At 57.1% G+C, this 221,402-nt stretch overlaps 7 protein-coding genes and 1 long non-coding RNA gene across 64 annotated transcripts in view; 6 read left to right on the top strand and 2 right to left on the bottom strand.

Moving 5' to 3' along the window:
• Window positions 1–5,236: 5,236 nt before the first annotated feature.
• LOC105489752 (SET binding factor 1) lies at window positions 5,237–31,399 on the top strand. 6 transcript variants are annotated; one of them, XM_011754789.3, is made up of 42 exons: window positions 5,237–5,368; window positions 11,770–11,855; window positions 12,322–12,459; window positions 12,551–12,712; window positions 12,796–12,906; window positions 13,243–13,266; window positions 13,527–13,632; window positions 13,755–13,887; window positions 13,978–14,086; window positions 14,160–14,273; window positions 14,394–14,471; window positions 14,926–15,039; window positions 15,125–15,253; window positions 15,335–15,433; window positions 15,716–15,920; window positions 16,015–16,127; window positions 16,971–17,120; window positions 17,456–17,524; window positions 17,606–17,764; window positions 17,844–18,112; window positions 18,186–18,358; window positions 18,436–18,509; window positions 18,587–18,782; window positions 19,017–19,144; window positions 19,593–19,771; window positions 19,898–20,034; window positions 20,148–20,355; window positions 20,634–20,830; window positions 20,908–21,045; window positions 22,956–23,033; window positions 23,390–23,571; window positions 23,658–23,837; window positions 24,438–24,539; window positions 24,611–24,796; window positions 24,878–25,004; window positions 25,075–25,205; window positions 25,277–25,507; window positions 29,524–29,631; window positions 29,730–29,941; window positions 30,599–30,686; window positions 30,753–30,884; window positions 30,970–31,399. In XM_011754789.3, exons 1-42 carry the CDS (start codon window positions 5,314–5,316, stop codon window positions 31,066–31,068), a joined length of 5,709 nt encoding a protein of 1,902 aa, XP_011753091.1. In that variant the 5' UTR covers window positions 5,237–5,313; the 3' UTR covers window positions 31,069–31,399. The 6 variants fall into 6 exon arrangements, with proteins under 6 accessions (XP_011753091.1, XP_011753094.1, XP_070936929.1 ...); XM_011754792.3 differs by lacking the exon at window positions 13,243–13,266 and having other exon boundaries at window positions 12,554–12,712; XM_071080828.1 differs by lacking the exon at window positions 13,243–13,266.
• A 1,563-nt stretch (window positions 31,400–32,962) lies between these two features.
• LOC105489750 (protein phosphatase 6 regulatory subunit 2) lies at window positions 32,963–133,804 on the bottom strand. Of its 19 annotated transcripts, none has more exons than XM_011754773.2 (26): window positions 133,580–133,772; window positions 103,608–103,738; window positions 87,288–87,414; window positions 84,662–84,850; window positions 82,129–82,371; window positions 71,131–71,317; window positions 63,590–63,727; window positions 61,784–61,849; window positions 58,991–59,103; window positions 58,461–58,577; window positions 55,515–55,641; window positions 54,042–54,194; window positions 45,938–46,147; window positions 44,947–45,011; window positions 43,842–43,957; window positions 41,404–41,489; window positions 40,778–40,858; window positions 40,283–40,380; window positions 40,051–40,108; window positions 39,615–39,739; window positions 39,144–39,307; window positions 37,991–38,150; window positions 37,799–37,887; window positions 36,824–37,025; window positions 33,993–34,244; window positions 32,963–33,911 (listed from the first exon to the last, which is right to left on the bottom strand). In XM_011754773.2, the coding sequence occupies exons 5-26, from the start codon at window positions 82,353–82,355 to the stop codon at window positions 33,863–33,865; spliced, it is 2,883 nt and encodes a 960-aa protein (XP_011753075.2). In that variant the 5' UTR covers window positions 82,356–82,371; window positions 84,662–84,850; window positions 87,288–87,414; window positions 103,608–103,738; window positions 133,580–133,772; the 3' UTR covers window positions 32,963–33,862. The 19 variants fall into 19 exon arrangements, with proteins under 19 accessions (XP_011753075.2, XP_011753076.2, XP_024651141.2 ...); XM_011754774.2 differs by having other exon boundaries at window positions 84,701–84,850; XM_024795373.2 differs by lacking the exon at window positions 84,662–84,850 and having other exon boundaries at window positions 37,991–38,147; window positions 58,461–58,574; window positions 133,580–133,804.
• Window positions 133,805–144,374: 10,570 nt separating this feature from the next.
• Window positions 144,375–159,131, top strand: LOC105489755 (DENN domain containing 6B). 7 transcript variants are annotated; one of them, XM_071080826.1, is made up of 20 exons: window positions 144,379–144,581; window positions 151,326–151,364; window positions 151,439–151,481; window positions 152,239–152,390; window positions 152,936–152,977; window positions 153,618–153,723; window positions 153,840–153,919; window positions 154,006–154,068; window positions 154,318–154,373; window positions 155,117–155,239; window positions 155,322–155,417; window positions 155,505–155,599; window positions 155,721–155,786; window positions 156,424–156,488; window positions 156,577–156,666; window positions 156,804–156,857; window positions 157,183–157,356; window positions 157,493–157,645; window positions 157,751–157,825; window positions 157,907–159,131. In XM_071080826.1, the coding sequence occupies exons 1-20, from the start codon at window positions 144,405–144,407 to the stop codon at window positions 158,027–158,029; spliced, it is 1,872 nt and encodes a 623-aa protein (XP_070936927.1). In that variant the 5' UTR covers window positions 144,379–144,404; the 3' UTR covers window positions 158,030–159,131. The 7 variants fall into 7 exon arrangements, 6 of the variants coding, with proteins under 6 accessions (XP_070936927.1, XP_070936924.1, XP_070936926.1 ...); XM_071080823.1 differs by having other exon boundaries at window positions 144,380–144,581; window positions 152,936–153,016; XM_071080825.1 differs by having other exon boundaries at window positions 144,381–144,581; window positions 152,278–152,390; window positions 152,936–153,016.
• A 145-nt stretch (window positions 159,132–159,276) lies between these two features.
• On the bottom strand, window positions 159,277–162,010 carry LOC139358766 (uncharacterized). Its single transcript, XR_011614265.1, has 3 exons — window positions 161,798–162,010; window positions 161,475–161,579; window positions 159,277–159,628 (listed from the first exon to the last, which is right to left on the bottom strand). It is a non-coding gene; the product is annotated as an uncharacterized lncRNA (long non-coding RNA).
• A 377-nt stretch (window positions 162,011–162,387) lies between these two features.
• On the top strand, window positions 162,388–195,635 carry LOC105489756 (plexin B2). 16 transcript variants are annotated; one of them, XM_071080812.1, is made up of 38 exons: window positions 162,411–162,505; window positions 175,084–175,136; window positions 175,739–175,791; window positions 179,937–181,035; window positions 181,402–181,584; window positions 181,673–181,801; window positions 182,477–182,577; window positions 182,733–182,859; window positions 183,256–183,409; window positions 184,317–184,431; window positions 184,505–184,613; window positions 184,723–184,824; window positions 185,421–185,513; window positions 185,872–185,953; window positions 186,069–186,226; window positions 186,309–186,457; window positions 186,611–186,719; window positions 186,860–186,996; window positions 187,164–187,334; window positions 187,733–187,862; window positions 187,965–188,192; window positions 188,304–188,480; window positions 188,546–188,685; window positions 188,855–188,955; window positions 189,085–189,314; window positions 189,392–189,573; window positions 189,969–190,035; window positions 190,265–190,411; window positions 191,031–191,187; window positions 191,344–191,444; window positions 191,520–191,604; window positions 191,767–191,921; window positions 192,290–192,450; window positions 192,725–192,872; window positions 193,542–193,606; window positions 193,743–193,818; window positions 194,645–194,719; window positions 194,793–195,635. In XM_071080812.1, exons 4-38 carry the CDS (start codon window positions 179,950–179,952, stop codon window positions 194,895–194,897), a joined length of 5,535 nt encoding a protein of 1,844 aa, XP_070936913.1. In that variant the 5' UTR covers window positions 162,411–162,505; window positions 175,084–175,136; window positions 175,739–175,791; window positions 179,937–179,949; the 3' UTR covers window positions 194,898–195,635. The 16 variants fall into 16 exon arrangements, with proteins under 16 accessions (XP_011753105.1, XP_011753107.1, XP_070936913.1 ...); XM_071080813.1 differs by lacking the exon at window positions 162,411–162,505 and adding an exon at window positions 169,763–169,822; XM_011754803.3 differs by lacking the exon at window positions 175,084–175,136 and having other exon boundaries at window positions 162,388–162,505.
• A 3,672-nt stretch (window positions 195,636–199,307) lies between these two features.
• LOC105489757 (mitogen-activated protein kinase 11) lies at window positions 199,308–205,944 on the top strand. The gene is made up of 12 exons (XM_011754806.3): window positions 199,308–199,509; window positions 201,743–201,872; window positions 202,066–202,124; window positions 202,211–202,322; window positions 202,406–202,435; window positions 202,518–202,565; window positions 202,644–202,758; window positions 203,080–203,151; window positions 203,386–203,465; window positions 203,996–204,074; window positions 204,165–204,338; window positions 204,636–205,944. The coding sequence occupies exons 1-12, from the start codon at window positions 199,394–199,396 to the stop codon at window positions 204,713–204,715; spliced, it is 1,095 nt and encodes a 364-aa protein (XP_011753108.1). The 5' UTR covers window positions 199,308–199,393; the 3' UTR covers window positions 204,716–205,944.
• Window positions 205,945–207,936: 1,992 nt separating this feature from the next.
• Window positions 207,937–217,688, top strand: LOC105489758 (mitogen-activated protein kinase 12). 3 transcript variants are annotated; one of them, XM_011754807.3, is made up of 12 exons: window positions 207,937–208,252; window positions 208,341–208,470; window positions 211,544–211,602; window positions 212,941–213,052; window positions 213,171–213,269; window positions 213,509–213,556; window positions 214,037–214,151; window positions 214,356–214,427; window positions 214,877–214,956; window positions 215,040–215,118; window positions 215,201–215,374; window positions 217,111–217,688. In XM_011754807.3, the coding sequence occupies exons 1-12, from the start codon at window positions 208,128–208,130 to the stop codon at window positions 217,188–217,190; spliced, it is 1,173 nt and encodes a 390-aa protein (XP_011753109.1). In that variant the 5' UTR covers window positions 207,937–208,127; the 3' UTR covers window positions 217,191–217,688. The 3 variants fall into 3 exon arrangements, with proteins under 3 accessions (XP_011753109.1, XP_011753110.1, XP_011753112.1); XM_011754808.3 differs by having other exon boundaries at window positions 207,942–208,252; window positions 213,171–213,200; XM_011754810.3 differs by having other exon boundaries at window positions 208,055–208,193.
• Window positions 217,689–219,195: 1,507 nt separating this feature from the next.
• Window positions 219,196–221,402, top strand: part of LOC105489760 (histone deacetylase 10) — a 6,057-nt gene continuing 3,850 nt past the window's right edge. For 2 of the 11 annotated variants that reach the window (XM_071080808.1, XM_071080803.1), the window contains exons 1-8: window positions 219,197–219,560; window positions 219,629–219,763; window positions 219,997–220,093; window positions 220,359–220,456; window positions 220,555–220,659; window positions 220,815–220,883; window positions 221,045–221,171; window positions 221,269–221,334. In XM_071080808.1, the coding sequence (XP_070936909.1) occupies window positions 219,502–219,560; window positions 219,629–219,763; window positions 219,997–220,093; window positions 220,359–220,456; window positions 220,555–220,659; window positions 220,815–220,883; window positions 221,045–221,171; window positions 221,269–221,334 (756 nt within the window). In that variant the 5' untranslated portion in view covers window positions 219,197–219,501. Of the gene's footprint in view, window positions 219,561–219,628; window positions 219,764–219,996; window positions 220,094–220,358; window positions 220,457–220,554; window positions 220,660–220,814; window positions 220,884–221,044; window positions 221,172–221,238; window positions 221,335–221,402 lie in introns of all 11 variants that reach the window. The other 9 variants (XM_011754814.3, XM_071080800.1, XM_071080806.1 and 6 more) reach the window with 7 other exon arrangements.

Genomic DNA, 221,402 nt, shown 5'->3' with positions numbered 1-221,402 from the left:
CCCTGCACTCACCCTGTAACCCCCTGCTGTGCCCCCAGCCTGGGAACACAGTCAACATCTGCTGGATGAATAAGTCGAGGAGTGCCGAGCACACACCACACAGGCCGTTCTGGGAGGGCGGGGATGCCCTGCAGGTATTATTTACTTATTTTGACCAGTTAAGGGGCAAGGAGTGTCACATTTATAGGTTTTTTTTTTTGAGACGGAGTCTCGCTCTGTCGCCCAGGCTGGAGTGCAGTGGCCGGATCTCAGCTCACTGCAAGCTCCACCTCCCAGGTTCACGCCATTCTCCTGCCTCAGCCTCCCGAGTAGCTGGGACTACAGGCGCCCGCCACCTCGCCCGGCTAACTTTTTGTATTTTTTTTTAGTAGAGACGGGGTTTCACCGTGTTAGCCAGGATGGTCTCGATCTCCTGACCTCATGATCCACCTATCTCGGCCTCCCAAAGTGCTGGGATTACAGGCTTGAGCCACCATGCCCGGCATTTTTTTTTTTTTTTTTTTTTTTTTTTGAGATGGAGTCCCACTCTGTCACCCAGGCTGGAGTGCAGTGGTGAAATCTCAGCTCACTGCAGCCTCCCCTCCCAGGTTCCAGCGATTCTCCTGCCTCAGCCTCCCAAGTGGCTGGAATTACAGGTGCCTACCACCACGCCCAGATAATTTCTGTATTTGAGACAAGATTTCACCATGTTGGCCAGGCTGGTCTCAAATTCCTGACCTCAGGTGATCCACCCACCTCAGCCTCCCAAAGTGCTGTGATTTCAGGTTTGATTTGAGCCACTGCACCCAGTGGTTTGTTTTGTTTTTGGTTTTTGAGATAGAGTCTCACTCTGTCGCCCAGGCTGGAGTGCAGTGGCACAATCTTGGCTCACTGCAACCTCTGCCTCCCAAGTTCAAGTAATTCTCCTGCTTCAGCCTCCCTAGTAGCTGGGATTACAGACGCCTGCCACCACACCCAGCTAATTTTTGTATTTTTAGTAGAGACGGGGTTTCACCATGCTAGCCAGGCTGGTCTTAAACTCTTGACCTCAAGCAACCCACCCACCTCTGACTCCCAAACTGCTAGGATTACAGGTGTGAGCCACCAAGCCCAGCCAAGTGTCACATTTATGTTGAAAGGCGGAGTGGCAGCCAAGAAGGCAGGTGCTGAGGAGGCAGGCAGAAAGAGCTTGAGGGGACAGAGTGGATGAGTGGGAGAAATATAGCAGGGCAGGATGGTAAATGAGGTGCTCACAGTTCCTGGCGAAGCCCTTCTGTTTGCTGCTGTGGCAGCTGCTGAGGGGGTGGGAAGAGGTCGGGGCCTGGACATGCTGAGGCCGAGATGCTTGAGGGTAGTCCAGGGAGGGGGTCTGGCTGCTCCCCAGCCTGGCAGGCATGGGACTGAAAGAAGGCAGGTCGAGAACAGTTTTGGAGATCTCAGGGATGGCGCGGCCATGGAGGATATGGTGAGCCTGGTCCACAGAGAATGCGGAGAGGCTGGCCAAGAATAGAGCTCAGCGCCAGCTCTGGAGGGCCAGGGAGGGAAGGGCCTGAGCAGAGGATCCCCCAGGTTCCCAAGTCTTGCTGCTGCGGCTTCTGCTGCCTCCCGACTCGGCCCTCAGCCTTCCACACCGCCACCAGCTCCGTCCTTTCAAAATATAAGTGCAATCAAATCATTCGCCCCACCAATAAAGAAAAATCAGTGACAATTCCCTGTCCTCACAAGGTTTTAAATCTGGGACAGGTGGAGGTCAGCCCCAGTGAGGGGCTGCGTTTCAGACCCTGGGATGACAGGACAGTTGCTGCCCCTGTGAGCCACAGTCCTACCTCCCGCCGCCTGTGGGGAGGGTGTGTCCTCTGCCCTCAGGCATCAGCCTGGCTGCTGCTTCTGCACCTGCCCTGCCCACCAGAGAGGAGTCCCCCTCTGTGATCCCAGGGCCCCTGGCACTTGTTTCATGTGACTCCATTCTTAGTTGGAGGAGCTGCTTCTGGGGAGTGATGGGGCCCCAGCACCGCTTATGATGGACACAGGTGAAGAGAAGACACGAGTTGCCAAATGCCAGGGCTGGACCATAGGAGGGGGGCGGTGGCACTGGAGAATGCTTGTGAGAATCTAAACAAGCTAGGGTGGTAACTGGCTGGACAAAGCATCTTTGGTTTTTTCCTTTTTTTTTTTTTGAGATGGAGTTGTGCTCTGTCGCCCAGGCTGGCGTGCAGTGGTGCAATCTCGGCTCACTGCAACTTCCACCTCCTGGGTTCAAGCAACTCTCCTGCCTCAGCCTCCCGAGTCGCTGGGACTGCAGGTGTGAGCCACCACACCTGGCTAATTTTTGTATTTTTTTTTTTTTTTTTTTGAGACGGAGTCTCACTCTGTCGCCCAGGCTGGAGTGCAGTGGCGCAATCTCGGCTCACTGCAAGCTCCGCCTCCCGGGTTCACGCCATTCTCCTGCCTCAGCCTCCCGAGTAGCTGGGACTACAGGCGCCTGCCCCTGCGCCCGGCTAATTTTTTCTATTTTTAGTAGAGACGGGGTTTCACCATGGTCTCGATCTCCTGACCTTGTGATCCGCCCACCTCGGCCTCCCAAAGTGCTGGGATTACAGGCGTGAGCCACCAGGCCCGGCCTAATTTTTGTATTTTTAGTAGAGACAGGGCTTCACCATGTTTACTAGGCTGGTCTCAAACTCCTGATGCCAAGTGATCCACCCACCTGGGCCTCCCAAAGTGCTGGGATTTACAGGTGTAAGCCACCACGCCTGGGCTTTGGGGGTTTTTGTTTTGAGTGTTTTATGATGGCAGAGGTAAGTTTGACTCTGATAGCAAGGAATCCATAGACAGGGAATGATGGAGTTTGGTGGTGGGCACTGACAGTGAATGATGGCCTGAGATGAGGGATGGGCAGGGGGGCAGAACCTGTGGTAATGGAGGGAGGGGTGGTGTGAGGGGTGTAAGATGGGGGCTTGGTGCTCCCACCTCATAGCTTCTGTTTGCTCTGCGAGGAGCAGCCAATCATCTCAGAGACACTGGAAGTGGGGTGGGAGGTTTGAGGAGAGTGCAGACTGCAAGACAGCTGACCAGAAATCAGCAGGCCAGGTGGTAGCGAAGGGCGTCCATCCATCTGAGCCGCCGAGCCACTATGGATGGTTGTTCCCAAGGGCCTGGTGGAAGCGTGAGAGTGGAGAGTACGATGCAGGGTCCCCAGAGTCTCTCAGAAGAGAGCCAGCCCTGGGCTCAAGCACTAGCCCAGACTTGCCCAGGGAGACTGCCAGCCTGTACACAAGCTCAATGGTGTGGTAATGTGGTGCTGAGGACCTTTTTGGGTGCAAGTGACAGAAACCAGCTTGAGCCAGCTGGAGCAAAAAGGAGGATTTCTGGCAGGGCACGGTTTCTCACACCTGTAATCCCAACACTTCTCGAGGCAGATGCAGGAGGATCATTTGAGGACAGGAGTTCAAGACAAGCCTAGGCAACATGTCAAGACCCTGTCTCTACAAAAAAATTAAATTTTAAAAAGAGGACTTCTCAACCTGTGAAAACCAACAGTGGTAGAGGAGAGGTGTAGTGTGGCCCATGCCTGAGGGCAGGGAGGGGGCCCTGGTGGGGTCTCTCAGTTTGATTCCATTCATTCTCTTGGTCTGGATCCTGCCCATGGAGGGAGCGTGGATGCCAGTCATTTGGCCAGTTCTTGCAGCAGCCAAACTCATTTAAAAGCAGATCTTCAAGGCCAGCCAGGCACAGTGGCTCACGCCTGTAATCCCAGCACTTTGGGAGGCTGAGATAGGCAGATCTCGAGGTCAGAAGATCAAGACCATCCTGGCTAACACGGTGAAATCCCGTCGCTACTAAAAATACAAAAAATTAGCCGGGCGTGGTGGCAGGTGCCTGTAGTCCTAGCTACTCAGGAGGCTGAGGCAGGAGAATGGTGTGAACCTGGGAGGTGGAGCTTGCAGTGAGCTGAGATCACACCACTGCACTCCAGCCTAGGCGACAGAGCGAGACTTTGTCTCAAAACAAACAAAAACAAACAAAAAATAGACCTTCAGGTGGGCCAGGCACAGTGGCTCACACCAGTAATCCCAGCATTTTGGGGGACCGAGGTGGGTGGATGGCCTGAGGTCAGGAGTTTGAAACCAGCCTGGCCAACATGGTGAGACCCCGTCTCTACTAAAATACAAAAATTAGGCATGGTGGCGCACACCTGTAATCCCAGCTATGCAGGAGGCCAAGGTGGGAGAATCGCTTGAACCCAGGAGAGACGGATGTTCCAGTGAGCCAAGATCGTGCCACTGAACTTAAGCCTGAGTGACAGATTGAGACTCTGCCTCAAAAACAAAACAACAAAAAACAGACCTTGGCCTGCTATGCTCAGAGGGATTTCCCTGCTGCACCAGGCTGGCTCCTGCACCTTCTCTCCCAGCATGTTCTGCTGTAGGCTCATGCTCATCCCTGAGCCACTTCAGGGGTGGCCCTGGCCAGCCCTGCCCTTGAGAGGGGTGGGTACTGTCAGGGATCCTGGGTGATGCAGCTTTCCTAGAGCCCCCTGCTCCGTGGCCTCATGTGCCTCACACGCTTAGAACACTTGCTCTTTTACAGGGGACATGAGCGTGCCGTTTTTAAGCTAATGTGTTAAATGTCTCACTTCGCCTTACAGATGGGGGCTCTTCAGCCTGGGACCCCCAAGGGTAGGGCCTGATTCTCTCCATTCCCTATCGCCAGGCTGGCAGCCCCTGAGGTGACGGCCCTGCGCCTCCTCTGACTTCTAGTTTGGGGGGCCCGGTGGGCAGCGCCCAGGCTCCTCCCGCCTTCCTCCAGTTGGACAGCGAGGGGCGGGGGACGGGGCGTCTGGGGACCCGATCCCCAGATTGGGAGGGCCCAGGAGTGGGGTTCGGGCCCCTGTGCGGGGAGTCCCAACCGCGAGGGCAGCTGTGGTCCTGGCCCCTGCCTCCCGCCGACACCACGGCCCACCCGGGTGGGGACGTCAGACCCGCCGGAGCCGCAGTCCGGGTTCCCGGCTCGAGGGGCGGTGCCCGGGCCCCAGAGTGGGCAGCGATGGGCGGGGAGCCGCCCTCGTACCTTCTGGACCAATGGAGATACGCGGTTGAAGGCCCCGCCCACTCAGGGCGGGACGACAGCACGCAGGCGCACGGCGCGCCCGGGCGGGCCGGCTGGCTGGGAAGATGGCGGCGGGAGCCCGGGCCGCCGCCGCCGCCGCAGAGCGAACCCGGGGTGTCCGGGGTGCGCGGTCCAGCGCCGGGGCCGGGCCATGAGCGCGCCGCCCTCGAGTCCCCGAGCCGCGGAGCCCGCCCGCGCCCCTCGGGCCGCCCCGCGTCCCTCGCCATGGCGCGGCTCGCGGACTACTTCGTGCTGGTGGCGTTCGGGCCGCACCCGCGCGGTGAGTGCCGAGGCCGAGCGCTGAGGGTCGGGGGCTGGGTTTGAGGGTCGGGGGTCGGGGGTCGAGGGCTGGGGGCTGGGGACCAGGTCGGGGGGCCGAGAACTGAGGGCCGGGCACTGAGGGCCGAGGACCGGGGGCTGGGCGCTGAGGGCCGGGGTCGGGGGGCCGAGGGCTGAGGGCCGGGGACGGGGACCGGGGCCCGGGTGGGGGCTGAAGGTCGGGGCGGCCTGACAGCCCGTGGGGAGAATGGGCGTCCGCTGGGGGCGGCGTGGCCGCGCGGGCCTGGTGGCGGCCGGGAGGGAAGCCTGGGCCCGGCCTGCCCGGCCTCTGTGGGGTGGGACGGGCTCTCCCCTTGGCCGGCTGCCGGCGGCTGTGGCTCTAGTGGCTCCAGGGGCGCGGACCCGCGGCTCACCAGCCCGCCCCTGACCTTGGTGCTGCGTCTGAAGCCCCTGGCGGTCTTGGCGGGGTGCAAAGAGGGGGTGGAGTTCGGGTTGGTGCATGGAGAAGCGGTGTTTGACTTGAAACTGGGAGGATTTCAGGAGGAAGCGTCGAGAGTAGAGAGGAGTATTACTGGCGACTCGCCTGACGGGCCAGGCCCTGCACGCCAAGCCCTGGGTGGGGGATCAGCGTGGCAATGGGTGCCTATGCCCAGGAGGTCTGTGTCTGGGGTCAGCGCCCGTGTCTGAGAGCCCTTCAGCCCAGGGGGTAGAAGAAAACGGAGCCTGACGATGACATCAGCAGCAGCCTGGAGACAGCAGCGCTGGCGAGCGTGCTCGGTGTGCCAGGCCCCGCACAGCCCTTTGTGTGCATGATCTCACCTCTTCCTCCCAGCAGCCCACCGGGGTTGCCCTGCTGTTGCCCCCATCTGTAGAGAAGTCAGGCGGGGATAAGTTGACTGCCTGGCCTGGGCCGGCTCAGAGGGGCTGGGACTGGCACCCAGGCAGTCAAATCCTAGCTGCAGACGGGCAGTAAGTGGGGATGGCTGTGTGGTCAGGCAGGGGCTGGATGTTGAGGTGGGGTTGAGCTTACCTTCCCAGTTACCGTGTTTTTTTTGTCAGTCCAGCTGTCGCTGTCCCCACCCAGGACCTGGACTTCTCTCTTCTTTGTGTTTCTTCTGCTGGACCCCCCCCACACTTCCTGAAGCCTCTTTAGCGTCTTCTTCATCTCCAGCCCCTCCTGGTAACCTCTTACGCAGCACACGCTCTACCCTGTTACCGTCTATCCAAATGTGTGTCTTATGGCACCGTCCTATCCAAGTGTGTGTCTAACGGCACCGTCAGTCGTGAGCATCTGCCTTTTTCTTTAGAGAGGGAGTTCTCGCTTGCTAGGAGCACACAGTCCTCATCCCCCGGGTGCAGGCTGGCTGTCAGTGTTGCCTTGACCCACAGAGGGAGCTGTCTGTGCTGAGGCACCTGTGAGGGGCAAAGAGGAGGCCGTACCACCTGGGGCAGAGGGTGCCTGAGGGAAGCAAGGCTGGCTGAGGGCTGCCCTGGCGTGAGGGGCCTTGGGCTGGGGGTCGGAACAGGGGCTGCAGGAACAGCTGATGATGACCCTGATGATCCTAAGGGCAGTGTGGAGAGGGTTTCGGTTGGCAGAGACTGCAGGCAAAGGCCAGGTGGGAGGCTTGGTGGCCATGGGGTGAGGAGTTGAAGGTGGGCACAGAGAAGAGGCAGAGTGGGCTCCACGACAAGCTGGCTGTGACATGTGTGTGCTCACTGCTGGAGCCACATGTAGTGCAGGCACCTGTGTGTGTGCACGACAAGCTGGCTGTGACATGTGTGTGCTCACTGCTGGAGCCACATGTAGTGCAGGCACCTGTGTGTGTGTGTGTCCTTTGCGCAGGACAGGGTAGAAGGCTAGAGCCCGAAGTGCCCCCCTCGCCCTTCCCCTAAGTGGCAGGGAGGAGTGATAAGTGGTCCACTGTAGTAGGATTGGGGACCGTGGAGCCCTGTGCCCACTACCTTCTGGGGTTGAGCTGGTCAGCTGCTTGCTGGCCTCACAGCGCCTTTGAAGGACTTGTTTATCCTTGAGGGGAACAAGCCTATAGACTGGGACTCTGGTCATGGACTGAGGATAGAACCAGGTACCAGGGCAGGTCGGGGGCGGAAGAGGCAGAGGAGCATGGCGTGGGGATCACTTATCTCTGCTTTGCCCCTTGAGAGCCTTGTGACTTGGAGCCAGTCGTTTGGCGCTCTGTGCCTCAGTTTCCTCATCTGGGGATGGAGTGAGTCATGCTAACCTCCCAGGCTGCCGTGAGGATGCAGTGAATGCACACGTGTGAAGCGGTGGCACACAGGAGGGCCCTGGAAATGATGAGTATCTTTAGTGACTGAGCAGCAGGTGTGTGGATTCTCTAGGCACAGATACAACAGACACTTCTAAGTGGGTAGAGGACCCCCTCTGTTCTGTCAGGCTGAGTATGACTTCAGGGCCGGATGCAGGGTCTCTTGGGTTGGGGATTAGGAGGGCGGATAGCTTGTCTTGCCTGGATCTGGACATCCTGTCTGGAGCTGCTGGGTGCAGGACCAGGGTGCTGAGGGTGCACGAGTCCTGCCTGAGGCAGCATCCCAGTTGCTAGTGGTCACCAGCTGGAAACCTCTCAGGAAAGATGGGGAGGGGCCCTGAGAAGGTAAATGCCTGTGCTGGCCGTGACTCTTTCACCTCGGAGAGTGATGGTGGCCGGCGCCGGCCCATCTGCAGGCCCCTCACCTGGTGAGTCAGGGATCACCTTCTGTGCCCTGGGGCCAGCATCAGGACTAGACAGACCTCTGCCCGGCTCTTCGCCCAGAATGGCCCTGATCACAGCATGGCCAGTGCTGAGGTGTCTTTGGGAGCAGGAGACACATTTGATCTGGCCCTGACCTGGCCAGCGGCCTTCCAGCTCCAGCAGCCAAGTGTGCGTCTGCCTGGGAGGAGGGGCTGGACCCCTTGCATCTGAGAAAAAGACCTTTTACCCCATGGCCTCGCCTCATCCTGACTGTGATGAGCTGGCTGCATTCTTGAGCCCCATCTACTGTCCCCACCCACGTTCCTTCCCGCCCTCTGGAGCGGGCCGGGGCTGTTTGGGACGGCCTCAGCTGCCTCCCAGCCTCCACCCTGGGAGCCGGAAGGGGTCCAAGGCCTTGGGTCAGAGCTGCTCTGGTCTGATGGGCAGGGGAGGTTGGGGGGATGGCTGAGGAAGCTGCAGGGGCCCTGCACATGGCCTGCCGCTGTGGCTGAGGGAGCCATGTGCATGTTGGGGTTCGGTGGGTGGTGTCGCAGGAAGGTGCTCTCCTTCCTTCTTTTCTTCTCTTTTCCTATAGCTGGGTTCCCCCCAGAGCAGCAGAGCTGGCCAGGGCTGGTCTTCGTGCATGGTGGGGAGTGTGGTGGGGGAACAGGACAGGCTGCCATCGTTCTTTGCCTCCCTACAGCACACGCTGGCCTGGGCCAGCCCTCCAGGCGTCAGAGCCTGGCACTGGTGATGGGGTGCTGCCAGCAGATGACAGAACGCGAGGTCTGTGTTCGCCTGCCTGCCCGCCCGCCTTTCAGGCCTGCAGTCTGTGTGGGGCTGGCTGCGGGGACACTGGTGCAGGAGGAAGCGCTTTTTGAGGAGCTTTCAGGACAGGAGCCCTAATGTCCTTGGGTGGCCCCCTCGGCCCCATGTTCAAAGGTGGAGGGGCAAGAAAACCTTGGTGCCCTGTGCCACACGGCACACTGTTTGGATTCGTCCTGTTGCTGAGGGGAGGATCGGGGAGGATACCCTCCTTCCTCTCTGATCTGAGGTAAAGGCAGCACTCTGGTGGGCAAGGAGCTCAGCTGCTGGAGGTCACTCCTGTGGCAATAGGGCTCAGGTGGGGTGGGTGGGGACCCCGGAGAGACATGGCAAACCCCCCCATCCCCCTGGAGGCCAAGATGTGGCCTGGCCCCAGACAGCACAGAGCTGAGGTGCAGGCTGGGACCTCAGAACGGGGAGGAGGAGAGCTGCTCACAGCCCAGGGCTGCAGGGCCCTCCATGGCCTGCTTTTCCAGGGGCCAGCTGTGTTCTGTCATTCCCTGGGGCTCCGGAAGGTGCCCTGTACTTCTGATTGAGGAACCTGTTTGTTTGTGGGGTGTGAGTGCGTTGGGTGTGGGGAGAATGGTCGTGTAGCCGACTGTATGTGTTCTACAAGCCTTAATTAGTCTGTGGTCCGTCCCAGCCAAGCTAACAGGTGCACTAGCAGTCACTGGGGTGTGGTGGAGGGAGGTCGGTCCTAGGATCCCTGTAGGCCCCAGGCTGGGGCAGAGCGTCCCAGGGGAGGGGGTGCTCTGTGGGCTGAGACCTGAAGGCTGCTCTGAGACCTGAAGGGCCAGTCTGGGGCCGTCATGGCACAGAGGAGCTCAGGGAGAGATGTCTGCTGGGCCAGCCCAAGGAGAGTGGAGCTCAGGGCTGGCTCTTTGGAGGGTAGAGCCCTGCAGAGGACTTAAGGCTGAGTGAGAGTTGGTGCTTCACAAGACAAATGGGGTGGAGAGGGTCAAGGTAGACAGTGACCTGCCACTTTGCCCATCCTCCTGGGGAAGACTGCCTTTCCTGCCTGGCCTGGGGGAGGCTGCAGTGCAGGGACTGCTGTCCCTGTTCATAAACCCCTCTTCCTTCCTCCGCCTGCTGCCTCGTGGCAAGAACTGGGTGAGTCCTGGGTGCCAGCCAGGGCTGGGCCCAGATGGTGGTTTGGGGCCGAGCACAAGGAGGCCTTTGGGGGAGTGGGTGGAGTGGGGGAGGAGCCGCAGCTCAGGGCCTGTGCCTGAGTGAGCTGTGCTTGGGGGTGTGGAGGTAGGTGTGGCACCCGCAGACACCTGGGCCCTCATCAGTCTGCCGCCTGTCCTCTGCAGGGTGTCAGTGGTGGGAGGGGGAGGGGAGCAGGAAGCTGAGGTTTTGTGAGTCAGAATTGGCCCCTCACCGCCCCACCATCTCCCACTTAGCAGCAGCCTGCCCACCGCCGACTTCCTTGGCTCTGCCTCTGTAACCCTGGAGGGCGGGTGGTCTCCCTGCCTGTGGGGGACCTGTGGAGTGTGTGCCATTGGGCTGCCAGGGTTGCTCATCTGTTCCCAGGAGGACCAGGCACGCTGGATGTGGGGCTGCAGCTTCCTGGGGATCGGGGTGGGGGTACACGAGGCGATGTGTGTTGTGTAGGACCCCCCTTGCCCGTCTGGCTCTGCTGCCTCCGCCAGGTGGGTGGCGGTGTTGAGGCCTGTGCAGGCGGAGGATGGGCACAGGCCCTGGGACCTGTGGGTTGTGTGGAGGAGGCAGGGAGGCTTTCGTCCTTCTTGCTGCACCTGCTCCGTCCTGCACAAGCCCTGTGAGGCCTGTGGAGCCGTCCTGCAGCGGGAGCCACACCCTGAGTATCCCGCTGTGGTCCTGACCACCAGGCCTCCTAGTCTGGCTCTCTAGGGGTGAGCCACAGGCAGGCACCTTTAGCCCAGCAGTGTGGACTGGGCCTGGAAAGAGTGCCCTGGGTGTGGTTGTTGGGGGAACAGAGTAGAAGGAGAGGAGGGATCTCTTGGGGAGGTGTAGGCCTCTTGGCTTCCCCTGCCCTGAAAGCCTCCTCCTGGCCCAGGGGAGCTTAGGCTGTGCTCAGCAGCCATCCTATGGCCTTTGTGCAGGGAGATTTGGAGACAGGGAGCAGGCCTGGATGCGACCACCGTCCCACTCTCCTCTGAGAGCTGCTGGATCCCAGTGCTCAGGAGGCTGTCTGGGTATCCTTCAGTGGTCGTCCTGGACCAAGTCTCCATCCTTCCCGTCTGGCTGCTGCCCCTCTGGGTCCTGCTGGCTGTGGGGATGGTGTTCTACCAGGCAGCTGCCAAACTCCACCTTCTGGGACCTGTACTGGGTCCTGTCTCTGAGGCAGCTGGGACGGGGAGGAGTCTGGGGCTGTGGGCGCAGGGGATGTCCCCTAGCCTGGTGGGGCTGAGGCTTCTTGAATCCCACACAGACAACAGACGTGAGTCCTCCACATGCCTGGCTGGGCCCAGGGCTGGTGGGTGACAGGGAGCTCTGGGGGATGCCCACTGTTGGGGGGCTGAGAGCCTAAGTGGGGGCCTGGCTGTGGTGGCAGATGCTGTGGGGGCTGTGGAACAGTCCTGAACTGTTGACCTTCAATGGAGGGCTGCTGTGCTGTGTGAAGCTGGGCTGCTCAGGCTGAAGGAGGTCTCTGGGATGGGATCGGGGAATGGGGATGGTAGTGGCAGGGGCTTCTCTACGCTCAGGTAGCCTTGGGGTCTGCGGCTGCCCAGCAGACTCTGCATACAGAACTATTTTTAGGGAACTGAGGCTGATCTGGTGCCAGATGAGGGCCTGGTGGGTGGGAATGTTTCCACACTGGGATCCTCAAGCCTCCTGGTGGATGGGGGGCGGGTCGGGTGCTCTGACCACCTGTTCCTGTCCTCAGGGAGTGGGGAAGGCCAGGGCCAGATTCTGCAGCGCTTTCCGGAGAAGGACTGGGAAGACAACCCATTCCCCCAGGGCATCGAGCTGGTAAGTGGGGGGCGTGCTGAGACGGTGCTGGCAGGTGGAGGGGGTGGCAGGTGGGGAGGGCAGGTGGGCACAGCCCTGCCCTCGTCCCTGACTGAGGGGCCTCTGCAGTGCCCGGCTTACCGCTGAGTGAGGGACCAGACAGCAGAGCCGCTGTTGGGGGGTGTGGCCGGCTTGGCCGGCAGACTGCTCGGTGCTCATGTCACTGTGTCATGTTGTCACTCACTCATGATGGTGGGGACTGTTCCCATCTTCTGGTCCTTGCCCCAGGTGGGGAGGTCAGAGGCTGTTACTCCTTTCAGTCGGAGACACTGACGCCCAGGAGGCCACGTGTCCCCAGGGTCTCCAAGCAAGGAGCTGCCTGTGTGTGTTGGAGCCTCCAGGCCTGGCAGTGCAGACGCTGGGGCAGGTGGGCTGGTTCTTGCCCCAGGTGTAGGGGGAGGAGCTGACTGCTGAGCCCTCCCTGCAGTTTTGCCAGCCTAGCGGGTGGCAGCTGTGTCCCGAGAGGAATCCACCGACCTTCTTTGTTGCTGTCCTCACTGACATCAACTCCGAGCGCCACTACTGCGCCTGCTTGACCTTCTGGGAGCCAGTGGAGCCTTCACAGGTCAGCTTGGGGCCTCTGGGTATGGCATGAACAAAGCTGCATCCTTGGGCCATGGCCAACTCCCCCTGCCCCCATCTCCCCCGACCCCTAGCAGGAAACGACGCGTGAGGAGGATGCCACAGAGAGGGAAGAAGAGGAGGATGAGGGAGGCCAGACCCACCTGTCTCCCACAGCGCCTGCCCCATCTGCCCAGCTGTTTGCACCGAAGACGCTGGTACTGGTGTCTCGACTTGACCACGCGGAGGTGTTCAGGGTGAGGCGGGCAGCCGGGGTGGCGAGGCAGGACGAGGGTGCTTCCATCGGCTGTCCTGCCACTCCCAGCTCTGGTCATTGCAGAACAGCCTCGGCCTCATCTATGCCATCCACGTGGAGGGCCTGAATGTGTGCCTGGAAAACGTGATTGGGAACCTGCTGACGTGCACTGTGCCCCTGGCTGGGGGCTCACAGGTGGGTTTTGGGGGCAACTGGTGTCTGCACAGCCACAGGCCCTCCTGCTGGGGCCCTTGTAGGTATTTGGAGCCCAGCCAGAGCCACACACAGCTGGAGGCCTTGGATGCTCCCTCCTGTGTCCTTGTGCCACCGTTGCCCCCGACAGTCCTGGCCTGCTCACCTGGCCTTTGCACCTGTGCTTTGGGCCTGTGTCCTTCAGCCTCTCTGTCCGCTCCTTCAGTGGTGTGTGCCTGTCTCTGGATGTTGGTGTCAGCTTGTTTGTCTGCTTCCTGCCCTGTGCCTGGGTGTGTTGGGGTGTCTAACTGTGTCTTTCTGCCCGTCTGTCCTGTGCAGCTGGACTCTGTTGAGGAAGGAGCGGTATGGATTCTTTGTTTCTTCTGCCCACCTAGGCCCCATCCCTACCCCCAGTCAAAAGCAGCCACTCCTGTCCTGAGTTTTCTCTGCAGCTGCTTGGGACAACAGAGGCAGGGCATGGCATTTCCCTCTTGCCATGTTGCCCATCCCAGCCAGTCCCACCTCGGGTCTGTCTGTCCACCAGGGTGTGCCTGGGGCCACGGTGCTCTGGGCTGACTTAGATCTGGTCAAGCTACTGAGTCCCAATCATTCTTTTTTTGCAGAGGACGATCTCTTTGGGGGCTGGTGACCGGCAGGTCATCCAAACTCCACTGGCTGACTCGCTGCCCGTCAGCCGCTGCAGCGTGGCCCTGCTTTTCCGCCAGCTGGGTGAGCCTGTCTGTCCCACCCCTGCATGGCTTCCCCTCGGGGGCTGGTAGTCAGGGATGTGGGTTCTCGCTCTGCCTGGGTAGGGGCCCAGGGTCCTCTCCAAGCTTCTCCTCTTCTTTTAGGCATCACCAACGTGCTGTCTTTGTTCTGTGCCGCCCTGACGGAGCACAAGGTTCTCTTCCTGTCCCGGAGCTACCAGCGGCTCGCCGATGCCTGTAGGGGCCTCCTGGCACTGCTGTTTCCTCTCAGATACAGGTGACCCCGCCCGGCCCTCCCAGCCCCTCCTCCTGGCCCCTTTGCCCAGCCACATCCCCTGGCTCACTGCGTCCTTTGGGGCCTGCACAGCTTCACCTATGTGCCCATCCTGCCGGCTCAGCTGCTGGAGGTCCTCAGCACACCCACGCCCTTCATCATCGGGGTCAACGCGGCCTTCCAGGCAGAGACCCAGGAACTGGTAAGGGTTGTGCTTTGCGTCCACCTCGGCCTAAGCCTGCGGGTCCCTGACTGCCGGCTCCCTCGGCCCGCAGCTCGACGTGATCGTTGCTGATCTGGATGGAGGAACGGTGGCCATCCCTGAGTGTGTGCACATTCCACCCTTGCCAGAGCCGCTGCAGAGTCAGACACACAGTGTGCTGAGCATGGTGAGGGACACCACGGGCAAGCGGGAGCCTTGGGGGCCTTTGGGATGTGGCCGCCTGGCAGCACGGGGAGCCTAGAGCTGGGGCCAGCGTGCAGCTGCCTGCTCCGTTCTGTGCTGGCAGGTCCTGGACCCGGAACTGGAGTTGGCTGACCTCGCCTTCCCTCCACCCACGACGTCCACCTCCTCCCTGAAGATGCAGGTGGGTGTCATTGCTGCTCCTGCATGGGGACCCCGGGGCACTCAGGCTGCCCCGCTCAGGTCTGCTGCCACTGACACACAAGGCACCACCCCCAGGCTGGCCCCGGCTCCTGTAGCATAAGCAGGAAGGAGCCTGGGAGCAAAGCAGCTGCCAGCAGTTAGGTGTGGTGGTCGTGAGCGGTGCGGGTGAGGCGGCAGGGGCCCAGCAAGGGGCTGGAACTCAGCCTCTGGTCACAGGAGCCCTTGAGGGTGCTGAGCAGGAGTGCCTCATCCAGACAGTTTCAGAGTTGCTGGTGGCCCTGTGTGCAGAATGGTGGGAGGGGCAGAAGAACGGGAGCAAGGCAGCCTGGGGAGGCCCCATCCCAGCTTGGGGTGGGGGGGTGGAGGAGCCCCTGAGGGACCTGGCGTGGGGGTCGGCAGGGCTGGCTTTCGCCTGCAATCAGCTTTCCTCCCAGGACAAGGAGCTGCGAGCCGTCTTTCTGCGGCTCTTCGCTCAGCTGCTGCAGGGCTATCGCTGGTGCCTGCACGTCGTGCGCATCCACCCGGAGCCTGTCATCCGCTTCCATAAGGTGGGGCACCTGGTGGCTGGGGGTGGAGTGGGAGATAAGTGCCTGGTGGAGACCCCTGAGGGACCGACCTGCTTGTGTCCCCCAGGCAGCCTTCCTGGGCCAGCGTGGGCTGGTGGAGGATGATTTCCTGATGAAGGTGCTGGAGGGCATGGCCTTTGCTGGCTTCGTGTCAGAGCGTGGGGTCCCGTACCGCCCCACAGACCTGTTCGATGAGGTGCACCCCCACCCTGCCCGCCCAGCCCCCTGCCCTGGCTCTGCCTGACCATGGCACCTAACCTCCTGCCCACCCCGCTAGCTGGTGGCCCACGAGGTGGCACGGATGCGGGCAGATGAGAACCACCCCCAGCGTGTCCTGCGTCACGTCCAGGAACTGGCAGAGCAGCTCTACAAGAACGTACGAGGGTGGCAGGATGGGAGGCGTCGCACCACCTCGCTCCCTCGGCCCCTGCTCCGAGGGTGGCAGGATGGGAGGGCATCGCACCACCTCAGTCCCTCGGCCCTGCTCCGAGGGTGGCAGGATGGGAGGCGTCGCACCACCTCGCTCCCTCGGCCCCTGCTCCGAGGGTGGCAGGATGGGAGGGCATCGCACCACCTCGGTCCCGAGGGTGACAGGATGGGAGGCGTCGCACCACCTCGCTCCCTCGGCCCCTGCTCCACACTTCCCATCTCCCCGCAGGAGAACCCGTACCCAGCCGTGGCAATGCACAAGGTACAGAGGCCCGGCGAGAGCAGCCACCTGCGACGGGTGCCCCGGCCCTTCCCCCGGCTGGATGAGGGCACCGTGCAGTGGATCGTGGACCAGGCTGCGGCCAAGATGCAGGGTGCACCCCCAGCTGTGAAGGCCGAGAGGAGGACCACTGTGCCCTCAGGGCCCCCCATGAGTGCGTAATGAGGAGGGACGGGGAGGCAGGTCCCGGGCATGGCCCAGGACGGGCATGGGGTCGGGGTCCGAGTGTGCGTGTTCTCTCCCCACAGCTGCCATACTGGAGCGGTGCAGCGGGCTGCATGTCAACAGCGCCCGGCGTCTGGAGGTCGTGCGCAACTGCATCTCCTATGTGTTTGAGGGGAAAATGCTTGAGGCCAAGAAGGTGAGGGCTGTGCAGGCTCCAGCCGGGCCAGGGCAGCGGGTTTCAGAGGAGACCTAGGCCACGCTTCGCCCTCGTGGGTGCTGACCCTGCCCCGGGGCCTCCTCTGTCTAACAGACAGCTGGGGGTGGCTGGGCCAGCCTGAGGGCAGGTGGGCGCCGGCTCTCCTCTCGACCGCAGTGAGTGGTGGGTCAGGCCTGTGTGGGAGGCCCAGCCAGGGAGATTTACTTCCAGTTTCAGAAATCAGAAGGTTTCACTATTATGTTTCCTCTGCATCCTTCCCCTTAAATTGGGCCGTACACGACCTGCTCCTCGTACTTTATGGAAACAGAGCTTGCTCCCTGCTGTTTTACCCTCTGTGATGCTCACTTCACACCTCTGGGGTCTTTCATCATGGCCAGTTGGAGTCTCTTGTTTTTCATTGGCTGTGTGGTGTCCCTTTGGGGGGGCCAGTTTTGTGATGAACGATGTAGCAATAGAATACAAACTCCAAGCCTTTCTGTGGCCGGGCCTGTGCCAGGCGAGTCACTGAGCCCTGGCCAGCCAGGCAGCTCTGAGCCTGTGAGCCGGGGGGCCTGGGCCACAAGGCCTCTCTCTGGAGCGCACCTCCCTGCCGGCTCACAGGTCCAGCGTCTGTGTCCTCGTGTCTGGCCTGGTGAACTTGTACTTGTGGAGCTGCTGGGCCCACTGGAGGTTTTAGTCTTTATTGGTCAGCAAAGCCCCAGAGTCTGGGACATCCCATCTGAAAGTCATTTGGGTCTCCTGGACTCCTGCTGCCCTCCCTGCCTGGGCCCCCAGTGGGTCTTTTCTGTGCCCTCAGCCCGTGTCTCCTTTCCCCACCTGCAGCTGCTCCCAGCTGTTTTGAGGGCCCTGAAGGGGCGAGCTGCCCGCCGCTGCCTTGCCCAGGAGCTGCACCTGCATGTGCAGCAGAACCGTGCGGTCCTGGACCACCAGCAGTTTGACTTTGTCGTCCGTATGATGAACTGCTGCCTGCAGGTGAGGCCAGGTCTCCCATCCTGCCAGGGGCGCATGAGCGGGAACAGGCGGGGAGACCCTGGTCTGCGGGTGAGAGTAGAGAGGGTGCAAGAGACTCCTGTGCCAGTGGGCAGGGGTCCTGGGTCTGCAGGGAACACAGTGGAGAGAACCGTTGTTGGGGGCAGGTGCTGGGGCCTGGGGTTTCCTGATGTTGAGCCTCTGAGGCAGCCCTGGGGAGCTGGAGCCACGGTGTCAGGTGCTGGTCCGCGGTGGCTACGGGGGTGGTGGGGGCATGGTGGGAGGTGAATGCTGCCTGGGAGGGGAGATGTCCTCACGGGCTCTCGCTTTGCCTGCAGGACTGCACTTCTCTGGATGAGCATGGCATCGCAGCTGCTCTGCTGCCTCTGGTCACAGCCTTCTGCCGGGTGAGTGGTGGCATGGCTGAGGTCTCCTTCCCAGCCCCTTCCTGGCTGCATCCCGCTGACCTTCTCCCCTGGTTTCTGCAGAAGCTGAGCCCGGGGGTGACGCAGTTCGCGTACAGCTGTGTGCAGGAGCACGTGGTGTGGAGCACGCCACAGTTCTGGGAGGCCATGTTCTATGGGGATGTGCAGACTCACGTCCGGGCCCTCTACCTGGAGCCCACCGAGGACCTGGCCCCCGCCCAGGTGCGCAGGGAGTCCTGGGGCTGGGGACTGGGGGCTGGGGGCAGTGTGGCCCCAGCTCATGCCTGTGGTGCTGTGGCAGGAGGTTGGGGAGGCACCTTCCCAGGAGGACGAGCGCTCTGCCCTGGATGTGGCTTCTGAGCAGCGGCGCCTGTGGCCAACCCTGAGCCGTGAGAAGCAGCAGGAGCTGGTGCAGAAGGAGGAGAGCACGGTGTTCAGTCAGGCCATCCACTACGCCAACCGCATGAGCTACCTCCTCCTGCCCCTGGACAGCAGCAAGAGCCGCCTACTTCGGGAGCGCGCTGGGCTGGGCGACCTGGAGAGCGCCAGCAACAGCCTGGTCACCAACAGGTGAGGCGGGGACTGGGGGTTGGGCCCAGTGGAGTGGGCGGGGCCCATGCCCACAGTCTCTTCCCTGGCCCAGCATGGCTGGCAGCGTGGCTGAGAGCTATGACACGGAGAGTGGCTTTGAGGATGCAGAGACCTGCGATGTGGCTGGGGCTGTGGTCCGCTTCATCAACCGCTTCGTGGACAAGGTCTGCACGGAGAGTGGGGTCACCAGCGACCACCTCAAGGGGCTGCATGTCATGGTGCCAGGTACGGGGGTCTGGGCTGGTGACACCCCCTTGGATGGGCAGGGCTGGACGCAGAGTGTGAGAACTGCCTTCCCCCAGACATCGTCCAGATGCACATCGAGACCCTGGAGGCCGTGCAGCGGGAGAGCCGGAGGCTGCCGCCCATCCAGAAGGTTTGTGGGGGCCAGCAGGGCTGCGGGCGCCCAAGGCCGGGGCTGCATCCTGAGCTCCTGCTCTTGTTTTCGAGTAGCCCAAGCTGCTGCGGCCGCGCCTGCTGCCTGGTGAGGAGTGTGTGCTGGACGGCCTGCGCGTCTACCTGCTGCCGGACGGGCGTGAGGAGGGTGCGGGGGGCAGTGCCGGGGGACCAGCATTGCTGCCAGCTGAGGGTGCCGTCTTCCTCACCACGTACCGGGTCATCTTCACAGGGATGCCCACAGACCCCCTGGGTGAGCCTGCAGACCCTCTGGCCCTGTCGCCCCCTCCCGCCAGGTCTTTGGGGTGAATGGACTTTCCCTGTTTCTCCCGCCCTCTTCTTGGGGGTTGTGGATCCCCATGGGAAATGGGCCTTTGTCTGCTCCTTCCCCACCCACTTGGGATCCCCCATAACTGTGGTACCCTGAGATTCTGGGACCCCCCTGCCTTATCTTCCTTGCTTCTGACTCTACCTGGCCTGTCCTAAGTTGGGGAGCAGGTGGTGGTCCGTTCCTTCCCGGTGGCTGCGCTGACCAAGGAGAAGCGCATCAGCGTCCAGACCCCTGTGGACCAGCTCCTGCAGGACGGGCTGCAGCTGCGCTCCTGCACATTCCAGGTGGGGCGTGGTGCACGGGTGGGGCTCTCGTCCCCACCCTGGTCTTTCTCGTGCGAACCGGTCTTTCTCGTATGAACCATTTTTAAGCCAGTTTCCACCAGTGGCCCTGCTGTTAGGCCTGCGTGTCTGGGGCCCTCACCGTGGCTCGAGTTGACGTCCACTGTTTGATATGCAGTCTTTGGGTCCTTGTCCTTTCCTTGGGGCGCCGACCCTCAAGTGCATGTCTTGGGTGTGCCTTGCAAGCCCGGGCCTTACCTCACAGCCACTGAGATGTCAAGTTTACACAAATGCTAGCCTTTTTGTGACACGGGCACAGGCCTTTGCCTGTGCCTTGCTTCTCTCTGTGTCACGGCTGCGGGGGGAAGGGGAGCCTGGCACCTGGCAGCGTCAGAGTTGGGGAGGGGCTGGGGGCCACCCAGACTCCTAAGGGTTGCTTTTTCTGACGCAGCTGCTGAAAATGGCCTTTGATGAGGAGGTGGGGTCTGACAGTGCCGAGCTCTTCCGCAAGCAGCTGCATAAGCTGCGGTACCCGCCGGACGTCAGGGCCACCTTCGCGTTCACCCTGGGCTCTGCCCACACACCCGGCCGGCCCCCGCGAGTCATCAAGGACAAGGGTCCTTCCCTCAGGTATGGATCTGGGTCCCAGGCCGGGGCAGCTGGGCCTCAGCCATGAGTTTCCGCTCCAACCCTCCTGGGCCCCTGTGCCCGTCTTTGTCCCTCTTCCTCTCACCTTGGTGACTCTGTGTGCCCCAGAACCCTGTCCCGGAACCTGGTCAAGAACGCCAAGAAGACCATCGGGCGGCAGCATGTCACTCGTAAGAAGTACAACCCCCCCAGCTGGGAGCACCGGGGCCAGCCGCCCCCCGAGGACCAGGAGGACGAGATCTCAGGTGGAAGGGTGGGGGGAGTCCTGGGTGGTCTCTGGATGCTGACACTCGCCAGGGAGGATCAGGACAGGTGGAGTGGCCTCTGGGTGATGACCCCGTGTGCCTGGCCTGCACAGTGTCGGAGGAGCTGGAGCCCAGCACGCTGACCCCGTCCTCAGCCCTGAAGCCCTCCGACCGCATGACCATGAGCAGCCTGGTGGAAAGGGCTTGCTGCCGCGACTACCAGCGCCTCGGCCTGGGCACCCTGAGCAGCAGCCTGAGCCGGGCCAAGTCTGAGCCCTTCCGCATCTCTCCGGTCAACCGCATGTACGCCATCTGCCGCAGGTGAGGCCGGCCGGGGCTGGCCGGGGGGGTCGGCAGGTGACTGAGTGTCTTTCCTGCCTCCTGTGGGCCTGGGCCACGGCTCCTGGTCACGTAAGGAATGTGGACGGGGAGAGGGCGGAGGGACGGGCCACAGGGCTGGGGGCGTGGGCTGGAGGGCCCCGTGGCTGAGCTGGAAGTGCCTTCTGTTGGGAGCCACGGGCTGGCTCCTCTTGCCCTGCTTGGGGCATGAGCCCAGAGTGGGTGGGGCCGGCCGCCTTCACGCCTCTGCCTCCCCACAGCTACCCAGGGCTGCTGATCGTACCCCAGAGCGTCCAGGACAACGCCCTACAGCGCGTGTCCCGCTGCTACCGCCAGAACCGCTTCCCCGTGGTCTGCTGGCGCAGCGGGCGGTCTAAGGCCGTACTGCTGCGCTCTGGCGGCCTGCATGGCAAAGGTGTCGTCGGCCTCTTCAAGGCCCAGAACGCACCTTCTCCAGGTACCTCCTGCGTCCTGCCCTGTGCCTGCTCTGCCCTATCCCACCCTCCCCTGCCTCAGCTCCACGTCCTACCCTAGGCCAGTCCCAGGCGGACTCGAGCAGCCTGGAGCAGGAGAAGTACCTGCAGGCCGTGGTCAGCTCCATGCCCCGCTACGCCGACGCGTCGGGACGCAACACGCTTAGCGGCTTCTCCTCAGCCCACATGGGCAGTCACGGTGAGGGTGCTTGTGGGCAGACGGTGGGGCCGGGGGCACTTTGCGGGGCTGTGGTGGCATTTGTGGTTTGGCAGGCAGGCCACGGAGGGGCAGAAACGGCGTTGATCGTGGATGTTTGGGTATGGGATGAGGAGCATGCCCTTGGGGTGCCGTGGGGCAGGGGCGGGAAGCCTGCCCAGACCAGGTGTGTGCCCTGACCTCCGTCCGCCCCGACCTCCGTCCGCCCCGACCTCCGTCCGCCCCGATCTCTGTCCGCCCTGACGTCCTGCCCTCCCTGACATCCTGCCTGCTCTGACTGCCCCGCTGTCCACCTCTGTGTCTGCTGCAGCTTCCTGCAGGGGCCTCTGGGTGCTGCCTCTACGTGGCTCTGTCTTATCATTTCCCACAGCCTGGAAACATCCCAGATGCTCCTCTGTCCTGTTCCCTCCCAGTGTCACTGTTTCTCCTCATGCCCCAGCCTCCGCCCTCCCCGCATCCCCCTATCCAGACTGTCTTTGGAGCCTCTGGCCTGGCTCTGCCTGCTGCTTGGCCTCTGTCCTCGTGTGTCCTGGTTCCTTGGGCCTTGCCCGAGCTGGCCCGGCTGTCTCTGTCCCCACCGCCTCGCACACTTTACAGGCGCCGTACACACACTGAGGTAGACTGGCCCCTGGACGGGGTGGCAGGTATGCCCCGCACTCACTGTCTGGAGCACCTGTTCTCTAGTGCAGAAGTGGTTTTGTTTTTCCAGATACCACGTTACATGGTTCTGTTTTACACTCACCCTGTCTTCCTGCCTTCCCACCCCTGCCAGAAACCCTGAGTGGCGCTTGCGGGTGGGCCCGGCCCGGCCCGGCCCGCCCCTCCATCACCATGTGTGTGCCTCCCGTGGAGTCCCTTTTGCGTCTCCGACCATCCCCAGTGCCCGTGGCTGCTGCCTCCCAGTGTCCCTCTCAGTGCCTAGCAACACTCGGGCTCAGCTTCCCTCAGCTGTAGTTGTGGCTTCTAGTCCCAGCTCTGACCTCTTTATAAGGACCCACTGGGCCCTGGTTGGCATCCAAAGCGGGCTGGTGCTGCGTCCTCACTGTGAGCTGGGTGCCTGCAGTGTGGCCACCGTCAGAGGATGCAGGGTGTGTTGGGCTGGCATTGTGCTTGGCCCCTGGTGACTTGGTGGGCGAGGAGACGTTTCCTCTCTCAGTCCCACCCTCGGGCTCTACAGAAGCTGGTGAGCCTAAGGCAGGGCCAGGCGCCCAGAGACCCACTGTGGACCCCAGGCATCTCCCAGCCCTTTGGGCTGCCACTTCCTCTTGTGGCCTCCCCTGTGCCTTCAGGCCACATCGTCCAGACTGTAAGCCTCAGCCTAGGACTCAGACCTGCCTGTGTCCTGGACTGAGCTGCTCTCCATCCTTTTGGACTGGGCTCAGGCTCTGAGCCCACCCTCTCCCCTCTTTGGGAAGTCTCCAGGTCGCTCGCCTATTCTCCAGGCCACACCTCTTGGGCACCTCCTGTTGCTATGCCCTGAACAGAGGCCTCTGCATGCCCGTCTGTTGCGAGTTCTGAGCTGTGCCCATCACAAGCCCTGGTCCCCTGAGTGGAGGACAAAGGGCCAGGGTGTGGAGGAGGGACTCAGAGACAGACTTGCCCTGAGCTGATTTAAGTGGGAAGAGAGGAGGTGTTCGGGGGAGAGCCCGGGATCCCCACCACACAGCCCTTCTGCTGCCACAGAGTGCTCTGCGGACTGCCCTGCCCTGGCAGAGAGGCCTGCACCAGGATGGCTCTTCCCACTCTCCTGAGATCAGGGACTTGGGGCTGACGGCTGCTACCTCCAGGCTCCCTGGGGGCTTGGTGGGACCCTCCGGCCTGTAGGCACCCCCCAAGCTGGGCACGCCCAGGCCTGGGGCTAGGCCTGAGCCTTCTCTCTGCTGTGCCCCCAGTTCCCAGCCCCAGAGCCAGGGTCACCACGCTGTCCAACCCCATGGCGGCCTCGGCCTCCAGACGGACCGCACCCCGAGGTACCGTACCGAGCCTGCACAGGCCAGCCCTTACTTGGTGCTGGTGGCCTCTAGTGTGCACTGAGTTATTGCGGGCACTAATGTCTCCCTCCACGCCTGACACTAACGACCTGTCTCCCGAGCCCCAGTCCTTACCTACCTGACCCGCGAGTCCTGCCCTAGAAACTAACACTGGCTGCCACCCCACGTCTCAGCATCTGTGTGTTCCAGCCCTCCTCTCGCACGGCCCTGCCGGGGTCCTGCCAACCACCCCTGCCCTGGGAGCTCAACCCCCTCCCTGGAGGCCAGGCCCAGCCAGCCCCAGGTAAGTGGTGCCCTGGCCCCCCTCGGGTGCTTACCTGGCGTCTTCTCCACAGGTAAGTGGGGCAGTGTCCGGACCAGTGGGCGCAGCAGTGGCCTTGGCACCGAGGTGGGCTCCCGGCTGGCTGGCAGAGACACGCTGGCCCCACCCCAGGCCAACGGGGGCCCTCCCGACCCGGGCTTCCTGCGGCCGCAGCGAGCAGCCCTCTACATCCTCGGGGACAAAGCCCAGCTTAAGGTGATTGGGCTGGGGGGTGGGGGTGGGGCTGGGCAGGGGGCTTGGGGCCTCACGTGTCTCATGGTGCTCGGCCGGGTTCTTTTCAGGGTGTGCGGCCAGACCCCCTGCAGCAGTGGGAGCTGGTGCCCATTGAGGTATTTGAGGCACGGCAGGTGAAGGCCAGCTTCAAGAAGCTGCTGAAGGCGTGTGTCCCAGGCTGCCCTGCTGCTGAGCCCAGCCCAGCCTCCTTCCTGCGCTCGCTGGAGGACTCAGAGTGGCTGATCCAGGTCTCTGCACTGCCCCTGTCCCTCTGCCCACCTTGGTGCTGGGCCTACCCCTTGGCTAGAGCCAAGTGGACGGGTCTAGGTTTGCTTGTCTGAGAGTGTGGAGCGCTGGAAGGAGGAGGTGACGGCCACTTCCCACCCCGGCTCTGGGGCCGGAAGGCAGCTGGCAGTGAGAGTGGCCAGGGCCTGGGCATGGGTGTGTCGGAGCAGCTTGCTGGGCCCAGGTGGGCCGATGACCACACGGGGGATGCGGTTTATGGTTCTGGGCCTCTGCTGCATTCTTGTGGGGGTGGGTACTGACAGGACGCTGGCTCGGTGAACACTGAAGATGAGGCCACTGGGCATCTTGAGGGACAGGGACGTCCCTCAGTCCTAGAGAGCTTGGAAGGGGGTGGGCTGTGGCCAGCAGGCTGGAGGTGGCGGTGGTTGGCATGCCCAGAGCAAGCTGTGTCGGTCCAGTACTGTGCCCACATACAGGGCTCAGAGGGCTGTGGACAGGGCCTGCCTCCCCGGTGCCTGTGGACGTGCGGGTCTCTAGCCTGATGAGTGGTGAGGCGGGAGGGCGGGGGGTCCCAGAGGTGCTGAGGCTGCCTGTCCCTGCAGATCCACAAGCTGCTGCAGGTGTCTGTGCTGGTGGTGGAGCTCCTGGATTCAGGCTCCTCTGTGCTGGTGGGCCTGGAGGACGGCTGGGACATCACCACCCAGGTGTGTGGCGCATGGGGCTGGGGTGGGCCAGGCTTCCGGGCTCCTCACTGACCCTCCGGCGGTGCTGGCAGGTGGTATCTTTGGTGCAGCTGCTCTCAGACCCCTTTTACCGCACGCTGGAGGGCTTCCGCCTGCTGCTGGAGAAGGAGTGGCTGTCCTTCGGTCACCGCTTCAGCCACCGTGGGGCCCACACCCTGGCTGGGCAGAGCAGCGGCTTCACACCCGTCTTCCTGCAGTTCCTGGACTGCGTACATCAGGTGGGCAGGCTGCTGTGTGGGTGGGCCGGGGCTGTGCACCCTGACTGCTGACCCCTGGCCCCTGACCCACATGGCGTGCAGGTCCACCTGCAGTTCCCCATGGAGTTTGAGTTCAGCCAGTTCTACCTCAAGTTCCTCGGCTACCACCACGTGTCCCGCCGTTTCCGGACCTTCCTGCTCGACTCTGACTATGAGCGCATTGAGCTGGGTATGTGGGGAGTCGGGGCTGGGACGGCCACGGGTCAGGAGGGGCCCAGGCTCACTGCTGGCCTGTGCAGGGCTGCTGTACGAGGAGAAAGGGGAACGCAGGGGCCAGCTGCCATGCAGGTCTGTGTGGGAGTACGTGGACCGACTGAGCAAGAGGACGCCTGTGTTCTACAATTACATGTATGCGCCCGAGGACACGGAGGTAAGCTGGGGCCTGGGTCGGGTAGGCAGCTCCTGCCTGACCCAGGTCCTCAACTGCAGGCCCACCCCCAGGTCCTGCGGCCCTACAGCAACGTGTCCAACCTGAAGGTGTGGGACTTCTACACTGAGGAGACGCTGGCCGAGGGCCCTCCCTATGATTGGGAACTGGCCCAGGGGCCCCCCGAGCCCCTAGAGGAAGAACGATCTGACGGAGGCGCTCCCCAGAGCCGGCGCCGTGTGGTGTGGCCCTGCTACGACAGCTGCCCTCGGGCCCAGCCTGACGCCATCTCACGCCTGCTAGAGGTGCGTGTGGTCCCGGAGCAGGGTCTGGCCTGGCACCCCCTCCTCTTGCTCAGACTCCAGGGTTGTGCTTGTGTGTGCACTTGTACACGCACGTAAGTCCGGTTACCCCTGGGGGTGGCTGTGGCTCCCCAGGGCCCCGCCCCACTCGGTGGATGCTTCCAGACAGTGACCTGAGACCCCCAGGTCTCAGTACACAGCCTCCACTCTGGGCCCGCGTGTTTTCCCTGACGTGGCTTTGAGCAGCTCAGGCAACTCTTGAGGAGTCAGCCCTTAGAGATGACGGTGTTTTACTCCCTCTGCCAGACTGCCTGCCCCACCTACCCTAAAGTGAGCAGCTCTGGGTTCTTGCCCTGAAAGCTTGGGGTTGACATTTAGGCCTCTCTTACCCCTCACTGTGCCATCCCTGGTGGGCCTGGACTGAACAAGGCAGAGATGCCTGGGAGGGAGAAAGGAGACTGAGGGGTGGCGGCTAGGTTGGTGTGTAGGACTTCAGAGCTAGGCCATGGGGGGACCTGTACTCAGCTCCCCACTGTTGGCTGCGTGGCCTTAGAGGTTATCTGAGCATCTTAGAGCTTCTGTTTCCTCGTGCAGAAAGTGGAAATGCTGATTCCTGCTTTACAGGGAAGTGGTGAGGCTGAAATGAGTCATTTATTTCAGTGACTTAGCATGGGGCACCAGGTTTGGGGGAGCACGGGAGTCATGGTTTGCGACGGAGGTGATCCACACACAGACAGCGGTCCCTTTTTCTCTCAGGCGAAGCTCATTGTCTTAGGTTGGCGCGGTCCGATTGGTGCTGACGAGTCACTCAGCTTTGTGGTGACCAGCATCATCTTGCTCTGTGATTTTCTATACTTGTGTTTTTTACTGGTCTGTGTGTTTATGTTTAAGGTGAGTTTCTTGGACACAGGATGTAGATGTAGTTGGGTCTTCCTGTTACCCAGTCTAATGGTTTTTTTTAATTGGAATTTTTAGCCCATTTTAATTTACTGTTACTATTGATGTGGCTGGCTTTAAGTCTGGCGTCTCGCTGTTTGTTTTCTCTTTGTCCCTTTGATTTTTTTTCCTTTCTTGCTTTTCTTTTTTTAAAAAATATATTTTTAGTATTCTGTCTACTGTGAGTTGAGCTGTATCTCTCTGTGTTATGTTTCAGGAGTTGCCAGGGCTATAATCATCTGACTTGAAATTACATTACCCCGTTCACACCAGAAGAGCCTTACAGTGGTGTATGTCCATTCACGCCTTTCCTGTCCTCCTGTCACTGTCACACATTTTACTTTTACATATGACATAAACACCCAGCGTGGTGGTTTTTTTTTTTTTGAGACGGAGTCTCGTTCTGTCGCCCAGGCTGGAGTGCAGTGGCCGGATCTCAGCTCATTGCAAGCTCCGCCTCCCGGGTTTACACCATTCTCCTGCCTCAGCCTCCTGAGTAGCTGGGACTACAGGCGCCCGCCACCGCGCCCGGCTAGTTTTTTTGTATTTTTTAGTAGAGACGGGATTTCACCGTGTTAACCAGGATGGTCTCGATCTCCTGACCTCGTGATCCGCCCGTCTCGGCCTCCCAAAGTGCTGGGATTACAGGCGTGAGCCACCGCGCCCGGCCTGTTTTTGTTTTAAACAGTCAACTTTGTTTTAAGGAAGTTAAGAAGAAAAACGTCTTCTGTTTTCGCCGTTTTTAACATTCTTCATTCTTCAGTGTAATCTGGTCTGGTTATTATTTCTCTTCGGCCTGAAGAATTTTTAATGTTTCTGGTAATACAGATCTGCCAGTCACAAGTTCCCTCAGCTTTTGTTGATCTGAAAACATCTTTGTACCTTTATTATGCAAAGGGTGTTTCCTCTGGATATTCAATTCCAGGTTGACAGCTTCTTTTTTTTTTTTTTTTTTAACATTCAGCAGCTAAACTGATGTCACTTTAAAAGATATCATTACTGCGCCGGGCACAGTGGCTCACGCCTGTAATTCCAGCACTTTGGGACGCTGAGGCAGGTTGGATCACCTGAGGTCAGGAGTTCGAGACCAGCCTGGCCAATATGGTGAAACCCCATCTCTACTAAATATAAAAATTAGCCGGGCATGGTGGCGCCTGGAATCCCAGCTACTCAGGAGGCTGAGGCAGGAGAATCGCTTCAACCTGGGAGGTGGAGGCTGCATTGAGCTAAGATCGCGCTAGTGCACTCCAGCCTGGCGACAACAGTGAGACTCTGCCTCAAAAAAAAAAGAAAAAAAAAATTACTTTGTTTTGTGGCCTGTATTGTTTCTGCTTAGAAGTTGGTGTTCATTCTTATCCTTATAAACTGTGTATAATGGTGCCCTTTCATCCTCTGCCTTAAGATTTTGCGTTCATTTTTGGCTTCAGCAATTTGACCATCATGGTTTTTGCTTTCATCCTGCTTGGGGTCTGTGGGATGATCATTTTCGTCAAATTTAATACATTTTAAGCCACTGCTTCTATAAATTACTTTTTCTGCATAATCTCTCCCTTTCTTTCCGGGACTTTCTTGTCCTGTATGTTGCTGAGGCTCTGCTTTTTTTTTCTCAGTTTTTATCTTTGCAATTCATTTTGGATGATTTCTGTGGTCCTATCTTCAAGTTCACTACTCTTTTCTTTGTTTTTAATATACTCAAGCCCATCAAATGAATTTTTTTTTTTTTTTATTTCTTGAGACAGGGTTTTGCTCTGTTGCCCAGACTGGAGTGCAGTGGCACAGTCATGGCTCACTGCAGCCTGGACCTCCCAGGCTCAAGCAATCCTCATGTTCATTCAGCCTCTTGAGTTGCCGAGACTACAGGCCTGTGCCACATGCCGGCTTTTTTTTTTTTTTTTTTTTTTTGTAGAGACAGGGTCTCCCTATGTTACCCAGACAGGTCTCATAAACTCCTGGGCTCAAGCAGTCCTGTCACCTTGGCCTCCCAAAGTGCTGGGATTACAGGTGTGAGCCACCGTACCTGGCCCCATCTAATGAATTTAACTCTCTTCATTATAGAGATTCCCCATCTGATAAACCGTTATGTCCATCTTTTCTTTTAAATCTTGAAACATATTTATAACTTAAAAATATATACAAAGATGGGGTCTTGCCCTGATGTTGCCCAGGCTGTTCTCACACTCCTTGGGTCAAGTGATTCTCCCTCCTCAGCCTCCCAAACTGTTGGGATTACAGGCGTGAGCCACTGTGCCCTGCCTGTGTTGTCTTTCTTTAAGGAGTCTTGGGTTTTATTCTTGCCGGTAGGTAATGAGCTTGTGGGTCAGCTTGATGTGTTTGAAGCTTGTTTCTAAGCTTTGTTTGGGCAGCTCTCCGGCACCTCTAGAGAAGCTGCAGGGATAAAGCAGCCTAAGGTGTGTGGCCTCTCCAGGGCTTCAGTTGGAGTTTCGTGTCTCTGTGTCTCCGGTGAGGTCCTGCCACACTGGCTTTTTGGAAGTCCAGCGTCTTTCAGCATTGCTTAACCTCTAGAGTTTGGACTCGGCTCATAGCTTTTTTTTTTTTTTTTTTTTGAGGCAGAGTCTCGCTTTGTCGACCAGGCTGGAGTGCAATGGCGCACTCTTGGCTCACTGCAGCCTCCCGAGTAGCTGGGATTACAGGTGCCCACCACCACGCCCGGCTAATTTTTGTATTTTTAGTAGAGACGGGGTTTCGCCGTGTTTGCCAGGCTGGTCTCGAACTCCTGACCTCAGATGATCCACCCGCCTCGGCCTTCCAAAGTGCTGGGATTACAGGCGGGAGCCACCGCGCCTGGCCAGGGGGTGTGTGTTTTTAACTTACCCTGTTGGGGTTTGTGGTGCTTATGTTGTTTGATGCCTCTTGTTAGTTTGGGAAATTTTTCAACTGTTGTCCCCAAATATTCACTTTGCATATTTCTTCCCTCCCTTTGCCATCTCCCCCTGTGATCCAGTTACACACGTGTTAGGCCTTTCCATTGTATCTCTTTCCTGTATTTTCCATCCTTTTGTCTTTTCATGCTGTAGTCTGGATATTTCCTTTTGAACAAACTTTTCACTAATTCTCCCCGCCAGGAGCTGCAGAGGCTGGAGACAGAGTTGGGCCGACCCGCTGAGCGCTGGAAGGACACCTGGGACCGGGTGAAGGCTGCACAGCGCCTCGAAGGCCGGCCAGACGGACGTGTGAGTGAGGGCCAGTGTGAGCGGCCACGGTGGGCCTGTTGCTGGGAGAAAGTGGCGTCTGCCCAGCCCTGACCCAAGTCCCAACCTCCTGTTTCCAGGGCACCCCTAGCTCCCTCCTGGTGTCCACCGCACCCCACCACCGCCGCTCGCTGGGTGTGTACCTGCAGGAGGGGCCCGTGGGCTCCACCCTGAGCCTCAGCCTGGACAGCGACCAGAGTAGTGGCTCAACCGCATCCGGCTCCCGCCAGGCTGCCCGCCGCAGCACCAGCACCCTGTACAGCCAGTTCCAGACAGCTGAGAGTGAGAACAGGTATGAGGGGCCCTCCCACTGCTGCACGGAAACCTCTGAGCTGGTGTTCTGGGGTCCCAGGCAGTCCTCTGGTGGGAGATGCAGGTGCTTTTGAGGAGCTTGTCATTTCTTAGGTTAGAAGGATTTGTTGGGAAGGCCACAGTGATGGCCTAAGTATACGCTACCATCGGGAGGGGTTTGGGGTGTGGAACTGGTGACCGCAGCCGACCACAGCCTGCAACGGCTGAGGGAGAAGCAGAAAGAGGGAGGTAGTGGGGCCCCCATGAGTCTGGAGCCTGACAGGATCCATCCCGGGCAGCTGCTGCCACGGCTGCTTCCACAGATCTACCTGCCCGGCATCCCTCTCCTCGTCAGGGTGACTGCCCTGTGTCGGGGGGCTGCTTTCCCAAGACCCTGAGGCTCTGCTGTGGGGATGCTCCCTGGAGTCGAGGGGGTGGGGCATCCTTCACTGTCTCCTTTCTGGGCCGTCTTCCTGGGCTTGCAGCCCCGAGGCTGCTTTGTGGCCCCCTGGCCAGCGCTCTGGGCGTAGGTCAGTTCTGGGGACAGGGAGCCTGGTCTTACCTCCTGGGCTGGGACAGCAGGTGGGGACAACTGCTGGGGCCTGGGCTTGGCTGGGCCATGACAGCCAACCTGGCCCTGGTTCTGCTGCAAATGCAGGTCCTACGAGGGCACTCTGTACAAGAAGGGGGCCTTCATGAAGCCTTGGAAGGCCCGCTGGTTCGTGTTGGACAAGACCAAGCACCAGGTGAGTGATCAGGTGGTCGGGGGGACTCGGGGGAAGGGGCTGCGCTGACTCTGTGGCCTCCTCCAGCTGCGTTACTATGACCACCGTGTGGACACAGAGTGCAAGGGTGTCATCGACCTGGCGGAGGTGGAGGCTGTGGCACCTGGCACGCCCACCATGGGTGCCCCTAAGACTGTGGACGAGAAGGCCTTCTTTGACGTGAGCCTTGGCCGGGGCTTGGGAGAGGGGAGGGAGGGGCTCTGGGGTGTGGGGGCTGCGGAGTCAGTAACCTGCCCTTCCCCAGGTGAAGACAACGCGTCGCGTTTACAACTTCTGTGCCCAGGATGTGCCCTCGGCCCAGCAGTGGGTGGACCGGATCCAGAGCTGCCTGTCGGATGCCTGAGCCTCCCGGCCCTGCCCGGCTGCTCTGCTTCCAGTCGTTACCGACCACTAGGGGTGGGCAGGGCCGCCCCGGCCATGTTTACAGCCCCGGCCCTCGACAGTATTGAGGCCCCGAGCCCCCAGCACTTGTGTGTACAGCCCCCGTCCCTGCCCCGCCCCGCCCGGCCGGCCCTAACTTATTTTGGCATCACAGCTGAGCACCGTGCCGGGAGGTGGCCAAGGTACAGCCCGCAATGGGCCTGTAAATAGTCCAGCCAGCGGCTGCAGGCGAGTTTCTAGAACCAGAGTCTATATAAAGAGAGAACTAACGCCATGCTCCTGTGCCTGCCTTACCCACGTCCCAGCTGCCTGTTCTCTGCCTACCCAGAGGGTCCCGTCTGCCCCTATCCAGGCCCACCTAGTGGGAGGCTGGCATCTTTCTCATGAGCCTTTCCTGGTGCCTGGGTCCACCCAGCTCAGCCTGCACGTCCCTGGGAGTGGCTTTGCTCTGGGGGCAGATCGAGCAGGAGGCTTCACTGGGGCCTTGCTTGATTCCCCCCAGGCCTCAGGGCTGGTCTAGGGGCCGGCACAGCTGGAGAGGAAGCTGCCATCCCTCCCCAGGGGGTGCAGAAGCTGGCATCACGGAGGCTTGGGGGGTGAAAGGGTGGGTGGTCATTTGCCCTCAGGAGGCTGTTGCAAGTCCAGAGGACACTTGAGGTGGACGGCAGCTTCTGGTTAGACCCTCTGAGCTGAAGGGATGGAGGCCAGACCCAGGAGAGGGTACAGCAGGCGCCCAGGGGAATGCGGGTCGACCACATCTGGCCCTCTTCAGGCAGCAGGCAGCACCTGGCAGAGTGAGGGGGCAGTGCCCGTGGGGGATAGACCCTGTTCTTGGGAATTCTGGGGTCTCAGAGGGCCCCGGTCCTTCCCTTTTTGGTGTCACTGTGGCCCCTCACTGCTCTTCCCATTCAAACCTGAGTCCCACCCGGCCCAGGGCTTCGCCTGCTGAGCTGCTGTGTCCTTGCCTGTGGCGAGGCCTGGCCAGGGGTGTGGGAGCAGAAGGTGGGGAGGGGTGTAGGTGCTGCCAAGGCCCAGAGAACATCTGAGAGTGGCACCTGGTGACCTGGCCAGAGGGGTGGTGGGGGACAGGGGACCCAGCGAGAGGCCCTTCTCAGGTGGGAGGTGAGCAGGTGGGGGTGAGGGGAGGGTTCTGGTGATCACTGCAGAGGTGGGGCCTGGTGCTGGCAGGTGGGGGGGGCCAAGACCCTCCCCTGGGGGGACGTTGAAGCCAAGGACAGCGTTGGACCCTGTCAGGCCCAGCATGATGCCACCACCTCCCCCACCAAATAGGTGGTGCTGGGACACCGGGGGGGCGGGGGAGACGTGGTCGGGCTCACTTGAGCCACTGAAACCAGCCAGGTCTTCCCTCAGGCCAGGCAGATGGAGCCTGACCAAAGTTCCTGGCACCTGGGAAACCCACAGGTCAGAGTAAGGGGAGAAGGGACCCTGCCCTCCCTATTCCACGTTTGTGGGGGGAGAGAACAAATGCCAGGCACAGGGCAGGGGGTGAGAACAAGGCAGAGTGTGTAGCTGGGGCGGAGCCGGCCTCTGGGGAGCTGAGCAGGTCCTCGCCAACCGTGGTGGAAGGAGACCCTTGAGTCATTTTTCAGACGAGCCCCCCGGCAGGGGTTCCCACTCAGTGAGGCCAAGGTGGGGCCCAGGCTTCCGGGAGGGGGAGGGGGAGCTGGCACAAAAGCAAGGCCTGGGGTTGGTGTGTTTGAGCGTCAGGTGAAGTGGCCCCCCCATCCCCCAAACAGGAAAAAGCTCAGTATTTGCTCAGAGATAGAGACCTGCTGTTGTGACGTGGCCTGTTCCACCTCCACCCATTACACGGGGATGATCCTGGGGGATGGGGGGCCACAAAAGAGACGCAGGAGGAGACACTCCCACCCTGGCCGGACTGGGGCTTTGGGGCCAGAAGGTTCACAATACGCGGTTTGTCCGAACGTCACGGCTTTTATTGGGAGTTGGGGGTTTTGGGTGCCCTGTCAGGTGATCAGAACATTAAAAATGGACTCAACGTAAAATAATCTTCTGGACCCTTCTAGGACATGGCCATGACCAGTAGTGCTAGAAACCAGTCTTCAAGCCCCCAGTGCCAAGCCATGGCCCCCCACTTGCATACCTGTGGTCTCCCCCTGCCAGGCACCCTATGCTGGGCACAGGGACATCCCTGCCAGGCCCAGAGGGCCTTGTGATTTTAAGGCAGTCAAATCTCGCAGCCTGGTTCAGTGCCAGCTCCAAGGGCTACTGGGCAGCTGCAAGGGTCTGAGGCCCTTATGCATTCCTGTGAGTCGGGTGTCCCCAACCCAGGCCCTTGACTCTGCCCCTGAGCTTGCAGCTGGATACAAAGTGCAAAAAAGCTTGGCTCCTTCTGTATTCTTTAAAAAAGTCTCTAAAAACAGCCTCCAAGTCCACGCCCTTCCTGGCCCATCAGGTCCTGGTGGCATCTCAGGGTCCTGCCCCCCACCCCCACCCCGGCTCCTGCAGGCAGACCTTATTGCTGTGCTCCGGGCCTGGGGGCGGCTGAGGTGCCCCTCTGTCCTCCAGCAGGGCACGAGTGACCTGAGAGGCCCACTCAGGCAGAAGAGACGCAAGCTGGGCCGTCCAACTGGTTTCAACTGCCAGCTTTACCAATGCAGCATTTATTTTAAAATTAAATTAAATTAAAAAAAAAAAAGATTGCATCACCAGGTAGTTTTCTCGATTAAGGATGCAGCCTGACCAGGGCGGGCCGTGGCCGGGCGGCAGCAGCATCACACTGGGCCATTTAAGGCAGCTCCTTCCGGCGGGGCATCTCTCTTCCTGCAGGAATGGGGTGGGGTTGGAGCCGTGCGGGCTGCGGGCCCCGTCCGCACCCCCTACCCCCACATTCAACCTGCTCACCCGTCCTTTGTCACTGTCCCCAGGGTGGCCACCATGGCTGGGGCTGTTGTGACTGCCATGATGGGCCCTAGGGGGACCGCCACGGCCACCGCAGAAGAGACTGCTGGGCTGGGTATGGCGGGGCCAGCCTTGCTCAATGCTGTGGTGATGGCCACAGCAGCCTCGGGGGGCGGAGCCATGGCTGGGGCAGCGGTCACTTCCTTTGGCGCGGGGCAGGCAGGGTCTAACAGCCGGCTGTTGGCACACACGGCCCTGTGTGGCAGACACGGGTTCCGGTTACGGGCACCCCCACCCTCAGCGCCACTCCACCTCATGCCAAAGGACCAGCTGGACAAAAAGGTCCAGGTGGCCTGGAGCACCATCTTTGGCCCCTCCCACTCCTGCCCTCTGTGGGGTGGCCCAGGTTGTGCCCAGCTAGGCAGCTCTGCGGCCCCGAGTTCCAAGTACTGGGACAAGTTGCCTGTCCACGGATGACCTCAAACCTCCTTCCAGGCAGCGCTCAGATCCTGTGCTGAGCCTTACACTGGGCAGTGTGGGGAAACCGCCGGAGGGATGGGAGGGGAAAGAGGATCCTGCTGGGCATCTAAGGGGCTTGCTCTGGAGGGAGTCAGGCACCCCAAGGCCCAGCCTGGCCACGAGCAGCAGATGAGCCCTCTGGCCTCCTGCAGGGCGAGGACACTGAGTGTCTGACCCAGTGAGGGGCGCTCAGGCCGGGCGGGGGTGCAAGGAGCTCACCTGCAAGCTGGGCCGCCAGGACAGTGCAGGCACAGCTCTAAGTGTCAAGTTTTATGCAGACAGCCCCGTGGAAAAAAGCAACTTACTTTGCACAATGATATTCCCCACTTTTCAGAGCAAAGCTTTTTACGGGTTGTTTAGGAAAAGTGGGTAAAGGTTTGTTTTGGTTGACAGAGTCTCTGATGCCCAGGCCGGAGTGCAATGGTGCGATCTCCGCTCACTGGTTCAAGCGATTCTCCTGCCTCAGCCTTCCGAGTAGCTGGGACTACAGGCGCCCGCCACCACGCCCGGCTAATTTTTGTATTTTTAGTAGAGACGGGTTTCACCATATTGGCCAGACTGGTCTGGAACTCCTGACCTCGTGATCCACCTGCCCCGGCCTCCTAAAGTGCTGGGATTACAGGCGTGAGCTACTGTGCCTGGCTGGGTAAAGACTGTTAAGAATTTCAGTGACTAGGCTGAGTGCGGTCACTGCTCAGCGCAACAGCGCAAGACTCCATCTCAAAAACAAAAACACAAACAAAAAATTATTTTCAGTGACTAAACTTTTAAGAAGGAATGAAGCCCACGCAGGAACTCTGTATGACTTTCAACCTGAGGGGCTCTGGCCTGGGCTTCCCAGTGACTTTGGCATCGGGACATCCACTGCTGTGGCATTGGCCCCGTTTCCCGTGCTGTGCCCCCCACTTGCTGCAGATGCCCTGAGGACAGGGTGGCCAAACAAGGGGAGAAGCTGTGAGCACAGACGGGGCCTGCCGGTCAACAGGGCGGGGAGACCAGCCCGGCGCTGAGCTTGCAGCTTGGCTGGGGGAGATGCCTGGAGCCCCAGTACCACACAGACCTTCCAGGACTGCTGGGGGTCAGCGAGCAGGACCCTCTGAGGTGTCAGACCTGCTCCACATGTGAGGGGAGGGCAGCACAGGGGAGACGCATGCAGGCTGAGGCCCTTCACAACCACGGAGCCAGGAGGGACTGGGATGTACCACCAGGCGACAGGCACCTCGTCCCCTCCTAGAGGAATCCAGTCCAAGGACTTCCCCACTGTTGCCTGGACCCACTGGGAGCTCAGGCCCCAGGGCCTTTGCACAGCTGTACCCTTGCCGGGTGCACCCTCGTCCCCCCGTCAAGCCCAGTCCTACCCTCCCCCTTAGGTTTACCTGGCCCTGGCATCTACCCCATCTGTCCTGCCCTCCTGCTAATCTCCCACCCCCTGACCCCAGAGGCCAGAGAGGTATCTGTTCACTGAAGAATGCCAGGGACCTTCTTCCTGTGGAGGGATGGATGGGGTTCAGCTTGCTGGAGGGGCCGGCCAGACGCCAGCCTCCTCACAGGGAGTGCCTCCCTCTCCACTCTCTCCCCAGGAATGGCTCTTGGGGGCTCAAGGGAGCCTGGGCCTCTGCCCACCTGCAAGCTGCCTCCAACTCTCAGGGTCTGGACCCCCCAAATGCAGTCCTGAGGCCCCCGCCCCCATTCTACTGTCCTGCTTCTGAGGCGTCTGGGAATCACAGGCCTCCCTGGAAGGGGAGCAGCGGGCGAGGTCTGTGTGAGCTCCACAGATGCCCGCTCGCCTGCCGGACTTAAAAGTCTGTGCCCCTCCCTGACCACCAGGGTACCCAGATCCCAGGCGGCTCAGCCAGGCCCAGAGCCCCAAGAGCTGGGCTGTTCTCTCCAACCGGGATCTGGGGTAGGGGCTGCTCCCCCACGTCCCTGGAGGACTGTCTGGGACACCCAGGCCCTGTCTTCTTGTCTTAACCACTCATAACGGAGAACACAGATGTTCTGTCCAAGAAACGAGCCCCACCCTCCTCCCATCCGGCTCCACTTAATGTGCAGCATCACCCTGAGCATCACCCCCCGAGCCAGCCTCTGAGGGTCACAGGCACCACCACCACCCCGAGCCAGCCTCTGAGGGTCACAGGCACCACCACCACCCCGAGCCAGCCTCTGAGGGCCACAGGGCCATGGGGGAAGCAGTGTGGGGAAGACCTCTGGCCTGGCCTCGGCCTGCTCTGGGGGGAGCTGAGACCTGGGGACGGCCTGGAAGCCGCACCCTTTGCACTTGGGCAGGCCCGCCCCGCTCCCCACGCCCCACACACCTGCCGACAGCCTCCTCTGTCCTGGCCCCTGTGGGCCGCGGGGGGGCCTCCCGGCCAGGACTCCTGCTCACGGCATCCACGGCACTCGCTGCCTTCTGGTAGTCCTCGCTGTCGGAGCCCCCAGAGGAGCTGCTGTCAGAGGCCAGCAGGGGGGCCTTCCTGGTGACACATACGTTCCAGGCACATGGAGAAGCTGGGCTGACTGCAAAGGAGGAGGCCTGTGCTGTCCAGTGAGGCAGGAGGGGCCACAGGGCACGGCCACCCTGGCCATAGGGCCCCCATACATGTGGCCTCTCACATGCAGCCTGTTGCCTGCACACGTGTGCCTGTGTGAGAGCCGCATGATGAGGCAGACAGGCTCACGCACCTGCCATGGGGTCTCCACACAAGCAACCCTGTTGCCTCCCCCATGATACAGGGCAACACGCCTTGGTCTCACAGGAGGACACAGAGGCTCAGGGAGGGGCCCGCTCCACCTCATATGGTCCTGCCACAGCTCCTTCAAGCACCTGGGACACCAGTGTTGGCAGCCAGCTGTCACTCTCCTGGAGCTCTCAGCCTTATCTGGGGCAGCTTCTGAGCCTGACTAGGGGGCTGGGGGCCAGGGGCTCTGATCAGGCCCCAGAACGGCTTCCTGCCAGCACCCCACCCACATACATCTCAATACTGGGGTCCCGGGGCTGCTCGCCGGAACCCGGGGTGCAGGCCTGGGCTGTGCCACCTACTCAGACCGGACTCAGGGCCAGCCTGATGGCCTTGCTGCCTCCCCCTGGGGGCCTCCCCATCTGCACGTGGCTGCTCCAGTCCCACTGCTGTATCAAACCCCAACGTCACCAGAGGCCCAGCAGCATGCGGGGCCCTGGCCACCACCTCCCACTGCCCCCAAGGAGGGCGGCCAGCTGGCCTCAGGCCTTAAACTGGGCAAGGCTGGGCCTCTGCAGGAGCCTGGGTGCTGCCTGCACTACTCCTACTCACAGGCTTTCTCAGGGCCTTGGCTCCGGCTGCCCTCAGCCCGGCTGCGTTCTGTGTCCACTGGAGAGCTGCACCTGGGCCCTGACTCGGAGCTGCAGGCAAGCACGAGGACAGGGTCAGTCCCGGGGGACGGGCGCCTCCTGACCCTGATGGGCACTTCCTGGCACGGCCCCCTCCTGCCAGCGCATTTGTTACCAGCAGAAGGGCTGGAAGTCGGTGAACTTGGCCCAGCCTTTCTCCTCTGGAGCTGAGGTGCCAGCTGCCCACACGCTGGCACCCACGTCCCTCACCACTCCTGGGGCTGTGGGTGTCGAGTTCGCTGGCTCATCAAACACTGCCGTCCACATGGCGCCTGCTGGGGGAGACACGGGTCAGGTGTGGGCAGGCCTGCCTGGGGTGCTGCAGGCAAAGGGAAGGCAGCACCCCCACCCCAGGGGCCCCACAGAGGTTGACAGGAACATGGAGCTGATCCAGGAGGGAGGGCTGGGCAGTGCGCATCAGCCCCTCAGAGAGCAACGGGGCAGCTTGAGGGCCCTGACAAGCTGCCAACACCCATGAGGCATGTGACCCGAGTCTCAGGGAGGCGCCTGAGGGGCCCCAGGCCTCCAGCAGGGCTGAACTGACCGTGGAGGTGACACCACTGCCCTGCCCTAGCCAGGAACGCAACCGACAGAGACGGCAGCTCACCGAGCACCACTGGCCCCTCCCTGGCCTCGAGGATGGGGTGCCTCCCTCCTATCTGGGATGTTCGTGCTTCCCCAGGGTGTCACCCTTGCTCCGTCAGCCTCAGCTAAGAGCTCAGCACCTCCTAACAGAGATTCCTGTCCCCCCGCAAAGTCCTGAGTGCCGCACAGATTCCGGTCCGCCCTGCCCACAGTCCTGAGTGCCGCACAGATTCCTGTCCCCCCCGCCCACAGTCCTGAGTGCCTCAGTGCTGCCTCCAGGGCAGGGGTAAGGAGAGGGGTCTTATCAGCCATGCGGCCTGTGAGGTGGACCAGCTCCTGCCACAGACGTAGGCTGTGAGGGTGGCGGCCGGCCTGAGCTGCTGTGCTGGGGAGGGCGTCAGGCCCGTGCCCAATTTTGTGGGGGCCGGGTGGACGATGAAGACTAGGTGGACACCACCCACCAGCCTTGGCAACGTGGCTGAGTGACCACAATCAAGAGGCAGGGCCAGGAGACCACCTTGTGCCGGGCACAGGGCAGCACAGACCCCTACTCAGGATGGCTGGGAAAGAGCTGGGGATGCAGGCTCCGGGCCACAGTGAGCCCCAAATGAAGCTTCCACAACACCCAGGCCAGGGTACCATGTCCTGTCCCCAACACCCACAGCCCCGGCCCCCAGCGCCACCTTCTGAGTCACCCTCCACAGTGGGGGCTTCCTTCTTCCCAGGGGCCGGGGGGGCACCTGCCCCAGGTGCATCTCCGTGTGCTTCTGAGCTCGCCTTCCCGTCCTGGCCTCCGCGCTCTGGGCCATTCTTTGAGCAGCTGTCTGAAGCATGGGGGGCTCCAAACCTGGGGGAGACTCAGAGTCAGATGCCTGGTGGCCCAGGATGGATGCCTAACGTTGAGGGTTAGTGACGGCCCCAGGCTCAGGGCTGAGAGTGAGCACAGATCATCTCGAGAGAGGAGCAGGAGTGGCTCTAGGCCTCAGCTCCGGGATCCTCAGGGTCACCCGCTGCGTTGGGCCCCAGAACTTGCAGCACAGGGGCCTGCTCTGCGAGCCAGAGTTAACAAGCAGCAGGGCGTCGGGGCGTCTGACGGGTGTTCTGGTGGCTGCACCTCCTCGGCAGAGGCTCTGGGGGATGGGCGGGCCCCGCACCTGGCTCTGGCCATCACCCGGGTGGCACAGCGAGTGTCACTGTCCTCCCAGATGTCCTCGTCCTCATCGTCATCAAAGGGCTGGATGCGGTCGCTGCAGCAGGCCTCAAACAGAGCTGCGCTGGGCTGCCGAGTAAAACGCCAAGGTCAGTTTCCAGAGGGTCTGGGGGAGACAGGAGGTGCTCTCCCCAAAGGGCTCCCAGAGGGGCTTAGTTCAGGATGTGGGAGCCCCGGGCTGGAGGGCAGGATGGGGAGGGGCAAGGAAAGCGACTGTTCCGAGCTCCACAGAGGGGCCTCCCCCAGCCCCACCACACAGGCCCACGGCAGACCACAGGCCCATGGCAGACGGAGCCATGGGCGCGGCCTGAGCTGCCTGGGAAAAGGGTGCCCGCACGCCACACAGCCCCGCATAGTGCCACACAGCCCCGCTGGCTCACACTGTCCTCGTCAGCGTCGATGTTGAAGTTAATCTCTGCAATCCTGTCAAACGGGGCACTGCAAGAGCAAGGAGGGTGGTCTCAGCGCTTCTGCCCCCTCACTGCTCATCTGGGGCCGCAGTTCTCCTCCCCTGGTGCTCACTAGGGACATCAGGCCGCACTCCTGGCAAGGCCTCAGGGAGCTGCCCCCGTGGGACCCCAGCATCGAGGACGGGCGTCCAAGCAGACTCACTTGATGTTGTCGTCCTGGTCTGCAAACTCCTCATCATTGAAGCCAAACTGATCCACGAAGCTGGCTGCCATCTGCTGGATCTGGTAGTCAGAGAAGGCCTGGGAGGGAGGGAGGCAGGGACACCAGTCATGGAGCAGCCTCAGGCCTGGAGGCTGTTCTTTGGAACCACAGGCTCTCTAGTTGTTCAGGAGCTTCTCCTCCAGCAAAAGCCGGCAGTAAACTCTGACCGTTCAGGGCTCACGATTCTACCGAAACTCAGGCTGCGCGCCCGCTGCGGTCACATCTGAGATACGCCCCATATTCTGACTTTGGAGTCCATCTGCTGTGTTCTCAGCGCTCTCATCAAGGTGGAGTGACTTTGGGGTTCTCCCCTCAGACCCACCCCGCCCCATACGTGCTCGGAGACGAGCCCCCTCTCCCCTTTGCTAGTGAGATGCCATCAGACTCGTCTGGAGGACCAAGCGCAGCGCACACAGGTGCCGGCCACGCCCTCACCTGCTGAAGGGACAGCTCGTTAGGGAAAGCACCCTCAATGTCCTCGTCCTCACTCGAGGAGTGAAGGTGGTGAGTGCTCACCTAAAACACAGGCCAGATGGGGTGGGCGTGTGAGCCAGCCCAGCGCCCCAGATCCCACCCAGCCCAGCGCCCAGGACCCTGCCCAGCCCAGGGCTCCCAGACCCCGCCCAGCACGTCACTCGTCAGATCTCTGGGCCCCAGAGGCCGTGTTGTGTAAGGTGCCCAGGTGAGGCCAAGGCCCCGTGACAGCCCAACCTCCATGTGCAGGGGGCAGGTTGTGGGTCTCAGGCAAAAGGAGCCCTCTGCCAATAAGCTACAGCTCCTGGAGTGGGAGGGAAGGGAACTGAGGCCAACACCGGCTCTGCACAGAGGTCCTCAGAGACCCAGCCCTGGTGTGGCACAGGACAGGGTCTCTGTTATGGACACCAGCCCAGAGGACACACTGCACACTTGCGGGCTACGCAGGGGCGCCGCGTGCAACAGGAGCAGGCAGGTGTGCGGCCCCTTGTGCCTCCCTTGGCCTCTGCCTCAGGGCACAGGCAGGAGCGTCGGACGGCGTCCCAGCACCGTGCACATGCCGAGGGGGCAGCCTCGAGCCTCCTCACCAGGTCCACAGTGTTCCTGCGGTTCGTCTCCGTCAGTGTCTCCTCCACGAAGCTCTCCCAGCGGCCACGGCAATCCGCAGGGAGCCCTGCAAGGGAAGTGCTGCCTGGTGAGCCCTGGGAGACTCCGTGCAGATGGCGCAAGGCACCCAGGAGCTACAGCAGGTGCATCGTGGGTCCAGGAGGATGGGGCGCTGCTACCGCGGTCAGTCCGTCTGAGGGCCTGAAGCACGGGCTTTGCCGGATGGGAAGGAGGCAGCACAGCCGCGTGTCTGGAGGGACCTGGGGCCACACTGAGATTGAGGTGCAGCAACTGTGGGCAGGGTGGTGGGTACATCCGCTCCTACCGAGACCCCAATGGGCATCCGAGTTCCAAGTCTGTTGGTGCGGAAGCCCACGGTGAGGAACTCCCAGAAATGAGAAGCCGCGGAACAGAATCTAAGAAAGCAGCCAGCCTCCTCCTCCCGGCCCCACGCCGGCCTCCACCTACCGGCCCCACGCCGGCCTCCACCTACCGGCCCCACGCCGGCCTCCTCCTCCCCGCCCCACGCCGGCCTCCTCCTACCGGCCCCACGCCGGCCTCCTCCTACCGGCCCCACGCCGGCCTCCTCCTCCCCGCCCCACGCCGGCCTCCTCCTCCCGCCCCACGCCGGCCTCCTCCTCCCGGCCCCACGCCGGCCTCCACCTACCGGCCCCACGCCGGCCTCCACCTACCGGCCCCACGCCGGCCTCCTCCTCCCCGCCCCACGCCGGCCTCCTCCTACCGGCCCCACGCCGGCCTCCTCCTACCGGCCCCCACGCCGGCCTCCTCCTCCCCGCCCCACGCCGGCCTCCTCCTACCGGCCCCACGCCGGCCTCCTCCTCCCCGCCCCACGCCGGCCTCCTCCTCCCCGCCCCACGCCGGCCTCCTCCTCCCGGCCCCACGCCGGCCTCCTCCTCCCCGCCCCACGCCGGCCTCCTCCTCCCCGCCCCACGCCGGCCTCCTCCTCCCCGCCCCACGCCGGCCTCCTCCTCCCGGCCCCACGCCGGCCTCCTCCTCCCCGCCCCACGCCGTCCTCCTCCTCCCGGCCCCACGCCGGCCTCCTCCTCCCCGCCCCACGCCGGCCTCCTCCTCCCGGCCCCACGCCGGCCTCCTCCTCCCCGCCCCACGCCGTCCTCCTCCTCCCGGCCCCACGCCGGCCTCCTCCTCCCGGCCCCACGCCGGCCTCCTCCTCCCCGCCCCACGCCGGCCTCCTCCTCCCGGCCTCACAGGCCCAAACTCAGCAGCAGCCCACAGGCCGGGGCACGTGTCCTGTTTTTCCGGGGAGGTCAGAGCCCTGGAAGGACTCACATCTGGAGATCGTGTGGGATGACCCAAGGGCTTCCTGCTTGCCCCTCGCCTCCCTAAACTGCCTCTGCCCCGGGGAGCCGTCCCTGGCCTCGACCTCTACCCATGTGCTTTGCCCTCCAGGATGTGGGGAAGCTCCTCCTGCCCTTTTATTATTTATGACGGCAGCCGGTGGGCCTGACCTCGCCAGGGCCTAATGGAGACCAACCCAGGAGACCCCTCACTATGGTCCTGGGGTGCAGGGAGGACTATCCAGAGCTTCTTCACCTTACACAGGTATAGGGAGGAGGGGCCACAGCTGGGCCCGCCTCTGCCACACATGTGCTGTGCCTGTGCCCATCTAACCCACTGTGTTTTTTTTTTTTTTTTTGAGACGGAGTCTCGCTTTGTCGCCCAGGCTGGAGTGCAGTGGCCGGATCTCAGCTCACTGCAAGCTCCGCCTCCCGGGTTTACGCCATTCTCCTGCCTCAGCCTCCCGAGTAGCTGGGACTACAGGCGCCCACCACCTCGCCCGGCTAGTTTTTTGTATTTTTAGTAGAGACGGGGTTTCACCATATTAGCCAGGATGGTCTCGATCTCCTGACCTCGTGATCCGCCCGTCTCGGCCTCCCAAAGTGCTGGGATTACAGGCTTGAGCCACCGCGCCCGGCCCCCACTGTGTTCTTAAGAAACAGGCTGCTACCTGCTCCCCTGAGACTTGTGCTAGGAAGTCTCACACCTGAGTGAGAATGAGACTCTCCAATCACCTGAGTGCAGAGCACACGGCCAGGACAGCCCAGCCAGGCAGGGCTCCATCAGATGCAAGGAGCCTGGCGGTGCTAATGGCTTCTGAGCACCAGCTCCGGAGTCACCAACTGCCCCGGCAGGACTGTCTCTTGTGCCACATGCTGACGCCTGGCAGGGTCTCCACAGTCCGCCCAACAGAACTGACACGCGAGACCCAGGCCCCCCGAGGAGATATCTGATGTGTGAAGTGAGAGCACAGAGGTGGCGGCGGGGTCTCTCACTGTCAGTGCAGTCAGCACCTGCTGACGGGCAGAGGGCAGCCTCAGGCGGCAGCTCCTTTGGGGCCCCGGTGCCCATGACCAGCAGGATGACCGGGTTGGGGGCTCACCTCGGATGACCTCGCTGATGTGCGTCTGCACAGGGCCCCGCTCCAGGTTCTGTACCACCGCGTTGGCGATCCGCGTGAGGTGGCCCATGTTCCCACGTCTCATGCCACCCGCTGCCCTGAAAGCAACAGGCACCATCAGGGCGGCCTCCTAGTCCTGACCTTGCCAGACCCATGACCCAGAGAACCAAGTGGCAGAGGCCTCCAGGTTCACTTCCAGAGCAAGTGCCTGGCCTCTGCCCAGCGCTCGCGCCCCTGGCCCTGCCTCCAGGACACTTCTGTTTGAGCAGCACCTGCCACATGCAGAGGCTCACCCCAACCTCACCACCAAAAGTGCCCCTGAGACAGACGAGGAGACAGACACTGCTCTCACCCCATTTTACAGACAGGGAAATGGAGGCAGAAAGGCCGTGGCATGGCCTAAGCCCCGCTGGTGGCAGCAGTGGCACAGGAGGTGAGCGCACCCTGTCAGCTACAAAGCTCAGGCTCAGCACCCTGCAGGGAGGGGCGGGCAGGACCTCCATGCTGTGCAGCCCAGCTCAGCCTCTGCTTCCCCACAGCTGCACTCAGACCCCTCCCAGCTTCCGTGAGTCCCTCCTCACATCGCCCAGAGCCAGAAAGCTCCCAGCAGGACAACCAATGGGTGGAGATGGCTCTGGGCCCAGGACAATAAGCAAGACATGTGTTCTGACCAGAGGGAGCACCCATTAAGCAGCAGACACGGAAAGACCAAAATAATGTGTCCCCGTGTGTGAGTGCTGACGGAGGGCCTGAGTTCTTGGGGAAGATCAGGAATGGACAGGGGACCCGCAAGAGTTTGGCAAAGCCTAGGCAAACTAGGTTGGGCGGGGGCCAGAGCAGGTGCCTGGTGGGGACGGGACCGCTTCCTGTCAGCTCCCCGTGTCCCCTCCCCAAGTAGTATTTGCAGCTGTCCACCCAGTAGGAGGGCCCCTTGCACGGCAGCCCCAGAGTGTGGGGCCGCATCGCACACCCGACACTCCGCCCGATCCTGCAGTCCTGCACGCAGTGCCGCCAGGGCTTGAGTGAGGTGCGTCTCTGCATCCCTGACTGGCCAGGCTGGGTCCCTCCATGTCCGAATGGCTCTTACTGTGTGTGGTCATTGGCTTCCCAGGCCTCCAGGATCCTCTGCACCAGGCAGCACTTCTGGAACAGCTGATGGGTGGGGTGGGGGGCAGAGTGAGTCAGGGTCTGAAGGAGGCATGCACCCCTCCACCCATCCCTGGACTGGGCAGGGCTGGCTGGCGGCCACCACGTCTGTGTGGACTTTGCAGGCCCTTAACTGCTGCACACGCACAGCCTCAGCCTCTGTGGTCCTCACCAAACACCAGAGGAGGGTGCTATTCAGCAGCTCATACTGCTGAGCGCCCTGAAGATGAAGCCTGAGAAAAGGACCCTCTCCCTTCTCCTCTGACTCCTGGAATTGCCCCCTGACCCTTGCCTTCCCCTGGGCCTTCTCCCCGTCTCCCAATTGCCCCCGACTTCGGTCACTCTCCTACCCTCTTCCTCCGTGTCCAGAGGGAACAATAGGGCTGTTTGTCCTCAGCACTTTCTCTCACCTCCAGGCCCTGACACAGATCACTTCTTGTACCTGAGATGTTTTTCCTGGGCTCCACCTCACACTACGATATACCCGTGGCCCTGCTATCTGGGTGACGGTCCCTGGTTGGCCTGCAGATCCCTCAACACCCTCTCCCCACCATGCGGTTCCCATCACTGACACTGCTGGCCCCTGGGCATTTATTCCTCATCACTGACACTGCTGCCCCCTGGGCATTTATTCTCCGGGCCTCCAGCTGGAGGCCAGACTGGACTCATCTTATCCAGTGCTAACCCCTGCCAGGCCTGCACACAGAAGGCACCAGTGCCCTGCTGAAAGCAGGTGGCAATGAGACCTGCAAGCCCCACTCAAACCCAAAGCCCACTGTCTCCGAGCCTCTGACCGACACCTGGGGACCCTTTTCCAAGCCCTGCCCCCGTGTCAGCTGCACAGCAAGGTCCGGCACACGTCAGCGCTGACGTGGACGCGGTCTGAGTGGGGCGCAGCTGGCGCTGATAAGCTGGATGCTGCTTGGACTCACGTGGGTCACCATTGTGTTGTCAGGGAGGCTGGCAGGAGGCTGGGGGGTCTCCAGGCTCCGGTTCCCATTCTCATGCAGAGGCTCCGCCCTGCTCTCGGACCCGCTGGCTTCTGTCCTATCCTCGCGGGCAGCGTGGGAGAGAATAGCGGCTATGCAGAGTTCCACTTGGAAGTGCAGAAAGTTATTCCAGGTGTACTTAAAGAACAAGTCCTGGGTAAAGAGGACAGAAGACAGTTCTTAGGTCGGTTTTCTCCTGCCGGCTACACCACAAAGGGGAGGGAAACCCTTCCTAAAGGTGGCGTCCTAACTCCTCACGAGTAGTCTCTGGGCAGCCAGGAAGGAGTTTTAGGCGTTTTCCTGAGGCTCATCTCTCTGTTAAGGAGCTTCTTCAAATTCAAATAGCCACGGGCACTTCCGTCTCCTGCCTGTGGTAGCCACGGGCACGTCTGTCTCCTGCCTGTGGGTGTCCATCGGTCTCTGCTCCGATCTGAGTCATCACCTTCTTTCTACTTTCTGCGGGTTTATTCTTTTTTTTTTTTTTTTTTTGAGATGGAGTCTTGCTCTATTCCCAGACTGGAGTGCAGTGGCGCGATATCGGCTCACTGCAACCCCTGCCTCCTGGGTTCAAGTGATTCTCCTGCCTCAGCCTCCCGAGTAGCTGGGATTACAGGTGCCCACCACCATGTCCAGCTAATTTTTCTATTTTTAGTAGAGACAGGGTTTTGCCATGTTGGTCAGGCTGGTCTTGAACTTCCAACCTCAGGTGATCCGCCCACCTCGGCCTCCCAAAGTGCTGGGATGACAGGCGTGAGCTTCTTTTGTCCTTAAGTTGGAAGCTTAACTCATTAATTTGCAGCCTTTCTTCTTTTCCAGTCTGTCTTTAAAGGCTACATTTCCCCGTATACAATCAATTTTAACTACATTCTACACATTTTGCTGAGTAGTATTTTTATTCTTCTTCAGTTCTAAGTATGTGAAAAGTTCCTTTATGATTCTGCCTTTCTTGTGAGTCACCGGAAGTGTGTTAGACTCTCGAGCACATGAGGATTCCACCCAGGATGGGCAGGCGTGTGCACATCGTCCACCACACAAACATGAGACTGGGAGGGGCATATCCAGACACCCCTTAAGGGAGCCCAGACCTAAGCAGCATGGGCTGAAGCCCAGAGGAGGCTCTGGCCACCTAGGCACTCCCCTGGGGACAGAGGTGGCAGAGCGAGGACAGCTGCTGTCTCTCACCTCCCATGTAGCCCCTTCCAGACGAGGACAGAGAGGGGGACATAGGTCTGACCCACTCACCCCCCACTGTTGCCTCTTACATTCCAGGGGCCACGGCAGCCTGTGTCCCAGACCCTCTTCCGCCTCCATGGAGGAGGAGGAGGACTGTGTGGGGAGGGGAATGGGGGGAGGTATATATTCCACACCAGGATTCGAGCTTGAGCCCCTGGTTCCACACAGTGGGGTTGGAGCTAGAGAAAGGCAGGAGGCTCATTTGCTTCATGTTCTTCTCCACAGGAACACGCTCCTAAATCTCAGCTTCACCTTCTCTGCCCACGTGACCTTGAGCAACTCTGGAGAAGGCTTGACTGTGTTACCTCATCTATAACATGGGGTCAGACCTACCTCTCAAGAAAGAAAAGCCCAGACAAGATGACTTTGCTGGGAAGTTCTACCGAACATTTATTTTGCTGCCGCTTGTTTTTCATGTCCTGGCGATGAGTTCTACCACACGTTTAAAGAAGAACTAACACCAATCCTTCTCAAACTCTTCAAACACACTGAAGAGGAGAGAACATTTTCTAATTCATTCTGTGAGGACAGCATTACCCCGATGCCAAAGCCAGACAAGGACACTACAAGAAAAGAAAACTACAAACCAATATTCCGTATGAACATGGATGCAAAATACCAGCAAACCAAACTTAGCATCTTATCAAAAGAATTACAGGCCGGGCGCGGTGGCTCAAGCCTGTAATCCCAGCACTTCGGGAGGCCAAGACGGGCGGATCACGAGATCAGGAGATCGAGACCAGCCTGGCCAATATGGTGAAACCCCGTCTCTACTAAAAAATACAAAAAACTAGCCAGGCGAGGTGGCGGGCGCCTGTAGTCCCAGCTACTCCGGAGGCTGAGGCAGGAGAACGGTGTAAACCTGGGAGGCGGAGCTTGCAGTGAGCCGAGATCCGGCCACTGCTCTCCAGCCTGGGCGACAATGAGACTCCGTCTCAAAAACCAAACCAAACCAAACAAAACAAAACAAACAAACAAACAAAAAATTATATACCAGGATAAAGTGGGATTTGCTCCTCAAATGCAAAGATGGATCCACATATGAATATCAATCGATATACGACATTAACAGGGTAAAGGACAGAAGCCAAATGATATCTCAACTCATACAAACAAAATCTGATAAAATTCCACATACGGCCGGGTGCGGTGGCTCACGCCTGTAATCCCAGCACTTTGGGAAGCTGAGGAGGGTGGATCACCTGAGGTGAGGAGTTCAAGACCAGCCTGGCCAACGTGGTGACACCCGTCTTTACTGAAAATACAAAAATTAGCCGGGCGTGGTGGTGGGCACCTGTAATCTCAGCTACTCAGGAGGCTGAAGCAGGAGAATCGCTTGAGCCCAGGAGGCAGAGGCTGCAGTGAGCCGAGATCACGCCACCACACTCCAGCCTGGGCAACAGGAGTGAAACTCTGTCTCAAAAAAAAAAAAAAAATCAACGTACTTTCTTGATCAAACACTCAAACTAGAAATAGAAGGAAACATCTTCAGTATGATAAAGGAATAGAAGGAAACATCTTCAGTATGATAAAGGAATAGAAGGAACCATCTTCAGTATGATAAAGGAATAGAAGGAACTATCTTCAGTATGATAAAGGCACCTATGAGAAGCTCACAGCTGACAACACATTCAATACTGAAAGACTGAAAACTTCTCTAAGATCAGGAGCAAGGCAAGGATGCCCCCTCTCACCGCTTCTATTCAATCTTCTCTTAGAAGTCTTAGCCAGAGCAATTAGGCAAGAAATAGAAAGAAAAGGCATCCAAATGGTAAAGGCAAAAGTAAAATTATCTTTGTTCCCAAATGACATGATTTTTTTTTAGCAAGGGTTTTGCTCTGTTGTCCTGGCTGAAGTGCACACAGTGGCGTGATCTTGGCTCTGCAGCCCTGACCTCCCAGACTCAAGCGATCCTCCCTCTTCAGTCTCCTGAATAGCTGGGACTACAGATCTGTGCCACCACACCTGCCTAATTTTTATTCCCATTTATTCTGTAGAGACAAGGTCTCACTATGTTGCCCAGGCTGGTCTTAAACTCCTGGGTTCAAGCAATCCTCCCATCTAGGCCTCCCAAAGTGCTGGGATTACAGATGTGAGCCACCACACCCGGCCTGATATGATCTTACACACAGAAAATTCTAAATATTCCACATAAATTGCTAAAGATAATAAACAAATTCAGCAAAGTTCTAGGATACAAAATTGACACACAAAAAAGCAGTTGCGGCCGGGCGCGGTGGCTCAAGCCTGTAATCCCAGCACTTTGGGAGGCCGAGACGGGCGGATCACGAGGTCAGGAGATCGAGACCATCCTGGCTAACACGGTGAAACCCTGTCTCTACTAAAAAAAATACAAAAAACTAGCCGGGCGAGGTGGCAGGTGCCTGTAATCCCAGCTACTCGGGAGGCTGAGGCAGGAGAATGGCGTAAACCCGGGAGGCGGAGCTTGCAGTGAGCTGAGATCCGGCCACTGCACTCCAGCCTGGGCGACAGAGCAAGACTCCGTCTCAAAAAAAAAAAAAAAAAAAAAAAAAAAAGCAGTTGCATTTCCATACACTAGCACTGAATAATCCAAAAAGGAAGGTAAGAAAACAATTTTATATATGATAGCATCCAAAAGAATTAAGTCAAGGAGATAAAAGATTCGTATACTGCAAACTACAAAACACTGCTACAAGAATTTAAAGACCTAGGCCGGACACGGTAGCTCATGCCTGTAATCCCAGCACTTTGGGAGGCTGAGGCAGGTGGATCACAAGGTCAGGAGATCAAGACCATCCTGGCTAACACGGTGAAACCCCATCTCTACTAAAAATACAAAAAATTAGCCGGGCGTGGTGGGGGGCGCCTGTAGTCCCAGCTACTCGGGAGGCTGAGGCAAGAGCCTTGTTTGAACCCAGGAGGCGGAGGTTGCGATGAGTCGAGATTGCACCACTGCACTCCAGTCTGGGCAACAGAGTGAGATTCTGTCTCAAAAATATAAATAAATAAATAGGAAGACATCTGTGTTCATGGATTGAAGACTTAATATTGTTAAGAAGACAGTATTACCCAAAGTGATCTATGAATTCAATGCAATCCCTCCCAAAATCTCAACAGTATTTTTGCAAAAATCGAAAAACCCATCCCCAAATTCATACAGAATCTCAAGGGACGACTTTGAATAGCCAAAACAATCTTGAAAAAGAACAAAGTTGGAAAACTCACACTTATGACTTACTACAAAGCTACAGTCACCAAAATAGTGGGGCACTGGCATAAGGACAGACATATAAAACAACAAAATAGAACAGAGAGTCCAGAAAGAAACCACTGCACACACGGCCAGCTGTTTTTTTTGTTTGTTTGTTTTTTTGAGACGGAGTCTCGCTCTGTTGCCCAGGCTGGATGGAGTGCAGTGGCGCGATCTCAGCTCACTGCAAGCTCCACCTCCCGGGTTCATGCCATTCTCCCGCCTCAGCCTCCCGAGTAGCTGGGACTACAGGCGCCCATCACCACGTCTGGCTACCTTTTTTGTATTTTTAGTAGAGATGAGGTTTCATGGTAAACTACCATGTTACAGGATGGTTTCGATCACCCGACCTCATGATCCACCTGCCTCAGCCTCCCAAAGTACTGGGATTACAGGCGTGAGCCACCGCGCCCGGCCAGCCAGCTGGTTTTTTAACAATTAGGCCAAGACCATTCATGGGAGAAAGGACAGTGTTTCTTTTTTTTTGAAACGGAATCTTACTCTGTCACCCAGGCTGGAGTGCAGTGGCGCAATCTCGGCTCACTGAAACCTCCGCCTCCCGGGTTCAAGTGATTCTCCTGCCTTAGCCTCCCAAGTAGTTGGGATTACAGGCGCCGCCACCACGCCTGGCTAATTTTTGTATTTTTTGTAGAGACGGAGTTGTGCCATGTTGGCCAGACTGGTCACGAACTCCTGACCTCAGGTGATCTGCCTGCCTTGGCCTCCCAAAGTGCTGAGATTATAGGCGTGAGCCACCGTGCCTGGCCTAGGACCGTCTTCAACAAGTGCTGGGAAAACTCGATAACCCCATGTAAAAGAATGAAGCTGGACCCTTATCTTACACCAGATACAAAAATTAATTCAAAATGGATCAAAGACCTAAACATCAGAGAGAAAACATAAAACTTTTCGAAGGAAGCACAGAAGAAAAGTTTCATGATACTGATTTGGAAATGACTTTTTTGGATATGACACCGAAAGCACAGGCAACAAAGAAAAAAAAGAAAATTGCATTTCACCAAAATTTAAAACTTGTGTGTCAAAGGAGTAAAGGCAGGGGGCTGGTGGCTCACGCCTATTAATTCCAGCACTCTGTAAGTCAGGAGTTCAAAAACAGCCTGATCAACACAGTGAGGCCCCATCTCCACAAAAAATATATAAATTAGCTGGATGTGGTGACGCACACCTGCAGTTCTAGCTACGCAGGAGGCTGAGGTGGGAGGATCACTTGAACCCAAGAGTTCAGGGTTACAGGGAGCTACGATCACTGTACCGCAAGACCCTATGTCTAAAAAATTTTTTTATGTAAAAAGATAACCCAAAGAAAATATTTGGGTATATCTGATAAAGGATTAATATCCAGGATATGTAAAGAACTTCTAAAACAAACAAACAAACAAAAAAAAAAACAACTCAATTCAAAAATGGTCAAAGGAAGGTTGAATAGACATTTCTCCAACAAAGCTATTCACATGGCCAACGAGCAGGAGAAGATGTTCAACATCACTCATCACACGGAGACACCGTTCCACATGCACATCAGATGACGAGCATCAGCCACACGGAGACACCGCTCCACACGCACCACACGGAGACACCGCTCCACACGCACCACACGGAGACACCGCTCCACACGCACCACACGGAGACACCGCTCCACACGCACCACACGGAGACACCGTTCCACACGCACATCAGATGACGAGCATCAGCCACACGGACACACCATTTCACATCCACATCAAATGACCATCATGAGAAGGAAGACAAGTGTCGGCGGGATGAGGGTGAGGATGTGGAGAAAGGGGAGCCTTTGCTGACAGGAGGATAAAATGGTGCAGCCACTGTGGAAAGGTCTGGCCTCAAAAATTAACCATGGAACTGTCACATGACCTGGCCTCGTAGGTATTTATCCAAAAGAACTGAAAGGAAGGACTCAAACACGTATTTGCACACCCACATACACAGCAGCCTTATTCTCAACAGCCAAGGCTGGAAGCAACCCAGCTGTCCACCGATGGATGCACGGACAGAACGTGGGCCCCACACAGTAATTATTCAACCTTAAAAACGAAGGAAATTTGGACATACACTACAGTACTGAATGAGCTTTGGGCACATAATGCTAAGTGAAATCAGTCAGTCACAAAAAGATAATACTTTACGATTCCACTCATAAATTGTACCTAGAATAGTCAAAGTCAGAGACAAAGAGAAAGGTGGTTTGCCAGAGGCTGTGGAGAGGGAGAATGAATGGGGAGTTAGTGTTTAACAGAGAGAGAGTTTCTGTTTGGAAAAATGAAAAACTTCTAGATATGGATAATGGCAATGGCTGTACAAGATGGTGAATGCACTGAGTTACACACCTTAAAATAATTAAAACAGCCAAGTTCATGTTATGATATTTTACCACAGTAAATATAAAAGACAGGAAGAAAGTGGAAGAGAGAATTATTTTAAAGAGGGAGAAGGGACCGGGCACAGTGGCTCACACCTGTAATCCCAGCACTTTGGGAGGCCAAGGCGGGTGGATCATGAGGTCAGGAGTTTGAGACCATCCTGGCTAACATGGTGAAACCCTGTCTCTACCAAAAATACAAAAAAAATTAGCTGGGCGTGGTGGCGCGTGCCTGTAATCCCAGCTAGTCGGGAGGCTGAGGCAGGAAAATCGCTTGAACCCAGGAGGCAGAGATTGCAGTGAGCCGAGGTCGCGCCACTGCACTCCAGCCTGGCGGTAGAGCAAGACTGTGTCAAAAAAAAAAAGAAGAGGGAAAAGGAAAGTAGGTCTTTTGTAATTGCTTCCCTGAAGCAGCCTGGGATCTCACAGCCAAAGCAGTGCCCCAGAACTTCTACATGCTGACAGAACTTCTGAGCCAGACAGCACTTCCAGTCCAGTTCTGAGACCGGCTCATCCTGGGACTAAGATTGCAGGGAGATTCCAGCAGAGCCCCAGAGCCAGGCAGAAGAGGGGAGGCTGTGTCTGCCAACAGGACCCACTAGGGCAGTGCCCCTCACCCTCAGGGGAGCAGCCCTGTGCTCTCTGCAGAGGAGCCTGCTGCCCACAGCCAGGGCTGCTCACTGGCACTGCCCACCAGCACCGCCTGCCCTTTCCTCTCCCCAGACACCTGGAGCATCATGCAGGCCGTCTGCAGGATGGAGAAGCACTGCCCGCTGGCTTTGACAAAAACTGCCAGGTTGACCTTCTATTGTGGAAGACGGAAGCTTCTCTTTTAGCACATTTTATACTTAATAACCACCATGTAAGTTCTACGTTGTTCAGTCAGAACATGACAAAGGAGGTAGACATGTCACTCCATTCCGTCAAACAGGGCTAGAAATCCGCCTTCTGCTTTCAGGGCAATTCTACAGTAGACTTGTCACTTCCCGTGAGCCTGCAGCTGAGACACGCCTCACTGTTGCTCTGTGCCCCACCAGAGACCTGTGGTCCAGCCTTGGGACTGGCACCTCCCCTTGGCAGAGCTTTGTCCAAATGCTGGGGCCCCACTCTGCGGCTCCCGACAAGTCCACAGGCCAGGCCCGGCACGCTCACAGACACGCAGCGGGGCTGAGGGGCCCACTTACCAGCAGTAAGTCTATGGTGTTGAGCCGGCAGAGCTCCTGGTTGATGCTGGGTGTGTTTGTGTGCAGCAGTGCTGCCATGAGGCGGGCGCCATGCAGACGGGCATTCCCCAGGGGCTCCTCCAGCACACCAATGGTGGTCAGGATCGCTTTCTTCTGCAAACACAGAAGGTACCACCCAGTTAGGCCCTGTGAGCAATGAGGCCACTGCTGGAGTCTCTGGGCTCATGCCGGGACCCCGCCCAGGGCGGTGAGGTGCATGGCGGGGGTCCACGCCGGGACCCCGCCCAGGGCGGTGAGGTGCATGGCGGGGGTCCACGCCGGGACCCCGCCCAGGGCGGTGAGGTGCATGGCGGGGGTCCACGCCGGGACCCCGCCTAGGGCGGTGAGGTGCATGGCGGGGGTCCACGCCGGGACCCCGCCTAGGGTGGTGAGGTGCATGGCGGGGGTCCACGCTGGGACCCCGCCTAGGGTGGTGAGGTGCATGGTGGGGGTTCCTCAGGGAGGGCTATCTGCCAGAAGAAATGAAGGGATCAGTGGGGTGAAGAGGCTGCTGCTCCCCTCAGGGCCTCAGAAGAGTGCTCCCAGGATGGCTCACGGGCACTCCAGTCTGAGCCTGTGGGGCCAGAGAGCCATGCACCTCAGCGGGTGAGATGTCCAAGATGGGGCCAGCGGCACCAGTCTGAGGTCAGAGCCCTTGGCATGATGCCTCGCTGAGGATGCCCAGTGGGGCTGCCTCTGCGGACACAACCTCAGAACACCAAGTTAACAAGTGTCCCATGAACACACTTTGGGGAGACGGACGGAAATGCCTCCTCAGATGGGCCACAGGTCTTTTCTGATCCCCTACACTCAGCATAATGCATCTGCCTTCTCTTCACTGAAGGCTCCAGGCTGACAAAACAGAATCCGAGCCCCCACAGGGCTCGCTAGGGGGGCAGGTGGATCTTACCAAGGTGGCGAGTGAGAGGAACTGAGCTGTAGGTCAGGAGGGCGCTACGCAGCACGGGGTGGGGGGCGTTGTGTCTGGGGAGGGTGAGACGGGATGGGCAGTCGCCTGGCTGGCAGTCTGAGCCGGGAGGAGCCTTTGTGTGCTTCACCCTCCTCAACATGACCCACGCACTGCCCAGTGCTGCTGAGCGGGGCAAGGGGCCTCCCCTGCCACCCCCGGTCCCCTCTCTCAGGAGCCCAGCATCCCTTAGCTAGGTGCCCCCAACTTGGAGGCCAGGCCTGTGGTGACCTCCAGGTCAGCTGCAGAGGCAGAGAAGAGCACTTGCAGATCTGGGAGAGCAGTCCTGAAAATGTGTTTTGGCACCTACCCGGTGCTTCTCAAGTGGGGGGGTGGGAACGGCTGTCTTAGAACACATTCACTCCACACTCTGCTTCCTATGGGACACGCTGTGGGTTCTCCTCCCTGCAAATCAACCTCCCCTGCGAGGCCTCCAAAGGCACTCAGCAGTCGCCACGGCCATTTACCTTGGGGGGGTTGAGCAGGAGCTGGTGGAAGTCCTTCAGCCGAGGCTCGATGCCGTGTAGTACACTGCTGCTGACAGTGTATGACCTTTCCAGTCCCTGAGAAAAGGAGTCCACCAAGCCCTCTGTCCTGTGGATGAGGAAAGCAGATGGAGACCGGGGACACCAGGGCCCTGTCCAACCTCACCAGCAACTCAGTGCATCCTCTTCTTCCAGAAAGAGCCCTCTTTAACTTCCCAAAAATAAATCCTAGAGGAGTGCAGCTACCCAAGGTCTCCACACGTGATCTGGTGACTGGTACAGATAGAAGAGAAAGGCACTAAAGACCTTCAGGAAGATGATTGCTTGTGACATCCGAGAACATGGAGAAAGGGCAAGTGACACAGGACTCACTGCCCCCAGCACCGGTGGGGTGCTGCTCTGTCCTCCTGCTTTGAAAACCTTCACTGCTATCCCTGTATCTTTCACACTGTTCCTGTGTGGACCTTCTTTTTTTTACTTTTAGCCAGAGTCTCACTTGGTCACCCAGGCTGGAGTGCAATGATGCGATCTCAGTTCACTGCAACCTCCACCTCTTGGGTTCAAGTGATTCTCCTGCCTCAGCCTCCCGAGTAGCTGGGACTACAGGCATGGACCACCACAGGCATGGACCACCACACCCGGATAATTTTTGTATTTTTAGTAGAGACAGGATTTCGCCATGTTGGCCAGGCTGGTCTCAATCACCTGACCTCAGGTGATCGCCCGCCTTGCCTCCCAAAGTGCTGGGATTACAAGTGTGAGCCACCATGCCCAGCCCCTGTGGTGTTTTCAAGCAAGTCTGAGATATTTATTTAAACACTCTTTCCAGTTGTAAAAATAATACATAATCATATATTTTTTAAAGTAATAAGCAAAAGAATTTCAAAAATCAGAGAGCGAGGTGCAGTGGCTCACACCTATAATCCCAGCACTTTGCAAGGGACTCTGAGGCCTCAGGACTCTGAGGCCGCACTGAGATACGGTCGTGGCACCGCACTCCCACCTGGGGGACAGAGCAAGACACCATCTGAAAATCAGCAGCAGCAGCAGCACAAGAATCAAAGAGAAACAGCTGGCTTCTCTCTGTTTTCCTGATTTTTACACAGTCCCCTCCATCACATGTAGGGTTGAGCCTGGGCCTCAGAAGTGGCTCAGCTTTCCTGGATTTATGAAGATTAAAATATCAATATTCCACTTGCCTAACTAGAGAAAAATGACAACATTTTAACACTATTTTTGGTTAATAAACTAACAAATAAGTATTAGGTAGTACAAGAGAGAGAGAGACAGAGACAGTCCTAACAACCTCACTACCAAGGTTAAGTCAATTTCTTGTCATTTTCTTATTGTTCCTTTTTCTTTCACTTTAAAAAAGCACAGGCTATCAGTGTTGGGGGCTGAATTACGTTCTCCCCAGAATGCGGAAATAAGGGAGCTACAGTCACCTTGGGAGAGTTAGACATCGTCGCATGTGATGGAATGGAGACGACGGAAATGTCCTGGAGATATCAGGTTCCCGCTGGCATGTGGGGAACCTGAATCCACAGATGGGGTTCAAGGGCCAGGGGCAGGCCAGGAGGGGAAATGCCCAGAGAACACTGATACGGCCCTTTCGAGACATACACTATAGGATCTCCTGGGCATCTGGCAGGCCAACCACACCCCCCTGTCCCAATGCCTCCCTCACAGACTCTCCACTCGACTGTCTTTCCATTTGCGCCTGATGGGCGTCCTCCTCGGAGTTTCAACTGCTTGAAAGGCTTTGGCACTGCCCAGCCTTCTGTGACCTGAGGGCCTTCTAGGCCACACTGTGATCCAGAGAAACAGTTTCAAACACTTCCTGAAATTTCTACCTGGGGTCAGAGAAGGGTCTCCAGCACCTATATCCTCAAACAAATTCAACTTTCACCTGAACTCACTTCTGCTGCTGACTCCTCTGTCTCTGCCTATTCACTGTCGTGCCTCAACAGGCCTCCAACAGCTGCAACGGAGGATAGCGGTGTGGGGTCACAGCAAAGGAGCTCCTCCAAGCAAGCTCCACTCTCCTCTGCCTCATATTGCCCCATGCTTGTGTCCACACTGGGACCCCCTCACTGCCTCATCCCAGGTGGTCTCTGCCAGATGCGGCCTCTCAGGGAAAACGTCCCTGACTGCGAGGCTCCACCCACCAGCCCCATGTGGGTCCCTTCTTGTGAGCCCTGAGGCACAGAGTGCATGTCTACGGCACTCGCCACTCTGCATCACCCTGGCTGTCCACACACTGGCCTCCTGTGCCAGATGGGAGCAATTAAAGAGAAGGGGCTGTGTCTCAGTTCTCTGACTCCTTGGGCCTGTGTTAGTGCACAGTGGGTACAGAAATGACACCTGATGAACGAGAAAGTGCAACGGAGGACAGTCGCCTGGGAACCAAGTGCTAATGCCACAGCCCCACCCTGTGAGGGCCAGTGTCTGCCTGGGAGATAAACACATGTATATATAACTGTGCGTCGCGGTGGAAACCCTGCCACACACACACACACACAGGAGCTGTGGAAACCCTGCCACACACACACACGCACACCCAGGAGCTGTGGAAACCCTGCCACACACACACACACACGCACACACAGGAGCTGTGGGGACTTGTCACAACAGTCCTCGGGGAAAACCTGCCAACCACACCTGCTCCACACATGTCGACACCTGCATCGCCAACTGGTCACGACGAGCAGCTTCAGGCTGGAGAGGAAGCACCAGTGATGATGAGGGTCCAAGGGGACTTGGCCGCAGCCATAAAGTCAAGCCTTCAACAAGGGAAATCTATCTGTGTTATTGCTTGCATAATCAAAAATTAAAAACACAAATGACATAATCCAGACTGCTCATGTGGGCTGCCAGTCACTGAAGCACCAAGTTCAGCTCCATACGATTTCTCCTCATGAGACTCACCCAACCCGCCTGGTTTCCAGCAAGGTGAGTAACACCTGAGTCCCGCTAACGAGGCAACTCTCCGTCCGGTCTCCATCAAACATGTTCTTCAGAAGCTGCTCCACACAGTCCTGCCTGCTGGACATACACAGAGGTCACTGCCTGGCAGATCAGACACACACACAAGAGACACACACAGAGGTCACTGCCTGGCAGAGCAGACACACACACAAAGGATGCAAGGATGCTCCTTGCTCCCCGTGGAGGACCCCAGCAAAACCCTAAACCTGCTCAGGCTCAAGGCCAGGCGCCAGGGTTCTCAGGACACTCCTGCTGCTGCTGGCCCACTCTCTAGACCCGCCAGGTGACTCCTCTGGAGACCCCTCCCTCTGGAAATAGGCCCCCAGTTAACACGGGCTCTGAACCTGGGGTTCATTCGAATGTGAATCAGAGGAGGTGGCAGCATGTCCTGGTGCTCAGAGCGAGGCTCAGCGATGTCCCCATGACCCAGAAAGGGAGGCCCACCAGCACCACGGCCCACCAGCACTCACGACTCCAGCGCTGTGAGGAGGGGGTCTGGCTCCAGAGCCTCTTGCAGCTGACTGCCCTGGTCTCTGCCCAGCCTAACTATGTCACAGAGAGTCTGAGAAGCATTTGACTGCCTCTGAAAAGACAAGGGAAACACAGAGCCCCTCAGTGTGGAGAAGAAACAGCAGGACCAGCCCTGGCAGGCACACAGGGCACGAGTCCTGCTGCTTCTCTGGCAGATGCTAGACTTCTGTTGTTATTCAATACCATTGTGATGTTAAATTCTTTCTTTCTTTTTTTTTTTTAAAAAGATGTGGGACTTTTGCCCGGGTGTAATGGCTCTGGCCTGTAATCCCAGCACTTTGGGAGGCAGAGGCGGGCGGATCATCAGGTCAGGAGATCAAGACCATCCTGGCTAACACAGTGAAACGCCATCTCTACTAAAAATACAAAAAATTAGCCGGGCATGGTGGCAGGCGCCTGTAGTCCCAGCTACTCGGGAGGTTGAGGCAGGAGAATGGCGTGAACCCGGGAGGTGGACCCTGCAGTGAGCCGAGATCGCGCCACTGCACTCCAGCCTGGGCAACAGAGCGAGACTCCGTCTCCAAAAAAAAAAAAAAGGATGTGGGACTTTCTCTAAACCAGTTTTCTACAAAGATTCCAGACAACAGCTTCATTTCAAAGAAGCTCGAGTATGCCTTTTCTGTTGTCAAAATGTAGATCTGGTTAGATTTTTCTTTTTTTTAAGCTGCATTGAACTATCTTTAGGAATTCAAAACAGGGCTAATAATGGTCAGATATGCAATGCAGATACTGGGCTATACCTGTGATCCACGTTTTGAAATATACTGAATATGTGGCCATGTTATTGATACTGTATTTTAAATGTGGTAATAAGTAGCTGCTGTTATTCAGAATGAGTCCTGTAAGCTGATGAAAATAGGGAAGTTGCTACCAAGAAAACAGAGGACTCAACTTTTCTAGAGAAACATTAACACACAATCCCTGATGGGAACCTGCCCCTGCTGACAATGCCGGGGTTGTTCTCTAGGGAAGACAAATGTGATTCAGAGAGAAACAACCCGACTCCTTGCAGCATTGGCTCACACGCTGTGGGAAGACGGAGGGGCAAACACTCACAGGAGTGTTTTAGGGAGAAAAGAAAGCAGCCAGATTAGCCCTGAGCTCTGCCTTTGGGACCCAGGACAGGCCATCAGTCCACCACACCCACATGCATGGGTGGACGCTGGTTCTCAGGCAGGGTGGCCTCCTCGCTTCCTACAGACGCCAGTGTGGCCTCTCCCATCTGTCTGATCAGCCCTGTGGGCTGACAGAGAACGAAGCAGGGTGATTGGCCAGGCAGCGGTGAAGGCCTCAGACACGAGTCAGCACCACTGTTTTCCAATTTGCCAAGGACGCGTGGTTGTATGTATAGATAGATACGTGTAATGCTAGGAAAAGGTCTGCTGGGATGTACCCCAAACTCTGAACAGGCATCACCACAGGGAGCCCCATTGTCACCTTAGGTGCTTCCAGGGTGGGTGGCTTCTAGGGGGCCCCTAACAATCCCCTCCTGGAGTTCATGCCCCTATAGCCCCCATCTCTTTTAGTGTGGGCTGGACCCAGCCACCCAGCTCTAAAGAGCCAAATACAGTAAGAGTGAGGGGAAAGCTCAGCTCCACGTCGTGTGCTGCCCTGTGGAGAGGCCCACGTGGTACAATGACGAGGGTGGCCTCGGCCCACAGCCCTGAGGAACTGTATGCTGCCAAGCCATCTGTGACCATGGAGCTGGCCTCTACCCCAGGGGAGCTCTGAGATGACTGCACTTTGTGAGAGAATGAGCAGAAGAGCCACTAAGCCACATTCAGATGCCTGATCCACAGAAACTGATACTGCTACAGGTAAAAATACTTGCCATAAGCAACTACGTTTCAGGGTAATTTGCTATTCAGTCGCAGACGACCAATACAATTCTATTAGAATTGTTCTTTTGTTTGTTTGTTGAGACAGAATCTCGCTGTCGCCCAGGCTGGAGTGCAGCCGTGCGATCTCGACTCACTACAAGCTCCCCTTCCCGGGTTCGAGTGATTCTCGTGCCTCAGCCTCCTGAGTGGCTGGGATTATAGGCACCCTCCACCACGCCTGGCTAATTTTTAGTAGAGACAGGGTTTCGCCATGTTGGCCAGGCTGGTCTCAAAACTCATCACCTCAAGTGATCAGCCTGCCTCAGCCTCCCAAAGTGCTGGAATTACAGGCATGAGCCACCGCGCCTGTCCTAGAATTGTTTTTATCATACACATATATTATTTTTCAGTTAAGGAAAAAAAGCCTAGGCCAGGCATGGTGGCTCACTCCTGTAACCACGGCACTTTAGGAGGCTGAGGTAGGAGGATCACTTGAGGCCAGGTGTTTGAGAACAGCCTGAGCAATGTAGTGAGACCTCCTCTCTATTTAAACAACAAGAAAACAGCCTAGAGGCCAGGTGTGGTGGCTTACCTGCCTGGGTGAGCAGGAGAATCGCTTGAACCCGAGAGGCGGAGGCTGCAGTGAGCCAAGATCGCCTCATTGCACTCTAGCCTGGGCAACAAGAGCGAAACTCCACCTCAAAAAACAAAAAACAAAAAACAAAAAAAAAACAAAAAAAAAACAGCCTAGAAGTCAGTGCTTGATTAAAGAGAGAAAAGTACCCAACAGATCCTCATCTTAGGAAAGGGATGACTTGCCCCTCCCTCGCTCCCTTGGCCGGCAGCAGTAGATGGCCCAGCAGCCGCAGGCCTGGGCTAGCATGCACGAAGCTTGGTAAGCAGCACACTCACATCTTCATCCTGGCTCGGGTGGATCAACTCCACAAGCCTCTGGATGACTTTCTCTTCATTCAGCCACTGAAAGAGAAAAAGAGGCCTTTCAGTGTCGCTGCTCACGTCTAAGTAAACAGCAGGAACCTTTCCCCTTCAGCGCAGCACTGCACCCGTTTTCTAGAATAGACTCTGCCTGACACGTCCCAGACCCAGAAAGAACACAAATAACACACAATGACTGAGTTTTGGGAGGTCCTGGAAGTAGCTGAAAAGATAATAAGGGGTGACCACCATGCCTCTGCCCTAACGGTGCACATGTAAGCTCTGTCTTCAGGATTTCTCTCTAAGGACCAGGGTGCAAATGAGCCACACGGGCCACAGCTCAGGAACCTGCTGGATGCTGAAGCCAGAGAAGCCTCAGCTGTTCCCTGCAGCACTGGGGCCTTCCCAGGATGAGGAAGAGTAAATCCACCCTGGCGAGGCCACAGGAACACTGTGGGGTCAAGCTCATGGGCAACGGGGGCCCAGTGTGAGTGTCGGGGTCCGGCAGGTCTGGGCCACATCTGGCTCCCACACCGCACTGCTGTGCCCTGTGCCTAAATTCCTTATCCCAGAATGGGATGACCTGTCCCCACGTGGCTACTTTGTGAAGTGAATCAAGTAAAGCAGCTAAAAGGCTGCCTGATGTACAGTTCTGCAGGCTTCCCACTAACGGCTATGACCACAGCTAGTACTGATCCTGTGTCCACTGTGCAAAGGTGGGTGACGGTCAGTCATTCCCTGCGTCCACTGTGAAAAGGTGGGTGATGGTCGGTCATGCCCAGTGAGAAGCTGCTCCCTGAGGAAGCATTACTAACCTCAGAGTGACAGTGACCACCTGGATGAGTCCAGATTCTAGGAGCTGGGAAACAGGGAGAGGGCCTCACAGTTTACTCTATTTTATTTATTTTTTTTTGAGACGGAGTCTCGCTCTGTCACCCAGGCTGGAGTGCAGTGGTGCGATCTCGGCTCACTGCAAGCTCCGCCTCCCAGGTTCACACCATTCTCCTGCCTCAGCCTCCCGAGTAGCTGGGACTACAGGCGCCCGCCACCACACCTGGCTATTTTTTGTATTTTTAGTAGAGACAGGGTTTCACCATATTAGCCAGGATGGTCTCCATCTCCTGACCTCATGACCCGCCCACCTCCGCCTCCCAAAGTGCTGGGATGACAGGTGAGAGCCACCGCGCCCGGCCTCTACTCTATTTTAAATCTCACCATAAACAAAGCTGGCCAAACAGTGAGTGGAAGTTTGTGCGGCATGGATTTCCCGGACTTCTCTGGGGGGCATCCTCCTCTTTTCGGGAACTATAGCACCTGCTCTCACTGACTAAACACCATCAGAACAGACGCATGCACACTCCAGGGTAAACAATGGGGCTCTGCAGGTAACTGCTGTCCACCAGGGCTCTCCTGGCAGGCACAGGCCTGGACGCAGGGCCAGCACCTCACTGACCTCCTGCTCTAAGCCACAGGGGTGGGCGCTGGCAGGGGAAAAGGAGGCAGGCAAGATAAGTCCATTTCAGCCTCTTCACAGAGCAGGAGGCTGGAGACTGCAGAGAGAAGGGACCGCTCTGCTCCGCGCTTCTGAGCAAGTTGAGTCAGAACAGTGGGAAAGGTGCAGGCCACAATCCTCGACAAGAACCCCTAACAGCCCCATGGAGAAGTGCACGCTGGGTGAAGAGATGAGGGCCGGGCGCCCTGGTGCTGTGAGCTCCTGCACTTAACCAGCTGGCTTCCTGCAGCACCCCTGCCCTCGGGAACTGGGGGGACTCCTGGACTCACATGCAGGACTTCCTGCCGGAGCCCTGCTGGCTCCACACAGCTGACCAGGCGCAGCAGCAGGTCCATAAGCGCTGAGGTGCCGATGTGCTTCAACACCAGGCTGATGAACTTGTCCTTCTTCTTCAAAAATGTAATCACCTGAAATCACACACACCTGAGAGGCAGGCAGGGCTGACCCTGACAACCATGAGACTCCTCCTTCAAAAACTCTCATGGGAAAGTTGAACTGTTAATTATATCAAGCAGAAATAACGGAAAGACCCAGACAAGATTGTAAGAAAGCTCTCTCAAGGGACAGGCAGAGAATTCTACCAGGCAGTGGTGTATGTGAGGGCCTGGTAGGGGGAGGCCGCTGCACAGGGACAGCTGTGGCTCTGCACTGACAGGACACAGCTGTCCCAGGCGGGGCACCACAGGCTGCGTGAGAAGCTGCCATTCAATACCTACTGGTTCGGGTTTTTCCAATAGAAACGAATGGTGTAGACAGAGCTGAGCTGAGCTGATGGCCATCGCTGGCAGCCCCAGGCCTAGAACACACACCCAGGGAGCACAGAGTGCACAAGATGCCAGCTGCTGACCAAAACCAGTGAGCAGCTGAAGGGGAAAGAAGACTGAGGTTTTAGAAAAGAAAAAGAGGCCTTCTGTGGCTGGCTGATGACCAGTACCAACGAAGTGTAGACAGCTAAGCGTGAGGCCACGGGGAGGCACAGCACCCATCACAGACGCAGTGAGTTGCTCAGATGGTGGATCTGAGGTAACAGTGGAGAGTTGAAGGCTGGGCTTGCTGCAAATTCAGCTCAACTCAGCCTACAGAGATAAGTGTCTGCTATGTCCAGGCTACTGGGCTGGGGGCTGGGGTAGACCCAGCCCTCCACTGGAAACAATGGGAACACAGAGAAGGCCCACCTGGCTGCAGGGCCTCAGCCTCACTCCCCAGTGCTGCGATGAGGAGGGAGAGTAGGAAAAGGATCGGTGGGAAAAGAGAAGGGGAAGAAGGAAGAGGAGGGGAAGGAGGGGGCAGGGGAGGAGGAGAGGAGGATGGCTCTTCGAAAAGGATGATTAAACTTCTAGAAAGACTAAGGACAAAACAGAAGATGCAAATAACAATATCAAGAATGAAACAAGGGACATCACTAAAGATCCTACAGAAATAAAAACTACGATGAGAGGTTTGTAGTTTTTTTTTTCTTTTTTTTTTGAGACAGGGTCTCACTCTGTCGCCCAGGCTGGAGTGCAGTGGTGCGATCATAGCTCACTGCAGCCTCCATCTTCTGAGCTCAAGTGATCCTCCCACCTCAGCCTCCCAAAATGCTGTGGTAACACGCAGGAGCCACCACACCTGATGTACTATGAGAAATTAACAGAAACAATTGTATGCCAGTTTTTGTAAATTTAGAAAAGAAACTTCCTTAAAAAAAGTACTTATCTAAACTGACAAGAAACAAAATCAATTCCAGAACATAATAAAACCCCACAAAATCTATAATTAATAGGCTCTCTATACAGAGAAGGTTTAACGGCCTTACCAATAAATTCTTCCAAACATTTAAGAAAAAATAACCCTAGGCTGGGCGTGGTGGCTCACGCCTGTGATCATGGCACTTGTGGGAGGTCAAGGCAGGCGGATCACTTGATCTCAGGAATTCAAGACCAGCCTGGCCAACGTGGTCTCTACTAACAATGTAAAAATTAGCCAGATGTGGTAGTGGGTGCCTGTTAATCCCAGCTACTCGGGAGGCTGAGGCATGAGAATTGCTTGAAACTAGGAAGCAGAGGTTGCAATGGGCCAAGATCGCACCACAGCACTCCAGCCTGGGGGACAGAGTGAGATTCTAACTCCAAAAAAAGAAAAAAGAACCTCTATTTTTTTTGAGCCCATAATGATCAATGGATCATATTCACATATTCACATCAATATTCTAGTTGTGATATTCTACTAGTGTTTTAGAAAATGTCACCACTGGAGGAAACATGTCAGAGCATACAAGGATTTTTTTTTTTTGAGACGGGGTCTCGCTCTGTCACCCAGGCTGGAGTGCAGTGGCCAGATCTCAGATCACTGCAAGCTCCGCCTCCCAGGTTCACGCCATTCTCCTGCCTCAGCCTCCTGAGTAACTGGGACTACAGGCGCCCGCCACTGTGCCCGGCTAATTTTTTTATTTTTACTAGAGACAGGGTTTCACCATGTTAGCCAGGATGGTCTCGATCTCCTGACCTCGTGATCCACCTGCCTCGGCCTCCCAAAGTGCTGGGATTACAGGCGTGAGCCACCGTGCCTGGCCTTTCTTTTTTCTTTTTTTTTTTTTTTTTGAGACGGAGTCTCGCTCTGTCACCTAGGCTGGAGTGCAGTGGCGCGATCTCGGCTCACTGCAACCTCTGCCTTCAGGTTCAAGTGATTCTCCTGTCTCAGCCCCACCAAGTAGCTGGGATTACAGGCATGTGCCATCACACCCAGTTAATTTTTATATTTTTAGTAGAGACAGGCTTTTGGCATGTTGGCCAGCTGCTCTCAAACTCATGGGCTCAAGTGATCCACTCACCTTGGCCTCCCAAAGTGTTGGGAGGAGTGAGCCACTGCTCTTGGCCAAGGATTTTCTTCATATTATTTCATACAACCTCATGCAAATACAATAATCTCAATCAAAATTTCAATTAAAAAGATACCATTTAAAGGCCGGGGGTAGGGGCTCATGCCTGTAATCCCAGCACTTTGGGAGGCCCAGGTAGGTGGATCACCTGAGGTCAGGAGTTCAAGACCGCCTGGCCAACATGGTGAAACCCCATCTCTACCAAAAATACAAAAATTAGCCAGGCGTGATGGTGGGCACCTGTAATCCCAGCTACTTGGGAGGCTGAGGCAGAAGAATCACTTGAACCCAGGGGCGGAGGCTGCAGTGAGCTGAGATTGTGCCCCTACACTCCAGCCTGGGAGACAAAAGGGAGACTTTGCCTCAAACAAAAACAAAATCCTTGTATGCTTTGACATGTTTCTTCCAATGGTGACATTTTCTAAAACACCAGCATAATATCACAACTAGAATATTGATGTATATGAGTATGATACATTGATCATTATAAGCTTGAGAAAAATAGAGGTTCTTTTTTCTTTTTTTTGAGACGGAGTCTTGCTCTGTAGCCCGGGCTGGAGTGCAGTGGCCGGATCTCAGCTCACTGCAAGCTCCGCCTCCCGGGTTTACGCCATTCTTCTGCCTCAGCCTCCGGAGTAGCTGGGACTACAGGCGCCCGCCACCTCGCCCGGCTAGTTTTTTGTATTTTTAGTAGAGACGGGGTTTCACGGTGTTAGCCAGGATGGTCTCGATCTCCTGACCTCGTGATCCGCCCGTCTCGGCCTCCCAAAGTGCTGGGATTACAGGCTTGAGCCACCGTGCCCGGCCATCTTTTTTCTTTTGTTGGAGACAGAATCTCACTCTATCCCCAGGCGGGAGGGAGGCTGAGGCACGAGAATCACAAGAATCGCTTGAACCCAGGAGGTGGAGGTTGCAGTGAGCCAAGATCGCACCACTGCACTCCAGCCTGGATGACAGAGCAAGACTCTGTCTCAAAAAAAAAAAAAAAAAAAAAAAAAACACTTAAAATAATACAAAGATATCAAATACCTAAGAATAAATCCAGTGAAAGATGCTCAAGACTGCCAGACAGAGAACTGCAGTGTATTTCTGAGAAATCAAAGCAGCCTGAGCTACCGGCTGTGCTGCTATGGTGTGAAATAGAAGTGGCTGTGCTACAGTAAGGCCTCACTCACACCCTCCGTGGCTGCCTCGCTCGCACCCTCCGTGGCTGCCTTGCTCGCACCATCAGTGGCTCCTTCGCTCACACCATCAGTGGCTGCTTTTGGCCTGTTCACACTTTGCCAGACCCAACTACAGCCAACGCAAACCTCATCAAAATTTCAGTAGGTTTATTTTTTGGGGGGCAGGGTATGGAGAGGGAGAATGTACAAACTGACAAACTCATTCTAAAATGTGCTGATTCTTTTTTTTTTTTTTTTTTTTTTTGAGACGGAGTCTTGCTCTGTAGCCCGGGCTGGAGTGCAGTGGCCGGATCTCAGCTCACTGCAAGCTCCGCCTCCCGGGTTTACGCCATTCTCCTGCCTCAGCCTCCGGAGTAGCTGGGACTACAGGCGCCCGCCACCTCGCCCGGCTAGTTTTTTGTATTTTTAGTAGAGACGGGTTTCACGGTGTTAGCCAGGATGGTCTCGATCTCCTGACCTCGTGATCCGCCCGTCTCGGCCTCCCAAAGTGCTGGGATTACAGGCTTGAGCCACCGCGCCCGGCCAAAATGTGCTGATTCTAAAACAATCAAGAAAAAGAAAAAAAATAAAAAATAGAAAAGAAAAAAATAAAAACAAAAAACAAAATAGGCCACGTGCGGTGGCTCACGCCTATAATCCAGCACTTTGGGAGGCCGAAGCAGGCGGATCACCTGAGGTCAGGAGTTCGGGACCAGTCTGGCAAACATGATGAAACTCTGTCTCTACCAAAAATACAAAAATTACCCCAGCGTGGTGGCGGGCGCCTGTAATCCCAGCTACTCAGGAGACGGAGGCAGGAGAATTGCTTGAACCCCGGAGGCAGAGGTTGCAGTGAGCTGAGGTCATGCCATTGCACTCCAGCCTGGGCAACAGAGCAAAACTCCGTCTCAAAAATCATCATCATCATCATTGGCCGGGTGCGGTGGCTCACATCTGTAATCCCAGCACTTTGGGAGGCCGAGGCGGGCGGATCACAAGGTCAAGGGATCGAGACCATCCTGGCCAACATGGTGAAACCCCATCTCTACTAAAAATACAAAAATTAGTTGGGCGTGGGGGCGCACGCCTGTAGACCCAGCTACTGGGGAGGCTGAGGCAGAAGAATCGCTTGAGCCCAGGAGGTGGAGGTTGTGGTGAGCTGAGATTGCACCACTGCACTCCAGCCTGGCAACAGAGCAAGACTCTGCCTCAAAAAAAAAAAAAAAAAAATTAATAATAATAATCAAAAGGCAAAGAATCATAAAAACAATCTTGAAGAAAAATAAAGAGATACAGAAGAAATGTGATTAGCCATGAACAAATGACGTGGAATCTGACTGACAGAGACATGGGGGTTCGTGAAATATTTTCTCTAATTTGTAGACATTTGAAAGAATTCGTAACGAAGGGCGGGGAAAATGCGGACGGTCGTCTCCCGGAAGCCCCGCCTCTGGGCTACTCCCACAGTTCCAGGAAACACAGGAGGAAGGCTCGTGGCATCCCTGCCTCACGGCTGGCCCTGAGAACAAACCAGCTGCTGGGTGATGGGAAGTTTCGCTCTTGTTGCCCAGGCGGAGTGCAGGGGCACCATCTTGGCTCACCACAACCTCTGCCTCCCGGGTTCAAGCGATTCTCCTGCCTCAGCCTCCTGAGTAGCTGGGATTACAGGCATGCACCACCACGCCCGGCTAATTTGGTATTTTTAGTAGAGACGGGGTTTCTCCACGTTGGTCAGGCTGGTCTCAAACTCCCAACCTCAGGTGATCCGCTTGCCTCGGCCTCCCAAAGTGCTGGGATTACATGCGTGAGCCACTGCGCCCGGCCAATAGAATAAAATTGTAACAGTTCAGTTCATATTACTTTAACGCCTTAAGTACTGGGTAAGGGAATGGGAGAAAAATATTACATGAAGTAGTAAAATTATTAAGAAAATATCTGAAAGTGGCAGAGGAATAAGATCAGCTTATGGCAAATTACGAGATACATGCATCTAGTCACTGGGCTGCAAGGGCCAGGTCATCAAGGTTTTTACAACTTCTACTACCACCCCACAGCCTCAACAACCCCCGGCCCACACCACAGCTCCCTGCTGCCTCCACTCCCACTCCCACTCCCATTCTGCCAGCAGCCTCCCACCCAGCACCACCCACTGCTGCTGGTGCCCTTCACTTACACACAGCTTCAGAAGGAGCTGAGGTGAGGCAGTCCCCTGGGGGCCCTTGCAACTCTCAGATTTATGGCACAAGGGAAAACGGCATTCCACTATACACTCACATGCACACTGAATGTCGTCAAGGTGAACGGCGGCCTTCCTGGGGCTGCACTTTCTCAGGGCTCAAAGCAGATGTGAGATAACGGTTTGTGCCCTGACTGAATGTTTGATGGTATGAAACAATTATGGTTACTATTTTTGGAGTGTGATTATAAAATTCTGATTATATTTAAAAGAAAAAAGTCTTTATTTTAGAGATACATAGCTGGGCAACGTGGCTCACACTTGTAGTCCCAGAACTTTGGGAGGCCTGGGCAGGCAGATCACTTGAGCCCAGGAGTTCAAGACCAGCCTGGGTAACATGCGGAAACCCCATCTCTACAAAAAACATTTAAAAAAATTAGCCAGGTGCGGTGGTACGTGCCTGTAGTCCCAGCTACTCAGGAGGCCGAGGTGGGAGGATCCCCTGAGCTTGAGGAGGTTGAGACTGCAGTGGGCTGTGATGCAGCCAGTGGACTCCAGCCTGGGCAGAGTGAGACCCTGTCTCAAAAATAAATAAATATATACACATACTGAAATCTTTATATAAGAAATAATCTGGTGTCTAGGATTTGTTTTAAAATACTCTTGTTGGGGACGGGCAGGTGGGGCATGACACAGGAAGAAGACTGGGCAAGGCGGACCACGGGGTGCAGGCACAGGGGCCACCACCCCTCTCTACCTGTGTGTCCACAGCCTGGAGGGGCAGATGCCCGGGTCAGGTCACATGTGAGGCAGGAGCAAGGATGGACTCCAGGAAGACCCCGCTACAGCTGGCTGAGATTAATTCACTAACTGCTTTTGCAGAAGTCTAATGTGAGAAGTTACCTTTGTTTTGAAAGAATAAATGCTCTGGACAGACAGACACGCCACCCACACAGACAAAGCTGCAGACCTGAGAAGGTGGATGTCCAACGTCTTGCCATGAAGCCCCAGGACCTCATACCTCCACCTGGTAGGTGACAGCACAAGACGGCCTACTTTGGGGCCCCGTGCAGCTCCCAGGGATGGCGGGAAGTGGTGCTTATTCCAGAGCCAGTTACAACCTCCTCCTTCTTTTTTTTTTTTTTGGGGACAGAGTGTCACTCTGTCGCCCAGTCTGGAGTACAGTGGTACAATCTCAGCTCACTGCAACCTCTGCCTCCCAGGTTCAAGCAATTCTCCTGCCTCAGCTTCCCAAGTAGCTGGGATTACAGATGCACACCACCACGCTCAGCTAATTTTTGTATTTTTAGTAGAGACAGGGTTTTGTCATGTTGGCCAGGCTGGTCTTGAACTCCTAACCTCAAGTGATCTGCCCAGCTCGGCCTCCCAAAGTGCTGGGATTACAGGCATGAGCCACCATACCCGGCCAGAAACACTCCTTCGAATTCCAGTTCTCAGACTGGCAAAACCCCCACTGCTCCACATGTGTTGCACAGAAGAGTCACAAATGCTGTTCCCACGGCCTGAGGATGAGTCACACAGCCAGGCCCACAGCAGGACACGTCAGTATCCACCATGACAGTGCCCCAAATCACATGGGCTTTGCACATTTACCTGTTCAGTTTTTCTTGCAATGAGATTGCCAATGGTCTTGCTGAAAAAACTGGCGAGCAGAGGATTGAGAGGCGGCTCATGGTCCAGGAAGTCATACAGGAGGCTCAGCAGGCTCTCGTCCCCACCAAGGCGGTCGCTGATCTGTGGCACATCACAAGTCAGAAGCTCACAGGCTGTGTTTGGATATCTAAAAGGGCACAGTCCAAGCACTGGAGGTGAAATTAGACTTCTCCAACTCTTAGGAAGCTGCTTACATAGTCTGTTTCTTAGGAAGCAGACCCCCGTGATAAAAACTATAGACCTCAGAACAGAATAAAAACATGACTACCTGTGACCAGCTAGAAGTTTTTTAACATACCTTCTAGGCTCCTCATGCCCTATATGCTGATATCCGACATTTTCTGACCCTACTCCCATTCTTTAAATAACTTCTCTCAGTCTTCTGGCTTCTCCTCTCCAGGCCTTCACACTCACCTGCCAGGTCTCTCACCTCCTGTCTGATCACACTGTTTCCGTGAGGACACGTCTGTGACCATTTCCATCTTCCCCTCCACTGAGCCTCTCCTCTCCCTCTAAGCCGTGACTCTTCCATCAACAAACACAGGCCCAATCCATCCCCAGACGGGAGACACACCCCCTCAGCAGGTCAGGAAGCAGCATGAGGGACGAGGCACTATGCACTCGGGAAGCAGTGTGAGGGACGAGGCACTGTGCAAGAACTTTATGACTAGGAAATACCAACACCTGTGAATAATGCACTTTTCATCTGATTAAAATGACCAGATACAAAACAATCCATAGCCCAGTGCATATGATCCCATGATGACATCACTGTGCTCCCTCTTTTGCACCTGGTAGACAGAGGTGGGTGATGGCCATCGCCCTAGGAAAGGCACACCCCACAGCCCACACAGCCCTCAACAGCAGCCCCCACAGCAAGGCCTGGCAGGTGACCCTGCCTCTGGGAATGCTGGAGAGAAGCACAGGGCCCAGCAGGCAGGAACCCAGTGGGAACATCCCGTAGGAATGGCTGTCTCAGAACAGGCCTGTCCCAACACCAGGAAGTGACCTGTCCTCTCTGTGTCTAGGTTTTCCCATCTGAACGTGCAGGTGAGGACAGGCACAGTGGCTCACATCTGTAATCCCAGCACTTTGGGAAGCCGAGGCGGGTGGATCACCTGAGCTCAGGAGTGGGAGACCAGCCTGGGCAACATGGTGAAACCCTGTCTCTCCAAAAAAAGAAAAAGAAAAGAAAGGAAAAATTAGCCAGGCGAGGCAGCACGTGCCTGTGGTCCCAGCTACAGGGGAGACTGAGGTGGCAGGATAGCTTGAGCCCGGGAGGCAGAGTTTGCAGTGAGCTAAGAACACACCACTGCACTCCAGCCTGGGTGGCAGAGGAAGACCCTGACTTAAAAAAAAAAAAAAACAATGCCAGGTGCGGTGGTTCACACCTGTAATCCCAGCACTTTGAGAGGCCGAGGCAGGTGGATCACCTGAGGTCAGGAGATCGACACCATCCTGGCCAACATGGTGAAACGCCATCTCTACTAAAAATATAAAAATTAGCCAGGTGTGGTGGTGCACGCCTGTAGTCCCAGCTACTTGGGAGGCTGAGGCAGGATAATCACTTGAACCTGGGAGGCGGAGGTTGTAGTGAGATGAGATCGTGCCACTGTACTCCAGTCTGGGTGACAGAGCAAGACTGTTTCCAAAATAAAAATAAAAAAATAACGTGCAGGTGACAGTGCCTGCCCATGCCTGTCGCACAGCAAGTGTGTGCTCAAGGTCAGCTGCTATGACCTTCCTTCTCTTGCCAACATGTGGCTGGTGCCAGGTGCAGAGGCAGCCTTAGCACTGGACCTAAGCCAAGGTGGTCGCTGTGACTGGCTAGAGGGGTTTGGGTTTGAGAGACTCTATAGGAAACAGCTGGCCAGGCCTGGCGGCCGACCAAGTGTGGAAGGGGAAGAAACGCAATGACCTCGGCTGGCTGCGAGGTGGGTGTTCCTCATCAGCCCAGACAAGAAAGTGCCACTTTTAGAGCTCTGAAGAACAGCGTCTGTAAGGGCAGGTGGAATGTAGAGGGTCAAAGAGTGGCCCAGCAGGCGTGGGTTGGGGAGACAGGACCTGGTTGGGGCCTGATGGAGTAGGGCATCAGGGCACAGGGGCGCTGCAGGCTGGATGTGTGGGCAGATAGGGGGCCTGAGAGGTGGGCGCAGGGGGGCTGGGGCAGGCCTGGGCTCATCCCCTCATTAGCCGACCTTTCTGGCCTTTAGTTTCCTTGTCTGTTAATTAAGGCAGGCAGTACCCACCTTGTGGGATGTCATAGGGGCTGGCCAACAAGTGCCTGGCACAGTGGACAACACACGGCCCCTCAGGGCAGAAGGACCAGAGAGCAGGAGAGGAGGGCCGGGCTGGCAGCCTCAAAGGCCACAGCGAGGCCCCAGGTCTACCAGATCTCTAACACTAAGACCGGTGTGCTGGGCAGGGGGAAGAAGTCACATCCCACGGGGTGAGGAAGAAGATCAAAAGTGAGGAAGCAGAGAAACGTCCAAATCATTCCTTGAAGAAGTATCTCAATACTATAGGGAACAAATTGATTTTTTTTTTTTTTTGAGATAGAGTCTTGCTCTGTTACCAAGGCTGGAGTGCAATGGTGCTATCTCAGCTCACTGCAACGTCTGCCTCTCGGGTTCACATCCTGTCTCAGCCTCCTGCATAGCTGGGATTACAGACAGGCACTACCATGCTCGGCTAACTTTTGTATTTTTGGTAGAGACGGGTTTCACCATGTTGGTCAGACTGGTCTCGAATTCCTAATTTCAAATGATCTGCCTGCCTCGGCCTCCCGAAGTGCTGGGATTACAGGCGTGAGCCACCAAGCCCAGCTCCAAACTCATCTTGTCTACACACGGACAAACGTATGCACACATGGCACAAACCAAGCTAGAAGACGCTGATTCTCTAGATGGAGGGACTAAGATTTTCTCCTTTTTTCCTTTATCAACATTTTACAATTATTCTTCAAATAGCAGGTGCTGCTCTAGCAGTTTAAAAACTCACACAAGGCACAGAAATTCCACAGCACATGGAGCATACAGGCTTGTTGATGCTCCCTCTGAAACTCCATCTCAAACAACACGAAGAATTAAAAAGACAAGAAGAGAGAGGCAGAAACGACAAACCAGGCCCGGAGGCCCGAACCAGTCGGCCACGTGAAGACGGCCTTGGCACAGGGAAGGCTGAGCTTCAGGAGCCCACAGAAGGGGCACCAACTAGAGATGAGAATTCAGGCCACAGAACTCCAGAGAGGCCTGGACATTGATTTGGCGGTCAGCAAGGGCAGGGTGGGCTGAAAACTCACAGGCCAGGGCAGTGGGACATGTCCCTCCCTTATGGCCTCCTGGGATCGGTGGGCCAGGGACGACAGGCACAGCCGCAGGGTGATCAGACACCATCCAGAAATAGGGGACTTGGAAAAAAAAAAAGCAACACTGGGGTGCCCCCAACCCTCTCCCCAACTCAGCTCCTGATACTAACAGGTCCATGCCCCACAGGGGGGAGCTAGGATTCTTTTCTGGGAAAAATAATGAGACAAAGAGAAAAGTCAACTAGTGGCCTCTAAGCTTGTGGTGAGTAAGCCCCAGGCAGATCCCAAACTCTGTGCAGGATTTAGGGCCCCACTCAGGAAAGCAGCATGGTGCTGACCAAGCAGAAAACAAGGCAGAGGAGAGCGAGTGACAAGGAGGAGAGTGAGCGTAGAGAACAGAAGACGAGGCACGCAGAGGACAGCGAGTGTAGAGAACAGAAGGAAACTCTTTTAAACTATAACGTTCTCAGAGATGACACATTGAGACTGTGTATACATGAATAAGAACTGGAAGCTTTTATTAAAATATCTGAGAATAAGAAACAGCTCTTAGAAATTAAAAATATGGGCCAATCGCGGTGGCTCATGCCTGTAATCCCAGCACTTTGGGAGGCTGAGGCGGGCGGATCACGAGGTCAGGAGATCGAGACCATCCTGGCTAACACAGTGAAACACCGTCTCTACTAAAAAATACAAAAAACTAGCCCGGCGAGGTGGCGGGCGTCTGTAGTCCCAGCTACTCGGGAGGCTGAGGCAGGAGAATGGTGTAAACCCAGGAGGCGGAGCTTGCAGCGAGCTGAGGTCCGGCCACTGCACTCCAGCCCGGGCAACAGAGCGAGACTCCGTCTCAAAAAAAAAAAACAAAAACAAAAACAAAAATTAGCTGGGTGTGGTGGCGGGCGCCTGTCGTCCCAGCTACTTGGGAGGCTGAGGCAGGAGAATGGCATGAACCCGGGAGGCGGAGCTTGCAGTGAGCCGAGATTGTGCCACTGCACTCCAGCCTGGGCAAGAGAGCGAGACACTCTATCTCAGAAAAAAAAAAAAAAAAAAGATTAAAAATATGACAGATGTTAAGCATGGTGGCGAGCGCCTGTGGTTCCAACTGCTTGGGAGGCTGAGATGGGAGGATCACCTGAGCCCAGGAGTTTGAGTCCAGACTGGGCAACATAGCAAGACCTCATGTCTAAAACACAAACACAAAATAATGGTAGAACTTTGAAAAGTCAATAAAAGGACGAGAACTTAAAAGATGAAGAAATCTCTCAGATGTAGGTCAAAAAGGCAAAGTACAAAACATTAAAAGCAAAAATAAGGAAAGCATTAATTTGAGTGATCTAACACCTGATTAGAAGTCCCAGAAAGAGAAAAGAGGGAAAATATCAAAGAAATAATATGAGAAATTTCCCTCAGCTAACGTCATAAATGTACAGACTAAAACGGTTCAGGGAGCCCAGCACGACATATGAAGGAAATGGATATCCACTGTGGACCTCAGTGTGAATATGCACATATTGTCTACTGCTGAGCTGATTTGTTTACTTGGGGTATATCTGCTTACTTATAAAACTCTTCCCTTAGAGTTAGTTTTTCTCATTGCTCTGTTTGCTTGATTTTGTACTTATCTGTTACTAAATTCCCCCAAGCTCTGACTTTCATGAAACTCTCTTGGCTCAATGATGCTGTTCTGGGATCCTCGGTCCTGACTCAAGAGAATAATTCCACATTACTGGGAAATTCAGGAACAACAGGTCTTAGAAAAGAACCTAAATGCCCTCAGAGAGGAGAAAACAGGTGACACACGTGAGCTGGGAGCTTGTTACATCAGACTTGTGAGACTAGAGGACAACACGGAGGCTCCCAAAGCCCAGGGGGTGATGCCCAGTCTGAACTTCTAATCAGAGGGTCTCAAACACGCAGGCCCGATGACCTAAACATCACTGCCCACGAACTCCGTCTCAGGAAGCTGTTTTAACAGAGTACAATTTACCACAGGAAGTCAACCAAAGAAGAGGAAGAAGCCATCACAGGAGGTGGGCAGTGGATGTGGAGGGGATGGACAGTTGGGCAGTGGATGTGGAGGGGATGGACAGTGGCCCATGAACTGCTACGGTGAAGTTCCCTTCCTCCCAGTGTTTCCTTTAGTGGAGATGCCGTCTTTCTTTCAGTTCTGCCGAGTGCAGCAAGTCTCTCTGGGGCGGGGGTGCTTCCTGGGGGCCTGTTGTTACCCACTGCTGCTTCCCACTGGGTGAGCAGTTCTAATTCTGCAATCAGGAATCAGGAAGCCCACAGCTCAGAGTTACAAATGACACTGCTTTATGAGTAATGAAAACGACAGCTTGGTGTCTCTTACTGGCTCTTCTGTCTTATTTCTCAAATAATCCAGATCTCGGACAAGAGCTCACAAAGAGACCAGGAGCACCCACAGGCTCTAGGGCTGACCATGTGACTGCTGCTGCCTCCAGCCCCGGGTGGCACCCTCTGCTGTGGCCTGGGCAGGCAGCACTCTGACTCTGGAAGGTGACCAGCCATCTTACGGCCACAGTGGTTTTTCAGCCAAGGGCTGCTTCATAGAGGTAGGGGAGCTGCACGTCAGGCCTCAGAAGAGGCAGCATGTGGGCCTCACCTGCCTGGAGCAGTCCCTGGCTTTAATTAACCAGGGTCAGGGGCTGCTACCTGATCCCAAACCACTCAAACCAAGTACAGCTTCTCTTGAGCATGGACAGCTCAGGCAAATTATCCACTTTCAAGAAGAGTCCTCCCCTTGGCCGGGTGTGGTGGCTCAAGCCTGTAATCCCAGCACTTTGGGAGGCCGAGACGGGCGGATCACGAGGTCAGGAGATCGAGACCATCCTGGCTAATATGGTGAAACCCCGTCTCTACTAAAAATACAAAAAACTAGCCGGGCGAGGTGGTGGGCGCCTGTAGTCCCAGCTACTCGGGAGGCTGAGGCAGGAGAATGGCGTAAACCCGGGAGGCGGAGCTTGCAGTGAGCTGAGATCCGGCCACTGCACTCCAGCCTGGGCGACAAAGCAAGACTGCAGAACCCTGACCTCCAAGGCTAACAGGTTGCGGGAGGAGGTGTTTAACCTGGCAGTGCCACCGAGGCAGGGATAGCAGAGTCTCAGAAGCACAGGCGCTGCTACATTCTTGGAATGTAGCCACATCCATTTGTTTACTATTTTCTGTAGCTGCTTTCATGCTACAACTTGAGTCCTTCCAACAGAGACCTTACGGCCTGCAAAGCCTAAAGTATTTACTCTCTGACTTTTCACAGATACAGACTGCCGAATCCTGGTCTACACGCATACTTATATCTTCTCCATCTTTGTTTATTTTTTAGAGAGATGATAGTCCCGCTGTGTCACGCAGGCTGGAGTGCACTTACTCTTCGCAGGCATGATCACAGCACACACGAGTCCCCAGACTCCGGGATCTCAACTCCCACCTCAGCCTCCCAAGCAGCTGGGACCACAAGCATGTGTCACCACGCCTGGATCTTCCCCATCACTGAAAAATAATCTTGACCTTTCTTCTTCCTTCAGCTACCACTCACTCCATCCATCCATCCATCTGTCCTATTCCATTTCTCAGAAAAGGTGTTTTTTGTTTCATTTTGTTTACAATGGTAGTCATGTGACGCAGACAGACTGGAGAAGGAAGAAAGAAATCTTAACCGGTTGTGACCAATTAGGTGTAAATACTGCTGCACTTGGACTAGCCTCAAAAAAAGTGTCTTCTGGAATCCTAGCACTATCCTAGCACTTTGGGAGACTGAAGCAGGCAGACTGCCTGAGCTCAAGAGTTCAAGACCAGCCTGGCCAACATGGTAACCCCGTCTCTTCTAAAAATACAAAAAATTACCCAGGCACGGTGATGTGCACCTGTCGTCCCAGCTACTCAGGAGGCTGAGGCAGGAGAACTGCTTGAACCAGGAGGCGGAGGTTGCAGTGAGCCAAGATTGCACCACTGCACTCCAGCGTGGTTGACAGAAAGAGACTGTTTCCGGAAAAAAAAGCCTTAATATGTTTCCAAAAAAAAATTTTTTTTTTAATAAAAATAGAGATGGGGGCCGGGTGCAGTGGCTCACGCCTGTAATCTCAGCACTTTGGGAGGCTGAGGCAGGTGGATCACCTGAGGTCGGGAATTCGAGACCAGTCTGGCCAAAATGGTGAAACCCCGTCTCTACTAAAAATACAAAAAATTAGCTGGGCATGGTGATGCGTGTCTGTAATCCCAGCTACTTGTGAGGCTGAGGCAGGAGAATCGCTTGAACCTGGGATGCAGAGGTTGCAGTGAGCCGAGATCGTGCCACCGCACTCCAGCCTGGACGGCAGAGTGAGACTCCGTCTCAAAAAAAAAAAAAGAGATGGGGTCTCACTATATTGCCCAAGCTGGTCTTCAACTCCTGGGCTTAAGTGATCCTCCCACCTCAGCCTCCCAAAGTGCTGGGATTACCAGCGTGAGCCACCACACCTGACTTCAATGTTTTTTATACAAGTGATATGTGCATGCGCTTTGAAAACTCAAGACAGAAGACAGGGTTGGTGACTCAGAGGAAAACTCAGAGAGCTGACAGGGCTGGTAAGGAAAGGCTCCCCCCTTCCCAAGTCACGCTCCTCAGAGGCAACGACTGGACTCTTTCAGCAGTTTTCTCCAATGTTAACCTCCATGTTTCTAAATAATACATACGTACATTTCTTTTTCGTTCATCAATTTTAGACATTATGAATTAACTTCCTACAATGGAAGGCAAAGCTTTCCCACCATCCAACTTCCCTCTCCCTTTCCCTCCCTCCGAAGTTACAGGGTAATTTAAGGGATATCCTGCGTGTACTGCCTACAGCTGAGCGGACTGCTCACTCAGGGCATCTCTGCCTACAGCTGAGCGGACTGCTCACTCGGGCATCTCTGCTTACTTATGGACGTCTCCTCCAAGTTCACAGTCCTCTTGCTGTTTGCTCGGTTCTGCACTTACCTACTACTGATTTCTCCCCAACTCTATGAGACTCTCCTGGCTCACTGCTGCTACTCTGGGATTCCTGTCCTGACCCAGAAGACGCCTCCCCACTCTCCTCGCCCCATACCTGTCTCTCAGCTCTAATTTGTCACCAGACTGGGCCACATTTGGGAGTGGGAGGGATGGGGCTATCAACAGTGATGCTGACACAACAGCAGGTGTGACCGGCACACCAGAAGCCACAGCAGCTTCTGGTGTAGCCGCCCCACCCTAAGCCCTCGGTTCCTTACAGGCAAGGCCCTGCTCAGGCTAGAACTCTCCTCCCCATCCCAGCACTGCTCCCCTTACCTGAGAGGACCTGCCTGACTACCCTAAATGAAGTACTGACCACCCCCTGATACAAGGACACCCTGGCTCCCTATCCTGCTTTATTTTCCTTGTAAGACCATCAAAGAGTTTCTGTAAACGGCCAGGGAGGAATTATTTCCCATGGCCCCTGCTGCAGCTGCTCAATGCTACATGAGATGTGGATGAGTGTGGATGTGTCTAATAAGACTTTATTGGTGGACACTGACACATGAGTTTCATGTCGTTTTCATGTGTGTAATAAAATATTCTTCTTTTGATTTTTTTTTTTTGAGACGGAGTCTCGCTCTGTCGCCCAGGCTGGAGTGCAGTGGCACGATCTCAGCTCACTGCAATCTCCACCTCCCGGGTTCAAGTCATTCTCCTGCTTCAGTCTTCCTGAGTAGCTGGGAGTACAGGCATGCACCACTACACCCGGCTAATTTTTGTATTTTTAGTAGAGACGGGGTTTCACCATGTTGGCCAGGCTGCTTTCAAACTCCTGACCTGAGGTGATCCACCCCCGTTGGCCTACCAAAGTGCTGGGATTACAGGCGTGAGCCACCATGCCCGAGCTTCCTTTGATTTTTTTTCCCCCAACCATTTAAAAAGGTAAAGGTAAAACCAGCTGGACACAGTGGTTCACACCTATAATCTCAGCACTTTGGGAGGCCAAGGTGGGTGGATTGCTTGAGCCCAGGAGTTTGAAACCAGCCTGGGTAACATGGTGAAACCCCATCTCTACAAAAGAAATATAAAAATAAATTGGCCAGGCATGGTAGCATGCACCTGTAGTGCCAGCTACTTGGGAGGCTAAGGCGGGAGGATCACTTGGGACCGGGAGGCAGAGACTCCAGTGAGTTGAGATCATGCCGCTGCGCTCCAGCCCGGGCGATAGAGTGAGACCTTGTCTCAAAAAACTAAAATAAAAAAGAATATAAAACCATTCTTCACTCACAGGCCACAGAGAAACAGGACATGACCTGCAGGTTGAGGTTGGCTGACCTGAATGGATCTCCCACCTCCTGAGGCGTCACCTGGGGACACAGCGGGCCATGTGCTCCTCGCAGAGCTGCACTGTGAGAAGCTGGCTCCGCCCCGTCCTCCCTCTTGCCCCAGGCCCATCCTTGCTCACCCTTCTGTCCTGACTCAAGGCCCTGAAGCTCCAGCCATCTCACCACACTGCCCCCTTCCTCTGTGTCATCTCCTAGCATCCTGGCCAGGGGTGAATGAACGTTTCAGGGAAACCTTTGAGAACGGACAGTACCACGAATGACAATCATGTAAGTCCTTCAAGCTGAAGACCTGAAGTGAAGCATGTCCCAGGACTGTGGGTCAGACACTGCACATCTCTCCTGCCTGGCCATTCTGTGGCCTGGAGCCAACCCTGCTGACAGCGCTGCCTCATGCTGCAATGCCACCCGCATCTCTAGCATGGGATCCGTCTTTTTTCCCCAACATATTGCCACTCAAAACACTGACATATACCAACCTAAAATTTACTTATAATTCAGAATGAGAAAATGCAGGCACAAGACAGCCAAAACTCTTTTTTTTTTTTGAGATGGAGTCTCGCTCTGTCGCCCAGGCTGCAGTGCAGTCACATGATCTCAGCTCACTGCAAGCTCCGCCTACCGGGTTCACGCCATCCTCCTGCCTCAGCCTCCTGAGTACAGTAGCCTCCAGGACTATGGGTGCCCACCACCACGCCCAGCTAATGTTTTGTATTTTTAGTAGAGATGGGTTTCACCGTATTAGCCAGGATGGTCTCGACCTCCTGACCTAGTGATCTGCCCGCTTTGGCCTCCCAAAGTGCTGAGATTACAGGTGTGAGCCACTGCGCCCAGCCTTTTTTTTTTTTTTTTTTTAAAGACAGGAACTCACTCTTGTCACCCAGGCTGGAGTGCAGTGGCACAATCATGGCTCACTGCAGACTCAACCTCCCAAGTTCAAGTGATCCTACCTCAGCCTCCCAAGTAGCTGGAACCATAGGTGTACAACACCACATCCGGCTAATTTTTAAAAAAATTTTAATAGAGACAGGGTCTCACTATGTTGCCCAGGCTGGTCTCAAATTCCTGGGCTCAACTGATCCACCCACCTCAGCTTCCCAAAGTGCTGGGATTACAGGAGTGAGCCACCGCCCCCAACCTGCAAACTCCTCAACATCACACCCCATGGGAGTGCCCTCCTCACTTCTCACATGAGGTGGATTTTTACGGCTCGCTTCTTCACCAGAAATCCCCAACTCTGGCCATCGTCAGACACTGCCTGCGGCTTCCCTGCAGTACTGCCTGGCGTACTGGCCCATCACAGCTTTGGTACATACTTGAAGCGGACCTTCTCCTCCATGTCCAGGGGCGGATCCTGTGTGATGAGGCTCACCAGCTCCTCCATGCACTGCTGCCTGCACAGGAAGTCCAGCAGCTTCTGGTTCTGAGCCTTACACTCCTGCAAGATGTCATCTTCATCCATTAACTCCTGCAGCGTCACATGCTCCTTGTCCAGCAGCTTGTCAACGTGGGACGTGGTGTTCAAGTCAAACTTCCAGAACATCGTGACGGCCGCGGAGCTGCAAGCGAGGGCAAAGGGGTCACTTCTCTCACCTCTGCAAATCCAGCTTCAGCAGCACTAGACCCAAGACCCAGAATTCCACCCGCAGCATGAACACACACGATTCCCAGGGCTCAGGATGGTGATGCCCATCAGGAATGGTCTGGGCTCACAAAGTTTGCACAGACTTCCCAGCTGCTCGGCAGCTCTGAGGCTGCACCCCAGCTCCAGGACCTGCCTCTCCAGGTTCTCCTCTGGGCTAAGCCCCTCCTTTGCCCTCACTCCCCACACTGTCCCCCATCCAAAAGCATGCTCAACACGCTCCTCAGGGTTCTTTCTTGCTCTGTAGTTCTGTTCGGCGAATGCACCCCGGTGTCTCTCCCACGTGTCAGGGATGCCTTCTGTCCTGAGTGAACACTGGACACCTCCCCTCCAAAAGTCTCACATTTGTGAGCAAACTCAGCAAGTCAAAATCAAGACAGATGATGCTGCCCGACCCTGCGCTCACTCCTCTGCCACCCCCCAGCCACCGGCCCCTCCACTCATCGTCCCCATCTTGCTGAATCACACCCAGGGTTATCTCTGAAGCAGGCACCTCCTCACACGAACACCAACCGGGCACTAGGTCTTGCCACAGGCACCTGAGGAATCACCACTGATCCAGCCCCTCCTCTGCTTCCCAGACATCCTGGCTCTTGCTGTCTTTGTCTGGACAGACAGGGTTTGTCTGTCACTCTGTGGGTCAGACAATGTCACTAGGGTCTTACATGTCACTCTGTGGGTCAATGTCCCTAGGGTCTTACATGTCACTCTGTGGGTCAATGTCCCTAGGGTCTTACATGTCACTCTGTGGGTCAGACAATGTCCCTAGGGTCTTACATGTCACTCTGTGGATCAGACAATGTCACTAGGGTCTTACATGTCACTCTGTGGGTCAGACAATGTCACTACGGTCTTACGTGTCACTCTGGGGGTCAATGTCACTAGGGTCTTACGTGTCACTCTGTGGGTCAGACAATGTCACTAGGGTCTTACGTGTCACTCTGTGGGTCAGACAATGTCACTACGGTCTTACGTGTCACTCTGGGGGTCAATGTCACTAGGGTCTTACGTGTCACTCTGTGGGTCAATGTCACTAGGGTCTTACGTGTCACTCTGTGGGTCAGACAATGTCACTAGGGTCTTACACATCACTCTGTGGGTCAGACAATGTCACTAGGGTCTTACATGTCACTCTGTGGGCCAGGGCTGGTTAGCAATGAAGTGTTCACTATTCTGATAGAAAGTGAAAACATAAAACCCACATCTTTAACAAAGTTAAAACTTTATGTGATTATAAATCTTTTCAATGTTACATGAAACATTATTTTTAAAATTATAAATAGTAGGTAGAATTTATCTTATCTAATATTTTTACTTAGAAAAATAAAAGGCTGACCACAGATGTAAATGCCCAGGTTTGTCTGTCTGTAAAGCCAGTGCTGCTCTAGGACCCCTGACATGGGAGCCTCCACCGTCCAGCCATACTCCCACAGCCTCTGGCTTTTGCTAATTCAAACTCACTTGATGTCTGCACAACTTCTCATCTCAGCTTCAAAACCTCTCCTGGTCCCAGATGCCCACTAGGCTACTTTCTACAGCATGCCACCAGGTCCTCTGGGCACCTCCTGGGTCTCCTGGACCCCATCTGCACTACAAGGACACTGCATTTTTCTTCCCATGCAAACTGCACTTTCCTACTTGTATCCTTCTGCACTGGTTCCGGAACCAGCTGCAGCTAAGGGTGTGGCCCTGCAGCCCCCAACCTATCCACACCACTGGGGTAGGCCCTTCTCATGGACTTAGATGTGAAGAGCCCAGAGGTGGAGCTCTTAAGGGCCCAAAATGAAGCTGCTTTGACTTTCAGCACAAGGGACTCCATATATACACTGATACTACACTCAGTTTTGATTCTGGGGTGTGGGGGAGTTCATTTTTTTTTTTTTTTTTTGGTAGAGACAGGGATTCACTATGTTGCCCAGGTTGGCCTTGAACGGCTGAGCTCAAGCGATCTGCCCGCCTTGGCCTCCCAAAATGCTGGGATTACAGGCGTTGAGTCACCACACCTGGTCTGCATTCAGTTTTCCTTCTGGGTCTTAAGATCTTCCTTATTCTTCTTGTAAGGGGTGTGGATAGATATTTATGAGTGGTAGCAGCAAACTTCAGAGGACCAGAAATAATGATTCCTAAAAGGACTTTCAGGAAAAGATGGCTGCCTCCAAACACATATGGAATGCTCCTCTCTCCGAAATGCACTACGTCTCACATACCTGGATGACACACAACCCAGGAAAAGAAGCGAATCCCACCTTGTCAAGGCTGTTTTTTTTTTTTTTTCCTCCAAAATCAGAACTTGCAAGATAGGGCAGTTAGAGGTGACTTGTGGACAGTCCTGTTTCTAGCCACAAAGAAGACGGAAGGCTGGGTGGATTACCAGAGACCATCAACGAAATAGGATCCTGTTAGAAGAGTTTTTCTAGTAGGATCATTTAAAACAACCAGATTAATCCAAAAGACCAAAGCTAAAAATAAAAATACAAGGAGATAAGCAACAAAAACAGAGGAGATAAATTTAAAAAACCAGCAAGATACCAGACATAAATTCAACCATTTCAGTAAGTGCATTACATGCAAATAGTCATTTCAATTAAAGACAAACATTGTCAGATGGGATTTTATTTTTAAAGATGGTGTTTCGCCATGTTGCCCAGGCTGGAGTGCAGTGCCACAATCATAGCAGGCTCAAGCAGTCCTCCCATCTCAGCCTCCCAAGTAGCTAGGAGTACAACCAAGCAACATCATGACCGGCTAATGTTTAAATTTTTTATAGAGATGGGGTCTTGCTATGTGGCCCAGGCTGGTCTTGAACTCTTGGTCTCAAGCGCCTTGGCCTCCCAAAGTGTCAGGATTTCAGATGTGAGCCACTGCATCCAGCCCGAATTTCTTTTTTTTTTTTTTTTGAGACAGAGTTTCACTCTGTCACCCAGGCTGGAGTGCAGTGGCACGATCTTGGCTCACTGCAATCTCCGTCTCCCGGGGTCAAGCAATTCTCCTGCTTCACCTTCCTGGGTAGCTGGGATAACAGACACGTGCCACCATGCCTGGCTAATTTTTGTGTTTTTAGTAGAGATGGAGTTTCATCATGTTGGTCAGGCTGGTCTGGAACTCCTGACTTCGTTATCTGTCTGCCTTGGCCTCCCAAAGTGCTGGGATTACAGGTGTGAACCACCACACCCGGCCCTGAATTTCTTTTATTAGTTGACATATATTTAGGATTGTTATGTCTTTTTTTTTTTTTTTTTTTTGAGACAGAGTTTTGCTCTTGTTGCCCAGGCTGGAGTGCAATGGTGCAACTGGCTCACTGCAACCTCTGCCTCCTGAGTTCAAGCGATTCTCCTGCCTCAGCCTCCCAGGTAGCTGGGATTACAAGCATGTGTCACCATGCCCAGCTAACTTTTTGTATTTAGTAGAGACAGGGTTTCAACATGTTGGCCAGGCTGGTCTTGGAACTCCTAACCTCAGGCGATCCACCTGCCTCAGCCTCCCAAAGTGCTGGGAATACAGGTGTAAACCACCACGCCTGGCCTGTTATGTCTTCTTGATGATTAATTCTTCGATCATTTTGAAATGTCCTTCATGATCTCTGGCAATATACCTTGTTTTGAAGTTGGCTTTGTCTGATGTTAACATAGTACACCATTCTCACCATTCTTGTGACTCATGCTTGGTATATGTCCTTTAACATCCTTTGACTTTCAACCTACTTGTGTCTTTATATTTAAAATGTTTCTCTTGAAAAACAGCATATGGGCCAGGCGCAGTGGCTCACGCCTGTAATCCCAACACTTTGGGAGGACGAGGCAGGTGGATCACTTGAGGTCAGGAGTTTGAGACCAGCCTGACCAACATGGTGAAACCCCATCTCTACTAAAAACACAAAAATTAGCCGGGTGTGGTGGTGCGTGCCTGTAATCCCAGCTACATGGGAGACTGAGGCAGGAGAATCGTCTGAACCTGAGGAGGCAGAGGTTGTAGTGAGCCAATATTACACCACTGTACTCTGGCCTGGGTGACAGTGAGACTCCATCTCAAAAAAAAAAAAAAGAAAAGAAAAAAAAAATCTCTGCATAACAAGAACACTTCTATGTTTCCATCACCTCTCCCCACATTATAAGAAACACTCAAAAATGATCACATCAGGCTGGGCACAGTGGCTTACGCCTGTAATCCCAGCACTTTGCGGAAGGTGGGCGGATCACTTGAGGTCAGGAGTTTGAGCCCAGCCTGGCCAGCCCCATCTCTACTAAAAATACAAAACTTAGCCAGGCATGGGGGCGCACATCTGTAATCTCAGCTACTCGGGAGGCTGAGGCAGAAAAATCACTGGAACCCAGGAGGTGGAGGTTGCAGTGAGCCAAGATTGCGCCACTACACTCCAGCCTGGGCAACAGAGCGAGACTCCGTAAGAGGCGTCCTTTCAGAGCTCCCTGCAATGGCACTGGTTCAGTTACAGCTAATTTCACTGTCAAAGAAACAGACTCCAGAACATTTACTAAGATAATATGGCAGACTTCTTTTTTCCAATTTTTCTCCTATCTGCACAACCACACCCTATCACCCTATCTATCCTCCAAAGAGATGCCAGCATCTTCCTGGTTGGCCCTACCTACAGGGAAGACCTTTCATTTCCTTCCCTACATGACCCCAAGGTCAGCACCGGCAGCATCTTCAGAACAAACAAGTGGTCATGGCCAATGGCTTGTCGGTTTAAGGCATTTCTGGTTACACCGGGAGTCTCCACAGAGCGTAAGGATTCCTCTCACATCCTGACTCCCATCCTCAGTGGTCCGTCTGGGATGTCAAGCACAGTATGATCAACATCTTCTAGATTCTTACCCAATGCTAAACGAAAGGAACTTGAAGTTCAGCTTCTTTACTTTTTCAGGATGGCATATCCGTCAGACAGAAGGTAGATTTCAACAGAAATGTTGCCCACATGACCATACAGTTCCATGAAAGAGCCCTTTAAAAAACAACATTCTGTGATAGAGACTGTTGCTAAGAGAAAATCAGAATCTGAAATGCCCTATTCACTGGCCACAAATCGATCGTGTTTTGTTTTTGTTTTTGAGATGGAGTCTCACTCTGTCCCCAGGCTGGAGTGCAGAGGCGCAATCTTGGCTCGTCGCAACCTCCACCTCCCAGGTTCAAGCAATTTTCCTGCCTCGGCCTCCTGAGTAGCTGGGAATACAGGCACCTGCCACCACATCTGGCTAATTTTTGTATTTTTATTAGAGACGGGGTTTCACCATGTTGGCCAGGCTGGTCTTGAACTCCTGACCTTGTGATCTGCCCGCCTCAGCCTCCCAAGGTGCTGGGATTACAGGTGTGAACCACCGTGGCCGGCCCTTTTTAAAAAATGTATGTCTATTTTTGAGACAGGGTCCTACTCTGTGAGCCAGACTGGAAGGCAGAGGCCTGAACGCAGCCACAACCGTCTCAAACTCCTGGGCTTAAGTGACCCTCCCGTCTCAGCCTCTCAAAGCAAACTCCTGGGCTTAAGTGACCCTCCCGTCTCAGCCTCTCAAAGCAAACTCCTGGGCTTAAGTGACCCTCCCGTCTCAGCCTCTCAAAGTGCTGAAATTACAGGCATGAGCTACCTCCAGTATTTTGGCTTTTTTTTGGAGATAGGGTCTCGCTCTATTGCCAAGGCTGGAGTGCAGTGGTGGGATTTTGGCGCACTGCAGCCTCAACTTCCTGGGCTTAAGTGATCCTCCCTCCTCAGCCTCCCAAATAGCTGGGACTACAGGCATGCGCCGCCACACCCAGCTAATTTTTGTACTTTTATTGGTAGAGACCAAGTTTTTCCATGTTACCCAAGTTGGCTGTTTGTTTGTTTTCTTTTTTTAATCCTAAAAAATTTTTCTGTAGAGACCATATCTTGCCATATTGCCCAGGCTGGTCTTGAACACCTGGGCTCAAGCAATCCACCTGCCTCAGCCTCCCAAGGTGCTGGGATTACAGCATGAGCCACTGGCACCTGGCCACTGTTTTTCTTTTAAAGATTTATGATCAAAGTCCTAGCTCTGCAGTGTGACCTGAGGCTACTTACATGATCTCTCATGCCTTGATTTCCTCACCTATAAAATGCAGCAATCAACATCCCCTGTGGTGAGGATTACTAAGTTATGCCACATAAAGGCTCTCGAGCAGTTCCAGCACATTTCATTATCAAAGACCCTCAGTGTAGAGATGGAAACAGAGATAAGGTCACTGTGCCCACAGAGGGCATGCTCCATGGTGGCCCAACCTGTGCCCTCATACCTCTCGTCCCTCTTCCACCTTCAGGACATCACACTGTCAGCTCAACTGCAACGTGGTGGGAGAATTAACACCATGGAAATCAGCAAGTGCTACAAACCAGGAGGGTTTGTCCTCCTCAGAAAGCCCGTTGTTAAACATTTACCAACATACCACTGGACAGGCTGGATGCCTGATTTCCATTTGGCCTGAAAAAAAATGGCAACGTGAGCCCATGAAGCACAATGAATATTTGTACAACCAAGGAACAAACAAGAGTATGTCGATCCTGGGCACAGTCCACTGAAAAAAGACCAGGGAAAAAAGTCTAACTTTAAAAAGGGGGTGGAGTGGGGCAAACAGGTTAAATAAAAATCCAAAATCAGAAGTGAAAAGAGGCCAGGCACATGGCTCATGCTTGTAAAATCCCAACAACTTAGGAGGCCGAGGTGAGGAGGTTCACTTGAGCCCAGGAGTTCAACACAAGCCTGGGCGACACAGCAAGACTCCAGCTCTATGAAAAAAACGTTTAAAAAATCAGCTGGGCATGGTGGTGTGCACCTATAGTCTCAGCTACTCGGGAGGCTGAGGCAGGGGGATTGCTTGAGCCCAGGAGGCTGAGGCTGCAGTGAGCTATGATCGTACCCCTTCACTCCAGCCTCGGTGATACAGCAAGACCCTGTCTCAAAAATAAATAAATGATTTTAATTTAATACATAAATAAAGGCCGGGCGCGGTGGCTCAAGCCTGTAATCCCAGCACTTTGGGAGGCCGAGACGGGTGGATCACAAGGTCAGGAGATCGAGACCATCCTGGTGAACATGGTGAAACCCCGTCTCTACTAAAAAATACAAAAAACTAGCCGGGCGAGGTGGCGGCGCCTGTAGTCCCAGCTACTCAGGAGGCTGAGGCAGGAGAATGGCGTAAACCCGGGAGGCGGAGCTTGCAGTGAGCTGAGATCCGGCCACTGCACTCCAGCCTGGGTGACAGAGCCAGACTCAGTCTCAAAAAAAAAAAAAAAAAATACATAAATAAAGTTTTCAAAGACTGCTTCTTCCCAAAACCAGTAGCAAGGTACTGCGGAAGAGCAGGGCAGATAGGAAGAGAGGGCCTGGATCCACACCCTCCACCTGTGTGACTGCAGGCATGTGTGGGAGAAATTCTACTTGTCTCCAGTTTCCAGTCTCCGTTTCTTCAACAGAATGGAGGTCAGCTGGGTACATGGCCACCCTCCTTCAGCCTAACTTTTCCAGCCTTCCTTACAGCCAATTATCATCATGTGATTAAACTCTGGTCAGTGGGTTGGGAGTAGAACTGACACTGGAACCTCAAGCTCTTACTGTTGTGAGCTTCCTTGGTTCTGATTTTTCCACCTGGTGGGAAACCAAAAACCATAAAGACCCTTTTAGATCCACGAGGGGAAGCCACAAGCTGAGGAAGGCCACCTGGTTTACCAGACTGTTAGAGGAGAAAGAAATGTGCTTGCATCTTGCTCAAGCCGCTGTTCTTTGGGACCTCCTTTCTGCAGAAGCTCGGTTTGTACCTTATTACAATTTGAGCAAGGTTCTTTACCTCCCTGAGTCTATGGCTTGAATAAACAACCACTTCAAAACTCATGTTAACACTTAAGGCCGGCCGGGCGCGGTGGCTCACGCCTGTAATCCCAGCACTTTGGGAGGCCGAGGCAGGCGGATCACATGGTCAGGAGATCGAGACCAACCTGGCTAACACAGTGAAACCCCGTCTCTACTAAAAAATACAAAAAATAAGCCGGGCGTGGTGGCGGCGCCTGTAGTCCCAGCTCCTCAGGAGGCTGAGGCAGGAGAATGGTGTGAACCCGGGAGGCAGAGGTTGCAGTGAGCCGAGATCGCGCCACTGCACTCCAGCCTGGGCGACAGAGCGAGACTCCATCTGGAAAAAAAAAAAAAAAAAACTTAAGGCCAGCCGTAGGGGCTCACGCCTGTAATCCCAGCACTTTGGGAGGCCGAGGCAGGTGGATCACCTGAGGTCCGGAGTTTGAGACCAGCCTGGCCAACGTGGTAAAACCCCATCTCTACTAAAAATGCAAAATTAGCTGGGTGTGGTGGCGGGTACCTGTAATCCCAGCTACACAGGAGGCTGAGGCAGGAGAATCGCTTGAACCCAGGATGCAGAAGTTGCAGTGAGCCGAGATCGTACCATTGCACGCCAGCCTAGGAGACAGAGCAAGACTCCATCTCAAAAAACAAAACAAAACAAAACAAAAAACTTGGCCAGGCACGGAGGCTCAAGCCTGTAATCCTAGCCCTCTGGGCGGCCGAGGCAGGTGGATCACAAGGTCAGGAGATCGGGACCATCCTGGCTAACACGGTGAAACCCCATTTCAGCTAAAAATACAAAAAATTAGCCGGGCATGGTGGCAAGCACCTGTAGCCCCAGCTACTGAGGAGGCTGAGGCAGGAGAATGGCATGAACCCAGGAAGTGGAGCTTGCAGTGAGCCTAGATCGAGCCACTGCACTCCAGCCTGGGAGACAGAGCAAGACTCTGTCTCCAAAAAAAAAAAAAAAAGCTGGGCGCGGTGGCTCATGCCTATGATTCCGGCACTTTGGGAGGCTGAGGCAGACGGCTCACCTGCGGTCAGGAGTTCAAGACCAGACTGGTCAACATGGTGAAACCCTGTCTCTACTAAAAATACAAAAATTAGCTGGGCATGGTAATCCCAGCTACTCGGGAGGCTGAGGCAGGAGAACTGCTTGAACCCGGGAGGCAGAGGTTGCAGTGAGTCGCTGTGCCATTGCACTCCAGCCTAGGGGACAAGAGCGAGACTTTGTCTCAAGAAAGAAAAAAAAGGCCGGGCGCGGTGGCTCAAGCCTGTAATCCCAGCACTTTGGGAGGCCGAGACGGGCGGATCACGAGGTCAGGAGATCGAGACCATCCTGGCTAACACGGTGAAACCCCGTCTCTACTAAAAAATACAGAAAACTAGCCGGGCGCGGTGGTGGGCGCCTGTAGTCCCAACTACTCGGGAGGCTGAGGCAGGAGAATGGCGTGAACCCGGGAGGCGGAGCTTGCAGTGAGCTGAGATCTGGCCACTGCACTCCAGCCTGGGGGACAGAGCGAGACTCCGTCTCAAAAAAAAAAAAAAAAAACTTAATCCCTGGCTGGGTGTGGTGGCTCATGCCTGTAATCTCAGCATTTTAGGAGGCCGAGGTGGGTGGATCACCTGAGTCAGCAGTTTGAGACCACCCTGACCAACATGGTGAAACTCTGTCTCTACTAAAAATAAAAATCAGCCAGACATGATGGCGGTGCACGCCTGTAATCCCAGCTACTCGGGAGGCTGAGGCACACGAATCACTTGAACCTGGGAGAGAGAGGCTGCTGTGAGTCTAGATTGCACCACTGCTCTCCAGCCTGGGTGACAGAGTGAGATTCTGTCTCCAAAACAAAACAAAACTTAATCCAAGTGTGGCAGTATTGAAAGGTAGGGCCTTTAAGAGGTAACTGGATCGTGAGAGCTCTGCCCTCAAGAATGGATTAATCCATTCGTGAATTAATGAGTTATCATGGGAGTGGAACTGGTGGCTTTATCAAAAGAAGAGGTTAGGTACGGTAGCTCAGGCCTGTGATCCCAGAACTTTGCAAGGCTAAAGGCAGGAGGCTCACTTGAGGTAAGGAGTTTGAGACCTGCTAGACATGGCAAGACCCTGTCTCTATGGAAAACAAAACAAAACAAAATTAGCTGAGCATGGTGCTGCGCACCTATAGTCCCAGCTACTCAGGAGGCTGAGCGGGGAGGATCGCTTGAGCCCAGGAGGTTGAAGCCGCAGTGAGCCGTGATTGTGCCACCGCACTTCCAGCTTGGGCAACAGAGTGACACCTCATCTCTTAAAAAAAAAAAAAAAAAAAAGGAATAAAGACCTGAGCTAGTACATGAACACACTCAGCTCCCTTGCCACGAGACACGCCACTCTGGGCCACCACAGTGTCCCCAGCAACAAGAAGGCCCCCACCAGATATGCCTCTCAACCTCGGACTTCTCAGCCTCCATAACTATATGAAAGAAATTTCTGGCCAGGCGCGGAGGCTCACGCCTGTAATCCCAGCACCTTGGGAGGCCGAGGTGGGTGGATCACGAGGTCAGGAGATCGAGACCATCCTGGCTAACACGGTGAAACCCCATCTCTACTAAAAATACAAAATAAAATTAGCCGGGCGTGGTGGTGAGCGCCTGTAGTCCCAGCTACTTGGGAGGCTGAGGCAGGAGAACGGCATGAACCTGGGAGGCGGAGCTTGCAGTGAGCCGAGATCGCACCACTGCACTCCAGCCTGGGTGACAGAGCAAGACTCCGTCTCAAAAAAAAAAAAAAAAAGAAAGAAAGAAAGAAAGAAATTTATTTTCTTTATAAATTAACCAGTTTCGGGTATTCTAAACAGCAGAAAACAGGTTAAGACACTGGGCTTCATATAAAATAATATTTTCTTCAAAAGGCTACAGGAGGAGTTACATAACGCACCTGGCATATTTTCAGTGCCCATCAAATCATACTTGAATTCACTAAATGAGTGAAAGAAGGGATGTGATGTCACTAATACGCATGAACTCAAAAGTGTTCATCCTTCTCCTTTTTTTTTGAGATGGAGTCTCGCTTAGCCGCCAGGCTGGAGTGCAGTGGTGTGATCTCAGCTCACCACAACCACCATCTCCCGGGTTGAAGCAATTCTCCTGTCTCAGCCTCCCGAGTAGCTTGGATTACAGGCACCCGCCATCATGCCCGGCTAAATTTTTGTATTTTTGTAGAAACAGGGTTTCACCACATTGGCCAGGCTGGTCTTGAACTCCTGACCTCAGGGGATCCGCCCACCTCGGCCTCCCAAAGTGCTGGGATTATAGTCAGAGCCACCGCACCCGGCCTCATCCTTCTCCTTTTTAAGTTAATTTTTAACACCCACCCTCTCATTTCCCAGAGGCAGAAAGACAACAGCCCCATATGGCTGCAAGAAAGAAGGAAGCTGAGGAGGCTAAGTCCTATATATTCTCCATCATAAACAAGAAGGCCCAAGGAACTCACAGAAAGCAAAGAGAGAGGGAACAAGACACGCCTGGGGGCCAGGACTTAATTCTACCTGGCGCTCCTTCCTGGCCACCACTTACCAAAAGAGAAGCAATCTCTCTACTATGGTAAGATGCTATTCTCTGGTGTGGAATTCTATATTTGGGAAAACGTGGGCAATCCTAAAAACAAAAATTAAAAACTAAAAAATACAGTCAATTCTTTACCCAAACAGCAGAATAAGACTTCCAAAAGGACTCATGATGTAAACACATTCTCAACGAGACCAGGACCACCGGAAAAACCAGCACACTTGGGCAAACCAGGGCTGATGGGCACCTACCAATACGAAAATACCAGCATCTTAAGATGTTTGACACGTGGAATGAATTGGAATCCTTCAGTCATATCTTGAGGATTCGTGGACCCCTTCGTTTTCATATAATTTCAAAATCAGGCTGGGTGCGGTGGCTCATGCCTGTAATCCCAGCACTTTGGGAGGCCAGGGCAGATAGATCACATGAGGTCAGAAGTTTGAGACCACCCTGGCCATTTCTACTAAAAACACAAAAATTAGCCAGGTGTGGTGGCACATCCCTGTAATCCCAGCTACTCGGCAGGCTGAGGCAAGAGAATCACTTGAGCCTGGGAGGCAGAGGTTGCATTGAGCTGAGATTGTGACACTGCACTCCAGTCTGGGTGACAGAGTGAGACTCTATCTCAAAAACAAAAACAAAAAAAAAAAACAAAACAACAAAAAAAAAGGCCAGGCGCAGTGGCTCACGCCTGTAATCCCAGCACTCTGGGAGGCTGAGGCAGGCAGATCACAAGGTTAAGAGATCGAGACCATCCTGGCTAACATGGTGAAATCCCATCTCTATTAAAAATACAAAACATGTGCCGGGCGTGGTGGCAGGCGCCTGTAGTCCCAGCTAGTCAGGAGGCTGAGGCAGGAGAATGGCGTGAACCCAGGAGGCGGAGCTTGCAGTGAGCCGAGATCGCGCCACCGCACTCCAGTCTGGGTGACAGAGTGAGACTCCATCTCAAGAAAAAAAAAAAAAAAGAATTGACTGTATTGTAGCTTTGGATCATTTTGGATTTTCTACATATACAATAGTATCATCAATGAATAATAGTTTCTTCCTTTTTAATTATTTTATCTCTTTATCCTCTTTTTCTGATTTATTGGGCTAAGACTTCCTTCACTATTCTCAAGTGGTAAAAGCACGTGCCCTGTCTTCTTTCCATTTTCACAGGTTAAGTTTTCAATATATTATTATTTAATGGTTGCTAAAAAAAACTGTTGCAACTTTTCCTCACAAGAATAAAGGAAGGTCCACTATTTTCTCTTCACTAATTTGGAAATTGTACACTGTTTCTATTCTTACAATAATTCCTTAGAACTTGTAAACTGCACTTATTAAAATCTACAGCTAATCCCTATCCTAGTTTGCTGTGGTTTGGATATGGTTTCTTTGGCCCCACCAGGCCTCATGTTAAACTGTGATGCCCAGTGCTGAGGTGGGGCCTGGTAGGAGGTGTTTAGGGTATTGGGGCAGATCCCTTGTGAATGGTTTGGTGCCATTCTTGAGGGAGTAACCGAGTTCTCACTCTTTTTTTTTTTTTTTTGAGACAGGGTTTCATTCTTGTCACCCAGGCTGGAGTGCAATGGCGTGATCTTGGCTCACTGCAACATCCACCTCCCAGGTTCAAGCGATTCTGCTGCCTCGTCCAGCTAATTTTTATATTTTTAGTAGAGACGGGGTTTCACCATGTTGGCCAGGCTGGTCTCGAACTCCTGACCTCAGGTGATCCACCCGCCTCGGCCTCCCAGAGTGCTGCGATTACAGGCGTGAGCCACCGTGCCCGGCCAGTTATCATTCTTAGTTCCCAAGAGAACTGGTTGTTGAAAGAGTTTGGCACCTTCTCTTTCTCTCTCCCTCTTTTTCACCACGGGGTCTCTACAAGCTAGCTTTCCTTTGGCTCCCCTTGAACTTCCGCCATGAGCAGAAGCCGTCTGAAACTCTTACCGGAACCAGAACAACCTCTTTTCCTTATAAATTACCCACCCTCCGGTTCCTCTGTAACACCACAAATGGACTAAGACACAGCTACTACAAAGACTGCAATGTTTTACCTTCATTTACTCTCCTTCATGACTTACATGTTACTATTTTCATATATGATGCAATTCTACCTCGATTTTACCCCATAGATATTACTACATTACTAACAAATTAGTGGGGTGTTTTGGAGGGGACAGGGTTTTGGTCTGCCAGCCAGGCTGGAGTATGGTGGTGTGATTATGGCAACGTCAACTTCCGGGACTCACATGATCCTCCCATCTCAGCCTCCTAAGTATCTGGGACCACAGGAATGTGCCACCATGCCCAGGATTTTTTTTTATTATTGGTAGAGACAAGGTCTCCCTATGTGGTCCAGGTTGGTCTCAAACTCCTGGGCTCAAGTGACCCTCCCAAAGTGCTGGAATTACCGGCAGAAGACACTGCACCCAGCCAATGTTAATTTGAATTTTCTCACATATTTGCTTTGCATTCTTCTTTGAATCTCAGTTCTTCCATTTAGGATCAGTTTTCCGCCTAAAGTCCATTCTATTTCTTATTTTATTTTGAGACAGGGTCTCATTCTGTCACTCAGGCTGGAGTGCAGTGGTGTGATCTTAACTTACTACAACCTCCACCTCCAGGCTCAAGTGATCCTCCCACCTCAGCCTCCCAAGTAGCTGGGACTACAGGTGTGCACCACCGCTCCTGGCTAACTTTTGTGTTTTTTTTTTTTTTTGTAGAGACAGGGTTTCACCATGTCACCCAGGCTGGTCTCAAGCTTCTGGACTCGAGCAAGCCACCCTTCTCAGCTTCCCAGAGTGCTGGGATTACAGGCCTGAGTCACCGCGCCTGGCCCGTTCTTGAGAATTATATTTAGTAAAGGACTGTGTCTTACCCTGTTTCTCTGCTATAACAAAATATCTTAGACTGGGTAATTTATAAATGACAAAATTATTTCTCAAAGCTCTGGGGGATGGGAAATCCAAAACCAAGGCAGCAGCAGATTCAGAGTGTGATAAGGACCTAATTTTCATAGATGGTGCCTCCACTGTGTCCTCACATGGCAAAAGGGACTAACAGACTCCCTCAAGCCCTTCTACAAGGCACTAATCCCATTCATGAGAGTGGCCCTCACAACCTTATCATCTTCTAGGCCTCACCATTTTTTTTTTTTTTTTTTATTAATTGGGACAGGGTTTAACTCTTGCTCAGGCAGGAGTGCAGTGGTGCAATCATGGTTCACTGCAGTCTCAATCTCCTGGGTTCAAGTGATCCTCCTGCCTCAGCCACCCAAGTAGGTGGGTCTACAGGCAGGCTCCACCATGCCCAGCTAATTTTTTTTCTTTAGAGAGAGAGAGTTTCACCATGTTGCTCAGGCTGGTAGGCCCCACCTCTTAAGACTATTGCATTGGGGATTAAGTTTCAATATGAACTCTGGAGGGACACAAACATTCAACTATAGCAGATAATTTTTTTTTTTTTTTTTTTTGGAGACAGAGTTTTGCTCTTGTTGCCCAGGCTGGAGTGCAGTGGCGCCAGTCTCAGCTCAACACAACTTCCACCTCCCAGGTTCAAGCAATTCTCCTGCCTCAGCCTCCCAAGTAGCTGGGATTACAGGCACGCACCACCATGCCCGGCTAATTTTGTATTTTTAATAGAGATGGGGTTTCTCCATATTGGTCAGGCTGGTCTTGAACTCCTGACCTCAGGTGATCCACCTGCCTCGGCCTCCCAAAGTGCTGGGATTACAGGTGTGACCCACCACGCCAGCCTACAGCAGATAATTTTTTTGAAAGATAATTTTTCCTGATATAAAGTTAGAAGTCAGGAATTATTTTACTTTCAGTACAATGAAAATATTACTCCACTGGTTTCTGGTTTCCATTGTGGCACTTAAGAAGTCAGCCATCATTCTTACTGCTGCTCAGATAAAGTTGATCTGTCTTATTAGTTTATTTTAAGATCCCTCTTTGTCTTTGGTGCTTTACAGTTTTACTCTCCTTCGGCTAGCTATAAATTTTCTTTTTATTTATCCTGCTTACCATTCAGTTGTCTTCTCAAATCTGTAGACTTCTTTTGAGACAGTCTCGCTCTGTCACCCAGGCTAGAATGCGGTGGTGCAAGCTCGGCTCACTGCAACCTCTGCCTCCCAGGGTCAAGTGATTCTCCTACTTCAGCCTCCCGAGTAGCTGGGATTACAGGCATGCGCCACCACGCCCAGCTAATTTTTGTATTTTTAGTAGAGATGGAGTTTCGCCATGCTGGCCAGACTGGTCTCAAACTCCTGACCTTGTGATCCTCCCGCCTGGCCTAAATCTGTAGATTTCTTTCACTGATTCTGAGAAATTTTAGTCTTTATCTTTCCTAATAATAAATCTGCCTCGTTCTCTCATTTCTCTTTACAGAACATTAAGTAAACACTCATTAGACATTCCCCCTCGATGTCCCATGTTCTAGTCAGTTTCCCATCATTTTCTCTGTGCTTCATTCTGGGTAATTCCTTCTGACCTGTTTTCTGGTTCAGTGATTTTCACTTCACTGTACATATTTTTTTATTAAACCCCTACACACTGTATTATTATTATTATTGAGAGAGGGTCTCGTTCTGTCACCCAGGCCGGAGTGCACTTACACATTAATGGCTTGGCCTCCTGGGCTCTAGTGATCCTCCCACCTCAGCCTTTCAAGCAGCTGGGACTACAGATGTGCACCACCACAGCTGGCTAATTTTTAAAATTCTTTGTAGAGACAGGTTTTCACCATGTTTCCCAGGCTGGTCTTGAACTTCTGGGCTCAACTGATCTCTATGCCTCTACCTCCCAAAGTACTGTGATTATAGGCATGAGCAACCACACCTGGCCTGAATTCGTGATATTGGATATTTTATTCTTTATTTCTAGACGTTCTATTTGCTCCTTTTTCAAATATTCTAGATCACCTTCTATTGTTTCCTACAAATATTTTTATGTTATTAAATATTTATTTCTTTAAAAATAGGCCAGGTGCGGTGGCTCACGCCTGCAATCCCAGCACTTTGGGAGGCCGAGGCGGGCAAATCACGAGGTCATGAGATCGAGACCAACCTGGCTAACACAGTGAAACCCCATCTCTACTAAAAATACACAAAATTAGCTGGGCGTGGTGGCAGGCGCCTGTAGTCCCAGCTACTCGGGAGGCTGAGGCAGGAAGATGGCGTGAACCCGGGAGGCAGAGCTTGCAGTGGGCCAAGATCATGCCACTGAACTCCAGCCTGGGCAACAGAGTGACACTCCATCTCAAAAAATAAAATAAAAATAAGAAGCACACTCAGCCAGCATGCTGGATCACACCTGTAATTCCAGCACTTTAGGAGGCCAAGGTGGGCAGATGGCTTGAAGCCAGGAATTCGAGACCAGCCTGGGCCACATGGCAAAAACCTATTTTTACAAAAAATACAAAGAATTAGCCAGGTGTGGTGGTGTGTGCCTATAGTCCCAGCCACTCGGAAGGCTGAGACAGAAGGATCACTTGAGCCCAGGAGGCAGAGGTTGCAGTGAGCCAAGATCACACCACTGTACTCCAACTCCAGCCTAGGTGATAGAGTAAGATCTTCTCACGCACACACAAAAAGCACACATTTTAATGGTCTGTTTCTAATAATTCCAATACCTGAAGTCTTTGAGAAAGCGTTTCTACTGGTTTTTCTGTTTTGAGTGCAGTGGCGCGATCTTGGCTCACTGCAAGCTCCGCCTCCCGGGTTCACACCATTCTCCTGCCTCAGCCTCCCGAGTAGCTGGGACCACAGGCGCCCGCCTCCGCGCCAGGCTAATTTTTTGTATTTTTAGTAGAGACGGGGTTTCACCGTGTTAAGCCAGGATGGTTTCCATCTCCTGACCTTGTGATCCACCCGCCTCAGCCTCCCAAAGTGCTGGGATTACAGGCGTGAGCCACCGCGCCCGGCTTCTGGGGGGTTTTTTGAGACAAGGTTTCACTTTGTCACTCAGGCTGGAGTGCAGCGGTGCAATCACAGCTCACTACAGCCTCCAACTCATGGACTCAAGCCATCCTCCTGCCTCAGCCTCTCAGTCTGCTGGGATTACAGGCATGAGCCACCATGCCTGAACTGTACTGGTTTAACTCAGGGTGGCTTATTTCCTTGTGTGCTTAGTCATTTTTGTCTGTGTACTATTAATCACTGTCCTTAAAAAATAACTGCAGGCGGATCACCTGAGGTCAGGAGTTCAAGACCAGCCTGGCCAACACAGTGAAATCCCGTCCTTACTAAAAATACAAAAATTAGACAGACACACGCCTACAGTCCCAGCTACTTGGGAGGCTGAAGTAGGAGAATCACTTCAACCTGGGAGGCAGAGGTTGCAGTGAACCGAGATTGTGCTACTGCACTCCAGCCTGGGTTACAAAGCAAGACTCCACCTCAAAAAAAAAAAAAAAAAAGAAAAGAAAAGAAAAAGAAATCTGCAGGGATTCTTTGTATCTTAGGATGAAGGTAACTTCTTCCAGCGAGGTTTTATCTCTGTTTCTGTCAGATGACAAGGTAGAAACACCTTGAATTAAATTCATGCCTGATTTCCCTTAACTACCAGGCAATGTAACCTGGGCTAAAAAACCTCACAAAGGCCAATATATAGCCACAATTCTCAGACACAGGTTTTTTCCCTTTTCATCTTTTTTGTGCTACATTTAGTAAAAAGACAACCAGGCGGGGACACGGAATGGTGTGAGGCACATGTGTCTCCAGTCTGCCCTCACACCTTGAGGATACAGCCCTTCAGAGCTCCACCAGTGTGGGGAGGGTTTCCTTTAGGTTATTTACCTTGAGAGGAATCGAGCTTAACTACTGTTCTTTTCACCCTGCAAATCCTCTAAACTCAAAGCCCCACTTTGTCTACATCAGCAAACGCCCTCAAGGCAAAAGCAGACTCCATTCTACCGTGTTTAAAGGTGTTTAAATTACCTTTCTACCTTATTTTCAGTCAGATTTTCATCGAAAAGTTCCTTGCTTTTTTGTCAGTTCTTTTATTTATTTTTTTTAATCTAACAATTGTGGTTGTTTTTCTGGGGTGGGGTAGGGGAGTAGAAGGTAGTCTAAATAACCTAGCCTAACATTCCCAAAAACATAAAACCTTGCCATTTTTCTTGCAAAATGTATTTGATAACACGATTCTATAATGAAACTTATGTGCTCTCCTCACTTTGAGGAATTATTCTACTCTTTACTGGCTTCCATTCATGCTGATGAGACATGTTGTCAACCTAGCTAATGTTCCATTTTAGGTAATCTGTTTTTTAACTTTTACCTTAATATCTTCTTCTTTTTGTCTTTGGTGCTATACCACTTCAGTGTGTGGGTGTGGGTTTGTTTTTTTCTTTTTCTTTCTGATTTTTTTTTTTTTTTTTTGAGACAGAGTCTTGCTCTCGCCCAGGCTGGAGTGCAGTGGCTTAATCTCAGCTCACTGCAACCTCCACCTCCCACCTTCAAGCAATTCTCCTGCCTCAGCCTCCCGAGCAGCTGGGACTACAAGTGCTTACCACCACGCCCGGCTAATTTTTGTATTTTTAGTAGAGACGAGGTTTCACCGTGTTAGCCAGGATGGTCTCGATCTCCTGACCTTGTGATCCGCCCACCTTGGCCTCCCAAAGTGCTGGGATTACAGGCGTGAGCCACCACGCCCGGCTGGGTTTGTTTTTTCCTAAAAATACTGATTGGAACATACTGTGATTCTTAAACCTATTAATTTATGTCTTTTATTAGTTTCTGAAAGTTCAAAGTTATTAATACTTTGAATAATACCTCTCTTCAGTATTCCCGAATTTTTCATTCGAGAATTCCAACTACGTATTTACTACCATCACTGATCTCTCAGGGCTGCACTTTGGATAATGTCTTCCACTATGTTTCACTTTACTAATTCCATCTTCATCTATGTTTAATCTGTTTAATCCATATATTGAATTTTGGTGGGTTTTTTTTGAGACAGGGTCTGGCTCTGTCACCCAGGCTGGAGGGCAGTGGCACGACCTTGTCTCGCTGCAGCCTCCACCTTTCAGACTCAAGCCAGCCATCCGCCCAGCCTTAATGCATCAAAGTGTTCACAGAAACTATACTTGGCCAAGCACGGTAACTCACACCTATAATCTCAGCACTTTGGGAGGCCAAGGCAGGAGGATCACTTCAGCCCAGGAGTTCAAGGCCAGTCTGGACAACACAGTGAGACCCCATCTCTAAAAAAGTTTTTTTAATTAGCCGTGGTGGGCTGGGTGCGGTGGCTCACGCCTATAATCCCAGCACTTTGGGAGGCTGAGGCGGCTGGATTGCTTGAGGTCAGGAATTCAAGACCACCCTGACCAATGTGGTGAAACCCCGCCACTACTAAAAACACAAAAATTAGCAGGTCATGGTGGCTGGTGCCTGTAATCCCAGCTACTTAGGAGGCTGACACAGGAGAATCACTTGAACCCAGGAGGCGGAGGGTGCAGTGAGTCAAGGTCGTGCCATTGCACTCCAGCATGAGCAACAGAACGAGACTCCATCTCACACACACACACACACACACACACACACACAAAAATATATATATATATATAAAATAAATAAATTAGCCATGGTGGTGCATTCCTATAGTCCCAGCTACTCAGGAGGCTTAAGTGGGAGGATCCTTTCAGCCTGGGTGTACATGGCTGTGGTGGGCTACAATCACACCACTGCACTCCAGCCTGGGTGACAAATAAATATAAAATAAAGAAATTATATTTATTCTAATTTATCCAGCATCTAACTGAACTGCAATGGAGAAGCCTCGTAAGAGTATCTAATACTGCTGGAAGCAGAGGTCCCTCCCTCCCTTTTTCATTTTCTACATAACTGTGTGGCTTGAATGGCAGCTGTGACCGTGTATATGCTGTATCTCACATGTTCCCCACAAATGAGACAGAATATATACCTCATTACATACGTGCAAAACTGTTCCCATTTTGTCAGAATTAAACTTTGGGCCGGGCGCAGTGGCTCACACCTGTAATCCTAGCACTTTGGGAGGCCAAGGAGGGCAGATCACAAGGTCAGGAGTTTGAGATCACCCTGGGCAATATGGTGAAACTCCATCTCTACTAAAATTACAAAAATTAGCTGGGCGTGGTGGTACACGCCTGTAGTCCCAGCTACTTGGGAGGCTGAGGCAGAAGAATTGCTTGATCCTGGGAGGCGGAGGTTGCAGTGAGCCGAGATCACAGTACTGCGTTCCTGCCCGGGCAACAGAGCGCAACTCCGTCTCAAAAAAAAAGAAGAATTAAACTTGGGCTTGGAAAGACCAAGTAACTTGCTCAAAAACACACAGAGCATCTCAAAACTAGACACAGGAGGATCAAAAAACACCAAAAGAGACCATGAATACATCTTCTATTTTTTTTCTTTTTTTTTTAAACAGAGTCTCGCTCTGTCGCCCAGGCTACAGTGCAGTGACACAATCTTGGCTTACTGCAACCTCCACCTCCCGGGTTCAAGCGATTCTCCTGCCTCAGCCTTCTGAGTAGGTGGGATTACAGGTACACACCATCACGCCCAGCTGATTTTTGTATTTTTAGTAGAGATGGGGTTTCACCATGTTGGTCAGGCTGGTCTCGAACTCCTGATCTCGTGATCCGCCCGCCTCAGCCTCCTAAAGTGCTGGGATTACAGGCGTGAGCCACCACGCCCGGCCAGCACATCTTCTAAACTACATTTTTTGCTGTGACCCATCTTCGAACTTCCACCTATACAGACCTTTTGTATAAATTACACAATAAAACAGAATCAAATTGAAAAAGAAACTTAGCTTACCTTCTATGGAAATCTCTTGTTTAAATCATGTATTCAGGCAAAATAGAAAAACATTTGTGGTTTTTTTCTTGGAGTATATGCAGCTTTAAGAAAATTTTTTTCATTCAGTGGAAGATTGATAATCTCTTTACCTGAAAAATAAGAGGAAAAATCTTATTTTAAGTTCTTCCTTGGTAAAGTTAACTTATCAAAATGGCAGACAACAGGAAAAGGAGGCAGGGCACTGTGGCTCACACCTATAATCGCAACACTATGGGAGGCCAAGGTGGCAGATCACTTGAGTCCACGAGTTCAAGACTAGCTTGGGTGACATGGAAAAACCCCATTTCTACCAAAAAATACAAAAATTAGCCAGGTGTGGTGGTGCACGCCTGTAGTCCCAGCTACTCGGGAGGCTGAGGCAGATCACTTGAGCCTGGGAGGCAGAGGTTGCAGTGAACTGAGATCATGCCACTGCACTCCAGCCTCCGTGACCAGAGACTGACCCCATCTCAAAAAATAATAATAATTACAAAATTTAAAAAACAGAGCAATGGAAGAGCATTTATCATCTGTCCCTTGAATATAAATGTTGTCTTTGATTTCATAATTCAACTAACAAACATGACACTTAAATGATATATTAAGGTAGTTTTTTTTTTTTCAGAGATGGGGTCTCACTATGTTGCCCAGGGTGGAAAGCAGTAGCTATTCACAGTTCCAGTCCCACTACTAATCAGCATGGTAGTTTCCGATGTGCTCCATTTCCAACTTGAGCTGGTTCACGCCTCCTTAGGCAACCTGGCAGTCTTCCTTTTCCGGGAGGTCACCAAACTGATGACGAACTTAGTGCGGACACCCAGTTCACACAGCACACTACAGCCTTCAAGTGATCCTCCTGCCTCAGCCTGCTGAGTAGCAGGAATTACAAGCACAAACCACTGTCCCTGCCTATATTATAACTTTAAAACTCCATTTTATAATTATCCTAGTCCCAGGTGAAATAATGTATTTAATAATTTGTGGGATGGGTGGAGTATTATGTTTAATTGGTGTTGTCAGGTATGAAGTCCCTCAGAAAATAAAATTTGTTTTAAAAGTTCTGATTTTTAGCTCTTGAACCCACCGTCACTTAAATTTCCAATAATGATTAAAAATATTTTAAAATCAGGATTGCCAATACCCTGACCTTTAAAAAGGATTTCTTAGAAATAGGTCCTACATTTGTGGCTGGGCGCAGTGGCTCACGCCCATAATCCCAGCATTTTGGGAGGCCGAGGCAGGTGGAACATGAGGTCAGGAGTTCAAGATCAGCCTGGCCAACACAGTAAAACCCTGTCTCTACTAAAAATACAAAAACTAGCTAGGCTAAATGGCAGGCGCCTGTAATCCCAGCTACTCGGGGGGCTGAGGCAGGAGAATCACTTAAACCCAGGAGGCGGAGGTTGCAGTGAGCCAAGATCGCAACACTGCACTCCAGCCTGGGCCAGAGTGAGACTCCATCTCAAAGAAGAAAAAAAAAGAAAGAAAGAAAAGAAAAGAAAAAAGAAAAAAAAGAAATAGGTCCTACATTTAAACTTTTTTCTTTAAAACATGGTGTGGCTGGATGTGGTGGCTCACACCTGTAATCCCAGCACTTTGGGAGACTGAGGTGAGTGGATCACGACGAGGTCAGGCATTCGAGACCAGCCTGGCCAACATAGTGAAACCCCGTCTCTACTAAAAATACAAAAAATTAGCTGGGCTTGGTTGCAGGCGCCTGTAATCCCAGCTACTCGGGAGGCTAGGGCAGGAGAATCACTTGAACCCGGGAGGTTCAGGTTGCAGTGAGCCGAGATCGCGCCACCGCACTCCAGCCTAGGCAACAGAGTGAGACTCCTCCATCTCAAAAAAAAAAAAAAAGAAAAAAGAAATAGGTCTTACATTCAAACTTTGTTCTTTAAAACATGGTGTGGTTGGACGTGGTGGCTTATGCCTGTAATCCCAGCACTTTGGGAGGCCGAGGCGGGTGGATCATGAGGTCAGGCATACGAGGCCAGCCTGACAAACACAGTGAAACCCCATCTCTGCTAAAAATACAAAAAATTAACTGGGCATGGTGGCAGGCACCTGTAATCCCAGCTACTGGGGAGGCTGAAGCAGGAGAATTGCTTGAACCCAGAAGGCTGCAGTGAGCCGAGATCGCGCCACTGCACTCTAGCCCTGGCGACAGTGCAAGACTCCATCTCAAAAACAAACAAACAAGACGTGGCGCATAGTTCTGTGCACTGTTAGTATCTGGAAAGCATTTTGAGAGATCAATGGAAAGCTAAACATTCTAAACTTAACATGAATACACTTCTTTTTGATTCAGAACATAAAATCAGATCTTTCAAAGTAAAAAAAAGTGTCAGTCACTGTTGAAGTTGGGTGATGAGTACATAGATGTTAATTATTTTTTCTCTACTTTTGCATATTTTTACATTTCATAAAAATCAAACAAAAGGCAGAATGTGGTGGCTCACATCTGTAATCCCAACACTTTGGGAAGCCAAGGCAGGAGGATCACTTAAGTGCTGGAGTTTAAGACCAGCTTGGGCAACACATTCAGACCTTGTCTCTATTCAAAAAACAATTTTCAGTTAGCTGAGTATGGTGGCACGCACCTGTGGTCCCAGCTACTCAGGAGGCTGAGTGGGAGGAATGCTTGAGCCCAGGAGTTCAAGGCTGCAGTGAAAGGCCAGGCGCAGTGGCTCACACCTGTAATCCCAGTACTTTGGGAGGCCAAGGTGGGCGATCACTTGAGGTCAGGAGTTCAAGACCAGCCTGGCCAACTTGGTGAAACCCTGTCTCTACTAAAAACGCAAAAAATTAGCCGGACGCATGCCTGTAATCCCAGATACTCAGGAAGCTGAGGCAAGAGAACTGCCTGAACCCTGGAGACAGAGGTTGCAGTCAGCCACTCCAGCCTGGGCGACAGAGTAAGACTCAGTCTCAAAAAATAAAATAAAAGGCTGCAGTGAGCCACAATCACACTACTGCCCTGCAGCCTGGGTAACAGAGTGAGATCCCATCTCTAAAAAACAAAAAATAAAAATCAAACAAAAAGGTACTCAAAGTGGTGCCAGTAGCCCAGTTACCACCTTCTAAAACAGGTAATACTTTTTTATACCTAACATTTCATGATAAAAATTATTAAGCTAAGTAACTCAAAATAGGCTTCTCAGCCCACTTTTCTAAAACTTTATACACAGTTTTCAAAATAAGGAAAAGTTTTTACAATGTTGACCTTGGGCCTGTTTATTCTAATCTTGAGTCAATGATTTTGTAGCATCTTCTTAACAAATTCTACTCAGTGTGAGCTGGGGGAAGAATGGCTGTCTGTGTCCCTAAACAGCACCAGCATTAGCCAGGCGTGGCAGTGCACGCCTGCAGTCCCAGCTGCTCAGGACTGAGTGGGAGGATCCCTGCAGCCTAGGTGTGCATGGTTATGGTGAGCTATGATCACACCACTGCACTCCAGCCTGGGTGACAAAGTGAGACCTTGTCTTGTGGGCAGCAAGCCACCCAGGTGCCAAGGCAAGAGACCGAGGGCACAAGCTGTTCCAGTACAATAAATAAATATACAGAAGAAGAGTTATACCAGAAATAGACTACAGATATGATTATATATGAACATTATTAATCATTAGTTTGTAGCATTACTCTTTCAATATTGTAATAATCTTTGTTCTACGATTATAACCTAGGAAAAACCAGGCCATATAGAGATAGGAAATGAAGGGATACGGTGAGAAGTGACCGGAAGACGAGTGTGAGCCTGTTACGCCCAGACAGGGCCACTAGAGGGCTCCTTGGTCTAGCGGTAGCGCCAGGGCCTGGGAAGGCACCCGTTACTTAGCAGACCGGGAAAGGGAGTCTCCCTTTCCCCCGGGGGAGTTAGAGAAGACTCTGCTGCACCACCTCTTGTGGAGGGCCTGCCATCAGTCAGGCCCGCCCGCAGTTATCCGCAGGCCTGACCGTCTCCCTGAGATGCTGTGCTTCCGTGGTCACACTCCTGGTCTGCTTTCACATTCCGCCCTGTACACCTGGCTCCGCCTTCTGGAGAGCAGTAGCAGAATTAGTGAAAGTACTAAAGTCTTTGAAATGCATAGAAGAAATAATGACGTAAGCTGCTCTCTCTCTCTCTCTCTCTCTCCACCTCGGCTACCAAACAGGGAAGAGCCCCCTGTCCAGTGGACACGTGACTCATGTGACGTTACCTATCACTGGAGATGGCTCACACTCCTTACACTGCCCCCTTGCCTTGTACCCAACAAATAATAGCGCAGCCAGGCATTCGGGGCCACTACCAGTCTCCGCGTCTTGGTGGTAGTGGTCCCCCAGGCCCAGCTGTCTTTTCTTCTATCTCTTTGTTTTGCATCTTTATTTCTATGACCTCATGTCCACACACGAAGAGAAAAACCCACAGGCCCTGTAGGGCTGGACCCCATATTGTCTCAAAAATAAAAAAAAATAAAGAAATTATATTTATTGTAATTTATCCAGCATTTAATTGGACTGTAATGGGAGAGCCTGGTGAGAGCATCTAATAATGCTGGAAGCAAAGGTCCATTCCCTCCCTTTTTCGTCTTCTACTTAACTGTGTGCCTTGAATGGCAACTGTAACAGCGTAGGAGAGATGGGCAGCTCCAGGCCCACTCCTTAACAGGTACATCCTAAGCATCCACCCCCCATCCTCTGCTCACTGCTTCCCCGGCAACATCACAGCCTCCTACACTCTCCTATTGCAGGCTACAAGCCTTCTTTCGCCCGTACCCTCCAGCCAAGATTCTGTCTCAGGAGGGGAGACTTCAATCACTTTCTTCTCATCATTCCCTCAGCAGCTCATTCTACAGCCCTTGATTTTTCTAGGGAAACTTCTTCCAAGCCCTATCCCCACCATCTTCACTCAATACACCAAATGCTTTGATGTCTACCCAGGAAAAAGCCACCTCTGCTCTCCCGTCCAGGCATCCCGACCTCTGCTCTCCCGTCCAGGCATCCCGACTTCTGCTCTCCCGTCCAGGCATCCCACATCCCAGCCAGGAAGTGGGTCAGCATTCTTCTAGGTGCCCATGAGTATTTCTACACAAACTTAAGCTTTCACTAAAAACCTCTGTTTTTTATACTTTTGCTTCTGGCCAAGATGGACCAACAGACCAGATTTACCTTCCCATCTGCAACAACTAAAAAAAAGAAAAAAGAAAAAAGAAAACACAGGGAAGCAAATGGTTTTTTTTTTTTTTTCTTTTTTTTTTTGAGACGGAGTCTCGCTCTGCCACCCAGGCTGGAGTGCAATGGCCGGATCTCAGCTCACTGCAAGCTCCGCCTCCCGGGTCCACGCCATTCTCCTGCCTCAGCCTCCCGAGTAGCTGGGACTACAGGCGCCCGCCACCTCGCCCGGCTAGTTTTTTGTAGTTTTCAGTAGAGACGGGGTTTCACAGTGTCAGCCAGGATGGTCTCGATCTCCTGACCTCGTGATCCGCCCGTCTCAGCCTCCCAAAGTGCTGGGATTACAGGCTTGAGCCACCGCGCCCGGCCAGCAAATGGTTTTCAAGACACTCGACACTGGCAGTAAATGGTCCCTGAAAACAGGGAGACAAATGACAGGAGGGAGCCCTGTAATCGTCCAGCCTCAGCCTGAAAAGCCAGGCCACAGCCCAAGGAAGAAGCACCAGGGGGAGGATGGCAGTCTCCTGACTTGGAAACTCAAAGCTGGGAGTCCAGGCAGTCCAAGGTAGCTAGAGTTCACAGACAGAACACCAGAGAGGGCAAAGCTCACAGCAAATGCTGAAGATCTACAGAGGACACCTCCCGCTCCAGTCTCCAGCCAAGCACTGATCAGTGCACGTGTGTAAGGAAGGTGTTCAAGCCAGGGAAAGCATCACTCAAGACGACGAGAGGGGCCGGGTGCGGTGGCTCACGCCTGTAATCCCAGCACTTTGGGAGGCCGAGGCGGGTGGATGACCTGAGGTCAGGAGTTCAAGACCAGCCTGAACAACATGGTGAAACCCCATCTCTACTAAAAATACAAAAATTAGCTGGGAATGGTGGCGGGCACCTGTAATCCCAGCTACTCGGGAGGCTGAGGAAGGAGAATTGCTTGAACCTGGGAGGCGGAGGTTGCAGTGAGCTAAGATCGCACCACTGCACTCTAGCCTGGGCAACAGAGCAAGACTCCATTTCAAAAAAAAAAAAAAAAAAGATGAGAGGGAACAATCCTCAGAGCTCACACAGAGCCAAGGATACTTCCTCTTCCTGCCAGTCCCAGTGGAAAACCTCGTAATTCACAAGGCTTTGGACATAATGCTCAGAAGACGTTTGCCTCAGTGGCAGGGCAAAATTAGCCCTAGACTAAAAATTAGCCGGGTTCCACCTAACAAAGCTGAAATGCAAGACCTATCAGAATCAAACTGTTTGCAAGTAATTGAACCTCATCCCAGAACAAAGGTCAAGAATATTTACAGGAACACAAAAATGCTCCGTATCCAACAAGATAAAATTCACAATGTCTGGGCATCTGATCAAAAAGTGCTAGGCATGCAAGGGAGCAGGAAAAGAAAAATCATAAACCACAATGAGGAGAAAAACATAAAACCAACCCAGAAACGACACAGATGAGTTAACAGATAATGCTGGTCCAGGGGTTCATGCCTATAATCCCAGCTACTCAGGAGCAAGGTGGGAGAATCACTTGAGGCCTGGAGTTTGAGGTTGCAGTGAGCCAGGATCGCACCACTGCAATCCAGCCTGAGTGACAGAGCAAGCGGAACCTTGTCTCTAAAAAAAATAAATAAATAAAGACTTGATAAGGACATTTAAATAGTTCTTATAAACGTTATCTCATGCCAGGCATGGTGGCTCACGCCTGTAATCAATCCCAGCACTTTGGGAGGCCGAGGCAGGCGGACTGCCTGAGATCGGGAGTTCAAGACCAGCCTGTCCAACATGGAGAAACCCCGTCTCTACTAAAAATATAAAATTAGTTGGGTGTGGTGGCGCATGCCTGTAATCCCAGCTACTGGGGAGGCTGAGGCAGGAGAATCGCTTGAACCCGGGAGGCGGAGGTTGCAGGGAGCTGAGATTGCGCCATTACAATCCAGCCTGGGCAACAAAACTCCATCTCAAAAAAAAAAAAAAAATGTATCTAATATGTTCAAAAACCTAAAGGAAAGATTAAGTAGAGACATGGAAGATATACAAAGACCTAAAGAGAATCACAGAAGATGTTTTTTCTTTTTATGCACCACCTTCTAATACCATCACACATAAAAACATTCTTAATCCAAAAGAAGGTAGAAAAAGACAAACAGCGAACAAAGAATACACTGTACTTCTCCTGTAAGCCTCTACACGACGACAACTACATAGGACCTCCACACAATATAACTTTGGTACTCCTTCCTCATCCCCACTCGACTCTGTAACCAAAACCCACCATCTAAATAGGCTGAGTGTCTCTCCCAGCTAACACCCTGGCACACACAGTCCCTCTGACTGGAATGCCCTCTTCCCACTTTCTCTATTTGACAAACTTGTGCCTGATCTTCCTATCTGAAGTTCATCTACATCTACCTTTGTCAACTTTCTGAGTCCCTCCTCAGTGCTCTCACAAGACTACTTATACCTTCTAGAGAATTAAAATAACTCAGTTTTAAATATTTTTAATTATGAAATTTTTAAATACATTGAAGTCTAGAGAAGGGCATAATATCCATGTGATGAGACTTAACAAACACTAACATTTGTATGTGCCTCTTTCTTAATGTTTCTAGGACATTGAGATACCCAGCAACTCAAGCAATCCCCTTCTTCAGAGACAATCACTAACTTGCAGTATCCATAATTTCATTATTTTACGACTTATATTCCCAAAAAAGGCACATTGCTTTAAATACATATTTCAAGTACGATACTTCTCTCATATATCAAGTTCCCATTTATACAGGGTCCTTTTCCAGGTCATCCATTCCACTGGCCTCACAATAAGTTTGAAAATCTGGGCCAGGCACAGTGACTCATGCCTCCAATCCCAGCACTTTGGGAGGCCGAGGTGGGCAGATCACCTGAGGTCAGGAGTTTGAAATCAGCCTGGTTAACATGGTGCAACCCTGTCTCTACTAAAAATACAAAAAAATTAGGCCGGGCGCGGTGGCTCAAGCCTGTAATCCCAGCACTTTGGGAGGCCGAGGCGGGCGGATCACAAGGTCAGGAGATCGAGACCACAGTGAAACCCCGTCTCTACTAAAAATACAAAAAAAAATTAGCCGGGCGCGGTGGCGGGCGCCTGTAGTCCTAGCTACTCAGGAGGCTGAGGCAGGAGAATGGCGTGAACCCAGGAGGCGGAGCTTGCAGTGAGCCGAGATCGCGCCACTGTACTCCAGCCTGGGCAACAGCGTGAGACTCCGTCTCAAAAAAAAAAAAAAAAAAAAAAAATTAGCCAGAAGTGGTGACACATGCCTGTAATCCCAGCTACTCAGGAGGCTTAGGCAGGAGAATCACCTGAACCCGGGAGGCAAAGGCTGCAAAGGTTGCAGCGGGCCAAGATTACGCCACTGCACTCCAGCCTGGGCAACAAGAGCAAAAACTCCGTCTCAAAAAAAAAAAAACAAAAAAAGTTTGAAAATCTGTTATGGCAACTTCCTTCTTATTCTTTTTCATACTTGTCTTGGTTATTCTTCACCCTTTAAAATTTTCTAGTAAAGTAAGTAAATGGAACCAAACTGATGAGGAAACAGCAGAGACTGGATCGTGAAACAAGTTCCTGTGGAGCTGAATGGTCGGGTTCCTTCCCCGAGTCTGGCTCCCGTGGAGCACGCTGAATGGTCAGATGAGCCCAGCTCTAGCAGGGCTCCAGGTCCTTCTGCAAGAACAGAAGCAGGAGAGAGATCGACAGGCTCATGAGCAGCAGCTGTGGACAGTGGAGCTAGCTTCTCCATTCTGCAGGTTGCCAGCTCCTGACTCTACCATATGCCCTCAAGAAGAAGAGCCAAGAAACACAGTGAAAAGGTGGAGAATCTTCCTCAGGAAAAAGCTTTGCATGAGCACTGGAAGCACCCAGGCCTAGGCTAATTCCAGACACCAGGAATATGAAAGGGAAAAAAGGAAGCTTGCTCTACTCAGAGATGAACATACTAAAGCATTATGCCTCTGAAGTAAAGGCCTTTCTTAACTGAGGCAATGGAGAGGTGCCCAGTCACCCGACTGCTGATTCTCCTGCCACATCCTAAAGCACAGATTGCAACTTAAAGGCCTGCAGAACAAGGCAAGACACTAAGCGTAAGGAAGGAGGCTGGCTGAAAAGACAGCAGCGAGTGAAGGCTGCAGCACCAGCGGGCATGTGCCCGCTGAAGGGAGCAGAGACAGGCCCACCCCAGCAATCACAGCTGTGCAAGGACACAGGGCACCAGGACACGTCTGCTTCTACAAGAAATGACAAAAATTCTAATTTTTTTGTAAATCCCAAATCTTCACGTTTATAATTAATTTAACTTTTTAACACTATGTGGGCCAATACTATGCAGGACAAGCCAAATACATCCTCAGGCCACCAGTGGCTGAGGAGCCAGTCTGCAATGACTGCTCTGCCAGAGAGCCAGCCGCCTTCTCGCCCTCCACTGACCCGGTGTCTTCCTATGCTTACGTGGCCAGAACACAACACGTTAAACAGCAGACAATTATTTCTCACAGTTCTGGGGCCTAGAAGTCCAAGGTCAAGGTGCTGGCCAGTGAGGTTTCTGAGAAAGCCCGTCTTCCCCGCTTGCAGACCACTGCCTTCTCACCGTGTCCTCACAGCAGGGATGGTGAGAGCACGCTCTCGGGTATATCTCTGTATGAGGGTGCCAGTCCCATCTTGAGAGCCCCACCTGGTGACCTCACGGAACCTAATCATCTCCTAAAGGCCTCCCTCCAAATACCACTAAATGGAAGTTAGGAATGTGGGGTGGACACGACACAATTCAGTCCATAGCACCCTGTCTGCCTTTGAGCCCTTCCAGTAACTGAGCACGGGATGAGGCCTCCACGTAAAGCATGTGCTCTGCAACAGGAACACAGTGAGGACCCAGCGACGGGCCGAGAACAGCCTGCTTATGTCGCTGCACATTCCAAGAGTCTTCAAGCTCCCAAGGTAGCAATTCTCCTCCCAGCAGTGGAGGCCCAGCTGGTCTCCCACCAAAGTCTCAGAAAGGTGACTTTAACACACAGCCCCACCAGACGGCTGTCAGGCCCACACCAGGCTCTCAGTGTCTCCTGGCATTCAGAAGAGTATCCTCCTGGCTGTTACAGAGGATGAAGGCTGAAGTGAAAACTGAAAACCTCCATCTGCTCACCACTAGCAACCATGGCAGCTCTCCCAGTTAAGGACAGAGATGGCCAGCATTCTGAGGATGCACCTTCCTCATCACCAGTGCTAAGGGCCCCGGCCCCCACTCCTCCCCTTCCTGGAGCCCAACGCAGACCCCCCCACAAGCAGCCAGAGAACCTCTTGAGACAGGCAGCCCTGGCCACATCAGGACACTCCCCGACCACAAAGGTCCGGGCATAACGTCCAGTTTCCATCACTGAGCAGCTCTGGAACCTTGGGCAAGTGCCTGCTGCATGTACACTGCAGGTAAAAGTGTGACTCCAAGACAGCACTCATGTCTGCCACCACTGCCCTAGGACAGTGGCTAATACCAGATGCCTCCAAGGGGCCTAGAGAGAAAAACAATCAACTGCAGGAAACCATAGCAAGACCCTAGTCTGCGCCTATCCGCATCACAACAGACAGACAGACTGCCTGTGTTATATTTATTGTCAATAATATACTCCTGGGAAAACACGAACCAGAACAAACAGTCACTGGGTCAAGGGCAGATGGGCAGGGCGTACTCTGGGCTGAGACTCTTGAAGGAAAAATAGCTGAAGACAAGCTAGATAAAAAGCATTGTCAAACAAGCAGAAAACAGCAGCAAAAAGCAGCAGGGAGGAAACTGGGGCAGTGAACAAAGCTCAAGTCCAAGCAAGACGCACAGAAGAACCAAGAGCCTAGAAACTGCCTTTAGGATTCCAGCAGCCACAGGAAGAGAGCGGCAGTAGCTGGCTTCATCCGCACACCTAAAGCTCAAAGCCTAATGCAGCAGATAGTTTCCCACCAACCTCAGTTCACAAGCAAAAAGCAGAGGTCTCAGTAGTTACACGACTGGCCCAACGTCATGGGCTAGTAAGTATCCGTTCTAGAACTTGAACCCAGGTTTGGATGACAGCAAAGTCCCTGTTCTCAGTCTCCATATGATAACCAGATTCTGGCTAAGTCAATGAAGAAAAAAAGGAGTTATCAAAGGAAATCCAAAAGGAATGACCAAGATTGAGGGTGATGACAGGAAGGCACCACCCACGACCGAACTAGTCCAGGAAGGACATCACAGCCAAGAGCTAAGAAAGGGTCAGAGCAGAGTTCCATAGGCTTAGAGATGGTGGGATCACGAGGAGAGAGAAGTCTTTGAAGTGGAGCAGTCAACGGGATGAGTGACAGTCAAATTCCTGAAGCGCTCCTAAAGGTTTGACTGTCCATAGTAGCCGAGAGAAAGGACACTGGGCATCAGTCAGTTCATTCAGCAACAAATGTAGCTAATAGTGGGACCAACCTAGTCACGCCCCAAGGAAGCTGACGTCTAGCAGAGAAAACAGACACTGATAGACTCCATACAGTGCCGGACCTGAGAAAGACTGGCGTGAGCAGCAGCAGTGGGCAGCAGCACAGGCCAGCTCCCTGGCTCACGCCCAACAGGTGCCAGGCGGGTTCTAACGATGCAGCTGACTGCCAGCTTCTCTGCAGCTCCTTGGTGAACAGGGGTTAAAACAGGGTAGGCATGGTGGCTCACACCTATAATCCCTGTGCTTTGGGAGGCCCAGGCAGGAGGAATGCTTGAAGCCAGGAGTTCAAGACCAGCCTGGACAACACAGAGACACCCCATCTCTAAAAACCTTTTTTTAAATTAGCCAGGTGCGGTAGCGTGTACCTGGAGTCCTAGCTATTCAGGAAACTAAGGCAGGAGGGTCTCTTGTGCCTGAGAGTTCAAGATTGCAGTGAGCTATGATCATGTGTTCCTACCACTGGAACTTCAACCTGGGCGGCAGAGGAGACCCTGTCTCTCCTTAAAAAAAAAAAAAAAAAAAAAAAAAAAGGCCAGGCATAGTGGCTCACACCTATAATCCCAGCACTTTAGGAGGCCAAGGCAGGCAGATCATGAGGTCAAGAGATCAAGACCATCCTGGCCAACATAGTGAAACCACATCTCTCTAAAAACACAAAAACCAGCCGGGTGTGGTGGCACGCACCTGTAGTCCCAGCTACTTGGGAGGCTGAGGCAGAATTGCTTGAACCTGGGAGGTGGAGGTAGAAGTGAGCCGAGATTGCACCATTGCACTCCAGCCTCCATGACAGAGCAAGATTCTATCTCAAAAAAAAAAAAAAACAGTGCTGAAAGGAAAAAAAGCTGTTAACCTATAATTCTATATCAAGCAAAAATATCCTTTGAAACCAGAAATATAAATAAAAACATTTTAAGACAAACAAAAGCTGAGGGAATTTGTCCTCATCATTCCCACATTACAAGAAATCCTGAAGGAAGTGCTTCAAGCTGAAGGAAAATGATCCCGGAGAGAAATGTGGTCTGTAAAAGAAATGAAAAATTTCCCAACTCATTCCACAGGTCCCAGTATTACCCTGATATCAAAACCAAAGACATCAAAAGAAAAGAAAGTCACACACAAATCTTTCTTAAGAAGGCAGATGTAAAAAGCTTCAACAAAACACTAGCAAACCAAATCCAACCATATAGAAGGATTATACACCACACCATGGGGGAGTTAATTCCAAGAATGCAAGGTTGCTTTAACACCTGAAAATCAATTAATTTAACATATCACATGTGGATAAAGGACGAAAACCAAGTGACCAGAAAAACCATTTGACAAAATCTAACACTCTTTCATGACAAAAAAAAACAAAAACAAAAAAACACTCCACAGGCCAGGTGCAGTGACTCACGCCTGTCATCCCAGAACTTTGGGAGGCCGAGGCGGGCGGATCATGAGGTCAGGAGACCATCCTGGCTAACACGGTGGAACCCCGTCTCTACTAATACAAAAAATTAGCCGGGCATGGCGGCGGGCACCTGTAGTCCCAGCTACTCGGGAGGCTGAGGCAGGCGAATGGCGTGAATCCAGGAGGCGGAGCTTGCAGTGAGCCGAGATAGCACCACTGTACTCCAGGTTGGGCAACAGAGCAAGACTCCATTCCCCCCCCCCAAAAAAAAGACCAGCCTGGCCAACAGGATGAAACCGTATCTCTACTAAAATACCAACATTAGCTGGGTGTGGTGGCTGGCGTCTGTAATCTCAGCTACTCAGAGGCTGAGGCAGGAAAATCGCTTGAACCCAGGAGGTGGAGGTTGCAGTGAGCGGAGACGGCGCCACTGCACTCAAGCCCGGCAAGAGAGCGAGACTCTGGCTCAAAAAAAGTGGGGAGGAGGGGTGAGCGGTGCTTTACACTACTTGGTTTCAAGATACACCATTAAGTTACAATAATCAAGACACTGTGGTGTTGGCACAGGATAGAAAAACAAACCAATGGAACACAAAAAAACAGAAATAAGCCTATAGACACGTTTAATTAATTTGTAACAACAGTTCCAATGGAATTAAACAGAGAAGAGAGTCCTTTCAACAAATGATGGTAGAACAATTGCTTATCCATACTGAGAAAAATGTATCCCAACCCCACCTCACATCACACACAAAAATGAAAGCAAGATGGATCACACAGAAAAGAGACCAGCAGTTGCTCAGAGAAAGAGGGAAAGGAAACAGTGGAAGGAAAGAATCCTAATGGCCCATGAGGAAATTTGGGGGACAGTGAATACATTTACTATCCTGACTATAGTGATGATTTCACAAATGTATACATATGCCAAAACTTATCAAATTTTATACTTTAAGCATGTATAGTGTATCATATGTTAATTTTATCTCAATAAAACTGTTAAAAAGAAAAAGATGGATGACAGACCTAAATAAAAAAGCTACCGCTGTAAAGCTACAAAAAAACACAGGGCAGCATCTACACAACCTGGTGCGGACAAAATTTTCTTAAGACACAAAATAATCATAACAGAAAAAATTGGTAAAGTTTTACTTTATCCAAATTTAAAATGCTCTGTTCATCAAAAGATACCATTAAGAAATAAGAAAAAATGGGCCGGGCGCGGTGGCTCACGCCTGTAATCCCAGCACTTTGGGAGGCCGAGACGGGCGGATCACAAAGTCAGGAGATGGAGACCATCCTGGCTAACACGGTGAAACCCCGTCTCTACTAAAAATACAAAAAACGGCCGGGCGCGGTGGCTCAAGCCTGTAATCCCAGCACTTTGGGAGGCCGAGACGGGCGAATCACGAGGTCAGGAGATCGAGACCATCCTGGCTAACACGGTGAAACCCCGTCTCTACTAAAAAATACAAAAAAAAACTAGCCAGGCGAGGTGGCAGGCGCCTGTAGTCCCAGCTACTCGGGAGGCTGAGGCAGGAGAATGGCGTAAACCCGGGAGGCGGAGCTTACAGTGAGCTGAGATCCGGCCACTGCACTCCAGCCTGGACGACAGAGCCAGACTCCGTCTCGGGAAAAAAAAAAAAAAATACAAAAAACTAGCTGGGCAAGGTGGCGGGCGCCTGTAGTCCCAGCTACTCGGGAGGCTGAGGCAGGAGAATGGCATGAACCAGGGAGGTGGAGCTTGCAGTGAGCCGAGATTGCGCCACTGCACTCTAGCCTGGGCGACAGAGCCAGACTCTGTCTCAAAAAAAAAAAAAAAAGAAAAAAGAAAACAAAATAAATAGAAGCTGGGTACAGTGGTTCACACCTGTAATCTGAGCGACTCAGGAGGCTAAAGGTGGAGGATCACTTGAGGTCAGGAGTTAAAGACCACCCTGGGCAACACAGAAAGACTCCCCCATCTCTACCAATAATTTTTTTATTTTTTATTTATTTTTTTTTGAGACAGAGTCTCGCTCTGTCGCCCAGGCTGGAGTGCAGTGGCGCGACCTCGGCTCACTGCAAGCTCCGCCTCCTGGGTTCACGCCATTCTCCTGCCTCAGCCTCCTGAGTAGCTGGGACTATAGGCGCCCGCCACCGCGCCCGGCTAATTTTTTGTATTTTTACTAGAGACGGGGTTTCACCGTGGTCTCGATCTCCTGACCTTGTAATCCGCCTGCCTCGGCCTCCCAAAGTGCTGGGATTACAGGCGTGAGCCACCGCGCCTGGCAATTTTTTTTTTTTTTTAATTATCCAGGTGTGGTGGCTTGTGCCTATGGTCCTAGCTACTTGGAAGGCTGAGGTGGGAGGACTGCTTCTGGAGGTCAAAGCTGCAGTGAGCCATGATCACGCCACTGCAATCCAGTCTAGACAACAAAGTGCGACCCTGTCTCAAAAAATTAAAATTTTAAAAATTAGCCAGGGGCCAGATACAGTGGCTCACACCTGTAGTCTCAGCACTTTGGGAGGCCAAGGAGGACAAATCACAAGGTCAGGAGTTGAAGACCACCCTGGCCAACATAGTAAAACCCCGTCTCTACTAAAAATACAAAAAAATTAGCGGGGCGTGGTGCCGGGAGCCTGTAATCCCAGCTACTTGGGAGGCTGAGGCAGGAGAATCGCTTGAACCTGGGAGGCGGAGGTCACAGTGGAGATCGTGCCACTGCACTCCAGCCTGGGTGACACTGCGAGACTCTGTCTCAAAAAAAAAAAAAAAATTAGCCAGGGAGGCCGAGGTGGGAAGACTGCTCGATCCTAGGAGTTTGAGGCTGCAGTGAGCTATGATGACATTACTGTACTATTGCACTCCAGCCTGGGTGACAGAGTGACACCTCACAGAGAGAGAGAGAGAGAGAGACAGAAAGGGAGCAAGAGAGGGAAGGAAGGAAGGAAGGAAGGAAGGAAGGAAGGAAGGAAGGAAGGAAGGAAGGAAGGAAGGAAGGAAGGAAGGAAGGAAGGAAGGAAGGAAGGAAAGGGAGGGAGGGAGGGAGGGAGGGAGGGAGGGAGGGAGGGAAGGAGAGGGAAACAGAGAGAAAAAAGAAAAGAAAGGAAAAGAAGAAAGAAAGGCGGGAGGGAGGGAGGGAAAAAAAGAGATGAGAGAGAAAGAAAAAGAAAATAAATAGGCAACTCGTATTACAAAAAAAATTAACCCCGTTCCTCTTCCTCCCCTCACTATGTATGTACATACATACACACATGCACACACCACAAAGGACTTGTAACCAGAATTTATTTTTGTAAACTCCTAAAAATGAATAAAAGGACAATCCAATAAACAGTGGGTAAAAGCGTAGATATTAATACTTCACAAAAAAATACACAAGGCCGGGCGCGGTGGCTCAAGCCTGTAATCCCAGCACTTTGGGAGGCCGAGACGGGCGGATCACGAGGTCAGGAGATCGAGACCATCCTGGCTAACACGGTGAAACCCCGTCTCTACTAAAAAATACAAAAATCTAGCCGGGCGAGGTGGCGGGCGCCTGTAGTCCCTGCTGCTCGGAAGGCTGAGGCAGGAGAATGGCGTAAACCCGGGAGGCGGAGCTTGCAGTGAGCTGAGATCCGGCCACTGCAGTCCAGCCTGGGCAACAGAGCAAGAGTGCGTCTCAAAAAAAAAATAAAATAAAATACACAAATGGCCCGTAAGCACCTGAAAAGTTGTTCACCATCATAATTCATCAGACAGATGCAAATTAAAACCACAGTAACGGCCGGGCGCGGTGGCTCAAGCCTGTAATCCCAGCACTTTGGGAGGCCGAGGCGGGTGGATCACGAGGTCAGGAGATCGAGACCATCCTGGCTAACACGGTGAAACCCCGTCTCTACTAAAAAAATACAAAAAACTAGCCGGGCGTGGTGGCGGGCGCCTGTAGTCCCAGCTACTTGGAGGCTGAGGCGGGAGAATGGCGAACCCGGGAGGTGGAGCTTGCAGTGAGCCGAGATCGGGCCACTGCACTCTAGCCTGGGCCACACAGCGAGACTCCGTCTCAAAAAAAAAAAAAAAAAAAAAAAAAAAAACCACAGTAAGATACCACCACTGCCTGAACGGCTAAAATTAAAAAGACTAAGTGCTGTCATAGACAAGAAGAAAAGGAACTCTCGCACATCTGGTAGGAGTGTAAAATGGCACCAGTTTGGAAAACAGGAAGGATTGTTTTTGTTTTGTTTGAGACGGAGTCTCTCTCTGTTGCCCGAGCTGGAGTGCAGTGGCGCAATCTTGGCTCACTGCAACCTCTGCCTCCCGGGTTAAAGCAGTTCTCCTGCCTCAGCCTCTGGAGTAGCTGGGATTACGGCGCCGGCCACCACAGCCAGCTAATTTTTGTATTTTTAGTAGAGACGGAGTTTCACCATGTTGGTCAGGCTGGTCTCGAACTCCCAACCTTGTGATCCACCCTCCTCAGCCTCCTTTAAAGTGCTGGGATTACAGGTGAGTCACCACAACCAGCCGAAAACTGGCAGTTTCTTAAAAAAGTGAAACATACATCTATATTATAACCCAGCACTTCTATTCCTATTTACTCAAAAGAAATAACATATGTCCACAGAAAAGACTTGTATTAATGTAAGAATTTTCACCAGCCTGGCTAACATGGCAAAACCTCGTCTCTACTAAAAATACCAAAAAATTAGCTGGACATGGTGGTGTGTGCCTGCAGTCTTAGCTACTTGGGGGGCTGAGGTGTGATGACTGCCTGAGCCTGGGAAGGTTAAGACTGCTATGAACAATGATCACTCCACTGCATTCCAGAGTAGGTGACAGAGTGACACCCTGTCTCAAAAAAAAAAAAAAAAAAAAGAAAGACTGTACATTCTGTGCTAAAAAGAGGGACATACACTACAGGTATTAAACACCACTATGTACCCCATAAATATGTACAATTATTATGTGTTATGTGTATATTTTTTTAAAAAGAAAAAATTTTTCAAAAAGGTATTTTTCTTTTTTTTTTTTTTTTTGAGACGGAGTCTCGCTGTGTCTCCCAGGCTGGAGTGCAGTGGCGTGATCTCGGCTCACTGCAAGCTCCGCCTCCCGGGTTCACGCCATTCTCCCGCCTCAGCCTCCCAAGTAGCTGAGACTACAGGCACCCGCCACCACGCCCGGCTAGTTTTTTGTATTTTTTTTTTTAGTAGAGATGGGGTTTCACCATGTTAGCCAGGACAGTCTCGATCTCCTGACCTCGTGATCCACCCGCCTCGGCCTCCCAAAGTGCTGGGATTACAGGCTTGAGCCACCGCGCCCGGCCTTTTTCTTTTTTTTTTCATTTTAAAGAAGAGGGCCGGGCGCGGTGGCTGACGCCTCTACTCGCAGCACTTTGGGAGGCCAAGCAGGGCAGATCACTAGGTCAAGAGATCGAGACCATCCTGGCTAACACAGTGAAACCCCGTCTCTACTAAAAATAGAAAAAAATTAGCTGGGTATGGCGGCAGGCGCCTGTAATCCCAGCTACTCGGGAGGCTGAGGCAGGAGAATGGTGTGAACCTGGGAGGCGGAGCTTGCAGTGAGCCAAGATCACGTCACTGCACTCCAGCCTGGGCGACAGAGTGAGACTCCGTCTCAAAAAACGCTGCTTGCTGTATGTGGATATAACATGATTTCCAATATAGAAGGAGTATCTCTAATCCAAAAATCGTGAAACTGAAATCCTGGACCAGGCACAGTGGCTCACGCCTGTAATCCCAGTACTTTGGGAGGCTGAGGTGGAAGGATCGCTTGAGTCCAGGAGTTCAAGATCAGTCTGGGCAACAGAGCAAGGCCCTGTCTCTGCAAAAAATAAAAAATTAGCCAGGCATGGTGGCAGGCACCTGTAGTCTCAGCTACTCAGGAGCCTGGCAGGTCAAGGCTGTGGTGACCCGTGATTGTGCCACTGCACTCAGCCTAGGTGACATGGAATGAGACCATCTCAAAAAAAAACAAAACAAAACAAAGAAAAAAAACAAAGGCTGATCCAGGTGCAGTGGCTTTTACAACTAATTGATCAAAACCAGTTACAGATTTGTATGGTATGTCTATGTGTATGTGTATGAGAGAGAGTCTCACTGTCATCCAGGCTGGAGTGCAGTGGCATGATATCGACTGACTGCAACCCCTGCCTCCCAGGCTCAAGCGATTCTCCTACCTCAGCCTCCCGAGTAGCTGGGATCACAGGTGCCTGCCACCATGCCCAGCTAATTTTTGTATTATTAGTACAGACGGGGTTTAACCATGTTGGCCAGCCTGGTCTCAAATTCCTGACCTCAGGTGATCCACCCACCTCAGCCTCTCAAAGTGCTGGGATTACAGGCGTGAGGCACCGTGCCTGGCTACAGATGTTTTTGTTACTTTTCCACTCCCAGACTCCCAGTGTTTCACTTGACTAGGCAAAACAAAAACACAAACAAAAACAAAACAAAAAAAACACTCCAACCCAAAACTTGTTGGGCATCTACATGGTGCTCAAAGGACACGCTCACTGGAGCATTTCATATTCCGTATTTGGGATGTTCCACTGGTAAATCTGAGAAAATCTGAAATCAGAAACTCCTCTAGTCCCAAGTATTTTATTTTATTTATTATTTATTTATTTTGAGATAAAGTCTCACTCCGTAGTCCAGGCTGGAGTGCAGTGGCGTGATCTTGGCTCACTACAATCTCTGCCTTCTGGGTTCAAGCGATTCCCCTGCCTCAGCCTCCTGAGTAGCCGGAATTACAGCCATGTGCCACCATGCCCCACTAATTTCTGTACTTTCAGTAGAGACAAGGTTTCACCATGTTGGCCACGGTGGTCTCAAACTCCTGACCTCAGGTGATCTGCCCACCTTAGCCTCCCAAAGTGCTGAGATTACAGGCGTGAGCCACCACGCCCAGCCTCCCAGTCAGCTTTTCTAAATAAAATTGTGTTGGAACATAAACAGGAACACACACACAAATGCCTGATACATAATCAGTTATCGTTATGATTCCAAAATTTATTCGCTTTTCTTTATTCTTCCTCTATTCTTCTAGGGAATCTATTAAAATTTTTTTTTTGTTTTTTTTTTTTGTTTTTTTTTTTGAGACAGAGTCTCGCTCTGTCGCCCAGGCTGGAGTGCAGTGGCCGGATCTCAGCTCACTGCAAGCTCCGCCTCCCAGGTTTACGCCATTCTCCTGCCTCAGCCTCCCAAGTAGCTGGGACTACAGGCGCCCGCCACCTCGCCCGGCTAGTTTTTTGTATTTTTTTAGTAGAGACGGGGTTTCACCGGATTAGCCAGGATGGTCTCGATCTCCTGTCCTCGTGATCCGCCCGTCTCGGCCTCCCAAAGTGCTGGGATTACAGGCTTGAGCCACCGCGCCCGGCGGAATCTATTAAAATTTTTAAAAAATATTTTAAGTTAGCCTTTTCCTTAACAAAAAAAAAGGGGGGGGGGAGAGGCTTTTGAATCAAACTACCTGGGGTACAAATCTTGCCTCTATCACCTACTTGCTGTTTATCTCCGTTTCCTCATCTATGAAACAAAACAATACAGGTGTACTTTGTCTAACGTGCTTCCCTTCATTGTGCTTCACAGGTTTTTTACAAATTAAAGGTCACTAGCAACCTTGTGTCGAGCAAGTCTACAGGCACCATTTTGCCAACAGCATGTGCTTACTTCGTGTCTCTGTGTTGCATTCTGGTAATTCTCACAATATTTGAAAATTTTTCGTTATTATTTTATCTGTTACGGAGACCTGTGATCAGTGATGTTTGATGTTACTATTGTAATTGTTTTGGGGAACTACAAACCGTGCCCATATAGGACGGCAAACTTAATAAATGTTGCGTATTTTTTTTTTTCTTTGAGACGGAGTCTTGCTCTGTCGCATAGGCTGTAGTAGCGTGATCTTGGCTCACTGCAAGTTCCGCCTCCGGGGTTCACGCCATTCTCCCGTCTCAGCCTCCCGAGTAGCTGGACTACAGGTGCCCGCCACCATGCCTGGTTGATTTTTTTTTGTATTTTTAGTAGAGACGGGGTTTCACCCGTGTTAGCCAGGATGGTCTCGATCTCCTGACCTCAGGATCTGCCTGCCTCGGCCTCCCAAAGGGCTGGGATTACAAGCGTGAGCCCCCGCGTCCAGCCAATGCCACGTATGCTCTGACCGGCCATTTCCCTGAGTCTCTCCCTTTCCTCAAGGTTCCCTACTCCCTGAGACACAACAGTAATAAAATTAGGTCAATTAATCCTGTACGAAAGGAAGAGTCACATGTCTCTCATTTCAATTAAAAGCTAGAAACGCTTAAGCTTAGCGAGGAAGGCATGTCAAAAGCCGACAGGCCAAAAGCTAACCCTCCTACACCAGTTTGCCAAGTTGTGAAGCCCAAAGAAAGGTTCTTGAAGGAAATTAAAACTGCTACTCCAGTGAACACACAAATAATAATAAAGCAAAACAGCTTTACTGCTGATATGGAGAAGGTTGCTTTCTGTTTGGAGACACGGTCTTACTCTGTTGCCCAGGCTGGAATGCAGTGGCACAATCATAGCTCACTGCAGCTCTGATGTCCCAGACTCAAGCCATCCTCCTGCCTCAGCCTCCCCAGTAGCTGGTGTAGCACCACTACACTCAGCTAAACATTTGATATTTTGTAGAGATGAGGTTTCACTATATTACCCAGGATGGTCTCAAACTCCCGAGCTCAAGCAATCCTCCCCACTCAGCCTCCCAAAGTGCTGGGATTAGAGGTGTGAGCAACCGTGCCTAGCCTGCAGAAAGTTTTTTTTTTTTTTTTTTTTTTTTTGTGGGACAGAGTCTCGCTCTGTCACCAGGCTGGAGTGCAGTGGCACGATCTCGGCTCACTGCAACTTCTGCCTCCTCCGTTCAAGCAATTCTCGTGCTTCGGCTTCCCAAAGTAGCTGGGACTACAGGCACGTGCCACCATACCCAGCTAATTTTTGTATTTTTAGTAGAGAAGGTGTTTCACCACGTTGGCCAGGATGGTCTCCTCCTGACCTCGTGATCCACCTGCCTCAGCCTCACACGGTGCTGGGATTACAGGTGTCAGACACCAAACCCAGGGCCTGCAGAAAGTTTTAATGGTTTAGAGAGAAGACCAAACCAGGCTTCAATAGCCTACAGCAAGGCCCTCACTCTCTTCAATTCTACAAAGGATGACAGAGATGACAAAGCTGCGGAAGAAAAGCTGGAAGCTAGCAGAGATTGGTTCATGAGGCTTAAGAAGCCACTCTATTAGCATAATAAAATGCAAGGTGAAACAGCAAACGGTGGCTGGGCGTGGTGGCTCCCAGGTTGTATTTTTAGTAAAGGTGGGGTTTCACCGTGTTAGCCAGGATGGTCTCAATCTCCTGACCTCATGATCCGCCCCTCTCGGCTTGCCAAAGCACTGGGATTACATTACTTTGTAATCTCAGTAATCTCAGCTGAGAATCTCAGCTGTAATCTCAGCTACTAGGGAGGCTGAGGCAGGAGAATCACTTGAACCTGGGAGGCGGAGGTTGCGGTCAGCCGAGATCGCACCACTGCACTCCAGCCTGGGCAACAAGAGCAAAACTCCATCTCAAAACAAACAAACAAACAAACAAAGAAACAAAAAAACCCACTGTTAAGACCTACTGCTCAGAAAAAGATTCCCTTCAAAATATTACTGCTGACAATGCACCTAGTCACCCAAGAGCTCTGATAAAGATGTACAAGGAGATTAATGTTGTCATACCTGCTAACATACTCCATACTGCAGCCCGTGGATCAAGGAGTAATTCTGACTCTTAAGTCTTATAATTTAAGAAATACATTTCAGGCCGGGCGCGGTGGCTCAAGCCCGTAATCCCAGCACTTTGGGAGGCCGAGACGGGCGGATCACGAGGTCAGGAGATCGAGACCATCCTGGCTAACACGGTGAAACCCCGTCTCTACTAAAAAAATACAAAAAACTAGCCAGGCGAGGTGGCGTGCGCCTGTAGTCCCAGCTAGTCGGGAGGCTGAGGCAGGAGAATGGCGTAAACCCGGGAGGCGGAGCTTGCAGTGAGCTGAGATCCGGCCACTGCACTCCAGCCTGGGCGGCAGAGCGAGACTCTGTCTCAAAAAAAAAAAAAAAAAAAAGAGAAATACATTTCAGGTCGGGTACAGTGGTTCACGCCTGTAATCCCAGCAACTTTGGGAGGCCAAGGCAGGTGGATCACCTGAAGTCAGGAGTTTGAGACCAGACTGGCCAACATGGTGAAACCCCGTCTCTATTTAAAATGCAAAAATTAGCCGGGCATGGTGGTGGGCACCTGTAATCCCAGCTACTCAGGAGGCTGAGGCAGGAGAATCGCTTGAACCTGGGAGGCAGAGGTTGCAGTGAGCCAAGATCACACCAGTGCACTCCAGCCCAGGAAACAAGAGGAAAACTCTGTCTCAAAAAAAAAAAAAAAGGGCCGGGCGCGGTGGCTCAAGCCTGTAATCCCAGCACTTTGGGAGGCCGAGGCGGGCGGATCACAAGGTCAGGAGATCGAGACCACAGTGAAACCCCGTCTCAACTAAAAATACAAAAAATTAGCCGGGCGCGGTGGCGGGCGCCTGTAGTCCCAGCTACTCAGGAGGCTGAGGCAGGAGAATGGCGGGAACCCGGGAGGCGGAGCTTGCAGTGAGCCGAGATCGCGCCACCGCACTCCAGCCTGGGCAACAGCGTGAGACTCCGTCTCAAAACAAACAAACAAACAAACAAACAAACAAACAAAAAAATAGTAACAGAACTAGAAGTAGAGCCTGAAGATGTGACTGAATTGCTGCAATCTCAGGATAAAAGACATGAGGAGTTGCTTCTAATGAATGAGCAAAGAAAACGGTTTCTTTTTTTTTTTTTTTTTGAGATGGAGTCACCCAGTGGCACGATCTTGGCTCACTGCAACCTCCACCTCCTGGGTTCAAGCAATTCTCCTGCCTCAGCCTCCCGAATAGCTGGGATTACAGATATGCACCACCACGCCCAGCTAATTTTTGTGTTTTTAGTAGAGATGGAGTTTCACCACGTTGTTCAGGCTGGTCTCCAACTCCTGACCTCAGGTGATCCACCCACCTTGGCCTCCCAAAGTGCTTACAGGGGTGGGCCACTGCGCCCAGCTGCTTTTTTTCTTTCTTTCTTTCTTGAGATGTAGTTTCGCTCGTGTTGCCCAGGCTGGAATGCAACAGCGTGATCTCGGCTCACTGCAACCTACACCTCCCAGGTTCAAGCAATTCTCCTGCCTTAGCCTCCCGAATAGCTGAGATTACAGGCATCTGCCACCACGCCTGGCTAATTTTTTGTATTTTTAGTGAAGACGGGATTTCAACATGTTGGCCAGGCTGGTCTCGAACTTCTGACCTCAGGTGATCCACCTGCCTCAGCCTCCCAAAGTGCTGGGATTACAGACGTGAGCCACTATGCCTGGCCACATTCTGCTTTTGTGGGTGTGCTTTTATTTATTTTTGGCATAGATGGGGCCTCATTATGTTGCTCAGGCTGGCCTAGAATTCCTGGCCTCAAGTGTTCCTCCCACCTCAGCCTCCCGAAGTGCTGGGATTACAGGCACCAGTCACCACGCCCAGTCTGTGTTTTATTGTTTTTTTTTGAGACAGGGTCTCACACTGTCGCCCAGGCTGGAGTGCAGTGGAGTGATCACAGCTCACTGCAGCCCTGACCTCCCCAGGCTCAGGTGATCCTCCCACCTTGGCGTCCGAGTAGCTGGGACTATAGGTGCACACCACCAGGCCCAGCTTTTTTTTTTTTTTTTTGAGAGGAAGTCTCACTCTTGTCGCCGAGGCTGGAGTGCAATGGTGCAATCTTGGCTCACTGCAATCTCCACCTCCCGGGTTCAAGCGATTCTCCTGCCTCAACCTCCTGAGTAGCTGGGATTACAGGCGCCCGCCACCTACTGTATTTTCAGTAAAGACGGAGTTTCACTATGTTGGCCAGGCTGGTCTAGAACTCCTGACCTCAGGTGATCCACCTGCCTCGGCCTCCCAAAGTGCTGGGATTACAGGCGTGAGCCACCATACGAGGCCCTGTTTTTTGTTTTTGTAGAGATAGGATTTTGTCATGTTGCCCAGACTGCTCTGGCCTTAAGTGATGCTCCCACTTCAGCCTCCCAAAGTGCTGGGATTACAGGCGTGGACCACTGCACCCAGCCCATGTGCTTTTTAACAAATAACCATTCCCAAGGCTTTAAACCTTATCCCCATGATGACGTTGTACACCTACAGCTTGACCTCTCCTCTGGGTTCCAGATCCCTTTCTCCCTAGTGACCCTTGGACTTCTCAGACGTCCACTACTTTCAGCCAAGAGAAAGCCTTGCTTTCTACTTCCAAACTGTAATAACACCCCCAGCCCTGACTAATTCAGCTTCCCTATTTCAATAAACAGTGCTACTATCCACCCATTTGTTCCATCAAAAAGCCTAGAAGGGTTGACGGGGCTGGGAGGAAAAAAGAAGCCCAGAAATTACCCTGAGTCCACTCATTCTCTCACACCTCTCTTCTCATCTATCAACAAGTCCCAACATCTCTACCTCCAAAATATCTCCCTAAATCCACCACCAAGGTCTAAACCATTACAATCACTACACCCACCTCCCAACATTTCATCCCACCCCCGCCTCCTGTTCACGTGCCAGTGTCCATATGATCATGGCACTCTCCAACTCAACCTCCAGGCCAGGTTTCTCCTACAACTCAGACTCAAGGTTCAACCCCCTACTAACAGCGGCAAGGAACGGCTTAATGAGAAGACCAACTTTCTAGCCCAGGCTCCTGCCTCTCTCTCCCCTTACCGTAAGCACATCAGTCTTATCTAGGTTCCTGGGGGATATCACACCCGAAATTTCCCACCTCAGGACCTTTGCATGTGCTGTCCTCTCAGCCTGGGAGACTCCGTCCCCCAACTTGTCTCAAAAGCTAGCTGCCTCTCACATTCCAGAGATTAACTGAAATGAGCTAGAAAAGTCAAAGGGGTGAGATACATACACTGATTGTGTACCCACAACATTTCAAAGTAAAAAATAAAAACAACGGGAAGATAAACCAGAAAGGAAGGGACATCAAAAAGAGGTGAACAGCCGATAGTGTCAGCAATTGCCGGGGCACGGAGAAGCCAACAGCGTGGCAGAGAGGCCATGAGGAAAGGGTGGATGAAAGAACAAGACACGGCCGGGCGCAGTGGCTCAAGCCTGTAATCCCAGCACTTTGGGAGGCCGAGACGGGCGGATCACGAGGTCAGGAGATCGAGACCATCCTGGCTAACATGGTGAAACCCCGTCTCTACTAAAAAAAATACAAAAAAAACTAGCCGGGCCAGGTGGCGGGCGCCTGTAGTCCCAGCTACTCGGGAGGCTGAGGCAGGAGAATGCCGTAAACCCGGGAGGCGGAGCTTGCAGTGAGCTGAGATCCGGCCACTGCACTCCAGCCTGGGAGACAGAGCGAAACTCTGCCTCAAAAAAAAAAAAAAAAAAGAAAGAAAGAACAAGACACAGGAGAAGAATCTAGAACAAAATCAGCGACAAAGGGGGGGCTGCAGTGAGAGGCAGGGACTAAATAAATGGAAGTGACAGACTTGGGGGAGCCGGTGCTGACAGATCAGGGAATAAGCAGCAAATTGGGAGGCGTCAGTAACAAGAGAGTGGACGAAGCAGATAGGGAAGCTGCGAGTACGCAGAGTGGCAGGTGGGAGGACAGTAAGGTGCATGGGGAAGGTGACAGGTGTGAGGGAAGAGATGATGGGGATGGAAGGAATAGGACAGTGCAGGGTAAGGTGAGGTCGCAGATGACTGGTGATATCTGACGCAGTGACGGGGAACGTGGCAGGAAAAGAGGAGTGGTGTTGGAAAGAGGGGGAAATGACGGAAAGGGGAGTCAGTGATTGGACAAGAGGGGTGATGACAGCGGGCACTGAAAGTTCTCCCACTGACAGGCGGGAGAGAAGCAGTGGGGAGACACTGACAGGCGGGGTCCCTAACAGCAGGGCAGGGTACTAATGGGTCCCTGATAGACAAGGGAGAAAAGAGGAAGCATGAAAGGGGACAGGCACTGACAATAGGGGAGAACTCATGGGGAACATCTGACAGGCACTAACACAGGCTGACAGGCACTAACACGGGCTGACAGCAAAGAGGAGAAAGGCCACAACAGGCAGGACGGGGGACACACTTATGAGGGAAACTTACTGACAATGGGGCTCACCGACAGAGGCACCGGCACTGATGGGGGGCACTGACAGAGAAGATCAATGACAGTTGGGGGCACCGCTGACAGAAGGGGTCACAGAGCGCTGGGACTGACAAGGAAGGGCACTGGCAGGGGAGGGATTATGCAGTCAGTGACTGATGGGTACGGGTGGGGGTGCAGACACTGATGGGGGGGATGTGACAGAAAGAAAATAACTGACTGGCGGGGGCACTGGCTGATGGGGGACAGGGATGCGGGACTCTGACTGGGGAACACTGATGGGTGGCAGACTGGACTGACGGTGGGGAAGCACTGACCAACAGTGGAGGCACTGACCAGTGTGGAGGCACTGACCGAAGGGAGGGGCATGACTTGCAAGGGGCACTGACGGTGGGGGGCACTGATGGGTGGGGTGGGGACTGATGGGTGAGGTGCAATGACTGGCTAGCAGGGAACACTGACTGGTGTAGGGTGGGGGAACAGAAGGAGAGCACTGACTGGGGGGGGCACTAACTGACTGGCAGGGAACCGACTGCGGGGGGAACTGACTGGGAGGGAACTGACCAGAGGGGGCCTTGACTTGCAGGGAACTGACTGGAGAGAGAACTGACTTGGGGGGCCTTGACTTCGGGGAACTGACTGGAGTGGGCATTGATTTGGGGGGGCACTGACTGGAGGGGGCACTGATGGGAAGAACTGACTGAGGGGGACACTGACTGGGGGGCACTGACTGACATGGGGGACACTGAAGGGGGCACTGACTGGGGGGAACCAACTGACTTGGGGGAAACTGACTTGGGGGAAACTGATTGGAGGGGGCACTGACTTGGGGGAACTTACTTGGGGGAAACTGACTGGGGGGCACCGACTGACTGGGGGGGACTAGAGAAGGCAGTGACTGGAGGGGCACTGACTGACTTGAGGGGCACTGACCGGGGGAACTGACTGGAGGGGGCAGTGACTGGGGGGAAATGACTGGAGGGGGCATTGACTGGGGGTCACTGACTGGAGGGGGCACTGACGGACTTAGGGGGACACTGACTGGGGGACACCGACTGACTGGGGGGAACTGACTAGAGGAGGCAGTGACTGGAGGGGCACTGACTGACTTGAGGGGCACTGACTGGGGGGAAGTGACTGGAGGGGGCAGTGACTGGGGGGAACTGACTGGAGGGGCACTGACTGGGGGGAACTGACTGGAGGGGGCAGTGACTGGGGGGAAATGATTGGAGGGGGCACTGACTGGGGGGAACTGACTGGAGGGGCACTGACTGACTGGGGGGGAACTGACTGGAGGGAGCAATGACTGGAGGGGCACTGACTGACTGGAGGGGCACTGACAGGAGGGGCACTGACTGGGGGGAACTGACTGGAGGGGGCATTGACTGGGGGGAAATGATTGGAGGGGGCATTGACTGGGGGGAAATGATTGGAGGGGCACTGACTGGGGGGAACTGACTGGAGGGGCACTGACTGACTGGGGGGGAACTGACTGGAGGGAGCAATGACTGGAGGGGCACTGACTGACTGGAGGGGCACTGACGGGAGGGGCACTGACTGGGGGGAACTGACTGGAGGGGGCATTGACTGGGGGGAAATGATTGGAGGGGGCATTGACTGGGGGGAAATGATTGGAGGGGCGCTGACTAGGGGGGGAACTGACTGGAGGGAGCAATGACTGGAGGGGCACTGACTGACTGGAGGGGCAGTGACTGGGGGGAAATGACTGGAGGGGGCAGTGACTGGGAGGAACTGACTGGAGGGGCACTGACTGACGGGGGGGAACTGACTGGAGGGAGCAATGACTGGAGGGGCACCGACTGGGGGAAACTGACTGGAGGGGGCAGTGACTGGGGGGAAATGATTGGAGGGGGCACTGACTGGGGGGAACTGACTGGAGGGGCACTGACTGACTGGAGGGGGGCACTGACTGGAGGGAGCAATGACTGGAGGGGCACTGACTGACTGGGGGGGGGGAACTGACTGGAGGGAACAATGACTGGAAGGGCACTGACTGACTGGAGGGGGCAGTGACTGGGGGGAAATGACTGGAGGGGGCACTGACTGAGGGGAAATGACTGGAGGGGGCAGTGACTGGGGAGAAGTGACTGGAGGGAGCAATGACTGGAGGGGCACTGACTGGGGGGAACTGACTGGAGGGGCACTGACTGGGGGGAACTGACTGGAGGGGGCACTGACTGGGGGGAAATGACTGGAGGGGCACTGACTGACTGGGGGGGGGAACTGACTGGAGGGAGCAATGACTGGAGGGGCACTGACTGACTGGAGGGGGCAGTGACTGGGGGGAAATGACTGGAGGGGGCACTGACTGGGGGAAATGACTGGAGGGGGCACTGACTGGGGGGAAATGACTGGAGGGGCACTGACTGGGGGGAAATGACTGGAGGGGGCAGTGACTGGGGGGAAATGACTGGAGGGGGCAGTGACTGGGGGAAATGACTGGAGGGGGCAGTGACTGGGGGGAAATGACTGGAGGGGGCACTGACTGGGGGAAATGACTGGAGGGGGCACTGACTGGGGGGAAATGACTGGAGGGGCACTGACTGGCGGAACTGGAGGCGGCAATGACTAGAGGAGGCACTGACTGACTTGGGGGGGAAATGACTGGAGGGGCACTGACTGGGGGGAAATGACTGACTTGGGGGGGAACTGACAGGCGGGCACCGACTGACTGGGGGAACTGACTGACGCGGGGGAAGTGACTTGGGAGGCAATGGCTGACTGGGGGCCGGGTCCGAGCGGCGGGCGGCCGCACTCACCTGCCCTGCGGGCCGGGCGTCGCGGCAGCTCCTCGGAGGCCCGTGTGGAGGCCCGAGCGGAGGCCAGGGCGCTGGTGGAGGCAAAGCCCGGGCGGCCTCGGGCGGGCCGCACACACATGGGCCCGGCCCGGGGCGCAGCGCCTGCGGACACCGGCGCGGCCGGCCGGCGGCTCGAGACCGACTCGGGGCCGCGGGCGGCACTCGGATCGCTCCAAAATGGCGGCGGCGGCACACGGGCGCGCGCTCCGGGGGCGGGGTCTCCGCGTGGGGCGCGCACGCTCGCGGCCGGGGGCGGGGCCGCGCGGGTGGGCGGGACCGGGACCTGGGCCAGCTCTTCGGGCCCCCTGGAGCCGGAGCACTCTGTGCAGCCCGCGTGGGAGCACTAGGCTCCCGGCCTCGGAGGGGTGTCCACTGTCTTGGAGTGGGTGGGGTAAGAGTCCGTCTTTCCTCTTTTACGTTCCCCTTTGAGGTATGGCTAAAGTTTTGTGCAAGCATAGTTAATTTTGTTGTAGCCACAAAACAATCCTCGAGAGGCGCGACGCAGTTTGAGAGCCACACACCTGGGGCAGGGGTTTCCCCGTGGCCCAGGAAAGGGCCTGTTCTCCCGGGCCTCCCTCCTGCCACAGGCCCCTCCCAGAGGCCGCGGGGCATGGACGCCCAGAGCAGCAGGAGCAGGCTCGGTCCCCGGCTCCAGGCCTGGCCCCTCCCCGTCTCGCGTCCTGCCTGGATCCGGAACGCCTGAGCCGCCTCCAGACACTGTTTTCTCCAGGTGCCCTACGACTTCTTGCTCGGCGTTTTGGAAATTAAGTATGTGCCTATTTAACAGGTGCTGGAATTGTTTAATTCCATCAAACTAATCTCAAAAAATGATCACTATCATTTCAGATGTCAGAGCGAGCTGTGGGTAAATGTTGGGAAAACATGGCTCACTTCAGGGATCTCTAAACGTTGTTTCCAGTTGTCAGTGTATTGCCCAGTATTCACCGATGCTCTCAGGGAAAGCGGATCTGGGCGGCTCAAATATTCGGTATTTCTCCTTTGCCAGCTGGCGCTGCTAGGCTTTGTCGGTAGGGGGCGCCAGAGAGACGTTGCAGGAGAAAAGGGCTTGGCCTTGCGGCTGGTGGCCCCGGGCTTCCCCGACGCCTGTCCCCTCCCCTGGTCAGAAGCACCCTCCTCGGCGGTTTTATAGCAGATGTCTCCAGCGAGCCTTTCCCCAGCAAAGCTTTTCCCCTAGCATCCTAAGGGTCAGATTTCTGGCAGATTTCCGTTGAGAGACTTCCAGGAAGTGGGGGTAAAGAAGCCTCAGCCTCACAACCTAGAGGAGAGACGTCCTGCGTTCAGTAGGCTGTGCCCTTCTCATGCCCTCGCCATGGTCTCCTTTGCAGGAGCGGGAGGCGCTGCTGAGTTGAGCTGCGGAATGGGGACTGGGGCCAGGGGCACCAGATGCGGGAGATGCTCCAACCTCCCTTTTGCTGCCCTAAGCACGTTCAACTCTCTGCCTGATCTTGATACCCCTCCTGTGCTCAGCCAGTGCACCTGGGGTCAGCAAGAGCCCCTCTCCTCCTCTCTCACCCACACTGGATTCATCAGCAAATGTGTTCCCTCCACGGCAACATGTGGTAGCTCCACTACCAACATTCTGGTTGGAAACCAGTTTCTTTCTCCTGACTCCCAATAGTCTCCTACGGGGCCCCTGCTTCCATCCTGGAGTACTTGCTGTAGGTCAGCTTGCTGTAATCAGCAAAGCACCCAGAGGGGTCCAGTTAAAATAGATCCGATTGGCTGGGCACGGTGGCTCACGCCTGTAATCCCAGCACTTTGGGAGGCCAAGACGGGCGGATCACAAGGTCAAGAGATCGAGACCATCCTGACTAACACGGTGAAACCCCGTCTCTTACTAAAAATACAAAAACATTAGCCAGACGTGGTGGCGGGCACCTGTAGCCCCAGCTACTCGGGAGGCTGAGGCAGGAGAATGGCGTGAACCCGGGAGGCGGAGCTTGCAGTGAGCCAAGATCGCGCCACTGCACTCCAGCCTGGGCGACAGAGCGAGACTCTGTCTCTAAATAAATATATGAAATGAAATGAAATAGGTCAGATCACATCTTCCCTACCCCCAGGAGCTCTTGCCTCACAGGCTGAACGACAAAGTCCCTGCTGTTGCCCACAGCGCCCTACATGACCTGAGCTCACCTCTCCTACTCCCCTTGCTCATGGCTCCCATCGCGACTGCCTGCCACAGATGGTTGGCTGGTGATGTCCCTGCATCCCCGCAGGGACATCCTCGGTCATTGCTGTGCTTGGGACTGTCCTCCGGGATCTTGACTGCACTGTGCCCTTCCCTGTGGGGGTTTCCCTGGTCACTGTGTTTCAACTCACAGTCATACACACACACACCACACACCACATACCACACACACTACATACCACACACACCACATACCACACACACCCTCCACACACACCCCACACACCCTCCACACACACCCCACATACCACACACCCAAATACCACACACACACACCACATACCACACACATTACATACCACATACATTACATACCACACACACCACACACCCTACACACACACACCACATACCACACACACCACACACACACCACATACCACACACACTATATACCACACACACGCACCACATACCACACACATTACATACCACACACACCACACACACACCACACACCCTACACACACACACCACATACCTGTAACACACATACCACATACCACACACACTACATACCCCACACACACCACACACCCTATACACACACACCATACACCCTACACGCACACCACATACCACACAACCACATACCACACACACCACACACACCACACACATTACATACTACACGCACCACACACCACACCACACACACCACACACCACATGCCACACACATGACATACCACAGACACACCACACACGCTACACACACCACACACCATACACACACACCACATACCACACACACCACATACCACACACACACCACACACACACACCACACACTGTACACACACACACCACATACCACACATACCACACACACACCACACACCACATACCACACACGCTACACACACCACACACCATACACACACACCACATACCACACACACCACATACCACACACACCACATACCACACACACACCACACACACACACCACACACTGTACACACACACACCACATACCACACATACCACACACACACCACACACCACATACCACACACACTACCCACACACACCACACACCGTACACACACCACATACCACACACTACATACCACACTTACTACATACACACACTACATACCACACACACCACACACACCACACACCCTACACACACACCACATACCACACACACACCACATACATCACACACCACGTACCACACACACTACATACCACACACCACACACACACACCACATACACACACCACACACCACTTACCACACACACTACATACCACACACCACGTGTACCACATACCACACACACGACATACCACAGACACACCACACACACACCACATACCACACTCACACACCACACACACTACACACACACACCACACACCATACACACACACACCACACACCATACACACACACACCACATACCACACACACCACATACCACACACACTACATAGCACACACACTACATACCACACACACTACATACCACACACACCACACACATACCACACACCCTACACACACACACACCACATACCACACACACACACCACACACACCACTTACCACACACACTACATACCACACACACTACATACCACACAAACACCACACACACACCACATACCACACACACACACACCACATACACACACCACACACCACTTGCCACACACAGTACATACCACACACCATGCACACCACATACCACACACACTACATACCACACACACACCACACACCATACACCACACATACCACATACCACACACTACACACACTACACACCATACATATACCACAAACACACCACACACCACACACACTACATACCACACACTGCACACCATACACACCACATACCACACACCACACACACTGCACACATACCACAGACACACACACCACACACACAGACACACCACACACATCGCACACACATACCACACACAGACACACACACACTACACACATGCAAGTGCACTGCACACATACCACAGACACACACACACACCACACACACAGACACACCACACACATCGCACACACATACCACACACAGACACACACACACTACACACATGCAAGTGCATGCACACACACACCACACACCACACACACCACACACACACCACACACACACCAACACACCACACACCCCACAGACACTATACCCACACAGCACACACACCCCACACAGCGCACACACACCACACACATCGCACACACCGCACACACCACACACATACACCACATACACACCACACACATATACCACACGCACATGCATGTACACACACACCCCACATACCACACACTACACACCATACACCACACATACACCACACACACAGCACACACACAGACACATACACCAACACACCACACACATACCCACACACACACTATACCCACACAGCACACACACCACACACACCTTCCACACACACACCACACATCGCACACACACCACACACGTGCACATGCATGCGCACACACACACTTCATCACCACCTTCCCCGCTTGGTTTTTCCTCCTTCAAAATTGTATCACTAGTCACAGTTCAATAAAGGGACAGAAACCACACAATGGTTTCAACAGGGAAAGTCTGATATAAAATATTATCAACGGCCGGGCGCGGTGGCTCACGCCTGTAATCCCAGCACTCTGAGAGGCCAAGGTAGGCGGATCACGAGGTCAGGAGATCGAGACCATTCTGGCTAACACGGTGAAACCCCGTCTCTACTAAAAATACAAAAAATTAGCCAGGCGTGGTAGCAGGCGCCTGTAGTCCCAGTTACTCAGGAGGCTGAGGCAGGAGAATAGTGTGAACCCAGGAGGCGGAGCTTACAGTGAGCCGAGATCACGTCACTGCACTCCAGCCCGGGTGACAGAGTGAGACTCCATCTCAAAAAAAAAAAAAAATACACATATATATATATAATATATTATCAACAAAAGGGGATTAATTATAAAGTAATAAAGTTAAGTTTGTGTTCAAGAAAGGACAGTCTAGCTTGGGCAACACAGCGAGAGCCTGTCTCTACAAAAATTTTTAAAATTAGCTAGGCATGGTGGTGCACAGCTGTAGTCCCAGCTACTCCGGAGGCTGAGGTGGGAGGATTGCTTGAGCCCTGGAGGTCGGGGCTGCAATGAGCTGTGACCATGCCACTGTACTCCAATGTGGGTGACAGAGCAAGACCCTGTCTCTAAATTAATCAATTAAAATAAAGAAGGAACAGGCCAGGTATGGTGGCTCACACCTATAATCCCAGCACTTTGTGAGGCTGACACAGGAGGATCACTTGAGGCCAGGAGTTTGAGACCAGCCTGGACAACACGGTGAGACCCAGTCTCTAAAAAAAAAAAAAAAAAAAATTCTCTACTAAAAATACAAAAATTAGCTGGGCATGGTGGCACACGCCTGTAGTCCCAGCTACTTGGGAGACTGAGGCAGGAGAATTGCTTGAACCCAGGAGGTGGAGGTTGCAGTGAGCCGAGATCACACCACTGCATTCCAGCCTGGGCAACAGAGCAAGACTCCATCTCAAATAAATCAATAAATAAATAGGCCGAGCGCAGTGGCTCATGCCTGTAATCCCAGCACTTTGGGAAGCCGAGGCAGGCGGATCACGAAGTCAGGAGATCAAGACCATCCTGCTAACTCGGTGAAACCCCGTCTCTACTAAAAATACAAAAAAAAAAAAAAAAATTAGCCAGGTGTGGTGGCAGCACCTGTAGTCCCAGCTACTCAAGAGGCTGAGGCAGGAGAATGGCGTGAACCCGGGAGGCGGAGCTTGCAGTGAGCCGAGATCGTGCCACTGCACTCCAGCCTGGGCGACAGAGCCAGACTCCGTCTCAAAAATAAATAAACAAATAGGCAAAAGATCTGCATAAACATTTATTTAAAGAAGCTAACACGAATGACTTAGAAGCACATGATAAGATGCTCAACATCAATAATCTTCAGGGAAATGCCAAACTCATCCACAATAAAGTACGGCTGCAGACCGCCCCCTTGAATGGCTGGAACAATACTAAGCATCGGGGAGGATGTGGAGAACTGGAACCTTTATACATTCCTAGTGGGAATGTAAAACTGTTCAGAAAAGTTTGATCATTTCTCCAAAGTTTGAACATAAACTTACCATACAGCCCAACACTTTCACTCCTACATATCTACCCCCCAAAAGTGGAAATGTGTGTCCCCAGAGAGACTTGGACACAAATGTCACAGCAGCATGAGTCATAATAAGTAAACACTGGAAACAATCCAAATGTCCTTCAAATGGTAAATGGACAAGAAAACGTTATATAAAAATATCATTCATGAGAAGGAATGAACTACTAGTACATGCAACAATATGCATGAGCTCAAAAACATAATGTGAGGTGCAAGAAACCAGGCAGAATAAACTAGTCTATGCATTAGTTCCCAGTTGCTGCCAACACAGGTCCCCACACACATCGTGGCTGATAACCACACACATTTATTACCTTACAGTCCTGTAGCTCACAAATCTGAGATGAGTCTTACAGGACTAAAATCCAGGTGTTGGCTTCCTTTGGGAAGCTCCAGGGAAAATCTGTATCTTCGCTTTTTCCAGCTTGCCCTGCATCCCTTGGTTCATAGTGTCTTCCTCCATCTTTAAAGCCAGCAGCTGAACATCTTCCAGGTTCTTTTTCTCAGATCCTAGCATCACATTGACTTCTCTGACTCTAAGCCTCCTACCTCTCTCTCTCTCTCTCTCTCTTTCTTTTTTTCTGGAGACAGAGTCTCCCTCTGTCGCCCAGGCTGGAGTGCAATGGCGTGACCTCGGCTCACTGCAACCTCTGCCTCCTGGGTTCAAGCGATTCTCATACCTCAGCTTCCTGAGTAGCTGGGATTACAGGCACCCACCACCATGACTGGCTAATTTCTGTATTTTTAGTAGAGACAGGGTTTCACCGTGTTAGCCAGGATGGTCTCCATCTAGCCAGGATGGTCTCGATCTACTGACCTCATGATCTGCCCGCCTCAGCCTCCCAAAGTGCTGGGATTACAGGTGTGAGCCACCACACCCGGCCAACTACTTTTAATTATATACAAATTAAGGTGCAAGTTATTCAGAAAGTTTTAGAAAAAGGGCGTTAACTTTAGGGTAGTTATCATGGGAAGGGGCAGTAACTTGTGGGCATTGCCATGGCAATGGAAACAGATGGTACTGGCAGGCGTGTCTCACGGAGAGGTGCTTTTGCCTCTTCCCAGTTGCAGCCAGTCTTTTTTGTTTTTTGGGTTTTTTTTTGAGACACAGTCTCCCTCTGTCACCCAGGCTGTACTGCGGTGGCGCGATCTCAGCTCACTGCAACCTCTGCCTCCTGGGTTCAAGCGATTCTCCTGCCTCAGCCTCCCGAGTAGCTGGGACTACAGGCACCAGCCACCACACCTGGCTAATTTTTGTATTTTTAGTACAGATGGGTTTTCACCGTGTTAGCCAGGATGGTCTCGATCTCCTGACCTCATGATCTGCCTGCCTTTTCCGCCTCCCAACATGCTGGGATTACAGGCGTGAGCCACCGCGCCCGGCCTTCAGCCAGTCTTTAATCTGGTCTGGAATAAAGTTCGGCCTCCTACCTCAAAATCGGAATACATCGGCCGGGCGCGGTGGCTCAAGCCTGTAATCCCAGCACTTTGGGAGGCCGAGACGGGCAGATCACGAGGTCAGGAGATCGAGACCATCCTGGCGAACACGGTGAAACCCCGTCTCTACTAAAAAAATACGAAAAACTAGCCGGGCGAGGTGGCGGGCGCCTGTAGTCCCAGCTACTTTGGAGGCTGAGGCAGGAGAATGGCGTAAACCCGGGAGGCGGAGCTTGCAGTGAGCTGAGATCCGGCCACTGCACTCCAGCCTGGGCGACAGAGCGAGACTCCGTCTCAAAAAAAAAAAAAAAAAAAAAAAAAAAATCAGAATACATCTTACAATGATGGCATACAGTAACCACAGGGGGGAAAAATGCTCAAGACCATTAGTCATACCAGAATACATCTTACAATGACAGTGCAGTAACCACAGGGAAAAAAAATGCGCAAGACCATTAGTAATCAGGAAAATGCAAATTCAAGTCACAAGAATACACAGGTACACTGGCACATGCCTGTAGTTACAGCTACCTGGGGGGGCTGATGCGGGAGGATCCCTTGAGCCTGGGAGTTCCAGGCTGCAGTGAGCCATGATCACATCACTGCACTCCAGCCTGGGTGACAGGATGAGATCTCTTCTCTAAAAATATATATAAAATTTAAAAAATCACGAGATACCACTACCCACTCATTGGCTACAATGAAGATGCTTGGCAACACCAAATGTTGGGAAGGATGTGGAGTAAATGAAACACTTATACACTGTTGGTAGGACTTTTTATTATTATTTTATTTTTATTTTTTTTGAGACAAAGTCTTGCTCTGTCACACAGCCTGGAGTGCAATGACTCGATTTCGGCTCACTGCAACCTCCGCCTCCCAGGTTCAAGCGATCTCATGCCTCAGCCTCCCGAGTAGCTAGGATTACAGGCGCCTGCCACTATGCCTGGCTAATTTTTGTGTCTTTTAGTAGAAATGGGTTTCACCATGTTGGCCAGGTTGGTCTCAAACTCCTGACCTCAGGTGATCCACCCGCTTGGGCTTCCCAAAGTGCTGGGATTACAGGCATGAGCCACCTCGCCTGGCCTGGTAGGAATGTTTTTAAATGTATGGCTGCTTTGGGAAACGCTAAACATATACCCAGGCTATGCCTCAGCAATTTGGTTTCTACATATGCCCAAGAGAAATGAAAACAAGCCCGGGCAACATGAGACCCCATTTCCACAAAAAGAAAAAAAAATTTTAAAAATAATGGGGTATGGAAGCGTGTGCCTGTAGCCTCAGCTACCCAGGAGACTGAGTGGGAGGACAGCTTGAGCCAGGGGATCGAGGCTGCAGTGAGCTGCAATGGGCCACTGCACTCCAGCCTGAGAGAGAGTGAGACCTTTCCTCTAAAAATAAAAATAAAAGCAACACGGTCTGGCCTGGCGCAATGGCTCACGCCTGTAATCCCAGCACTCTGGGAGGCCTGGGGGGCAGATCACCTGAGCTCAGGAGTTCCAGACCAGCCTGGTCAAAGTGGTGAAACCCTGTTTCTAAAACTAAAAATACAGAAATTAGCCAGGCATGGTGGTGCACGCCTGTAATTCCAGCTACTTGGGAGGCTGAGGCAGGAGAATCACTTGAACCCAGGAAGCGAAGGTTGCAGTGAGCTGAGACCGTGCCATTGCACTCCAGCCTGGGCAACGAGAGCAAAACTCTGTCTCAAAAAAACAACACGTTCATGTGCTGCTCAACGGTGAAGCTACGTCCTGAGAAATGTGTCATTAGGCGATTTTGTTGTGATAAACTTAGATGGGACAGCCTACCCCACACCTAAGCCAGATAATCCGAACAACACGTGGTAATCTTTTATTTATTTATGTATTTGTTTTTGAGATGGAGTCTCGCTCTGTCGCCCAGGCTGGAGTGCAGTGGCACAATTTCGGCTCACTGCAACCTTTGCCTCCGGGGTTGAAGCGATTCTCCTGCTTCAGCCTCCGGAGTAGCTGGGATTACGGCGCCCTCCAGCCACCACACCCGGCTACTTTTTGTATTTTCAGTAGAGACGGGATTTCACCATGTTGGTCAGGCTTGTCTCGAACTCCTGGATTCATGATCCGCCACCCCCGCTCGGCCTCCCAAAGTGGTGGGACGACAGATGTGAGCCCCCGCGTCTGGCCAACACGTGGTAATCTGAAGGGACCACCACAGTATATGCGGCCCGCCTTCCACCGAAACGTCACGAGGCCCACGACTCAAAGGCGTGCTCCATTAAGTTACCGATAGCCCCAAACTCGCCCTTCCACGCCAGGCCTCGAGGTGCTCTGTGGACCACGGCGGGGCCCGTGGCCCTCGCGAGGGAGGGAAGGCGCTCCAGGTTCCCGCGATTCCCCCGGAAAGTGAAACTGCAGAGGCGCCACGTGGACACCGGCGGTCAGACGCGACCCCAGGCCGCACCGGCCCCAGAGGAAACTAGCGGGAGTCCATGGGGCGGGAGCGCGAGTCCGCGGTGGTGGCTGGGCGCTCAGTGAAGACGCCATTCCGCCACGAAAACGCCCGCGACGCCGCTCCGCGGTGGGGCGAGGCGGGCTGGCCGGACCTGCGAAGCCCCACGAGCTCGGCGCCGGCTGGCTGCGGCCTTGCTCTGCCTCCCCGGCCTGGCCGCGAGGCTCCCGCAAGCCGGCATCCGCTAGCACCGGGGCCGACCCGACTCTCTCCGGCCTCAGACGGCGTGGGCCCTGGAAAACTCCGGTGCGGCCTCTTCCCCGGAAGTCCCCCAGTGGGCTCCGGCCGCTCTGGCCCGCGCGCGCCCGGCTCGCTGGTGCCCTGGGCGGCGCCCGGCCGCTGGCGCTTCTCCGGCGCTAGGGGGCGCGCGGCCGCGGTGGAGCCGCACTGGGCCGCGGCGGCCGCTCGACTGCTCTGAGACGCGGTCCGGACGCGCACCGCCCCCGCCCGCGTTCCCCCGGCAACCTGCGGCCGCCGCCATGGACGCGCTGTTGGGCACAGGGCCTCGCCGGGCTCGCGGCTGCCTGGGCGCGGCTGGACCTAGGTCTTCAGGCCGCGCGGCGCGGACCCCGGCGGCGCCCTGGGCGCGCTTCTCCGCCTGGCTGGAGTGCGTGTGCGTGGTCACCTTCGACCTGGAGCTGGGCCAGGCGCTGGAGGTGAGCGGGCGCGGGCGGGTGGGCAGGGCTGGGCCGCTCGGGGCCCTCGGCCGCCCCGCACTCTCCCTGGCCTTCGGCCGCCGCCTCCTGGAGGGGCCTCTTCCCCGGGCCTCAAAAGCGCTTCCCAGGCCGAGGAGGGAAGGCCAGCCGCTCGGAGTCGGATGTTGTCTTCACATTGGGATGGAGAATTTTGCATCTCCTGAGTGGCACTCTTTCGATTTTTCTCAGTAAATATCTCACATTTCCCCACTCCATTCCCCACCGGAGTAGTGACACCTTCATCCCCGCAGTGGCTCCCGCCAGAGTTCCGGGCTTACCCTCTGCTCCGCGTCCCATCTCTGGGCATAGGCAAGGCTGACGGTTCCTTCTGCAACAAAGGTCTCGGATCCGTTCTTTTGCTGCCATCACTGATGTCATCCCCGCCCCAGCTGCACCCCAGAGTTTAATCTTTGTTGCTCTCCTGCTTAAAACCCTGCAGCGCCTCCTCGTTCACCTAGAATCGGATCCAGACCCCATAGGCCCTTGTCCCTCGACCTGCGTCTTGTGTTCTTGCTCTTGGGGGTCTGTTCATCGGCTGTGCCCGTGGGCTTTCGATGTGGTCTTCCTACTGCCTGCAGGCCTCCACTCACCTACCCACGCACGCAGCCTCCCTTCCTCCAGGGAGGCCCCGCGGGATGATCTCCTCTGTGTCCTGTATGATACACACGGGAGAGCTGACCAGCACAGGGGAGGCCCACTTGCAGGTGGAGGGAGGCTTTCCCGCACTGGCGGAGGAACCTCCTGAGAGGTAGTGAGCGCTCCATTACTGCAGGTGTCCAAGGTGAGGCCAAATTGTCATCATCAGGAAAGCCAGACAGCGTGTCTCTGTGGTTGGGAGATGCTTTCTAAGGCCCTGCTGAACTCCCAAGAAGCCGTAAGAAGCCTATAATCTTCCAAACAGAAAACAGAAAAGCGCTAACTCTAGCACTCTCTGGAGCGCCTTCCACCACACAACGTCCCCAGCAGGTGCACCGTCTCGAACAGCATCACTGGGTGGGGGCTGAGTACCAAGAACTGTGGTGACCTGTCCAGGGTTGAGAGCCCACTTTCTTAGTTCAATACTGTTGCCCAGATTGTTACCCACAAAATCACAAAAGAAGTTAAGAGGTTCCGGCCGGATGCGGTGGCTCACCCCTGTCATCCCAGCACTCTGTGAGGCCGAGGCGGGCAGATTACCTGAGGTCAGGAGTTCAAGACCAGCCTGGCCAGCATGGTGAAACCCCGTCTCTACTAAAAATACAAAAATTAGCTGGGTGTGAGGATGGGCGCCTGTAATCCCAGCTACTTGGGAGGCAGAGGAAGGAGAATCGCTTGAACCCAGGAAGCGGAGGTTACAGTGAGCCGAGATCACACCATTGTACTCAAGCCTGGTGACAAGAGTGAGACTTCATCTCAAAAAACAAAAAACAAACAAAAAAAGAAGTTAAGAAGTTCCTGGCCCGGCGCAGTGACTCATGCCTGTAATCCCAGCACTTTGAGGGGCTGAGGCAGGCGAATCACAAGGTCAGGAGTTTGAGACCATCCTGGCCAACACAGTGAAACCGCATCTCCACTAAAAATACAAAAGTTAGCCGGGCGTGGTGGCAGGCTCCTGTAGTCCCAGCTACTCGGGAGGCTGAGGCAGGAGAATCGCTTGAACCCAGGACGGGGAGGTTGCAGTGAGCTGAGATCACACCACCACACTCCAGTCTGGGTGACAAACTGAGACTCCATCTCAAAAAAAAAAAGTTAAGAAGTTCCTCTGTTCCTTAAGGCATTCTCGTGTTATTTTCTAAACCCCATTTGAAAAGTTACTTCTGAGCTGTTGAAGGTTGTGTGTGCTTGGGATACCCAGCTCGGACTGGGGGCATGGTCAGCTGGCAGAGTGCTGGGGACCCAGGTCCATGTCCGAAGCCTCCATAGCAGTGACATGGACACCTACAGATCACTGGGTCTGTGCAGAAACCTGGCAGTGGATCCACTGGAGCCTGAGCACATGACTCTTGCTTTTCCTCCCTCCCGTGGAAGTCACGGGGAAGATTGAGGTCGTTTTAGTCACTTACAGACTTTTAGGGAGCACCCACTGTGCACTCAGTCACAGCTCAGCCCAGCTAAGCACCGCAAAGTCCCAGGGCTGTGCTTGGTTCTGCGACGTGGAAGGAAGACCCTAGTTGGGATGCATGCAGCTCAGAGGATGGAATGGGCTTAGGTAAATAAGTCTTGGACGCTGAGAAGAGACAGGGGAGGGGGTCCTGTTTCAGGTAACCCCTCTCCCAAAATGGCAACATAAGCAAAAGGCAAAGAGCTGGTGATTCAGTTACTCATTTAGTAAATCACTTTGAAGGCCAAGTGTAGTGGCTCACGCCTGTAATCCCAGAACTTTGGGAGGCCGAGGTGGGCGGATCACCTGCGTTCAGGAGTTTAAGACCAGCCTGACCAACATGGAGAAACCCTGTTTCTACTAAAAATGCAAACTTAGCCGGGCATGTTGGCTCATGCCTGTAATCCCAGCTACTCAGGAAACTGAGGCAGGAGAATCGCTTGAACCCAGGAGACAGAGGTTGCGGTGAGCTGAGATTGCACCATTGCACTCCAGCCTGGGCAACAAGAGCAAAACTCCATCTCACAAAAACAAAACAAAACAAAAAACCGTAAATCACATTAAGCAGCTATCACCAGCCCAGCCCCACAATACTGGTGCCCAGCACATGAGAAGACAAGGCTCTAGCCCTCTAGGAGTTCACACTATATGCCAGTGATATGGAGAGTAAGTGGTTTAGGGTCCATAGTGCTCACAGGATACCCTCGCAACTGTACACATGGGGGCACCGTGGAAATGAGTGCAGTGCAGCCTGCTTGTGAGATGAGGGGTCCAGCTTGAGGGGTCAGCAGGGCTGTGGGGTGACAAGGGGTCTGGCTTGAGAGGGGCTGGGCAGGACTGTGGAGTGACTGGAGTGTACAGGTCAGCTTAGGAAAGGGCCTGGCTCCGCCTTCTCAGCTTTTGAAAACTCACCTCTTGGGCCGGGCACAGTGGTTCCTGCCTATAATCCCAGTACTTTCAGAGGCCAAGGTGGGAGGATCACTTGAGGCCAGGTGTTCCAGACTAGCCTAGGAAACATAGTGAGACCCTGTCTCTACCAAAAATAAAAATAAATTAGCCAGGTGTGGTGGCGTGCACCTGTAGTTACAGCTACTCAGGAGGCTGAGGCTGTAGGATTGCTTGAGCCCAGGAATTCAAGGCTGTGGTGAGCCATGATCACTGCACTCCAGCCTGGGTTATGAGAACCTGTCTCAAAACAAAATTAAAAGAAAAAAAAAAGGCTAGGCTTGCTGGCTTATGCCTGTAATCCTAGCACTTTGGAAGCCCAAGGTGGGAGGAGCACTTAAGGCCAGGAGTTCTAGACCAGCCTGGTCAATATAGCAAGACCCACATCTCTACAAAAAATACAAAATGAGGCCAGGTGTGGTGGCTCACGCCTGTAATCTTAGCACTTTAGGAGGCTGAGGCAGGGGGATCGTGTGAGCTCAGAAGTTTGAGACCAGCCTGGGCAACATGGTGAAACCCCATCTCTACTAAAAATACAAAAGATTAGCCGGGCATTGTACGCCTGTAATCCCAGCTACTCTGGAGGCTGAATTAGGAGAATCGCTTGAACCCGGGAGGTGGAAGTTGTAGTGAGATGAGATCGTGCCACTGCACTCCAGCCTGGGTGACGGAACTGGAGCGCAGCTCTCCTTTGGGAGGCCGAGATGGGCGGATCACGAGGTCAGGAGATCGAGACCATCCTGGCTAACACGGTGAAACCCCGTCTCTACTAAAAAATACAAAAAACTAGCCGGGCGAGGTGGCAGGCGCCTGTAGTCCCAGCTACTTGGGAGGCTGAGGCAGGAGAATGGCGTAAACCTGGGAGGCGGAGCTTGCAGTGAGCTGAGATCTGGCCACTGCACTCCAGCCTGGGCGACAGAGCGAGACTCCGTCTCAAAAAAAAAAAAAAAAAAGAAAAAAGAAAAAAGAGCCAGGCATGGTAAAAGAGCCAGGCATGGTGGCACACACCTGTCATCTCAGCTACTCAGGAGGCTGAGGTGGGAGAACTGCTTGAGTCCAGGAGTTGGAGGTTGAGCCTGTCTGTTAAAAAACAAAAAACAAGCCGGGTGCAGTGGCTCACACCTGTAATCCCAGCACTCTGGGAGGCCAAGGCGGGCGGATCACGAGGTCAGGATATCGAGACCATCCTAGCTAACACAGTGAAACCCCGTCTCTACTAAAAATACAAAAAAAAAAAAAAAAAAAAAGCCGGGCATGGTGGCAGGAGCCTGTAGTCCCAGCTACTCAGGAGGTTGAGGCAGGAGAATCGCTTGAACCCGGAAAGTGGAGCTTGCAGTGAGCGGAGATCACATCATTACACTCCAGACTGGTGACAGAGCAAGACTCCGTCTCAAAAAAAAAAAAAAAAAAGTCCAACCAAATAGAAAACAGATGGATTCTCATCAGCGCTGCATTCAGCCCACCAGGACAGGACACACTGGCTTCCAGGAGCCATGCTGTACATGAGGGTGAAGATGAGAGACAAGGAGGCTCTCGCATAGGAGAACAGCTTTGACCCCGGGGATCCCGAGGGTGGCCAGGCCATACCTTCAGAACTGCTCCCTGGATGTGCCTTCTCTAAGCCAAGCTCCCACCCGCAGTCTTCCTCAGTGACTGCTCACCAGGAGCAGAGACCGGTGCAGGCTGCCTCAGGTGAAAAGGGTGAGACCCTTGCGGAAGCCCGAGCAGGGCACAGCCTGGCCTGGGAGGCCTGCATGCCCTCAGGATCAGCTCCAGGTGTCCCTTCACCTTGGCATGCCCAACCCCAGGTAGCCTGACCCCTGGCTCAGTACTCAGCTTCAGGCTGTAACTGGGCCCCAGGGCTACTCCCAAAGATGATAAGCCTGAGAATATGGGTTTCCCTGGTCAGACATGCTGAGGGCCCCCGGGCATGGGCACGGAGCTCAGAGGCCACAAGCCCCCGTGACCAGCAGACCAGGTATAGAGTCCTGACCTGAGGCAGAGGGTACCTGCCTTTCCTCAGCCCTCCTCAGTGCGGACACATGAAGGCTCAGACTGAGTGGCCCTATATCCCCAGCCCCTCACGGAGCTATCCTGAGGCGCCCCTGTGGGTCCAGCCTACTCCCAGCTTCCTCCTTCATCTTCCTCCTGACCATTCCTTGGTGCCTGTTTAGCTCCCCTCCACCCACCTGTCCTAGTAGACCTCAGAGACCTCATCACATATGCCACAAACACTGTATTTGGGGAGGGTCTGTTCTGTGCCAGGTGTTGGGAGGCAGAAGTAACCAGGACAGGGTCCCTGCCTTAAAGAGATTTGCTCTGCATTGGAAGAGACAAAGCAGGACCGACCACAGTAGCAAGCCCAGAGCAAACAAAAGCAGAGCTATTTTCACATAGCAAGCGGGGCACAGTGGCTCACGCCTGTACTCCCAGCACTTCAGGAGGCTCAGGTGGGAGGATTGCTTGAGCCTAGAAGTTCAAGGCTGCAGTGAGCTGTGATTGCGCCGCTGCGCTCCAGCCTGGGTGACGGAGCGAGACCCCGTCTCTCAAAAAAAAATGGCAGATGCTTTCATCCAGGGCCTGGCTCCTCACTGTTTGGGGGCTCAGGGCACATCTTGGAAGAAGCCTTATTATAGCCTAAATTCAACTCAGTGGAGACGTTGGGCAGATGGGATGAGGAGGGGACAGTGTACAGAGGCCCTCCCAGCAGGCTTCAGACAGCCCAGGAGACACTGCAGGGTCCACTGGGAATGGGGGCCCTGGGAGGTCCCTAGACGGAAAGTGGTCCACGTGTGCATGGACCTGCTGGGCTGGGCTCCCAGGGTCACCTGCCCCACCTGCTGCCTCTGTCAGTGCACACCTGTCTTCCAGGTCATTCAGCGCCTGCTTAGTGTCATGCTCTCCCCCACTGTCCACTCCTGGGGGTGCAGGGCTTGTCCGGCTGGGTACTCACTGGGCACTGCAGGTGGGGCACAGGCCCTGGCAGGGGGAGGCTGGGTGAAGACTACTGAGCACAATGGGGAGAGGGCCTGACGGCAGGCTGCCATCATGGAGCAGGGGTGCTTCCAGGCCTGCATCTGAGCAAAAGCTCGGGTAGCAGCATGTCCGGGGCCCTCTGGTTTGGCAGGTGGTGATGGAGATGGAGGACCAGCCAGGTAGGGCCCTGTGACCGTCCCGGGTGAGGGGCCTCTGGATCCCTGAAGCACTACCCTTCTGATGTCTGATGCTGTGAACTGATGTCTGGGTGTGTAGGGGCAGGGGGGCCCAACTACAGTCTGGGCAAGAGGTGGTTGGGTGGCTGTGAGGACCAGGGGTGTGAGAAAGGGGTCAGGAAGCCCGCCCCATTGTGCTGGCCTCTTACTGAGAGGGACCTGGGGAGGTGAGAGTAGAGAAGCCTCCGGCTGGCAGGGGAGTTAGTTGCCTGGGGCCTGGTGCCTGGAGGTCAGAGAGAGGAGCGGGTCAGCAAGGAGCTGGGCACAGTAGCCAGAGAAGATGGTGTGGGGAGGACGCAGCACGCTGTTGGAGCAGGGAGCCGGGGGCGAGCCAGCACCATGGCACTGACCTGCGCCCCAGAGACAGATGCTGCAGCTGCTGGGGCGGTCCCAGTCCAGCGGATGCCATCAAGGGGTGTTGCCTCCTTGGGCAGATGGCGTCACCAGGCGCTCTGTCTTCCTCTGCAGCTGGTGTATCCAAATGACTTCCGGCTCACAGACAAGGAGGTGAGTCCTGGCCCTCTTGGGAATGGACGGGACCCAGGAGTGGGTCGGCCCTCACCGGGTTTTGTATGTTTCAGAAAAGCAGCATCTGCTACCTGTCTTTTCCCGACTCACACTCAGGTAGGTGACCCCATCTTTACTGGGGCTGGACATGAAGCCAGCTGGGCGTCCCTGTAGCCCAGGCCAGGGGCATCACGGCTGCCTAGGCTGCCCATGTGCAGAGTGCCACAGGGGGTGGGCAGCACCAGCCCCATGCCCACTCAGTGGAGGCACCCAGATCTCCGCGTTGCAGCAGGTCAGGCAGGTCCCCAGATGCACGTGGAAAGGGTGTCTCTCTGCAGAGACCAACAGTCTCCTACACCCCACACAGTGGCCACAAGGGGCTGGGCCTCCCTCTCGCTCCTGCCCTGGGGCATAGACATCTGGGTAACCATTTTCTAGTGCCTGGTTTCTGTCTCAAGCATGTTGAGCCAATCTCCCAGATAGGCTGAAGGTGCGTTTCTGTGCGAACATATACTAAGGCCTGTAGGTGCAGGGTGTGCAGGAGTCAGAATAGGAGCCCACTGGGAAACACAGGCCCCTTCAGCTGGGCATTCTTTCTGAGGCTTTTTTTTTTTTATTTTTGAGATGGAGTCTGACTCTGTCACCCAGACTAGAGTGCAGTGGCGCAGTCTCAGCTCACTGCAACCTGCACCTCCCGTGTTCAAGTGATTCTCCCGCCTCAGCCTCCCAAGTAGCTGGAATTACAGGCGTGTGCCACCATGCCTGGCTACTTCTTGTCTTTTTAGTAGAGACAGGGTTTCACTGTGTTGGCCAGGCTGGTTTCTGGCTAACAGCAGAGGCCAGGCTCGCAGGGCCCTTGCTCCCTGGTCCCCAGCTCCTGGCCCTGACGTGTGGTGGGCTGCCCCCTTCTCAGGCTGCCTTGGAGACACTCAGTTCAGCTTCCGCATGCGCCAGTGTGGAGGGCAGAGGAGCCCCTGGCATGCCGACGATAGGCACTACAACAGCAGGGCCCCCGTGGCACTGCAGGTGAGCACTGGGCTGCGTCTCTGGCCTGCTTCTCTTCCCCTGCTCCCCACGGGTCCTGCCAGGGTCAGGCTGGTGGGAGAAGCCCCTTCGGAGTGCCTGGGCACTGTGTGGCAGGAGAGGAGCTGGCCATGCCCCGCTGACCCTGCAGTCCCAGGCACCAGTCCCAACTGAGGATGGGCCAGCTCTTCCGGGTCTCCCCAGGGTCCCTGGGGCTTTCCCTTGGCACCACACATCCGTGACTGGGCATCTGCATAGTTGAACAGGGGCCCACGTGAACCTCCCAGGGCCCCCAGCACCCTGAACCCCTCTCCCCTACACCAGCAGACTCCCTGCTGTATCAGCAGGGCTGTTACCCACCTTCTGAGCCCAGGACCTCCTGGCCTCCGCCTTGGTGGCCAGAGGGCAGGGACAGAAGCTCCAGGAGCCTTCTGGTTCTCCAGGCTCCCATCTGCTGCGGTCCCTGCATGCTTCTTGCCACTCCCAGCCCTGGGGCTGGCCAGGTGGTCTGGGTGGGGCATGGCCTGGCTAACCCTTGCTCCTTCCAGAGGGAGCCGGCGCACTACTTTGGCTACGTGTACTTCAGACAGGTGAAGGACCGCTCCGTGAAGAGGGGCTACTTCCAGAAGGTGCGCTGCCTGGTCACTCTGGGCTGGCGCCTCAGAGAGGCAGGAGCTGGCAGGCAGCAGGAGGGACTGTGGGGCGGGCAAGGGGTCCTGAGCCTCCAGCAGTGCCCACCCCTCCTGCAGCCCCACCTGGGCTGTGTCCAGCTCTCCTTGCAGCCCCCTCTGCCCTGTCCTTGCCTGGCGTGGCACCCGAGGCCCTTATGTCCCGGTCCAGGACATTTCTGCCCCTCACTGATGGCTGGAGGGTCATGTCAGGGTCAGGACAACCCAGCCTGGAAGCCATAGGCCAAGAGTAAAAGCTGCTCAGCCCCTGGGGAGATCATTCCAGAAATTCTGGCCACCATGCGTTTCCCTCCGAAGGCCCTAGGGTCCAGCTGCCCCGGCCGCCACCCAGGGAGTTCAGGGTTGGGTTTTCTCCTGTCTGATAATTCCGGGGTCTGAGTCAGGCCGTTCCCGGGGCAGCTGTCTTGCGGAGCTGGTGGGACATGCTACCCTGGGCCAGCTCCAGGTGAGCGTGGCTTCAGGGGTCCCCGTGGGCTCCTGAGTGGCTGGGGTGAGTGAGGCCTGGAGCTGGGGGCCTCTAACTGGCCTCGTGGCCCCGCAGTCTTTGGTGCTGGTGTCCCGCCTGCCCTTTGTCCGGCTGTTCCAGGCGCTGCTAAGCCTCATTGCCCCTGAGTACTTTGACAAGCTGGCGCCCTGCCTGGAAGCAGGTGAGTGGCCATCAGGTATGGCCATCGCGGTCTCATCATCCCAGCTGTGGCCCCTGGTGGGCCTGACAGCAGCTTCTCCTTGGGGAGGGTCCTGACGCTGGCTACTGCATCCGCAGTGTGCAGTGAGATCGACCAGTGGCCGGCGCCTGCACCTGGGCAGACCCTGAACCTACCTGTCATGGGCGTTGTTGTCCAGGTGAGAGTCAGCTGGCTGGGGAGCAGGCTCTGCAGGTGTGTGGGGAGGCCTTACTCCCTCTGACAGCTGCTCCCTCCTTCTCCCAGGTGCGCATCCCATCCAGGGTGGACAAGTCCGAGTCCAGTCCTCCGAAGCAGTGTGATCAAGAGGTGGGAGCTGAGGTGGAGGCGGAGCTGAGAGGGCTTCACCCGATTGAGTCCTGCTCCTGGGCTGGGTGGTCCCACACCTGCCTCCCTGGTCCACCCTGCGGGGTGGTCAAACCCAGGCAAAGCCACAGCCTGTGCCTTGGTGTAGGGCTGGGCGCTCTCCACCCTCCCCTGCGCTGTGAGGCAGGGGCTGCTTGGGGCCCAAGGGGTGCCAGCCCCCCTTGGCCCTGACCTACACTCCCCTCCTCTCAGAACCTGCTGCCAGCCCCAATGGTTCTTGCTAGCGTCCACGAGCTGGACCTGTTCAGGTGAGTCCCCTAGGGTTCTGCATGCTGCTTTGGGGGAGCTCACTCTGTGCACGTGCAGGTACGTGTGTGCGTGTGTGTGAGTGCGTGTGTGCACGTGTGTGTGTGTATGGCCAGCGCCATGTGGGGACTGCCCAAGGGAGGCAGCGCTCATCCTGAGTAACCCTTGGGACAGTTCTGGAAGGAAGAAGGGAGAATTGTGTAGAAGAGGAAGCAAGCGCCACATGGCTGCAGCCAGCGGAGATGGGCACAGTGGGCAGGAGGTCCTGAAAGACAGTGTCAGGAGAGGCTGTTAGGAGAGGATGCCTGAGTCTGCCTTCACTGCCTCTGGGCGAGTCTGCAAGGGAGGCTGGGCTTTGAGACCATCCTGCTCTGTGGAGGGCCCAACAGGAGCCAGGGCTGCACTTGGGATGGGCACAGGGAGACCAGAGGGGTCCGGGCGGGTACCCCCCATCCCAGGTCAGCAGCCCCTGCCCCGGCCCTGGGGCCACTTTAGGACAGCTGGTCCCTCATAGGTGGGTCCAGGTTGAGTCCCCCATTCCCAGGCCCAGGCCCAGGACAGGTGGACTGTCGGAGCTCGGGGTGGCCATGATAACCCAAGACACTCACATCTTCAGACAGATCTGTCTTCATCTGGCGCAGCGTGCCGTGTTCACCGGCGCCTGGGTGAACACGTGGGAGAGCAGGGCCAGGGCCAGGAGTCTCAGCCCCTTCCTGACCTCCCCGACCTTCCTGCCCGGCCCCAGGTGCTTCCGGCCCGTGCTGACTCACGTGCAGACACTGTGGGAGCTTGTGCTCCTTGGGGAGCCCCTGCTGGTCCTGGCACCCTCGCCCGACGTGTCCTCAGAGATGGTGCTGGCCTTGACCAGGTACCACCTTGGCTCGGTCCTGGCTGGGGTCACTGGACCATCGCGGCTGTGCCTCACCTGCTTCCTGTGCTCCTGCCCACAGCTGCCTGCAGCCCCTCAGGTTCTGCTGCGACTTCCGTCCCTACTTCACCATCCATGACAGCGAGTTCAAGGAGTTCACCACACGCACGCAGGCCCCGTAAGTGCCACCTCCGCCCCACCTCTCTCGTCCTTGCTGCACCTCCCTGGACCTCTGTCTCTGCCTCTTTTCTCTCTCTCTGTCTAGACCAAACGTGGTCCTGGGAGTCACAAACCCTTTCTTTATCAAAACACTCCAGCACTGGCCCCACATCCTCCGAGTCGGGGAGCCCAAGATGTCAGGTCAGGCTCCCGGGGAGGTGCAGGGGGTGATGCTCAGAAGCCTCATTGAGTGTGGGGCTGCCTCAGAGCCCATGGCCAGAGCTGCGGGCACTGAGGCCTGGCCACCGGGCATGTCTCGTAGGAGACCTTCCTAAGCAAGTCAAGCTGAAAAAGCCTTCAAGGTTGAAGACCCTGGACACGAAGCCAGGTCTGTGTTCCCCTCGACCTGGAGCCCCTCCACGGTGGAGGGGCCTGTCTTGTACCTGGTGGGTCTCCCGGGTGGGGCAGCCCAGCCTCCCGACCCCTGCACCTCTCCCAGGACTCAGCAGCAGAGCCCAGACCCCTCAGCCCGGCCCCCCGACTCCTGCTCCTCTCCCAGGACCCAACAGCAGAGCCCAGACCCCTCAGCCCGGCCCCCCGATACCTGCTCCTCTCCCAGGACTCAGCAGCAGAGCCCAGACCCCTCAGCCCGGCCCCCCGACCCCTGCTCCTCTCCCAGGACTCGGCTGCAGAGCTCGGACCCCTCAGCCCAGCCCCCCGACCCCTGCTCCTCTTCCAGGACTCAGCAGCAGAGCCCAGACCCCTCAGCCCGGCCCCCCGACCCCTGCTCCTCTCCCAGGACTCAGCAGCAGAGCTCGGACCCTCGGACCCTCGGGGAGGGGGCGCCTTCTTGTCTTCTTCAGTGGGTCCCTGTGTCTGGGGTGGGGTGGGTGAGATTTTCAGGTGCAGCCAAGGGCATGGGGCTGCAGGCAGATGAGACCCCCACCCTGGCTCCTCTGTGGGGCTGCAGGAGTGTGGGAGGGGGGCCCTTGAAGGGCGGGGCGCCAGCTGTGCCCTCCCGCCAGGCCTCTACACCGCGTACACAGCCCACCTCCACCGCGACAAGGCGCTGCTTAAACGGCTGCTCAAGGTATGGGCTGTGGCGGGAGGGGGCTGGGGACGCAGGGAGTCTGGGGTGGTGTGAGGTGCAGCAAGGGCCTGGCCCCCCTTCCCTGCAGGGCGTGCAGAAGAAGCGGCCATCAGATGTGCAGAGCGCCCTGCTGCGGCGGCACCTCCTGGAGCTCACCCAGAGCTTCATCATCCCTTTGGTGAGGCACGGGGCTGGGGGGGAAGGGGCTGGAGGGGAATGGAGCTGGGGGAGATGGGACGGGGGAGGACGGGACTCGGGGGCACGGGGCTGGGGGGAATGGGTCCCCGGGCTCACTCCCCTCCCTTCCCCACCCAGGAGCACTACATGGCCAGCCTCATGCCCCTGCAGAAGAGCATCACGCCCTGGAAGGTGGGGGTCCTGTGGGGTCCATGGAGGGCGGGTTCCCTTCCTCACCCGGAGAAGGGAAGGTCTGGAGCAGGAGGCCATGGCTGTGTAGGAGACACAGGGCTCAAGGCCATCATGTTGTGAAACTGAGGGCCACAGGGCAGGTGGCTGGCGGGACCCTTGGAGGGGCTCAGGGTCTGCGCCCTGGGAAGGGCTCTCCTGGGATCTGTGCCAGGCAGGGTGGGGGCTGGGGGTATTCAGAAGTGGTGAGGAGCGTGTCTGGGCAGCGTACCGGGTGCAGGCCTGTGAGGCCGAGTTCCCACATGCTGGCTCACCCACCCCCAATCAGACTCCCCCCCAGATCCGGCCCTTCAGCCAGGATGACTTCCTGCGTAGCCTGGAGCATGCCGGGCCCCAGCTCACCTGCATCCTCAAGGGCGACTGGCTGGGTCTCTACAGGTGGGTGGACTGCGGGTGCAGCCTCAGCCTTCCTTGGTCCCCAGGGTCAGCCCCGCGGCCCTGCCTGTCCGTCCCCAGGGTCAGCCCCGCGGCCCTGCCTGTCCGTCCCCAGGGTCAGCCCCGCGGCCCTGCCTGTCCGTCCCCAGGGTCAGCCCCGCGGCCCTGCCTGTCCATCCCCAGGGTCAGCCCTGTGGCCCTGCCTGTCCGTCCCCAGGGTCAGCCCCGGGGCCCTGCCTGTCAATCCCCACAGGCGGTTTTTCAAGTCCCCCCATTTTGACGGCTGGTACCGGCAACGGCACAAGGAGATGGCCCTGAAGCTGGAGGCCCTGCACCTGGAGGCTATTTGTGAGGCGGTGAGGGAGGCTGGGGGTTGGGGAGGGCCAGAACGTGGTGGGGGTGGGCACAGGCCCAGGGCAGTGGGGGGCCTTGCTGACAGCAGACCCCATCTTACCCTGCAGAACATTGAGACCTGGATGAAAGACAAGTCCGAGGTGGAGGTCGTGGACCTGGTCCTGAAACTTCGTGAGAAGCTGGTAAGATGCCTCCCAGCCTTGTCCCAGCACCACTAGCCTGGCACGGAGCTGCGCCTGCCCTGACCACAGCTGCCCCTGCAGGTGCGGGCTCAGGGCCACCAGCTCCCTGTGAAGGAGGCAACGCTGCAGCGGGCCCAGCTGTACATCGAGACGGTCATCGGCTCCCTGCCCAAAGACCTGCAGGCCGTCCTGTGCCCTCCCTAGGACAGAGCCAAGGGCCACGGTCCCAGGGCCCTAGGTCTGCCTGAGCCTCCTGCTCCCCAGTGGCGGCGGCACTGGGCCAAGCACACGCTCCCCTTCCTTGGCCCCCCGCCCAGACTGCAGGCTCCTCCATTGTCTCAGCAGTAAAGGCGACATTTGGAACCACAGCATGGCCCTGACCGTAGGGATTCCGTGCAGGCGGAGCCTTGCCTCCTCCTGGGCCCCACCTGGCCTCCACAGACCTTAGGCTGGGACTGGGGCGGGGACAGGCTGGGAGCCCTCGCTGATGTGGGTGCGTCTACCGTCTGCCCCTCCCGGTGCCCATCTGTTGGCCCCCAAGCCCCCTGCACTGTGTGTGGTGGTTCCTTCAGCCCAACAGGCTGCCCAGGACAGGAGGGACCCTCTCCTGACCAGCCGCCGACTGGTCTTATCTGGGGATGGGAGGCTGTTTTGCACACTGTCATCAACTTGAGAAGGAGAGAGACTGCTTTGCAGTGTGAAGAGCTCTGCCCGCCACCCCTGATGCCCCTCTGGGCCCCCACCTGCTTGGGGCTGTGGTTTGTTGGGAGGTAGGGGTTGGGCAGGGGGCGGTGTGGGGCCCAGCACCTCTGCTAGGAGAGCTGGCTCAGCCTGGCCCTCAGAGGGTCCACAGCACCTTCCTGGTTCCCAGTCCTGGAGCCCCCACCATGCGCCAGCTCCATATGTCCCTCCTGGGAGGCGGACGAGGCTCCTGTCGTCCAAGTGTGTCCGTCCATGCCCCACCTGCAGCCCAAGGGGCTCTGGACTTCGGCTTGACTCTGCCTCTGGCTGAAGCCTGCATGTCTCCCTTTCCTTGGTAAGGGGTGAAGATCCCTAAGAGCCACCTCTGGGTCATGTGCTCCCCCTGTGACACCTGCAGGCACTGAGGCCCATGGGTACGGTGTTGGCACTGCACAGCACACGGTGACGGTACTGTCAGGGCTCCGGACAGCCAAGCCCCGCTCAGCATCACACACTGTGTGCCCAGGAATAGGTCCCCTGACCACTCAGACCCTCAGACTCCTTGCCTGAGCGACCCAGCAGTGCAGATGCCCGACATCGTGCTGGGAGGGTCACTCATGGAGAATGGGCTTTGTACCCTGCGAAGCCGGGCAGGTGCTGGCCAGGGGACACAGGGCTGGGGGAAGGACTTTTCTTTTTCTTCTGAGGCCCCCATTCAGTCTGTAGAAGGTAGCCTTCGTTCAGCACGCGTGCGCAATGTACTGTTTGTGTTCTCATTGGTGGTCTCGGACCACATCCTCCAGCCAGGCGGTGTAGAGTGAGCACTGCCAGCCACTTCAGTGCAGGGCGTGACCGAGCCATGAGGACAGCGGGGTCAGGTGTCTGGACGACAGGTAGTTCTCAGAACTTGGTACATGTCAACTTGTCCAGCCAGACTGCGCCTAGGACAGCCTGTCCCTGTCACCATTCTACAGACAAGGACACAGAGGCAGCCGGGAGGGTGACAAAGGGGAGCTGTCGAGCCCAGATGTCTGGTGCAGGGTCCAAGGACGTGACCACGTTAAACAGAACACGTAGAGGCTGAGGCGGCAAACCTGTTCTGTGGCGGGGCAAGCCGGGGACCTGAGGGTGAGAAAGGTCCCGGCCTCAAATTCTGCTTGGGCCTCCCAACTGTAGCATGGGGGGACCAGCCTCCCTACTGAGGGCTTGGTCTCTAGAGGGTCTGCAGAGATGCTGGCACCTCCTGTGTGACCAGCTTGAACACTGACCTCCGTAAGATGGGGCCTGGGGGCCAGTATAGGCCCTGCCATCAGCTGCCCTCCACCAGGGCCCTCTGCAAAAGCCTTGTGCTGGTGGCCCGTCCCCTGAGGACCACCACTTCAAGGTGTCGAGGAAGCTTGGGAAGACAATCCGCCCCTCTCACAACTGTGGCCCCCCTTTGGGGAGTGCACCCCAAGGACCACGGTGGCATGTGCTTCCCCACACCACAGTCTCACCTCACGGCTTTCTGAGGGCTGCCCCACAGCACAGAGGGCTGCAGACCCACAGGGCTGCAGGGAGGAGCTTCAGGCTAGTCTCCGAACCCCCCAGGGACCCTGGCCACTGTCTGTCCAGAAACGCACAAGCAGATTTCCCTGGAGGGCTCTGGTAAGGCCACATAGGTGGGCGGGTGGGAGACTTGGTGGGGGGCACTGGGCCAGGCGGCCAGCATTGCCCTGGGCAGAAGCCAAGGCTAAGGTGGAGGGTAGTGTCCCAGCCCCTCTTCCTCAGGGCCTGTCCCCACCTATGCAGAAGAGGCCTGGGGTGGAATGTGGCCTGGGGTGAATGGGTGGGGGCTGGGCATGGAGATCTGCCAGCTCCATCTGTCCCGATGCCTCTTGTGGCCCCCCAGTGTCAAGGCCGCTCTGAGTTGGCTGAGCCTCTGTCCAGGGCTGGGCCATGGCCCCTCCCCTCCCCACGCACACCAGGCCAGGGGCAGGCAGTGAAGAGACAGGAAGGCCCAGAAAGCTCTACCCCTGGCCACAGTGCCAGCCCCCGCAGGCAAGAGGGCTTGCTGGGCAGAACTGTTGGCAAGGGTGAGGACTGCTGTGGTTACAGGCCTCCTGAAGGACAGGGAGCACAGAACCCAGAGGGTGGAGAGAGCTGGGAGCAGGTCTGGAGTGGGGCTGGGTGCTGAGGGTGCACACAGGGCCTGCTCAGGGACAGGAAGGACAGCTGCTCAGCCTCAAGCTTCCTGCTGGCTATTTAAAGACTCCCTTTTGGTCTAGAACAGAGGCCTTCCCACGGCTTTGGTATTAAAATGTCCTTTTGTGACACAGGGCTTGTCTTTTCCTTTTTTGATAAAATGTTGGCAACCTTGTCAGACCCTGGTAATTTTGGGGTCCTCTGCAGTGAAGGGGAGGGTGGCCGCAATGTGGATTGTGGTTCAAGGCCCAAGGGAAGATTTGGGCAGGAACAAGGCCTGGCTGCTTGAGGGTGAGAGAAGGCAGAGACCGAAAGAACTAAGTCAGGCTGGGAGAGTTTGTCAGGATGTGGCAGGGCAGATCCCAAGTGGGGGAAGCAGGGGAGGAGGGGATGCCTGGCTGGGGACAGGAGGAAACCGACCAGCTGCAAGGACGGGGCAGGTCTGGGTGGAAGGCCGGCCCCAGGGAGGGGTGACCCAGGGTGGGGGCGAGGGTGAGGGCTTGGGGAGTCTGGGTGGAAGGCCGGCCCCAGGGAGGGGTGACCCAGGGTGGGGGCGAGGGTGAGGGCTTGGGGAATGCTTCCGTCTCCTGCTTAGCACATCCAGTCCTGGGAGGGCAGTGGAGGCATGCTCCAAGGTCTGGCCCTGCAGAGGGTTCTCCACCTTTTCTCAAGCGCAGGGGACCCCAGGAGCACTGGGGCTGGGACTTGAGGCCTGGGATGCCAGAAGTGGGGCCAGCTCTGTCCCAGAAACCATAACCCCAGAAAGAGGTCTCGGGCCACCCACCTCCAGGCCCTGAAGGATCAGTGTGGGGTCCCAGGTGCAGCATCCCGAGGTGCTGCTGGAAGCCAGGGATGTGCTGGGAGGCCATCCTCAGGTGCCCGGTTTACCCTGGGAAGTTGAGGGCCTGAGACCCCTGGGAAAGGGCCAAAGCCCAGCAGCCCCCACCCCTGAAACCTGCCAGGGAGCGACTGGTCTGCTCCTGGTCTGGGGGCGAGGGTCTGGTGCCCACCCATCTCAAGACTGGCAGGGACCCTTGTTCCTCTGGCCAGGCAAAAGTGCGCCCGTAATGCCCTCCCCTAGCGCCAAGCCCTGGGCTCCCCTCAAACCTGTGGGGTTCCTGTGGGGGTGCTCTGGCCAAGGGGCCTCTGTGGGCACTCGACCTTCCTGGACGGCGGCATGGTGGGCAGGGTGCTGCCCTGGCTGAACCTGGGTCTGAACTGGGGTGCCCAAACCTACCCAACGATGCTGTGGCTGCTGGGGCAGGGGAGACATGGGGGCAGTGCAGGGGGCGCAGGCCCAGCCCCTCCCCTCCTGTCCCATTCTCCCTTCCCTTCCCGTCTCTCTCTGTTCCCTCCCCTCCCGTTCTCCTTTCCCTTTCCCGTGCCCTCCCCTCCCGTTCTCTTCTGCCCTCCCCTCCCCCTCCCCTCTCCCCTCTCCCCTCGTTTCCTCCTCTCCTCTCCCTCCCCCCTCCCCTCCCCCTCCCCCCTCCCCCTTCCCATCCCCCTCCCTCTCCCCCTCCCCCTCCTCCCTCCCTCTCCCACTCCCCCTCCTCCTTCCCTCTCCCCCTCCCCCTCCTCCCTCCCTCTCCCCCTCCTCCCTCCCTCTCCCCCTCCGCTTTCCTCTCCCTCTCCCCCGTTCTCCTGTTCTCCCCGCCCTCCCCTCCTCTCCCTCGTCGGGGGCGGGGCCGGCAGCTCCCGCGCGCTCCGGCCCCTCCTCGGCCACACAAAGGCCCCGTCTCCATGGCAGCAGCGCGGGCCAGAGCGCAGCGCCGAGCGCGGCCCGGGCGCCATCGAGCCTTGGCGGCGGACGTGCAGGTACCGAGCTCGGGGGACTGGGCTGCGGGGGACGTCGCGCTGGGCGCGGGGGGCTTCGCCGTCAGCGCCGCTCCGCCCGGGCCTGCCGCGCTCGGGCCCGGGGACCTGCGGCGGCTGCGGCTCCGCGGAGGGCTCCCGGGGCCTGGGCCCCGTCCGTCGGTCCATCCAGCGAGGCCCGGGCCGCTCCCGCCCCACGCCCTTCCCGGTGGGGACTCGGGGGACGGGCCCGGCCGGCGGGGGCTGCGCGTCCCTCCGGAGCAGCGTCGGATCCCTCCTCCGCGCCTGCCTCTCACTCTTCAGCCGCCGAGCTCCGTGCGCCGAGCGGAGATGGTCCCGCGGTGCAGGCGCTCCGGGCCGGCCCCAGGCTCAGCGGCACAGGAGCCTGGCTCTGCCCGAGCTCCCGGGGGCCGTCCCCGCACCCCTGGGGCCTGCTTGGCTCGGGGGGACCAGGGCGGAGAACACCCGCACCTGGCGAGACCCCACGGCCCGGGCCTCCTCGCGGTTCCCAGGGTGGCGTCTGGGTGGACACCCCGAAACACAGAAAGTCTTAGAAGCGGTGGTGCGGGCCCTGCCTCCCCGCTGCTGACCGTGCCCTTCCGTACCCTGCTCATGCAGGAAGCCCCTGTCCTGCCAGCGCCCCTGGTCGGGCTATTCGGCAGATCTGGGGAGCCCGCCTCCCGCTGTCATCTGGGGGTCTCAGAGCCCGGGAGCCCTGGAGCTTCCTGCCAGGCCCTTGATTTCTCTTCCCGAAGCTCCCTGGGAAAGGAAGAAAGGGGTCTGTCTGCCCACTGTGGGCTGTGGCAGAGTCAGGACAGGGGGTGAGGGTGGGCCCCAAACCCGGCAGGTCTCGGGGGGCCTGGAGGGCTCCCTGGGCCCCACCTTCCCTGGACCCCCCCGCCCCCCACTTAATGTCTGACTTCGGCCCTTGCTTGGAGGCTCCGCTCAGCCTGCGAGGCTTTAAAGTTGAGCTTCCTCAGGAGCCCTTTGCGGGTGGGAGAGTGAGGCTGCCAGGAACTGGGGTCTCTCAGCCTGCCCCGTGCCCAGATGACCCTGGCAGGGAACAGCTGAACAGCTGGTGGGAGGAGCCCTCCCTTTCCTGCCCAGAGGTGAGGGTCCCCCGGAGGGCAGGGCCAGCGGGCATTTTTTTGTGGCGAGTCAGCTTTTTACATGTTGCATAGAAATCCGCGGAGCTGACTGAGGAGCAAGCAGGTGGGCCTGGCACATCTGAGTCCTCTCAAGGTTCCAATGTGGGGCCCACCTCTGTCTGGGGTGTCTGGGAGGCCTGAGGTCTTGCCAGGGGTTCCTTGCCCCAGTAGAGGGAAGTTACTGAGAAAAACAAGGGTTTGGAATGTGAGTCCCCCTCCCCCACCGGCTGCCTGCCAAGAAGGAATTATTTTGGATTATCCAGCCGTGTCCAGTCACCCGAAGCGGGAGGCTGCAGCGTGGGAGAGGGATCCACTTCCGGGCCGTGGGTTGAGGGCCCCAGGAGGAGGACAGGCAAGTCCGGGCAGCTCTGCCACTTTCTACTGCAGCTGCCCAGACTGGGCGGGGAGGAGATGCGTCACCTTTGGGTTGGAGAAGGCCCCAAGGTTGGCCCCAGCAGGCCCTGCTGAGCCTGCAGTGGGCCCAGGCCCCTCTGGGGGAGACCATGGGATGGGAGGAGCTCTGGGCCCACCCAGGGACCCCCTCGCCCCGAGAAGCCTCAACGGTAGTCTGAAGAGCCTCTGAGGCACCCTCCAGACCCAAGTTCAGGGACACACCCTGTGCCGGTGACCTATGCGTGCCAGGGAGGAACGGGCAGGAGCGAGGCCAGGCTGCTAGGGACGGCACTGGGGTCTTCCTCAGGGGGCCCTCCTGCCCCAACTGACTCCCTGTTCAGCTCCTGACTAATGGATCAGCCTCCCTCCAAGCCCCTCCGACAGCCAGGCCTCGCCTACGACCCCCAGTGGATATGGCGCCTGTGAGCCCATCCCACAAGTGGGGAGACTGAAGCCAGAGATGGGTCTGTGTGAGGAGTCATCTGCGACGCTGTGTGCCCAGGGCTGTGGCTGCCGGGCGCTCTGGGTCCATGCTGTGTGTGCACCCGGGGCGTGTGCCCAGCAGCCTGCATGGGGACCACATCGGGGAGGTGGAGCCGGCAGCTGGCCCCAAGTGCAGAAAGCCCAGGGGCTTGGCCCTGGCCCAGGGAAGTGGAGCAGAAGAGATTGGATTGGAAGGTGCTGGGGAGGGCCCATATGGCACAGTCCTCCTCCCAGCCCAGGACGTCGTCCATTCTCACTGTGTCCTGCCCCCTGCCTCATGCTGTGCCAGCCACAACCGATGGTCCCCCTGGGACATGGGCGTGGGCAGGGGTGCACTGGCTGGGAGAGACTGTGTCTTCCGGCCCCTCATATTGTGCCTTCTCTAAGCTAGGCAGGCACTTGGATGCCAGGCCTCTGCCACGAGGGCTGCCTTCCCCTGAGATGGGAGTTCTCACTCAGCTCATGCCTCTGTCCCTCTGGCTGCAGCCTGGCCGCCCTCCTTGGAAGTTGGTGGGGAACCTCTTGTACCCAGAGCCATCCTTGGATGCGGTTTGGGGATGAGGTGGTGAGCTGCTCAGAACTCACCCAGTGGCCAGCCAGGGGCCCCCCAGCCTTGACCTCCCTTCCGTGAGGCGGATCCAGGTTCTCTGGGGGTGGGGGATTCGGTGGGGTTGGGGCTGGGCCGAGCCCCTCCCTCCCTTAGGAGTAGTGGCTGTTTGTGTTTGGGGTGGGGCTGTGGGTGGGGTGGGACTGGGTCTCTGACTAATTACAGGATGGGGAGGGTGGGTCAGAGCCTACGGCTGGTGGGGGGTGCTCGGGCTCTGGGGCCCCAGGGAGGGCAGCTGCCCTCGCTTCCCTCTTTCTGAGCTACACAGGTTCCTCCACTTTCTTCCTTTCCGTGGTTTCACATCCCTTGACACAGGGCCTGCTTCTTCGCATACCCCCAGATTGTAAGGACCCCTGCCTCTCTCTGCCGACCAGGGGAGGAGCCTGTGCTGTTCTGGGCTCCCCCAGCCACAGGTGTGGCCTCAAGCCAGGCCCCAATACAGTGGCCCTCCTGGCTCAGAAGCCTCCTCTCTGAAGACCAAGTGTGTGAAGGGATTGGCTGGGCCCCTGCTGTCTGGCCCTGAATGCTGGCACCCTGCCCCCACCCCATGGGTCTGCCCTGCTCTGTGAAATTCAGGAACCTGTGACAGTGACTGGCCCCAGGCCCAGTGGAGCCAGGGATGGTGGGGCAGGCTGCCCCTGGTGGTACTGCAGGTCTGCCCCACCCCCTGGGGATGTCTGTGTCTGGGGAGGAGACTGGGGCTGGCCTGGCCGAGGAGCCGGGGGTTCTAGTTCCCACAGTCCTGCCTCTGCAGCCCAGATCCTGGAGCCCTTAACATCCAGAGACCGGCCCACACCGAGGGCCCACTGTGGTTGGTGGCCTTCCCTGGGGGTGGCCCCCGAGGCCTGGCCGAGGCCACACCTGAGCTGCCTCGTGTCCCAGGCTAGGTGAGGGAGGAGACTGCCCTGGGCTGGGATCAGGGTGCCTGGGGGCAGGTCCAGCTCTCTTCCTCAGCCCCCTGAGGTCTCCTGGCTTCTGAAAGCCAATAGTTCCTCATTCCAGTGCCCGCTGAGTCCTGGCCCAGGCCTGGAGCAGGAGAGGTAGGTGCTGCCCCAGTTCTACCCCCAGCTCTGCCAGCAGCAGCAGCATCAGGGGCAGGGACTGGGCTCCTGGGGGTAGGGCCCCTGGCCCCTCTGGCACAGCTGGTCAGCAGCTTTCCTGGGGGGGCCCTGGGTGGAGTCACAGTGTCCAGCACCGACCTCTGGGCCCGATGCTGCGCCAGCTGGGCCCCACAGCAAGAGTGAGAAAGAGGAAAATGCTTGGTGTCCACCTCTGAGAAGGCCTCCTGTGTGAACACGGCCCCCCGAGGGGCCAGGCAAGGGCATCTGCCCCGTGGCTGGGACGGTTCCTGCCCACAAGCCCTGTGCAGGGGTGGGGCTGTCTTCCCAGGTGACCTTCTGCTGTGGTCTGGGACCCCCGAGCCAGCATGCCACCTGCTCAGAGACAGATTGGACCACTGTCAGATTGGTGGCTGGGGGCACTGCCCACTCCTTCCAGGCAGCTTTGAGGGCTTCTCAGAGGAGGAACCTCCCTGCCCTGCTGGTCCGAGGCGGGGTGCTGAAGGCTGAGGCAGTTTCCAGGGGGCTATGCCTCAGGCCGCATGAGTGGCCGGCGTAGGAGCCTGCTCTGTGATTTTCACTGCACCTGCCTGGGGCCCAGGCTCCGTCCTCAGCTGGGGTCTGGCTTTGAACCTAGGTGAGTTCTGGGGCTCTGAGGACAGGCCAGAAGCAGGAGCGTGGGGGGTCTCTCCTGGGGGAAGCAAGGGAGACTTAGAGGTGGTAGGGTGGCATGGGGGCCACAGCTTGGCGGGATGGCGGGGGGCTTGGGGGTAATCCAAGTCTTTCAGAGACCTAGCCATGGAGAACGGGGTTTGAGGACCAGCAGGAGGTGAGGACTGTGGATCCCGGCCCTGCCAGGTGTGTTTTCAGAGCTGGGGCCTGCTTTGGAGGAGATGGAGGGCACAGAACACTGCTGAGCCCAGGCCCCGTGCCCAGCCCTGCTCCAGCCTCACCGGCTTGACACCAGGGCCTCCCTCCCACCAGTGAGGGGGAGAAGCTATTTTAAGTGGAGCCAGCAGTTGACAGGGGCGAGGGGCAGGTGGTGGGAGGGAGGTGCTCCAGCATGGCCCCCCAGTCCCTCTCAGCCTCAGAGATTGGCCAGGGGAGCTGAGGGGCTTGGCCTCCCCACTCCCATCTTGGCACCAGGCCTGATCTGGTGACCACCCTGAGGGACCTCAGGAGAAAAGGATGTTAGGGAGGAGGGCGGGAAGGCGGGGCACCCCGGGCAGGCTACCCAGGCCCAGCAAAGCTCGCCGGAGGGTCCCCCAGTTCCGCATCTAGACCTGGGGCCCAGTGACCCTTGACCAGTCCCTGGGGGGTTCGAAGTCCTCAGCTCCACCACTAACAGAGCAAGCCGTCGCGTGGAGCAAGGGGCTGGACCTGGCCTCCAGGGGCACCCACCTCCCCACACAGCGCCGGCCACGGGCCTCACCTCCCACTCACTGACCTGCCCCCACTCTGAGATGGGCATTTCCTCATTGGGAAATCCCGGTCCCTCTAGCCTCCCAAAGCCCTGAGTGTTTGCCCCTGTGGGGCCCAGCCCACATCCTGGGGCGCCTCACCCTTGGCCTGGACCCAGATCCTGCCCAACACCCTGTGCCTCACCAGCCCCCAACTCATCCTGGGCAGACACAGCCCCTTTCCTCTTTTGAGACGGCCCTTCCTCTGCCCTCCCTTCCCCCATGCCACCCCCAAGTCATCCTGGGCAGATGCAGCCCCTCTCCCCTGCTGAGACGGCCCTGCCCCCGCCCCCTTCCCCCATGCCACACACGGCCCCTCCCTCGGGGCTCCAGGCATGCCAGGCTCTGATACCCCCACTGCCAAGATCCCAGCTACCCACTGCCTCTCTCAACCCAAGTGCCCCAGCCTGAGGCATCTCTCCCAGGCTCTTTGTACTGGGGGCGAGTTCTGGGTGTTGGGGTGAGACCCTGTTGGCAGAGCTCTTCCGGCAGCACCGAGCCGTGTGTGTCTGCACATGTGTGGTCATGTGTGCAAGCGGTGTCTGGCACACAGGCTTGGCGCGGCGCCCCAAGCTAATTGTGGGGTTCAGCAGTGATGGGAGAGGTGGGGCGGGGGTGACCGCTGAGGCTCTGACAGGCTGACGGGGAGATTACAGGCCTTGCTTACTGCTCAGTGGCTGGGGCCTCACCCATCCACCCCCCACGCCCACCCCGGGGGTGAGAAGGGGGCTGTGGGCGGGGGCTGGTCCTGAGCCAGCTGCATCCAGGCAGGACCTGGTCTCTGAGTAGCTGGGTGCTGTGGGGTTGAACTGGAAAGGGGGAGATGCGTGGGGGCCACTCAGAGGAGAGCCTGCAGGTGGGGCTGGGCACCGGTGGGCCCGGAGGCCTCCTTTCAGGAGAGACTCCAAGTGACCGAGCCCCAGAATCCCACGAGAGTCCTTCCGTGGCCGCCGGCTGTCTGACCACACGTCCCGTCCTGATGAGCTAGTGGTTCCTGCAGTGGCCACCGGTTTCATGTGTGTGCCCCGAGCACCTGGCAGTGCCCGCCCCTCCCGCAGGAGGTCCTCAGGAAGCACAGGGACATCGGTGGGTGCCTTGCGCTGCCCAGATTTCTGACCCGAAGGACCGCTGTGTAGCAAGAGGGGGCTGCAGCTGTGCCCAGGCTGGACAGGATGGGGGCTGGGACCCCAAAAGGGGTGGCTGAGGAGAATGGTTCTGCAGGCCTGGCGCATGTGGGGACAGGGCACCATAGCCAACTGGATCCCACCTTCTGTCAGGGCTGGCGAGGACCCTCCTCCAGATGCGCCAGTGGGCGGTGGCCAGAGAGGAGGCTGAGGAGGGCCTCGAAGCTGTGTGTAGGATGGGAGGGCAGCCTGCGGCCCGGGTCTAGGGAACCCACCATATACAGGGACTTCACTTGGTACCGAGGCGGGGAGGGGGCTGGGGCGGGTGAGGCAGGGAGGGGGCTGGGGCAGGCCCTTGGGCATGGCCAGGTGAGCTCGGGGTGCCTGAGGGCCAGGGCTAGATACAGAGTGCCTGGGTACCAGGTGGCCTGGGTGCGTCAGGAGGTGTGGACCAGTGGGGCCTGTGACCAGCCCGGCTGGAGCAGGTGACAGGAGGAGCTGGCGCTTCTTGAGGCACCCCCAGGATCCTGGGCTGGTGACCCCGTCGCTGCCGCCAGCCAGGGTGACTTTTCCTGCTGGGACCCAGAGCCCAGACTGCAGGGGAGGCTGGCCCCAAAGAAGGAGCCCCGCCCTGGAACCAGGCTGGCGGGGAAGGGGCGCGACGGCCTCCACCTGGGAGGGGTCCTCGGCCGAGAGTCCAGCGGGGATCGCTGTAGACGCTGACGCGAGGCTCAGGCCGCGACGTCAGTCTGTCCCTGGAGCCCCGCCCCGCCCCACCCCAGCTCCTAGGTCGGACTGCGCCGGGAGCGCTCGGCCTTTGCTCCGGGTGAGTCTGGCCTTGACCCTGGGTCCAGAGTCCTGCGGGAGGCTGTTCTGGGCAGGGTCGTGCATGATTGGCAGCTGGGCCGGGAGGGGCCGAGCCCTGAGACCGACCCGGGGCACGGGCGGAGCCACCACCGGCGGGGCGGAGCCGCTCCCCGCGCCCCTTCCCCGGCCCGGAGGACTTAGGTAATGGCCGTTCGCGCGCTCCGATGTGCCTGACGCCAGGTGAGCGCCCCGCGGGGACGATGTCTCCTGCGCTCCTGTGACTGTCGCCGCCGCCGTCATTGTTACTCGGGTCAGGCTCCCACCCGCCCCTGGGTTCCCGGCCTGGTGAGGTTTGTCCCAGAGGCGGCCACGTGCTCCCGCCAGGTGCGCGCCAGGTGCGCGGGGTCGAGGGGCGGATGGGGCGCCGGAGTCCCCGGGAGGTGGCCGCGGAGCTCAGGCTTGCGGGGGGCAGTGGGCGGCGCCGAGGAGGCCCGGGCCTAGTCCCCGCGCTTCCTGGCCCCGGGCGCGCTTTGCCCCTGGCTCCCTGGCAACCGTTCTGCGCCCTCCGGGGAGTCTGGCGGCGCCGGCGCCGGGGGGAGGGGCTGTGCCACCTGGGTCTGTCCGGGAGGAACAGTCCAGGGCGCTCCACACAGGCCGGGGTGCCAGCCTTTGGCTCTGGCCGGGTACCGGACTCGCAGACCCACCCAGGAGGCACTCCTCCCCGCCCCGCTGGCTCCGGGGGGACCGCCCCCGCCTCCTGGGCTGAACTCTGGCCCGGGTCAGCGGCGGGTGAGGCTGGGTGGCGGGGCCGCCGGCTCGCCCTCGCCGGGTCTCCCGCGCGCTCTCGGACCAGTCCCTCCCCGCGTCTACCCACGGGCGCGGTGCTGCGGGGAGGGGCGGCCGGGGTCCTTGCCGACCCCCCAGGCCCCCGCCCCGCGGCGCCCCCCTCGAGCTTGTTTTGAAAACGGCGGAGGCTGGGATTCGCCGGCGCTCCTGTTTTGTTTCCTCTGATTTGTTTAGCGCTCTGGGCTAATTGCAGATTTGCGTGTGTCGCTAGCCTTGGCCCGGCCCTCTAGCTGCTGGCTGCGGGGGCTCCCTGGCTTCTCTGTGACGCCTGTCTCCCCGTTCCGGGACGGCAGCTCTCAGATGCGTCTTGGCCTTGGGGCAGCCAATCGCTCACTTTGTCGAGGCTGCTTCACCCGCCCCCGCACCGGGGTCCCCCAGTGCAGGGCCTGTGCCCACCCCAGTCCTTTGAGCCCCGGAGGGCCGCACAGCCTTAGGACCCCTGCGTGCTGCACCGCAGCAGTGGAGGGTTGTGCTCATGCCACCCCCTCCCGTCCTCCCAGGCCTAGGCCTGAGCTGTCCTAGTTCTCCATGGCTGCTGCTGCTGCCTGGGTCCCCATCTTGGCCCCGGTCTGGCAGCTGCCCATCCACCTCCTCTGCCCCCTCCTCTGGCCCCTGCCCTCTCTGGTTCCCCTGCCAGAGCCCACAGCCTGGCCTGGCCAAGAGCAGCCCCCAAGCTGGGCCCCTCCTCCCACTGGGCCTGACTGCTTTGTGCTGGTTTGATTTTAGCATTAAGAATAGCTTAGTCTGGCTGGGTGTGGTGGCTCACGCCTGTAATTCCAGCACTTTGGGAGGCCGAGACAGGCGGATTGCCTGAGCTCAGGAGTTCGAGACCAGCCTGGGCAGCATGGTGAAACCCCATGTCTACTAAAATACAAAAAATTAGCCAGGTGTAGTGGCGTGCACCTGTAGTCCCAGCTACTCGGGAGGCTGAGGCAGGATTAATTGCTTGAACCCGGGAGGCAGAGGTTGCAGTGAGCCAAGATCGTGCCCCTGCACTCCAGCCTGGGTGACAGAGTGAGACTGTCTCAAAAAAAAGAAAAGAAAAGAATGGCTCAGTCTGTTTGCTTGAAAATACTGAAAGGCAGAACCCCCAATTTTAGCCCCCCTGCCAAACCGTCTCCCAGTGCAGCCAAGACTTGGGGCAGTCTCAGAACCAAGGCTGGCAGGAGTTGGGGGACCTGGCAGCCCCCACTCTTGGCTTCGTCTGGAGTAGGGCTCTGTCTTTCCCCTTTAGATGCCTGTTGTTTACCTTTTTTTTTTTTTTTTTTTTTGAGACGGAGTCTCGCTCTGTTGCCCAGGCTGGAGTGCAGTGGCCGGATCTCAGCTCACTGCAAGCTCCGCCTCCCGGGTTCACGCCATTCTCCAGCCTCAGCCTCCCGAGTAGCTGGGACTACAGGCGCCCGCCACCTCGCCCGGCTAGTTTTTTGTATTTCTTAGTAGAGACGGAGTTTCACCGTGTTAGCCAGGATGGTCTCGCTCTCCTGACCTCGTGATCCACCCGTCTCGGCCTCCCAAAGTGCTGGGATTACAGGCTTGAGCCACCGCGCCCGGCCGCCTCTTGTTTACCTTTACCTGGTGAGAGGGGTGGGAGACAGACTCAGCCTGTGCAAGGGGCCTGGGGCTGCTGGTCAGAAAAAAAAAAGGGGACCTGAGGAGGGGACCACAGGCGCCCAGCCAGCAAGCAGCTCCTGCTCCCTCCTAGACTGTCTAGGGCGGAGGGGGGAGGCCCAGCATCCCTGGGCTGCCCTTGGCCCCCATCAGAGTTCTGATTGGGTGAGGAGACCCTTCTGCTCTGTTGGCCTGGGGGTGACCTAAGGGGGCAGGTGTACTTTCTAGCTCCCACCCCTGCATGTCGCCACCCCTTCCTGGCTCACTGAGTTTGGACCGGCAGGTGCCTAGTGGCCAGATCCAGTGTTGAGACTTGTTGGGGCGGTGGGTGGGGGTGTGTGGCCACGCCCTGTGGGCGAAGACCACAGACCACAGAGAAGGCCAGTCCCTCAGGGGCTGGGTTAGAGAGGGTGTCTCTGGGACTAAAGGATGGGCAGGGGCTTTCTGGGGAGCACGGTGAACACAGACTTGGGAATGCCGTGAGGCAGCATTCCCTGGGTGCCTTCTCTGAGTGGGCACAGCTGTAAAGATTTCCACACCCACTCAACCTCAAGGCAGCCCTCTGAGGTGGGTGCCATAATGACCCCAGACTACCTATGGGGAAACTGAGGCACAGAGCAGCTTTCTGAATGGCCCACATGAGCCAGCCAGAACGTGACAGCTGGGGTGTGAACTCACTGGTGTGGCTCCGGAGTTCAGGCCTTGAGGTCTGTGTGTGCAACAGCCTCGGGTGTGACCACAGCCACCTAAGGAAGAAGCTCCTTTTTCTGGGATAGCTAAGCGGGAATCCTGTGAGAGGGAGATGGAGCCTGGCTCAGTATTGAGAGCAAGATGGATGGAGGTGGGAGAAGCCAGAGGCCGAGCAGAGGAGGTAGACTTGGGCCAGGAAGGGCCCCAGGCTGAGGGTGGAGGGATCCTGGTGTTCTTCTCTGGGAGGGGTAATCCATGGCCTTCCTCCACTGTGAGGGCCAGGGGAGAGGACAGCAGGAAGCCCCCTCCAGGAGAGTGAAGTATGGGCCCTGCCTCTGGCTTCCTGAGTGGATCGATCTCTCGGGGGAGGTCGTTCTAGGGGGCGCGGGATGGGCAGGGAGGAGGCCAGCCTCCCCTGACCTTGGCTGATCCCCCCAACCCCAGGGCCTGGGCTGGTGGAGGCTGGGGCCTGGGGGTGTGCTGCAGGGAGAAGTTTGGGGGCTGCAGGAGGCTGAGGGAGTGGGCACAGGGGCACACAGGCTGGCATGGCGTCCCTTCAAGGTGGCAGGTCTGGGGCCACTGTGCCACTGCCATGGCTGCCACCTCCTTCAGGAGCTGCAGTCTCCACTCCAGTCCCGGCGGGTCCCGGCTTTCTCAGGAGGCCCGGTGCTGCCCTGTGCTTTGGCTTCTGAGTTTGCCAGAGGAGTTTGCCCTTTTCACAAAGGCGCTGTTGAGTCTCAGGTCGAAAGGACACTCTCTGCCCATCAAACCTCATCCTCCCCCAGCCCTTTGGCCCGGTTAACCCTTACCTGTGCGGCACGGTAGCACAGTCCATGCACAGCTGTGACGCTCACCTCCCTTCCCGCCTCCCCGCTGCTGGTGTTACTGCATGTCCAACCCTGGGTCCTGCTGCACAGGGCACATGAGGATCCTGGTGGGGTGGGAGGAGAGCGGGGCCTGGCCCTGCCGGAGGAGGCGCTTTGCTGGCACCCAACCTGGCCAGGCTGGAGTGGACTCTGGGGCCTGAGCAGGATTCAGTAGCCGAACCTTGGTTGTGGTGGTGGCTGTTGAGGGCCTGGAGAGTCACGTCCTGAGGCAGAGTGGAGCCTACCTTCTTTTTTTTTTTCTTTCTTTCCTTTTCCTTTTTTTTTTTTTTTTTTTTTTTTTTTTTTTTTTTTTTGAGAGACAGAGTCTTGCTCTTTCCCTAGGCTGGAGTGCAACGGCGCGATCTCGGCTCACTGCAACCTCAGGTGATCCGCCCGCCTCAGCCTCCCAAAGTGCTGGGATTACAGGTGTGAGCCACCGTGCCTGGCTCAGCTTCTTCTTTAGACAAGCAATATGTAAATATAGTCTTAAACTTGTGTTCTGCTTTAATCTTAGAGTCAGGGTCTCGCTCTGTTGCCCAGGCTGGAGTGCAGTGGCACAATCACAGTTCACTGGAGCCTAAACCTCCTGGGCTCAAGCTACCCTGCCTCAGCCTCCTCAGTACCTGGGACTTCAGGCTGCACCACCACACCCGGCCAGTTCATGGTGTAGTCCAAGTTCCTTGAACTGTTTTGTTGTTGGGGGGGGGGGTGTGCGTGTGTGTCTGTGTGTGTGTATGTATTTTAAGACAGTATCACTCCGGCCCGGGCTGGAGTGCAGTGGCCTCCTCCTTGCTCCCAAAGTTCACCACTATTTTCTTTTCTTTTTTTGAGACAGAGTCTCGCTCTGCTGCCCAGGCTGGAGTGCAGTGGTGCGATCTCTGCTCACTGCAACCTCTGCCTCCCTGGTTCAAGCGATTCTTCTGCCTCAGCCTCCTGAGTAGCTGAGATTACAGGCGCGTGCCACCACGCCTGGCTAATTTTTGTATTTTTAGTAGAGATGGGGTTTCACCATGTTGGTCAGGCTGGTCTTGAACTCCTGACCTCGTGATCTGCCCGCCTCAGCCTCCCAAAGTGCTGGGATTATAGGCGTGAGCTACCGCAGCCAGCCACTATTTTGAATTTGGATTGAGGCCTTCTGGAGCCTCTCAGAGATGGATGGGGCCAAACCCTGCACTCAGACTTCTCTATCAGAGTCAGCACAGACGCACGTGCATCTACCATGTAGTCTTGCACAGTATCCTCTGGTGGGATGCTGGGTGGCTGCCACATTTTCGCTAAAGCCAACCATGCCGAGAAGCACCCTGGGTCTGTGCCTCCCTGTGGGTAGAGTGGGTGTTTATCCAGAACTAGAAGATACAATAACAAGGGAAGATACAATAGCAAGCATTGCTGAATGCTACAGTGTAACACTCTGAGACTTTTTTGTGAATGAATTCATTTAGTCCTTATAAACCCCTGGGGGTAGCTCACTATTCATTCTCCATTCCACAGATGGGGAATGAGGCACAGAGAAGTTAAGTAACTTGCCCAAGGTCACACAGCTAGTAAGTGAAATTTCGGGGTCATGGGTGTGTGTATTTTTCAGAAAGCAACGTTTTTTGTTGTTGTTTTTGAGATGGAGTCTGACTTTGTCGCCCAGGCTGGAGTGCGATCTCCGCTTACTGCAAGCTCCACCCCCCATGTTCACGCCATTCTCCTGACTCAGCCTCCTGAATAACTGGGACTACAGGCGCCCGCCACCACGCCTCGCTAATTTTTTTGTATTTTTAGTAGAGACGGGGTTTCACTGTCTTCGCCAGGATGGTCTCCATCTCTTGACCTCGTGATCCACCCGCCTCGGCCTCCTAAAGTGCTGGGATTACAGGCGTGAGCCACTGCGCCCGACCTCAGAAAGCAACTTTTATTTTAAGCAAAGTAATAGCCATACCTAATTTAAACAGGCAGAAAGCCTCTGACAGAGGGGAGTGCCAGGAGCCCTGGAGGTGTCTGAGGAAGGGGCTGCGCAGGAGCCAGAGGAAGAAGGCAAAGGCCAGATAGGGTCCTGTGGGTTATTTCTTCCCCCAGCCCCCACCAGCATGGGACAGAGGTAGGGGGCTCCTCTTGTGACTGGGCTCCTCTTGTGACCGGCGTCTCCTTTGCCTCCTAGAGAATCTCGATGCTGGCCTGGAGCAGAAACTGAGCTGGATCACTGGAGCCTCGGTGAGGGGGCTGCACCCCACCTGGGAAAGGCAGTGGGTGGCTGGGGCCATGTGGACAGGGAGGCTGGAGGTATCTAGAACTGCCATGTGGTGTCTGCAAGCCTCTGTCCAGCCAGGTTTCAACCATACGTGTCACTCTGCTGCTCCTCCCATGGCCTGGCCTGGATGGAAGTGGGGAGCTTCCCTGCCCACAGCACGCTGTGAGGCCCCCCGGCTCTCTGAGGCCAAGCTTTCGCTCAGGTGGAGTGGTCTGCAGTGAGACTGGAGCACCGGGTTCTGGGACATTAGGGCTGGGAATTTGGGCGTTGGGGGTGTGGTGATGGGGGTGCCCGTGCAGACGCTTGGTGGGCCAGCAGCAGCCAGAGTTGGTGTGGTCTCCTGAAAGTGCCCCTCCGAGCTTCAGCCAGGAGGAAGGCACCAGAGGGCCCGAGGAAATCCCCGCCAGCCCCGTAAGTGGGGGTCCCAGGAGGGCTTCAGAACAGGAAATGCCTGCCGCCCGCCCTCCCTCCTGTTCCAGGAACACAGGCAGCAGGAAGTGGAGCTGGCTGTGCCGGGCGCCTCCTGCACTGCCTGAGCTTTGCTGCTGGTCCGGTGGGTTGCCCTTTGCTCCTGGGCCTGGGCAGGCAGGTCACCTGAGGCCTTGTTTGTCCAGGAACGAGAAGGCAGCTGCTACCTGTAGGGTGTCACCCCAGCGTCGCCTGCCACCCTGGAAGGCCTGGGCCGGCGGGGCCCTAGGAGCACGGGCCAAGTCAGGCTTTCCCCGGTGGCACACGGTGGTGTTTATTGAGCACTTAGGGTGTGCCAGCCCCTGGCAGGGACAGCAGAGCCTTCTTCCGGCACCGGGGCCCCTACAGCCCTGGTGGGTGGGTGAGTGGCTTCCCTGGGTGGAAGCTGATGGGGACGGGTGAGGGGTGGCCGGTGGGGGCCCAGAGCCATTGCTTTTCCTGGGGCTGGGGGCGCTGCAGGGTTCTCCAAGCTGCCCCACCTCAGTCCGGGTCAGATCCGAGGGGACCGTGGGCCCCGCCCCCGCGCCGCCCCCGCGCCTCCTTCCCGGCTGCGGCGCATTCCATTCATTCCCGGGAGCTGCGCAGTGCCGAGGCCACTGCCGAGCTGGGCCGGGTGAGCTGGGCCGGATGAGCCGGGCCGGGACGGGAGGGCAGCAGGCCTGGGCGCAGGGCCGAGGGGCCTGGTTGTTGCCTGTTGCCTGCCCCCGCTGGCGCCACTGGGTGCACTTAGAAGGCGGGGGCCTGCGGGACCTGCCCCCGGATGGCCGTGGGTGGGAGGGGGGCGCGGCAGGGGTTGGGGGGCCTTCGGGCAGGCGCTGCCCCTCCCTGGTAAGGCCATGGGCTGGAGCTGTTGCCTGTGGGCGTCTCCTGGAGGCCTGGGACTTCCATACCCTCCTCTCCTCTCCCCCTGGACAGGCCACTGAGCCACAGCGGGGGACCCTGGCTGAGCTGGGCATAGACCCCCCTCCCCCAAGGTCGCGCCCAGAGGTTCCCGTGGGCTCGTAGAATCTTCCTGTCTCACTAAAACCAGCATCTTCTGGCTGATCACCCCTGTCGGGGTGAAGCCTGGGGTCCCCTGGCCCTGCCCAGCCTCTGCCATCAAGTGGCCAGGAACTCCCTGGCCTGTGGGTGTCACCCCTCCCAGCGGCTGCTGCGCTCATGGGCACCTGGGGGCTCCAGGGGTTGGGCAGGGGGCTTCAGGAGCTGGGCAGCAGCTGAGCACTGAATCCCCGGTGCAGGGAGGGGGTTCTGTGCGGCGCAGGAGCTGCCTGTCTGATGGGCATGTCCTCAGGGAGCAGGAAGGCCAGTGCAGCCCCGTCTCACTCATGCGGGCCCTGGGGTTGTTCAGATGTTGTCGGTTGGTTGCATCTTGGTCGCACCTCAAGAGATTTCAGGAAGCGTGAGGGCAATCCGAACGGGGTGCCACGGGCAGGTGGAGGGCGGCTGTGCCAGTAGATGCAGCTTCACCCAAAGCTGAGGCTCGGGAGAAACACCTCCCCTGGCTACAGAGCAACAGAGCGGGCTTCCTTGCCCTCCTGGGAGGAGAGGCCACAGGGACCGGGGGCTGTCAAAGGGTGGAGAAACGCAGTGGTCAGAGGCCAAGCTGCTCCCACTGCAGGTCAGAATCCCAGCCCCACCCATGCCCGCAGTGTGGCTTTGGGCAAATTTCACTCCGTGCCTCAGTTTCTTCACTTGAGAAATGGGTCACAAGGCTGTCATGGCTCAGCCTGGCCGTCAGAGACACAGAGATGTGGAAACATTTGCATTTTGTGACTTGTTCTTTCCACACTTAAAACTTTTTTTTTTTTTTTTTTTTTTGAGACAGAGTTCCACTCTGTCACCTAGGCTGGAGTGCAGTGGCGCAATCTCGGCTCACTGCAACCTCCACCTCCCGGGTTCAAGTGATTCTCCTGCCTCAGCCTCCAGAGTAGCTGAGACTACAGGCGGGTGCCAGCATACTCGGCTAATTTTTTGTGTTTTTAGTAGAGACGGGGTTTTTCCACGTTGGCCAGGCTGGTCTCAATCTCCTGACCTCGTGATCCGCCTGCCTCGGCCTCCGAAAGTGCTGGGATTACAGGCATTACAGGCGTGAGCCACCAGGCCCAGCAGAACTTTCAAATAGGTGGTGAGAAAGAGGATTGCGTTTCGAGGGGATGAGACGTATGCAGGGAGGTGACACTTGCGGTGGCCTGAGAGGGTGTGGCAGTCCCTCTGGAGGCACGGCGTGGGCCTGCACAGGGAGGTGGGGGAGGCCAGGGCCTGCATCCCTCGTGACCCTTTGCCATCAGGTCTGGACCCCCTTGGCACCTGCCATGGCAGGGCTGCCCTGTACACCTGGGAGGCCCCAGGGTTGGTGCACTCAGGGAAGATGACAGTGGGCCCAGGAGTGGGGGTGGTTGGGAGCATGAGGCGGGGGCACTGGCAGGGAGGCTGATGCAGGGATCACTGGCCAAGATGGAGCAGGGTCCCTAGCGTGAGAGGGACGGACCACCTTGAGGAAGAGCTCAGAGGCAGAAGGGCCCTGTCTGCCACTTGCATCTGAGCCCCCAAGATGCACCTGAGTTTGGTAGGGAAGGAAGGAGGGAGAACCACACATGTCCTGGGTGGCCTTGGATCGTCCTCCTGTTGGGAGACCCTTAACTCAGCCTGGTCCTCAGAAGCTCACCTGTCACATCACACATCCCCCTCATCCACCCAGACCCAGGCCGGACGCAGGCACAGACACCACACCGAGACGTGCTCAGTTACACACACATGGACACAGCCTGTCTAGCCCAAACACTTGGGGGCCTCCCCTTCTGAGACCTGGTGGATTTGGAGCTGCTCACGGCTCCCCAGGTCCCCTTCTTGCCTCCCCTGTGTCCCCATCAGACACTCTGCCCTGGGGGGTGGCATGGGCCAAGTGCGAGGAGTGGTGGGTGATTGCTGGCTTCCACTGTTGCACCAGGGCAGGGGGCCTGGAGGCGGTCAGGCCGCCTGGGGCTCTGGTGGGCAGTTGTAAACAGCATGTGCACTTGCTGGGGTATGCACAGTACACCCCTCGCTCTCACCCGATTCTCCAGTTTCCCCATGTCCTTCACCCCTCACTCTCACCCGATTCTCCAGTTTCTCGTGTCCTTCACCCCTCGCTCTCACCCGAGCCTCCAATTTCCCGTGTACTTCGCCTCCGCCCCATATGTGAGCTGCCTGTTCCAACGTCCAGGGGTCGGTCTGTCAGCCTGAGCCTATGCGCTGGGGCCAGTGCCTCCCGACCACCTGGAGCTGCTTGGGGTCACAGGTCAGGGGGCGTGTGTGTGAGCAGCTGAGAGCCTTTCTGGGGGCGTCGACTCCTTGCCTCGGGACTAGGCCTGCCGGTGTTGTGAGCACCTCCGGGAGGGATCCTGTAGTAGGCAGTGGCAGTGCCTTGGCCCCAGTGGTCGGTCAAGGTGGCCTTGAGGAGGGCTGGGAGGTGGTCTCCAGCAAGATCTTGAGGATGGCGGGGGTGTGAAGCAGGAAGGGGCGGAGCTCCGGGTTCCTCAGTTCGTGGAGTGGCACGATCCTCTCTGTCCCATGTTCTGACGTTTGGGGCAGGGCCCGGAGAGGGATTTGATGGGGGGGTCTTCTGGGCCGGGGCTCCCCTGACCCTTCACTCTTCCCACAGGGTGCCGGGGGCAATGGCACTGCGGCTCTGGGCCCTGACCCTGCTGGGCCTGCTGGGTGCGGCGGGCAGCCTGAGGTCCCGCAAGCTGGACTTCTTCCGCAGCGAGAGAGAGCTGAACCACCTGGCTGTGGACGAGGCCTCAGGCGTGGTGTACCTGGGGGCGGTGAATGCCCTCTACCAGCTGGATGCCAAGCTGCAGCTGGAGCAGCAGGTGGCCACGGGCCCGGCCCTGGACAACAAGAAGTGCACGCCGCCCATCGAGGCCAGCCAGTGCCACGAGGCTGAGATGACCGACAATGTCAACCAGCTGCTGCTGCTCGACCCTCCCAGGAAGCGCCTGGTGGAGTGCGGGAGCCTCTTCAAGGGCATTTGTGCCCTGCGTGCCCTGAGTAACATCTCCCTCCGCCTGTTCTACGAGGACGGCAGCGGCGAGAAGTCCTTCGTGGCCAGCAATGACGAGGGCGTGGCCACGGTGGGGCTGGTGAGCTCCACGGGTCCCGGTGACCGCGTGCTGTTTGTGGGCAAAGGCAACGGGCCGCACGACAACGGCATCATCGTGAGCACCCGGCTGCTGGACCGGACCGACAGCAGGGAAGCCTTTGAAGCCTACACGGACCACGCCACCTACAAGGCCGGCTACCTGTCCACCAACACACAGCAGTTCGTGGCGGCCTTCGAGGACGGCCCCTACGTCTTCTTTGTCTTCAACCAGCAGGACAAGCACCCGGCCCAGAACCGCACGCTGCTGGCCCGCATGTGCAGAGAGGACCCCAACTACTACTCCTACCTGGAGATGGACCTGCAATGTCGGGACCCCGACGCCAATGCCGCGGCCTTTGGCACCTGCCTGGCGGCCTCCGTGGCCGCGCCTGGCTCTGGCAGGGTGCTGTACGCTGCCTTCAGCAGAGACGGCCGGAGCAGTGGAGGGCCTGGTGCGGGCCTCTGCCTGTTCCCGCTGGACGAGGTGCACGCCAAGATGGAGGCCAACCGCAACGCCTGCTACACAGGCACCTGGGAATCTTCTACAACCCCACGGGAATCCCGTGACATCTTCTACAAGCCCTTCCACGGCGACATCCTGTGCGGCGGCCACGCGCCGGTACGGGCCTCTGTGTGTTCTTGCGGGGCCCGGACTGCAGGCGTCTGTGTGTGGGTTTGCGTGTCCCAGCCTGCTGGGGAGGGTGCACGTGAGCAGTGTGGCCGTGGTTCTCGCCAGCGTGGGTGCTCGCGTGGGTAGGTGCTGCGTGTCTCAGTGCCATTCACGCCGGCACCAGTCCCAGGCCTGTGTCGGGCACTGGGTCACACAACAGCACGGTGGGGCTCCCTGCCATGTGGGCCCTGTTCTCGGGACGTGTGTGGGGCACATGTGCCGAAGGGAAGGGCCTGTCCCAAGTCTTGGAGCCCGAGTGGGGAGGGCCCTTCAGGACGGGGGGTCTGCCTGCCGTTGACACGCTGCGGTCCGCAGGGCTCCAGCCAGAGCTTCCCGTGTGGCTCGGAGCACCTGCCCTACCCACTGGGCAGCCGCGACGGGCTCAAAGCCACGGCTGTGCTGCAGCGTGGAGGCCTGAACCTGACGGCCGTGACGGTCACCGCTGAGAACAACCACACTGTGGCTTTTCTGGGCACCTCTGACGGCCGCATCCTCAAGGTTTGGCCCAGGCTGGGGCAGGGAGGCTCTGGAGGGCCTGTCTGTGCACGAGGCCCCTACCCTCACCAGCCTGCCCTCATGCACACAGGTGTACCTCACCCCAAACGGCACCTCCTCAGAGTACGACTCTATCCTTGTGGAGATAAACAAGAGAGTCAAGCGCGACCTGGTGCTGTCTGGAGACCTGGCCAGCCTGTACGCCATGACCCAGGACAAGGTGAGCCGGACGCACCGCGGAGAGCACTCCAGGCCAAGTGCGCCCTTATGACAGGCCTGGGGGCCAGAGGAGGACTGGGTGCTGCAGAGCCAGGCCCTTCTCCTCGGGCTGGAAGAGGGGCGGCTGGACGGGTCCCGGGCAGTGTCTCCATCCTGTGTCTCTGGCACTGCCCGTCTCTGCCGTTCCTTCTGTCCTGTGTGGTCTCAACCAGGTCTCTCCCTCCGGCCCCGCCCGTGCCCCGTCCTGATGAAAGGGACCTGGGTGTTCTGAGGGTGGATGGCAAGACGGGGTCCCGGCACAGCCTCTGTGAGCTCAGTCAGTGGGGGACGTGGGCCTGGGCCCCAAGCTTGTGGGGGGTTGGTGCAAGAGCCCCTCAGGCCGGGCCTAGGAGTACCCCTCAGAGGGAACCAGTACAGAGGAGGGGAGCTGCCCCAGGAGACCCCACAGCCAAGACCTCCCGGCTTCCCTGGGCTCCCATCGGGATCCTGGGCGTGGCATGGCCAGCAGGCCAGGGCCACACAGAGCCAGAACTGTTTAACAACAAGCCTGAGGTTTCTGAGGCTTTCGAGGCCCTGGGACAAAGCTGGGTCAAGCTGGCGGTCTGGGAACATCCAGGGTCTGCGGAAGGCCCGTGTGGCCTCTGCCACGGTCCCACTCTCGGCCCCACTGCCCCAGGTGTTCCGGTTGCCAGTGCAGGAGTGCCTGAGCTACCCGACCTGCACCCAGTGCCGCGACTCGCAGGACCCCTACTGCGGCTGGTGCGTCGTCGAGGGACGGTGAGTGCCTGGGGGGGATCGGGGACACGGCCTGCCTCTGGGATCCTGGTAGGTCATGGCTTGGGTCGGGGGACACACTGCACTGTCCTAGGAGAACAAGACCCCACCCTGGGCTGAGGGAGTCCTAGTGCTGAGGCCGCCCCCTGCGCCTGCAGATGCACCCGGAAGGCCGAGTGTCCACGGGCCGAGGAGGCCAGCCACTGGCTGTGGAGCCGGAGCAAGTCTTGTGTGGCCATCACCAGCGCCCAGCCACAGAACATGAGCCGGCGGGCCCAGGGGGAGGTGCGTGGTGGGGCTGGGGTGGGGGTCCTCGGACCCAGGCTCGGCCAGGTGGGGGCTCCCCCAGGCTAGGAGCTATTGGGACAGGCAGGGGAGGGCCCCACGTCTCCCCCGCCTGGGCTCCGGGCACTGAGCCTTAGTGATGGAGCCCGCCCTCCGTTGGCTCCCTGGATCCCTGTGACCTGGGTGGGTAGGGGTGGGGCTTGTCCCTATCCAGGGTAGACCCAGGCCTTGTCCCAGGAGGGGTGACCACAGAGGGGCCTGTGTTGGAAGATGCGAAGTCAGGTTCTGGAGGCTCCTCTGGGACGTGCGCCCACACACACAGTGAGGTCGAGTCACGGGTAGGTGGGCAGACAGGACTTGGGGTTCCCGGTGTGAGCTGCAGGGCTCCTCCCTCAGGTGCAGCTGACCGTCAGCCCCCTCCCCGCCCTGAGCAAGGAGGATGAGTTGCTGTGCCTCTTTGGGGAGTCGCCGCCACACCCAGCCCGTGTGGAGGGCGGCACCGTCATCTGCAACTCCCCAAGCAGCATCCCCATCACGCCGCCAGGCCAGGGTGAGGCCCCTTCCCAAGCCCCCAGGTGGCCCTTCTTGGTCACACGGGGCCCTGTGCACGTGGGCTCTTGCCTCTGCTGGCCCCTGGGTGCAAGCTGGGCACAGGCACACTCTGCGGCCACTCCGGGGGCCCAGCCTGAATGAAGCCTGTGGTGGGGTTGCTGTGCGTGTTGGGGGAGGTTCTGGCCCCCAGGGCTGTCTGCAGCCACGCCCCCAGGCCCGTAACAAAGGTGACTTGTCTTCAGCCTGTTCTCTCATCACGTCCAGAGCAGCATCCGGGTGCCCTGTCCAGCCTGAGACAGTAGGGGCTGTTCCCAGAGGCTGCAGGGCCGCCAGGGCTGTCTGCAGCCACGCCCCCCAGGCCCGAAGCAAGGGTGACTTGTCTTCAGCCTGCTTCCTCATCACGTCCAGAGCAGCATGTGGGTGCCAGGTGCCAGGCCCCGTCGTCTGGGCAGACGCCCCTCACCCCTCCCTGCCGTGTCCAGCCCAGCCTGAGAGAGCAGGGCGGTTCCCAGAGGCTGCAGGGCCTCACATGTGGGCCAGGGCAGGCGTCACGCCCATATCCCTTGAGTTTTGGGGGCAGTGGGGCCACACAGTGACGTGGGCAGGGACCTGGCAGGTCCTACCCAGACTCCAAGGAGCCGCTGCCCTCAGTGCCTGCGGGAACAGAGGGTACGAAAGCAACCTGGCCCTGGGGAGGAAGGCAAACCCCGCACTGGGCCCGACACCCGAACCGAGATCTGATAGCAGGTGGCAGGCCCAGCCCAGCGTGAACGGGCGTCCTGGCAGGCGCCATCTGAAGACCAGGCGTCTCCACCTCGGCCCCCGGAGTCAGCCCCAGGGGAGGCTCAGCCCGGCCCTCGGCCCTGCGGCCTCCACCTTGATGCCGTCCCCTCTGTTGTCTGCAGACCACGTGGCTGTGACCATCCAGCTCCTCCTCAGACGAGACAATATCTTCCTCACTTCCTACAAGTACCCCTTCTACGACTGCCGCCAGGCCATGAGCCTGGAGGAGAACCTGCCGTGAGTGTCTCCTGCCCCTCGACCCCGCCCCACCCACCCACCCAGCCCTGCTCACAATCTTCTCTGGACGCAGGTGCATCTCCTGCGTGAGCAACCGCTGGACCTGCCAGTGGGACCTGCGCTACCATGAGTGCCGGGAGGCCTCGCCCAACCCTGAGGACGGCATCATCCGTGCCCACATGGTGAGGGGCCTCGGGGACATGGTGAGGGGCCTCAGGCCCTCGGGGGACTGTTCAGGGCACGGCTGCTCTGCTGTGCCCAGGCAGCACCTGACCAGCTTTGCTCTCCCAGGAGGACAGCTGTCCCCAGTTCCTGGAACCCAGCCCCCTGGTGATCCCCATGAACCATGAGACAGATGTGACCTTCCAGGGCAAGAACCTGGACACTGTGAAGGTGCGGAGGGAGGGGTGCCGGGCGGCGACAGGCTAAGGTGCGGAGGGAGGCTGCGGCAGGCCAGCGACAGGCAGGCTAAGGTGCGGAGGGAGGCCTTGGCAGGCCGGTGCTGATGGGTGTGTGGTAGCCTGAGCTCCACCTGTGCTCCCCAACTCGGGACCCCCACATGAGGTAGAGGGCATAGGATATATCAGGGACAGAAGCCAGGAGGGAGCATGCGGGGGCCTTTGGATGGGACTGAGCAGAGGTGGTGGAGGAGGCAGGTGTGCAGAGGTTGAGGGGCCAGTGCCACCTCCCGAGGAGGGAGCTGTGGGGGCCACGATGCCGGGTGGGCCGGGCGATGCCCTCAGGTCGATGAGTGGTGGAGGTGACCAGGGGACACCCACACAGGACGTTCAGAGGCTTCTGCAGACACAGGTGTTTGGACTGCGGAGTGGCCGAGGGGTCAGCTGGCATGGGAGAGTCTGAGGGACAGGCACGTGTGGGGTGAGGAGAGGGCTCACACTGTAGGCACTGAGGAGGGACTGCGGGGGTTCTGGGAGGAGGGCCAGGGTACCAGAGCCGCCCGTCCAGGGTCCTGACGGGTTGGTCTGCAGGGTTCTTCCCTGCACGTGGGCAGTGACTTGCTCAAGTTCATGGAGCCAGTGAGCATGCAGGAATCCGGGACCTTCGTCTTTCGGACCCCAAAGGTATGGCTCCAGGGCAGGCCGGCTCAGTTGCTGGACCCTAGGGCCCAGGGTGGGGTGGCGGGTTACCTCCAGGACTGTGAGGGGAGAGGCAGCAGGGAGACCCCAGGGACCAGAACCCAGCCAGGGGCTTGCCGTGCCCTTCGCTGCTGGAGAAGCCCCCTCTGCCCTCTGCCTCCGGGGGACAGAGTGGCACAGAGCAGTGTCCGTGGGGTTCCCCAACTTCCGACACCTGAAGGCCTCCCCTGCTGCCCTTGGCTGGGAAGGGACCCGGTGGCCACAGGGTGGTTGCCCTCGTGACCCCCGACCCGCGCCCCTCTGTGGGGGCGGGAAGTGCAGTGTGCCCCTGTGTGTTCCCCAGCTGTCCCACGATGCCAACGAGACGCTGCCTCTGCATCTCTACGTCAAGTCTTACGGCAAGAATATCGACAGCAAGCTCCATGGTGGGGGCCACGGGCGGGTGCAGTGGGGGGTGGGCAGGGGGACAGGTGGGCACCGTGGGGACAGGTGGGGGCCGGGCAGGCACGGGGTGACCGCTGATGGCAGCTCTCCCCGCAGTGACCCTCTACAACTGCTCCTTTGGCCGCAGCGACTGCAGCCTGTGCCAGGCCGCTCACCCTGACTACAGGTGTGCGTGGTGCGGGGGCCAGAGCAGGTGCGTGTATGAGGCCCTGTGCAACGCCACCTCCGAGTGCCCGCCGCCCGTCATCACCAGGGTGAGCCCCTCGAAGCCTGGCCCACACCCTCCCGCGCCCCTGGCCTGAGCCCCTCCCTGCTCACCCGGCTCTGCGGTTTCAGATCCAGCCTGAGACAGGCCCCCTCGGTGGCGGCATCCGCATCACCATCCTGGGGTCCAATTTGGGTGTCCGAGCAGAGGACATCCAGAGGATCTCCGTGGCTGGCCGGAACTGCGCCTTTCAGCCGGAAAGTTACTCCGTGTCCACCCGGTGAGTGGACGGCCCTGGCCCGGGCCCCGTCGGCCGTGTCAGTAACCACGCTGGGGTTCAGGTGACGGGGTGGGTGGAGAGGCGGAGGGGGTGAGGGTGTCAGGGTAGGGGTGGGTCGGGAGGGCCTGGGCCACCCTGCCTGTCGTCCGCCAGGATCGTGTGTGTGATTGAGGCTGCAGAGGCGCCCTTCACTGGGGGCGTCCAGGTGGATGTCTTCGGGAAACTCGGCCATTCGCCTCCCAACGTCCAGTTCACCTTCCAAGTAAGCACCTGGCCTCGGGGACCTGCCGAACCCGGGAGGAGGGCTCTGCCCGCCACCTCCCCACGACAGTTGCCATCCAGCCCAGGGCTAAGGGTGTCCTGTGCCCCGTCCTCACCCGACTGCCCCTGCGGCTCTTTCAGCAGCCCCAGCCTCTCAGTGTGGAGCCGCAGCAGGGACCGCAGGCGGGCGGCACCACACTGACCATCCACGGCACCTACCTGGACACGGGCTCCCAGGAGGATGTGCGGGTGACCCTCAACGGCATCCCGTGTAAAGTGTGGGTGTCACCGCCAAGCTGCTGAGTCTGGTTGGCCCTGGCCCTGGGTATGGAGGGGGGCACTTCCTGAGACCTGAGTGGCCCTAAGGGATGGCGGGGCCAGCCTGGTCGGGCTGGGGCTGGTCCCGGGGGAGGGGTTGATGCAGACTAGCACCCTCCCTCCCCAGGACGAAGTTTGGGGCACAGCTCCAGTGTGTCACAGGCCCCCAGGCGACCCGGGGCCAGATGCCCCTGGAGGTTTCCTATGGGGGCTCCCCGGTGCCCAGCTCTAGCATCTTCTTCACCTACCGTGAAAACCCCGTACTGCGAGCCTTTGAGCCACTGCGAAGCTTTGCCAGGTGAGGCTGGTGCGCCCCGCCCCGCCCCACTCTGCCCACACCCAGCTGCCTCCTCAGTGCCCTTGGCTGACTGCGCTGGAAGGAATGTGGTGGGGCTGGTCTGTGCAGCGGGAGGAAGCCTCTGGAAAACCCCACTGCACCCCAGATCCACTTCCTCCTAGAAACCCAGACGGGCACACCACAGGGCTCCATGCTCACCAGGCCCCGCGTGCCCCCCGCCCACGGTGGCACAGTCCCGCGCTCAGCACGGCCCACCGTGTTGCCCCTTTGCCCACCCAGACCCACACATGCACCTGGAAGCCCTGTGTGGGCAGAGCCAGGGTGGGCGGGGACGGGAGGGCAAAGCCTGCAGGGACCACCCTTGCCGGCCGAGCCCACAGCGGCACTGCCCTCCCCAGTGGTGGTCGCAGCATCAACGTCACGGGTCAGGGCTTCAGCCTGATCCAGAGGTTTGCCATGGTGGTCATCGCGGAGCCCCTGCAGTCCTGGCAGCCGCCGCGGGAGGCTGAATCCCTGCAGCCTGTGACGGTCAGTCCTGGTGTGGGCTCAGCTCTGGCACCGGCCAATGGGATCGCGCCCAGGAAGGGCAGGGTCTTCACCCGGGGGCTGACGGCTGGGACTTGCCCGCAGGTGGTGGGCATGGACTACGTGTTCCACAACGACACCAAGGTTGTCTTCCTGTCCCCGGCTGTCCCCGAGGAGCCAGAGGCCTACAACCTCACGGTGCTGATCGAGATGGACGGGCACCGTGCCCTGCTCAGGACGGAGGCCGGGGCCTTCGAGTACGTGCCTGATCCCACCTTTGAGAACTTCACAGGTGGTGTCAAGAAGCAGGTCAACAAGCTCATCCACGCCCGGGTGAGGATGGTGCAGCCCCGGGGCTCTGGGTCCCGTTCGGGTCTGGGCTCAGAGCTGGTCCACGCGTCCCTAGTTCCCTCCTGCTCACCCTGGCCGCTGCCCCCTCCCCAGGGCACCAATCTGAACAAGGCGATGACGCTGCAGGAGGCCGAGGCCTTTGTGGGTGCCGAGCGCTGCACCATGAAGACGCTGACGGAGACCGACCTGTACTGCGAGCCACCGGAGGTGCAGCCCCCGCCCAAGCGGCGGCAGAAACGGGACACCACACACAACCTGCCTGAGTTCATTGTGCGTGCACGGGGCGGGCGGGAGGCGCCCCCACGGGACCGCGCTGAACCTGGCCCTCCACGCAGGTGAAGTTCGGCTCTCGCGAGTGGGTGCTGGGCCGCGTGGAGTATGACACACGGGTGAGCGATGTGCCACTCAGCCTCATCTTGCCGCTGGTCATTGTGCCCATGGTGGTTGTCATCGCGGTGTCTGTCTACTGCTACTGGTGAGCCCGCCCCGCGGCTGTGCCAACACCCCCAGCCCTCAGCCCTCCCGCCTCGGCCCCTCTGGCCTCACCCACCGCCCTGCACAGGCAGGCGTGTAGATCCACCTCCTCATCCGGGCAGCTGAGCAGTCGGCCCGGCAGTACCCAGGAGCCTCCCTGTGCCCCGCAGGAGGAAGAGCCAGCAGGCCGAACGAGAGTATGAGAAGATCAAGTCCCAGCTGGAGGGCCTGGAGGAGAGTGTGCGGGACCGCTGCAAGAAGGAATTCACGGGTAGGGGCCGCTCGGCGGCGGCCGCTCGGGGGCTGGTGCTTGGGCTCCTCCTACGGCGGGAATGCTGTGTGTGGTGTGGGGATCAGGGCCCCAGGTGGCCAGGGACGTCTCACGCCAGCCTCCCCCTAGACCTGATGATCGAGATGGAGGACCAGACCAACGACGTGCACGAGGCTGGCATCCCCGTGCTGGACTACAAGACCTACACCGACCGCGTCTTCTTCCTGCCCTCCAAGGACGGCGACAAGGACGTGATGATCACTGGCAAGCTGGACATCCCCGAGCCGCGGCGGCCGGTGGTGGAGCAGGCCCTCTACCAGTTCTCCAACCTGCTGAACAGCAAGTCCTTCCTCATCAACGTGAGCCGGGTGGCCAGCGGGCGGGCGGGAGGGCGCACAGGCGGCGCTGGGCAGGCTCTGACCGCCGGCCCCCACAGTTCATCCACACCCTGGAGAACCAGCGGGAGTTCTCGGCCCGCGCCAAGGTCTACTTCGCGTCCCTGCTGACGGTGGCGTTGCACGGGAAGCTGGAGTACTACACCGACATCATGCGCACGCTCTTCCTGGAGCTCCTGGAGCAGTATGTGGTGGCCAAGAACCCCAAGCTGATGCTGCGCAGGTGCACATGGGCGGGACCGCAAGCGGGGCGACCACAGGGCTGGTGGCGGGTGGCACAGAGGCCTATTGGGCACCCAGGAGCCGGCAGGTTCCAGCCAGCAGTGGTGGTGGGGGGCAGCCTAGGGGTGATGTCCCTGGCAGCAAACACAAAGCCGGACTCTAGCCCTTCCTGTCCAGCGGTTTCAGCTGGTCACAGCGTAAGTCCTCTGCAGAACAGGAGAAAGGTGGCGGACTTCCCATAAGGGCTGGTGCTGCCACCGGGCAGTCCTCACTGCAGGCCACACCCAGGCCTGGACGGGCGACGCTGGCGCAAGCGTGGCCGGGTGCTTGGAGGAGTCAGTTGGGCCTCAGGAATACTATGGGGTCACTTGCTACAAGGCGTCCCTGCACCCCCAGGTCTGAGACTGTGGTGGAGAGGATGCTGTCCAACTGGATGTCCATCTGCTTGTACCAGTATCTTAAGGTGGGTTACACTGCAGCCTGGCTGGGGGTTGAGGGGCGAGGCAGACTGCTGCCGTTCCCTCCAGTGTCCCCCCTATCTGTACAGCACCTTGAGGTGGGCCCTGCCTGGACAGGTTTGCTTCCTGCCCCTGACACGGTCAACCCTGTCCATGCCTCTGGCCAGGGCTCCGGGGGCCCCTTCCAGGCCTCAAGTCCCCTGACCTCCCAGCCTCCCCTCCGTGTTACTCCAGGACAGTGCCGGCGAGCCCCTGTACAAGCTCTTCAAGGCCATCAAACATCAGGTGGAAAAGGGCCCGGTGGATGCGGTACAGAAGAAGGCCAAGTACACTCTCAACGACACGGGGCTGCTGGGGGACGATGTGGAGTATGCGCCTCTGGTGAGCTCCTGGGGTGGGGGCCGCCATGGGCGCCTCGGATCTGGGCTAAGGAGCTTGGGCATCCCCTGGCCACAGACGGGACCCACAGGCTAGAGGCCATCCACCTCCTCTGTGGATTCGAGTTACAGCCTGCTCTTACTCGGGCTCGGGGAGGGTCCTGGGTGCCGGTGGCTGTGGGCTCTGGAGGCTGTAAGTGTGCGGGCCCTCCGTCAGCTCTTCCTGGGCACCCCCACCTCCTGGAGGCCATGTGAGGGGCCTGGCACACCAGGTGTGTCCGGGGTTCCGTACACACGTGACCGGTGGGTGTGGCAGGAGCCTGTGCACGCGTGAGACGTGTGTATTCCGTGTGTGTGCATGTGCTTCCGTGAGCTTGTATGTCAGCCTGAGTGAGCGGTTCTGAGCTGTCCCCGTCTTTCTGTTCTGCTGAGCCAGAGCAGGCAGGGGAAGGGCAGAGTGTGGTCATCTGGGAAGCCTCGGGGGCTCGGAGCCTGCTGGCGGAGGCCTGCTGTCCGAGGGTGCCGCTGTGGTGGGCAGAGCTGGCGGGGCAGACAGTGGCTCCTACGTGGTGCGGGTGAGAGCAGGGCCTCCCCGTCCGACTTCATCCTGGATGTCTCGGCAGACGGTGAGCGTGATCGTGCAGGACGAGGGAGTTGATGCCATCCCGGTGAAGGTCCTCAATTGTGACACCATCTCCCAGGTCAAGGAGAAGATCATTGACCAGGTGTACCGCGGGCAGCCCTGCTCCTGCTGGCCCAGGCCAGATAGCGTGGTCCTGGGTGAGTGCCAGTCCCTGCCCGTCTGCACACGGGCGCCCATGTGCCTGGCCCGTGTCCTGGGGCAGGATCCTGCCTGGCTGGCTTTCTCATGTGGGAGTGGTGGGCAGTGGGAGGAACCTTGGTGGCCGGGGCCCAAGCTGGGCTGTCTCTTCCCAGAGTGGCGTCCGGGCTCCACAGCCCAGATCCTGTCGGACCTGGACCTGACGTCACAGCGGGAGGGCCGGTGGAAGCGCGTCAACACCCTCATGCACTACAATGTGAGCGTGTGGGCCGGGGCGGGCGAGAACTGGGCACTCCGGGGCACAGCCCACTCTCACCACCGTGTTCTCCAGGTCCGGGACGGAGCCACCCTCATCCTTTCCAAGGTGGGGGTCTCCCAGCAGCCGGAGGACAGCCAGCAGGACCTGCCTGGGGAGCGTGAGTCCCTCCCTCTTGCCCGTTTCCTTCCAGCCCCAGGTGGTCGGCATGGACCACGTCCGCCCTGGAAACATGTACCCCCACCCACCCCGCCACCACTGCTCCCCGTGGGACCCATGCCCCAGACCTGGGTGGGGGTGTCTCAGTGCCCGCTCCCCACAGGCCATGCCCTCCTGGAGGAGGAGAACCGGGTGTGGCACCTGGTGCGGCCGACCGACGAGGTGGATGAGGGCAAGTCCAAGCGAGGCAGCGTGAAGGAGAAGGAGCGGACGAAGGCCATCACTGAGATCTACCTGACGCGGCTGCTCTCAGTCAAGGTGGGCCCCTGTGGGTGTGTGGGTTGGCACCAGGAGCTGGGACCATGGCGCCGCGCTGAGACCCACCCCCCCAGGAGCTGGGCCCACGACGCCACGCTGAGACTCTCCCCCCCCACGGCACCACGCTGAGACCCTCCCCCCAGGGGCTGCGCCCACGGCGCCACGCTGAGACCCTCCCCCCCACGGCGCCACGCTGAGACCCTCCCCTCCACGGCGCCACGCTGAGACCCTCCCCCCCACGGCGCCACGCTGAGACCCTCCCCCCCACGGCGCCACGCTGAGACCCTCCTCCCCCACAGCACCACGCTGAGACCCTCCCCCCCAGGGGCCGCGCCCACGGTGCCACGCTGAGACCCTCCCCCCCACAGGGCACACTGCAGCAGTTTGTGGACAACTTCTTCCAGAGCGTGCTGGCGCCCGGGCATGCGGTGCCACCCGCAGTCAAGTACTTCTTCGACTTCCTGGACGAGCAGGCGGAGAAGCACAACATCCAGGATGAGGACACCATCCACATCTGGAAGACAAACAGGTGAGGCTGTGCACCCCCCGCAGCCGAGCCCAGCTCCGCTACTTCTCACTCTTGGGAGGCTCCGCACCCCCCCGCAGCCGAGCCCAGCTCCGCTACTTCTCACTCTTGGGAGGCTCCGCACCCCCCCGCAGCCGAGCCCAGCTCCGCTACTTCTCACTCTTGGGAGGCTCCGCACCCCCCCCGCAGCCGAGCCCAGCTCCGCTACTTCTCACTCTTGGGAGGCTCCGCACCCCCCAGGCCCAGCCCCGCTCTCATTCCCACCGCTCTGCCTCAGCTTACCGCTCCGGTTCTGGGTGAACATCCTCAAGAACCCCCACTTCATCTTCGACGTGCACGTCCACGAGGTGGTGGACGCCTCGCTGTCAGTCATCGCCCAGACCTTCATGGACGCCTGCACGCGCACGGAGCATAAGCTGAGCCGCGTGAGTGGGGCGGGGACAGGTCGGGGCAGGGAGGCCTGAGTCTGCCCCAGGAACATCTTGTGAGCTGGGAGCTTGTCTGGGGTGTGGATTTGCACATCTTGGGCTGGAGCCCTTGATGAGGGGGTGGCGCGTGGCCGAGGCTGGGGGCACAGGCGCCCAGCAGAGCCTGGGAGATCCCGAGACCACTTGCCCTCTCCCACAGTACCCAAGCAGAGAAACTGAGTTACTACAGATCACAAAATAAGTAGTTGTTTTGGTTTGTTTTTTATTTTGAAATGGAGTTTTGCTCTGTTGCCCAGGCTGGAGTGCAGTGGCGCGATCTGGGCTCACTGCAACCTCTGCCTCCTGGGTTCGAGCGATTCTCCTGCCGCAGCCTCCTGAGTAGCTGGGATTACGGGTGCCCACCACCACACCCGGCTAATTTTTGTATTTTTAGTGGAGACGGGGTTTCACCATGTTGGGCAGGCTGGTCTTGAACCCCTGACCTCAGGTGATCTGCCCGCCTCAGCCTCCTAAAGCGTTAGGATTACAGGCATGAGCCACTGTGCCCGGCCCATACTTTTCTTGAAGAAAGTGTCAGTTCAGGGCAGGGGAGGCTACCCAGGGGGACTCTGAGCGGCCCCAGCCTGGGCCCCTTGGCCAGGCATCACTGGGTTTTCTCCCCGACAGGACTCTCCCAGCAACAAGCTGCTGTATGCCAAGGAGATCTCCACCTACAAGAAGATGGTGGAGGAGTAAGTGCTGCCCGCCCTCCAGGCCAGGCCCCCGTGCCCACCCTCGACCCCCTGCGGGGAGGTTCAGGCCTTGGTTTCTCCCACCACCCCCTTTGTGTCCCCCGCTGCCCACACTGTGATGCTCCCACCCCTGCAGTTACTACAAGGGCATCCGGCAGATGGTGCAGGTCAGCGACCAGGACATGAACACACACCTGGCAGAGATTTCCCGGGTAAGGAGGCCACCAGGGACGCACCCACGGCCGTCCCCTGCTCCTGGCTCCTACTACCCTGTGCTGAGCCTGGCCCTGAGCTGCAGGGCAGGGGTTAAATGGTGTTGAGGGGGAGAGAGGGTGGGGTGGAACCTCGAGGTGGGCCCAGCCATGTGAATTGAGCGTGCTGTGTGTGGGGAGTGTGAGCTGTTTGAAGCCAGGCCATGCCCACAGCACCCCCTCCCTATGGCTCAACCCACGGCCATGCCCACAGCACCCCCTCCCTGTGGCTCCACCCACAGCCATGCCCACAGCACCCCCTCCCTGTGACTCCACCCACAGCCATGCCCACAGCGCCCCCTCCCTGTGGGTCCACCCACAGCCATGCCCACAGTGCCTCTCCCTGTGGGTCCACCCACAGCCGTGCCCACAGCGCCCCCTCCCTGTGGCTCAACCCACGGCCATGCCCACAGCGCCCCCTCCCTGTGGGTCCATCCACAGCTGTGCCCACAGCGCCCCCTCCTTGTGGCTCCACCACCCACAGCCGTGCCCACAGCGCCCCCTCCCTGTGGGTCCATCCACAGCCATGCCCACAGCGCCCCCTCCCTGTGACTCCACCCACAGCCGTGCATCACACAAGAAGACACTGAGATGGTTGTGTGTGCAGGATTCTGTCTGTGTGGGTGTCTAAGGCCACGCCACATGGGGGGCCCTAAGTGCTGCCTGTGCCCAAGGCCCCAGCTGCTGCCCCGGGGAGGCCTCTTGTCCTGGGCGTCCTGCACTACCCCTGCCAGCCCTGGGGCTCCCACAGCCCCTTTTCTGCCCTGACCGTCCCGTCACCCCGCAGGCACACACGGACTCCCTAAACACCCTCGTGGCACTACACCAGCTCTACCAATACACACAGAAGTACTATGACGAGGTAGGGTCAGGCCCCTGGGGGCGGGGGGGGGCCGGGCGATCCCCCAATGTGCTCTGATGGGACTCTCCCTCAGATCATCAATGCCTTGGAGGAGGACCCCGCCGCCCAGAAGATGCAGCTGGCCTTCCGCCTGCAGCAGATTGCGGCTGCGCTGGAGAACAAGGTCACTGACCTCTGACCTCCAATCTCCAGTGCTGCCTTGGGGCGTAGGTACCCAAGGTACCTGAGAGCCCCTCGGGGGAGGAGGCCAAGTGGCTGTGGCTGAGGCCCCCACCCTCCCCCGGAGAACGCGCCCCATGCGGGAGTGGGTGCAGCAGGAACCCACCCAACGTCTAGACTGTAGCATCTTCCTCTGAGCAATACCGCCTGGGCGCTGCACCAGCACCAGCACCAGCACCAGCCCCGGCCCCAGCCCCAGCTCCCTCCGGCGGCAGAACCAGCATCGGGTGTTCACTGTCGAGTCTCGAGTGATTTGAAAATGTGCCTTACGCTGCCACGCTGGGGGCAGCTGGCCTCCGCCTCCGCCCACGCACCAGCAGCCGCCTCCATGCCCCTGGGTTGGGCCCCTGGGGATCTGAGGGCCTGTGGCCCCCAGGGCAAGCTCCCAGATCCTGCGTCTGTCTGTCCACCTCGGGATGGGAGGAGGAGAAAAAGCGGTACGATGCCTTGCTGACCTCACCGGCCTCCCAAGGGTGCCGGCACTCTGGGTGGACTCGGCTGCTGGGCCCCACGTCAAAGGTCGAGTCGTAGGTCAAGTCCTGCGTCGGGGCCCAGACATCCTGGGGTCCTGGTCTGTCAGACAGGCTGCCCTAGAGCCCCACCCAGTCCAGTGGGACTGGGAGCAGTTCCACCAAGACCACCCTACCCCTTTTTGTAAATCTTGTTCATTGTAAATCAAATACAGTCGTCTTTTTCACTCTGTGGGTTGGCTGAGTTCCTACGGGGGCTGCGGTGCCCCCTGTTCACCACCCCTTCCCTGGGCTCTGTGGGCCCTGCTGGGAGGGGAGCTGCGGTGAGGTGGAGGGGGCTGGAAGGGGCGCTCGTGTGAGGTGAAGGGGGCTGGGAGGGGTGCTAGGGGGAGGTGGAGGGGGCTAATAGGGGTGCTTGGGGGAGGTGGGGGGTGCTGGAAGGTAGGACTGCTTCTGGTGCCATCTGGTGGCTTCCATGGCCTCCTGCTTCTTTCATGCAACACATTCTTACCAAATGGCCACTGCACACCACGCATGCACTGTCTTGAGCGCTAGGAACAGCAACAACCATGACAGGCAGGGCTCGGAGCCTCCCCTGTGCACCAAGAATACAGACAGCCCAGGCAGAGGGGCATTCAGTGCTCCAGACACAAAGTGAAGGCCCAGCTTCAGATGTGGCTGGATCTAGGCACACATCCTAAGGTTCTGCTGGTCTGGACTGCTGACCCACTCACGAGGATCCGTTCTCAGGCAGCCCCAGCCTGTCTCCCCGACTGGGGCACATCAAGGCCAGGGTCTCTTGATGGGCAAGGCCTCCACTGCTCGAGTCCCCTTTGGACTGGGGCACCTCCATTCAAGCCACGATGAAAAACGGGTGGCCTTCTCTCCCCAACAGGAGAAAGGGGTACAAGGCAAACTGACATCCCCTGCTCTAGGGACCCCTGAAATGACATTGGGTTCCTCCCTTCCCAGAGACATGGCTGGTCAGAAGATCAGAGCAAGGGGGTGGACCGAAGTCTGAAGTGCTGAGTGGCAGGTCTCAGGTAGTGAGCTGGGAACCTGGAGGCCTGGCTTCCGTACTCGACCCCTGCAGACCATCGTGCAGGGGGCTGGGGACCTGGAGGCCTGGCTTCCGTACTAGACCCCTGCAGACCATCGTGCAGGGGGCTGGGGACCTGGAGGCCTGGCTTCCGTACTCGACCCCTGCAGACCATCGTGCAGGGGGCTGGGGACCTGGAGGCCTGGCTTCTGTACTAGACCCCTGCAGACCATCGTGCAGGGGGCTGGGGACCTGGAGGCCTGGCTTCCGTACTAGACCCCTGTCTCACTGGGCAGTCAGGAAAGAAGGGAAGGTTCAGTGAGACCCCACACACGTGAAACTTGGGGCTGGGGAGAGGCTGCAGGCCCAGCAGTCCAGCACCCAGGTGGGGGCCGGCATGGGTAAAACCCGGGCATAGCTGCTGGGGTGCACATGGGTGGGCCGGAGTGATCATCTGGGGACAGATGAGGGGTGGCCTGTCCTTCCTGGTGCTTTCCAAGTCCCATTTTCCTCCCAGAGTGGTGGGAGGAGAGGCAGTGGGTAGCTCACCAGCCCAGGGCTACATCCTGCTTGCTTCTTACCAGCAGGACAAGTCCTCTGCTAAATCAGCTCCGCACCCACCATCACCCGGTCCCCCAGTGAGCAAGGCCAGATTTGCCTTTTAGGACGTTCACTGACTGCAGGAAGAGGCCAGCTGGGAGGGACCGGGGGACCAGAGAGGGGCTGTCACACCCCTCCAGTGAGGAGGGGTAGCCAGGACCAGCAGGCAGTGGGATGGGGGGGATGAGCACGGAGGAGGGGTGGTCTGCTGTATTCAGGGACCACAGTGAATCAGCTGGGTAGGAGGTGCCTCTGGCCCAGGGCCTCTCACTCCTGCCCTGCCACCTGCCCTTCCTGGCTCCCCTGACCCAGGGCAGTCCTGTCACCACCAGCCTGCTTCCCCTCTGGGCCTGGGACTGTCCTTCACTGGCAGCTCCCTCCAGGGGGGCTTCCCTGGCCCCCACCGCGCTCTGACGGTGCCTCTACTGGAAGGCGGCCTCCGGGTCCTCGCACCACCCGAAACTCCTCAGTGGTCACTCCTCGGCAGTGCCACGACCCCACACCGTCCCCGGTAGGCGCATGGGTGGGACCTCTAATGCCCGGGGCAGGTCAGCTCAGTGGCGAGAGGGTCCTGTCCCCCGCCCCCCACACACACGCTCACCTGACCCGCTGAACCCCCACCACCCCCCCCACCCCCCCCCCCCCCGGCCTCCCTGGCCGGGAGGATTGCGGGCGGGCGGCGCCTGGGGGAAGCCTGACACCTCCCCACCTCCATGTCCCCTACCCTAGGGGCGAGAACCGAGCCGCCCAGTCCCCCGGGAGGCGCAGGGGCGGGGCCGGTCGCTATGGGAACTCGATTCCCGCCCCGCCCGGCCGCGGTACAGACAAAGGCCGCTCCCCTCCCCCGGCGGCCGCGGCCGCGGTTCCCACAGCCCCGGGGCTGCGCTCCCGCCTCCTACTCCTTTAGCTGAAGCTCCATTAATTCCGCACAAAACCCAGCCTGGCCCAGTGAAAGGCGACCCGGGGCGGGGGCCCTCCGGGAGGCCACCGGTGTCCTCGCTCCAATCCAGCCCCAGCGAGGACAGAGGCCATCCCCGGGCCCGCGCCAGGCCCCAAGTCGGATGCCGGCTTCCAGTGGGGAAACTGAGGCACGGGGCTTGGTCATGCAAAAGAGGCCGGAGCCGCTGGGACTGAGACCCGTTCCTTCGCCGCGGTGTGCATGGGTCCGTTGGCCAGGACCGCGCTGGCTGTTTTAATTTGGTTGCCGATATATAAAAATCAGATTTGATATTAAAATTCGGATTTTAATGTTTTAAAAAAGGAGTTATTTGGGCCACTGGGATCCTGATTTCTCACTTCGCTGGAGGGGGCCGCCCAGCCACAAAACCTCCCACCCACTGCTCTACCAGGGCGGAGGTCGGTGACCGGTGCTCCAGGAGGCAATGCTCCTCCGAGCCCTGGTCACTTTCCAGTGGGAATAAATGTAGCTGTGCGGCCCCGAGCGCGGCACAGACGCCGAGGAGTGGAGCGCTGCCCCCTTCCCCGCCGAGGCAGCCCCCCGCGCCTGGCCGCCCGCGGGGCTGACTTCAAGGACCCTGCACCCAAAGGCGGCTCCTCGGACCTGGGATAGTCAGGGTGGGCTTCCTAGAAGTGGCAGCTAAGGAGGAGGAAAGGTTCTGGGCAGCAAAAAGGATCCGTTTGGGGCCGCTGTTTGTGGGTAGGAAGGCCCCGCGGTGACGCCGCTGTCCCTGGTCCTGACAGTCCAGCGGTCGCACCTCTCCCAGAGGGGAGGTCAGGGCGAGCCGGGGCAGGAGGCCTGGAAGGTTCTCCGAGGCGCGCCGCAGACCAAGGCCTGCAGATCCTGCGTGAGAAAGCCACGCCAGCCCTGTCCCAACGCCTTTCGGCTTATTTTCCTATCCAGTGCCGAGTCTTTGGGAGGTGCTATTCTTATTTCTGTCTTGATGAAAAATACTTCCCATGGTTCACCCAAGGCTTCTTCGGTTTTGACGGTTCTTCCTCGTTGGGGAGGGCGCCGCCGGGGTGGGGAAGCCCGGGTAGAGCCCAGACGCGGGCGCAAATCTGGAGAAGCGCGCGGCCCCCAGGAGGTGAGAGCTGGAGGGAGGTGTCCGCCCTTGGCGCCCCCCCGGGAAGGGGAGGGCTGGTTTCCGCTCCGCCGCCGCCTCCGAGGCGCAGGAAGCAGCGCATTTGTCTTCGGGAACCCCCCCACGCCCCAGCCACCCAGCCCGGGAAATCCGCCCGGGCCTCCCGGCCCCGCCCCGGAGCCCCGCCCCGCCCGCCGCCACCGCCTCCGCCGCCCTCCGCTCCGCTCCGCTCGGCTCGGGCTCGGCTCGGGCGCGGGCGCGGGGCGCGGGGCTGGCCCCGGGCGGAGCGGCGGCCGGTCCGGACATGTCGGGCCCTCGCGCCGGCTTCTACCGGCAGGAGCTGAACAAGACCGTGTGGGAGGTGCCGCAGCGGCTGCAGGGGCTGCGCCCAGTGGGCTCGGGCGCCTACGGCTCCGTCTGGTAGGGGCGGGGCACAGGGGGTGCTGGGTGGGGGCCGGGCCGGGCCGGAGAGCGCGTCCCCTCCTAGCCCGCGCGAGGTTCTCGGCGTGGGGAGGGGCCTCGCCCTGCCTCCGCCCCCGGGCGCCGCGCGGATCTGAGGAATGAATTGGGGGGCGGCGTAAAGAAACTTTCCAAGCAGACGCCGTTACCGGGAGGGAGGGGGTCCTCCGGCCTCGCCCGATTCGGACCGCCCCCCACCAGGCCTGAGGCCCGGGGGGTCACAGCCGACGTGAGGGTGGGTCTCACGCGACCGAGCCCCGAGCCACCCTGATGTCCGGGCCCCTAAATGTCTGAGCACCCACTGAGTCGGGTCAGGCAGCCCCCTGGGTCTAGCGGATGCCCCTCCCCCGCCCGGGCTGGGGGCTATTGTCTGAAAAGGGAAGCCCCGCTCCCGGAAGCCAAGACCTCTCCCCCTGGGATGGCCTCAGGCTCCCCCTCAGACCACAAACCCCACTTAGGCCCTGGGGCCAGAGGACCTGGCCTGGGGCCCAGGAAGACGACAGAATCTGGGTGGGGGAGGGGGTCGACTGGGCCAAGGCCTCTGTTACCAGGGCAGCCAGGGTTGGAGGGGCTTAGGGTGAGGTGATTACCAAGAGTCCTAAGTTTCAGCTTCCATGTTGACTGGGAGGCCGATCATGGGTACAGGCTTTGAGAGGTGCAGCTGAGTCCTCACCACGGCCAATGCCCCTTAGCTGCTGCCCACTGGGGGGTCCTGGTGGGGCGTGAAGGCAGAGGCAGCCAGAGCAGGGCGTTGTCCCAGGCACTTGCAGGTTGGAAGTGGGATCTCTAGGCCCACCAGATTCAGAGCTCAGGAGCCAGCATCAGGGCTGGGGGTCCCAGGGCAGGCTGTCTTCTGGCGTGGTCCCTAGCCATCCGTCAGAAGCTGCAGGTGGGTCATGCTAGCCATCATGCCAGCACAGATCTGTCTTCCTCTCTGAGACCTCAAGGGCAGGAAAACGGTCTGGGACAGTGTGGGAGTGGCCATAGGGAACTAGGGCGGGGCCTAGCTGTACTCTGGGAGTTGCTGAGGGGTGTCCGGTTCTCCGAGTGAGGCCTGGTCTCCCCCCTTGCACCCCTGGCCCATTTTCTCAGTTCCACTGCCAAGGGTGCGGACCGGGTGCCAATTTCCTGTCACCTGACCGCACAGATACAATTGGCCAAAAGAACCTGCTGCCCCATGTGCGGGGCCACTCGCCTCACCACCTCAGAAGCACCTTTCCCTGGTCGTAGGCTGGGAGCATGGCTGCCCCAGGCATCTCGACCTGGGCCCATGAGCATCCCAGACCCAGCGGGAACCGCCCCTGCTCCCCGTTGTATGGGCATGGGGGGTGGCCGCAGCCTCCACTTCCTCTGGGACAGGATCCCAAGAGACAGAAGTAGGAGGGAGAGAAGGGGCAAGAATCAGCGAGAGGGAACAGGCTGTGCAAAGCCCTTGCCTTTAGCAGGGCTGAGGGCAGTGGGACATGGGAGGGTGGGATGAGGGGTCACTGGCAAAGGGAGTGTGCGCTCAGGAAGCTGGTGCAGGGTGGAGGGTCTGGACCTCTGGGAAGTGGGGCTGGGCGAAGGGCTGTTCTGTGGGGCCAGCACACGCCCTCAGCTGTACATCACCTTCTGTCCAGGTTTTGTTCCAAATAATGATGCAATAAACACTCTGACCAACTTTCCCTCCGCATTTTGAACATTCGGAGGCACTGGGGGTCCAGGGGCTTTGAGGTGGCTCTAGAATCCCCCTCCATGAGCCTCCTGGGACCATGGGGTCTATGGGGCAGAGGGAGGCCGGTCTGCTGCAGGTGAAAGCCAGTGGCTGTTTTCCTGCTGTGTTTTTCCACGCTGGGTGGGGGGCCTCTCCCCCAGCCTCGCTTTAAATGGGGGCCCCTGGTTGGGAGTGGGAATCAGTGGGGTCAGGGGACAGAGAAGGTCCAGGACCTTGAGGGGCGAACACACGCATGGCGGTCCAGCCCCAGGGGCTCCTTCCCAGCAAGCACGGAGAGGGTAGGCCCGAGGCGGGAGGCCGAGCTGGGGCGGCGGGGCTGGGGCCGGGGCCGGGGCGGAAAAGCTCCACTGCCCCATCCCCACAGAGAAGCGGCGAGAGCGGCGCCGCCCGGGTCCACGCGCGTGCGGACGGGAGCGCGTGTGCGCGCGGGCGGCCGCCCTCGGACCCCTCCCGGCACCGCCTCACTCGCCCGCCTTCCAGTTCGGCCTACGACGCGCGGCTGCGCCAGAAGGTGGCGGTGAAGAAGCTGTCGCGCCCCTTCCAGTCGCTGATCCACGCGCGCAGGACGTACCGGGAGCTGCGGCTGCTCAAGCACCTGAAGCACGAGAACGTGAGCCGGGGGCGGGCCGTGGGGGGAGGGCGCGTCCAGGGGCGGGGCCGCGGGCGCAGCCAATGGGTGGGTGAGCTCTGGCGATGGGGGCGTGGCCATAGGGGGCACGGCCTGGCGCTGCGGGGCGGGGCCCGGGGGGGTTGAACCACAGCCGGGGGTTCGCCGCCCAGCCCTGACGCCCCCTGCCACCCAGGTCATCGGGCTTCTGGACGTCTTCACGCCGGCCACGTCCATCGAGGACTTCAGCGAAGTGTGAGCGGCGGGGCGGGCGAGGCAGCGGGGAGCGCGTTCGCGGAGCGGCGGTGGGGCCCTGTCCTGACCCCCTGACCCCGCCCCAGGTACTTGGTGACCACCCTCATGGGCGCCGACCTGAACAACATCGTCAAGTGCCAGGCGCTGAGCGACGAGCATGTTCAGTTCCTGGTTTACCAACTGCTGCGCGGGCTAAAGGTAGGGCGCCCTGGGTTTCGCGGGTCCCCTCGCGGGGGACGGGCGGGCCGGGCCTGGCGCTCACCACGATCCCCCTCCCGCAGTATATCCACTCGGCCGGGATCATCCACCGGGTAGGTGCGACCGCAGGGTGAGGGTCGGGTCCAGCAGGGCTCCGTCCCGGCCTCCTGTGCTCACGTTCCACGTGACCTGCAGGACCTGAAGCCCAGCAACGTGGCTGTGAACGAGGACTGTGAGCTCAGGGTGAGGCCCGCGGGCAGGGATGGGCGGGGCGGTGGCGAAGCCCGTGAGGAGCTTGAGAACACCTCGTGGTCGCCCCAGATCCTGGACTTCGGGCTGGCGCGCCAGGCAGATGAGGAGATGACCGGCTACGTGGCCACGCGCTGGTACCGGGCACCTGAGATAATGCTAAACTGGATGCATTACAACCAGACAGGTGCAGGGGGAAGGCCTGGGGGGACAAAGGCCGAGGGCCTCGTCTGGCCCTGGACTGGTTCTGCATGCCAGGTCTTGGGGGGCGGGCAAGGTCCCCAAGAATATGGGACCCACATTCAAAGGCAGCCCTTCAGAGGCCGCTAGAGCATGACGGGTGCTGGCCTCCTCTGGCCCTGCAGCTACAGGCCTCCCCCTGCCCAGGGGGGTTGGGTATGGCGGAGGAGGGGGTCTGCCCGTCTCAAGGCCTGGATGTGACTGTGGGTCTCCTGGAGGAGGGACTTGGGGTGAGCACACTGATGGAGGCCCCCTCGCCCTCAAACAGTGGACATCTGGTCCGTGGGCTGCATCATGGCTGAGCTGCTCCAGGGCAAGGCCCTCTTCCCGGGAAGCGACTGTATCCTTGGCTCAGGTTGGGGAGCAGGGTCAAACAGGGCCCCTCTTGTAGGGTAGGGACCAGCGCTGGCCCCTTCTGGCGGGTCTTGCCTCTTCTGCCCCCCATGCCATGCTACTTTGGGCTGGCCATCCTCAGCTCTAGGAGAGCGGGCTCTGGGCAGCGCCCCAAAGTTTTGGGTCTGGGGGCCCAAGAGAGGTCCTTGGCTGGCCCGTGGGTGTTTCCTGAGTGATACAGACATTGACCAGCTGAAGCGCATCATGGAAGTGGTGGGCACACCCAGCCCCGAGGTTCTGGCAAAGATCTCCTCGGAACACGTGAGTTGGTGCCTGCCTCTGCTGGTCGAGTCCCAGGCTCTCTGCCTCTGCTGGTCGAGTCTGCCTCTCTGCTGGTCGAGTCTCCTCCCTCTGCTGGTCGAGTCCCAGGCTCTCTCGGGGAGAGGGTGGTGTGGAAATGTGGGGACAATATGGGGAACATGGGATGTGGTGGGATAGAGACTACGTCAGGTGCCCAATCCCTGCAGGGGAAACAGGAGAAGGGGGAAGATGTTCCTGACACCAGGGACAGTGAGTGCAAAACCATGACCCCAGCAAGCAGTGCCTGGCCAGGGCAGTGGGGTTGGGCTGGGTGGAGGGAGTGTACTTGGACCCAGCTCCTGCAGGCGTTAGGGGCCAAGTGAGGAGCTAGTCACCGGACCCTATGTGGAGAGAGTCATTGGTCTGCCTGTGCCCTTGTCCTAGCCTGTTGGAGTGAATTGAGTCTGGGGGCTTGCCAAGAGAAGCCCCAGTTTGGGGCCAGGGAGGCAGAGAGTGAGCAGCCTCCCCAGGTGTTCTCGTGTGCCCTCCAGGCCCGGACATACATCCAGTCCCTGCCCCCCATGCCCCAGAAGGACCTGAGCAGCATCTTCCATGGAGCCAACCCCCTGGGTGAGGACTGCCCTGGGGCTAGACTGGGCTCCATATCTGGCCCTGGATACAGAGCTGACCCTCTCCTCCCTGCCACTGGCTCCCCTGCAGCCATAGACCTCCTTGGAAGGATGCTGGTGCTGGACAGTGACCAGAGGGTCAGTGCTGCCGAGGCATTGGCCCACGCCTACTTCAGCCAGTACCATGACCCTGAGGATGAGCCAGAGGCCGAGCCGTATGATGAGAGCGTTGAGGCTAAGGAGCGCACGCTGGAGGAGTGGAAGGGTGGGCATGGCAGTGGCTGTGGGTGGGTCCAGGGGCCTGCAGGCTCCATTTCCCCAGAGGCAGGAAATGCCCCAGTTCCTCTCCAGACTGGTCAGGTGTGGAAGGGCGTTCGGGTGTCCAGCACAGGCTGGGGGTGGGTGGGGTTGGGGAGTGGCACAGGGCAGGTTCTGGCTCCCAGACTCTGCTGAGGCTGCTGTCACAGGGTGGTGGGCCTGGGCTGGGTGGCAGGTGCCAGGCAAGCAGGTGGGGGGCTGGGCTGTGGGAGGCACAGGCTCACCCTTTCCCTTCACCTCCTAGAGCTCACCTACCAGGAAGTCCTCAGCTTCAAGCCCCCAGAGCCACCGAAGCCACCTGGCAGCCTGGAGATTGAGCAGTGAGGTGCCGCCCAGCAGCCCCTAAGAGCTTGTGGAGGGGATTGGGCCTGTACCCTTCCACAGCTGGTCCGATTTCCTCAAGAGGCACCTCCCACATTCCTATGGTCACTGACTCCTGGCCTAGGACCCCTCGCCTTCAGGATAATCTACACACATGTATGCATGCACAAACATGTGTGTACATGTGCTTGCCATGTGTAGGAGTCTGGGCACAAGTGTCCCTGGGCCTACCTTGGTCCTCCTGCTCCCTTCTGGCTACTGCGCTCTCCATTGGGACCTGACTGTGGGGTCCTGGATGCCAAAAGGGCACCCCTGCGGAGTTCCCCTGTCTGTCCCAGGCTGACCCATTGGGGAGCGTCAACCTTGGGGTCTCTTCTGTCCCAGGGCTCTCTGGAGGACACGCTGGGGCCGGGACCCTGGGAGACTCAAAGGGAGGGTCTCAGTGGTTAGAGCTGCTCAGCCTGGAAGTAGGGGGCTGTCCTGGTCAGTGCTGAGACCCACAGGTCTAAGAGGAGTGGCAGAGCCAGTGTGCCACCAGGCTGGGCACGGACAACCACCAGGTGTCAAATGAGAAAAGCTGCCTGGAGCCTTGTGTTCACCCGTGGGTGTGTGTGGGCACATGTGGATGAGCGTGCACTCCTCGTGTTCATATGTCAGGGCACATGTGATATGGTGCATGTGAATCTGTGGGCGCCTAAGGGCCAGCAGCCATGCCTGGCAAGAAGCTGGCGCTGGGGCGGGCGTACTGTTGCCTTCCCTCTCCTCAGTTCCTGATGCTGTGAGGGGTGTTTCAGACTGGGGGCTCCAGTGGGCGAAAGGGTAGCCACATGAGCGCCAGCACGGGCTTTCTCCTCGGATATGTGACCCGCAGCAGGCTCCTGAGGCTGGGGGTGACTGGTGGTTTGGCCTTGAGGACGCTAAGGCAGGCAGCACACGCGGGTGTGGACTTGGACTCGGACACTTGTGCGCCGCACCCTGGCCCGCTCTCTACCTCTGCCCACCGTTGTGGCCCTGCAGCCGGAGATCTGAGGTGCTCTGGTCTGCGGGTCAGTCCTCTTTCCTTGTCCCAGGATGGAGCTGATCCAGTAACCTCGGAGACGGGACCCTGCCCAGAGCTGAGTTGGGGGTATGGCTCTGCCCTGGAAAGGGGGTGACCTCTTGCCTCGAGGGGCCCAGGGAAGCCTGGGTGTCAAGTGCCTGCACCAGGGGTGCACAATAAAGGGGGTTCTCTCGCTCGGTTCATATCCAAAGGCCACTCCAGGCCCTGCTGCCCCCACCATCCCCACTGCTGGGCATGGGGGGAGTGTCTGGGTCACTCTGCATCACTCACCTCTAGCTGGCCAGATCCCTCAGGCCCCCAGTCAGACCAGTGGCCATCTTCTGGCACCCTCCCTGCTCCCTGGAGGGTCTGAGCCCAGGGGGACCAGGGGAGGACACGGCTGATGGGTGGGCTCTGAGGGCACAGGGTGGGACGGCCACCCAGATGGTGACCCCAGCTGCCCTGTGGGGATGTACTGGGCAGGCTTGGCTTTGGGCCAAGATCCAGACACCACCTCCCTACCCCTCAGTGGTCAGGGAAGCTGGCTGGGGGGAAGTTGGGTGTCAAGGGAGCAAGGGTCTGCCCATCCCTGGGTGGGGGCTGGGTGGGCTAGGGAAAATAGCTTTCCTTTCCTTCCTGGTGAAGGAAAAAGAGGCCACTTTAACCCAGAGAATGTGTGTGCTGGTCCCGTTCCCACTATGCTCTGCAGCTTACGTGTGGGGGAGGGGCCAGACCATTTGGGGTCAGGCAGTGTCTCTAGGGGCCAGGGACAGTCTGTGCCCTTGCTTGGGTCTTGGGTAGGGGCGGAAACTGTCTGGGAGTTGGGGGCCCTCCTGGGGCCTCATCAGTGTAGTGGTCAGTCCTGGGGGAAGTCCAGTGTTGGCGGTTGGGGGTGGGAGCAGAATGGGGACACAGCCCCACCTCAGAAGCCTGGTCTGTGCGGGGCCTTCTGGACCCCTGAGCTCCACCACGGGGAGTTAAGGGGGACAGCAGTGGCAGCTGGGCTTCCTGAAAGAGGTAGATGGAGTGCCACAGGCAGCCCAGGGCACAAAGGGTGCAGGCCACAGGCAGCTGTGGTTTGGGCAGCCCCGGGCTGCCCCTGCTCACTGGGCACGAGCTGATGAATGCCACGGAACACAGCCCAAAGCCCAGGTGTAAAGCTCCTCCCGCCCTTGAGCGGCTGAGCTGCTGATTCATGGCCGGAGGGCGGGGCAGAGGGCCCTAGCGATCCTGTTACCCACCAGCCCAGTGGGCTCCCGGGGTGCACCCGCATCCCTCCTCAGACCCAGGTTTCTGGACTGTGGAGGGGGTGTCAGGGTGGGGCTTCGCCCACCAGAGCATCTGGTCTAGGATGGGGCCAGACATATGGGAGGATAACGCCCACACAGAGGGGTCAGGCTGAGGGCCCCAGCAGGTCCCCATCCCTGCTGGAGACAGTGCAGCCACCCTCAGCCTGGGTTTTGCAGGACAGGACAGGCAGGGATGGGACGGGCAGGGGCACCAGCACTTGCAACACTTGCAGCAGTCACCCCGCAGATGGGGGGAGCAGGGGGAGGAGTTGGGTGTCCAAAAGGGCCCTCGGGGACCTATGGGACTGAGAGGCCCGGGGTCAGTGGCCACAGGGGTGGGGTTGGGGATGCAGCCTGAGGATTTTGGGAGACAGACCCCTCCGTGTAGAAAGAGGGATACAGGCAAGACAGGTGCAGATGGACCCCCCATTCGGGGATGGATGGATCAGGCGCAGAGGTAGGGCATCCTTGGGGGTGGCGTGGGAAGTTGACTCTAGGTACACAGGGCTCAGCCCAACTTGGGACTGCCGATAGAAGTCAGCGCTCAGGCTGTCAAGGATGGGCCCTGCGCCCTGGAACCATGGGCAGTCAGGACTGGAGCCCAGGGTCTCAGCAGGAGCTCCCCACTCCCCCGGCTCCACCCCCAGAGCGGGGCAGTTCAGCCAAAGGGGAGAGGCTGACGGGTATCTCCGCGCCGCGTCCGGCCCTAGGTCGGGACAAAGCTGCGGGGCGGCGCTCCCCTCCCCCTGCGCTTCCCCCCAGGCTCCGGCCCTCCCCCGGCGGCGGCCGCCTCGGGTTTCCGGAGGGGCCGGAGGGCGGGCGAGGGCGTCACGTGCGCGCCGCCCGCGGGCCGGTTGGTCCCCGGGCTGGGGAGGGGCCGTGCGCTGCCTGGGTCGGGGTCGGGCCAGGGTCGGCACCTGGGACATCCCCGAGGGAAGGGCCGGGAACAGGAGCGTCCCAGCGGCGGGCGGGCGAGCAGCGCGGACTCGGCCCGGGGCGCACGCCGAGGAAGCCCCGCCGATCCCGGGTCCCCGGTCCTGGGGCACCGCCCGCGGGCACTGCGGGGTGGGCGGCTCCCGGGCCTGCCATGAGCTCTCCGCCGCCTGCCCGCAGTGGCTTTTACCGCCAGGAGGTGACCAAGACGGCCTGGGAGGTGCGCGCCGTGTACCGGGACCTGCAGCCCGTGGGCTCGGGCGCCTATGGCGCGGTGTGGTGAGCGCGGGCCGGGCGGGGCGGCCGGCGGGGCGGGCGGGGCCTGCGCGGGGTGCCCGGCCTTCCCGCTAAGCGGTCCGCCCCGCAGCTCGGCCGTGGACAGCCGCACCGGCGCTAAGGTGGCCATCAAGAAGCTGTACCGGCCCTTCCAGTCCGAGCTGTTCGCCAAGCGCGCCTACCGCGAGCTGCGCCTGCTCAAGCACATGCGCCACGAGAACGTGAGTCGCGCGACCCCGCTCCGGGAAGGCGCCCCGGCCTCGGCTCGGTTCGGCTGGGCTGGGTCCCTCCACCCGGCAACCTCTTCCCCAGGCAACCTGCTGTGGGGCGGGGCGGGGGTCGGGCCGTGGGCCCCCAGGGGAGAAGGAGAGCAAGGAGACGACTCCCCCAAGGGCCATTCCCCCTCCTCTGCCAGGCCCGGGAAAGAGCCCCTTGACTTGGCGTCTCAGCCAGGCCCTGGTCAGGGGACACGACTTGGCCAGGCCCAGGGGATCCTCCAGGTCTCACGCCAAACCCTGCCCCCAGCCAGGAAGCCCGCGGTGAGAGGATGCTCCCGGCAGGAGGATTTTCCTGGAAGGGGCACCTTCTCTTTCCCATCCGGGCCCCTCTCCAGCCCCTCTGTGGAGCCCACTTTGTTGCTGTCCATCTCCTGAGTCTTCCGACCCGGTGGAGGGGGAGGAGGGGGGCGCCAGAACGTAGGGAGTATGGTCAACCCTGGGGGTGAGTGAAGGGTTCGGGGAGCTGCTGTTTGGGGGGCACTGGGCGTGGTGGTCATCTCACAGACACCCTCCCTTTCGTTGTGGGGGCCCATCCTTTCCAGTCCTGCCTGTGAGATGCCATGCACAGCTGCCCTGGGCCTCTCCCACGGAGTGGCTGGCTGCGAAGAGCCTGACTTCTCTGCCAGGGGCCCTCTGGTTTCTGGACACAGTCCCACTTGTCCACTGCCCCCCATGTCACTCCTGCCCTGCCCCTGGTCTGGGCCCAGCCTGAAGGCAGGTGGTCTGGGCGCCCGGACCCTAGCTCCAGTGTGAGATGCTCTGGACCCTCCTGGGTCATCCGAGCCACCGGTGCCCTGGGAGAATGAGTCCCTGTGTCCACCAGCAAACCACCCGCCCCCTGGTTCCTGGCCACCGCCACTCTCTCAGCCCCTTGGGTGGGTCCTTTTCTCTGAGGCTTCCCATAGCCCACCCTGACCCCAGCTCACCACCCCGGGCCCTGTGAAATCTGTTTGCGGTGGACACCAACCTTGCCCCCACCTCGACACCCCCGTCACACCCAGCCCTGCCCCCACCTTGCCACCACTGCACTCCCCCATCCCGCCCGTCACACCAAGACCTTGCCCCAGGACTGTAGCCTTCCCCTCGGCCCCCTGCCCCACCCACCCACCCACTCACTCACCTGCTTGGGCCTTGCCCCATCCAGCCAAGCGCTCTGGGGCTTTTCTTTCTTCTTTTTTTTTTTTCTTTTGAGATGGAGTTTCGCTCTTGTTGCCCAGGCTGGAGTGCAATGGCATGATCTCGGCTCACCACAACCTTTGCCTCCTGGGTTCAAGTGATTCTCCTGCCTCAGCCTCCTGAGTAGCTGGGATTACAGGTCCATGCCACCATGCCTGGCTAATGCTTTGTATTTTTAGTAGAGACGGTGTTTCATTATTTTGGGCAGACTGGTCTCAAACCCCTGACCTCGAGTGATCCGCCTGCCTCGGCCTCCCAAAGTGCTGAGATTACAGGCCTGAACCACCGCGCCCGTCCACTGGGGCTTCTCTTTTTTGAGATGGGATCTCCCTCTGTCGCCCAGGCTGGAGTGCAATGGCGCGATCTGCGACCTCCACCTCCTGGGTTCACACAATTTTCCTGCCTTAGCCTCTCTAGTAGCTGTGACTCTAGGCACCCACCACCACACCCGGCTAACTTTTTGTATTTTTAGTAGAGACGGAGTTTCACTATGTTGGCCAGGCTGGTCTTGAACTCCTGACCTCGTGATCCGCCTGCCTTCGCCTCCCAAATTGCTGGGAGTGCAGCCGTGACCCACCACGCTGGGCTTTTCTTTAGCCACCGCCCTGCTGTCCTGGGGTCCCCGCTGTGCCTGGGGGTCCACGCCCTGGGCTCCCGGCCTGCAGCTGAGGCTCCTTCCCTGGAACCCCATCTTCCTGGAAGACTGAAGCTCTGTGAGGCCACATGCCTTGCTCAGCGGGGGAGGAGGCTCTGCCACAGGCCCCAGTCCTGCCATCCCCATGCCACCTCCCTCTCCAGGCCAGCCCCCACACCACAGAGGCCAAGCCAAGTCCTATGGCCCCTAGCCCACAGGACCCTGCTTTCCATCTTCTCCCAAAGCGCTCTCCTGGGCACCCTCCAGCTGTCGTGTCCACAGAACCCACTGCTCCCAGGCCTCCCTGGACGGGCCTCTGTTCCTTCTCCTCCTCCCTCCACATTCTTGCCCACGGCTCTGGCAGAGCTGTCCTTCCAGTTTAGGTCCATTCTTGCTTCACTCTGGCCAGTCCCTACACCACGGCCAGCAGGACGCGTTTAGCATCACACCCGTTTAAATCCTTCCCTGTCTCTTGGGATCAAAGCCAAACTTTCACCTGGTGTGTGCTGCCCTGCCGGCTCCCTCTGGCCTCTCCTCAGCCCCTCCCTGGCCTGGGCCTTGGCCACCTGGCCTCCCTCCCTGTGTTCCTCAAACTCTCCCAAGTGTTCTCCCTCTTGCCTTGGCCACTCTGCATGTGCCCTCTGCCAGGTGTCCCGCAGCCCACATGTCTACCTGCCCCTCCATCCTTGGCTGTGCAAACTTCTCCGGGCCTCCCTGGGACCCTGTCACCCCAAAATGCTGAGGCAGCAGTTATCACATGACCTGTCCACTGTCCATCTCCCCAACCAGGGGTGCTGTGGGGACCAGGTCTGGCGGGTCATGGTGCTGTCCACCTGGGCCTCACCAGCAGAGGCCTGGCCTCTCCTCATAGCGCTATCCCTTCCCTGGGTGTCAGTCTGCTTGGTTGGGGAGAAGAGGGGAGAAAGGGGCAAGTGGCAGGAGCCCTTTGGATGGTTCAGAGCCAGCCCAGACTCCGGGTTGCCCTTCCCCCAGAAGATCCCGGCTGTCACCATCCAAAAATAACCTGTCTGTGGGTATGTGTGCCAGGGCTGGGCCACGCTGCCAGTGGGCAGAGCCAGGCCCTTTGGACAGTGGGGCATGACGACAGCTGCAGAGGGGGTTTCCTGCCCAGAGGGCTGTGCCACTCTTGGGGGGTGCCCCAGCCCGTGTCCTCCGCTGCACTCTCAACCCTACCTGGCCCCCCAGGTGATTGGGCTGCTGGATGTGTTCACTCCTGATGAGACCCTGGATGACTTCACAGACTTGTGAGTGCCGACCTGGGCTGGCTGCTGGGCACAAGGGGTGGTGGGCAGCTCTGGGCACTGGCTTCAGGTTCCAGGTTGGCATGGGGTTCTCTTCCTGTAGCCTGAGTGGGGGATGCACACTGCCAACCCCCCCCATACTACTCTGCCCCACACCCTCCCCCACATGGTCGTGGGACCCACAGCTGGGCAGAGCTGGGGCTGCTGCCTCCCTTCACGCCTGGCACCTGGGCTGTCCGGCACCGGAGGTGTGAACCTTGGACCTGACCATTTGTTAACAGGAAGGTCCCGTGCTCGGGACCCTGGCACCAAGTGTGTGGCCGGTAACTAGAGCTGCTGACCTTTCCCAGCAGGTGGGGGAGAAGTGGTAGGGAGGACCCACCCTGCCCTTGCCCTGCAGCCGACCACCCCGGGACTCACACCTTGTCGGCCAAGAGTGAAGGGCCAGGCTGAGGAAGGCCTGGAGAGGGTAGCAGATGCCTCCCGCCTGACTTGCAGAGGTCAAGGACCCACGCTGGCCTCAGTGGCCTCTGGGGAGGTGCTAAATACCATTCTCCTATGTCCGTCTCCACCGGCTCAGCCAGCCCCTCTGACCCAGATGCCTTGCCTTGCCGCCATCGCCCCCAGGCACCTCCCTCATCTCTGGCACAAAGTTCTGAGGTTGAAACCTGACTGCCTCCCTCCCCTGCCTGTGAAGACTCGAGCCCTGCAGCCTCAGCCCCAGCCTGGCACGCAGGGCGCTTTAGCAGAGGGTTCAAAAACCCCAAAGGGAGGCCGGGGCGGTGGCTCAAGCCTGTAATCCCAGCACTTTGGGAGGCCGAGACGGGCGGATCACGAGGTCAGGAGATCGAGACCATCCTGGCTAACACGGTGAAACCCCGTCTCTACTAAAAAATACAAAAAACTAGCCAGGCGAGGTGGTGGGTGCCTGTAGTCCCAGGCTGAGGCTGAGGCAGGAGAATGGCATGAACTCGGGAGGCGGAGCTTGCAGTGAGCTGAGATCCGGCCACTGCACTCCAGCCTGGGGGACAGAGCGAGACTCCGTCTCAAAAAAAAACAAAAACAAAAACCCCAAAGGGCAGCCTCCTGCCTGTCTGACAGTCCTCAGAGTGGGAGGGAGGTGTGAGCGTTGCTGGCAGTGACAGTTGGGGCAGGATGGAGCCTGGCACTGCAAGGTGGGGTTGTGAGGATGCCGAGGCTAGTGGAGACGGGTGCTGCAGGGTAACCTTCCCGGGGGCACCTGCTGGATCCCGGATGGGTCTGAGCCTGGGCCTGCTGGGTAGGCCTCTGGGATGCAGAGGCTGGCTCTGCCCACTGATGGTGCTCCGGCCCCTCCCACAGTTACCTGGTGATGCCATTCATGGGCACCGACCTGGGCAAGCTCATGAAACATGAGAAGCTGGGCGAGGACCGGATCCAGTTCCTCGTGTACCAGATGCTGAAGGGGCTGAGGGTATGGCCCCAGGGGAGGCTGCAGGGAGGCAGGCAGGGCCTCGGGGCTGGGCAGAGGAGGGCCCTGTGGCTCTGAGGCCCTGGTACGCTGAAACCTGCTGAATCTTCTGTCCCCGCAGTATATCCATGCTGCCGGCATCATCCACAGAGTGAGTCCTGGTGGAGGAGCCACCCATCAGCCCTCCCCCAGCGCAATCCCCCGCCTCCACGTCCTACCTGTGAGGGTCTGACAGGGTCTGGGGGGGCTGACGGAGTCTGGGGGTGCTGAGCCATGCCTCAGGCACAGCCCCTGGTGGGAGCCTGCCTGGATGCCCAGGTACCTGGGTCTGTCCTTGAAGGGCTGCAGGGAGCAAGGGGGCCAGGTCTGGTGGCCCCATCTTTAGGTGCCACCCAGGCTCTTGGCTGTGTCCATGCTCGGGAGGGTGGGGCACAGTGGCCACCTTTCCTCTGTCCCCAGGACCTGAAGCCTGGCAACCTGGCTGTGAACGAAGACTGTGAGCTGAAGGTGTGTGCCGCCTGGCAGGGGCCCCTCCGGATCTGCCCACCAATCCACCTGTCAGGCCTGGGCAGGGGGCCAAGGCCCCAGGCTCTGGGCAGTGGCTGAGGAGCTGGTGGGTGGGTGAGCCCCAGGAGGCAGTGGTATGCCACATGCCATACCTGCAGCGGGTGAGGGTGGGAGGCGCCCCCAGGCCCCTGCCTGGTCCAGGACAGGGCTGAGGCCTTGGTGGGCAGCAGGTGACAGCAGGGAGAGGGGAGCCCCAGGGCCCCTGCTCCATCCCAAGGGCAGCTGGGCTCGGTGCACTGGCCAAAGGGAGGAGCTCGCACAGTTTGGGGTCCGAGGGCTTGGCCTCAAGTCCTCAAAGGTTGTCAGGAGGCCCCAGCTTGGGGCTTCGAGTCCAACCCCGCCGGGGGTCTCCTGGACCATGGGTGGCCTGTCCGCTCCTTGGGAGTCCCCTAGAACCCACCTCCCCGATTCTTCCCGCAGATCCTGGACTTTGGCCTGGCCAGGCAGGCAGACAGCGAGATGACTGGCTATGTGGTGACCCGGTGGTACCGGGCACCCGAGGTCATCTTGAATTGGATGCGCTACACGCAGACGGGTGAGAAGCTGCCTAGAGATTTGGGCCTCTCGGGCTGCACCATCTGCTTCTCTACTTCTTCACTGAGAGCCCTGTGGTGGCTGCTCCCCAGGGAGGCTGTTGAGCTGGGGTGGGAGCCGGGTGGGTGGGCTGTGTCTGTGTTTCCTCCCTCCCCATCTCATCCCGTCCCCCTGCCCACGGGGCTGACCATGGCTTTTATCTCAGTGGACATCTGGTCTGTGGGGTGCATCATGGCGGAGATGATCACAGGCAAGACGCTGTTCAAAGGCAGCGACCGTATCCTCCAGCAGCACCAGGGGCGGGTGGGGATGGCTCCTGCCCAGGTGGGGGGTTCTGGGGTTGGGGATGGCTCCTGCCCAGGTGGGGGATTCTGGGGGGGTGGGGATGGCTCCTGCCCAGGTGGGGGGTTCTGGGGTTGGGGATGGCTCCTGCCCAGGTGGGGGATTCTGGGGGGGTGGGGATGGCTCCTGCCCAGGTGGGGGGTTCTGGGGTTGGGGATGGCTCCTGCCCAGGTGGGGGGTTCTGGGGTTGGGGATGGCTCCTGCCCAGGTGGGGGATTCTGGGGGGGTGGGGATGGCTCCTGCCCAGGTGGGGGGTTCTGGGGTTGGGGATGGCTCCTGCCCAGATGGGGGGTTCTGGGGGGGTGGGGATGGCTTCTGCCCAGGTGGGGGCAGTGAGGGCCCTGATCTCTGGCCCCCCGAGCTGTGCTCCTGACCTCAGTGCAGACCTGGACCAGCTGAAGGAGATCATGAAAGTGACAGGGACGCCTCCAGCTGAGTTTGTGCAGCGGCTGCAGAGTGATGAGGTCAGTGGTGAGTGGGGAGCTGGGTGGGGGTGGGGGCGGACCCGGGCCTCAGTGTTGGCCCCTCACCCTTTCTTTCCACATAGGCCAAGAACTACATGAAGGGCCTCCCTGAGTTGGAGAAGAAGGATTTTGCCTCCATCCTGACCAATGCAAGCCCTCTGGGTAGGGCTGGCTAGTGTGGGGGCCACCAGGTGCTGGAGTGTGGGGCTTCCCGCAGTCTGGCCTGACGCACCTTCCCCCGCAGCTGTGAACCTCCTGGAGAAGATGCTGGTGCTGGATGCGGAGCAGCGGGTGACGGCAGCCGAGGCACTGGCCCATCCCTACTTCGAGTCCCTGCACGACACGGAAGATGAGCCCCAGGTCCAGAAGTATGACGACTCCTTTGATGACGTGGACCGCACGCTGGATGAATGGAAGCGTGAGCTGGGGGCTCCGGGCAGGGCCTGTGTGGACCCGAGTTGGGGGCTCTGGGCAGGGCCTGTGTGGACCTGTGAGTGGGGGGGCTCTGGGCAGGGCCTGTGTGGACCCGTGGGTGGCGGGCTTCGGGCAGGGCCTGTGTGGACCCTGTGGGCCCTGTGCAGGTGGCCAGGCTCAGAGTCCTAAATCCCCGTCCCTGGGATGCAGGTCAGGTGAGGAGAATGGGAGGTCAGAGGGCAGCATGGGGCCGCGTGGCCTGGTGGAAATGACCTCTGGCTGGAGCTGAAAGATGAAAGGAGGGTGTTCCTGGCAGGCTCAGCACAGAGGCTGGCACAGAAGGAGCCGGGAACGGTGAAGGGCAGCTGTGAGTCAGGGCAGCAGGGCCCACTGAGCCCCTCCTGGCCCCAGACCTGCTGCCCTTCCGCCATGTCCAGGCCAGAGACCCGGGCCACCGTGCCACCCTCACCATGTCCATTTGTCCCTAAGGCCTCTCTCCGCACATCTCGTGAATCTGTCCTTGCCTCTCCTTGCCCCAGGTGTTTTTTTTTTTTTTTTTTTTTTTTAGACAGTCTCGCTCTGTTGCTCAGGCTGGAGTGTGGTGGCGTGATCTTGGCTCATTGCAAGCTCCGCCTCCCGGGTTCACGCCATTCTCCTGCTTTAGCCTCCCGAGTAGCTGGGACTACAGGTGCCCGCCACCACGATCGGCTAACTTTTTGTAATTTTAGTAGAAATAGGGTTTCACCGTGTTAGCCAGGATGGTCTTGATCTCCTGACCTCATAATCCGCCCACCTCGGCCTCTCAAAGTGCTGGGATTATAGGCGTGAGCCACCGCGCCCGGCCCTCTCTTTGGTCCATTTTAGGATCCTTCCCATCTGGACAAGACATGTATGTCTTATATACCCAAGATAGTCCCCAGGGCCTCACCTGTCTCCCCCAGCCCCCCTGAGCAGTCCAGACCCCAACCCTAACTACTAGGGTCCATCATCCCCTATACCAGGGGCTATCCCCTCATCTTGGAGGGCTGGCCAAGGCCTGTGCAGCCTCAGGCTGAACTCAGGGAAGCCTCCCCAGCTCCCACAGCTATGCTGTGGCCTGAGGCTATGCTGGACCTGGCTTCATTTTTGCTCCAGAGTGGCAGGCTGTGTCTTCTTCATGGCTGCATGACCAACCTGTGGTGGGGGTGCCCGGGGACAGCAGGTGGACACTGGGAGCAGTGCCGTGTTTCAGGCCCTGTCCTGGCTCTGCCTTGGGCGCAGGGCCTTGGTCCTCCACACTGGCTGGGTGGGGCTGGATGGACTGAGATTCTTCACCTGTGCTGCTTAGGACCACGGGTCCCTGGGTGCCTGCAGCAGGGCCTCCACCCTTCGCTGTGTGTGCTTAGTTGTGTGCTTATGAGTTTGGCTTTGATTAAAGGTTTCTCCTGCTAAAAAGATAACTTGAAAACCATGGGCCATAGGATCCTCTCTGTAGTCCCCACCCACACAACTGTAGCTGGGGCCTCAGCTCTTAGGACAGACCGTGGTGGACATGTGGCCAAGCCCTGGCCACCTCCCCTTTCCCTGGAAAATCCGGATCTAGAGCAATGGCCTCTTCACACAAACCTTCTCTCAGTAGTTTGGACCACATTAGGATTAGAGAAGGGCCCCACGAGGCACCGCCAGGCGTGTCTGAGTGACACCCCAGGATGGAAGGCAAAAGCTGACCCTGGTTTCTGTTGTGCCCCCCGCCCCCGCCAGGTGTTACTTACAAAGAGGTGCTCAGCTTCAAGCCTCCCCGGCAGCTGGGAGCCAGGGTCTCCAAGGAGACGGCTCTGTGAAGATCTCTGAGCTCCAGGGTGGTAGTGAGGACCACCTTCACCTTCCACCTGAGAGGGGACCCTCGTTGCCACCTTGACCTTGGCTGGGGCTTGCATCCCAAGGCATCCGTCGGAGCAGACCCCTGGGTTCCATGGACCCTCCTCCCCATGCCCCTGCCTCTGCTCTCGGGTGCCCATCCTGGAGGAGCACCTGAACTTTCTGGACAGGACCTCTGGCCGACCTGGGGATGGCCTCTGATGCCTGGAGCCGGGGCCCCCTTGCCCGGTGCCCTCAGAAACCTCGGAGCTGGTGGGGCTCCAGGTCAGGCCCTGGCCTCTGAGCCCTGCCTGCTCTGGGCCATGCGGAGGAAGAACAGAGGGTGGGCGCAGGGCACCAACTCAGGGACATCCCTTCTCCTGGGCGACGTCACTGGACCTTCCTGCACCCCTGCCTGGAATGTAAATCAGCTGTGTGGCGCCCACGTGGCTGGAATGAAATAGACCCTTTTGTAGCTCCCTGCTCTGGCTGTGCGTCCTCATGCTGCGACCTGTCTTAAGGCCTCCAAGCCCTTGGCCTGCATGTAGAGGAGGCTGACCTGATAGCTCAGACCCTCAGAGCCAGCTGGGGGGCCTGAGCATCCCATCTCTCCCAGGCCACAAAGCTGGTGCCCACTTCCCCAGACCTGTGCCAGTGAGCTTCGAACACCCACATTAGGGCTTGGCCCCCTCCCCTTTTACAGGGTGACCTTCTGCTAATGGCTTAGAGTCTAAGCCACTGTGTGTGGATCCTGAAGCCAGACCCAGGGGCAGGGCCTGATGGGGAGAAATGTTAGGATCTACCCTAGCTCTCTGCACCCTCCAAGGCCAGCAGGTCCCTGTGGGGGAGGGGGCACACTGAACACCTTGAGACCCCTCTGGCCCCTGTGGTGGAGTGGTGAGCACAGAGGGCTGGGTTTTGTTTTTGATCAAACCTCTAGTCCCTACCTACTACCGTGCTCCAGTGGTATCTTCATGCCCAGGCCGCCCTCTGCAGGCCACTCGGTGTTTCCAAGGGTGGCGGCTGGACCACAGGCCACAGGCACCTCCAAACCTGTCCCAGGGCAGGGGGTTACAGTAGAGAGACCAGTGAGGGCAGGGCAGGCCAGGCGTCCTCCTCGGTGGACACTTCCACAGCTGGCCCAGCCAAATTGGACTTGATGAGCTGCCACGACAGATGCCTTCTCTGCCAGCGACCCTCATGCCTCTCCAGGGCATCCGGGCATGGGGGACGTGATCCCCATCGGCTCGGGAGCCGCGCTGACTTGTGTCATGGCTGCTGTCCACACGGGGCCCAGCTTCCTGCCATAGGTGGCCTGAGGACTGGGGGCCCCAAAACTGACCCAACTAAACATGAGCTCCGGCAGGGACAGGGTGGCCCCTGGGCTCCAGGGGGGCTCCGGTCTCCTCTTGGGGCACCTTGCTCCGTGGCTGTGCCCGCGCCTCCTGCCTTCCTCACTTCCTCTGTTCCCCGCCACGCTACCGCAACTCCGGTCCAGTGTCCCCGCCTCCACCGACCTTGACTCTGCTCTTAGGCCAGGGATCTTCTCGGAGCCAGAACCGGACTCGCCCTCCTTAAACCTCCAGGGCGGTGCTGCGCCTGGATGCAACCACGACTACCGCCCTGAGCCGGCCGCAGCGCCACCCGCCTCCCCGCGGGCTTCTCCCGCCTCGTGGCCTTTGCCTGCGGACCCCTCGCCCCGCTCGCCCTTCACCCCGGCTCTTCCTGCGCTCGGGCCGGGTGGCCTTGGGGCTGCGCTGGACCCTGACCCGAGAGCTGGAGCAGAACGGGGCTCGCCTGGGCAGGCTCAGCCACAGGCGCTCGGGTGGGGCTGCGGCGACCGCCAGCGCAGGGCCTGGGGACCCCGCCCCTCTAGGAGGGGATCGGGGCGGGGCCGAGGGGGAGGCGGAGCAGCAGCGCAGCTCGGAGGGCTGGCGGCTCCGGGCGCTGAGGCTTCCGCGCCTGCTGGTTCCTCGCTCCGGGGCGGGGCTCGCGATAGCGAGCGGGAGCAGGTCGCGGGGCGGGACCCGGGTCCGAGGCGAGGAAGCCGGAAGCCGTGCGCGGGGAGCCTCCCCCTTCGACTGCGGCCTCGCTCGGCGCCTTCTGCACGCCTGGGATCCCGGAGCCTGCCTAGTTCTGTGCGCTCCCGCCCAGGCCGGTGCCCGCCGCCCGCCGCCCGCCTGCGCCCCAGGCAGGTCCCAGGCCTCCGGCTGCTCCCGGCCGAAGGTGGGGACTGGCAGTGGCAGGCACCGCTGGCGAGGGCGTTTGGGGACCCAGGGTGACCACGGCGCAGCCATGGGGACCGCGCTTGTGTACCATGAGGACATGACGGCCACCCGGCTGCTCTGGGACGAGTAAGTGGGACCTGGCCGAGGTGGGGTGCGGGGAGGGACCTCTGGACTGAGCTCTTCGTCTGCCCCAGCCCCGAGTGCGAGATTGAGCGCCCTGAGCGCCTGACCGCAGCCCTGGACCGCCTGCGGCAGCGCGGCCTGGAACAGAGGTGTCTGCGGTTGTCAGCCCGCGAGGCCTCGAAAGAGGAGCTGGGCCTGGTGCACAGGTCAGGACGGGGGAAGCCCCCCAATGATATGGGGGCAGGCAACCCATCTAGAAACCTGGGAACCTGGGCCTGCCAACCTTGAAGACAGATCCTCTCCCTATGCACCTTGGGTGGGCTCACAGGCTTGAGGAAGTGACAGGGTGGCCACTCCCACCACAAATCCCAGCTCCCCCCTCCCAGCCCCCTGCTCCTGCTGGTGACCGTGCCTCTCCTGCCTGCCCATCTGCATGCAGCCCAGAGTATGTGTCCCTGGTCAGGAAGACCCAGGTCCTAGGCGAGGAGGAGCTGCAAGCGCTGTCCGGACAGTTCGACGCCATCTACTTCCACCCGGTGCGTGTCCCCGGACACACTCACCTGTGCAGACACATGCACGCGCCTCTGCACGTTCACAGTCATGGCTGCCGATCCCAGCCAGCGTCCCCTGGTCCGTGCACGTGACATTGTCCAGCACACCTGCCTGCTGGCACTGCCAGAGCCTGGGACTGGCCTGTTGTGCCCAGCAGCTGGTGCCTTGCAGCCTGACACAAGTGTGGGCATGGCCTGCAAAGGGCAGCAGGGAAGGCGGGGGGGCTCATCTGTGCCCCTGCGCCCACAGAGTACCTTTCACTGTGCACGCCTGGCCGCAGGGGCTGGACTGCAGCTGGTGGATGCTGTGCTCACGGGAGCTGTGCAAAACGGGCTTGCTCTGGTGAGGTGAGAGCTGCTGCTTCCCCTGGCTGCTCCTCTGTGGGTGGCCCTGTGAGGGGCCAGGGCAACCCTGACACAACCCAAATCCTCCTCTCACGCCATAGGCCCCCCGGGCACCACAGCCAGAGGGCAGCTGCCAACGGGTTCTGCGTGTTCAACAACGTGGCCATAGCAGCTGCACATGCCAAGCAGAAGCACGGGCTACACAGGTGTGTGCCAGGCTGGCTGCAGGGTGTGGGCCCAGGCCACACAGCAAGGGGCGGCACAGGTGGTGAGAGAACCCAGCCAGCATTTTCCCATCCCTGGCCGGGCTCCTGGAGGTGGGAGGCCCTGCCCCTCAGCCAGCAGCGCTGTCTGTGCCCAGGATCCTCATCGTGGACTGGGATGTGCACCATGGCCAGGGGATCCAGTATCTCTTTGAGGATGACCCCAGGTGAGCAAGGGTGCAGACAGCACCCTTTCCTGCAACCCCAGCCTGGCCTGGGAAAATCCAAGGGCAAGATACAGACGTGCTCGGGTCAGGGTTCTACGGGCAGCTGTAGAGCTGTTGAGGGTCCTGACCTCTGATCTCTGGCCCTGGCTGGCCGTTGGCAGCGTCCTTTACTTCTCCTGGCACCGCTATGAGCATGGGCGTTTCTGGCCTTTCCTTCGAGAGTCAGATGCAGACGCAGTGGGGCGGGGACAGGGCCTCGGCTTCACTGTCAACCTGCCCTGGAACCAGGTGCCTACCCTCAAGCCCCAGGCCCCCACCCAGACCCCTCCCCCCAGCCCCCTCCCCTGCCCCACAGTTCAGGATGTAGCCTGGGATGTCCTGCCAGGTCGGGATGGGAAACGCTGACTACGTGGCTGCCTTCCTGCACCTGCTGCTCCCACTGGCCTTTGAGGTGACTGCACGGAGGATTCCCCCAGGGCAGCCGGGTGGGAGGGAACTTGGTGCCTGGAGCGCCACGGT

This window comes from Macaca nemestrina, chromosome 15 (assembly GCF_043159975.1).
Source record: "Macaca nemestrina isolate mMacNem1 chromosome 15, mMacNem.hap1, whole genome shotgun sequence".
In the NCBI taxonomy this organism is placed as follows: Eukaryota; Metazoa; Chordata; class Mammalia; order Primates; family Cercopithecidae; genus Macaca; species Macaca nemestrina.
The sequence above is the reverse complement of the archived record's forward strand: the minus strand, read 5'-3'. Positions and strand labels throughout refer to the sequence as shown.

Coding starts and splice junctions, on each gene's coding strand:
- LOC105489752 (XM_011754789.3), top strand. CDS start 5,314: ATGGCGCGGCTCGCGGACTACTTCGTGCTGGTGGCGTTCGGGCCGCAC. Junction 12,713..12,795: donor ACCACGCGGAGGTGTTCAGG/GTGAGGCGGGCA, acceptor TGGTCATTGCAG/AACAGCCTCGGCCTCATCTA. Junction 30,885..30,969: donor ACGAGAAGGCCTTCTTTGAC/GTGAGCCTTGGC, acceptor GCCCTTCCCCAG/GTGAAGACAACGCGTCGCGT.
- LOC105489750 (XM_071080831.1), bottom strand. CDS start 82,355: ATGTTCTGGAAGTTTGACTTGAACACCACGTCCCACGTTGACAAGCTG. Junction 61,850..63,589: donor TCCGGCAGGAAGTCCTGCAT/GTGAGTCCAGGA, acceptor TTTCTCTTTCAG/TGGCTGAATGAAGAGAAAGT. Junction 33,912..33,992: donor GGGACAGTGACAAAGGACGG/GTGAGCAGGTTG, acceptor CCATTCCTGCAG/GAAGAGAGATGCCCCGCCGG.
- LOC105489755 (XM_071080823.1), top strand. CDS start 144,405: ATGGACGCGCTGTTGGGCACAGGGCCTCGCCGGGCTCGCGGCTGCCTG. Junction 155,240..155,321: donor ATGGTGCTGGCCTTGACCAG/GTACCACCTTGG, acceptor TCCTGCCCACAG/CTGCCTGCAGCCCCTCAGGT. Junction 156,489..156,576: donor TGCTTAAACGGCTGCTCAAG/GTATGGGCTGTG, acceptor CCTTCCCTGCAG/GGCGTGCAGAAGAAGCGGCC.
- LOC105489756 (XM_011754803.3), top strand. CDS start 179,950: ATGGCACTGCGGCTCTGGGCCCTGACCCTGCTGGGCCTGCTGGGTGCG. Junction 181,585..181,672: donor CTGACGGCCGCATCCTCAAG/GTTTGGCCCAGG, acceptor TCATGCACACAG/GTGTACCTCACCCCAAACGG. Junction 194,720..194,792: donor CACAGAAGTACTATGACGAG/GTAGGGTCAGGC, acceptor ACTCTCCCTCAG/ATCATCAATGCCTTGGAGGA.
- LOC105489757 (XM_011754806.3), top strand. CDS start 199,394: ATGTCGGGCCCTCGCGCCGGCTTCTACCGGCAGGAGCTGAACAAGACC. Junction 203,152..203,385: donor CCTCTTCCCGGGAAGCGACT/GTATCCTTGGCT, acceptor TGAGTGATACAG/ACATTGACCAGCTGAAGCGC. Junction 203,466..203,995: donor CAAAGATCTCCTCGGAACAC/GTGAGTTGGTGC, acceptor TGTGCCCTCCAG/GCCCGGACATACATCCAGTC.
- LOC105489758 (XM_011754807.3), top strand. CDS start 208,128: ATGAGCTCTCCGCCGCCTGCCCGCAGTGGCTTTTACCGCCAGGAGGTG. Junction 213,270..213,508: donor CCCGCCTCCACGTCCTACCT/GTGAGGGTCTGA, acceptor CTCTGTCCCCAG/GACCTGAAGCCTGGCAACCT. Junction 215,375..217,110: donor CACGCTGGATGAATGGAAGC/GTGAGCTGGGGG, acceptor CGCCCCCGCCAG/GTGTTACTTACAAAGAGGTG.